The following is a 242960-nucleotide window of genomic DNA, read 5'->3' as shown; positions in this document are numbered from 1 at the left end:
GCATAAAAGGCAGCAATGAGATATCAAACCCCTAGCCAACCTAGAGGACAGATTAGGTACTGATCACTCTAAGTAGATGAATAAGAAATATATTCCTACTCCAAGTTCCATGTACCACATCTCCCCAAAACAAACAAAAAAAACACCTGAAAATTATGCCTTAGAATGCTTTGATTTTTAAATAATACTTTTATTAAGATGTAAATTATAGAATTAAAAAAATTGACACATTATAATTTATTGTTGTTCATTTCAATGATAAAATTATTTACACCCTAGTCTTCAAGGGAATTTTGCGTAACTCACCTCCTTTTGTTATCTTTCTAATTCAAATATTTACTTAATGCCATTTCAAGAAGATGTGTCAACTACATGGGTTTCTGTCTCATCCCAATATACTGGCCAACATGAAAAGCAGGCTAGACAGACCCTCCGAGAACATGGAGCTGTGGAGAAGCCATAACCAGGCAGCTGTAAGCTTCTCTCTGTGCTATAATTTCCTTGTATTACTAACCAAGTTTTCATAAAGTTTTGTTTGAACGTTACAGCCTAATTTCAGCCTTGCTATAGAATATTAAAGGGCAGTTCTGTGCTCACCATGGTCACTATGGTTGAAACCGGCACAGTGATGGCTACAGACCAGTTAGATCCCTAAGAGGAAGATGAATCTTGGGTGATAAAAAACTGGGGCTGGGAAGTCCCCAAATGAAGATTCTCCATCTACTGGATATAAGAGATTCACTGAGTTTTCCCAAGAATAGCCACAAAGATTTAAGGAGAGAGATTTGTTGATTTAACAAAACAAAAACTAGAAAAAGTCTCCAAAGTTACATAAATTATGGTCCATTCATTCATGAAATTTGTATTCTCTTCTTACACGTTTAGGCACATGGATTCTTGTAGGATAGTCAAACTTTTTGTGTGTGTTTTCTACAGTAAACATATTTTCTTTCAAAACTCTTAGATACCAGAGAAATTTAGAAGCCAACTAAAATTTAGGAACATATTTTATACCCAATATGGAATATAGTGCTCAAATGAACAAAGGATATTTATGCAGCATTTTTATAATATCAAAAAATGGAAATAATGAAATGCTCATAAATAGAGAATTAGTGAAACAAATCATACACAGACTCTATATGATCTCTACAAAGGGATAATAAACAGCTACTAAAAAGACCGAGGTAGCTGTGTATTAATATAGAAAAGATGTCCAAATAGATTCAGTGAGAAAAACAAGGTGCAAATAAAATATATAAACCTGCTTTCATTTAAAACAAAAATGGGGCTTCCCCGGTGGCACAGCGGTTGAGAATCTGCCTGCCAACGCAGGGGACACGGGTTTGATCCCTGGTCCGGGAAGATCCCACATGTCGCGGAGCAACTAAGCTCATGAGCCACAACTACTGAGCCCACGTGCTGCAACTACTGAAGCCCGTGCGCCTAGAGCCCATGCTCCACAATGAGAGAAGCCACTGAAATGAGAAGCCCGCGCACTGCAACGAAGAGTAGCCCCCGCTTGCTACAACTAGAGAAAGCCCACACACAGCAACGAAGACCCAATACAGCCAAAAATAAATAAATTTTTAAAAAAATGTATAAATGTGGTTGTGTATGTTAGAATAAGCAGAGAAAAAATGCAGGCGGCAGACAACAAAGCAGTTATTTCTGGGGATTGATTATGTGGGACATATGGATTTTGTTGAAAACTATGTGGGTTTTTTAATAATCAAAAAAATTAAAACAAAATGGTTATTTGTCCAGTCAGGTAAAAAAAGGAATTCATTGTTTTCGTTGGTGCTTCTGTTGCATTGCAAAGTGACATCAACAGATCACATTTCACATTTTAACCCTACCTTAGAAATAAACAATATCCCTTTTAAAAATGTTTTCAGGCCCTGTACATTTTTTAAATGCGTATGAATTTATCCATAACTGTGGAGAAAGTAAAAGTTCTAAATGTACAAAATTCTGATGAGTCATAAAATTTCATATAAAAACCAAGCTGAAAAACTTACGCTGTATATTCATAAGGAAGAACAGATTCCACTGAGTCAAGCCTGTTCACAAATAGTTCTATTTCAGCCTGAAAATGAAGAAACACAGAATTAGAATATAAACAACTAGAGACCAAAACTTAGGTCATGCCTAGCATTAAAAAGGAATTTGACTTTTGAAATGAGAAATTTTATGATATCCAACTCACTTTAAAGAATTACTTATAAATCCATTCACTGAGTAGATTTATATGCATTTAAATTACAATAAAATAATATTCAGTTGCAAATGTCTCCAATAGTTTCTAAATGCTTTAAGTTCTAAAAATTTCTAAAAAATTAAATAAGTATTTAAATTAAATAAGGTATCACTCACTACATCAATATAGATTGCTTTTAAAAATCTGGTTTTCAAATTCAGTATTTCATTCTGCAGCACAAAGATAATTTTTATTTTTAAACAGTTTTAAAAAAACATTCTCGGGGCTTCCCTGGTGGCGCAGTGGTTAAGAATCCGCCTGCCAATGCAGGGGACACGGGTTCGAGCCCTGGTCCAAGAAGATCCCACACGCCGTGGAGCAACTAAGACTGTGCGCCACAACTACTGAGCCTGCGCTCTAGAGCCCGCAAGCCACAACTACTGAAGCGCGAGTGCCTAGAGCCCGTGCTCCGCAGCAAGAGAAGTCACCACAATGAGAAGCCTGCACACGGCAACAAAGAGTAGCCCCTGCTCGCCACAAGTAGAGAAAGCCCGTGCGCAGCAACGAAGACCCAATGCAGCCAAAAATAAATAAATAAATTAAAAAAAAACACAAAACATTCTCACAGCATTCAAGGAATGCTGTCAAGAAGAAGAAAAAGAGAAATGGATGCATCCAAGAAATATTCTGAAAATAAATTTGATAGGACTGATTGGTTTTATGTCAGAGTAAAGATAACACACGCCCTAAGTTTAAAGACGAGAGATGCTTTAATTTTCTGATTTTGACAAGTAACAAAAGGGACATTGGAAGAGGATTAGGTTTGAGGGGAGAGATCGTGAGTTTGTCTTTAGACATGTTTTGTTTAAAGTGCCTTTGAGATACCTAAGTGTAGAAGGATAAACAGTCATGGCATTCAGAAAAAAAATCTGGAGATATGAATTTGAGACACATCTGCGATTAAATTCAATATGAGACCACTAAACTCTGGCTAAAAGTTTTCAAAAGCTATATCACCTGTGGCTCTTTGAAATGTGAAGTGGTTACAGCCTTTTGGAAAGCAAAATACATGCATTCTTCCACCCAGCAATCCTACTTATGAGAACTTAACTCCTAGTGAATAAAATCATGTGTGCACAAGAGATCATGTATAAGAATGTATACTGCAGACTTGTTCATTAAAAGACTAGAAACATATTGTAGTATGCCTGTTGATAGTAAATTAGCTATTAAACACCCTGGGACCATTAAAAAAAAAAAAGAAATGTTGCCAGGTAGGTAAGAAATTTCTAGATCAATTGTACTAGAAACACAATCTCATGCTCTTAAGCAGACAGGAGACAGACAATGACAACACGGTTTAATTCTGGAGGACTGCTTTGATCAATTTGAGAATGCTTAACTACAAAGGTAGTAACAGAGAAGAAATTCATAAAGACCAAATCAAATTCAACAACAGAGGAGAGGGAGAAAAGCTGTATCAACTTCCTAGGAAACATGGGTTAACTCAAAGCCACACCTTCCTACTGAAGCTCCCAGGATTTCTTCAACGTATATTTGAAGTTCCAAAGGAAGTTGTACCCAGGTACCCACTCTCCCAATAGGGGCTCATTGCTACTCAATACAGAATTCTTCAGATGAAAATGTCAGTAAGTAATCTGTGCCCTGAAGTACTTTTGGTACTAACCAAAAACAATTAAATAGGAGCTGTTTACCTGTATTTTATAGGGTTAGATCACTATGGCTGCCTCTGGACTCTGATCTGAGGCTACCTGGAGAGCATTAAGGCCACATTTGCCATTTTGATCTCATTTACTAGTGCTGTCAGCAGTCCTCTATACCTGTTAATACCCCAAAAGTGAGACAAAATGTTCAATGTACAAAAACTAATAATACACTGTCATTTGAAAAACAGCAAAACACAGTGGGCAAAAGAAGACCTCTGGGGCCAGTTTGCCTGGGTTCAAATCCCAGCTCTACCACTTATACTTGGTCAAATTATTTAGCATCTCAGTATCCTCATGGGTGCTTCAGTTTCTTTATCTGCAAAATGGGGATAACAGTAACTACCTCACAGAGGTATGAGGATTAAATGAGTTAACCTTTATAAAGTATGTCAAACAATGCCGAATACATGAAGTGCTATGTATTTGTTAAATAAAGGAAACCAAATAAATTTAATGATATTCAGAATAGGGAATGCCTAAACTACACTGCTCATCCACTAAAATGCCCATCCAATATTCATGATATACAATGGAAGGCATTAGCCTTTGTACACGGTACTGAAAACACACATAAAACCCCTAAAACCGTACTGAAATAAAATGACAACTCAACTCAATGGTAACACTGCCTCAAACACAAAAAAAAGTTTAACTGTGTCTCCTTGTACAAAATATTGAAGACTATATCACTGGTCTTTCTGACTAAGAAGATAATGGGACATGGTATTTAAGCTTACAGAATGCTTGAGTAATTATCACAAACTTATATAACTGTTGCGAAGGCAAAATTCCCCGTTGATAGCTTACTCTGCCAAAATAATTTTCACTAATTATAAGGGGTCAACACTGCTATGAAGATATACCAGAATCCAAGTGCTCTATTTAATGTATCTTTTTTTTTTTTTGCGGTACGCGGGCCTCTCACCATTGTGGCCTCTCCCGTTGCGGAGCACAGGGTCCGGATGCGCAGGCTCAACGGCCATGGCTCACAGGCCCAGCCGCTCCGCGGCATGTGGGATCCTCCTGGACCAGGGCACGAACCCGTGTCCCCTGCATCGGCAGGCAGACTCTCAACCACTGTGCCACCATGGAAGCCCTATTTAATGTATCTTAATGAAGACTGAAAGTTCCTAAAAAGCTAATCCAGTTCACATCTTTAGATTTCTTTCTAGGGAGGAATGCACCTATTATACTCTACACAACTTTCTATGTTTTGAGTGTCAAAATCCACAGATCCACATTTTCATCACATAAGCCAACTCCCTTGTGCCACAATTAAGCATATTCCTTACTCTCAGTACAAAGAGATTAAGAACACAGACTCTGAAGCTAGGCTGCCTGGGTTTAAATCCTGGCTCTGACATTTACTAGCTGTGTGATCTTGGGGAAGTTTCTTCACTTCCCTGTGCCTTGGTTTTCTCATTTGTAGAATGGAGGTAATAATAATTCCTGTTGCAACTGGTTTTTGAGAAGAGTCGAGAACAATGCCTGTCACAAAGTACTATGTAAGTATTTACTATTGTGCAGCAATGTCCAGTAGAACTTCAAACAATGAAAATACTCTATCTGCTCTGTCAAATACAGTAGCCACTAGCCACACGGGGCCATTAGTCACTAGAAACGTGGTCAGTGTGGCTGAAGATCTGAATTTAAATTTTTATTTAATTTTACATTTAAAAAGTCACAGGAGGACTTCCCTGGTAGCGCAGTGGTTAAGAATCCGCCTGCCAATGCAGGGGACATGGGTTCGAGCCCTGCTCCGGGAAGATCCCACTTGCCATGGAGCAACTAAGCCCGTGTGCCAAAACTACTGAGCAGCCCACGAACCACAACTACTGAAGCCTGCAAGCCTAGAGCCTGTGGTCCGCAACAAGGGAAGCCACCGCAGTGAGAAGCCCACACACCACAAGGAAGAGTAGTCCCTGCTCACCACAACCAGAGAAAGCCCACACGCAGCAACGAAGACCCAATGCAGCCAAAAATAAATAAATAAAATAAATAAATTTATTTTAAAAAAATAGTCACAGGCGTCTAATGGCTTCTATATGGGACAGCACAGTAATGGAAAAGAATAAAATGCTGCTTAGTACCCTTTATAAACCCTCTTCATATACTTAATATTTTACTCTAGTCATTGCAATCTTCCCTTTACTTGGAAAAATAACTCGAATGTTAGTCTATCCCAGAGGTTGGCAAATTTTTTTCTTAAAGGGCCAGAGAGTAAATATTTTAGGCTTTGCTGGACAAGCAGTCTCTGCCGTTGTAGAACAAAAGCAGCCACAAACATTACATAAGTGAATGAGCCCAGCTGTAGCCCAATAAAACTATTTATGGGGATTGAAATTTGATTTTCATGTAATTTTCACTCATCCCTAAATATTCTTCTTCTTCTAATTTTTTTCTAATCACTTAAAAATGTAAACACAGTTCTTAGATTGAGGACCCTACAAAACAGACAGCAAGCTTGACTGGACTCCTAGTTCATCCTTGAGCTCTGTTTACTAGGTATTTTTCAATGTTCTTTAAATTCATATCTTTGGAAACCCAAAACAGGGCAAAAGGTTCAGAGACTTGATGCCATTTAAAAAAAATTTTTAGGACACTGTTGAGGAGCATATAAATTTAGGGTAAAAGTTTCTTCCATTTCTACCCAATGGATGAGGCAAGAATTTTTGCTTAGCCTATGATGTTCTCTCTGAAGTTTCATGGTACATCTCTTAGCTATAGGATTGTAAGATTGAAGGAAAACCGTATTCTCATTTTCTGACTTCTCTCATCTCTCCTTTGAGTCTTAATCTTTCAAAACGGAAAGGTCTTAATCTTTTGAATCATCTATCTCCTTGATCATGCCAGCTGCTTTTCTCGGGACCTTGCCCTACTCTCACATCTTTCTTAAAAGGTATAGCACTGAGAATTACAGGCAGAATTCAAGGTATAGACATCAAAGCTTCATATATGTATAGAATGACATTGTTACTTTTCATTAGCCTTTTTGGCCAAAAGCATAAATTCTTCAATGACACTCTTCATCTCTTTCCAATGTTCTGTAACTGATAGTTTAAAGTTCATCACCTCAAATATATAATTGTTAACTTTTTCTTCAAATATACTTTAACTTGTCCATGACCAAATTAATTTACTACCTTTTGTTCTCTCATATAACTTTAACAGAGCTTCTGGAAGTATATTCCCAGTGGCTTTATATTATGTTGATACAAGAGTTTAATACTACTAGCTAATTAAAACATTTCACATTCATTCTTTTTGCTAAATTTAAGATCCAAATTAGCCTCAGGGACTTCTGGAAGTCTGTCTCCATTTTTACTATTCCCCATGGTTTATTCCCTACCTCCGCTCGCCCTTAAGCTAACCCACACCACTTGAAATTCCAATTTAACCTTTTTAAAAAACAATCTTGTCAAAACTTTAGACATCAAATTCACTGGCTCCCTCTAAGTCTACTTTAAGTCTCTGAAGCAAACTCTAGAAGCCAGGAAAATTTCTCTTTTAGACACCATGCTAGTCTTCTGATTATATAATTTAGTATCATTTAAACTGATTATTACCACACTTATTCCATTTCAGTCTATAGCCCAAAGACCCACACACCCTCCCTCCCTATTTTCTTATTTGTACATTATTAGTTTTTATCCTTCTCACACTTGGCATTTTGTCTACTATCAACTCCCCATTAAATTTACCGTATCTATCAACTTTTCCTGATCTGGTGAAGTAGCTTCAAATTCTACTCCTAGTAACAAAAATGTTAATGTCACTGAAGAAGCATGTTTCAGCCTTCCTGTGTGATTTCTAAGGATGTCTACAATTATCAAGGTCTGTCCACAAAATTTTCCAAAATATTGACAGCAAAATTCAAAAACAATTCCTCTCACATTATCTTTGACCTAAAAACAAAACTAATTTTAACACACACAGCATATAAACAGAGAACACAACTTCAGTTTGGAGGGAGAACAGAGTCAGACTGCTGGGTTCATTTCAAATCCTAGGTCTATTGCTAATAAATATGTGCTTATGGGCAAGTAATTTTGAATGTGAGGAATAAATGACGTAATAATAAAACAGAAACGATATAGAAGCTGGTTTATAGTTGGCACACAATAACTATAAGTTAAATGTTTAACTATAAGCTAGATAAAGATAGCTATTATTACCTATTATTTTAGAGAAGCTGGACCTTCCTCAATCCAAATATGTATTAGTATAAGGATAACCTTGAGGGTTTCTGTGAGAGGCCCTCCTTCCTCCCTCCCATTAAAGGACACTAAGGACAGTGGCTTCTGATCTACTGTTTATGCCTCTTCCCTATCAGTCTAGGGAAAGGGAAGATAATAATTATCAAGCACAATTCTCATAGTAACCTTATGAGCTAGGGATTACTTGCTCTACTTTAAGACAAATAAGTTCAAAAACTGGACTGCTGGCTCAAAAAAGTGAGTAAACTCAACTGCTGCTACCACTTTTAATTTTTGCTGCTCTCAGTCCTCCACTTTTCTTCCTTCCAGTCTCTTCTGACACTTTTCCACACTTACTTTTACAGGAAAGTTGGTCCATCATAGATATCACCACTAAATTGTGGACCTTTTTCCGTCGCTTGGTGAACTAATCAAAACACACCTTGGATATTCAGTTCATTTTGGCTATTTCTGTAGCACTTTCATTCATTCTTCCTTTTTTAAACTGTGCGAATTTGAAAATTTAATATTTATCTCATTTAAAACATGCTAAGAATTGTAAATTTAAACTGATAAATTTAACACAGAATAGAACAATTTACAATGTATTTGTAAATATGCTACATTTACAACACTCTTTTAAATATTGACCCTTATAGTGAAAGAGGAAAATTTCAAAAATATTATAAGTATTATAAAAATAATATTACGAGATCCTCGTAATATGACAGTAGGACAAATGTTAAAAACAATAAAGAAGAAAGGAAATGAGACTGCTAGTGAGTTTATGTGGTTTCATGAAGGGCAAAAGTATGTTACAAACATGACATTCGTCCCTAAAAAATATAAATATACACACAGATAAAACAAATAGAAGAAAACATAAACAACTGTTGGCTCTAAGGGTCTAGGTGGATATACAGTGATCATTATACTATTCTTTCAACTTTTTTGAATTTTGAAAATTGTCACAATTAAAAGTTGGAAAAAGAAAAGGCTTTAAAGATGAGAGTAGACTTTAGTCATATTATGAAGTGACAGAAGCCAAATCAAAGCAATAAGAAATAAAGACTAAAGAGTAAAGTTTAGTGTGGGAGATGTTAGAAGCAGGAAAGATGACTTCAAAAGAAGTAATAAATAGGGGGAAATAGAATTTGCAATATATGTGAAAACCCAGGAAGATTCACAACAAAAAACCCTGAAAAACCATGGGAAATTCATTCAATCAACACATTTATTCAAAGCCCATAATGTCCTGTACTAGAAACCGTGAATGCCATAATAATATAAAACCCATGAATGGCTGCCTTTCAAAGAATTTATAATCCAGATGCGGAGATAGGGCACACATTCAAGGAAGTAAAAGGGAAAAGTGGCAAAGCTATTTATGTGTTCCTAGGGTAGCTAGTGGGATTTAGTTTTCTTATTAAAATAGCAATCGCTGTAAGAGAGCAATATTTGATTAACTTTAAGGTCATTTTCCATTCTAAACATCTTCTTTATTCCCCATCCAAGAGTTAATTACGTGCATCTCCTTCTGGAGATAGCCAACTCCAAGATATCACTTACATGACTCAAAAGAGCCTTAAAGGTTACTTTCTTCACATTCCCACTTTCAACTGTCCCAAAATGAGTTATTACAAGCATGAAAAGTTGTGACATTAACCATTTTAAGAAAGGTACAGATTAATCCTAAAGCAAGACTGTAAATTCTAAAGCAAGACATAGACCAAACAAGAATGATTACAATACCACCCTAAGAAACCTTTTACGGAAATGCTTTTAATTAATTTAGAGTTCTATCCTCTCCCTTCTAAATCCTTCTCCTCCCAAATGTACAATTTTATTTCTAGTCCCCAACTGCCCACTCTACTTCTGATCCCAACTTTGGTCACAACTACACGCTATTTTATTACTTCAAAGCATGCCATGCTATAGTACTGCATTTCCCCCCATTTCCTTGTTCCTTTGTTTTGATTCTGCTTTTACAACTGCCATCATGTATGTCCCAACCGACACGTACAACTGTTTTTCAAGGTAGAAAGAAATCTCAGTGAAGAAATGTGACTTTGTACAAGGATCAAAGCAAGTGACTAGTCACAAAAGTGTCTGAGATACCAAGGTACAGCCATAGAAAAGGAAAACTATGGAAGCTTCCATTACTTTAATATTGGAGAAGCCCACAGTGGGAAAAAGTCCAAAGAAGGAAAACCTTAGCTCAGATATAATTTTAAAATCCCAATAGAAATGCTGGAACTCACAAATGGATGTTCATGAGCTTCGAGTTACCTGACCAACAATGCCCAGAAGCTGATCTCCTAGATATTAAGGTTCTTCCTCCACCTCCCATCAAAAAATAAAATTTCAACTTTAAACTGTATCAAAGAAAGGAATAAACATAAAATGTGACTGGTTAAAAACTGATGACATAGGTAAAGAGCTTTTTGTTGTAACTGCAATAACTGTGCAAGTCCAGGATTACAAGCAGCCCAGGATCTGCAGGACAGGGCAGGAGAAGAGGTACGGCGCTCAGCCTAGAAGATCCAGGAGTACCCCAATGTGGTGAAGAGCCTAGACTTCGGACTCAGACACTCCTGGAGTTGCATCTTAGCTTCGCTACTTATGAGGTATGTTTGCTTGAGAGGGTACTGCATCCTACCCAGCTTCAGTTTCCCCATCTAAAAACCACAGGATTGTTGGAGGATTAACTAAGATTAATATATAACTGGCACACATAAAGTACACAAATTGTAGTTTCTATCACTGTTATTAGCAAAGGGCACTAAATAGGTATGAAAGGTGAGAGTAAGAAGAACAAAGAAAAATATATTTCACAAATTTCTTACAAAGCCTTTCATCAACACTTAGTTAATTTTCATGGCAATAGCCAATGGCTTTGTAGAGTGCGTATATTTAGGTAGCTACAATTAACTACAGTACAACATTTACTACGAGGACACTGCAATAGAAAACTGCAAGGAAGAATAGAAGTAGGGGTTTGGGGAACTGGGCTCTAAGGCTGACTGAGCTCAGACCAGTTTCTAGAACTTAGGTGTGTCTGCATGTGGAGCACCTGTCTGTGGTTTTGTTTCAGATGTTCAAGAACACACCTCTTGAAAAGGGCTTCCCTTTGTAGAGAGCAGTAGGACAGTATTTTATCTGTATCAACAACGCTTGCTTTCCTAATCCTAGCTCTCACATCCACTATAATGAACGATCACAGTTTTAAAATAGTTTTATTCGAAAATTTAATTTCTGAATGCAAACCTTCTAACTCAGTTCCATGTACTTTTTCACAGGAACAAAGAACAATCGTTGGAACGTGAATTTATCCAAAGTCATTCTTTCCAATGCCAGATTTCATACCTGAAACAATATCAGTAACCCTCACACACTGATTACTTTCCAGTAGCTAAGAATCAATGCTCTTCTTCCAGAAAAAAACTATGGGGCTTCCCTGGTGGCGCAGTGGTTGAGAGTCCGCCTGGCCACAACAGTGAGAGGCCCGCTTACCGCAAAAAACAAACAAACAAACAAAAAACTATGAAAACATGAAACTAAATATCAATAAATATATACCAATTATATTGTTAGGTACACATGTAAATTATATTTTTTCTTTAAATATTTCAAAATCTTCAAAATCTCTATGGTCAAGTTAAAACAGGTAAATAATACATTCATTCTTGTGTTTGTTCAGAGCAACATTTAGAACCGTTTTCTTAAATTTGACTAATTCCATATTTATAGGCAACTGCTCCCAAAATAATAGACACAGAATTTGTTAAAAGCTTCTAAAAGTAACTACTGATGAAGGAAATTTAAAAGTGTGATTCTGATTTTCTTTTTTATAAAAAAGTTGTTAAACTAATCCATTTAAACTTTTTTTTTTTTAAACACCAGGGGGGTATATTTGGTCATTTTCCTTACTGGACAGGAAAGAAAATCTTACTCTTTCATCTAAGAACATGATCTGTCCATGCACACACATCATCAAACAGTAAAAAAGTGGCAAATGTTTTCTATAGTTAGTTGTTCATGTTGACAAGCCATTACATAATTGCTTGAAAGTTAAAAGCAGCAAGGGTGAACTGCTCACTAATCTTCAGTTATCAGCCATTAGAATGCCACTTAGCACACTTAAGACTCAATCTAAAGGTAACTTCACATTTAGCTATTCACTTCTGACCAAGGCTTACTCTACTTACTGCAGTCAACATATTATCCCCTGAGCTTAAGAAACGAAAATGCTAGCAGAAAGGAATACCATGGTTCAATTCTTTAATACTGTGGTTTGAAAAACTAACAAAATAAGACAAATAAGAGAATTGAAAGACAGAGAAACCTCAAAAGCAATGCAGCATTAAAAAATGTTTAGGTACCATCACATAGCTATTAACTTGATAAATAAAAACTATAAAATACTGTGAAGACACATGGAATCATTCAGCTAATGGCATTGTAAATCAAACCTACCTTTCTTCAAAGAAACCTGGTGGTATTAAATAGAGCTATAAAATTGCTTCTTGCCTTTGACCTAGTAATTTGTGAATATGCAATGAATTCCTGCTAAATACATTCTAGCAAAGTTATTTACAATATAGAAAAATCGGGACCAATCTAGATGCCCTACAAGCAAGAAACAGCTCAGCAAACCATAGTATTGTAATACTACAATGAAATACTGTATAGCCAATGAAAATGTGCACTATGTTGATATTCAAATGTACCTGTAATGACAGCAAGCTAAAGAAAAAAAGGCACAGAACACAGTCACACTGTTTATTAAGGCTAATGAAGATCATAAATCAGAAGTTAAAGGAATATGAATATGACTGTATGTTCACTGGACTACTGTTTCTATGCCAGTAAATTGAACATAAAATAATTTTGAGAGGAGAAAATGACCAAATCCTCAGGGTTCTTTTGATTGTCTCTCAATATACATGGTGAGCTAAATACAGGACATGGACTTCACAGGATATGTAAAGACTATACTCCATAAATTACACTTATGCTGAAAATAAACTTGGTTCATCTTTACACTTATGAATATTGTATAATATTGCAACAATAAATATTGTACTTTCCCTCCAGGAAGGGCAAAATATCTTTCAAGGGGAATATATAGTAAGCAAATATGATTATCTCTATCTTACAGATGGAAAAACTGATAGAAATAGTATCAATGACCTACCCAATTCATACAACTCCTGATTCCCTAACCTAAAAGCATCTCTGGAAATAATTATTCCCATTTCACAACTCCCACTTCCAATTTTTAAAATAAGTCCTTTCAACTTTTCTGACAGTGTAGACAAGACTGTCTTCCTTAACAAATATGGAATGGATGAGAAAAAAAATATTAATACCCTGATTGAAGTAATGAAAATTTAAACTGTTTACTGTTTTTCTCCTTTGAGAAGCAAAGAGAAGAAATATTAAAGTGTACTTCAAATTCCCTACACCAGTTAGTCAAATTCTAGGGGAAAACTGCTAAAAGTGCCTCTTTCTACTGGTCTAAGATCTGTTTCCACTGACCAAGATGTGAAAGCAGCTGGCAACAAAGATGAAATCCAAACACTTCAGAAAAATGATCTGTCTTGCCTGTTTCATCCCTATACTTGTAAAAACTAAAAATCCAAAAGGACTCCCTGAAATTAATCAAAAGTTAACTAAAAGGAACTACCTAAAGAAGGACCTGTTGAGGAAACAAAATTATCTAACTAGCACACCACCTGTAAATTTCACTCATACTCATGTCTGAAGTCCATCTCAAATGTCACTTCCTTTCTGTAGCTTTCCCTGAAGACTCCAATCAGCAGATGTTTCCTCATTTGTGTTTTAGTGCACTTTGGACAGCCATCTATTATAACATATCAGATTTTGATAATCTGTCATAAGCTTATGATCTTTGAGGTTCCTAGGAGACAGGAATATCTTTTTTGTGTCTAAGGCACTAGTTAGACAATATACGATTGCTGTTAAATTTAAATTTAAAGACCAAATACTAAGCTTTAAAGGCTGATTACTAAAATATTTAATGGAAAAACCTGTGTGCTTGTGAGACTAGCTCTCTCTTCCACTTGGAAGCACTATTTTCTTTCAGTCAGAACTCTCAAAGAGCGAAAATTTCTTGCACTGCAAGGTATGAGTTACAGTATTCAAGCACTAACTGTTGATGTGAGTACACCTGAAAGATCTTTAGACATTTTTAGAAATCCAAGTTTTTAAACAGAAACTGTAAAATGCCATGAAAAGTTTAATAGCTTCTTTAGTGCCCTAAAATAAGCTCAAAATTCACAACTATTGTAAAGCTAGCAGTAATAAAATAAACACCAGCTTAAAAAAAACAAGCTTAGTAAATAAACCTACTTATAGATTGTAAAAGTTTGCTGAACGATTATCTTAACTGTTAAAAGTATTAACGGTTTCAAAGAGTTTCTTGCACCCCAAAGGGTAAGTTTTAGCAACCTAAAATAACTGTGTATGTATACTTTCCTGCCCTCTACCTAATAACCTAAAAGCAGGTTACTCTACCTACGTCTCTTTTACTAGTGGTTAAACTGAAAACCTTGAGTTTAAGGTGGTAAGAGATCAAAGTTTTCAAGATCTGCCCTAGGAAGAAAACGCCGGTTTCTCCTGTTGTCTGCTCCTTTTAAGTGTTTAAAACAATCTCGGAGAAACTAGTGGGATCTTACATATTTTTTGCATATTAAATTTCTTTTTTTACACTTAAATGGTAGACATTAACTGTCTCAACCATCACAGCAACTCCTTATTAATGCAGTTTACGCGGTTCTGGGTGTTAAATCCCACAAACAAGGAAGCGACTGCTAACCGTGAGGTAAAAACACCTAAGTCCTAGAAAGAACAAGTCCTCATAACCAATCAGGGTTCCAGAAAAGTAGAAAACGGGAAGCAATGAAATTACAAGTTACTGGAAGACCTGGCCGTCCCCTTCCGTGGAGGCGGGACACGGGGCTGTGAGCGGACACTCGCCCGTGGAACGCTCGCTGACCTGCACGCCTCCAACGCCAAGCGAGCGCCATACACACACAGTCCCTGTTCCGGGAAAACTGAACCCACCTGCTCGTGCTACCTGGCCCGCCGAATTCGCCAGAATCTACGCCGGTACGGAGGCCGTTCCAGAGCCTGCGCCCCACAGCGCGGCCAACCCCACGCGCTTCTGGGGACACCCGACCGCACCCACTGCTACGCCCCCTTCCCCTGAGACGCCGGCTGCCCCCCCCCCGGCAGAGGGAGGCTTCCTCCTCCGACTGTGCACCGGGGGGTCCGCCAGGCCGCACCCACCTTGCACTCGTCGCTCTTTTTTTCTTCCTCGCAGAAGTTGACTGGCGCCAGGCCGGGCAAGTAGAAGGCTGCGCTCCGACGCGGGCCCGGGGCCGCCCCCAGCAGGAGCAGCGACAGCAGCAACTGCCACCGAGGTGGAGACGACGCCGGCAGCCTCGCGCTCATAACGGCTGTTTCGGGGGAACGGCAGCAGAGCCGCGGGGTGTGAAGAGGGAAGGAGGGACGGGAAGGCTCGGCGACGACTACCAGTCCGCCGGAGCTGAGGCAGGCCGGCCCCGCCACGGATAGTTCCGGTTGCGCTAGGAGACACCGCGGGTTCCGCAACAGACCCCGAAGCGGACCTCGACGGAGCATGCGCAGCGCCGCCTGCACATGCTCAGTGAGAGCGGCTGCAAGCGCCCTGAGGAGTTTCCGGGAGGGAGAGTGGAGGAAATCCACTTGCCAGGTTTTCAGCGGGTCGGCTGGGGTGTTTGCCGCGGGAGAGGGTCCAGCCCTCCCGTTCCTGTTCCAAATTCCGATCTAGAGCCCCCTTGGGGCGTCGTGGAGCGTCTCACTTGCCCAGCGCCCCGTGCTTGCTGCCTTGCCCCGGTTTTCCCCGGTTTCCTCACTACAGTGCCCAAGGCACACCAGCCCCTATTACAGAGGTGGTGCTCCAAAAAGTACTTGCTGATGAAGGCTGAGTTGGTGGAGGGAAGAAGTTTGGGAGACGGTTGAGTGCAGGATAAGGAAACCAATGGGGAGGAACTAGCCACAAATCTTCAAATAGACAGCTACTCAGAGGTGTGTGCACGGACAGGTTCCCAGCATTGGATGCGGTGGCTCATTCTTGCGTGGGACAGTGATTGTTTGCATAGACTAAACAAGATCTCTTTAAAGAGGTGAGTGGAAATGAGGTGAGGGGAAAAATGGGAGTAGACAAATAGGAGAAGGGAGTATTGACATTTCTTTGCAAAGGAAGACAGGAGCACACCTGAGAGCCCAGTGAGAAATGTAGTTCCAGCAAAATAGAAATCTGGTATGATCATCCCTGGGCAAGTTTCTGTCACTTTTCCTATTGAAGTGATGCGATGTCCGTTTGAATAAGCACAGACGTACTTGTGTGTGTTTGTGTGGTGCGTTTTGAGTATTTTTCAAGGAGAAACTTGCTTTTCGTGACAAAGGAAAACACACAACATAAAAGATGTGAGTTAAATTTTATTCAGGGACTTTACTGAGGACCATAGCACAGGAGACCACCTCTCAGATAGCTCTGAGGAACTGTTCTGAAGAGGTAAGGGAGGAGCCAGGATATATAGGAGTTTTTTGGCTGGAAAAAAACAGGTAGGCCAACATCAAAAGGTTACTGCTAAACACAGAGAACAGACATCTCAAGTTAAAGGTTTTAGTGCTTTTGTATGTATGAGAAGATGCAAGAATCTGAGTTCACTGAAATTATTCCTTAGATATGCATCTTTATCCAGGGCCACTATATAAAGCACAGAACATTCCTGTTTTTTCCTCCATCCTGAATTCCCCTCAGGGTGCACTGTTGATGCACGACTGCAGTAGCGAATAGCTTGATCCTTGTAGAACTGGACTGGTGGGCAACAGTCTTTATAAAGTCAATTCCTCTGAGCTTTAGAGTTCAATCGAATCTGCAGAGAGGACACCAACTTAGAGTACATAAGCAAGGAATCATAACCCAGAACTACCTCCCGCTCAGAATTCAAGAATTGGCAAGTCAGGACTTCCTTGGTGGTGCAGTAGTTAAGAATCCGCTTGCCAGTGCAGGGGACACGGGGGTCGATCCCCGGTCCGGGAAGATCCCACATGCCGCAGAGCAACTAAGCCGGAGCACCACAACTACTGAGCCTGTGCTCTAGAGACCGCGAGCCACAACTACTGAAGCCCGCTAGCCTAGAGCCTGTGCTCGGCCACAAGAGAAGCCACCACAATGAGAAGCCTGCGCGCCGCAACGAAGACTAGCCCCCGCTCGCCACAACTAGAGAAAGCCCGCGTGCAGCAACGAAGACCCAATGCAGCCAAGAATAAATAAATTTAATAAATAAATAAAACTAAACTTTCATAAAGTTATTTTAAAAAAAAGAATTGGCAAGTTTGCTAAGTGGACAATTCAGAAAAATGTGGAGACCCGTGCAATCCTATCTAAATTCTTGTGGGGATGTGCACATTTTTACCCCTGGAAAGTTTATAACATTTATTAAGTTTTCAAAGGAATCTATGACCCTGCAAAAAAAAGGCTAAGACCCACTGTTCTATACTGTGGCGTAACCAGAACAATGAAGGAATTCCTCCTTGCAAAGGTAGTTTGCACTATGAACTCCAGCTTTGGAACACTACTATCTAGTTATGTGGATCTTGAGCAAGTTAATACACCAAGTCCCAGATAATAGGGGAGAACTGGGAAGTAGAGAGAAAAGGATGTCCATCTTCTTTAGTTTGTTGTGAAGTTTAAGGGTGTGTGTGTGGGGGGGATGTACATTAAGTGCTGGGCAGAGGAAAGGCAGCCATTTTTATAACCCAAACGGGGGTGAGGGTGGGTAGGCAGGTGAGGGGGGCCTGAGCAGTGGGATCGTGTCTAGGTCACTTCTCCCTCGAGCAAATCAACTAGCATATTTGTTGAACTTACTTGGGCCAGGGAAAAGAATTTATAATATGCCTATACTCGAAGTCATAGAGATTTCCAACATAATAAGAGGAAGCAATGGTCTCTCCATTTAGAAAGGAAAGGGGCAAGACAACATTTTTTGTTCGCTATCTTCTAGTTACCTGGTGCCACTAAATACTTATCTTCACTATCTCACCGCTCCCATCCCAACCTTTTCCTCCTCCAGTGTTCCACAAAGCAGAAAATGGGCACCGCTGCCCACCTGCTTCTCAGGCCAAAAACCTGGGAGGTAACCTAAATTTCTCTTTCCCTCACTCCCCACATACAGTCCTTCAACAAGTTGTGCTCGCTGGGCCGCTAAACTAGACTAAATCCTTTCAATACTTTCCATGTCCACAACTACCCCCTAGTCCAAGCCAAAATCTTAGTTCTCTTGCACTAGTACTTTCTGCTATAGCCTCTCAGGTTCCACTCTTGACAACAGCGATCTCATAAAATCTTTAAATCCCTCAATTCCACTCTTCTGCTTAACCCTGGCACCCCACAGTACTTATCACTACCTGGATTTAACGTGGTTATTTGTTTACTGTCTCACTCCCTGTTTACACGTAAACCCCCATGGGAGTAAGGACCTCGTCTCTACAACCCCAAGCCTAGAGCAGCGTCTAGCACATAAAGGAAGGGCAAGTAACCGCAAAGCACTACAAGACTGGTACTGGCCGGACCCCATAAATTCTAGATCTGAATTTAGAATCGCGGACTTCACCGCCGAAGTAAACCTGAGGTTTTCCACATACGTTTAACCGCCTCTATTCACAGAGGAAAGAAGGGGGACTGACTGCCTGCAGTCAAACGGCCACTCATTGAGACCAAGCCCGCTGCAGTGGGGATGTCTAAGGGCGGGTGGTCCCTAAGCTTCTTCCTTCCAAACCAAGCCACCGCCCCTATCGGCCGAGCTCAGCATCAGCAAAAACCCGGAGAAGTGGAGTCTTCCTCAATAAAAATGGTCACCGGACTCCAGCCGCAATCCGGTCCGCCCATTGCGCGAATCACGCGTGCGCACGGCCAACCAGCCGCACCTCGCCAGCTCCTACCCCGGCGACCCCTTCCCCGCTTCCGCCTCCAGAGTTCAGACACGTCATCCCGCAAGGCCGGGCCTAGTGGGAGGGGCCTCAGGGCGGGGCTCGGCCTCGGGGCGGAGCGAACTCTTTACTTCCGGATCCGGCCTGGCCCCGCGTTCGCTCGGTTACCTGGCGTCGCTGTCTGCCAGGTATCCCGGCACTGGCGTGGGAAAATCGCTGCGCTCCTCAGCCAGGCGGCAAAATGGAATCCCTTCCCTGTGGGCGCTTTTACCCTGGGTGCTGCCACGCAGAAAGGCTGAGTGGGGATTCTAGTTCCAAACTAGGAAGAAATGAAGTTTTGCTTCCATCCTGCCCTTGAGTGTGACGCTCCCTTTCTCCCAGTAACGGGTTCGTGCCCCGGTCCGGGAAGATCCCACATGCCGCGGAGCAGCTGGGAGCCATGGCCGCTGAGCCTGCGAGTCCGGAGCCTGTGCTCCGCAACGGGAGAGGCCACAACAGTGAGAGGCCCGCGTACCGCAAAAAAAAAAAAAAAAGTGAATAAGATTTTCCAGAAACCATAGCAATATGAGAAGGGCCATGTAATTCTTTTATACCGTGTTGGATTTGGAAATTGGCATTAAAGAAGTTCAGCGTATTTAGACAGTATTAACCAATGAAAGCAATATATCTAATATGTGAAACAACCTGAGTGAACATTTTTATACACGTATTAATGGAAATATGTTGAATATATATTATAGATATACATATAAATGAAGAGAACAGGAGACAATATGACAATGTCTTTTACTACAGGTCAAATCCTATTAAAATGAACTTTGGCAAGGATTACAATTTTTTTATTTCATCGGAATGTTTTAAATATGCTAGAAATAAATGAGATTTGAATGTCATTTGTGAATTGTGTTTGAGAGAAATAAATACATCATTCTGTTCATTTTGCTTTGGACTCCTGACTAATGATTGATTTGAAACTTCTGAGTATCACTAGGTATATAGTTCCCTAAAATAAAATGTTGGACAAAGTTTTCAGAAAAAAATGTCCAGAAAGGGAAATGAAGAGAAAGCGTGCAGGAAATAGGACATGATTGCCCAACAAACCATATGAGGCCTGTCACCATGATTACTCTTAAGTAGCTGCTGAATGATCCAAAATATACAAGTTCCCCCACAAGAAAAATATTTGAGTAACTTGGGGTTAGAATGTTTACTGAAAATAAAATGTGGACTGAGGGAGTTGGGGAGTGTGGATTGAAGGGTAACTGTATAAAAACAATTCAATGGAGTCACAGTGTGGTCATGTTTCCTTGAGCACTAACTTTAGAACATAATACCCATGTGGGATGAACCTCACTATTGAATCTTGTTGAACCACCACAACTACCAATAACCACTTGTTTAAACATTTTAGAAGACTGATACAAAACAGAAAAAGCCTGTAGGCAGACAGGAACACTTTAACATCCTCCCCTTTTTCCTCCCCATACCTACTGACACAAGAGGGAAATGGTTTTAATGACCAGCCATCCGCCCAGGGACTTTTCTCCTATTCCTGAGAGGTTCTTAATGTCATGGAGCATAAGAATTACCATATAAGGTAGAAGGCAATTCTCCATGCATTCTGAACTTTGAAAGCTACTTAAAGGACTTTTAAAGGCAGTTTCAGCCTTATACAATTTTTGCCAATTGTGCTGACTTTAGAATCCAACATGCAATTCAGCCATGTTCCATGCAGTTTTGACTCTTAGCTAGGGTTGCAGGTAAGATACAGGGTGCCCAGTTACCTTTACACTTCAGATAGTTTTTAGTATAAGTACATATGTCCCATGTCTATCTGGAGCATATTTATTTAAAAACTATTTGTTGTTTGTTTTTATTTGCCAAATCCAGTGACCTTAACACTGATGGATCTTTGATTTACAAGGATTTGAACAAGGACTCAAAAGGGGCCTGCACAATTAAGGTACATTGAAATAAAACCAGGGGAAAACATTTGCAATAAAATATAGTTATTATAGAATAATAAGAAAAAGATGAACTACCCCTATATAAAAGTATACATGAAGAGACACTTCACACACAAAGATATACAAACAGCAAAAAGCATTTAAATAAATATTCAGCATTATTTGTAATGAAAGAATAACATATTAGAAAAAAGACATACTTTCTTTTTAAGCTACCAAGGAAGCAAAGTTAAAAAGCAATGATAGTGCCCCATGTGATTTCATATCTGATCATGAGACTTAAATATCCTTTTTGGAGGACAGTTTGCATTGTGTATTTTTTTAAAGCCTTTAAAATGTATATAATATGAAAGAACAATTCTGCTTCTCAGGATCTGTCCTAGAGAAATACTTAGAATGTGAAAAGATTTAGCTCTAAGTATGTTCACCAGTGTAATGTTTTTAAAAGTAAAAAATTTAAAAACAACCTAAATGTTCAACAGAAGAGTTTGTTAAATAAATTACAGTAGGACACCCATGCAAGGCAATACTGTACAGCCATAAAAGTTATATTGAGAAGAAGTAATAACATGGAAAGATGTTTAAGATACATTGCTAAATGAAAAAAGTATATTATAAAACAGCATGCACCTTCTGATTTCAGTTTTGTTTTTAGAAAATATATACACACTGTTAACAGAATGAAAAGACAGGCTATCGACTGGACGAAAATATTTGTAAATCACCTGGCCAATAAAGGACTTGATTTCAATATAAAGAACTCTCCAAACTCAACAGGAAGAAAACAAACAACCCAATTAAAAAATGATGAAAGGCTTGAACAGACACTTTATCAAAGAGGGTGTGTGGCTTGCAAATAAGCACATGCGATCAACATCAGTATCCAATAGGAAAATGCAAATTAAAACCATGATGAGATACCACTAGCACCTATCAGAATGGCTAAAATTAAATTCACTGGTAATACCAACCGGTGACAGGGATGTAGAACATCTGGAAACCTCATATATTGCTGTTGGGAATGCAAAATGATACAGCCACTATGGAAAACAGTGGCAGTTTCTTACAAAGTAAACATACACTTACCATATGACTCAGGAATCCCACTCCTAGGTATTTAAAGTCTAGAGAAATGAAAACTTTTGTTCACATAAAAATTTGTACACACACAGACACACACACACAAATTTGTACACAAATATTTATAACAGCTCTATTCACAATCACCAGAATTAGAAACAACCAAATGTCTTTCAATCTGTAAATACATAAACAAACCATGGTACATTCGTACAATGGAATACTACTTAGGAATAAAAAGTAATGAGCTGTTGATACATACAACATCTTGGATAGATCTTATACACACTGAGTGAAAGAAGCCAATCTCAAAAGGTTACAGACTCTATGATTCCATTTATATGACATTTCCCAAAACCCAAAGCTATTGTGACAGACAAGTGCTTGCTAGTTCCAGGGATGAGGGGTGAGGGAAGGTATGACTACAAAGGGATAATGAGGGAATTGGGGGAGTGATAATATTGTGTACCCTGATTTTGGTGGGGGTAACACAATATATGCATGTGTTAAAACTCATAGAAATAGGTGTTGAAAAATGGGGAAAAAAATCATTTATATATGGAATCTAAAAAAGTGGTACAAGTGAACTTTTTTACAAAACAGAAATAGTCACAGATGTAGAAAACAAACTTATGTTTCCCAAGGGGGTAAGGGGTGGGAAGGGATAAATTGGGAGATTGGGACTGACATATACACAGTACTATATATAAGAGAGATAACTAATAAAAACCTACTGTATAGCACAGGGAACTCTACTTAATACTCTAATCACCTATATGGGAAAAGAATCTAAAAAAGAGTGACTATATGTATATATATAACTGATTCACTTTGCTGTACAGCAGAAACTAGTACAGCATTGTAAATCAACTATACTCCAATCAAAATTAAATAACTAAATAAAAATGGAGAAAAATATATAAACAGAAAAAAAGAATGGAAGGACACATGTGAAAATTCTTAGAGTGGGTTATTTCTATGCAGTCAGATACAGGTGATTTCCTCCCTCTCAGTTCTGCAGTATTTCCATTTTTAAAAATAATGAACATATGTTTCATCTGTAAAAATATTTTATATAGACAGGTTATATGTATTTAGACACATAAATATATATTATATATATTTACATAGATATGTAGAAAGATTTTTTTTATAGGAAAACTTGAGTGATACCTGCCATTATTTCTTTTTGGTTCAGCCTTTTGGAGGCAAAGAAACTTCACCGTGCTATTGGAAAAATATCTTTTAGATAAGATGTTTCTTTTACTCATGAAAGAACTGGCAGTGCTCTCATCTTCCCATAAATCTTGTGCTCTGCCCAGGGCCATAGCACAGTATACTGGCCTCTGCTGCACCATTAGGTTTCTCATTAGCATCCATTAACCAACAACTTCCACTTTGTGGTATGAGGCCAGAATTCCTTCTGAAATGGAAAAATGTTGGTGTGATGATGTGATCATAGACTAAGTACTGTATTTGTTTCCCTTTCACATCATTCTAGTGTGTCTTACAAATGGATCAGAGTTCTCATCAAGAATTAAGCATTAGGAAGCTGCCAGGCATTCCAATAGCACTTGGCTTATGTGACTTTGTTCTACAAAAGTAACCAAGTTATGCTAGGTGAAGTTTTTAAATGGCTTTATCCAAAAATCTAGAGGAGAACTTAAACCAAGTGCATGAGGCCTCCTTAGTCATTATTTACCTCATCCAGGACAGAAGCCCAAGATTCTGACCGCAGACTGAGCAGCAGACCCCTACAGGGCTGTGGAGATCAACACTCTAACCACTCCTTGAGGGATCCCAGCCTCCCTCATCTATTCCTACCATGGCCACCAGCAGGAAGTGAGGCCACAGGCATCCCACAGGCCAACTTGTTTCTCGAAAATCCACAGCTGTTATCGGACACTGAGCCTCTGTCTGACAGCTTGACTGTGAGCAATTGGCTGTCTTGAGAGCTATACCACGCAGGGCAAGGACATTCCAAAAGGCTAGGACAGGCAGGTTATAACTTTTTAGGGGTTTGGTCTTGATTCCCATTAACAGTTCTAGAACTCAAACCAGGACCAAAAATTCTGTATATTTCCACTGCTACTCAAATATATAGGTACATGCATAGAAAATGATCTAGAAGTAACAATAGTAAGCTTGAGGGGGGTGGGGGGACTTTAACTTTGTCTGTAACTATTGAAGTTTTTATAACTTATATTATCTATGTAATTTAAAGTCTTAGAATTCTTCTGGGGTGGGGAATGATTGATAAATTCACCACTTTGTCATTTTATAAGAGCAGTTGTTCTGAAGGAGTTAAGGACAGGAGAATTTGAGAGAAATGAGGGTCTTTCATTCTCTCCTTAACTATGGAAATCTGGAAGCGAACACAGCACCTGAAGAAGGAATTAGGCTCTGAGTAACTCTGAATAGGGAAGGTAGCTTCGTAGTTGGGGAAAGAAGCTTCGAGAAATGGGGTTTGATGGTCTACTGATCCAACAGTTCTCACATTGGATTATTTCTGTTCTAACTGCTGAGTGAATGAGAAGTGGAAAAAGATCCAGAACAAAGAGTGACCACATGACTGAAGGAAAGAGATGACATCTGGAAGGGTGGACATACACTGGACAGTCCATGGAGGCAGGAAGGCGAGCTGGGGGCGAGGGGCAGGGGACAGGTGCCAAACCGTCACCACCATATTTTCTTGCTAGTTGCATTGGCCTAAATATTGTTCATTTTGAAGATTCAAGATCTTTCAGGTTGCAAGGAAGAGGGGCACATTCAATGGTAACTCAGGTAATAGGGAATACACCATGTAGATTTCATGCAAACACACTGAGAGCCAGGTGAGACCTTTAAGAAAGAACTTCACGGAATCTGTGTGTCAGCCCGAGAGGAAGGTGGCAGCATTTTACTGGCAGAAAGTGAAAAGAAAGGGCACCGTCAGGCTTTCACTGACTCCCCACTGTGGGGGGGATTTCAAAGGTTCGTGTCCTTGAAGAGCTCACTGTTTAGTGAGGGAGCCAATGACGGTAATTCAGTGTGACAGATTCCGTAAAGAAGGGCAAAGTGAGGAGGGAACGGAGGGGAGATTGTGACAAAATTATCTGGGCAAGTTTTCTGAGGATTTGCTAACTGGGTTGGTGCGTGCAGGATAAGTGTGACTGAGGGGCGCTGAGGATTCAGCCCCAGTAGGACAAGAACCAGGACCACCAGGATCAAAGATTCAGACCTGGTAACAGAGAGGGTTGTAGAGCTTCAGCATAACAAAGAATACCCTGAGGTCTGCTTAGGGGAACATCGTAAGAGGTACCGTGTATGAAGTTAATAACTCCCACAGGACAGGCTTCCCTGGTGGCGCAGTGGTTGAGAATCCGCCTGCCAATGCAGGGGACACGGGTTCGAGCCCTGGTCCAGGAAGATCCCACATGCCGCGGAGCAACTAAGCCTGTGCGCCACAACTACTGAGCCCGCGCTCTAGAGCCTGCGAGCCACAACTACTGAGCCCATGTGCCACAAATACTGAAGCCTGTGCTCCTAGAGCCCATGCTCCATAACAAGAGAAGCCACTGCAATGAGAAGCCCGCGCACCGCAACGAAGAGTAGCCCCTGCTCGCCACAACTAGAGAAAAGCCTGCGTGCAGCAATGAAGACTTAACACAGCCAAAAAAAACCCTTTAAAAATAACTCCCACAGAAGAGACTGAATTAAAGAATCAATCTCACAAGAAAGCTGAAGAGTTGGGTCACTGTTTAGCATTTTGAGAAGCTTGCTTCTGAACTGGTTCAAAGATGCTAACAGCAGAAAGGCAGCAGGGGGCTTCTTTCTTTTCTCCTTCCTTCCCTCCCTCCCTCCCTTCCTCCATTCTTCCCTTCTTTCCTTCCTCCTTTCTCTCCCTCTTTGCTTCCTTCTTTCCGTCATTAAGGAATTGTTTTTCAGGAGAATCAAGAATGAGAATATTTCATGACCTATCATTAGGAAATTGCAGTCAGTGATTCAGTGCAGGAGAATGAGGTACTATGTTAAGCTAAAGGCAATAGAAGTTCACAGAAGAAACAGGGGCAAATGTTCCACTAGGGAGAAAGCAAGTCACTAAAATAAAAAAACATAGCTATTAAATACATCCCACTTGTAAGTATTCAGAATTTCCAAGTAAGAAAATTAGACTCCTTGATGATGCCCTTAAATTCTATTATTTTTTTTCTGGGTACAATCTGACATGTCTGACAAGAAAAAAGTAATGGAATAATTAATATGATCCTAGTTTTTATACATATAATTGTATTTTTCGCTTTATTAAATCTTAAGATATTATTGTAAAAGACATTACTAAAATTACATGTATATACTCAGTGTCTCTCAGAAAATAGAGTTCCAAGAATAATGGTGTGTCATTCTATATTTGAAGAAAAACATCTGTTTTTAGAGAAAACTTTCTTCTCTAATGCATTTATTCATTTAGTTCATTTGTTCTTTCCAGTTCTTTGCATGATTCTCTTTAGTAATAAAGTGAAGGCAATTTACCCAAAGATTAATATTTTCTTGCTAGTTGCAGTGGCATGAATATTGTTCATTTTGCAGATTCAAGATCTTTCAGGTTGCAAGGAACAAGGGCACACTCAAGAGTAGCTCGAGTGCTAGGGAATGCACAATTTGGATGAGGGAAATGTCTCAGTATCAAAGCCAGTAGGTTTCAAAGAAATCAAAGCAGTACGAAAATCATGTGTTAGGAGCTCAGAAGACACGGAAGTTGAGAGTCTGTTGTCCCCTAGGTTAGGGCCCTGTTCCCATGGATACTCATCAGCGTCTCCTCATCCATTTCTCCCGTAACTATTTTTTTTTAACATCTTTATTGGAGTATAATTTCTTTACAATGGTGTGTTAGTTTCTGCTTTACAACAAAGTGAATCAATTATACATATACATATGTTCCCATATCTCTTCCCTCTTGCTTCTCCCTCCCTCCCACCCTCCCTATCCCACCCCTCTAGGTGGTCACAAAGCACCGAGTTGATCTCCCTGTGCTATGCGGCTGCTTCCCACTAGCTATCTACCTTACGTTTGGCAGTGTATATATGTCCATGCCTCTCTCTCGCTTTGTCACAGCTTACCCTTCCCCCTCCCCATATCCTCAAGTCCATTCTCTAGTAGGTCCGTGTCTTTATTCCTGTCTTACCCCTAGGTTCTTCATGACATTTTTTTTCTTAGATTCCATATATATGTGTTAGCATACAGTATTTGTCTTTCTCTTTCTGACTTACTTCACTCTGTATGACAGAATCTAGGTCCATCCACCTCACTACAAATAACTCAATTTCATTTCTTTTTATGGCTAAGTAATATTCCATTGTATATATGTGCCACATCTTCTTTATCCATTCATCCGATGATGGACACTTAGGTTGCTTCCATGTCCTGGCTACTGTAAATAGAGCTGCAATGAACATTGTGGTACATGACTCTTTTTGAATTATGGTTTTCTCAGGGTATATGCCCAGTAGTGGGATTGCTGGGTCATATGGTAGTTCTATTTTTAGTTTTTTAAGGAACCTCCATACTGTTCTCCATAGTGGCTGTATCAGTTTACATTCCCACCAACAGTGCAAGAGGGTTCCCTTTTCTCCACACCCTCTCCAGCATTTATTGTTTGTAGATTTTTTTGATGATGGCCGTTCTGACTGGTGTGAGGTGATACCTCATTGTAGTTTTGATTTGCATTTCTCTAATGATTAGTGATGTTGAGCATTTTTTCATGGGTTTGTTGGCAATCTGTATATCTTCTTTGGAGAAATGTCTATTTAGGTCTTCTGCCCATTTTTGGATTGGGTTGTTTGTTGTTTTGTTATTGAGCTGGACAGGTACATGTAAACAAATGAAATTAGAACACTCCCTAACACCATACACAAAAATAAACTCAAAATGGATTAAAGACCTAAATGTAAGGTCAGACACTATCAAACTCTTAGAGGAAAACATAGGCAGAACACTCTATGACACAAATCACAGCAAGATCCTTTTTGACCCACCTCCCAGAGAAATGGAAATAGAAATAAACAAATGGGACCTAATGAAACTTCAAAGCTTTTGCACAGCAAAGGAAACCATAAACAAGACCAAAAGACAACCCTCAGAATGGGAGAAAATATTTGCTAATGAAGCAACTGACAAAGGATTAATCTCCCGTCATTACTGATCAGTCAACTCATTGAGTCTTGCCATTCTAACTCCCTTGAGAGGACTGAACTGATTTAGCCATCGCTGTCCAGTAGAGGGCTCTTTTGGTAGTCAGAGTTCTTGGCTGCATGTAATAAACTGCGCCATTTTCTAGGGCTGCCCTAGCAAAGTACTACAATCTAGGTGGCTTAAATAACAGAAATGCATTATCTCACAGTTCTGGAGACTAGAAGTCTGAGATCAAGGTATCGTCAGGGGTGGTTCCTTCTGAGGGCTGCCAGGGAAGGATCTGTTCCAAGCCTCTCTCCTTGTCTTGCAGATGGCCATATTCATGTTCACATGGCACTCTTCTTATATGTGTCTGTGACTGAATTTCCCCCTTTTATAAAGACACCAGTCCTAATGGATTAGAGCCCACCCTAATGACCTCATCTTAACTAATTACACCTGCAGTGATCTTATTTCCAAATAAAGTTACATTCTGAGGTACTGGAGCCTAGGGCTTCAAACTATGAATTTTGGGTGGACACAATTCAACTGATAACACAAACCCAAATCAAAACAGTTTAAGTTAAAAGGGGATATTACTGCAGATCTTCAGGAAGGACAGGGGCTCAGGGACAGTGGAAACCAGAGCCTGGAGGACCACCTTGACTCTGGTCTTTACTTCTCTGTAACAGCTTCATTTACTTCTCTTTCATACAGTTTACATCCACAGGGCAGGGGATGTGATGATTGACAGCTCCAGAGATCCACATTTCCATCATCAGAGAAGACATGAATAATAGATTCTCTGGCTGCAAATTAAAACATTTCAGGATAAGGGCTGTGTTGTTCTGATGTGGTTTCAGAGCCCACCCCTAGACTAACTGCTGTGGTCACAGTTCTTTCCAAATATGTGCCACATGGTCAGAAGGAATGTTTCTCAAAAGAAGGAGGATATTTTTCTTGGTGGAATAAACAAAAGATACCTATTACCTTGTCCCTGGTGGGTAGAGTTCTCACAAAAGACCACCTCCAAAACTGCTTCCTGCCATTGGACCAGGTCCCTAATAATCATCTAATCAGTGTGGCTATGGTCATGGTGCACTGTGAAACCACCTGGTACCAAGCATGGCATCCTACATACAGGGATCTCTTTAGTAGGGATATATGGACAATGTAAGCTTTTTTTTTTTTTTTTGGCTGAGCCGGGTTCTAGTTGCAGTACACAGGATCTTTGCTGCCACGTGCAGGATTTTTAGTTGCAGCAATGCGAACTCTTAGTTGCATCATGTGGGATCTAGTTCCCTGACCAGGGATCGAACCTGGGCTCCCTGCATTGGGAGCATGGCGTCTTAGCCACTGGACCACCAGGGAAGTCCCAAGGCAAGCATTCTAAGATATCTCAAAATTGCACAACGTAGCAAGAAAGCCCATCATATAGATGAATTTTATAAAGCCAGTTTATAAGTTGTTTTCTTATATATTTGCGCTCTCTACTTAAAGTCAAATGCAGAGGAAAATATCCTAGTTAATTGAGCACTGCACATGTAACATTCTCCAGTTCATTCAGGTTTTACCATGTTTTACTTATTCTGAAGTGTTCTGGTGACTAGAGATCATGTGTCAGGTAAAAGAAAAAACCGAACACTACATTTCCAGAAAACTGTCCACACAAAAACCTGCACACAAATGTCTACAGCAGCTGTGGTCACAGTTGCCAAAACTTGGAAGCGGCCAAATTATCCTACAACGGGTAAAAGGATAAACAAACTGTGGTCCATCCAGACAATGGAATATCATTTGGTACTAAAACGAAATGAGCTGTCAGGCCATGAAAGGACACGGAGGGACCTCAAATGTGTATTGCTAAGTGAAGGATGCCAGCCTGAAAAGGCTGCATACCGTGTGTTCCAGCTATATGACACAGTGGAAAAGGCAAAACTATGGAGATAGTAAAAAGATGAGTGACGTGAAAGATAAACAAAGCCTGATGCTAGTTCAAGTGATAAGGATTTTGGTCAGTTGCAAAAGGGAAAAGAACCCAGCGTGGATTGAATTTGACCTTGATCCATGCTAAGGTGACTGGGTGTTTAAAGGGAGAATGAAGATGGGAGGAGGGAGACGGGGTGGGTCCATGTGAAACCATCTGGGTTTGCTAAGTTAGGCTCCTTCCCTCCCACAGAGGCTGGGAGAAGGGGGCCCTATCTTCAGACGTTGGCTGGAACAGTCACCTCTTTGGGCAACCTTGAGTTTTCTCAGGCAGGCACTTTAAGAGGGGGTAGGATCATCCTAGCGATACGAACTTGAGATGTTAGAAACCATGATAGTGTTTGACCAAGTCTTCCTGGGCCAAGGTTGAGGCCTGGTGGAGAAGAGGGCTCAGAGGAGCCTGGGTAGAATTTGGAGAGAATTACTGTCAGTGGTTACCAGAAGCTTGGTGGAGCACAGGGGACTTCAGGGGTAGTGAAGTTATTCTGTATAATACTGTCATGGTGGATAGATGTCATTATACTTTGTCAAAACCCACAGAATGTACAACACCAAGAGTGAAACTTGGGGCTTCCCTGGTGGCACAGTAGTTAAGAATCCGCCTGCCAATGCAGGGGACACAGATTTGATCCCTGGTCCAGGAAGATCCCACATGCCGCAGAGCAACTAAGCCTGTGTGCCACAACTACTGAGCCTGTGCTCTAGAGCCTGTGAGCCACAACTACTGAGCCCGTGTGCCACAACTACTGAAGCCCACGCACCTAGAGCCGATGCTCCGCAACAAGAGAAGCCACCGTAATGAGAAGCCCACGCATCGCAACGAAGAGTAGCCCCCGCTCGCTGCAACTAGAGAAAGCCTGAGCGTAGCAACGAAGACCCAACGCAGCCAAAAATAAAATAATTAATTAAAAAAAAAAGAGTGAACCCTAATGTAGACTATGGACTTTTGTTAATAATAATGTATCAACATCTGCTCATCCATTGTAACAGGTATGGCACATTAATGCAGCATTTTAATAACAGGAAAAATATGTATGGTGAAGAGGGGGGTATATGTGGACTCTGTATTTTCTGCTAATTTTTTTCTGTAAAACTAAAACTGCCCTAAAATAGTCTATTTATTTTAAAATGGAATTTTCAGGTTTTTTCATTAGGTTTGAGTGGAATCATTAAATTTGAAGTGAATAACGCTAGTTGTTATTTTAATATAATATGTTACAGACTTGAAGATATGTGTAAAGGAAAAGTTACGATTGAAAAGTTGATTGCTTCAAAAGTATTGCATAATGTTAAAAATGTTCAAAATAAAAGGTAGCTTCCTACCCCACCCAGGTGATTTCTCTTAGGAGTTTGAAATCTCCCCACAACTACCCTATTTTGGTCCTCACAAAGTCTTGTGTGTGACGGCAGGGAAGCTATTATAGTTCCCACCTGGAGTCACTGAGGCGGTTTTCAGAGTTTGGTTTCCATGAGAAAACACCCAAAAGGCACCTATTCAGTGCCTGGCACAGAGGTCCTAAAGAAATAATATTTTCCCTCTCTATTGGAAAAGGTACCTCTTTATTTGGAAAAGGTACCTCTTTGAGGTAAAGCATTTTAAAACATGCTCAAACAAAAAGACTGAGGCTCTAAAAGGAAAAAGTTTTTCCCAAAACTGAGACAGGAAGCTAAGGAGCTGGGAGACTTCCTTCTTTATTTCCAGGGGCTACTAGCTTTATTAAGGCGTTAGCACACCCAGTCCCAGGAAGGCATAGCCTTTTGATTGAAAATACCCAGTATTCGGTGAACATTGAGAAGGGCGCCCTATTTGGGTAATGCCTCAGATTAGATAACCAGCTGTCAGTAATTTTAGCGTTTGCTTGGTTTTATGAAATCTTGTATTGACTGAGGCATTCTGGTTCAGGTTTTGTTTTTTCATTCTCCACCTGTTTGTGGATAGATTTTTCTGAGTGGTGTGGAATTCCTTATTTTACACACTTACTTACATTTCATGCTAGACATTTGATGAAGGAAATTGAGCTGCTCTTTCTATTCCCTTATGAGCAGGAGATCCTGGGGTAAACATTGCTGTGTGACAAACCAGGACCAGTAGGAGTACTATGGAAACAAGCTTTGAAAAGAGAGGGAATTACCTAAAATTAGATCAAGCCAAAGCTGCCCTATTAGGTAAATCCTGTTGCTAAATTGCTTGTGGCAAGCGAAGCACGGGATAACACTGTGTTGGATGAAAAAAAAAAACTTTTTTAAGCCTTAGCAACAGGAAAATGTGTCAAATATCTAGTGTTATCAAGTTCTCTCTTATTTTTCTTTCTTACTTTTCCAACTTGAAAGAAGACATGGGGAATTATATATAGACAACCGATTCAGGGCATGGGGGTGGATGACCCTGTTTTAAAAAATGTTTGAAAGTAAGCACGTTAGTCACTTTGAGATCAAGTGATATTGCTGAGAAATTAGTGATCTTTTTCTAGAACTTAATGGACAGACTGTTTTCAAAACTAACCATTTGTTCTAGTTGCCCTACTTTCATTAGGGCATTACGAAAGGCTTTGAGGCATCATGGGGATTGAACTTCCTCAAGAAAAGGGCCATAACACAAGTAAGGGACGGGAGAACTGGGTATCTTGGCAAAGTTGCAATTACAGCTGTTTGTGATTTCTACAGGAGTTCCTTCTCCAGGGCTATGAATTCAGCCCAGTAGGAGAACTTTGAGCTACTGATACATACTTTGTCTAGCTATCTCATGCTTCTTGGGGAAATCTACAGGCTGCAGAAGGTCCCAGTAAGTGGGGAGACAGGACATTGTATCGTTCTTTTCTCTCTCCCTCCTGCACCCACCACTTATAGCATAGTCATCTGACTTAAATCAAAGTAAGAGCTCATAAATCATTAAAATCATAATTTTGAAAACTATGTATAAATTTGGGAAAATGCTTATGACGTCATATTACACAAAAGAAGCAAGACACAAAAATGAACTTTGCTACACACCACTGTAAAGCAATTATACTCCAAAAAAGATGTTTAAAAAAAAAACTTTGCTGTGATTACGACTGTGTAATACTTACGGATACATATGAACGTGGTCTCCAAGACAGCAGGACAAAATGAAAAACATCTGGTTTCTGGGGAGATTTTTAAAAGATCTCTGAGTCGGGTTTGCTTTAATCTTGCTGTAGTTGGTACAAAAAGAAAAAGAAAGGCAGAGTGACATTAAAAATATTGAATAACTGGTATCATACACCACGGAGGCCGCTCCAACAAGCTCCCATAATTACAGAGCGAGCCAGATGGTGGCAGGTAAACACAGCCTTGCAAAGCCGGGTTGCACTGAGCATTTCCCATGGGTCTGGGGGTTGGGAGTTGCTGCAGTCCCAGCAGGATGCTAGTGGGTAGATGCCCCCCAGCGATGCCTTATCTGGAACCAGAGCAGTGGGTGGGGTGGGTGTGAAGCACTGGGTGGACTCCGCCATCACCTAGTAACCAACCAGCACTGTACTATTTCCACACTTTGGCAACCGGTACAGCTGTACCAGTGCCTGCAAGCAGATAGCACTCCTGATTAAGAACCATCCTGAAAGAGAATGAGATGATGCTTTTAAAGCCCTTACTGACTATAATGCCCAGCACCTGGTAAATACTGCATACACACTGGCTGTTGTAATAGTGCTGTATTCCTGATTTCACTTTTGTTCTTATTAATAAGCAAAAAAGCACACAGCCTAGGGGTTCCACCAGGAGAGTATGGAAGTAGGGTTGTGCCCATCACACTTTTTTTTTCTTTTTTTTTTTTTTTTACAGAAAGAGGTTTATTATCCCTTAATTTCGCTGTCCCTTTCCCCCAAATCTGCCCATCAGGTATTGCCTAGCTCAGCAGCCCTCTGGTCTTTGGTGGGGAGATGGGGACAGAGAAGAAGAAATAGCAAGGACTTGAACCTGGGAAATGCTGCTTCATGTCAGCACTGTCCTTCCAAACAACATTCATGGAAATACATTTCCCTAGACAATGAGGACAGGGGCCAGGAGTTAGGAAACTCCAATAAGGGTGCCACGTACACATCAGAAAAGCAGACACAGTGCTACAGCTGATCTTCTAACCTTCTCATTTTATCCATGAGAAAACTTAAGCTCCAAGAGAGTAAGTACCTTCCTCAACTTGGTAAGTTACTTTTTTTTGGTAAATGCATTTTCTTGTGTGTCGTTCATTTTACTTTATAAACACAGATACCTACTTCCAGGTATCAAGAATGTGTTAAGAAACACGGCTGAAAAGCACAAAAAAGGATCAGCAAGGGTCTGTCATTACACATAGTGCACAGAATGATTAGTGTTCAGATGAGTTCTGGAGGGGAACAGGCAGCCTAGGGATCCCCTCTAGCTATGACAGGCCCAGTCCCTCCTGGTAGAGGAAGCCAATGCCTGTTACTCAAGTTCCTCCGTCTCACCCATCATGGGGAGTGGGGGGTTTCCATTACAAGCCCAATGTGGCTCATCCCCTTCTTCTTCCCAGGAAAAGGAGCCTTGTGAAGATGCCCCCAGAGTCATGAACACTGCAGCCTCATCAACACTCACGTCTGTGGGTTTTCTCCCTACAAGCACCATCATTTCCAACAGAACGCTGTGCTGTTTCTAGTGGCTGACATTTAGTGTGTGTTTATTATGTGCCAGGCGTTGTACTAAGCAGTTTATATGGATTACTTCATCCTATCCTGTTAGGAAGATATTCTTATTCTGTGCATTTGCAGATGGGGAAACTGAGGCTCTGGATGGATGGATAAGTGGTGGGTAAAGCTGAGGTTCAAACCCATTCTTAACCATAAAATTGCCTTTATGAATGATGGTCTAAAATAAGGTAAATTCAAACTTCTTCAAATCTAGGGATCGATAAACGTAAAATAATGATATCTAACACTTATAACAAGCTTATGAAATAGGTGCTATCATTACCTCTGGTTTATAGAAATGCCTAAAGTACTTCAGGCTCTTTTGATAAAACCACATCCAGAAGAAGGAGAAACACACATAGATACAAGCACAAGACATAAGCAAACACACGTGCATTTAGACTTGGATGAAGAAATATACTCATAGGCAGAAGCATATTGTCTTCATCAGCTTGGACTGCTATAGCAAAATACCACAGACTGGAGGGCTTAAACAACAAACATATATTTCTCACGGTTCTGGAGGCTGGGAGTCCCAGATCAAGGTACTGACAGATACGGTTCTTTGTGAGGGCTCTTTCCTGGCTGGCAGATGGCTGGCTTCTCCCTGTGTGCTCACAAGGCCTTTCCTCTGTACCTGCAGGAGGAGAGAGACAGCTCCAGAGTCTCTTCTTATAAGGGCACTAATCCCATCACAAGGGTTCTGCCCTTATGCACTAATCTAAACCCAAATACTCTGAGAGTTACCTCAGTAACCAGAGGGGGAAAAAATTCCCATTATAAACAGGTATTTGTTTTGCAGACAAAAGAGTATTTTCCTTGGAACCCCTTACTAAGACACAATTCCATGAGAGAGGTATCATTAATCCCATATTACAGATAAAGAAACCGAGAATCAGAAAGTTAAATAATTTACTCAATTGTTTTAAACGCTTGCCAAGTTCGGGGGACCCCCTTCTATGGAATAGGCATACTTTGATTCCCTCTCTCTCTCCTAAACTTTTTTTTTTTTTTTTGCGGTACGCGGGCCTCTCACTGTTGTGGCTCTCCCGTTGCAGAGCACAGGCTCCGGATGCGCAGGCCCAGCGGCCATGGCTCACGGGCACAGCCGCTCCGCGGCATCTGTGATCTTCCCGCACCGGGGCACGAACCCGTGTCCCCTGCATCGGCAGGCGGACTCTCAACCACTGCACCACCAGGGAAGCCCACATGTATATATTTTCAAAGATAGCATGACGTGACACCATAGAGCTTTTGTGGCTACCTAGTCTCTTTTGAAGAACTGTTAGAAAAACTAGATGATTGGCAAGAAAATCTATAGAAGGGAAGGAGGCAGGAAGATCCACGTTTTCAGCAAAGATGGATGGGTGCACTCGAGCCTCAATTAGCCCTTGTTCCCAAATATTTCAAATATTACTTTTTACTCTAAACACTTTTGGGTTGTTTGAATCTTTTATGAATAGAATATATTCCTGTATTGTTTAGCATAATTAAACAAATTAAAATGCCTACAATTAAAATAATACCAATTTATTTTATAATATTCATAAAATTCAGAGAAGTAAAAAAGATCATAAAAATCACCACTAGGGTCGTTTGAAAATGACTCTAAAGGCAAACTCATTTGAAAGATCGGTCATATACAGGATTCTCTTGCTCTGCTAAGCTTCATTCTGAAAATCAGCTACCCATAAGATATGTCATGAAACCCACCTCCAGATAGCTTTAATCAGTTGACTTAATTTTGCTGGCAGCTAATAAAGTCCCATCTCAAAACACTTCTAGTAACCACAGCTGATTGCAAAAGTACTGAGGGAACATTGTGATAGAAAGCTGAGCTGAGAGATGTCTAACGCACGAGAAATTTCTCGACTGGTATTTAAAAGAGACTTTGACTAAAACTGATGACTGTACAGCCTGATTCAACCAATAACGTGCGGCATTCCTGCCAAGTTTATTACCTGCTTAAATCAAATCAATAATCTTGGTTATATAAAGCACGGTTCAGTGGTTTCAATTTTCTCTTGTCATCAGAAGGACTGAATAGGAGCTGGAGTAACTAATGGAAATTCCTTTCATTCTTCATCAAGCTGAGTTAGAGGTTTCCTGAAGCCAGATTTTCTACCAACTGTATAAATTGTTAAAAGCCTCACACCCAGAAAGCTATTCACTGCCATTTTCTTCCTTGATGCACTTTTCCTTAGACCTACACTGTACTCTTCTTTGTTAGCACTGTTACATTATTCATTTTAAAAGTCCCATTCATTTTATAAGTGTCCTGGGGCTAGGATGCTTCTCCAATCCATTTTTGTTTGGACGGCTATCCCATTACCGCATTTAGGCCTCATAATGCCAAGAAGTCATCATTAATGGCACAGGTAACAAATCCAGTACTATCTGCTAGGTACTTCTGTGATCTTTAGAAAACACCCAGCACTGTCCGCATGAAGGAAAGGAAACCCAGCGAGACTGGGTAACTTATCCAGCTCATGGCAGTAAATGTCTGATGGATCTCCAACTTCAAAGTAATTTTGCCCCAGCACCACCTGGATTCTGGTTCAGGGCAGCACGATGCCTGGTATGCAGTGACAAAGGATGGAGCCTGGCTCTGAATCCAGGCACCCGAGGCAGTTTTCAGTCTCTCTACACCATTGACTAAAAACAGCTTTATTAAGGTATAATTTACACACCATAAAATTCACTAATTTTTAGTGTATGATTCAATGATCTTTAAAACTTTTACAGAATTGTGCAGACATCACCACAATCCAATCTGAGAACACATCCATCAAAAAAAGCCCCCCAGCCCATTTATAGTCACTCTCTGGTTCCCCGCCCCCATTACCAGCCCCAGGCAACCACGAATCTGCCTTCGGTCTCTATAGATTTGCCTTTCCTGGACATCTCATGTAAATAGATTCTCACAATACGTGGTCATCGTTTTTGTCTTTCTGACCTCACAACGTTCAGATCATCATTTTGACGTGGCAATGTATTCCGCTGACTGCTGTCTCTTTCTGCCACGTAGTCACATCTTGCCTTGTTGAGACTTAAGCTCCCTGGGGGTAGGTAGGCACAATTTCATAGCCCCTGTAGTACACTCTCTCAGTGTCCTGTCTCTTTCTCCTTGTTCAAACCATTTCAGCGCATGCCAGCCCAAGTTCAAACTGCTGGAAACTTCCTGTTTCCTTTTTAAGTGGAGGGCTGTTGGGCTATCTTTATGGCAGGGGCAAGGAATTAACTTTCCCTGGGAGCAGCCCTAACCAATGGCTGACTGGACACAGTGTATAGATACCCCAAGTCTCTCACTTCTCAGGAGCCCTTGGAGGTGTGTGTTCTGTACTGACTCTCAAAGAGTTTCCCTAGAGAGACCAAGTTCTCCTTGTCCACAGTAGCTCCTGGCTTGATTGCTGACCCCATACTGGCTGCCTTGCCTTCTGAGTCTCCCTCCCCTACTCCCCTTCTAGTGTTTTCTTTTCCCTCAAAATAAACTACTTGCACTGGGATCTTTGTCTCAGTGTCTGATTCTGAGGAAACCCAAATTCAGACACTTCCCGCCATGTGCTCAATACATATTGAGCCCAGGGTAGATGTCTGTTCCACCCCAAGCTTCCTATTTCGCTACTTTCATCAATTCATCCCTGTTACATAATAGCCAACTGGTATAGGGTGGCTATAATAAAAAACAGATAATAACAAGTGTTGGCAAGGATGTGGAGAAATTGGAGCCCGTATACAACTGTGGGAATATAAAATGATGCAGCCACTGTGGAAAACAGTCTGACAGTTCCTGAAAAGATTCAACATAGAATTACCATATGACCCAACAATTCCAATCCTAGGTACAAACCCCAGAATCCACACAAAAACTTGTACATGCATGTTCATAGCAGCATTATTCATAATAGTAAGAAAGTGAAAACAATCCAAATATCCATCAATTGATAAATGGACAAATGAAACGTATTATATCCATACAATGGAATATTAGCTTTTAAAAAAAATGAAGTACTGATTCATGGAAGTACAAATGGATGAACCTTGAAACAGTATACTAAGTGAAAGAAGCTAGTCAGAAAAAGCCATATATTTATGGTTCCATTTATATGAAATATCCAGAATGGGAAAATCTACAGAGACAGAGAGTAGCTTAATGGTGGCCTAGGGTAGAGGGAGTGCAGATAGAGGGTTTGGGAAATGCCAACTAAAGGGTATCGTGTTTCTTTGCAGGGTGATGAGAATGTTCTAAAATTGATTGTGGTGATGGTTACACAACTGTGTGACTATAGCAAATTCACATTGAATTGTATACTTTAAATGGATAAATCTTACAGTATGTGAATTATATCTCAATAAAGCTTTTACTTTTTTTAAGAAATGCTAAGAAGTGTGGTCATTTACGAAATCTCCCAGGTCACCCTCCACTTATGTTCACAAACATGCCTTTGTATCTTGGCCCTCAGATTTCTGGCATCAAGATAAGATGGCAAATAAGTACATGTAAAGATGTTTCACACCATTAGTTGTTATTGAAATGCAGATTAAACCATAATGTGATATTACTACACACCTATTCAAAGGTCTAAATTTAAAAGACGGACCATACCAAGTGCTGACAAGGATGTGGAGGAACTACAGCACTCGTGCACTGCTAGTGGGAACGTAATACGGTATAGCAAGTTTGGAAGCACTTTGGGAATTTCTCAAAAAGTTAAACGGACACCAGTCATATTATCTAGCCATTCCACACACAGCTATTTACCCAAGAGAAAAGGAAATATATGTCTATACAAAGATTTGTACACGAATGTTCATAGCACCTTTGTAAGAGCCCCAAACAGGAAATAGCATTTTATGTACTGCATGTCTGTTTACCCACAAAATTCATATGTTGAAACCCCAATCCCAATGGGATAATGTTAAGAGGTGAGGCCTTTGGGAAGTTATTAGGTTTAGATGAGGTCACGAGTATGGAGCCCCCATCATGGGATTAGTGCCCCTATAAGAAGAGAAAGAGAATAGAGCTTCCTCTCTCTGCCCTGTGAGGAGAGAGGGAGCTCTCTCCAGAAGAAGAGAGCTCTCACCAGAATCAGGCCATGTTGGCACCCTGACCTCAGACTCCCAGACTCCAAAACCATGAGAAATAAAGGGCTTGTTGTTTAAGCCACCCAGTCTACGGTATTTTGTTACAGCACCTGGAACGGACTAAGACACAGCCCAATGGATAACAAATGGGTTAACAAGTCTTGGTACATCCATACAGTGGAATGCTACCCAAGAATAAAAAGGAATGAACTACTGATACCCACAACAACATGGATGAATCTCAGAAAAATTATGCTGAATGGAAGAAGCTAGACAAAGAAAAAGTACAACGATATGATTCCACTTATATAAAACTAGAAAATGCAAACTAACCTATAGTGATAACTGATCAGTTGTTGTCTAGGGAGGGGGGTTAGGACGAGAGGCAGAGATTACAAAGGGGCATCATGAGAAGACCTGGGGTGTGATGGAGATGGTCACCATCTTGACTGCAGGGATGGTTTCAGGGACACACACACACACACACACACAAACTTAAACTGTACACTTCAAGTATGTGCAGTTTATTGTATGCCAATTATATCTCAGTTTAAAAAAAGACATCTCCAAGCTCTGGGTAGTTTACTATAAAATGTGCTAATCATAATCTTAGATTTCCATATTCCATTTTTCAGGATGAATTTAACTATATTGTTAAAAAAAAGAAAACCAACCTTTTTAAAAAAATTTCTCTATGTTTTTTCTCTTTTTGATTTTTAGATTACTATATGCACAGATTTCCTATGGTCTGCTATACTTAAATAACAAAACAGGGTATAGAAGAGAATATGGGTGAGCTAAAAACCATGCAAGGAAATACAAAGGTCATCTAATCTGAGGAACTATTCAGTTCATAAAAGTTTATTTTAACATTCCACCAAATGGTCGTTTCAACTGTGCTTAAATTTTAAAAGATGAGGAACTCACCTTTTCCTAAGACAGTCTATTCCATTTGGACAGTTTTATATTAAAATGTTATCTACATATTGAGCTGAAATCTGTCTCTCTTTTTTTGGCTGCACCGGCATGCCATGCAGGATCTTACTTCCCCAACCAGGGATGGAACCCGTGCCAGAAAACCAACCTTCGATACCTACATTTTTTAATCTTCAACTTCCCACCTGGCTCTTGGGTCTGCTAGCCCCTCTGACTTTGGCATCTGTTGCAGCCACAGGTAGGAGATTCCCTTTCCTAATCTGAGCCCCAGAAGAGCTCCACCAGCTGGGCTACTGCTCAGTCTCCTGCAAAGAGCTTCCAGGCTCGAAAGGGAGCAGACTGGTGGTTACAACACAAGTAACAAATACAATGATAGAGCTCTGGGGCGCAAAGCCTAGGCCCTGACTCGCCCTACAGGCCTGGAGGAAGGCTCTGAAGAGGAAGTGTTGTCAGAACTGAAGAGTAGGAACTGGTGAGGGAGGAGGCTGGAGAGCTACATGGCGTGCAACATAGCCAGAGGAGAGAGGAAGCCCAGTGGGTTTGGGGGAGCTCAGGCAGTGGTTGAGAATGGTTGGCAGAAAAGAAAGAGATGGGATGGGGGGTGACGATGGGGAGAAGGAAGCTGTGGCGGGAAGAGAGGAGGCTGGAGAGCTGAATGCCCTGGATCTGAGGGGTACCGGGGACCCACTGAAGATCTTTATTTAGGGGAGAGCTATGATCAGAGTTTCAGCTTAGAAGGCAACTTTGATGTAGGCAAATGCTAGGATGGTATAAATAATTCCAGCTGAACCTACCTGGTCTTACATCTCTGTATCCTTCATCACTGCTTGTATTAGTGTTCTGTTGCTGGGTAACAAATTACCATATACATCATGGCTTCAAACAACACACACACTTACTAGCTCACAGTTTCTGAGTCCAGGCTGGCTTAGCTGGGTCCTTTGCTTAGGGTCTCACAGGGCTACGCTGAAGGTGTCTGCCGGGCTGTGTTTCCACATAAAGCCTCCAATGCAGGAGAATCCACTTCCAACTCATTCAGGTTGTTGGCAGAATTCATTTCCTTACAGGTATAGGACTGAGGTCCCTGGCCTTTGCTGGCTGTCAGCTCAGGTCCTAGAGGTTACTTGCAGTTCCCTGCCCCATGGACTTCCTCAGCAGGGCTTCTCCCTTCATCAAACCATCAAGGACAACCTCTGTAGTTCATGCCGGCAAGGTAACACCTTATGTGTGTGTGTATATATATATATCTGTATATACAGTGATATAATTGTATAATGTATATCATAAAGTAATCATGGGAGTGACGCCCTACCCCTTTTACCATATAACATAACCTAATCAAGTGGGGTATTGGTTAGAAGCAAGTCAAAGTCCCTGCCCACCATTCATCAAGTGAAAGGGATTACACATGGCTTGAACTTGGGGGATGCCCTAGAATCTGTCTTCTGCACTGCCCAGATGTAAGGACTTTCAGCCTCAGGCTCCTCATCCAGCACGCGGGGAGAGACGTATATATCTTCATAGTTCTTTGCTGCCACTTCCAGACCTTGCTCCTCCACCCTCCAATAAGAATATTGCTCCTTCAAACTCCACCGTTTGTCTCTGTCCATCTTTTTTTTTTTTTTTAATATTTATTTATTTATTTGGCTGTGCCGGGTCTTAGTTGCGGCATGCAGGATATTCGTTGCAGTCTGCGGGATCTTTAGTTGCTTTAGAAACTCTTCTGTGTCATATTATCACACCCTAGGTGATGTCAGGGCTTCAGAAAAAATAAAAGCACATAGCTGTCCTTACATAAACATTGGAGACTTTTGCCAGGCAGGACTGGGGTGTGGTCTAATACATGTCATTGAGGACAGTAAACTTTGTTTACTTAGAGTCAAATCCTTAACATTTTCTACTCATTAAAGGACGAGGGAAAATAGTAAGTATAAGATCCCTAACTTGGGAGCTGGTGACCCACATTTACCATGGTAGACACTAAATATATAAATTACTTCATATGCTTTTTCTAATTATTTTTAAATTTCTAAAACTATCTTGAAAAATTTCAAAAATATAGCAAAGTTGAAAGAATTTTACAGTGAACACCTATATACCTATCACCTAGCTTCTACTACTAAGATTTTATTATATTTTATCAATATCTATCCTTTTATTGTTTCCTCCACCCATCTACAACCTATTCTATTTTTTGGGGGGGACAAAGTAAATTTCAAACATCAGTACACTTTCCCTTAAGTATTTAATTAAGCAGAGTTCAATATCTGCTTAGTTTTTTTATTTTAGTGTAAAATTTACTTTCAATGAAATGCAACTCTTAAGTGTACATACACTGTTTTGAAGATGCACATTTAGGGGTGGGATAGGGAGGGTGGGAGGGAGACGCAAGAGGGAGGAGATATGGGGATATATGTATATGTACAGCTGATTCACCTGATTTACTTCGTTATAAAGCAGAAACTAACACACCATTGTAAAACAATTATACTCCAATAAGGATGTTAAAAAAAAAGAAAATGCACATTTACCTGTGAGAGCCTAGACTCTTAAGCACCAGCGGGGCAAAGTTTAAGGTGCTACTTGCCTGATTTGCTTTTATTTAGGCTCGGTGGCAAGGCCAGGACTCACCCTCAGGGTCCTGCATGTAAAGTTGGATCCTCTTTTTACTTAAAATTTTTACATTTTGTTCATCATGGATTTTTTGCATTGACTCTGGTTTCCTAAAATCGTATTAAAATATTATTTATCTGAATTATGGAATTTTTTGCACGCTGATGCCCCTTAAATTTTGCAGTAGGAGTGAATGCCTCACTCACCTACCCTGCTAAGTAGGAAGTCCGAAGGGAGGACCTATTTGGAGCAGAAAAAGTCTGGAACAGGAGCTGAATCCACTTGCTATTCAACACAGAAGCCAGGTGGTTCAATCAATAAAAATCATAGTTCCGGATCACTTCCCTTGCGTACTTAATTACTAACCCCGATTGATAAGCAAGGCACTATCTGGCGATGACAGTCACAGAGCAAATGCCCATCCACTGGCAACGTTGAGGAGCCACATTAGGACTAACATTTTCCCCGAGCTCAGGAATGGAAGTAGGAGGGTCCCAAATTAGGTGGCGTGGCCTTCTGGCGAGTCTCAAGAATCAGAGAAGACGTTGTGGAAAGAATTGATTTTGTATTAGTAAGCAGACCACTGGAGCTAGAAACTGGGAGCTAGTGGTGGCGCTCTGCTGGGCGGAGTGCCTTACCTGAGCAGCCCGCTGGGCGTGAAATTGACTCGGAGCCGGCCACACAGGTCAACCTTCCTGCCAGCGGACGGAAGGCTGCGGCTTCCCGTAGGGCGATACCGCGCGCAGCCCACATGCCCCGGCTGCAGCCCGGACGCGGGAGACGGGCTCTGGGGGCCTGATGGGCTGTGCGCTGCTGGGACTTTGTTGCAACGCACTGATTCTTAGCAAAATGCTTTGTTTGCCTCTGGAGCCCGTAGCTTTGTTCCAGGACCCGGGACCTTGATTTTTAGTGATTTCACAACCTGGGCCATAGCAGGGTAGTTTCTGTATGATCTAGCTCTAGGAAGTAGGAAATAAAAACGGAGCCCATTACTGCTGCACAGACCTTCAGCGGTAGGGGGAAAAAAAAAAGTGCATTCTAACGGAAAACGATGCATTGTCTATTAACATACCCTCTGTCTTAGCAGATTCTGATTTTTTACTTCTGATTCTGAGCTATCTGACGACTCTAAGAGCAGCAGATAACTGGTAGCCATGTAAATTCCATCCTAACTGGAAGAGGTCCAGCTGACTCCCCCTCCTCTGCTGGTGGAAAAAAAAACAGCTTTGCTTCCTTTACTATTCATTTCAACTTTGCTTTTACTCCATGTATATTTGTGCTTCTTGACTTCTTAATTGAAACAGCCATAAAATCTGCCTGATTCTCTCACTGAATGAGGAGCTAAATAGTATCTCTGACATGTGTCCCTTTTTTTTTTTATTTGAATGAGTCATGAGTTTATCTTCTCCTGAAATTTGTCTTTAACAGCCTCCACTTTCTAAGTCTCTCTAGGATGATAAAGTAAACACTCAAGTTGGTTTGTGTAGCCCTTCCAAGGGGAAAGCATGCGTTTTGGGGAAGCAGGAAGGGATGGGGGCTCACATTGCCTGAATATGTTCTGTGCACCTGCTACTTTACAAACAAAATTGAATTGAATATGCACAATCCCAGGAAACAGCAATTGCTACTCCATTTTATGGAGAAGACAACTCATGTTCAGAGATAATTTCAGAGATAAATACTATTCAGAGATAAGTATCATCGGAGATAACTATTATTCAGAGAGTATGTTCAAAGATAAGTAATTTGACAAATATCACTTAAGATTTGCAGTTAAGATTTGAAGTCATACCCTTCTAAGCCCCAAATTATGTCACACGGTTGCCATCCAGTGTGAGAAGGTGGCCCTGCCATGTGTAGAGTTTTTAGGTTTGAGGAATATTTCTCTGCCATGTCCTGGGTCACAGGGATACTCAGGATACGGGTCTGGCGTACTGAGGAGACCGTTGTTAATTTGTTCAACAGAGGAGAGGCCTTACCAACGTCAAAAGGAGAAATAGGTGGGGTTCACCGGTTACTGCATTTCCCTCATTCCCTGATCCTGCTTCACCAGGAAAACCAGGCAGAAAGCTGTCTGTGAAGTTTGCTGTCTGTGAAGGGCCGTGAGTTGGGGGTTAGACTATTGATGGGAGAAAGAGAAGGGCAAACAGGTCTTGCCTTCAAACTGACCTCCTGTCAAAACTGTTCTGTAAAATAGGCAATTGAATAGCCCAGCATGCAGTTTGTTGGGATAATTTAACAAATATCAGGGTGATCAGACTCTCCGAGAAAAGACAGTTGGAAAGGGTTTCTTTTGCCAAGAAAAAAAATGACTTCATTATGTACACTAGGAAGCTTTTAGATAATGTTCTAGCTGGGTTGGCCAAAGACCTAGAAAGCCCTTCCATACCGTGATCACTATGGATCACAGTATTTGGCATTTTGTATATATTTGTAGTTGTAATGTGGTCAGGTTATTCTTTATATTAATTTCCATTTTGTGCTCATTGCATTCTTTCATATAGGACATAGAAATTTGAAAGTAGCTCCAGCTATAAGATACAGTTTAAAAATAGCTTTAGTACCAACTGTTCATTTAAGCATTTAAAAAACGGTATGGAAATTTTAAGAGTCAACAAAGAAATAGGATAGCAGGCCGGTAAGTATTTCCATATTCTGATCACTGTGCATACATTACTACTATTCTAAAAATAATATGAATTTAAAGGACATTTTTGTTTCTCCAATGGGGGAAAATCACAGTAAAACAGGCAGCATTGTATGTGCAGCTTTGCGTAAGTGCTCTAGTGTCTCCTGCTGGACACAGTTGAGTACTGCAGGTGAGGCTGAACTATTGGGCCACGGACTCCTTTGGCATTCTGCTCACGCCTACAAACTCTTTCTCTGGATAATGTTTTCAAATGCATAAAATAAATGAAAGAGAATAACAAGGGAAATAATTATATTGAGTAAATCAACTCTAATTCAATTAAGAAATTAAATTAAAAATAATTATATTGAAATATAGTGGTGAGGATATAAAAATAGCTTAAGATTAATTTATAAGTTACTTATTACTCAATTAAATAAAAATATCCAGCTTTGGGTTTAATTACTGTAATTTCAAAATAGTGATGAGCTTAAGCAATATTCTGAGATATTTTTAGCAAACATAAACTTGCATGAAAATATCTGTGATTTCTATTGGTGACAAAGTTTTAGGTAGTGTGTGTATTCACTTCCTAGGGCTGCCATAATGAAGTACCACACACTGGGTGGCTTAAGCAACAGAAATTTTTTGTCTCACAGTTCTGATGGCTAAACATCCAAAATCAAGATGTCAGCAGGGCCATGTTCCTTCTGAAGCCTCTAGGAGAAGATCCTTCTTCGCCTCTCCCAGCTTGTGGTGGTCCCAGCCTTTCCTTGACTGATGGCAATGTCACTCCAACATCTGCCTCTGTCTTCACATGACCATTTTCCCTCTGTGGCCGTGTGAATCTCTCTCTTCGTATAAGAACATCAGTAATATAATTAATATAATATGATATAATAGATTAGCCTAATTCAGGACACCCTGAATTCTATCCATGGAACATAGGTTAAGAACCTCTAAAAGTTATTTCCAGTTAATACGTATTTATCACGTTCATACTTTGTTCCCAGGAGAATCTTAAGTCTTGAGAAGAACGTGAAAGATGTCCCAGCTTCCTAGAAGGGATAAGACTTATACCTGTAGAGCAACCAGAAAGCAATATAAGGCACTGGGAAACATTGTGGGATGAATTTCATACTTTATGGGCTCAGGGACTGAGAACTGGGAGAGGTCACATGGGTGGGACAGCTGGGCAAGTTTTATTGAGGACTTGGGACTTGATGTGGGTTTAGGATGGCCGCAAGATGTAAATCATCAGGACACGTGTCAGACCATGGAAATGGTATGAGCTAAAATAAAACCTCAAGAAAGAAAGTCAGACACCCCAAAAAGATTTAATAGTCAACTAGCCTAAAAATTAAGTTTGGAAAAGCTTACCAATTATAAAAACATATCATTATAATCAAAAGTATTAATTGAATTCCCAGAAATAAAATTGCCTGGTGTGATCAATTAGAGTTGACCCTTGAACAGCTAAGGTTTGAACTGCGTGTGTCCACTTGTATGTAGATATTTTTCAATAGTAAATATTACAGTACTACATGATCTGTGGTTGGCTGAATCCAAGGATGTAGAGGAACCTCGGATACAGAGGGCTGACTATAAGTTACATGTGGATTAACAATGAACTATTTACAAAATTAAGTAAAAAGTTTCTGCTGAAATGATTTGCAATATCTATTTCATCATTGACATATCCCGTGCAACGTCTTAATTTTCCTAATCTATAAAGAGCTCTACAAGCCAATAAGAAAAAAGAACAAGAAAAATGGTCAAAGAAGACTCAACTGTACACAGAAAGGAAATAGAAAAGCCTCTTAAACATATACTAAGACGTTCAACATCACTCTTACAAGAAACATTCAAATTAAGTTATATTGAAATGCCATTTTCATCTCTCAGACTGACCCAGATCAAAACATTGGATAATATGCTCTGTTGGTCACAGTGTGGGGGGATAGACATTCTTATAATATAAGAATATATTGGTATAATATCTTATACCAGTGTAAGTTGGTGTAATCTTTGTGGATGTCAATTTAGCAATATTTTATAAACACTGTAAGCACACTTACCTTTTGACCCAGAAGTTCCACTTCTTTATCTTACAGATATATTTGCAAGAAATTACTTTTGTGAAAGGTTATTAACTGCTCCATTGTTTGCAAAAGATTGGACATGATAGGAATGTCCATTAACAGAGCACGTTAAATAACCTCTGGCACAGATCTATACAATGAGATGCTAGGCAACTTCATAAGACAAAAGAATGAGAGTTCCTTAAAAACTACTATGGAATGATTTCCAAGATACGATGAAATGGAAAAAGCAATGATGCATGCACATTTTGGCTCATCTATGCATAAAGCATTCTGCAAGGATACACACGGGGCAGACAGCTCTGGTTGCCTCTACGGCAACTGGATGGTGGGGGGTGTGCATCTTTCTGCACCTTGTGAATTTCCAACTCTGTGGGTGCATGACCTATGCAATAAGCAGACTGCATTTTGGTACGATTTTCAAATTACAAGTGTTGATATTAACTTACTTTTGCTTATCCATTCATTCTATTCATTCAGCCAGTAGTTATGCAGAAACATGAGCACAGTGGGAAGGCCCCGTGCTCTCCTGGGAGAGCTGCTTCCAATTCACAGGTCTTTAGAGCTTCAGGCGTCTCAGGATGGACAACGTCCCACTGGAAACCCTTCCCCGACTCACGGTGACCAATTCTCAACAGTGCAACCTCAGTGAGTTACGATGCTGTCAGTCTCCTCTGTGTCTCTCTCTGTCTCTGTATCTCTCTATCTCTGTCAGTCTCTCGTGTCTTCAAATGTCCCCTCCCCATAAGCAGGGGACTAAAATAAGCAGGGCTTGTGGTGCAAAGTGCCATCCCAGTGCTGTCCCAGTGCAGCACCATGAACCACTGAAGGGCCTGACCGGGGTGGGGCGTGAGCAGATTTTTTGGAGATAAAGTTCTCTAGGGTGGAGCACGTGAGGGCAGGGATACGAGGTAGGTACCTACTGCAACTTTTCCAGTAACGTTCCACATGAGTGAAAAGCAAGCACATGTAGAAAAAGATGACCGAGGTGTTATCCCAGGTTCTCTTCATTACGCATCCCTGGACAGGGATATGTGAAACCGCTCTCCCGCAGAAATAAATCAAGCAGATGCCACAACACCTGGAAAACATTCACCAGCACTGCAACATAACTGCAGAATTCCCCAGGCCTGCAGCGACTTGCCTGCACCGTCATCCTGCCAGGCCTGGTCTGTCAGTCAGAGGTGTCCACATCTGATAGAACCAGAGGGCATCTGGTTCTATCAGATGCCCTTTGTCCTGGTGATGTCAGCCTCACCTCTGCCTCCAGCCCCAGGGAGGGTGAGCAGCTCCCACAAGCTTCGCTCTGCTCGGCCCTGATGGGTCTCACCTGCAGCAAGCGAGGCTTGCCTCTTGCTTCTCACCTGTGGTCGGCTGAAAAATGGCCCCCAAAGATCTCTCCATGTTGCAGTCCCTGGAGCCTGTAAATGTCCCCTTCTTTGGGAAAAGGGTCGTTGCAGTTGTGACTAAGGATCTTGAGATGAGGAGGATGACCTAGGCGGGTCCTAACTGCCATCACATGTCCTTGTAAGAAAGAGGCAGAGGGAGGTTTGACACACAGAGGAGAAGGCAACGTGAAGGTGGAAGCAAAGGTTGGAGAGATGCGACCACGAGCCCAGGAACGCCGTGGCCACCGGAAGCTGGAGGCAAGGAGTAGATTTCTCCCTAGAGCCTCCAGAAGGAGCAAATCTCCAAGACACCTTGATTTGGGCCCAGCGAAACTGATGGTGGACTTCTGGCCTCCAGAGGTATGAGAGAAAAAATGCCTGTTAGGCACCCAGTCTGTGGTGCTTTTGTTACAGCAGCAGCAGGAAATGAATGGATCTCCCAGGGCATCTCCAGAGGCTGGCACTCAGCAGACAGCCTAGGCAGGCATGGGTTACGGCCCCCAGGGGCCCCCTCAACCAGTGGGGGGCCAGATAGTGAACTAAGCAAGGGGTGCCACTCTCTCAGTCCTCCCTGGGCAGGTGGACAACTCTGAGATCATCCTATGCCCTCTGCAGAGGCTTCTGGTGGGCAACTCGCAAGCCCGCCTTCTATGGTTTTCCCTCCTCTTATTTCCCTTCACCCGTCCTTCACTGCTGCCGTCTGGGATCACGTCCCATCAACCAAATTACCTGCAGCACACAACCTTTGTCTCAGCTCAGGCAGAGTCCCCCCAAGGCAAAGGCAAGTCTGTACCTCCAAGACTTGGATTCAAGTGAAATCCAAGCAAAGCCTTACGGAATTTTAAAAAATATGAGATTAAAGGATCAGCCAATCAGGAACAGTCTCATGAGCACTATCAAATGGGCAGCGTGACACCAACCATTCCCTTCTTTACACACATTCTAAACCGGCATTTCTCGGACTAGGAGTTTATTAAAAATAGTTGGCACAGTTGATGAAGGAGGCACATGGCCCTTAAGAATTAAATTTAGCTATGTTTTCATTTCAGTGATAATCTAAAAAAAAAAAAAAGATAGGACCAACTGAATGACTCCATCTGGGGAAGCCCCATGCAGGGGGGTCTTTGTGATATGTGGATGGCTGCGATGACGCCCGAGATCACCTGTGCTTACAGGGTTTTACTTGTAACGCGGTTTCTCAGAGAAGTCTCAGTTTTCTTTGGTTCACAAGGAAGTCTTTTCATTTAAAGGGGTCCGCGTGTAACTCAGGTTTGTGACCTTGGAGTGTTTCCCTTTATACACACACACACACACACTCTCACAAAATCACACACACAAATATATCTGAAGGGTAGTTGGGCTCATCAGCACACAGCTGGAGGGTCACAGTTACCAAGGACAGATTTCAGGAATCAAAAGTTACCAGCAGAATGTAAATTGGTGCAGCCCCTATGGCAAACAGTATGGAGGGTCCTTAAAAAACTAAAAATAGAGCTACCATATGATCCAGCAGTCCCACTCCTGGGTATATACCCAGAAAAAATAAAAACTCTAATTTGAAAAGACACATGCAACCCAATGTTCATAGCAGTGCTATTTACAGTAGCCAAGACATGGAAGAAATCCAGGTACCCATCAACAGAAATTGACTTAAGAAGATGCCATATATATGCACACACCATGGAATATGAGCTATAAAAAGAATGGAATAGTGCCATTTGCAGCAACATGGATGGACCTAGAGAATATCATACTTCATGAAGTCAGACAGAGAAAGACAAATATTATACCATATCACTCACATGTGGAATCTTTAAAAAATAATACAAATTAATCTGTATACAAAACAGAAACAGACTCACAGACATAAAAAACAAACTTATGGATACCAAACGGGAAAGGAAGGGGGGAGGGACAAATTAGGAGTATGGGATTAACAGATACAAACTACCATGCATAAAATAGATAAGCAACAAGGATTTACTGTATAGTACAGGGAATTCTATGCAATACCTTGTAATAACCCATAATGGAAAATAATATGAAAAAATATATATACCTATAATGAATCACTTTGCTGTCCACCTGAACCTAACACAATATTGTAAACCAACTATACTCCAATTAAAAAAAAAGTCACCCACCAAGTCAAGCTTCAGTTATGTGAGAATCACAGCTATGGTTCTGTTTACACTTCCAGTGTGAAACTGTGGACCCTGTATCAAATCAGGAGGATGCATGCCAGCCCTGTTGCTCTCCATAATGTGTTACACCTGAGCAAAATGCTTTTTGCATTGTTATTTCCTAAAAATGCTTTGGATCAGATTAATTTGCCCAGCCTTGCAGGCCCACTTCACCTCCCGGCTGGACGTCCTGGTTGACCTGCACAGGTGAGTGGTGCAGGGGTGCCGGGAACCAACAGCCTGCCCTCCGATTTCCTCCGTGAAACTTTGATCTGGGGAAATGACCCGGCCAGAGGTCCCAGCAGCTAGTTTCTTCTCAACAAGACTAAAACCTAGATGATTGTATTTCTTCAACTAAATAACAGAGCACAGAACAAGAGGTCAAGAAACCCAGAGAAATTCTTTTCTCTAAATCATTTGCCCAACTTAAAAGGCACTCATCACAAGCTGCGAGGCTGGAAGTATCCCGGCAGCTTTCTCTGTTGCGTTTTTGATAGGAGAGTGATTTTACTTCTGTAAGAAGTGTGCGACAGGCCCTGGTGTGTGCAGGCACATCAACTATGGAGAGAGAAAGAGCTGTCAAACGTAGCTCTGCTATATAAGTAAGGTCTTGTCTTTGAGGCCTTAGGTGCTGAAGGGTTTCTCTAAGATGCTCGGGGCAAACGTTCAGGCAGTTGAGTAAAAGGGACTTGGGTACACATATGCATAGAAAAGAGACTGGAAGGAAAGACCGCAAAATATTAACCAATGATTATCTCTGTATGTTAGGGTTGGCTATAATATTTCTTTTCTTCTTTATGCTATTGGAGTACATATTCCAAACTGAATGCAAGGAGCATCAGTTACTTTTATCAGAAAAATAGTTTTAAAGTTCACGTTCTTCAAAGACAATCCCATCTGAGATGGACACAGGTGAGTGACAGGTGGGATGTGGATGAGATCAGGACATCAATTCATCAACACTCTTTATCCCAACCTCAGCGTGTGCCCAGCACGGTGTTGGGTGAGACAGGACAGGGGAAAAAAAGGGAATGGACACTTAGTATTTACGAGATCCCAGACACAGTCCGTTCATATGTTACTCCCTTAACTCCTGCAAAAACCCGCTGGGTGGGCTGTTATTTTTCTCACTTTACAAGGAGGAAACGGAAGCCCAGAAAGTGAAGCAACTGGGCCAGGTAGCAGCAAACCCTGCACCTCCCACCCTGGCAACTCCGGGCCCATGAGAGTTCACTCACCTTGGGCAGAGGGTGCAGCAGGAGGCGGCATAACCCAGCGTGCCCTTCAGTCACTTACCGACCACAACCAACCAAAACCGCCTGGACTTTCTCAGGAGGCAGAGCCCAGCTGGAGGCTGTTACCTGCCTGGCAATTGAAGGCAAACTGAGCTGGAGGTGGGGGAGGGGCAGTGAGAGGTGGGATGGCCACGTGTCCCCAAAGCCCTTGGAGGCATTGCCAAGTAATCAGTGAAATGCACTTAAAGCTTAAAGACTGGCTGCCGAGTACCTTATGAAACGGAATTCCAAGTTGGACTTACTCTTATTGTTCTCTTTGTGCTGTAAATTCAGGCACTGTACTAATAAACCCGGTAAAAGACTAAGGCACGCATAAGACTTTTTTTTTTTTTTTTGTGGTACGCGGGCCTCTCACTGTTGTGGCCTCTCCCGCTGCGGAGCACAAGCTCCGGACGCGCAGGCTCAGCGGCCATGGCTCATGGGCCCAGCCGCTCCGCGGCATGTGGGATCTTCCCGGACCGGGGCATGAACCCACGTCCCCTGCATCGGCAGGCGGACTCCCAACCACTGCACCACCAGGGAAGCCCCATAAGACTTTTTTTTAAACATTAAAACCCACTAACCTCCCCGCAGATGTCAGACTTTTAACCTGATTCAGGGTCTGTGGTTCTCCTTCTCTGTGTGTAAAATCTACGTGAGCAAACATCAGCTTACTGCTGAGCGTGAGTCTTCTGACATCAGCAAGGAGCAGCTTGTTCTTCTCGGAAATTCAAGCTCTGAAGCCTGTTTTTCTTACAGAGAAACAGTAAGGTCACCGAATAACCCAATAACCCATCCCTGAGTCCTGAGGCCTTTCTGACCTATGAGTCTTTGAAAGCACTTCTGTTTACTTCTCCTTTGTGGTGACAAGAGTGTGGGTGTCACCTCAGGGAGCCCACTGAGAAACTTCACTGAGTGAGGTCATTTGTATGAGTTAGCCAGGGTTGTCGTAACAAAGTACCACAGACTGGGGGGTTTAAACAACAGAAATTTATTTCCTCACAAATCTGGAGGCTAGAAGTCTGAGATCAAGGTGTCAGCAGGGTTGGTTTCCTCTGAGGTCTCTCTCCTTGGCTTGTAGACGGACGTCTTCCCCCTGTGTCCTCATGTGGTCTTCCCTCTGTGTATGCCTGTGTTCTAATCTCCTATAAGGCCACTAGTCATATTAGATTAGGGTCCACCCATATGACCTCATTTTAACTTAATCACCTCTTTAAAAACCCTATCTCCAAATACAGTCACATTCTGGGGTGCTGGGGGTTAGGGCTTCAACAGATGAATTTGAGTGGGTGGGGGGACACAGTTCAGCCAATAACATTGCTGGGAGGAACAGAGATGCCATAGAAATGCTCTGCTTTATCCTTTATGGATCAGGGATCAGCCTATGGGAGGCCCCGTTAGGAGGCGACTTTCTCCACCCACTGTGAGCTCAGGATGGAGGCTCTGGTGCGGATGCTCCCAGCCCTCTGCTTCTACTAACTGGGACTCATGCTTCCAGCTCGGACCATGCTCTGAGGAAAGGGATCCCTAATCCAGGCAGCTCAGATGCCCGCTAGGACCCTGCAGATCTCTGCGACAACACCTTGCCGTCCTGGAAGAGGGCAGAGACATTCACACCAGAGCAACCCAGGTGATGGGCACTCTACCTGCCCACTGCCTTGAAGCAATTCTGTATCCACAGGAGTTTGGGGCTGGGGAGGAGGGGGTCTTACAGGTCATCCAGAGTGCAGGGCACCATGGTGATTTGGAGACACAAATGCCACGCAGAGAGGCAGTCAGGGCCGCCCTATCCGGCTGCCCCCCATCAGCTCTAGAAGGCTGCAGCTGGATTTATTCACTCATTCAACTGAACTCTGCAGGGGCCAGATCTGCGCCGGGCACAGGTGCTTGTGATTCATTCACCAGCGAAACAGACAACGCATGAGCTCATGGAGCCTTTATTCCAACACAGAGGGATGGGAACAGACTCGGGCTGCACCCAGAAGTGTTTCCTGTGAAATGTCCACTCCGTCCCAGGGAACTGGGGACTCCCGGCCTCCTCTGCTGAGGGTTTCTGGGTGGTTTCCTGTTTCAGCCCCACAGCCAGGGGAAATTTCTGCTTTTTGCTCTTCTGAACTCCAAGCTGAGACACGCACATGCTTGATGAGGGATTTTTCTGGTCAGAGGAAAGTTTTATGTCCTGTGTGCATTTCTTAATATACTCTGAAAAACTCAGTTCAAGTGTCACTTCCTGTACGAAACCTTGTCTGAGCCCACCAGCCCTGCTTCTGTGCTCCTGCAGCGTGTCACCGTGTGGTGCGGTTGTTTGTCTGGATGAGCTGTACGCCTCCCCCAGCCGCTGGGTTCCACGGGGCAGGCTCTCTGCCTTACTGTCTATGTACCTGCCCTAGGGCTACTAGTGTCTGGCACAGAGAATGTGCTGGATTAAATGACAAAACAGAAAACCAGGTGGAGTACCTCCACCCTGCCTTCGGTCTGGTCTTTAGGGTCCAGCACCATCATACTCTTTTTTTTTTTTTTTTTTGCGGTACGCGGGCCTCTCACTGCTGTGGCCTCTCCCGTTGTGGAGCACAGGCTCCAGACGCGCAGGCTCAGCGGCCATGGCCCACGGGCCCAGCCGCTCCGCAGCATGTGGGATCTTCCCGGACCGGGGCACGAACCCGCATCCCCTGCATCGGCAGGCAGACTTTCAACCACTGCATCACCAGGGAAGCCCCATCATACTCTTTCTGATGCCCAGATGGTGGGTCTATGACCATGTGATTTCAAAGCAGCAACGAGTATAAAAAATATTTTGAGATATTGGCAACAACTAAAGTGTGGTGTGAAAATCTGTTATTTCTCTCGGCACGGCTAAACCTTTGGGATTGTTGCCTGTGTTCATAATAGAAGGCAATGCTCAATTTCAGTGAGAGGTTAGGGAAAATAAAGATGTAAATTTTTCCTATTTAAGTTCATGAACCCTCTGAGTTTTAGTCATAGATTCTTTGAAGGATCCACATACATGTGATTAAGATCCTCCAGACCAGAAGTTTCATCCCCCAAGTCGTACTTAGCCCTTTCCCCTTGTAACCCCCAAGCCAGCTCGGGTGCAAGGTTCTGTCACCTCCCAAACCTTGGGTTGATCTAGAAGTCAGATGCCCTCAGCTCCTATGCTCCACCTGCATGGCATCCTCCAGCTGCAGACAGAAGTTGGCCCTTTCCCTGCTCCCCCACTGGGCCCCAGATGTGCAAAAGCATCAGTCGCAGGTAACTACACCAAACAACCTATAGCCCAGTAGACAATCCCTTCTCCCCAGTGGCCCTCCTTGGCCGCCCCAATGCCAGGGTTTGCTTCCTTTTCTTTTTCTCCTTTCTCCCCAGCACTGCCCAGTCTCTTTGGCTTTCCCCTTCTACCTTTTCTTCCTCTCCTTTTCATGCCAGAGACAAGTCAGCTCTGTCCCAGCCCTGCCCATCCCAGCAGCTCAGGTTCTTAGCCCAACATGAGGCTCTTCTTGGGTAGACATTTCAACAATTGCAAACTGTTTATCAAAATGTTTCTTCCAAATGCACCTAGAACTCTCCTCGATATTAACTTGGTTGAATACAATTTTCTCCATCTTATTACAACAGGGTCAAAGGTTCTTTGAAGAATCTTGCTCCTTTGGGATTTTTCCCCCACTGATGTGCCCTTCTTGGAACAAAGATACGATCCGTATCTGTCACTATCTCTTCTGTTTCATTAGCCATTGGCCTCCTGTTCATTTGGGGTGATCTACTATATCTCAGTCTCTACATTAAACACAAATACTTCATGACAAGTAGGTTTATCCAACAAATACAGGAATTGGTTATTAGGGAACCTATCAGTGTAATTCACGGAATTGAGGCATAGTTATTTCAGTAGGCACTCCAAAAACATTTGACAAGCTGGATATTGTTGATAAACTCTTAGCAACGCAGGCACAGAGGCCACATTCCTAACCCTAACCAGGGTCTACCAGAAGTTTGCACAAATCATGACATGTAATAGTAAAACACGAGAAAGAAGGGGTACCTGCCATCACCGCTTCTCTTCAACCTTGTAATGTGGATCCTTGACAATGTAGGAAAATAAGACAAAAGGGCCTGAATCTAAAATGAGAAGAAAAATATTGTCACTATTGCAGGTGATGTGATGAACTACCTAGAGAATCCAAGACCCCGAATGAAAAACTAATGGGAGAATTTGGGGAGGTGGCTGGACACAAGACCAACATACACAGATCAATGGCTTTCACATCCATTTGTGTGGGTGTTTTTAAAAAATGATAGAATATAACAAGTACTGGTGAGGATGTGGAGAAATTGGCTCCCTGTGCATTACTGGCGGGACTGCAAAATGGTACAGACACTGTGGAAAATGGTGTGATGATTCCTCAAAAAATTAAACAAGGAGTTCAAATTCAAATTCTGGATATATAACCAAAGAAGTGAAAGCAGAGACTCAAACAGATGTTTGTACACTGAGGGTTCCTACTCTTCACAGCAGCAGTATTCACAGTAGCCAAAAGGGTGAAGCAACCCAAGTGTCCATTGACAGATGACTGGATAAAACAAATGTGACATACATCATACATGTACAGTGGACTATTATTCAGCCATAAAAAGCAGTGGAGTGCTACGTTGGGGACGAAACTTGGAGACATTATGTTAAGTGAAAGAAGCCAAACACAAAAGGACAAATATTGTGTGAGGTTCCTAGATCAAATTCATAAAGATAAAAAGTAGAACAGTGGTTGCTGAGGGCTGGAAGTAGGGGGAACTGGGGTGTAAGTGTCTAATGGGTATAGAGTTTCTGTTTGGGAAGATGAGAAAATTCTGGAGCTGGATGGTGATGATGGTTGCCCAACAATGTGAATGTACTTAATGCCACAGAACCATTCACTTAAAAAGGGTGAAAAAGGTCAATTTTCACCTTTTATGTGTTTTACCACAATTAAAAATCTATGGTTTTCTTAATCACTAACTCTAACTTATTAGAAAAGGTAAGGGGAAAGGGATCCTACTCACAAGAGCAACAGAATCCATAATATAACCAAGACTGAAACCACTGACTCTCCTGTTACAGTCACTGTAGCTCTACAGGCAAATAAATGAACAAAGCTGAATGCAGAGTCCAGAACTCCCCCTCATTCCACTTCTAAGAATCTGTCCTAGTAACAAAAAGTGTAGACATGTGCCTGGGTACATATGTACAAGGAGGCCCACAGAAATGACATTTGCAGAAGTGAGCAACGTTGAGAGCGATGTAGGATAAAACCCATGGTTCAGTGAGGAAAGTCACCTCCCATTTTGCAGCTGTTTCAGAGACGAATCAGAGCTGTGCGTCCTGACGTGCAACGATCCTGGTGATATATTGAGAAGCAAGTTTTCACATAATTCCTCGAGCATAATCTCATTTGTTTATAGGCAAAATAAAAGCTATGTAGTTGTATATTACCTAGAGAGGTAAATGTATGGAAAAGTGTCTACAAGTATGCATATCAGACCGTTGTGATTTGTCCTAGGGGAACTGTCCTTTATGAATTTTCTATGAGAATGTATTCAGGTAATACTTGGGATTTTTTTTTTTCTTTAATAAAGTAGGAAGAACCAGTTTTCTCAGTCCTGTGACAAGCTGGTGTTGTCTATGCACCTACCAGGTCCTCTCTGTGGAGCCAGCATTAGGGCATCGGTGGAGGAGGTGAGGACGATAGTTACACGGCCTCCTGCTGGCCTTCCAGAAGAGGAGGTCTGCGTGGGGCTGTTAAGGGAACACCAGGATTCCACCTGAGACCCTCCCTTCTGGTACAGCAGTCGGTTACTTTGGGCGTCCCGTAACCTTTAGCACAGTCATCCTTGACTTTGCCCTTGGCTGTACATTGGAATCCCGTGTGAGGACTGACAAGCTCCTGACCCTAATCTGCACCAGGGGATTCCCATTTTTTTGGTGCAGGGGTGGCCCTGACCTTGGGCCATCTCTCTGAACGCAGGGCTCCTCTGTTCTCCTGTTACAGCCCTCAAGGTGTTACCTAGTCCGGCACTTCTCACTTATGCAAGTGATATCTGAAACCAAAGGAGAGGCTTTTTTGACATTTGACCTAACTGGTTTCTGCTCATCACTCTATCCCATTGAGATGTGTTTTAACTTTTTCCATCCAGAGAATCTTCCTGCGTCTCCATCATCATGATGGGACATTCTCTCTGTCTCCTAGGCACAGAAGCCTCACCCGGACCAACCTCTCATTCATTTGGGTCCTTGGAGAAAGGCATGGTTTCTGTATGACTAAAAATATCTTTCCCTTCCATTAATAAGAAACCAAGACCCAGGAAGACCATTCAGCAACAAAAAGAAACAAACTGCCGAAACATGCATGCCACACATGAACCTCAAAATCGTTATGCTCAGTGAAAGGCGCCGGATGCCAAAGGCCATGTAGTGGATGATTCCGTTTACATGAAGCATCCAGAAAAGGCAAAAACATATGCAGAGAGAGCAGATTAGAGGTTGGCCGGTCTGGGCTGTAATGGGAGGGGGTGGCCATAAACAGACACAAGGGATCTCCTGGAGGTGCTGACTTGAAACAAACCAACTGCCAGATATTGCTCTAGCGAAGATGGGTTTATCTGGGATCAGCAGAGAATTACACTTCCGCCTCTGCAGCCATGGCGAGCCACGTGCAAGTCTCCACACAGCAAGGGAAGGAGAACTCTTTTATAGAGGGGAAGAGGAAGTCTGGAGGGCTGCTGTTGTAAACAGAGTCCATGGCTTTTCATTGGCTGAGTTCTTGCCAAGAAAGAAGAGGAGTCTGTTTCCTTCCTGTTGGGCTCTGCTATGGCCACAGGACATGACAGCTGCCCCTTCTGACTATTTAATCGAGGTTTCTGCTCATTCATTTTTTACAGGTGGGATGTTCCGGAACTGGATCGTGGTGATGGTTGCCCAACTCTAAATTTACTAAACACCTAAATACCACTGAATCGCACTTTCATGGTATACGGATCCTACTTCCAGAGTGCACCAGACTGAGTAGAATTAAGCCCTCTTTCAAATGGATGCTGTTGGAGAATGTTAGACAGCTGGGGTTCCATGGCTGCTTGGGGGAAGGGTGCAGTTTAGCATCTCAAACAGCTCAGCCTTGGCTCCCAAATCACACACCCCTCCCAGCCAAACCAAAGCCCTAGGCCAGCTGGACCCACCCAACTTTTTACACTGCGCCCTGGGGTCTCTCTCTGTGCCCAGTCACCTTGGCGGAGGTCCTCTCCTAACCTTTAACCTTTGACAGGGCTCCCGCCGAGGGCGGCGGGCTCTGCATCTCCACCAGGTCCACACAGCTGCCCGACTGGCCTCTGGCAGAGTGTCAGGTGCCCCTGTGAAGCCCGTGAGGCTTGTTCTCCGAGGGCAGTGGGAACCCGAGGGCACACCACTCACTGGCTCCCGAGCTGACTGGTTAGAACAGGGGAAACTGTAAACCCATTTTCAGGGAGTGACAGAGGGAGAGAGCTGCTCAGTTCTTAATGATAACTGGCCCCCTCCCCCTCCCCCTCCCCTCCCCTCCCCCTCCCCTCCATCTTCTCCCGGCATCCCCTCTGCTCTCTCCTTCCCCTTCCCCTCTCTCCTACCTCCTCCCCTCCCTCCACCCTCCCTCTTCCCACCTGTATGGTATTGGGCACCATCTCCTGTGCAGACACTGAGCTAGGAGGTGGGCATACAGCAGTGAGCAAAGCCAACCTGGACCTGTCTTCAGAGTTCACAGTTTGTTGGGGGAGATATTAACCTAATAATCACACAAATCAAACGCTGACACACACATAAGGTGTTGGAAGGAAGGGCCCATCGGGCAACAAGAGGTTCTAATTTACAGGGTCCTTGAAGAGCACTTGGCCCAACAAGGTGATACTGAGGTGGAGGCTGGAAGGCTGAGAGGAGCTCTAGGTGAGGAGCAGAGAGAAGGCCCTGGGTGAGGAGGTGCACCTGGGAGGAGTGAAAGGCGGTCAGTGATTGGGGGGGAGGGGGAATCTAGCCCCTCCCCCAACAACCTCCACGGCCTTTCTGCCTCTTCCCACCAAAGCCAGGCCCCCGAGGAGAGATACACTCCCCGGAAAAACAGGGGATGCCGTGCAAATACAGCCTCACGTCACCTGCTCTCCACCCTCTCCCTTCCTGCTGCGTCTACCTGGTCAAAAATGATGAATCTGCCGTCGGTGGGCTGGGGGCGGGGTTTATTCTAAGACCTTGGGAAGGCACTGCTGAGGTTTGACTAGGGTGAGACACACCCAAGTTATGTTATAACACCGCTGATGGGTGAGGGGCGAATGACGTGGGAGCCCTTTTCAGCCGAGTGGCCCCGGGAACTTAGGTCCGAGGTGAGATGGATCCCTTTCCTCCCAGGGGCTGTCTTGGTGGACGTGGTGTTGGGGATTGGCTGGAGCTGGAACGTGGGGACCCAGGCCAGCGCACTTGACGCCAGCCCTGGTTTTGATGGTGAGGAAGGGCCCCCTGAAAAGCCCTGCCAGGGCCCTAGATTTGGGGACGCACTTCCTCCTCCCCCAGCCCTCCCTTCCCCTCCCCCCCACCTCGAGGCCCCTTCTATTTATAGCGCTTCCTCTCCAGATCTCTGCACTTGAAAGATGTCCTTGAAACACACACAAAAGGGAAAAAAAATTCTGAAAAATGTCAAACCACAGGTTCTTTCCCCACTCTTCAAGTTTCTAGGTTTGTACTATTCCTGGTTGACCCTAAAGTAGAAAGGGTCAAATGGGTGCCCCGAGTTTTAATGGTTCAGAAGGTGCTGGTTGTTGGGTCCTGGCTCTGGCAGCCTCCTGGGGACCAACTCAAGGGTCAGGGGACTTGAGATCCTTTCTCGTGGGTAAAGTACGGGGCCACAAACACACAGCACCATCTAGCCTGTAACTTTGACAAGATCAGCAGCAGTGATCTCAGGTGGTGAGATGAAAGTTGGAGAGTACACTGAACTGGAAGCCAGGATGTCATGGTCTAGTTCAAGCTGTGTTTAGAAACATCACTTACATCTCTGAGTGTACCTTCCACTCTGTAAATTTAAAAAGTTGGACTAGACCCGTGTTTTAAAAGCTTTTTTGACCCAGAGCTCACACACCCATAACAAAAGTCCCATGAAATATTCAATAGTATTTATGTTTATTGTGACACTTTTCAAAAATTCTGTTCCATTAAAAAAAAATTTGATCATGACCAACTAAAATAATTTCAAAACTTACTATAAATGGTTAAATAGTAAATTTTATGTTATGTATATTTACCATAATAAAAAAATTGAAAAACCCATTGTGAATTTTACAATGGCTGAAAAACACTGGGCTACACCATCCCTGAGTTCTCCTCCAATTATTATTTTTAAAATCTAATTGTGCAATCACAGAGGAAAAGTGCCTCTTTGATAAAACGTTCATTAAGCTTAATTTTTTTTTCAGATAATTAAAAATGTTTTCTCCCTTGCTCTCTTTTTCTCTTTTAAATATCAACTAAGTATGGCATCAACTAAAACTGCACCCATGCATACTCTGTGGCCCAGCAATTCTGCCCTGGGCATATCCCAAAGGAAATGAGTGCATATGTTCCCCCAAAGATGTGCTCAGGAATGTCTGTAGCAGCACTATTTGTAACAGCCTCAGCTGGATACAACTCAGATGTTCATCAGCAGGAAAATGAATAAATAAGTACTGATCTATCCCAGCAAAGGAATAAAGACAGCAATGGGAGTGAATGAACTACAGCTATTAACAGTATGGATGAGTTGCACCAAAATACTGTTGAGCAAAAGAAGCCAGAGCTGGAAGAACACATTCCGTGTGATTCCATTTATATCAAGTTCAAAACCAGGCAAAAATAATCTAGTATCATCACTAACATAGTAACCTTGGGAGTCAGTGACTGGATGGGGCTGCTGGGGTGCATAGACTCTTCTGGGCTTTTTATCTAGTTGCTAGTACATGGGTGCATTTCGTAGGGGTTCATAATGAACCCCCCGCCCCAAAATGTGTCACTTTTGCATGAGGATTATTTTGAGCTAAAGGCAATCGATACCCTGCGGGTTCTAGAGAAATTACTGCCCCTCCCCTAACTACCTAAAAGAATTTCAATTGTGGATTTTTCCCAGAAAAAGAGTTGTTACCAGAGTTACCTTTTACCAAAGTGGCCCTATCTGTATGTCAGGGAAAGCGCATCTAATTACCCAACATCTGCTCTTCTTCTTATCCCCACATGAATGACCCTCCCGTCCTTGGAAACCCCAGGTCCTGATGGCATTCCTCAGCTCAGGATGGCGTACAGACCTCATCTTACCTTTCTGTCTCTGACCCTCTCATGTATGTGTGGGTCTCTGACCTTCTCCTGTATGTGGGGTTCCTGTATATATGAAACTAAATGTGATTTTCTCCTGTTAATCTGTCTTATTTCAATTTAATTCTTAGACCAGCCAGAAGAACCTAGAAAGGCAGAGGGAAGTTTTCTTCCACATCCTCACCATTCATCTCTGGGAAACCTCCCTGACTACTCGGGACCAGGACAAGCATCCCCTCGGGTGGTCCCTTAGTGCCCTGAACTCACTCTCTCAGCTGCGTCTGTCTCTCCATAGAGGTCGCCTGCCTGCTCATCTGTCCACTTCACCAGAAGGAAGGACTCTGTCGCTTGTATCTCTAGCTGGTTCTGGAAGTTCAGCATAATATAGACATTCACTCCACCTGAGGGAATAAATAGGTTACTCAAGTGTCTAGAAGTCTATCAAGGATTAAATGGATTTTAAAAAGGAGGAAGAAACAAATACATCTGTAACCACCCCCAATCCTTCTCCTCCTCCATCATTAAAAAAAAAAAAAAGGGCTTCCCTGGTGGCGCAGTGGTTGGGAGTCCGCCTGCCGATGCAGGGGACGCGGGTTCGTGCCCCGGTCCGGGAAGATCCCACATGCCGCGGAGCAGCTGGGCCCGTGAGCCATGGCCGCTGAGCCTGCGCGTCTGGAGCCTGTGCTCCGCAGCGGGAGAGGCCACAACAGTAAGAGGCCCGCGTACCACAAAAAAAAAAAAAAAAAAAGGATAAAAGGCATTAGTTTTACAGACCCCCGCTCCCCTCCCCCAGCAGTGGCTGTACCCAGAACTAAGCCACGTGGTGCCTCTCTGCTTATGCTTGGGGCTGAAGATGCTCATGGAACAGAGCAAACCACAGAGATGAGATAGGGGTGCACCCCTGCTTCCCTTGGGCAGGCACAGATCACATCAGAAATCAATGCCCTGTGAAGCTGCTTTAAGGGTAACACCCAGGGCGGTCGCCAAGCTCAGACATCACCAGCCTCAGCTGCAGTGGCTCCACCCGCCCCAGAAACAGCAGCACCGAGTCCTTCGTGTCCTTCATATCTGGGTGATACTATCCCTTGGCCACCTCCTTAACCTCCAGCCCCAGCTGCAACCTCCTTGAAATTGAACCTATCAGAAGAAGCACCTGGATCTTTGATGAAATTGGCTGTGTGGCCTTAGACAAATCACTTAACTTCTCTGAGCCTCATTTTCCTCATCTGTAAAATGGGACGAATAGTGCTTCTTTGTCGATGAACTGAGGTGTAAATAAATATATAATAGTTAAGGGCGACAGAGAGTAAGTCCTCAATCAAGGGTGCCACTACTATTACTGTCATCGGTATTGATTTTCTGGGCCAGGTGGAAGACGACAAATATTATAGATTACAAGGAAGGAAGTTGTCAAGCCACCTTGAGAAAAAATCAGGACAATCAGTGGGTCAGGGAGTCGTACCATAGGTCCAAATCCTAGCCTTTGGGGGACAGTATTTGCTGAGTCATCATGTGTTTGGGGCTGAGAGGAGGTGGGTGTAGGGATTAAAGGGCTCTGCATTGTGAGGAGAGCCCTGAAAAGGAACCAGGAGCTGAGGGTTCTGGTCCCGTCTCGCTGGAGAAAGCCAGGAGGATTTGGGGGAAAAAAAAATCCCATGTGTCAGTTTCTTCACTTGGAAGACAAAAATGTCAGACTAGATCAAGGGTTCTCTACCTTTTCTTGTGCCATGGACCCTTCAGGTGAAACTAAGGACCTTCCTCAGGGTGATGGTTTAAAATGTATGAAGTAAAGTACATAAGATGACAAAAAACTGCTCATGTTAAAATACAGTTATCCAAATGTTAAAAACCAGATTTCTAATATGATGTTCCTTCCATATGATTATTAAGTAATAACAACTGTAATCTCAAAGCAGTGATGTGCAAACATATTTCAAGGTACTTGAATCACCTGTAATGGGCTATGAAGAGAGTCATGATTTCTGTCAGTGACAGAGTCACAGGTATACTTCATTCCACTGTGACCGGCTGCCAGGGCCTAGGCTGACAGGTTGCAGTTAGAGCCTAGTGAAAATAAAGAGGTAATTGTTCTCCCACCCAGGTTCACAGGCCTCCTGAATCCTGGCCTCCCAGGGACTAGGCGAGGTCTCCCACACCTTCCACTGTAGCAGCCCCTGTAGATAAAAGAGCCGCTGCACTTCCTACCGCTGAGGAACTCAACAGCTGGTTGAAATGAAACACCCCTGCCCAAGAAGTGACTGGAGAACAGCCCCTGAGAGCGTGAAATCCCATGCATAGTACAGGTGGTAAGCACAGGATGGCGGCCAGCGAGGGCTGCTACTTAGACTGGACAAGATCATAAAAGGGCAGGAGAGATGGTAACTTTGTAAGGGATCTGCTAGGTTCCAGGCCAAGCACGTGCTAGGGGACTGAGCAATGTGTTTCTATGAACACAAGGAGAGCCCACCATGTACTTTTCAGTCATGTGTACACACGAAGGGGACCAGAATATGCCACCCACTTGTGCCTCTTTGGCATAAGGATTATTTTGAGCTGAAGGCAACTAAGAAAAATAGCAGAAAGAGAAGGAAAAAATATCTCTGCCTTCTTCCTATTTGGCTAAAAGCAGGATAGAAATTTCCATTTGTAAAGGCATTTCACCCTCCTTACCAGGAAGACAGCAACTCTTAATCATCTGAGAGGACTCTAGACTCTTAGCCCAGAGCCAAGAGAGGAAGGTGCATGATAAACCTTACTAGACAGCCCTCAATCTTCTACTCCTTTCCCCATCTATTACGGCATCCCCACACTCCCTCCCTGCTTTCCTCTGTCTTGTTAGTTTCCACCACTTACTGCTCTTTGTTTTTTTTTAAACAAATTATTTATTTATTTTTGGCTGCGTTGGGTCTTCCTTGCTGCACGCCGGCTTTCTCTAGTTGTGGCGAGTGGGGGCTACTCTTCATTGCAGTGTGCGGGCTTCTCATTGCGGTGGCTGCTCTTGCTGCAGAGCATGGGCTCTAGGTGCACGGGCTTCACTAGTTGTGGCATGCGGGCTCAGTAGTTGTGGCTTGTGGGCTCAGTAATTGTGGCACACGGGCTTAGTTGCTCCGTGGCATGTGGGGTCTTCCTGGACCAGGGATCGAACCCGTGTCCCCGGCACTGGCAGGTGGATTCTTAACCACTGTGCCACCAGGGAAGCCCTACTGCTCTTTGTTAAAATGCTGTATAAACTTATTCCTATCCACTTTGGTTCCTCACTTCTTTTCTGTGAAGCCTCCCGGGCCAAGTCAGAGTAAAATTGTTAACGTCAGATAAAATGTGTGCGCCCTTCTCCTGTTTGTTCATCCTGTTCGTTAGTCTCTTGTCCAATTAACTGACACAACTGCAGCCACTAAACCCAGGAGGGCAGAGGAAAAGTTTCCCCTCCCAGCACACACAGGTACGTATGTGTTCCCGGCTCGAAGCTGGCGCTCAGTAAACGCTTGTTGAACGACCCATGAGTGAACAGTGTGGGGTGAGGGTATTCCACAGTTTGTTGCCCTTCGTAGGCCTGCTAGTCTGCCCTTTTAGTGGGAGAGCCCTAAATGTCTTGAGGACACGAAGGAAGGTTCTCCTGGGGTTTGCCATCTGTGTGTAAGTCAGGCACCTCTGGAAACGGCATTAGTTCTTCTTTCTGGGCCGTGGGAGGGAAGTTGATGGTAAAAGGTGCAGGTAAGACAGGGCTTCTTTACCAAACTTCTCTCCAACTGATCTGGAGCTTTGGGGGACATCTTTTAGGGACCAGTCTACACAAGGGAAAAATGGGGTCCCATGGCCTTCATCAGTGGGAGGTTAGTTAGGGGGGCGTGTTGACCCAAATTCTAGACAGGGGAGGGGTGGCGGGGAACCGAGGCGTGAGGGATGTCACGCCAGAGACACAGAGCTCGGGGGTGGGGCTGGGGTCCAAGGCCGGGCTGGAGAGCCGGCTGCTGACGGAAGCGCCTTCCTTCCACGTGCAGAGAATGCTCAGAAAGAAGCTCATGCTCACATCCCTGGGGAGGCAACTTGGCAGCGTTACAGCCCTGATCCGGGGGTGGGTCTGATGCCTCATTGATTCGCCAGCTGTGTGGTAGGGAAACGAGGGGGGCGCGGGGAGAAGGGGTGGCTGGGGAACACCCTGGTTTCATCTGCTGTCCAGCCACCGCCAAGTGCAGCCCTTGGGAGTGCAGCCCATCAGAGCTGCACGTGGGCTTTCGGGCTCCGTTAGAGCGCCTCGCCTGGATCACAAACCCAGGGAATCCCGAGCCAGGCCGAGTCTCCCCTCGCTTCCCGACCCCCAGCCTGAGCTTGGCAGGGTCCCCAGACCCTGCTTTACTTTTCTTGCTTTACTTCGCTCATCACCCCCTCATGGGGGGAGGGGAGGGGGGGAGAGAATGCTGGCTGCTTCTGAAGTTCCTGACTCTGGTGGCTTGGGAGTAACATCTATGGCCTAAACCCCTGCCTGTGGGGGGCAAAGAAATGGAACAGAAGGGAAACCGCTTCCTAGAGCAACATCCCCCCACTCCCTCCTTCTCGGGAGGTGTGGGAGACAGGCCTGCGTGGGAGGCCATGTGTCTGAGCGAGCTTGTCCTGTGGCAGGAAGATCACCTTGGCTGATACCCTGGGTGGTTTTTTTTCCCCTTTCTTTCTTTCTGTTCTTTTTTTTTTTTTCAGCAGGGGTGGGTGAAGGGAAGAACAGTGTGGAGGCTAGTGCGGTGCACTGATTCAATTCCTGCAGAGGGGAGAGTGCTCGGGGCGCCTTCGATGCTCCAGGGCCCCCTGGGAAGGCAGCTGGCCGCTGCACGAGACTCCGCCGGGCTCCCTGGCGTCACCCTCGGTGAGTGAGGTAAGTGGACCAGAGGTGAGTCTTTTCGGGCACCGCGGGAAGGACGTCCCTTGCTGGGGCTCAGAGAGATTGTTCTGCTCTTCACACACCCTCTCTTTCTGCTTCTGTTGGGAACAGGTAGAGCATCCCTATCGACCCCAGCCACCAGCCAGGACCCCTGCCGTGCCTGACCGGGAGGAAGGACACGTCAGGCCAGGAGGACCAAAGGTCAGTGTCAGTCTCATGTCATGGAGCAAAACCGGCTGACAGAACTGGGCTGCTTTCACTGGACCACACCCTGGGGTGCAGACCCTTAGAACCTTCTGGAAGCTCTCTGGATCATTCTTCCCTACATGGCTGCACTAATTGATAACCCCTAACAGGGGCACACCTGGCCCTCCACAGTCACAGCTGGGTGAGTCTCAAAAGGCACATACTCTTGTGAGTGGGAAATGCGTCAGTAGCTTCATATTAAGACGTAAAAGACTGTAGGGGAGGGGACATGTCCCTTCTTCCCTTCTGGCTTCTTTGGCTGGCCTCATCACGAAATGGACAAGAGACAGATTAACAGCAGAAAAAAAACAAAAGCTGAATAATGTGTATACGTGGGAGAGACCCAGGAAAACTGAGTAACTCGCCAAGATGGGCAAAACCGTCACCTTAAATGCTTTCCTCAGCTGAAGACAACAGAAGATGTTAGGAGTGGGGCAGCTAGAGATGAGAGGCGAGCGGGAAGAGCACAGTAAACAAGGGTAAGGGAGCTCTGCAGATTTAAGTCCTTGCCTTCTGCGTTGACTAGAGTTTCTACAGACTGAGTCATTACCCCTCTTCTTGGTACGACAAGGGAGACACTCTTACAGATATAAGCGTCTTTTACAAAGGGCAACTTCGACTTGGCTTTCAGAGCTTCTTCTGTGCCTGTGCCTTCTTAAAAATAACCAGCTTAAAAGAATCCTTAGGCCAAACACGTGTATTTTGGGGTGGCAGATTCTGCTCCCCTACAAACCAACAGTGGGTCATTTCCTAAGAGCAGATGGGATGGAGTTGGAGAAATGGGATACTTTGCGCTTGTGGGGGGAGAACCTGGGGGGCGGGGGGGGGGCGGGGCAGAAAGGGGCCAAGGAGCACACCTTCAGCAGGTGTGGGCCAGAGCCCACGGTGCACAGAGCAACCGAGCGGTCAGCCACTGGGCAGTCAGTGCTCCTGCTGGGGAAGGGACGCTCACGCGGAGGTCTGCACCCGCATCGACAAGCAGGAAGGCCAGAGCGGCAGGTCCGAGGCGTTAGGGCCCCTCTCTCGACGGCTCCTCATTTGGGACTGATCTCCCCGGACTCACATATGTGACAGCACCCGCCTGCCCCTCTTCGGGATGTGGATGTGACTTCTCCGTGGGTGCCCTGGGAAGGGGGACCACGGGGCTCCCAGCATCACCCACCATCCAGACAGCTTGTTTTGTGCCAAATACCAAAACAGGAAGAAGATTCGGAGAGGCCCGAGGGGCACGGGGTTACGGAGGTTGCTAAGGTGTTGAGGGGTGAGTCACGGGGAGCAGGTACCTGTGAGTTGCCCTCAGATGCTCGAGCACCAGGTGTGGGGGCTGCTGCAGAGACCGGAGGTTTCGGGGAGGAAGTGGTGCTTGGTGGGGCCTTGGGGCTGTGCGGTGTACCCGGCGCCCTGGGCTGCGGGCCGGCGTGTGGTTTGCCCTGGGGAAGAGGCCCAGGAAAGTCAGGAAGCGGGGGACACTTGCTCAGGGTGGTGTTTCCTTAGGAGCCAGTCCCACCCCTGTGCCCAGTGAGTCCTGAACAGACAGGAAAAGGGACACAGAAAGTTCCAACAGGCGTCAAACCGCTGCTCTGTGACTGATTGCCAGTGATTCCAGCGGCTGAGTCGACCTGTGGCTGAGACCCTCCTGAGCTAAACTGGCCCCTTGAGACACCCTCCTCGCCCTGCTGGGGGCACAGAGCCCATCCCCTCAGCTCCCACCTCAGTGCAACCTGAGGACCGGATTGTTCAGTGAAGGGATGAATAAGAAGAGCCTTCCCTCTGGATTCAGAGCTGGCAGGACCCCTGGGAGAGCGTAACTACCCACCTATCTCTATCTAACTATCTATTAATCTATCTCTATCTGTCTATCTAGTCACCATCTCTATATCTATCTAATCTATTATCTATCTACCATCTATTTACCTACCCACCTATCTAACCATCTATCTATCTATCTAATCATTCTCACTATATCATCTCCATCTATCCATCCATCCATCCATCATCCTGAGGTTCAAAGGACTTTTCAGTGTTCCTCTCTCTACTGTTCAGATGCACTTTTCTTACTTTCCATTTGAATGGAGGCCCTTATGCACATAGAGACAGAGCTCTCTATATGCATAGGTTGCAACGAGGCATAATCTACAGCAGGATCCCTACGAGCTAGCTCCAAATCGGTAAAGGAGGGAACAGCTGTGTCCTGACTCAAGTGAGGTTTTGGGGCTCACGGAGCTGGTGCCCTTCAAGCCAGCACGTGACTGCAGAAGTTCAGCACCTCCACCTGGATCTCTGGTCCCGTGAGCTATTGTGGCCCTTGGGTAAACAGCACACCCTCTGCAATAACAGTGCTCACGTGTGCCTCACAGGGACAGTCACTCAGGCTCCACCTGCTGCACAGAGAGCATGGGTTTTCTCCAGGTATATGCCCAGTAGTGGGGTTGCTGGGTCATATGGTAGCTCTATTTTTAGTTTTTTGAGGAACCTCCATACCGTTCTCCATAGCGGCTGCACCAATTTACATTCCCATCAACAGTGTAGGAGGGCTCCCTTTTCTCCACATCTGGAATCTAGAAAAATGGTATGGATGAACTTATCTGCAAAACAGAAATAGAAACACAGATGTAGAGAACAAACTTATGGATACCAAGGGGGGAAGTGGGGTTGGGGTGCATTGGGAGATTGGGATTGACGTATATACACTACTATGTATAAAATAGATAACTAATGAGAACCTACTGTAGAGCACAGGGAACTCTACTCAACACTCCATGGTGACCTAAATGGGAAGGAAATCCAAAAAAGAGGGGATATATGTATACGTATAACTGATTCACTTTGCTGTACAGCAGAAACTAACACAACATTGTAAAGCAACTATACTCCAATAAGAAATTTTTAAAAATAATAAGAAAAAGATAATGATAGTAGTAGTGGTAGTAGTAATAGAACAATAATCATAATAGTAATAATGTCTAACATGTTAAAAAAAAAAGAAGATATATAAATGGCCAGTAAACCTGTGAAAAGGTGCTCACTGTCAGTAGTCATTAGGCAAATGCCAATTGAAACCACAAGAAGATACCCCTGCACACCCACCAGACTGGTTCACCTGAAAAAGACTGACCATGCCCAGGGCTGGTGAGGATGAGGCGCCACGGGAATCCCATATGCTGTCGGGAGTACGCAGAGCGGCTGCTTTGGGAAAGTGATGGCCAGGACCTACCTACTAAAATGAAACGTGCAGAACCTGTGATTCACCAGCCCCACTCCTAGCTATGTACAGTACTCAGCAAAATAGATATTTATGTGTCATCAAAGACATGTGAACGAATATGTATAGCTGAACTTGATATAACAGAAATGTTCACCAACAGTAGGATGGATGTAAATAGGTGGTGATGCATACATACAATGGACTATCATACAGCAATGAGAAGGAACAAACCTCAACTACACTACAGCGTGGGTGAATCTCACAAACTAATGCTGACCCAGAGAAGCTCTGTGGGTGAGAATACACACACCCATGGCGTATGATTTCATTTACTTAAAGTTCAGAAGCAGGCATACTGAGTTGTGATTTTCGAAGTTAGGATATTGATTACCCTTGAGTGGAGGTAGAGGCTGGGGGGGGCAAAGGAGAGCTTCTGGGGGTGCTGGTGAGGTGTCTCCTAATCTGGGGGCTAAACACACAGACGTGTTCACTTTATGAAAATCGTCAAGCTCTACTTTCACGATTTGTGCACACTTTTGCATGTGTGTTGTGATTTGTAAATGGCTGCAAATTCTTTGACCTGCCTCCTATTGAGAGATGGGAGCTATGTCTCCTCTTCTTGATTCTGGGTGGGCTTGTGACTCACTTGTAACAGCAGAAGGCGGACATGATGATACCACACTTCCCGGGCCAGCTTAGAAAAGCTGATGCAGTGTTTCTGAGTACAGTGTGTTCATAGAAAATCTGAGGGTCAGGAAGGCCCACAGATCAGGGGATGATTGCTGTTGAAAAAGAGAGCTCGTTACTTACAGACCCCAAGAAGAGGGGCCATGCCACATCACGGGGGGCCACAGAGGGAGAGCTGGGGTTGGTCAGGAGACAGAGCCAGAGGAGCAGAAATGTGGGCAAGAGCCTCTACTGTGGTTTCGGTGGAAGGGAACAGGCAAGGCAGGGTCAGCAGGCTTAGGCTTGTTTGAACCATCTCAGGGGGCTCTGGGACACAGGGGCTGCCCCTGGTACCCGGCCCTGGGTTGATTAGGGCAGGTGGTGGGAGTGGTTGGTTTGCGTTTGAAAAGTACACTCAAGGGACTGGTTAACCCAGGGAAGGGCAGCCCCTCCAGGGTCAGCCAGGCCCCAAGATGTCAGAGCACTAGAATATAGAAAATAAAAGACGTGGTTAATAGACGGAGATTCTACCTGGTTTCCGGGACACTTTCTTTTGGAGCCTCCACCTACTGTGTAAGAAACTGAGGTACCTGCAGGCCACCATGTTGCGAGGAAGCCCCTGCCTCACGAGGAAGCCTCGTGCAGGTGCTGTAGCTGACAGTCCAGTTGAGGCTTCGGCCCAAAGTCAGCGTCATTTGAGTAAAATCACCTCCGGGTGGTCCCAGCCCCTGCCACTGAGTAACCCTCAGCTGTCGATTCTTCCCAGCTGAGGCTCCCAACAGTGGGCAGCAGAGAAAAGCCAATCCCACTGTGTCCTGTTCAAAACCTGACCGTGAAAATAATGAAGTGTTTTAAGTTGCTAAATTCTGGGGGTAATTTGTTACATAGCAACAGTGAGTGGAACGGTATGTCACACGTCCACATAAATTTACTTCAAAAGAGGTAGGCTTGTATGTACCACATCTTCTTTACCCATTTACAAAACAGAAACAGACTTACAGATATTGAAAACAAACTGATGGTTACCAAAGGGGAAACACTGAGGGAAGGGATAAATCAGGAGCTTGGGATGAACATACACACACTACTATATATAAGATATAACCAACAGGGCCTGCTGTAAGGCACAGGGAACTCCATCTGTGATAACCTATATGAGAAAAGAATCTAAAAAAGAATGAATATATGTATATGTATATGTAACTGAATCACTTTGCTGCACACCTGAAACTAACACAACATTGTAAATCAACTATAATCCAGTAAAAGTTAAAAATAAAGATATATGCTTTTCACGGGCATGTGGCTTCAGCAAATTATTAAGTATTACTCGATAGAGGCGTTAACCCCACAGATACAATGTTACATTTTAATTTTTTGTCTCCCCAAGGACCTCTATGACATGGCTTCCTGCACGGCTGACCCAGACAGCCTTGTCCACCACGCCGACTCCTGCCTTCCTCACCACCCACCCCGGGTGGCCAGCGTGATGCTCTCTTTGTTCTACACAGCCCTCTTGGTCTTCGGCACCCTGGGAAACATCCTTGCCCTTCGCCTTGCTTATCAAAAGGGCAAGAAGATCAACTCAACAAATGTCTACCTGGTCCACCTGGCAGTGTCCGACCTCCTGTTCACCCTGGCCCTGCCCGGAAAGATCGCCTACTACGTGCTGGACTTCAGCTGGCCTTTCGGTGAAGGGCTCTGCAGGCTGACGGCCTTCATATCCTACGTGAACACTTATTCAGGGATCTACCTGATGGCATGCGTGAGCGTGGACCGTTACGTGGCTGTGGTCCGCACCCACCAGTGTCTCCGGCTCCGCGGACCCCGGCGGGCCAGGCTCATCTGTGTGGCTGTGTGGGTCCTGTTGTCTCTGCAGACGGCGCCCCTGCTCCTGCTCTCCATGACCAAGCTCGTGGCCGGCAGGCTGACCTGCATGGAGTATGACAGCGTCCAGCCGGTGCTCACGCTGCCCGCCGTGGTCCTAGTGATCTCCGCTCTGAGCTTCTGCGGGCCGGTGGGCGTCATTCTCTTCTGCTACGTGAGGATCACCATGAAGCTGTGAGGACGGCCCGGGACAACCCTCTGACAAGCGGGAAGGGGCACCACCGCAGGGCCTGCCTGCTCACCCTGGTGGTGCTGGTGGCCGTGCTTGTGTGCTTCATCCCCTACCACTTCAATGTCATCCGGTTCATGGTGAGAAAGGTGCTCCACCAGCCAACCTGCCCCGAGCAGAGGGCTTTCAAACTGTGCCTTCAGCTCACGGTGTGCCTCATGAACTTGAACTGCAGCATCGACCCCATCATTTACTTCTTCGCATCTACGTGTTACAGGAAATGGCTCCTCAGCATTTGGAAGCTCAAAGCGTCACATCTTCCGACTCCCCCGCTCCGGGAAAAAGTTCCTCAGAAGCACAAAATATCAGCCAGACTGGAGGCTCCTTGCCCTTAGAGGAGAATGAGGTCTAATAGGTCGTGGGCTTTAAGACTGCATCTAGGGGTAGGGGGTCCAGGGTTGGGGGCTCAAAGCTTATACAATTTGGACGGGTGTGGGTTCTTTAAGAAAAAGAATACAAAACAATAGATGTAAAATTAGGTACAAGGTCTTGGATGGTAAGTGAGGAGCCCTGGAGCTTGCACTCATTAGCTTTATGGTGAACCGACCTCTGATGTATCCTAACAAACGCCACTGCGTCCTTGGCCTCTGAAGGGTGTGCGGTTTCTTCCAGGAAAAGAATATTTTCACAGCAAATGCAGTCACAACCAAAAGAATCATTGGCTGATTACCAGATCCACAATTTAGACAAGGTTTCCAAATTGGGGTGGCAAGTTGTTGGAAAGAGTAAAAATACTCCCCCCCTCAAAAAAAAACCCCTAAATTTCTAAAAGCTTGGCGCTAACGTTTACAAAAATGCCAAGGTTCTCCTGAGAAAGTCAGAAAACATGGGGAGGACGCACTGACTCCAAGTTACTGGCCCAGCCGCCTCTGGCGTCGGGGGAGTGGGGCGAGGGACTGGGTGTTGTGCACTTTTGTAGGAAGAGTCTGAATCTGGTCCCAAGCCCCTTATGACATGTGTGACTGGGGACATCGCTGGGGGAGAAAGTCAGGAAAGTGGGCACGAGCTTTTCATTTGTTTTGTGTGTGTCAGAAAGTGCTTATCCATGGGAGTGTTATTTCCATTCGGTCAAAACAAACCTTTCCGGCGCTTTCTTGAGTTTAAAACAAGGCACAGAGCGTTTCCACTTGGGCGATTGAGTTCTGTAAAATAAAACACGCATTTCCCTGCCAACGTGCGGGGAGCACCAGGGCCAGTGTGACGTCTGTCTCCGCGGCACGGGCCCAAAGCAACATGCTCACGGCCTCCGCGGCGCCCCCTTGACCCTACCCCAAAGCTCCGGCTCCAGACGGGTCCCCCCTGAGGTCGTCCCTGGTCCCTGACCGACAGTGGCCTCCTGCTCCAGACGATCAGCTGCTTCCACCTCCCAAGTTCCAAGTTTGGGGCACTTGACTCTCGTGCGCAGAGCTTCACGGTGGCTCTCCTGAGAGGGGGCTGTCTCACGGGGCACCAGACTGTCAGCTCCTGAGATGTCCGGGGCACGGCCTCCTCCTCTCAGCCCCCCGCATCACAGTCCATGTTACTCCTGGGACGGGAGCTGGTGCTCAGTCCGCCCTCGCTGGTTTGAGCTGATGAGCTTCCTTCTTCTCACGCTGCTGTGTCCCAGGAGAGGCTCTCAGGGGCTCATGTCGAGGCTCTGGGCGCGCTTCTCTTCCATCCAGCCCCCGACTCTGGCTCCGCTGGGCTCGGGGACGGGAGGACACTCAGCTCCAGAGTGACCCACAGACACGGAGCTGTGGCCCCTGTGGCCAGACAGGTCCCAGCACTGAACATCGATCCTGGGGACGTGGTGCTCGTGGTAGAGGGTGCTTCCTGCCTGCGGCTGGGGCAGGAATGGTGTTTAAAGGCTGGAAGAATTTGCAAGTCTGCTCTTGGGGCCTGTGGATTGAAGGTGCAGAACCTCAGCTGAAAGGCCCATCTCTGCACCCTGAGTACCTCTCACAGGAGCCCACAGCTCATGTCCACACCTGGCTGGGGTGAAAAGCTCACACACCCTGTTTGCACTAACCCAGCCCTCATCAAAGGGCATGGAGGTGGCAAGAGAGGGCCTGGCCAGCCTGCAGTTTGCTGCCCTCACAGCCAGGGGCTTCCTCCGTGGAGAGCGGCCAGGCCAGCAGGGCTGCAGACCTGTCTGACTCCGGACGTTACAAATCCTTCTTGGCCATCCTCCCAAGCATTTCTCATCACCTGTCCTCGCTGCTCGTCAGGCTCCTCACATCCAAAGCTGCTTGGGGCTGGTTTGTGCTGAGCACCTGGAAACAGAAAGGAGGAAGTCACATCCGGAGGGCAATTGGGAACCAAACAGGATCAGGAAAGAGGACGAGATCGTGAGCTCCGGCCGGAAGCAGCAACAATGGGTCGGGGAAAGCCGAGGCCCGGTGCACTGCCGGCTTCCAGCACTGCCGCAGGAGGAGGGTGATGGCTCTGTATTCAGACAAGGCGATGACGGGTGTGACTTACAAAGAGGGAAATCTGAATTCTGAGGACTGAACCAGCCAGGGATGTTCCAGAGCCGGGCTCAGAGCGCAGACGCCCGAGCTCAGGGACTCAGGAGGGAGAAGCGTCCTGCTGAGGACTCACACCCACGCCTGAGCCTCATTTTCCTTGTCTGTAACAATAGGGACTATAACATCTACCACATGGGGTCAGTGTGTGTGTGGTGGAGGTGGTGTTTCATGAACCAGCACCTGTGTAAACCACTCAAAACTACAGACAGCATTTAAATGAAAACTGGCTGTGGCTACGGAAGTTTGCCAAGTGGGCTGGCACAACTCATATCAGCAGGGATAGACATCTCATCATTACCGGGACCAGAAGGTCCCAATGCCCAGGCCACACCCAGGCCCCCAGAGCAGGGGTTCTCGAAGTGTGGTCCCTGGAAGAACAGTGTCACCACCACCTGGAGACTTGTTAGAAATGCACATTCTTGGGCCATGGCAGACCTGCTGAACCGGCTGGTCTGGCGGGGGGGCCCAGCGCTCAGTGTCCTAACAAGCCCTCCTGCTGCAGCTCAGCCTTGAGAAAACTGGCCTGAGGGGTCCTTGGAGACGCCAGCAACTCTCTCGCCCACGGTATGAGTTTGCTGGGGCTGCTGTAATAAAGTACCATCAACCAGGTGACTTAAAACAACAAAAACCTTCTCGTGCAGTTCTGGAGGCCAGAAGTTCAAAATCAAGGTGTCGGGAGGGCTGGTTCCTCCTGAGGCTGTGAGGGAGGCTGTTCCAGGTCACCGCCAGCTTCCGGCAATTTGCTGGCAGCTGTTGGCATTCCTTGGCTTATAAAGCATCGCCCCATCTCCACCTCCATCTCCACATGGTCCTCTTCCCACGTGCCTCCGTCTTCATGCGGCATTTTCTTCTTTTGCTAAGGACACCAGTCATTTTTTTTTCAACATCTTTATTGAAAGAAAGTATAATTGCTTTACAATGTTGTGTTAGTTTCTGCTGTATAACAAAGTGAATCAGCTGTATGTATACATATATCCCCATATCCCCTCCCTCTTGCGTCTCCCTCCCACCCTCCTTATCCCACCCCTCTGGGTGATCACAAAGCACCGAGCTGATCTCCCTGTGCTATGCGGTTGCTTCCCACTAGCTATCTGTTTTACATTTCGTAGTGTATATATGTCCATGCCACTCTCTCACTTCATCCCAGCTTACCCTTCCCCCACCCCGTGTCCCCAAGTCCATTCTCTACGTCTGCGTCTTTATTCCTGTCCTGCCCCTAGGTTCTTCAGAACCATTTTTTGTTTAGTTTCCATATATATGTGTTAGCATACGGTATTTCTTTTTCTCTTTCTGACTTCCTTCACTCTGTATGACAGACTCTAGGTCCATCCACCTCACTACAAATAACTCAGTTTTGTTTCTTTTTATGGCTAGTCGTTTTGGATTAGGCCAACCCTTATGACCTCATTTTAACTTGATTACACCTGCCAAGACTTCACCTTAACTTGATTACACCTATTTCCAATTAAGGTCATAGTCACAGGTTCTGGGGGTTAGGACTTAATCTTATTTTGGGGGACAAAATCCTACTTATAACACCCACCCATTTCTGAGCACCCCTGTTTCCAGACACTCTTCTCTGACTCTCATCCCATCCCTGACCCCTCTCCAGCTCTAAGCCCCTATTATACCACATCAGAGCCCCATGTCCAAGATGAGACTTGGAGGAAGGAGTAAAAGGGGTCTGTTTTAAACACTAGTTGGTCCAAAAAAAGTTGAACTGCCATGGTTTGTTTTTCAGGTCCAATCAAGACAACCTCATGTCAAAATGGAAGCATCAGAGTGACCCCCTCGGAGGGTCCCCTCACTCTGCATGTGGGACCTGAGTTCAGAGGAATGTGTAGGGCCCAGGGAAGCATGGGCTCTGTAATGAGGAGCCCTGAGTCCCATTCCGGGGCACAGACAACCAGAGGAGGTGTCGGGGAGATTCTCCCCTTGGGTGGAGGGTCTCATGATGATGTCTAAGCATTTTAATTGCTTGACATTTTAAGGAGGAAGAACGGAGTTTCATAAATTGAGCTGGTAGATACCCAAATGTCTCTACGGGCTCTCGGCATTCTCCAGAAATCTCATTTTCACTGAGAATTCCTGCTCCCCTGGCATCGCCACACACCACAAGTTAACCACGGTCCAGCTTTCACTACAGTTTTCTCTCTTCGCCAAGTGACTGCATACGGGGCAGACACAGAGACAAAGTCCCTCTGGCGTGTGTGTGGGTTGTGGGCCCAGGCTCAGGGATGGGCTGTGCCCCCCCGTGGGGACTCCAACCCTGAAGGTCAGGTCACACCTCAGGCCACATGAATCCCTCGTGACAGGGATGCCGTTTCCTCTGTAATTGTTGAAATCTTGAGGTCTACACCACCTTCCAGTGCTCACATTCTTTGATTCCAGGAAGCCCGGACATGTGCCCTGTTGCCTTGGTAGCTCTGCAGTGGGGCAGGCTGGGGAGGTGGCCCATCCCAAGCCAGCGAGGCGCCCTTCTGCGTGTCTGTCTGTGTGCTTAACGCTAATGCTTCACAGTATTCCCTTTGGCCGGCTGCACATAAAGGGTAAAGTCCCAGAAACTGACAGAGGTAGGACATTACCAGACATTCAGTCCCAGGAACACTCATCAGCTCTATCTGCTGCTGCCCCTGACAGTAGGTGGCAGCTCAGGGGGACGGGAGAGAGCCCTGCAGAAAGGACAGGCTGGCGACACGCCGCTTCTCTTGTAACTTACAATTCTGTCTCGGGGCCGGATTCCTCCCCAACATTCACTTCTTCATTAATTCATACATTTATCAAGTATTAGCCTAGGCTCTGAGGATACAGTGGGGATAATGGAGCCACGGCCCCTAAAACTCATGGATCACAGACCAGAAGGTGACACATACAATTGTAACCAGACAAGGACACACAATGTGCTAAGTGTCCAGTGGAGACTGATGAACTACAGGAGGAGAGGTTGGGGAGACCAGGAGGACTCCCAGGTTTGGGGATAGACAGTTGGATTGATGGTGGTATCACTCCCAAGGTTGGGAACAGAGGAGAAGCTATAGGGAGAAGGTGGGCTTGGGTGCCCCTGGGATGGGCGTATGGAGGTGTACAGTACAAAGCAGGACATCTAAGGCCTGAAGCCTAGAAGAGAAGTCTAGGGTCAGACTTCAGTCAGACTGGGGAGCATGAAGTGGATGTTATTTCCAGGGGGAGTGGACGGTCTGCTTTAAAATGTAGGTTTTATTATTATTCAGGTGCGATGAGGCAGGTTACCTGCCTCCTTTCTGCATCACTGTGGAGTCGGGTGAGAAGGGGCATTTTGTCAGTGTCGTGTCCTTTTTTTTTTGCGGTACGTGGGCCTCTCACCGTTGTGGCCTCTCCCGTTGCGGAGCACAGGCTCCGGACGCGCAGGCTCAGCGGCCATGGCTCACGGGCCCAGCCGCTCCGCGGCATATGGGATCTTCCCGGACCGGGGCACGAACCCGCGTCCCCTGCATCGGCAGGCGGACCCTCAACCACTGCACCACCAGGGAAGCCCGGGAGACGTTTTTGACAAAATCAAAGCAATGGATTCTGAGGCACAAAACAACACTCTGAGGCACAAAGGAAATCCCAGAGGTGCTGCCAGCTCAGAATCAAATACAAAGGTCAGGAAAGGGCCAGGTGACCGTTATCAGTGTACTTCCTTCCAGGTCTGCTAAGGCAGTGTGTGTATGTGCGTGTGTGAGGGACAGAACAACAATCCAGAAGCTGGAAAAGGTATTAGGGGCTGAATTGTGTTCCCCACTTCCCAATTCATATGCGCAAGTCCTAACCCCCCAATATCTTGGAATGGGACTGTATTTGGAGACAAGGTCTTTAAAGAGGTAAAATGAAGTCATTAGGGTGGGCCTTAATCCAAGACGACTGGTGTCCTTATAAGAAGAGGAGATTAAGACACAAGCACACACAGAGGGATGACCATGTGAAGACCGAGGGAGAAGACGGCATCTACAAGCCAAGGAGAGAGACCTCAGAGGAAACCAGCCCTGCCGACACCTTGACCTCAGACTTCCAGCCTCCAGACGGTGAGGAAATTAACTCCTGTTCTTGAAGCCCCCCAGCCTGTGGGACTTCATGGCAGCCCCCGCCAGACGGTACAGTAGTCTTCATCTCTCCACCTGATTTAAGGAAAGTAAGTGGATCCTGGTCTCTTTCAAACTTCACACCTCCTACCACCTGTTGAAAGAATGACGGAAGCCAAGACACAGTGAATGTTATTATTCTCACCGGTTTTCTTTCTTTCTCTAAAAGGCCTACTGGGCCCCGGGCAGCCTTGGTGAGTCGCTGGCAGCTCCAGAACCTGGCCTCAAGGGCGAAAGGAGGATGTTCATCAAGATGCCGGCTGATGTCCTTCCAGCTCTGAGCACCGGGATTTCTGCGGGCGCGACGGGCAAGCCCAGCAGGCGCAGCCTGGTTTCCTGTGAGTCCGCGGGGTTTGCCCGGTGCCTGTCTTGGTGTATCTTTGGCAGCTTTCGTTTTGACTTCGGTGGGGGGACTTGATTCAGTTCAGAGGTTTAGCCTCAGGCTGGTGTCCGCCCTCATCTGGGAAAACAATGGCTGGCGTGGGGCTGGTATCAAACAGTGTTGGAGAGAAACCTGAAAAGAGAGGGGAGGAGGAGAGAGAAGGGCAGAGCCAGGGAGAGGGAGGCTGGGGACGCCCCGCTCAGCAACAACTGCGCGGAACATCTGGTCGATGCTGTCGGGGCCCAGGGCAGGGGGCCCCCAAATGTGTCCCCAAATGTGCACCAATGGCATATTGGTTATTTTGAATTAAAGTTACTTAAGAAAGAGCTGATGTAAGAGGGACACTCTGACCCTGTCTCTGTCTCCCTGAAGGCAGGAAATAAATCTCTCCTACGAAAGGTCCACTCCCTGCACCTGGAAGTAGAAGGACACCCTAAACTCCAGAGAGGGAGAGTTTGGGCAGAAAGCCTGGATAAGCAAACCTTGTTACTTATTTCATTGACTACCCCATGCCCACATTCTGTTTAGTTTCTTCACTAATTAAGCACCAAAGCCAAAGTGTCTTTGTCCTGTCATTTCCTCACAAATTTGTTTCTTTGTCTAAAAAGTATAGAAGCTGCCTCCTTTGGCCACTTCTTAGGTCTTGTTTCTATGAGACCTCCCTGCGTAAGAATTCATATTTGTTTCTTTCTCTCCTGTTAGTCTGTCTTGGGTCAATTTTATTATTAGTCCAGCCACAAGAGCTCAAGAAGGGTCAGAGGGGGAAACCCCCCTCCCAAACAGTGCTCTTCCTAGGACCTCGCGGTTGGAGGCAGGGAAGCTGGGAGCTGGGAGACAGGCTTGCTGCGCCTGGGATGCTGAGCAAGAAACCCTGTCCCCTAATCGTGGCACTGGAACTGGTGACACCCTGTTACTCACTTGTTCCAGCTCAGTGAGGTTTTGGGGGCCATCTAGGCAGCGGAATAAGGAATCAGGGGCAGAGGCCACTAAACTTTCTTACTGCCGCCCTTTGGGAGACCTCTTTGGCGGTTCTCCTAATATGAATGCCTTTCTCGTTATCCTTGATTGATGCTACGATAGAAATTCTCTTAGCGGACCGCACTTAGCCATCTCAGGAGTCGTGTGGGTCTGAGGGTCGCCCACCACTCACAGCCTGCTTGTGACTGGTGGCCTCTCCCCAGCCCCTGTTCTTCTGTGCCCAAAACTGGGGCCCTGTGCACCCCAAGAGACAGCTGTGTTTGTTCCCAAACCTTTTCACATCAGTTGCTATCAAAATTAAATAAGTATTACATAAACCAATAAAGTATAAAGGCAAAAAGAAAGAGTTGTTGTTACAAGAACTCAGTTGAACGCTTTCGAAAGTTTGATAAAGGTGAATTGCTTACAAAACCAAATGTGCTGTCAAAATAGATATGAGTGTAACATTTATAGGACGTTGGAAGAAATGTAAAAATCCAAGATGACGCACAATCTGATTGCTTTGCTGAGTTCTGGGGCTAACTGTAATTAAAAAATCCAAACTGGAACTCATAAATGATGCAATATGGGTGTGGATTATGAAAGACACAAGTTTCTAATTAGTACAACTATGATTAAAAAAAATAAAAAAGGCCTTGGCGACATCAACACCAGAAGACTGGTGAATTAATTACATTGACAAGTTTTAACTTAAAATATTTACTATATGGGCTTCTGTGTATATATACACAATACATAAGCATATATGTATGTATGCACATATGTATGTATATATACAGGTCTTCCTTGATTTATGATAAACCCACTGTAAGTTGAAAATATCCTAAGTCGAAATGCATCAATACACCTAACCTACCAAACATCCCAGCTTAGCTCAGCCTATCTTAAACGTTCTCAGAACACTTACACTAGCCCACAGCTGGGCAGGATCATCTAACACAAAGCCTACTTTTTAAAAAAAGTGTTGAGTACCTCATATAATGTACTGAATACTGTACTGACGGTGCAAAGCAGAATGGCTGTCTGGGTGCAGAATGGTTGTTGACCCTTGTGATCACAAGGCTGACAGGGAGCTGCGGCTGCCACTCCCAGCATCATGGAAGAGGATCGGACTGAAAAGAATATTGCCAACCTAGGAAAAGATCAAAATTCAGAATTCAAAGTATGGTCTCTACTGAATACGTATCAGTTTCATATGATCTTAAAGTCGGAAAATTATAAGTCAAACTACTGTAAATCAGGGCCCGTTTGTGTGTGTATATATGTTCTGCATTTTACCCAACTTTGTAAGATTAACTGACTAACTACCAGTTCCCAGCCTAGGACGAGAGGGCTTTTGGCAGGTGCCATTTGTATTAGAAATAGTGGAGCAATATTGTCAGTCATAAGAAATATATATATTTGGTCATTCAGATGACCAAAATTATTTCTCATATATATTTGGTCTGCATCCACATTTCCTGGCTCACAGCTCCTAAACCCTTGGAATATCCTAAGTGTAGAGAATGATGTAGGTGTCTTCTGTTATAAGAATGAGGTGATTTTTGGAAGCATCTAAGGATGGGGGCTGATTGCCAGGAGAACTAACCATCTGATTAGAGGGTTGGAACTTTCTGTCTCACCCCCTGACTTGCAGGGAGGGAAGAGGGGCTGGAGGTCGAATCAACGGCCAATTGCCAGTGATTTAATCAATCGTGCTTATGTAATGAAGCCTCCATAAAACCCCCAAGGACAGGGTTCAGAGGCTTCTGGGTTGGTGAACACGTAGAGATCTGGGGAGAGTGGGGCTCAGACATAGCGCAGAAGCTCCGCACCCTTTCCCCTTACCTCACCCTATGCATCTCTTCATCTGCCTGTGGATTCCTATCTTTTAATATCCTTTTAAAACAAATCGGTAATCTAGTGAGCAAATGAGTTTTCCTAGTTCTGTGAGCTGTGCTTGTAAATTAGCCGAACCCGAGGAGGAGGTTGTGGGGACTCTGAGTTATAGCCAGGTGGTCAGAAGTACAGGTAACAACCTGGGCTCGTGACTGGTACCTGAAGTGGAAGCATCTCGTGGGACCGAGCCCTTCACCTGTGGAATCTGATTCTATCTCCAGGAGATTGTGCTAGAAGTGAGTTGAATTCTTGGACACCTGCTGGCATCTGAGAATGTCCTGTCGATGTGGGGAAGCGCACACACACACACACACACACACACACACACACACACACACACACACACACACACACACACACACACACACACACACACACACACACACACACACGCGTAGGTCCAGGAATGCTTTAGAGTGGCCACTCCCCCAGATGGCGGAGACTGTATTTTGTTAATTTTTCGCATCCTCACTCACTCACTCGTCGGACCCCCGGGGAAGTGGGCGAAGCTGGGGCAGAGCTGGTGGCGAAGCCCTTGCCCACAGGGGTTTAGTGCGGTTATTTCATCCGTTGGTGCGTGAGGCAGGCAGTGGTGAATGACTGGCATTCATAGAATCGCTGGTTACCTGTCAGGTTCACCAGGAGCGTCACTCAGCTCAGGTTCTGGGAGGGTCCCCTGGAGCGCTGCAGCTGGTTCTGGAACGCATCATCCTGCTCTGTGGGGTGCTGGCCCCAGGCCCCGGGTCCCAGCCCCTTCCTCAGTCCTCAGTCCCAGTAGGTCTTTGTCCTGCACCTGAGGCGCTTTTGTGTTCCCAGTGAATTTGAGGTTCTTGATGTCTTGCTTCATACAAAGAATTCAGTGGGAGACAAAGTGATAGGTAAGAAGTGGATTTATTCAGAGAGAAACACACTCCACAGACAGAGTGTGGCCCATCTCAGAAGGTGAGAGAGACCTGAAACATGGCGTGGTTAGTTTGTATGGGCTGGGTAATTTCACCAGCTAATGAGTGGGAGGATTATTCCACTTATTTCGGGAAAGGGACAGAGATTTCCAGGTATTGGGCCACCGCCCACCTTTTGGCCTTTTATGGTTGGCCTCAGAACTGTCAGGGAGCTGGTGGGTGTGGCATTTAGCAGCTAATGTATTACAATGAGCGTATAGTGAGGCTCAAGGTTACTGGAAGTCGTATTCCGCCATCTTGGACCTAGTTGGTTCTGACCAGTTTTTGTCATGTCCTATGGCTATGTCATTCTTTTAAAGGTTGTGCCTTGCCCCCTTCCCTCCTGTTTCAACTGGACCCCAACATGGTTAGGCTGGGAGCATAGATGGGACCGAAGTGGATTAATTCCCACCCAAGCCACAAGCCCCACCAGAAATCACAGTCCAGGGGAGGCCTGGGTCTGGCACTCTGAGGATATCCACCAGCTTTGGACAGGTGGGATAAGGTTTGGACCATGTAAGGAATCTCCCGGAAAGTGTCTGAATCCATGGAAAGTCCTGAGGACATGCTGTGCCCTCCCCAGATCTCTACCAGGAGCTCGGCTGGAAGTGTCCTCACTGAAATGAGTGGCACAGTAGGAGAAGTTCCCCAAGGATGCTGTCTTCCCCCCACCACCCCCATTCTAATGCCCTGGGGCTGCAGCCACATTCTGCCAGCCTGGGCCCTGGGGCCCTCCCAATGTAGGGGATGCACTAGGCCCTCTCGGTCTGAACCTCTGGAAGAAGTCTGCAAGCTCTTAAGGGGGGATGCGAGATTTCTTTGGAGAGTTTCAACTTTTTGTTGAATATTTTGTAATACAGAAGAGTACTGTTGGTTAGGTTTCCTCTAACCTTCTAGGTTCTTCAGGCTGGTCTAAGAATTAAATTGACATTAGACAGAGAAAATACAATTTAGTTTTTCGTATGTACAGGAAGCCCACATACACAAGACGGTCAGAGACAGAAAGATAAAATGAGGTCTAGACGCCATCCTGAGCTGAGGAACGGGGTCGGGGCTTCTGAGGATGGGAGGGTCACTCACAGGACGAGAAGAGGAGCAGATGTTGGGTAATTAGATGTTTGTCCTGACACACAGATGGGGCCACTTTGGTGAAATTTGTCTCTGGTAATAATTCTTTCCTGGGAAAAATCCCCAGTTTCAACTCTTCTAGGTAGTAAGGGGAAGGGCAGTAGTTTCCCTTGAACCCACAGGATCTCAACTGCCTTTAGCTCAAAATAATCCTCATTATAGCTCATTCTGAACCCCTATACTACGTACAGCATCTATGTAAAATATTAAAAACAAGAGTGAAACAGGCACCCTGTATGCCCCATGCCCTCTTCCCATATATCCACTTCCTTCCCTCCTCTGCCCAAAGCAACAGTATCCTCAAATTTGGAGTGGTTTTGAGCTCCAAATTTAGAAATTTCATAGATGTTTAAAATGGCCCCTCATAGAAACACTCAGAAATAAGACAGGCTGGGAGTGGGTGTTGGGCTTTACTTGTTCTGCTGACACCGGGGCTGTCTCTGTCCACTCTGCTGAGGGGCTGGCTTTTCCAATTATTTGCTTGACTGTTTTGCTTGAACAAAACAAGTGAGCTTTGCCTCTTTAAACAGGTCCTTAAGGCACCAGCAGGTGTTGATTTATGGACACTTGATTTAGGTGTCATATTTATGTCTGTGTAGATTTAAACTGGACAGGACCCAGCCTGCTGAGGAGGGAGCCCTGACCCTCCATGCCCACTGCGGGGTTTTGAAAGGACCTCTAACCCTGGCGGCTTGATGCACAGGAAAGGCTGGGGTCAGGTACAGGCTACCGAAAGAAGGGTTTTACAAAATTTGCACAGAAAGTACTAGGCTGAGCAATGTTCACACACAACACAGTACTTCTGTGGAACGTCACTGCATAATCTTACAATAAAAACTCCGCACACACAGCTCTTAGAATAGCAAAAGAGCAAAACTGACCACGGTCCCCTGTGAAGAAATGAAATGGAAATCTTGTAGGACGGAAAAGTCAGACACTTGGGCTCGGGTCCCCCACTGCCCACCCAGGGGGCCCAGTGCATCTCCGCAGGGGCAGGGGGACCAGAGAGGCTGAGGAGCATGGAGTTGGGACCCCGTTTCCCACCACAACACAGGCCTTCGCCCCTGGGTTCCCTGCGGCCTTCTGATAACTCCTCCCCTTTACCTTTGGCCTGGAAGTGAGGGGGAAGCGTCACAGGGATCACCTGACAGCCACAATCTTCCTACTGAACTCAAGTGCTAAATTCAGAATAAGGGGTTTACAAAGGCTGTGAGGCGGCACCACAGGAACCCAGGGCCTCCGGTTAAAGACCCCGAAAGACATCAAGTCCAGTCCGCTGTTTAGCCATCAAGGCCAGTCTACCGGGCCACTTTTGAAAAGGAGACTTGACCTTAATGCCAATTTAATCTCACGGGGAGACACTGCATCACCACCAAGGCTCCTGAGAAGTCTGGGGGGGTCAACATCCTTACCTTGAATGTTGACAGTGTTAGGAGAGCAGCTGCGGTTTCCCAGGAACCCCGGGTAGTTGGGGAGAGCTGGGTGGACCTGGCTTTGGGGACATTTAGTGGTTTGGAAAGACAATTCTGGCCCCATAGGAGGAATCCTGGCCTCGCACAGTGGCCCCGACATGGTTGGAGCTGCGGGGAGTGGGGCAGGAGGCAGGCGGCCAGGACAGTCCCCAGGGGAAAGTCTGGAGGTGGAACACATGAAACTTTCCTTCTTTCCTCCCACTGCCCCTGCAGGTTGCATGTGGGGCTGGAATTCCCCAGCAGGCTATCAGAGCCCAGCTCTAGAGCAGCCAGAGGGACAGATGCTAACTGTGGGAGGGGTGACCCGATTCCAGGAGCAGCCCTGGGCAGGGCCTGAGGGACTGGAGCACAGGTGCTCAAGTTCCCTAAAATGTTTACCTTTTGAATCCAAACTCAGTCTAGGTTTATGAATCAGGACTTCGAAGGCAGGGTTTCCTTTACCTGGGAAGGGGAGGGGTGGCTCACTGTGGACAATTTCTTCTTTCTTATTTTACAATCTGGAATCTGCTCACTTGCACATCAGGCCCAATCTGATAACTTTTGCACAAAATCAAAAGCCTAAATGATCTTTTCTTAGGAAACCAAACCGAGTGGCTCGCTGATGCACCCCTACGGCACGCGTCCCCATGCATGAACGCAAATGGGGTCCTTTAGGGGTCCCATCAGCCTGAAAGACTTCTGGGTGTCTTGACAAGAGGTGTGGGTGTCCTCAGGAACGCACACTCCGGCGGTGGGTGCCGTTTGTGTCAAATGTGCAGGAAGCAAGAGCAGGTCAGGGGTGGGAACTGCAGCAACTGGTCCGAGAGTGAAGTCAGACGTGGATGGTGTGCAGGGGTGTGGGTGGGGTCAGGGACGCCCTAGAGGGTGGTGACAGACGAAGGGGGACAACGGCCTGGAAGCTGCAGGAAAAGGATTTAAAATAACGGGTCACCGCTGGGAAGGTGAGACCTTGGCAGCCGCAGGGAACTGGAAGAGATTGAAAGAAGCCAAACCTGAGGGGTCCTGGCTCTGCCACCGTCGGTGCATGTCCAATGGTCACGCCACCTATACGGACCTCGATTTCTAGTAAAGGACTGAAGTCGAGGGTCACCGAGGCTCTTTTCAGCTGGACAAGGCTCTCTCATTTAGGAGGGAATCCTGACAAGAAAACAAACAAGAACTTGGGGTGGTGAATCCTCTTTGCACCTCACCCTGTGATCCCAACAGCGGGCTCTCTCTGCTCCCCATCCTCTGAGAGAGAAGCAGTGAAAAGTCTCGAGTGAGAATTTTGCCTCCGGTTTGATTTCGCTTCACTAGGCGCTCTCTGGAGGTGAGAAGGAACTCAGGAGATGGTGTAGTTTTGGATACGGTCGCTCTTTTTTGCACTGGAAGCCCAGAGGGTGGGTTTAGATTTGCTGCAGAGGTCATACACAAATCCGCACTCTTTGGCCCTCTAGTCATGCCCTGCCAGTGACCGTGGTCAAGGACGTCCCATCACTGTCAACTCTACTTACACCTGAGATGGGGACACTCAGATCAAGTCAGGGCCTGTGCTTGGGACCAGCTAGGCTCCCAGAAACTCACCTCAGCCCTATTCTGAGCAGCCTGATGGCCCCAACAAGCCTCAGAATGGGGCCTCACAGGGCCAGTCCTACTTAAAGGAATCAAAGGACTCCTCTCGCTTCAAAGAAAGCACCCAAATCTTCTGAAGAAAGATGAGCAGTCTGATAAAAAAAACATTTTTTTTTGTTTGGATCGTAAAGAATAGTACAGACTAGAACAAAGTTTTATTTAGGTAAGTCTAATAAAGAAACACCAAAAAGTAAAACACATTAAAAACTTTATTGTAAGTACCACGCATGTCTAAATTTGCATCAGTTTGCAACCCTTCTGCTGGCTTTGCAGAACACAATAGTTGCAAGTTTCCTTAAATCTTGCTTTAGATCTTTTCAGGCTCATCTGCTCCGGCCACCCCCTCCTCCCCACGGTGGGGTCAGTCTACCCTGCCTCAGGCTGATATCCGATCACCCCAGGGCCAGGCGGAACCTGCCTCCAGAGGGGCTGGCCCTGCAGCTAGGACGCCCCGTACTGCTTCAGTGAGCCCACTCTTCTCTTTGTCCCATTTTTACTCCTAGCCTGAGTGGCTAACTGTGCATATTCTAAGCAAAATTAACTCCAGTTAAGTTTCATGGAGTATTCCAGAACCTCGAATCGGTACCTGATTATTATTTTTTAATGGAAGCAGGGAGTAGTTGGGAAAAATCCCCTAGACTGGAGTGGGCTGGAACAGGTGGAAGAGGGTTCAGTTCCCCGTCTCTCCTTCATTGGCCGGGTCTGGCCAACTCTGCGTGTGGCAGATATGAACTGCTCATCCCTAGGGAGGGGGGACCCTGAACTGCCACCCGGGTTTGAAAGCAAATTTGAGGGGGAAAAAAAAAAAGCAATGAAAAAAGTCCATAAAGAAAATTTGACAGGTCCTTTCTGAGTACCAGTCCCCTTTCCGGCGCGTATGATCAGATATAATGTAGGAAGATGCATTATAGTAAAAAGAATATGACAAGAGCAGTAATTTCCCATCTGGAGTGCTGTTCAACTGCTTGCAGAAATCTGTAATTTTAATGCATTTTAAACACATTAGGAATGGGAGATGAATTCTCCAAACCAAGGAAAATACTCCATAAAAAAATAAAGATAGAAAATACATGCTTCCTTCGTGGCAAACTTATCTTGGATACTTAATGGTAATGATCTTGGAATTAAGGGAGGGAGCAGCGGGGACCACCCTTTGCTCAGGAGGACAGGGAGGACATCTCGCCAGAGAGTGCCAGGTCCTGGGGCTGAGCCGGTAGCGGGACGGCACTGCTGTGGTCAGCAGCCTGCCGGCCCCTGTGCTGTCCGCTGGGACCGTCAGTGCTGCAGCAGGAAGTTGGTGGCCACGTTAAGGTCATTATTTGAAGCTCTCAGGGCTTCCAAAGCGTCACCTCTGGAAAATCCCATCTCCATGAGCCGGGCAACCTGAAAACAGAAACAAAGCCAGAAAAGCCTGATGAGGCTGACGACACTACCACTGACCCACCAGCCCCCAAATGTTCCTCGTGTGAGTTCTGTAGGACAGGTTAAACAGCAACAACAACACAACCGGTTTTCATTTTAGTGTGGAATCTGAAGCTTATAAAATTACAACCGGCTCACCTTTCACGGTGCTCACTATATACAGCCGATAAATACGCGTTTCCTCACTGAGTCCTCACTTTAGAGACGAGGAAGGGGGCTTCTGAGGGTCAGTGACCTGCCAGGGGGCGGCCGAGCTGTGGCGCGGGGCCTGGGAAGCAGGTCTGCACCAGCCACACTCCTTCAGGGTCGAAGTTGACTCCCGAGGAAGAGCGTATCCAAGCTGCAGGCGTCCTGAGGCTGGCGGGCTCCGAGGGTGCACGCGCCTTTGCGTTCCTGTTGGCTCAGGCAGAGCACGGCCTTGGGGAGCCCGCCCCCAACCCCACCCCCGGCGTCTCACGGCAGGTGCAGCGTCCCCGGAGTCCCCGCCGGCCTGCGGGCAGCAGCTGCGCAGAGGGGGCGAAGCCTGGGCAGAACAGCGTGGAGGAGGCAGCTAAAGCCACCGAGGGCAGGGAGGCCGAGGCCTCCATCTTTAAGACCACAAATCCCGAGTCTGTGAACGTAGAGGTTTCCTGTACTTTTACATACAGGCAGTCTCCAAGGTCAAAACAGGCAGTGTTACTACAGTGTATTCGTAACCTGTTTTCCCACTTTAAAATGTATTATAAAAACATTTATGACCCTGGACTAGCCGCAGGTGGTGGTGTTTTTTGTTTTTACTTATTTTGAAATATACTACATTTGCAATAATATATAGTGAAAAGTGATACTCTTACAAATGTTGAGATTTCCAGGAGGTGTGAGTTGACAAGGGGCTGGGGACTTAGTCACCACTTCACCTTCCTTCCGGTAGAACGCGATGCCCTGGGGCTCCCCAGTGGTCAGAGCCCCGCTGCCTCTCCTTCCCCCCAGCTGAGGGGGGTGTGCGCGGGAGGGCGAGGGCAGGTGGGTCAAGCGGGTGGCCGCAGGGGTGACTGAGACCCCAGACTCCTTGTCCCTCAGGGGGCCTTAGGGAGAGGCTAACCGGTTGGGAGGAGACTCGGCCCACTTTTCAGAAGCTGGGGTTCTAGCTGGTGTTTTTTGAAACTGACGCTCTGATCCCTCATCAGTGGATCGTTGAGACTAGGATTAAAAAAAAGCACACAGCGAGGGTCCTCCCTCCAAGGAACCTCATTCCAGTTCTCCACCTCCACACACGCCTCCTAAGGGCCGGCCTGGGGGAGGAGACGGCCGACTTTCAGCTCAACTTCCGGGGGTAATGGACCGACTGACTGCTGGCGTGGGCAGAACGGCAGGGATCCCTGCTTCCATCTCCCGCTCTGGGAAAAAGTGGCCCTTTCGGGAGTCTCAGGAACACTTCTTCACGCACTGGCCGGGATGCAAAGCTCTTCCTCAAGGGAGCCGAATCTGAGTCTAACTAGTTACCGCCCGTGGGACTTCAAAGGCCCTAATTTGTCTTTTGAAGCCACAGGAAACAGCCCCATTCCCTTCTCTGCACGAGGCGCTCAAGTGGCCTCCCCACCTCTGCAGGCACGCAGCTCCTGGTCCGTCCCAGGCTGTGTGGCTCCGTGTCTTCCACCTTTGCTGCCGGTGTGTCCTCTGCTGGGAGGCTCTCCCCTTTGCCCTTGGCCTGGTTAACTCGTCTTTATCCACTGATCTCGCGGCCTGTGGCCCTTTCCCACGTTTCCCAGCCGAGGAGAAACCCAGAGTAGGGGTCTCGTGGTCCCACTGACCGCTGTCCTGTGCTCCTCCCAGCTGTGACTTAGGGCCGACAGCTTCTCCTTACCACCATACTGTAAGGGCCCTGGCTGCCTTCGTTCATCCCTGTGTTTCAGAATCCAGCACTTTCCAGCCTGCCCCTCCCCTTCCAGCGCTCGTCCATTTGTGCTGCTGCAGAATATGGTACTGCTGGCGTGGTCTGCCCAGGGCAGAGGGCGGTTAGACGGTGCCACCCCAGCCCTTGGCACAGTGGGTGTGCGTGCACGTGTGTGCGTGTACACATGTCCCGAGTGTGTAGCTACAGCATCCTGGGGTGGTGAGTTAGCAGGCCTGCTATAAACCCTGAGTGAAATGCGCTCAGGCTGGGCCTCCGAGTACGTTTGTATCTGTTCTTCCAGGGACTGGGAGCATCTCTGTCGAACTTCCTCTGATCGTTTTCTAGCCAACCAAAACTACTGTCAGCTTAAATTCTGTTGTTTCCTGTGCTAGCTCCCTCGAACTCTATCATCCCCACATCTGATTAGCACACTTGCTAAGCTCTACAACTCACGTCACTCAAGTTAAAATGCCAAGCATTCGAGGGCAAAGGCAGGGCCCAGCACTCACCAGCCCTCCCCTTTCCATCCAACGGCTCATCAACAGGTTTCTTGAATTTTAACCAGTTTCAAACTTCGTATTATTATCTGTCGCAATGTCACTACCACTTCTCCCAACGCGGCAAGAAGTGCACATGTCTTGGTGGCATCCTGTGTCAACAGGATCAGTTTGGTGCCTTCAGACCACAAGGCTCTTTACCTCTCACAAGTATCTCCTCGATAATCCATTTCAGGCTTCTGCCACACGTGACGCATGAGTTTTGCCGTTCAATGATCAGAATCCACACTCTTGCCTTTCCTTGGGGTCATTTCACACTGAGTGGCACTCGGGGACCCGCTGGATGTGCGTCAACAGGGAGAGACCACCTCACTGGTCTGGGTACTGTGGCCAGGCTATTGCATACACTCCTGGACGGAAATGACCTTTTACAATGCTTATTCCAGTCACTTCCGGTTAAGGACCACTATCTTTAGTGGAGTGAACGTGGCCAGTGAGGGGGTGGGCAGCTCTGCCTGCCTTGTCTCTGTCACCCACGGACATGATGCCACGGGCCAACGATGTGGCCGCTCTCAGTGACGGTGAACAGTGTGGCAAATGCTACACTCGCTGTCACCTCTGTCACCTCTAGTACTTCAAGCGTAGCTAACGCCTGGCTGCTCCTTTGCACCCAGCCGAGAGGAGCAAATCCACCTGTATGGCAATTCACGATTCATAACCTGGAGCTGATGCCGTGTGAGCCTCGCCCCGGCGCTGGTACCGGGCGGGGCTGCCGGCCACAGCTTCCAACTGTACTGGAGTTCTCTCTCCACCGACTCCCGAGTCTGGTCCGAAATCCAGGAGATGCTGAGCACAGGTTGCTGCACACACAGAGCAGAGCAGCCGTGGCACTGCGGCCCCGAGGGAAAAGCTCTGGCCGGGCCGCCCCCGAGGGGCTGATGTCTGGTGTGAGGAGAAACGCGTTCTCTGCACACAAGCCTTCCTCCCGGTTCATTCTCTCTTCAGAAACACAACCACACGTGCCGTCACTGGCTTTGACAGCTGAGCTGGGTTTTTCTCAGGTCTCCGCTGAAAAGGATGTTTGCTGTCCTGTGCAGGCAGTGGCTGAGTGGCCATCACAGCCCTTTGCCTAAAGCTGGCTTTGGAACCTTTTGCATTTCTTCAGGGGTGAGAAGACGAGTGTGATCAGAGGATTTTCACTGCTGGATGACCCGGTACTTTGACCAGATGAGAAAGCTCACAAAGTAGAAACAGCGTTAACGCTATTTAAAAACTGAACAAGCACAGGAAGAAAGGGCATCTGTAAGTTTCCTTTAGTGTCCAAAACTGTAAACATCTACAAAACTGAAATGGCACGCTCGGGCGTGGGTATGAGGATAACAGTCAGAAAACCAGAAGGACAGAGAGAGGGGTTCCGACGGTCATCCTGCAGAGGACAGCGCTGGCTGGGGCGGCCGCAGCCAGGCAGGGGGCTGTGCCTCCCTCCCACTGCTGCCCTTCCTCGGGGGCTCAGCAGCGCACGGCCAGGATGGTAAGGGCCGCAGCAGAGAGCTGCAGCCCCTGTGGTGGACACCGAGAATCACCGTCGTGGTCCTCCGTGGTTGGAACTTGTGCCCCTACTACCTCAAGGTAATTCTTACTCAAGAAAATGAATAAAACCCCACTTTAACACTCTGCTACTCTTTGACACAAGTGAAGTAGGACATTCATTCCAATGAGATTTATAGCAATTCCTCTCAGTTTGAAACACTCCTTTGCTTGTTTTGTTCAAAGACTGTGGTTTTCTTTAACTTCCCTTTAGCTAAGGGTGTCAGAAACAAATCGTTTTTGGGGTTCTTACTTCCCCAATTCTGACTCTTGCAGAAAACAACGCCCACCTGAAAGGTAGTCCCGACCAGGCCCCTGTGGGCTGCCCATGGTGGCTGGCCGCTTCCCAGGCCATGTGCGCACCCTGCCGGGAGGAGTGACCCCAGAGAGGCCCTGGGAGGTAGGCTTGCCCTTCCCTGCCCTCATTATAGCTGTCATTTGTCACCAGTCAGGGCAAGCTCAATGCCAGAGCCCTGTGGGTCAGTGCCACCCTCATTCCCTATCAGCTGACCCCCTCTCTCCTCCTTGGAACTGCTGAACCCCTGTGATCCCACGGCTGGCTGAGTGGACTGGACCTGCTTATCTTACGCTCCCGCCCGGCCGCAGGTGGCTCAGCGGCCCCTCATCTTTGTACTCTCCTGCTTGCTTCAGGGTTTAGTCCTGAGAAGGCCCTGGCTACAGGCTGGGGGGGCTCGTTTGCTTGCATCTTTCAGGACTCAGCAGAATTAGGCACCCCTGAAAGTTGGTTTATTTGACTGCCACTCAATATTTCATTCTAATGGATAACATGTTCTAACACTAGCACTAGAGATTAGAGGTGGAAAGGTCTGATGAAGGACCAACCTCTAACATATTTTTAAGTGAAAAAAATTGTTCTTTTGAAAAAGAAGCCCTCCAACCACACCTTCACGTTCAGTCCTGCTCTAACCGCCACTGGGGCACCTGCTGTGTGTCAGGCTCTGTGTCAGGAGGGAAATGCGGAAGAGATGCTACTGGCCCTCATGGAGCTCACCGTCCGCCAGGGAACCAGATGACATGGGCGTCTCTATACCAACACCCAACTCACTGTGGTCCAGATACTCAGAGCAGAAGCACTAAGTTTTCATAAGGTGAGCATTTTGGAGTTTAGACAGGTTTCTCAGAGGCAGTGGTGAGGACTCCAGAGATGAGGAGAGAGACTCACCGAGATTCAGATTCTCTCATACTGAATACATTTCACTACTTATCCGCTATGACTGCGAGGGTCTGTGTGCCATCTCTCTTGGGCCGACGGATATTTCAGAGGACATGAATGGAATCCACACGACGGGTCTCACGTATTATAAACGTACGAAGTGGTACCATATCTCGAGTGGGCAAGAGTCTCATAAGCACCTGCACTGTAACATGTTCCCTGGGCAGGGATGGAAGACATTGCATACGTGGTTATGAGCATAACATGCCCCTTCTTCCACATCGAGTCCATCCTCCAGGGAAATCCAACACTGGGATTCCCTGTTTAAAATCCTGTATTGTTCCTTAATGCCTACAGCACGGAAGCAGAGGTCCATGCCCCGCTGAGGACCGCTGGGAAGCCTCCCTACTTCTTCCCCACGTGAAGCCCCTGCCCCGGCAGTCACTCTCCGCTCCAGCCTCACCCACCTGTGCTTCCCCAGATCTGATGTGCTTTTCACCAGGCCACATCTTTACAAAGAGCACTGCCCCCCACCCTCCCACACTGGCAATCCTTCAGCAGCATCGGAAGATTTGCTCACAGTTGGCAAGAGCTGCCCCTGAGCCAGGCTCCACGCTGGGCTCTGCATCACGTGCAGGCAGGAATTGCTTGCCTTACCTATCTCCGTAGTTCAAGAACCTAGCCCAGTAGTTAGACTGGGCAGAGCGGACAGCTGATAACTGCTGGCTGACTACAAGGAAGGAAAGACGTGGCTGGAAGTGACGAAGTCAACATTTGTGAAATCCATGTTTGTCCTCCTTTCGTTAAATGCCAGCATTGGCTCAGTTAGTCCTGTTTAACTTCCCTTTCCGATTTCACCTGTGCGTCCCATTAAGCATAAACCGAAGGGACACCTTCTAAGCTTGGGGAGGGCTTAAGAGAGACAAACTTGGGAAGCTTTTTTCCCTTTTGATTTAAAACAAAAAAAAATGAGGCCAATATGACAAAATTTCATTATTTGTTAATTTTGCGTATGGGTGTAATATGAAAATCCTTGGTTAAGAAGAAAAAGATAAAAAGAGACAGAAACGCAGTAATGCATACACTTATTTTTAAGATACTAGTAGGGTTTGGGGTGGCATCTGCAAGGGGTGATGAACTGGCAAAGGTGCTTGTTGAAAAATAGTAGGAGTGGATCGTGAAGAACTAAAAATCCAGAAACTTAATAGCAATAGTAGAAAAGGTGGCAAACATTTCTATGGCCATATGTTAGAGTCTTACTAGACTTAATGGGGGATGCACATTCTTTCTTATAATATTCTTTGTTTTCAAAATAGATGGACTACATTTCCTATCTTTAATAACTCTCACTAAAATTCCTGAAGTATCTGCTCACATCAGAAAAAACTCAAATAATCATTTCTCTTTTCCTTGGTTTAGAAAATTACTAAGTTTCTTAAATGCATTTAAATCACATGACTGATGTTTAAATAAAGTACAGCACATCTAATTGAAAAATTAAGCATAAAAAGGTTTTGTTAATTCAAACTATCTTAATGTTACTAACAAATAATTTTTTTAAAAAATAAATTTATTTACTTAAGTATTTTTGCCCGCATTGGGTCCTCGTCGCCGCGTGTGGGCTTTCTCCAGTTGCCATGAGCGGGGGTCACCCCTTGTCGTGGTGTGCGGGGCCTCTCCCTGGGGGGGCCCCTCCCACCGTGGAGTATGGGCTCCAGAGCGCAGCCTCAGCAGTTGTGGCGAACGGGCCCAGCTGCTCTATGGTACGTGGGATCCTCCCGGACCAGGGCCCGAACCCGCGTCCCCTGCATTGGCAGGCGGATTCCCAACCACTGTGCCACCAGGGAAGCCCCAAATAATATTTTAGACAGTGTCTAGCCTCCAACTAACCAAGAGATTATATGTAACTATACACTTGTAAATGTTACTGTAAATGTCTTGAGCTAAGAACAACATCCTTCTTCTCTTTTACAGTCTCTTGAGCACCTACCACAAAAACTACTGAGGGTCTACAGAGATAATGTTGAGGGGGACCTCCGTGTCTTAATGCGGGGCAGTCTGTAAGGCCATTTCGGGATAATCAAGAAATAGAAAAGACAAGATCTAGAAAAGTCAATGAATAAGGAAGCATGTTAAAAACAACCTCTCACGTATTTACGTCTTTTCATAACAGAGCCAAGAAGAAGTAAATGATATTTAGAACTGATACCGACATCGTGTTAACCTCGCTCTCGTCATTCTGGGAGGATCAAGGAGAATGATTCATTAAAAAAAAAAACAACCCTAAAGACTTCAGTTACACACATTCACCTTGTTATCATTTTTTGACAGTTTTTTTCCCTCAAGTGTCAAAACTAAGAACTATTTCATCTTTAAATACTTTCTATCATCAACGGCTGCTCTGTTGTGAGGGATGTGACCTGGGTTCTATCAAGGAAACAGTAATATAACAGAACTTTCTTTTCACCTGAATTTGAGAGTATTAGTTTATTTTTTAATCTGTTATTATAAATGCCTTACAAATGCTGAGTTACTCGGCTTTATTTTCTAATCGTGGGGCTAACAGTTTTTTGGAAATTCACTAATGGAGGTGGAAGAGAACTATAGGCTCCTTAATCCATCTCTCAACCCTAACGAGCTGCTCAAAGGATGAGTCTGAGCTGAGAAGTTAAGGGTGAGGGGTTGGGTCAGCTCGTCAGGCATATTCCATTGGTTTCTCTCACTTGTGGTGGCCTAACCCAGAGATGCCAGTGGGGGCCCTGCCCAGAAGCCCCTCCTGAGTTCCAGAAAAAGTCAGGATACATACAGCTTTGCCACAGAGACCGAGTGCCTTGGGTCGGACTGGCTTTTGTTGGCTCTGGGAACAGGGGATGGGGAAAGTGCGTGGGGTGACTCGCTATGAAACACTGACCTTGATTTGCTTTTATGAGAAGAAAGCAACATTTGCAGTATGAAATTTAAAAGGGTTGTTACTGAAGTGCTCTCAACCTACTAGCTTAGGTTTTCAGAACCTTTCCAGTGTGAAATAATTACAAACTTCTAGAAAAATTTCAAGAAGAGCACAAAGAACCCAATTACTCTTCATCCACATTCACCAATTATTACTTTGCCACAGTTGCTTTCTGTCTACACACACACACACACACACACACACACACAGACACACACTCCCATTTATTTTTCCTGAGCCACCTGAGATTAAGCTGCATACATCCTGTCCCTTTAGATCATCCTATTTCCTCGTTTCCTCTAATCTACAATACATACAATATAATTTCAGAATTGCTGTACTCATACCACCATGAAAGATAAACCCATGAAGAGTTTGAGGTTTGCAGTTCTTTTCTTTTTTCTAAGAGGGCATATTATGTTCAAAAGTTACCGAAATTAATTTTCCCTCTCCCTTTTGATTATATTATTCACTTAAGATACAGCTGGAACATTTATTTCAGTTTCTTTTTAGCTTTATGATTGTCCCCATTGCTGATTTGCTTTTTCAGTATGTAAAACATTAACTTGGTTCCTAAGTGAAAACCATACAAACAGAGAAGCTCCCTGTCCTTCTGCCTCCTTCTCTCCCAGCCTGCGTAGTGAACCAACTTCAGTAAACATGAAATATCACAGATTTAAAAATAAGCGATCACAATGCATTTTTTTTTCAAATTATGCCTTCCTCAAACTCATAAGAACCACAGTAGCCAATAAAGGGCCCAAGTATCTATCACTGGTTTACCTGATACCAGGTGGTTTACCTGATACCAAAATCTTTGTACTTACATGCTTGATTTCTTTCAAGTCTCGTTCACCAAAACTGCTTGGAGTGTGAAGCATGGGTTTAGGGTAAGTACCAGGTGTTACTGATTACCTGCTCCTCCGAAACCTCTAGAGGAGGGGACGCTTGTTGCTCAGACTGCCGACCATCCTGATAGTTTACGTTTCGTCGCTGACGTAGAGGAGGGAAAAGACGGTTCCAGTTGATCATTCCTCCCTAAAAAGAGATCAATGCACAGCGATCAGACAGGGGAGGAGCAGAAACATGGTAACGCACTAAGGAGCTTTCTCCTGCAATGCAGTCACAGCTGCAGACTGGAAATAAAATGTCCGACGGACCTGCTGTGTGCAAGCTGAATCAACAGGCTAAAATCGGCAGCCTGCAGTAGGTGCACAGAGAGCAAAGAAGGTAGCAGGTACTGCCAGGGATCTGTGCAATTTGACTCCAGAAGGCAGTGGAAGACACATGCAGTCACTCCTAACCTCAGCCCCGTGGTATCCCCACCGACACTGTCCCAACTCCACTGGACTCGGGAAGACGCGAGTGGAGGCTAATTCAGGGCTGGCAACCAGAAACCTGGAGCTTCCTTCAGCAGCTCTTTAAGATGGTGCTTCTCCCCCTTTCTCCTCCAGCTCCTCTTCTCCCTGTTCTTGTTCTTTTTAAAAATTTGAGTAAATTCTGAGCAAGGTCCACGGAGAGAGACTGCAGGTGGAGATAAAACCCAGGTTGGGGGACAGGCTCGGGAATGTGAAGGTAAACCTCACACACAGGGACAAGAGGTTCACACCTGTCCTCTGTGTGGCTTTATGGATAACTTCACATTGGTGGCGATGTCATTTCTTGCCTTTTCTATGTCATCAATGAAAAAAAGCCACTATGTGGCTAGACAGGCAGCCTCCTCCACCGCATGCACCGCTTTTTAAAAGCACTGCATGATGCTTTTAAAAACTTGACTTTTGGGCTTCCCTGGTGGCGCAGTGGTTGAGAATCTGCCTGCCAATGCAGGGGACACGGGTTCGAGCCCTGGTTCGGGAAGATCCCACATGCCGCGGAGCAACTAGGCCCGTGAGCCACAACTACTGAGCCTGCGCATCTGGAGCCTGTGCTCCGCAACAAGAGAGGCCGCGATAGTGAGAGGCCCGCGCACCGCGATGAAGAGTGGCCCCCGCTTGCCGTAACTAGAGAAAGCCCTTGCACAGAAGCGAAGACCCAACACAGCCATAAATAAATAAATTAAAAAAAAAAAAAACAAAAAAAACAAACTTGACTTTTTTACCTATATGCCACCTTTTAAATTTATCAACTTAAATCTGTTTCTGGAGGTCTTCTAGTTCTGGAAGATTTAGAGACTAAGAAAACCTAAGATTTTTCCTATTATAATACAGGAAAATTATAATACCTAAACATGCTAGATAAAATTTAAAAATATTTCATATGCATAGCTGAACATAAAGGGAAGATGGAGGCCCCAAGGTGCCAGAAACAAGCTCTGGAAAACCAGGGCAGTAAAGAAGAGAGGATATGGTGCGAGGGGGAGCACATCCTGCTAGTCCAGAGCTACTTGGGTGTTTTTTTTTTTTTTTTGCGGTACGCGGGCCTCTCACCGTTGTGGCCTCTCCCGTTGCGGAGCACAGGCTCCGGACGCGCAGGCTCAGCGGCCATGGCTCACGGGCCCAGCCGCTCCGCGGCATGTGGGATTCTCCCGGACCGGGGCACGAACCCGCGTCCCCTGCATCGGCAGGCGGACTCTCAACCACTGCGCCACCAGGGAAGCCCGCTACTTGGGTTTTATCACCTATTTGGGTTCAGGAGAGGAGGCCTTGGGTCTGAAAGAGGCAGTGACTTTAAGCTCATTACCTCCTTAAAGGCACAACCTCAAATGGCAGCACCCCCAGTGAGAGAGGATGAGAAAAAAACCAACCAAAGAGCAGATTTTCCTTAGGGAGGGAGCAGAAATCTCGGTCTGCCTGAGAGGTGAGAACTGCAGGGAAATTTGGGGTTCAAGTTACACCACATATCTGCTCTAAGAACCCATCGAAAAGTACATAAAATTCGTTCTGGGATTGGAGATGGATACACCCAAGGAGCCAAGCAGAGGCAAATCTAAAGTTATTCTGGAGAGACACTCTCTCATCCTGGAATTAGATGAATTAGATGGGATTCACAGATACAGCTCCAGTGGGGGAAGACTCGGACCCCAAACTACAAAACCCATGAGGAAAACACCCATCATGAGCAGGAGTCAGTGTGTACAATAAACAGGAGGATTAGATCCCCAAGGACGCAAATTTACAACATTCTGAGAAAAGCTATAAAATTAGAAGTTTTAAGATGACTGAGATACAGAAGGAGTTAAAAAAAAAGAATAGGACACTATAAAAAAAGATAGTTTTTTTAAAAAATAGGGAAACTAAAAATAGAGATATTATGCAAAACTGTTCTGGAGAGATACTGGTAGAAATAAATTCAAATATATTAATGATCACACTAAATATACACTGACAAACTCGCAAGCTGAAAGGCTGAGACTGTCAGTTTTGAAATCTCTCCCATTCCCCCCAACCCAACAATAGACAAACTGAAAATATAAAGACATAGACAAGTTGATGTAAAGAGATGGAAAAAGAAATACTAAAGCAAACTGATGTTGCTATATTCATGTCAAATAAACAGACCTCAAGGGCAAAAGAGGCATTATTAGGGATAAAACCACTAAAATACATTGATATTATTTATATATAACATTACAGCATCAAAATACAGAAAGTAAAATTTAACAAAATTACAAGTGAAGTGGAAACATCTAGACATATATTTAATTTTTAGCATATACTGATAGATCAAGCAGACAGACAATTAATAACAATATAGAACATAAATAACAAGTTTGTCTAGATGGACATCTATAGCCTGCACTCAATTTTTAGAGAATATACATTCTTTTCTGTTATAAGTAAATTATTTATTAAAAAAGTGACAGTGCACTAAGTCCTATATAAAATATCTGCAAATACCAAAACATAAATATTATACAGACTATATTCTCTGACTACAATGCAACTAAAAATAAATATCAAAATTATAATTAATATAAAACAAACAAAAATGCACACATTTGAGATCAAAAATGAAAAATCATAATGGAAGTTAGAAGATATCTAAAAGTGAATAAAATTGAGACTACTACCAATCAAAGCTTGTGGGATATAATTAAGTAGTTGATGTAATTTTAAAATATTGAGCTTAAAGAAAATGAAGACTGAAAATTAAACAGTTAAATACAATTTAAGAAGTTAGAGAAGGTAACAATGGTCTAAAGAAATTGGTAAGAATGAAGTACAGAGCAAATGTTAATAAAGTGGGAAACAGAGACACAACAGAAGGAATCAATGAAAACCCAATGCTGACTGTTGAAAAAGTCAAATAAAATGAATAAACCTGATGCTTAGTGAAATGACAGAGAAAGAAGCACAAATTATATTAGGAATAACACAAGGAACATAATGACAGATATTAAGTAAGAATACTTTATTTGTGCTAACAACTTTGATGAAATAGACAATTTTCTAGAAAAATATAACTTGCCAAAACTCAAGAAGGAATAGAAATTGCTAATCAGTTTTTTGTTTTTTGTTTTTTTTTCCTGTACGCGGGCCTCTCACCGTTGTGGCCTCTCCCGTTGCGGAGCACAGGCTCCAGACGCACAGGCTCAGCGGCCATGGCTCACGGACCCAACCGCTCCGTGGCACGTGGGATCCTCCCGAACCAGGGCATGAACCCGTGTCCCCTGCATCGGCAGGTGGACTCCCAACCACTGCGCCACCAGGGAAGCCCTGGTAATCAGTTTTAAAAATTGTTCAGGAACGTCGACTAAAGCTGCACATACGTGGATGCCTCAGCAAATTCCATTCCTGGACAACATAAATGCAAACACATGCTCACCAAGGGCAGGGACCAGAACGTTCTCAGCAGTGTTGCTTGTAAACCTCAAAGACTGGAAACTACCCAAATGCCCATTAAGTAGAATGGATACTTTATAGTATATTCACATGATGTAGTATTATATAGCAGTTCAAATGAACAAACTACAATTATATGCAACAATATGGCTAAATCTCTCAAATAAAATGTTAAATAAAATAAACACCAAAAAGTACATTTGTATGATTACTTTTATATAATGCTAACTTTTCTGTATGTTATACTTCAATAGAAAGTTACAAAAAGAAATAGAAAACCTGATTAGATGTTTAGCCATTAATGTAATTGAAATAATACTTAAAAATCTACCCACCAAAAATCTACAGGTGAAGTCTATGAAAATTCTGAGGGCCTGCCATCTTACACAAGTTGTTCTAGAGAACAGAAAAGAAGAAGAGCTCCCCACCTAATTTTTTGAGGCCATATAACGCTGTTTCCAAAAGTCAGAGAAGGCTATTATGAGAAAGAAGAATTATAAAACAATCTATTTTTCATTTATGGAAAGATGCAATAATCCTAAATAAAAGATTAGCAAACTCAATCCAACAATGTCCAAAAAAGATCATCATCTTATCCATTATGATGTACTATATTAGGATTTATCTCAGGAATCTTAGAAAATATAGTAATGTAATTCACACATTAACAGATTAAAGGAGGAAAACCAAATGCTCACATTCAACAGATATAAAAATAATTTAATAAAACTTGATGAAGAGACAAGAATGCCTATTATCACCACTTGCATTCAACATGAGTCATGGCATAATGAGGATGAAACCAACCACTTGTGAAAGAAAATGCAGAAGGATGGAAAGGGAGAAACTGTCATCACACATGATGATTGTCTACCTAGAAAATGAGAACCAATGAGTACAAAATAAAAAAAAAAAGTAATATTCCTTGCCTGTGATCACTGAGAAAATATAAGTGCAAAAAATTCCTATTTACAAAGAGAAATAAAAACCATTAGGTACTTAGGAATTAAATCTAACAAAAAATTTGCAAGATCTCTATGAAAAATGGTAAACTTGATTGAAGGATATCAGAAGACCTAAATAAGTGGAAAGACAGCACATTCCTGCCTGGAAGACTCAATACTGTCATCTTTTCACACTCGGCCAATTCCAGGCTGTAGCAGAGACTGCTGGGTGACTTTCAATATCCACATTCCCTTTCCTTTAAAAATAGGACTTTTTTTGGGGGGAGTGACGCACAGTTAGTACATTTCTCAGCTTCCCCCACGAGGACTCAGTTCTGCTATTGGTATGCAAGCAAAAAGGGCACCTGGGACCTCCAGAAGAGATCTCTTTTTATTTCTTTTAAATGAGTTAAATTAAAAAAAAATTATCTACAATGTTGTGTTAATTTCTGCTGTACAGTAAAGTGATTCAGTTACACATATATATATTCTTTTTCATATTCTTTTCCATTATGGTTTATTACAGGATATTGAATATAGTTCCCTGTGCTCTACAGTAGGACCTTGTTGTTTATCCATCTTATAAAATTAGTTTGCATCCGCTAATCTCAAACTCCCAATCCATCCTTCCCCCACCCCATTCCAGAAGAGATCTTAAAGGGAGGGATGCACCCTTCCTCATTGTTTCCTCCTCCTTCCTGGAGCCCAGGCGGGCTGAGGACAGGGCAAGAGCCAGAGAAAAGGAGCCTCGGGGTGCAACTTCATGCAGGGGCCCCACCAGCTCGGGGCTATCAACCTGACTTCTTTTAAACGAGACAAACTTCTGCCTTGTTTAGGTTTCTGTGATTTTGTTTTCTGTCATATGGAGCTAAACCTATTCCTAATGGGTATATATTCAAAATTCACACACACGCGCATGTGCGCTTTGGTTGAACGAGACAACCTCAAGGGTCAAGACTAGACCTGAATATTTTCAAGAAGTATAAGGGAGGTTTTTTTTTTCTACTAGTTATTAGGACTTACTGTTAGACTACAAGAATGAAAGTAGGACGGTATTAGCGCATGATAGGTAAACAGGTCAAAGAAACAGGAGAGACAGTCAACAAATCAAAAGTAAACATGGGCACTTGGTATATGATGGAGGAAACATTGTAAGTCAGCAGGAAAAAGACACACCACTTAATGAACAGTACTAGGACAAATGGTTATAGAGATGGAAAAAGAGAGGACCTCCCTGGTGGTCCAGTGGTTGGGACTCTGTACTTCCAATGCAGGGGGCATGGGTTCGATCCCTGATTGGGGAACTAGGATCCCTGGGGAACTAGGATCCCACATGCTGTGCGGCATGACCAAATAAATAAATTAATTTAAAAAAAGAGATAAAATTTGACCTTTACTTCATATCGTATACAAAAACAAATTTATTTTATAATAAACCCCACAGGGACTTCCCCAGCGGTCCAGTGGCTACGACTCCGTTCTTCCAATGCAGGGGGTGCGGGTTCGATCCCTGGTCGGGGAACTAAGATCCCACACGCCGCGTCGTGCAGCCAAAAAATAAACAACAACAACAATGTGATTAAACCAGCCAAGATGACTAAATATAAAAATAAAATAAAATAAACCCCATAGATTAAAGATTTAAATCTGGAAAGCTAAACTGTTAAAAATTTTAGAAGAAATAAGAGGCATTCTTTATGTTGCTGGGATAGGAAAGGATTTCTAAAACAAAAATATAAAGGATCAATCATAAAAAAGGATTGCTAACAATTACTACAAACAAGAACTTTTGTATGATTAAAAAAATAAAGCTAGAAGGCAAAGTACAGATTAAGAGAAAATGTTTGTAACATATAACTGACAAAACAGTATCCAGAATATGTAAAGAATCAATGAGAAAAAATAAATAATACAAGAGAAAAGCGGACGTATATGAATAAATGTATATGAATAAACAATTTACAGAAGAGGAAACCCTGAGTCAATAAACATAAGAAAAGATGTTCAACCCCACTAGCATTAGGAAATGCAAATTAAAACAGCAATAAGTCATTTCATACCTGTAAGACTGGCAAAAATAAAACGTCTAACAATACCAAGGATACGGATGATGTGAAGGAAATAGGAACTCCGTATATTGTTGATGAGAGTTTAAATGGGCACAAACATTTTAGAGGACAATGTGTCAAGATCTAGTAAAACTGAGGATGTTCTGATCTAGGAATTTCATCTCCAGGGAGCTATGAGTGCCTAATGGGGCATTTATGAGGATATTCTGTGAAGCACTGATTATAATATTAAGTAAGCAAATGTAAAAAATTCAACTGTCCCTAAAGAGGGAAACAAATTATTAAGTGGTTCTATTATATATGTGCAGCTAGAATAAATGAACTAGATCTAATGGATAAATCTCAAAAATACAATGAACAAAGAAAGTTGTATAAGAATATGGATGTACAATACCATTTACATAAATTAAAATATATTTAGAATAGTATACTATTTAAACTATTTTACGGATAGTTTACATATACACAGTTTACATATACATACGGCAATTAGTGGTGATTCTGCTTCCCAGGGGATATTTGGCAATGTCTGGAGGCATTTTTGGTTGTCTTGGGTTGGGGGTGGGAGGTTGGGGACATGATGGTGGTGCTGTTGGTATTCAGCGAGTAGAGGCCAGGGATGCTGCTAAACATCCTATGAGGCACAGGACAGACCCCGCGACAAAGGATGGCCTGGACCAAAATGCCCACAGTGTCCAGGCTGAGAAGCCTTGATATATATATACTCACAGGTGGCGAAGATACAAACACGCACCGGCAGTGGATACCATACAAAAGCATCAGACACGACACAACTGCTATGGAACGCTGGGAAGAGGAATGAAACTTTGGCTGATTCTGTAACATTTTATTCTTCAAAGGGAGAGTGAAAGAGTAGGCAAAACAAAACAAAACTAAACCTCAAGCTGTGATAGTAAAAAAGTGCTTAAAAAGCAGAAAGTTACAGGAGCTCTAGGTTCTGGGATGTTTTGACACTAATCTGCTCTTTCTGTAGGTTCAGCCTGAGCCTCTGCAAACAGGAAACGCTTCCTTCACTTTGTCTTCTTCAAAAGCAGTAACCACATATTCAAAAGAGGAAGAAGGAAACAGCTTGCATTTTGAACAGCCATTTTATGTTATTAGTTGTAAGGAGATCTTCAAATGAAGTAAAGTTTCTTGTGAAAATTAATAAACAACTAATTTTCCAACTGAGAGCAGTAAACGTTTGTTAACGGTTCATCAAGTGGAAGTCACATGGAGTAGAACTCCACCTCTAAAGGCCTTGGCGGGTTTCTGAAGGGACGATCAGGTCAGGCAGTGTCTATACCGAGAAGCCTGGTCAGAAGAGCCCCCCAGGGTCCTCTGGGGGCACTTGCAGCTCCCACGGGAGAGAGGAGCAAGGTGCACGTTCTGGTCCTTGCTCCCATGGAGCTCCTGATCTCCTCGGGGAAGGCATGACATCCAGAAAGGGAAAAGCCAGAAGCAGGCAAGATGGTCTGTAACCAGGAAGGAAGCCACGAGGCATCAGTTAAAGGGCACGGCCAAAGCTCGGGGGTAGAACTACAAAGAGGATGGGGGCTTAGCGGAGTTTTAGAGGATGAGGATGATTTCAACAATGCAGAGGAGAACCAGGCATTTTTTTCAGCCTGTTCAAAGACAGGGGACTGAGAATGGGTTTATTCCTACTTCAAGGGCCAAAGCAACGCTAAGGTGAAATAACAGAGGAACGAAAAATAGAGGATGCTGAGTGACCGAGAGCAGTCTCCAGTGCCAAAATACCTGGGTTCAAATCCCAGCTCTGCCACTTATTATGTGAACTTAGGCTTCAGTTTTTTTTTTTTAAACTTCTCTGAATCTCAGTTTTCTCATCTGTATTATGGGAATAATAACTATGTTCGCCTCATAAGGATATGAGAAATAAATGAGTTAATATACGTAAAGCATTTAAAACAGAGCTTGAAAACTTCTAAAACCTTATTACATACACATTAGCTATTAGTACTATCCAATATTTGCATTGTATCTTACAGTGGTATTTCTTGCCTTCCCAGCTAGCCTACAGCACCCTGGAGAGCTGCATTGGGGGTAAGATTTGCATGAAACTCCCCAGGTGGCCGGCACAGCTCTCAGCTCAGTGCAGCCTGAGCTGAATCCCCAGCAAAGAATGATTACAGAGCAGGCACAATGAATGTGATGGTTTAGGACAATTAAAATTCTTTCCAAAAGCATCCTCATCTTATTTTTAAAAGGTCAGTCACTGGGGAAAACAATGCATCCTTTATTCTCCATCTTTGGTGATCTGGAACCCTTTATCAGAGTGCTACGTTTTGAACTGTAAAGCAGGCGGGGCTGCCTCCACGGCACTGTCTGTGGCTGCCTGCGGACCATGTCGGGAAGATTCTGGGGGAGGGTATGGGTTCATCAGGAAACAGTGACATGACTGCTTAGTGATACCTGCCTTGGGCACGGAGGAGGCAAGGTGGCACCTATACAGGAACTACTAACCCTGCTATAGACCATGGCTGTCCAGTATTTTCCACATCATGGCACACACAGAAAGATATATTTGTGTGACACACAGGACAGAGAAAGCTGCATGCAATCAGCCTGGCAGCTTCAGGCCCTTCCCAGCTGCCCCAAAGGCTGAGGGGATCAACACCTCATCCGGCCATCTGTGACCGTGACACGGTGTTCGGGAAGTTCTGCCACAGACCTTAAGGAAATACTTGTACATTTAACGTGAGCAATTTACACCGGGGACGGGCTATCATGGAGTTGAGACGCAGAGGAGACCAGATTGTTTCAGGTGCATCAGTTAAGGTAAAAATCAATGGAATTATTGTGTGTCTACTCAAGTACCTGGTAGTACCCGAAGCCATGAAGCTAAAAAGAGAACTAAGACAATGTCTGTGCCTTCTCGAAGCTCCCTGTCTGGTATCCTAACCATTAAATTGCTTTTTCTTTTTCTTCCAGGTTACTCATAACACCCTCTGCTTGATCAGTGGTACCTCCTCCGCTGTCCGCCCGCCATGACCCCTGGCTGCACTGGGCCCTACCGTGCCCCTCCCGACACCTCTCTCTGGCTTCTGTGGAATCACACTTTCTTGGTCTTTCAAGCCGTCTGGTCTGAGCGTCCCTCAGAGACGCCTTCTCCGGTTCATGTCCTTTATACGCTGGTGTCCCTTAAGGTTCTGTTAGGATTATTCCTCTTCTCTCTCCACGTCTGTCCCCAGGGTTTTAGTCTCCCTGCGTGTGCTGGAGACTCCTACCCGCTTTCCCCCTCCAGGTGCTGCCCCTCAGAGCCACACGACCAACTCTCCTGATGCTTCCCCTTAGGTGTTCCAGAGACATGTCAAATGGAGCGCATCCCAAACAACACTCATCGTCAACCCCGTACCTCTTCCTCTGTCCCCAGTCTTGGGGAATGACACCAATGTCCTTCCACAGCACAAGCCAGCTCACCAGGCTCTGGTAATTATAACTCCTAAATACCTTTGGAGTCCATCCATTTCTCTCCATCCTGACTCTCACTGTCCTATTTTAGATGGCCATCAAGGGCGGGCATGGCTTCAGAGTGATTATCCTGAGATACAAAGCTCATCATGACAACCTAAGTGCCCATCATCAGATGAATGGATAAAGAAGATGTGGCACATATACACAATGCAATATTACTCAGCCATAAAACGAAACGAAATTGAGCTATCTGTAAAGAGGTGGATGGACCTAGAGTCTGTCATACAGAGTGAAGTAAGTCAGAAAGAGAAAGACAAATACCGTATGCTAACACATATATATGGAATTTAAGAAAAAAAATGTCATGAAGAATCTACTTAAAAACTCTTCAATGGTTCCCCGTTGTCTTTTCATTAATCTTAAAATACTTTTTTTCTTCATTAATAGCAATCGCAAAAATCACTACTTGGTAACATACTTTTATTAAAAAACGTTTTCCAAAACAGAAAAATAATTAATGAGAAGAATGTCATTATTTTCTATTTTTGTAAACTTCTTTTGTGTGACGTAACGAAATATAGTTGGATTCTCGTATCTGCTTCTGCAGTCAATTCTGTTACACGCTACTCTGGCTTCTGAAGTATATAAAAAAATCTAGCCACGTATAGATATATAGGTAGAAAAAAAATCGGAGTATATTAAGAGCCTTTTCAGATAAGCGTAGGTATTCTTCTTTGATACTACTCAAGTCCCTACTGGCTTTAGGATGCAATTCAGGTTTCTCACCAGGGCTCGCCAGCCTCCTGTTCACCGTTCCAATGGTTTTCCTCACCATTCCGGACTCACATTCTCAACTCCTGCCCAGAAGGCTTCTCTACTCCCCTGAGTCCGGGGTGAGCTGCTCCTCTCATGTACCCTCACATCTCACTGTACCTTTGCAAGGACAGCACTTGGTACATTACCCTTCAGTGACATGCTCCCTGGTAGGAATCTCACAGCAGGTGATGAGTCCCATGAAGGCTGAGATTATTCATCTTCTCTCTGCAGGCCCAGCCTTGCCTGCCACCTGGCATATTCAAGTACATAAGAAATAGCTGCTGAACGACTAAATCGTGGACAAATACACAGCAAAGCATATTGCTGAGATAAGTTCTATGGGATTTTCTTCAGCAAAGACCTCACAGCTCGTTGTAACACAGGCCCTAGTGTCAGGATGGACAGGGTGGGAGGGGATGACGCAAGGAGGCTCAGAGAGCAGAGCACACCACATGGCTGGTATGGTCTTTAAGGGCACGAGGCACCTTCTCCCTCTAACACAGGAACCAGCAGTTTCAAAGGACCACTGCTGGGAGACTGCAGATGGGGACTCCTCGCAGAAGGGGGCATCTGGAACGCACTGGACTGCTCTGAGTGCCCCTTGGCGGCTACAGCTCACAGTGTAACTATGGGTATGCTTGGCTTCATTCCTTTATCTTTTACTTGCAGTGCACTGTACTGGGGCCAGGTAAAGAGCGCTGTGACACACAGAGAAATGACTAATTTCCTACGGCCCTGGAAGAGCTTAGCTGAGTTGACAAAACAAAGGCACATTAGAAAGTAAACAAGAGGCACTGAGGATGCAGCGTGTGACCAAGGGCTACGTGAGAGGTATCTTATTAGACTTGGCACTAACAACAAGCACTACCAACATAGAGGAGAGAAACACTGCCAGAGGCTGCTGTCATCAGCTGATAGCTTCATGGCAAAACCCGAAAACAAAGGAAAAGAAAGAAAAACAAAACAAACCCCATTACCACCACCACTCGCGCAAACTAGCCATACATTCATCACACGGATGAAGGATGGAGGGACAATCACGAGGCCGAGAATAAATCCTATCACATACGTGGAAAGCAATTCAAGGGTCACGCCGTAGGAATACGGACAGTAGAAGCACGCAGGAGACGGAAGCTGGCCACGGCGTGTGAGGTGCCACGTCCTCACGTTTGCACAGACGCCACGGAAACAGTCATTAGAGTATCCTTCTGGGCTGCCGGGCAGTGAGCCGTCTCAGTAGGTGTTGGGAGAAAATAATCAGCTAGAGGGAAACTAGATGGTGACTTGAACACAGCCCCAGGCTAGTTTCACAGCTCTCAGTTCCACCTCTTCTTTGTGGTTCATCGGCCAGCTTGGGGGGTTCAGACACTTTGTATTGTATTATCCTTTGCAGCAAAACACAAAGCAGTTTCTGCGCAGCGAGGTGAGGAAGCAGAAGATGCTGCAGCTCTCTGCCATGGCTCCTCCTCGCTCTGGTCGCCAGGGCTCTGGGGACCACGGCACTGTCTGTCCGCCCCATCGCTGGGTTCGGAAGGCTGTGGCCACAGGTGCTGGTCTAGGGGCTGAACCGAGGAGGCGGTGAGGAGGCATCCAGAGAGTCTACTATCAGGAATCTGTGCCACAGCCCAACACGCAACTCGAAGGCTCGGCCACTGCTGCTCCCTGCAAGGAACACTCCAGCTGTGCGCGCCACCAGACGTGCATCCTGCGTCCTCTGTGTTGAGTGATCACTTGTCTCTTGAGGGGCCGAGGCCTCCCACCACAGCTGATCCTACTTCTCCCAAGACATGGGTATGGTTTTTACAACAGGCAGAGGAAAGGAGACTCTGGAGAAAGAGCAGCAGGCTTCAGGTTCTCCCTGGCAATGGGCTCCCCGCCTCTGGGGGGCGAGGAAGGAGGGTGGTGTTGGGAACATGCTGAGCCAGACAGTGCTCATGTCTGCCGTGTTTCCCGAAGGCTGCCTGACTCTCCTCTGAAGGGGACCTTCTCCTCCATGGACAGTCAGGATCAAAGGTGTCCCCACCTTTTGGGGGGAGGTTTGGTTTTGATTTGGGGAGAGAATGGGAACGCTCAGTCTCTTGTAAGGAGGAAGTGGTGGGGAGGGGCAGTGAGCTCCCCAGGTTGGGGACATCTGCTGTAGGAAGATGACACCTCTCTCTTGCTTTAAGGCTTTTTTACTCTCTTAATTTCATTTACGTGCTTGTGAACACTGAACACAAGTTAGTAAGAACTGCACAGGATAAGATACAGCTTCCTTGAAAATACGAAGGAAAGAGCACCTTCTGGCACAGGGATGACCGATGTCTGCGTTACATCTTTTGTTTCCTCCCTTCTTTGTCGGCCAATTTTCTGGTCATTTCTTCTGCTCCTTAACCTTAGCTCTACGCAGCAATTACCAAATAAAAGTCAAAATTAAAATTAGTTCTGGTACTTGTTATTAAAAATGAGACTGGGAATTACTCAGGATTTCCCCTCTCTTTTTACATCTCCTCCCTCAGAGTTGTCACTCATTTTCGCCCTTCAGCGATCACCTCTCACTCCCTTACTCGTCCTTCAACCAACATTGGGCCAGGGTGGACAGCACTGCCTGAAAGCCCGGGGACCCTTTTGGACTCAACTCTCTCCCTGATAAATCAAATCCAGCCAGTTAAGTACCACTGATTTTTCCCTTCAAGGGGGTCTGTTTAAGTCTTTGTCGTCCCCCCTCTGAGATTAAGCCAACAGCCTCTTAGATGACCTCACTGCCACTAATACAGGCCTTGGTTTACGGTGCTTCCCAGATAACTGCATTTGTTACAAACGGAAGGTTTCTGGCAATGCTGCACTGAGCAGGTCTATTGGTGACATTTTTCTAACAGCATTTGCTCACTTTGTGTCTCTGTGTCACATTCTGGTAATTCTCACAATACTTCAAGCTTCTTTATTTCTATTGCATTTGTTAGGGTGATCTGCGATCAGTGATCTCTGACGTTACTGCTGTAATTGTTTGGGGTGATAGCAACACTGGGGGCTTATTTTAAGAAATTGCACAGCCACCTCAACCTTCAGCACCCACTGCCCTGATCAGTCGGCGGCCGTCAGCATCGAGGCGAGACCCTCCACCAGCATAAAGATTATGACTCCTTGAAGGCTCAGAGGATGGTTAGCATTTTTTAGCAATAATGTATTTTTTGATTAAAGTATACACATTTTTAAAGATATAATTCTATTGCACACTTAATAGACTACAGTGTAGTGCAAACATAACTTTTACAATGCACTGGGAAACCAAAAAATTCGTGGGACTCACTTCATCGCAATACTTGCTTTAATGCGGTGGTCTGGAACCAAACCTGCACTGTCTCCAAGGTGTGCCTGTATTGTCTCCATCCAACCTGCACACCATGGCGGGTGAGTTGTGCATGAGTTACCCCACCAAGGCCTTTCACAACACCACTGTCTCAACTGAAAATCTTACTGCATCACATCTAGATTATTCTGTCCTGTTTTGAATGTCCTCCAAAACCAGCCTCACCCTAACTACTTCTTACCTCTTCCCTGCATATTCCTTCCACTGACTGTGTCCCTCACTTATTCAGACCACATTTGCTCCAATCGTGTCTGTTACCTAAAATGCCCTCCCCTGTCCCCTACGACCATCTGCCGCCCTACAGGTTTGTACAGAGCCCAGTTCTTGTTTTGTGCCTCTAACTGGCTTCTTTCTTGACAATCCAAATCCTTACTGGTCTCCCTGTCCGCTGAATTTCTACAGAACTAGGTCAAGTTGCCAATCTAAGAGAATGTAACACTGAGTCTAGGTTTCCTCATCTGTAAAACAGAAAACTGGACTAGATGGTCCTTAAACTAATAATTATTAGTTGCTTCTTCCTAATCAGTATATTAAAGAATGTCTTGAAAGTCAAGCAGTTCTCTCTCAAAAAGAGACCTTCACTGTTGCAGCAGAAGCCCAGTGGCCTCCTGCCAGAGCTGTTGCAGGAGGGATGCCCAGACAGACACTGGTCTAGACACCCTTCATTTTATAACCTCCAGTACTGTTTATGAGCGTTACCTGCACTGATCAAGGAGCTCTAACAAGCATCTCTAATGATCAAGGATCCTTGAGCAACCACCCCTACTAGACGGCAGCGATGGACAGTTTACGAATGAGGAATGTGGATTTGTGGAAATGAAGTGCTAACTCTCACAGTGGTCTCTCACAGCCCAAAGCCCACGTTCTGAACTATCAATGAAACCTGCACCTGCACCCCTCACTCCACCCTGGGAATCCAGGCGCAACCAGGGCGCATACACCACTATCACTTAAAAAAGTATGATTTTAAAAAAAATCTTGGTATCGCTAATCTGTGCTCTAATCTCGGACAGGAGATCATGACTCATGAGTCCGGAAATTCCTGTACTCCTGCTTTCTTCACAAAGCCACATCTGTCACCCACAGCAAAAGACTGCAGGGTCTGAAGCTGGGGTGGGTTCCATGAAATTCAAGGCTTCTTGAGATGATCAGAAGGGTTCTTGCTGAGACACTCACAGGTGGTCCAGGGGTCTGTCCTGCGCTGGAATCGTATTCTGGTTTTTGCGGTACGCGGGCCCCTCACTGTTGTGGCCTCTCCTGTTGCGGAGCATAGGCTCCGGATGCGCAGGCCCAGCGGCCATGGCTCCCAGGCCCAGCCGCTCCGCGGCACGTGAGATCTTCCTGGACCGGGGCACGAACCCGTGTCCCCTGCATCGGCAGGCGGACTCTCAACCACTGCGCCGCCAGGGAAGCCCCGTATTCTGGTTTTAAAACCCACAGGGATGACTTTTTTTGAGGAGGAAAAATTTACAAAGTGATTATAGGGACAATTTTTCTAATATTCCCCTGTTTGACATTATGTCTGCTTCAAGGTACATCTCTAAATTCATTCATGGTTTTAAAAAGTGATTAATAAGTGAGAAAATAAAAAATTATGAAAAGAATTAGGATTGCTGATAACTTCTATCTCTCCAAAATACCAGGTATGTCATCATCGTTTACTTGTTTCCTTAAGTACCATGAGATTGTACCACACTCTCCCTTCTCATGAACACCAAGGCAGAATGGAAAATAGAAATGATTTTCTCGAGGTCACTTAATGAGTCAGCCTTGGAAAGGGATTAAAATTTGTATTGATCCTATCTTTCTGTTCTGAATTTTGTCAAAAAGGTCAGTATGACCAACTACAAGAGCACCAAATACATAACAGTAGTTTCTGCAAGGAGGTACAGATTGAGATAAACAGCTTAGCTTTAATTTCACTTGAAAATAGAGTTCTTGCACCTAATTTTCATTTAATTTGCAGATTTTTATCAACCAAGCACTAGTAACTCCCTCCGCACCTGATACTATACACTTCATACTCACAAAAGAAAAAAGTCATAAAAGAACTAACTCTAACTGATTAGATTGCTTTGTTGACAAGGCAGCACAGCAACTTGAAAAGGATGGTTTTTAAATCAAATTGCACCAAAACGTGAAAGAGCAAAGCTAAAAAGGAAAAGTGCTGAGAAGCATGCCACATGCCCGTGTGCTGTCTTCAAGGCTGCCTGGGTTCATCTCGGCTGAGAACGTGCTCCCTTTGGATTCAAGGTGGACTCCTTTGCTACACACACACACACACACACACACACACACACACACACAGGTTTAGGTATACAGTTTTCAGGGCTCCACTCCAGACACACTTTCTTGACCCTCCATGGCTGCGCAAGGGGCTTCTCCTAGAAGAGGACTTGTGACATTTTGCTGTAACTGCCTCTTCCTACTCTCAGCTCAGGGAGAGGAAAGATTGTGCTGTCTTGTCTGCTCCCCAGAGCCTGGCTGAACACTAAATAAATCTTGTGGAAAGGATGCTCATGGAAACTAAGAGGTGAGTAAGCAGCTTCCTCAGAGACCAGATGCAGGGGCGCTGATGGACACTGGCTCCGTGGGGTGGCACCCGCCAGGAGGAAGGACAATCAGACATGCTGCTACATGGACAAACCTCAAAAACATGAGGCCATGTGAAAGACACCCGTCACAAAGGACCCAAAAGTATATGATTAGATTCAATGTCCAGAATAGGCCAATCTAGAGGGTCAGAAGATAGATGCGTGGTTGCTCAGGGCGAGGTGGGTGGTAGGACTGGGGAGTGACTGCTAATGGGAAGAGTCTCCTTTTGAGGTAATACCAGTGTTCTAAAATTCAGTGTGGTGATGGTGGGATAACTCTGTGAGTACACTAAAATCCACTGAATTGTACTCTCTTTTTTGGCCACGTCATGCAGCTTGCAGGATCTTAGTTCCCCGACCAGGGATCGAACCTAGGCCCTGGCAGTGACAGTGCGGAGTCCTAACCACTGGACCACCAGGGAATTCCCTGAGCTGTACTCTTTAAGGAGGTGAACTATATGGTATGTGAATTCGATCTCAATAAAGTTATTAAAAAACTTAAAAAAAATGAGAACCTGAGAGCACTTTCAATACACTAAAAATATTTTACTAAATTAAAAATCCTTGATTAATAAAAGGAACTCACATGATTTGCAAGGGGGATGTGACTCATAATAATGTATATGTTAGATGTTACCTAACAACGATTGCTGGGGTGGATAAAGAGAAAATTTTCACAGCCGCAAAATGTTTCTAAGTGAGGGTGAGAGAATACACCTCACCCTCGCTTAGAAACTTAGCTAACCATTCAACCAAATACTGAGAAAATAACTGAAATGCATGTGTGAATAATGGTGAGCTGCTGTAGGCATCAACATCTTCTCTCCCTGCAGGTCAAATAAGCTGCTCGCTACTGTTAACAGGGGTGATAATCAATCAGGAAACACGGGCAGCCGGAGGAAGTGAAGACATAATGAAAAAAACGAGCACCAAACGACTTCACTGCTTTGTTGACAAAATTCCCACTTGGCTCATACCAAGCATGATGCGTTCTTAGTGGGCTTCACCGTAATTCTACTTCTAGAGTAAATGGACATTTTACAGAAATACCTTAGAAAGTCTTATCACCAAGTTTATGTTGTGGTATGTGATGGCATTATCACCACCAGCCAACAGAGAGAATAGGGGTCATACAAGTAACAGACGATCACATCTCAGAGAATACAGACTTCCTGGGAAACAGAGCTGCTTGGAAAGCTGCTGGCTGCATAATCTTCTAGAGCAGGGGGTGGGCAAAGTTCTTCCGTAAAAGGGCAGGTAGTAAATGTTTTAGGTTTTGAAGACCAATAGGCAAAATCAAAGATATTATGTAGGTGCTTACAGAGCCACTAAAAATGTAAAAACCATTCTTAGCCTCGGGTTTGGCCCATGGGCCATAGCCTACTGACCCTTGTTCTAAAGGTTACAAGTTTTAAAGAGTAGTAACTATCCAATTAGCTCCTAAATCAGGACTCTCTCTCAAACTTCCTGAGAGCCCAAAACAGATCCCCAATGCAATCAGAATAACTAATATTTGACAGATCTTTCTGGTATATCAAGTAATTTTGCATAAATTATTTTATCCTCATGACAACCCTATTAGATAGACTGTGCACAGATCTCCCCGTCAACCCAGTGTTGATTCCTTAACTGCAAATTTCTTCCCCTTTTCATTTATATTCTGCTTTTCTATCGTGATGGCATCATGACCAGCAAAAAGGGGAATCCATGCTAAGAAGCTGCAGAGACTCCTGCAGCAACCCTGCTGTTCAAATGTTCATCATTACAGGACATTTCAGTGACTATTCTAGAGGTGTGAATGCACAGAGGCTCGCAGAGCTTGACTGTGGCCATGTAGTCTCATGCAGTGAGGACACGCTGCCTCACCACCAGAACTCAGAGAATCCTCACCATCTCCCAACTGGTCTTCTTCCTCCAGTATCAGCTTTCTCAAGGGTATTCATGTCATGGCCAAAGTAGTCTTATTTATTTATTTGGTCGCGTTGGCTCTTAGTTGCGGCAGGCGGGCTCCTTAGTTGTGGCATGCAAACTCTTAGTTGTGGCATGCATGTGGGATCTAGTTCCCTGACCAGGGATGGAACCTGGGCGCCACCAGGGGAGTCCCCAAAGTAATCTTTATTAAAGACAAATCTAACTTACTCTTCTGCCTAAAGCCTTCACTGACTCACTACTTCTAGCAGGACAAAAGAAAAAACACCCCTCAGTGTAGCACCCCCAAGACCCCCGATGTCCTGGCCTCGGCTTTCTCCCCAGCCTCTCTTTCACTGCTTCCTCCTTAGGGGAGCCCTGAACTTAGGCAAATGCAATCACTTGTGTTCCCACAGCTGTCTCAAGCCCTTGTGCTTTTTCTCACACGGTTCTCTAGGCCTGAAATGCCTGCCCGAGTGCTGGTCTCTTCCAGATTCCCCTCAACCACACAGGGCTTTGCTGAGTCCCTCAGGGAGAACCAGGACTCTTTTGCTGGCGCAAACTCCAATAGAAACCTAGCACTTCGCCTTGACTCATCTCTCTTCCCCCAGGGGCTGCAGGCTTCCTGAAGGCAGGGCAGCGCCATTTTCTCCCTCACGGCTGCACACTGCAGTGGAACCAAGAGAGGCACAAATAAGTGGAGCACACAGCTCCTGTCCTTCAAGAATTCAAATGCTACTCGGTGAATGAATAAAGCACGAACCCATGAAAAGTTACGTAACGGTCCCAGCAGTGGAAAATGATCCGCAGCTGCTGGTACCAAAATGACTCGGCAACGTCACCGACCATGGAGCCAGCACCCCTACTGGGGGCGGGGAGCGAACCTGAGAGCAAGAAGCTGGTGGGAGTAGACTCAACGTGTGACTGGCACGCCGCCACTACATCAACGTACAGAAGAGTGGGAAAGCTCTGCCGTGGGGGGAGATGAGAGCTGGAAGAAAGGGACCGGGCGTTATTATGTCGTCCACTCAGCCCTCATCACAGTGAGTCCATAAGCCAACGAGCCGAAAGTTTCTGCGTAGTGACCACCGTGGAAGTGTCCAGAAAGGTCATGTCACTGGGCCTGATGATGAACTTCAGGACACTGTGCACTGACCCTGTAAGCTGCAGATGAAGCAAGGTCTGCAGAGCCATCACACTGCTCACTGCCCTTTAGAGCCATGGAGGTGTATTCGCTGCAGAGCACATTACAAGTGCTTCAGAAGTGCAACGTCAGAGTTCACTTTCAAGAACCAAGATGTGACTCCCGTGGCAATGTCCTAGGATGAGGCTGGCTGGTCAGGGCACAAGTGATGCTTGCCCTTCCTCTGCTTCCAAACCCTGCACTACTTCTTAACGTGGTGCGTGCGTTCCCGCTGAAACTCCTTTCAAGAGCGAGCCAACTCTTGCTGACTCTTGTGATCTTCTCCTCGTCATTGTCTCTGCCTGGCCTTTTTTGGGGGGTGGGAGGGTAGCCTCTGAATCTGTTGAGCACCCCCTCTCCCACTCTTCCTGAAACACTCCTCTCCCGGCTGCTGTGCTACTGAACTCTCCCGGATCCCTCCCCGCCCCCTGGAATTCCTTTCTTCCTCCTCTCTGCTCTCCCTGAACATGGGTCTCGGGCTGTCTTTAGTGGTTTGTCCTCTCAGAGGATAGCTGTATAGTTTCCAGCCAGGACTACTCACCTGTATTCAGCTGGGCTCAGTACATTAAGAAATTCTGTAAATATTTATTATGTACATATCGAGTCACTAATTCTCCAAATGTATGGGTGCCTACCACATGCCAGGCATTATTCACACATTAGAGACACAATGGAAAAGCCCCACCCCCACCCCAAGACACATCTCGGGGCACAGATGGGACGTGAGTCAATGGTGAGGGGCGGGACTGGCAAGGTCAGGAAAGACGCCAGAGGCTCTAAGGACAGACAGAGGGTCAGTGCTGCCCGGGAGGCTGGAGGAGGGGATTTCAGAAAGTTTACTCAACAGTGAGCAAGAGTTGGGCAAGCAGAGACCGTGTGTGGGTGAGATGGGGTGCAGTGGGGAAGTCGGTACAGGGGAAGTTTGTTGTTGGCAGAGGGAAGGGTAGATGAAGAGGCAAGAAGTGAGAAACAACACGGGGCTGACATGAACTGTGAACAGTTCGGAGTGATTAGCCCGAGGCTGCTGGGGGCCGGGGGAAGGCAGGGGCTAAAAAGCAGGCAGGGGCCTTGTGTAGCCAGCAGAACTGCCTTGTAGGCTCAGGAGGGCCTCGGAAGGACTTTGGTGGGAGTGAGACAATCAGGTTTGTGTCTTCACAGAGCTCGCCCTGGGGGCTGGAGTGTGGGGCAGGGCCGGGAGAGGGGGGCAGTTGTGACAAGCTTTTATTAGGTGAGTGACATCGGTGGCCTGAACTAAGGCAGGGGGATGAAGAGAGAGGGAGTGGTGGGTTTACAGCGAGAAGGTAGACTCTCTGGGGTGCAGGTGAGGGAGGCGACACGAGGGACACGGATGCAGGAGGGAAGAGTCCAAGGGGAAGCCACAGTGTTCTGGTTTGGGCCCCTGGGTGGACGATGGTGCTTTCCATCCGGGAGGGAGTGAGACAGAGAAGCCAATTTAGCAAAGCAAGGGTAAATTTCCGGTGCCTGTGGGGCATTCAAGTGGAGATGCCCGGCAGGCAGTAGGATATTTAGGTCTGGAGCCCAGGAGAGAGGAGGTCTAGACCATAGGTCTAAGTCTGGGAGCCATGAGCTTAGCATAGAGGGGAGAGCCATGGACTGCGAGTGTGCAGGGGGAGAGATCAGCGGGCTGGACCTCAGCGGACAATGCCGGTTAGGAGCCCAGTGAGGAGCTGGCCATTATCCCGGCCAGGCATTCACAGAGCAGAGCGCTGGATTTCTAAAATCTCCTGTTGGTCTTTTCCTCCATGGTCTCTCCTTTCTCCACCCATCTCACATGCTGCAATGAAAGGAATTTCTCTGAGATACCTGTCCTACCTTTACAACTGACTAAACCACTTTTGACAGCCTCCAATGTCAAAATCCAACTCTGCCGTCGGGTTGAAAAACACCTCCCTCGATTACAGTCGCTGTGTTACTTCTCTCTGTCACTAGGTACCCTACCACCTCAGCCCCCCATGTCTCCTCGAGGCCTTCCCCTTTCAGGCCTCCTTATCACCTCCACGCCTCCCTCCCTCTGGCTAGTCCTCTCCTCTGGGATGACCTGCCTCATCCTCTCCACCCTCGCCACATCCTGCCCATCCTTCTAGCCCCTGAAACCTCCTCTCACAGTAACAGGACCCCCAGTGGCGCCTTCCTGGGTGTCTTACTGCCCCGCGCACTCCAGTCTATATTTCATCGTTCTTGGATATTTCTCTAATTCAAGTGTATCTGCTGAGCTCCCTGACGCTGATCACAAAGTCATTAAGGGAAAAGACAGGTTTTTCACTTCTTAGGTGCCCACCGAGTCCCCACCAGTCTTGGTCACTGTCTCAATAATGACCACTGGCTGACTGCGACCGCAGAGCCAAGTGCGGAGCACAGGCGGGTAGGCGACAGCGAGCACAAAGCAGCAGCTGCCGGGCGGCGAGACAGAAGCAGGCAAAAGACGCGCAAGGGAATTACACTCAAACAAGACTTCGGCGTTATTCTGGAGTGCTTGCAATTAAAAACTGCAAACAGATCAATCTAATGTACAGTAACTAGGAAGTGATTGGTTTTTTGACCAAATAAATTCTGGGTTCTATGAAAAACATTTGAAAACCCACAGTTTGTTAACAAGTGACAGACTTATCTTAAATGCAATAACAGAATTTGAGAACGCCTACAGTAAGATACAAGGACACTAAAACAATCAAAAAAGGTATTTTAAAACACAGAAGATGGAAGCACAAGTTCTAACTTTGATTGAACACTAAACTTGGCATTGAGTTTCCTGACAGCCGAAGTAAAAAAGGAAAGGAAAAAAACCAACAACACACACACACACACACACACAGAGGCCCTGGAATCGGACACATCTGGGCCCCTAGTCTGCAGCCCTGCCGGCAGCTGTGTGTCTCTGGGCAGACCGGCATCCCCGAGCCTCAGGGGACACGGAGGAGACAGCTGTGTTTCTCGAGGCCGACGCTGGGAAGAAATGAGGAGGGCACTGAGTAAGCCCCGGACTAAAGAACCACACGCTCTTCTCTCCAGCACAATGAGAAGTCTGCGGCAAGAGCCCAGGGGCTGGGATTCGGAACTGTGGGCAAGACTGACCTCGGAAAGTGGAAGAGCCTGCCACGCGGCGGGGAGAGTCACAGACCAAAGGACGTCACTTCACAGCTGCCCGGCTGGAAGGCCCTCTCCAAGAGGGCGGGGATTTTGGTCTGGTTTGGTCATGGATGCTTGGGCTGTGCAACCCGGCAGATACTATGATATTCAAAGTATCTGTGGTGGGGAAGACACCGGGTGGAGTCTGCAGTGAGCCACAGAGGACCACCATGATGCGGACGCCCAGGGCACTGGAGCACGGGCACACATACACAGCAGAGAATTACACACTTTCGAAACACTGCTGCTGGACCCTGGGGGACAGGAAGTGCCTGACCACGGGTACAGAGTGAGCGCGTGGTCAGAAGTGTGAGACCTACCAAGTTCTGTGATCAGGTGCGATGAAAGAAAGCCATCGTCCGACGTAAGTGGTGTATCCAGGGTCAGCACGAGCAGGGTGGGGGGCGCAGGCGAGCTGCACAAGCAGGTCCACCAAGACCACCATGTCGATAACCTCTGTTGCATAAAAACCTCTTCTCCAGTTCACACTTCCTGCTACATGGGGGTGGGTCCCTAACCACCAAGTGACAAGGAGGAAAATGGTCAAATTCGGTTCATGGATGGGTTGGCTTGGTACACAACTGAAAGCTGAAAAGAGACCATGGCTGCACTACAGCTCCACTCAGGGGTCACCTTGAAGAACAGTGACAGGGACTAATGCTCCCAATGGGTAGAGCTTGGGCAGTGCATTTGGTCGCCCGCTTTGCACGGAAAGAGAGGTGGCCTGAGGTAAATAACACCTAGGGACTCACTGGACGTGGTGAATGACTTGGTTAGGTGGTCAGGGGATGGGAAGGTAGGGGACAAGGAGGCCTGGGAAGAGTCATGTGGGTCCAGCCAAGGAGCAGGCATGAAGCGTGACATCTGGGTTCCAGTGTTTACCGTGAACATCCAGCACAGAAGAGAGAGACAGGATGACTTGGCAGACTGACGTCAGCCAGCCTCTGTCACCGGCCATCCCAGGGCTGGCAGGTGAACAGAGCAGCCAAGATGGCCAGGAAGGAGCCCCACTGTGCATGGGCCCCACTCACTAACGTGGACTTAGCTTCCAGGGTAACAGAGAGCAGTGCTGAGCCCTGATACGTACGCCACCACCCATCAAGGAGAACCAACAGTCATAGAGCCAGGTAGACTATACTGGGCCCTTTTCAGTCTGGAAGGGGCACCATTATGGACTGAAACATGCCCCCCAAAAACTCACAGGCTGAAGTCCCTAACCCCCAATGTGACCATATTTGGAGACAGGGACTTTAAACAGGTAATTAAGGTTAGATGAGGTCATAAAGATGGGGCCCTCCCTAATCCAATGGGACTGGTGTCCTTATAAGAAGGGACACCAGGAACACGCAGGCGCCAAGAAAAGGCCATGTGAGGACACAGCAGGAAGGCGGCTGCCTGCGAGCCAAGGACAGTCCTCACTAGAAACCAACCCTGACGGTATCTTGATCTTGGACTTCTAGCCTCTAGAACAATGAGGAAAAGTTTGTTACTGAAGCTGCCCAGTCCGTGGTACTCTGTTCGGGCGACCTGTGTTGACTATTACAGGCAGCAATTCATTTTACCTGGAACTGACACCTTTTCTGGTTATGGGGCTGCCTGCCCTTTCTGTCGCTAAGCACCACCTCTGTGGGTTGACAGAGGGCATGAGGTACCGACCAGGGTTCCAGATGACATCACATCATACCACAAGGCCCGCTTTTAGCAAAGAGGGCGCGGCAGTGCCAAGACCACGGGATACACTGACCCTCACACAGCACGACCCAGGCGCTACCAGCTCGCCAGACCAATGGGTAGCCAGGTGAAGGTGGGAGTAAGACGCCAACCTGGAGATGGTACCCGCCAAGGACAGCGCTTGAGGCTCTAGTGTGCAGTACAGACCCTAAATCAACCACCTTCACACGGGTGCTGTGTCCCCAGTAGGCGGAACACACGGCTCTTGTAAACAAGGGATGGAAGGAGAAGTGGCCCTGACTATCCTCCCTCAAGGTGACCCACTTGGGGAATCTGGGCTTCCCGTTCCACAACTCTGGATTCCGTGGTTTACAGAGCTCGGCTCACAGGAAGGGAACGCTTCCATCGGGGACGAAGCAAGAATACCGTTACATCTTAAGTTACAGCTGTTGCCCAGTTTGGGCTCTTGTGCCAAAAGACTGGCAGGCAAGGAAAGGAGTCATTATCCTGGCAGGAGTAATTAATCCTGACCACCAGGAAAAGCTACGGCCACGGGCACAGAAAGGGGAGGGAAGATCATGGGCGGCACTCGGGTGATCTGCGAGGGCATCTCTTGTACTTCCTCACCCAGTTTCTACAGTAAACAGACAAGTGCAGCAGCCACAGCTGGGAAGTGCTTGGAGACTGGGGACCCAGACCCCACAGGGATGACAGCATGTGTCGCTTCATCATGTAAGCCTTCCAGCCAAGGGTGCGGACTCTCAAGTGGACAACAGACGACGGAGATGGTCATCAGTGTATCCTCGAGGCCGGCTTCAGCAGAAGGGGATGCAGTCTGTCCTGCTGACCTTCCTCTTGAAGGTTTCTCCTGGGAAAAAAGCACCACTGCAATCTTGGAGGTGTTGCTCCGAGAACTTAAGTAAAACAAGAAGATCCAAGCAGCACGAGGGGCGGATGCTCTGGACGGGTCTGCGACCCAGATCCTCCCCCTCCTTCAGGACCAGCGCTCCATCTTCCTGCTGCCGGGGGGCGGCCACCTGATGGTTCTCAAGTAACATCTGCTCTGTGGATGGCGTGCACCTGGGGAGGGGCGCCTGCAATCTGCGCCAACACCTTTCTGAATCTGGGACGACTCGGAAGGTCTCTCGCAACTCCGGGGCTTGGGCACCGTAAGCTTAGCTCGGGCCTTCTCTGTGACTGGGGCTCGAAGTCTCCCTCTGCCCTTCACCACCACCCCCCAAAGATGCTCATCCTGACGGCATTCTCCGATTCACTTCACACACGAGAGTCTGCCTGGGGACACCAACCTCAGAAACACAACCTCTCATTTTGCTCATGAGCACAAGACCACAGCTATCTACCAGGGAATCTCCCCCCAGGTAGCCTGAAGGTACCTCAGTCAATGTATTTCCCATCGCCTGCTCTTCTGATGTTGGTGGGATGGTGCTGTCATTGATCTCTCTCCTTGGCTAAGCCAGAAACCTCAGGATCATCCACTACTTCTTTCTCTCCCTCATAGCTCTGTCCATTCTATCAGAAAATATTTATACTCATTATTACTCAGTTTTTTGGACACCGGCTGTTCTGAGTTCTCATACTTTTCATTATTTCCTCAAAGGATCTACCTCTTCCTCCTGCTAAATGCAGGCTTAGCCTATAGCCTACATTCATCCTGGATGTGATTCTCCTACAGGACTCACCTCCCAACCCTACACACTTAATCCATGATCTGCACCTACGGCTCTGACCTCTCCAAGAGTGATGTCTGTCCTCCATGTTCAACTACATCAGGGGCACCTTTATTGTATGTTCCAGAGTCACCTCAAATTCAAATACACCTGTAGGGAATAGCCTTCACTTCTCTCTTTTACCTGCAGACTCGGCCCATTGATAAGGGGCCCCCTTCTTCCCACCCCAGATAGAAACTCTGGGACCCACCTCTCCACTGACGTCCAGGGACATCACATCTGATTTCACTTTCCAGACCACACGCGATGAAGACCTACTTCTCACACGCAATGCAGGCAGGAGATCGGGAGATGGTAGGAGAGAACAGAACTCTCTCTCATACCCCAGAGGGTAAAGGGGATGGAGACAAGAAACGAGGAACCCAATGCACTGGATCACAGAAGTGCCAAAGAAGGACCAGGTATGAGGTTTCAGCCTGACGCAGAGTAACCCTGGGAAGACCAGTGTGGTGTTGGATTGCTTGGATAGAGCAGTTTTTGTGGATAAATGCTCATTATTTCCTGACGATTAACGACAAGGCTAAGAAAACAGAGAATTTATCTGATCTACTTGTTGGTTGTTCCCTTGAAAATTTTCTTACCTTCATATTCTCCATTGCAACCAAGGAAAATCAAGAAGTTTGACATTCGCTCTTCAGTCCAGAGCACACAATAATAAGCATTTTAACAGGAAGACACTGTGGCTTTTACAAGATGATAAAAACAGATAAATATCCCGTCTTGTTAACTAGGCTTGGTGTTTCTCTAAGAAATCATGCTTATCTAATAGAAGTGGAGCAAGAATGTCCAGTCTGACCAGTCTTTCAGCTGCAAGTTACTTTTTTTACCTTAAAAAGAAAACACTAACAATAGCCACTATCAGAGACCTACATTCCACTTGGAAACATGTCAAGGTATCTATGATACAATGCACAGGAATGAAATGCAGACTCTACCACACATACAGTCTCAAAGGAGAAGTTTACGCAGGCCCCTGAGTATTTCTGAATTTTCCATTGTGGTTATTGTTTACCTGCTGCTGTCTTTGCCGCCTCACTTGTGCAAACTGTGACAGCATCAGCTGCCGGTCCAGCAACTCCATCCTCTGCTGTCTCTGAATGTCTACCGTGGCCCCCATCCCGATTCTGGCCTCGCTGGTGGGTTCTGAAGATGAGAAGATGGGCTCAAGTGTCCAAGAACAGAACTTTGCCATCCAGCTGGGGACGCAGAGCACCTCATGAACTTGCAACATTTTGCTGTTGTAGCAGAGCCCGGAAATCTAAAAGAAAAAGCGCCCAACTGGATTGTTGAAATGTCATAAAATGTTAAAGAACATATTTAACATAGAAATCAATAACCGCAAAACACTTCAGATGGTGTTTTCCTTCACTGTTGTAGTGTTAGGTGACAACCAGAACTCCTACCAGGTTGCAGGATACTAAGCAGCACAAACCAACAAAAAAATGAATTTACTCAGTAAACAAATGTGTTTTTATTAAGTTAGAAGAGACAGCAAAATCCTAACTATTTAACACTCAAAGTACTGGTACAATATTTTAAAAAACAATGCTGTCTTTTGAAAAAAAGCCATGAAATATTTGATTATCAAAACACTTTCACACTGTACTAACTCTGTGGTTATTCTTATTGGCAGATGGCCATCAGAGAGAGATACTGAGAGAAAACAACTTTGATATTCGATGATGTGACCCAGCATCAATATCAAATATGTAAATATAATACATTTATCAGAAAATAAAGACTACCTAAAATGTATACAGTTGTTTTAATAAAATTTGCAAGTATTTTTCCTAGATTTTAAAATCCTTGCCAATAGTTAGCAATTAACAATTCTGTTTACGAATAAGGCTATTTTTCATCTTTAAGGCAATTTATATGGTAAGAGAAGTCTCAGGAGTCTCTATGGTTTCCTAGGTAAAAATGAGAATGGCTATTCCTTTGTTAAAGACAAATCTTTAATTTTGTGAATTTGATTCTTAGGATAAGTTATTCACACCAAATTAGAACATATTTGACAAATTTCTGTCTAACAAGAGAAAAGTACACTTTAATGTTTTACTAATAAAACTTAAATTAACTAATTAGGCAAAAATTTATTGAGCATCTGCTATATACCAGGTGTTGTTCTAGGCACTTAAAGTATAGCAGAAGACAAGATAAATAAAGCCCTACTCTTACAGAGGTAATCGTAATCAATACAGAGATTGGACAGTAAACAAGCAAACACACAAAACAATTCCAGACAAGATCTATGAAGGAAATAAAATAAGGTGACTTGGAGCAAGGACCTTCTTTAGGTCGGGTGGAAGTGACACTTGAGCAGAGTTCTTAAGGATAGCGAGGTGCCAGTGATTTGATGAACTGGAGGAAGAACGTTTCAGGCAGAGAAAACAGTGAGTGCAATGCAGGAATGAGCTTGGGAGTATCCATTAGAAATCTTAGTGGAGCTATCAAGAGGGTTGTTGGATATAAAAATCTGGAACTCAAGAGAAAAGTTTGCAGAGATAAAGATTTGGGAATCAGTGGTATAAGACTGTGTTTAAAGCAACAGGACTACAGGAGATAATGAGGGCGGGGGACGTTATTACAGAGGAAAGAAGAGGACTTAGGACTGAACCCAGGGTACACCAGCATTTTGTGGATGGACAGAGTAGGAGAAGCCAGTAAAGAAATCTGAGAAGGGGCTGCCAGTGAGAAGAAGGAAAACTAGGAGAGTTTAGTACCACTGAAGCTAAGAGAACAGTGTTTTAAGATGGGAATAGTCAGCTATGTCTAACGTAGCCCAGAGTTCATGTAAGACAGAGAGAGGAAGAAGATGACTGTTGGATTTGGCAACATTAAGAACCGTTTTGGTGCAGTGGTAGGAGCAAAAGACACACTGGAGGAGGTTGAAGAGTGAATGGAAAAGGACTTTTGGTTTCAAATAATTTCTATGCTACTTCTCTCAAAAATGGTACAAAACAACTAAGAAAACAAAAACAGAAACAAACTTCACATTCACTGAAACTAGAAAGCATCTGTAATCCTCAACCACACTAACAAAATGGAAAACACATTGAGTAGTTAGAAATACTTAGCATATGAGAAGGGTAAATCCAAACGAGGGAGAGGGTCCCACCCACCACCCCCACCCCCCGCCACGGACTCAGGGATTAGAGGCACCAGGTACTGTGAAGGTGGGAGTGAAGTGGAGGGTCACAGAACTCTGTGCAAGAAGCAACTCCAATGCCTCCCCTCACCCAGCAGAGCCCCCATCTACCCTCTCCCTTCTCTACGGGGAGAAGGTAAAAGCTCTGCAGGGCCTGCATCAAAGAGGCTCTGGAGCGGGCAGAGCAGGCCAACAGCGGAGGCCGGGGGCTCTACACATGTGGACTTCATACAGACAGAGAGGCCTTCCGTGTATGTCTCACAGAACTTCCAGAAGAAGACAACAGAAGAAATATAGGAAGAAAGGGACTATATTTCAACAGATAATAGCTGAGTTTTCCAGAATTAATAAAGAATATAGATACTCAGATTGAAAATGCAATAGTCCCAAGGTGGATAACATAATGAAATTTATATCTAGATCCATTATAGTGAAACAGAGAAAGAAATCCTTAAAAGTGTGAAGAAAAAAGAACAAAAGAGCGTAGCTCATTATATAAGGGTAAGTCACAACCCACAGCAGTCGCACGCTGACAGCGCACCCTGAGGAGAATTCAGGGTGAAAAATCCGGATGAGGCACTCTGTGCTTTAGATAAACACGCCCCTAGAGGGCTAGATGCATATCTCAGGAAGAATTTCAATGACCCCAGATTCTTGCACCTTCACATACAAAGAAAAGCACTAAAATTAACTTGAGATTCTGCTCTTTCTGATTGGCGGTAATCTTTGACTGAGATGTATGCTTGACTAGATGTATTTCACAGCCAAAAAATTCATAATTTGTTATACTGGCGCCTCCCCTACTTCTTTGGAGCGGTTCCTCAGAGCTATGGCCCAGGCTACAGTCCTCAGTAAGACGCTGAATAAACCTTAAACTCACAACTCTTATGTTGTGCGCTTTTCTTTAAGTCAACAAAAGTAACCAGAGATCAAATACTGACTGCCTAGAGGAAGGAAAAACAATGAGCTGCGAGCAGACAACAGCAACAAAAACAATGAGATACTTAGGAATAAATTTAATAAAAAATATATAAGGCCTTTATAGAAAACTAAAAAACTATAATAAGGGACATTAAAAAAAACCTCTAGTAATAAACAAAGATGTCATAACATCACATCTACGAATGGGAAGATGCAAAATTGTTAAGACATCAATTTTCACCGTATTAATATATATATTCAATATAATACCAAAGAGACTCTTGGGGTTTTTTGGTTGGAACTTAAATAACAATCCTAAAATTTGTATGGAATATTAAGGTTTAAATTTTTAGAAACATAATGTTGGGAAAAAGAGGCTGGACCCAAAAGATTGCATACATTATGACCCCACTTTGTAAATGGATCAGTCAAGTGGAAAAACCATAAAGCGAAGCATGGCGGTGATGACCATCTGCGGTGCGCCAGGAGAGCAGTCACAGAAGGGAGGGGCACCGGGGCTCCGGGGGCCGGCAGTGCTCTGACCTGCACAGGGTTTTGCGGGTGCGTCCGCTTCATAGTGATTTGTTTGGCTTCATAACATTTATAGTTGACGCACAGTTGGGTGTGTGTTATGTATCACAATAAAAAGATTTAAACATAAAGAATAAGTGATCCAGAAGAGTCAAGATAATTTTTGGGAAACATAATAAGGCCTATCAGATTTCAAAGTATGCTATAAAGTCTGAGTGATTAAAACAGTGTGGTCTTTACGGAGAGCTACTCAAATCGATGTAAAGAGCAAGAGCAGAGAAAAAGACTCGAGTACAAGGCACCTGGTTCACAGCAGAAATGGGTGCGTTAAACGGGAAAAAACATACACGGGCCACACATAAGGATAAAGACAAAACAGCTCTCCCTTCCTGACACCACACATAAATTCCCAATGGATTAAGGACACAAATATAATTTATAAAACTGTAAATCTTTCTGCACAAAATACAGAAGGAACATCTTTTTGGCACTGGGATGAGGACGGATTTTTAAATAAGAAACATAAAGCCCAAACTATAAAAGAAAACACACATTCATCTACTTTACAATTTAAAAGCTACAGTGGGGGACTTCCCTGGTGGCGCAGTAGATAAGAATCCACCTGCCAATGCAGGGGACACGGGTTTGAGCCCTGGTCAGGGAAGATCCCACATGCCGTGGAGCAACTCAGCCCGTGCGCCACAACTACTGAGCCTGCGTTCTAGAGCCCGTGCTCCTCAACCAGAGAAGCTACTGCATGCCCGCACACCACAACGAAGAGTAGCCCCGCTCGACGCAACTAGAGAAAGCCCGTACACAGCAACAAAGACCCAATGCAGCCAAAAACAAACAAACAAATAAATAAAAGCTACAGGGGGCCAAAAGTTACCATAAATGAAGGGAAACACGACAAGAGCCTGGGAGAAGGTCCTTAGGATTCTTGTCCTCAAGAAAGGTAGCGTCGGAACATAAAGAAACTATCCATTTGTAAGAAGACAGTCAACCCAACTCATAAAGCAGATGAAAAGGCAATTTCAGAAAAGGAAATTCCAATGTCCAACAAGCACATGAATGGACGTTTATCCTCACTTGCCTTCAGAGAACTGCAAATCTTCACTGAACAATGTTAAACATAGTAAAAATTAGCAAAAATGGAAAAACCTGGTTTCAAGTTTTCGTGAGGATGAGGGGGAACTGAGAATTCTCCCACAGTCCTGAGGGAAGGCAAAGTGGCCCGACCACTGGGGAGAGCAATTTGACAATACCCAGCAGAGCCGCCAAAGGTATATTTCAGGAAATTCTCAATTGCAAAGCTCTGTGTAACAGCTAGGGAACAGTGTCCCAGGAGAGGAATGGTTAAAGAGTGGTTTATTCATCCCACAAAATACTAAACAGCAGTTAAATACACTCGGTGTACATGTATTAATATGTTTCTAAAAAGGTATTACATATTGTATTCATCTTTTTGCAAAACTTCAAAACACAACATGCTAGTATTTACTGCTTATGGACACATACTCATGTAGTAAGTACAGAACCACGGAATGTGGTTTCTTCTGCAGCAGGATGATAAGGGAAGAAGGAAGGGGAGGCGTCGGGGGCAGCACTCTCTGTAACAAATATATATATATGTAATAAAGAAAGAGACAGGAAGTAAATATGGCAAAAATATATAATGAATTGGAGGCGAGGAAGTAAGGATTCCTTTTCTGAAGATCTGGATAAAAAGGAAGATAGAAAATGGACCTGTATAACAGCAAAATCACACTGATTTAGCTGAAGATAGCAAAATGTTGTTATAAATATAACGAAATATGAAAAAAATTGATCAAATCAGAACTGTGAGATTTGAATTAGGTGAAAAATTAAACACTTGTATTTTTTAGTCTCAAAGCGATTGTGAATTTGTCCACTTGTCCGGAGTTGTGTTAACTTCATGTATTTGGAAAATGTTGGTGTATTTGGAAGCTGTCATTAGGCACACATACACTGCCCCTTTTATCATAATAAAGAATCCCTCTTTGCTCTGAGTAATACTCATATAGAAATCTATTTTGTCTTATATTAATATGGCCATTTCAGATTTGTATTTCCATGATTAATCTTTCTTCATTCTTTTTCAACCCTTTTTGTGTCTGTGTTTAAAGTGTGTCTTGTAGACGCCATATAGCACTTTCTTACTTTTAAATCCAGTCTGACAATCTCTGCCTTTTGATTAATGTGTTTACCTATTCACACTTAATATACTTACCTGGACATAGTTGAATTTTGCTGTTTGGTTCTATCTCATTTGCTTTTTGTTCCTCTTTTCTTACTTCCTTTTGTGTTGAGCAAATATTTCTTAGTATTTCATTTTAATTTGTTTAATGGAATTTTGTTAGCAATATCTCATATTTTTTTCTTGTGTTTGCTCTAGGGATTACAATACACACATAATGTGTTTAGAGTTAATACTGAATTACTTCAATTAAAATATAGGAAATTTCAAGAGTATAATTCTATTTAACATCACCCCCATTCACTGTGCTACTTTTCTGTCTTAATTATGTTATACCTATATACGTTATAAACCCATTAATACAGTGTTATTTATGCTTTATGAAATCATATACCTTTTAAAGAAATACAGAAAAAAATAACGACAATGTATAATTGTTGCCTGTACTTAAGGAGCTCACAATTTAGTAAGGGGGCGGGTTCTTAATGGGGGGGGGTTTGGTCATAGATTCCTTCAGGGAATTGATGAAGGCCGAAGATTTTCATTCTCTTGCCCATATCTATCCCCTCACCATCACATATACAGTTATGAAATTATGTGTTCAATATTAGTAGGAACGTCCTATGAAGAATTAGGACATCCTACCCAGTAATAAACAAATGCACGGCTGCAAATTCTGGCGGGGATAAAGTAGGGCTTTTGTGCTCATTGGCTTAAAGTTCTATTCTAAGGGTTACTTATTTGAATGTATGCTCTGGAAGGGGAAGAATTTTGGTTGGTTTTGATCACTGTTTTGCCTCTGCACCTAGAAGAGCACCTGCTGGGAGAATCGTGAATGAATGAATAGTCCAAAAAACCCCCAAAATGTCATCTTAGATTCTTTTAAAGAAAATTGGAAAGGTGCCAGTAGACACACTTTTTTGGTCCTAAGTTCATATTTCCCATGTGACAAAAAGGTAGAATTCACCTGTCCACACCTCTGATACACCAGCATGACCCCAAGCTGTCAGACAAATAAAGTGCTACTGTAAAATGTTTCAGGTGGTGAAATTAAAATTCATATTTTAAGGCAAGAAAAGAAAAATTTAAACACAAAATTTTCTCTGCCCGTTTTGTCCTCCTCCACCTCCTCTAGTGTGCTCTGTGCATCTGCATTATGTGTTAGCCAGACCTACCCTACGGCAGAAATACCTGCTCAACCACAATGCTCAATCTTTCTCCTTCTGGCGCTACTATGTAACTCCTCAGATGATAACACTCCTTACTCAATCCTGTAAATGGCCACAATGACCCACCACTTGCCTTGTACACGCAGACACCTTAGATGAACTTTATGTACAATGCCAACATATCATTTTCCTTAGAGATTGGTGCAGAATAGACTGGTCAGACAACCTGGGGAGATACTGGGCTGCACCTTAGCTCTTAGTTTAGATACTGACTTATGACCTTATTAATTTTACTGGCTATATTACTTGTATTCTGCCTATTTTACAAGATTATTGTTTTTTTGCATTACCAAATGTGTGCTAAAATAAATGATGATTAGGTGACTTGAAACCACTGACCAAACATACAGTCCTATAAGATCAATGATTGTAACAGTGTGACTCTGGATACGGGAAGAAGCAACAAGAGGGAACCATTTCCTAGACCATAACAGACTAGTGAGACAGGAGGTCCAGAGGCTTTTGGCTACTGTTAACAGGGCCTAGTCCAGTAATAGCACTGAGTAGCCTATCAATGAAATCCTCCTCTGACCTGGGAATGAGCATTCCTAAGCACAGTGGGAAAAACTGGTCACGAAATGCCTCCCAAACCTTAGTCAATACTAAGACTGAAAGGGAAGGGACTGTAGAATAAACAAAGTTGCCCACCATCCAGTTCTCCAAGAATCAAGTCATTAGCCACTGCAGTCGCTGACCTACAGCAAGTAGCACACTCTGAAAGGATTTCAAGGCGAAGTTCAGGATGAAGCACTTTGTGCTCTGGGAAAACTGACAGAACTGGATCTTAAGACAGTTAGATATTTCAGGAGAAACTGTTGTAAACTTAGTTTCCTGCACCTCTGCATACTTAGAAAAACACTAAGACCATTAGCTAAGGTATCTGTTCCTTGCAAATAGCAGGAGCCTTCTAGTAAGATGTGTGCCTGACTGCATGTGCTCCTTCGTCACAGTCACACGTGTATCGGCCTCCCCCTTCTCTCTGCGGAAGTTCTCAGAGCTCTCTGAAAGGCTGTCTCCTGGGTTATAATCCTTGGGTTGGCTCAGATAAAAATTTCCATGCTTTCTTAGATTGACTATTGATTAATTTTTTGGTCAACACAGGTATTCACACAAAGGATTAAAATATAAAGAGCTTTAAGAATTTAGTTTCCTATAAATACTTGATAATCACATTACCAACCCTTCTTATCCTGGGACTTCTGAATGATAGTTTTCTTGAAACCCCCAGAGTTTGTGAAAAAAGAGGCTTTAAAAATAGACCACCTGCTGGGATTTGCAGTGTCAAGAGGCCAGGGGAAATCCTAAGGGAGAGGTCTGGCAGGCCCTCAGAGCCCGGAAGCCCAAGATCAAGCTGAGAGGCCCAATGGCAAGGGATGAAGCAGTGGCAGTGATCTCGGGCAGGCCAGGACTCAGGGCCAGGATGCTCAGATACAGTGGAAATGAACAAGCGGGCTGTGTCTGTGAAGGGCAGGGAGAGCTGGAACCAGAGCATTCAAGCAGCAGGAGTTGGGAACCCCGGCCAGGTAAAGGGTCCCAGAGGTGAAGCAACCAGAGAGCATTCCGGACCTCTTGCAGTTGAAAGTCCAGGCCAAAGGGAATAAAGAATTTAATTTGCTGTGTGGAAACATGTGAAACTCCCTTGATTACAGAGAGTAAACCTCAACTGTCCTCTGGTCTTGTTTAGTGTTAGCATGAAACCACAGCCAGCGGAGATGAGAAACCATGACCTGGCACCAGCACTCAGGTTTCTGTTGATCTCCTTCTCCAGTCACCTGTGGCTGAACAAAAGCCTACCTGGCAAACTACACTGCCAGGGTCCTAGTGAACCACAGTCCCAACATTCAAGAAACTTGTCATCTAATGGGACAGTAGGACAAACACAAGGGGCTGCTTTCCTGGGGGAGAGCATTGCCGTCACAAGATAAAGAGGAGCTGAGGGAACAAACGTTCCCTTGTATCTGGACCCCTTCATGCAGACTTCATATTCACTCAAGTCCCGAGGAAACCAGGCCCACTGAGGCCTCACGTATTCATTCAACACATATTTTACTGAACTTCTATAAGGTGCCAGGCTGTGTTCTAAACACTGGGATACAGCAGGAGGCAAAACAAAGAAAATCCCTGCTCTAACGAACCTTACATTTTCCTGTTCCTTCTCCTTCACTGAAAAACACTAAAGAAAGAAGGAAGGAACTTTGGAAATTACTCATTTTATTCTGCAAAGAGTATGTACACAAGTTAGAAACGCCCCAAGTTATTTGTGCCACTTGTGATTAATTATGAAATGACTGTTGTTTTCGTGACAGAGTCATGTGGCGTTAAGCACTTATTGAAAGAGTCTTGCTATCTTGTTCTTTGTCAAGTACAAGAGTGATTCAGATGAATTTCCCATAGCCCTCTTTTCTCTTTCAATATTATTTTAAAGTATCTATTTAAACACTGGGTATCCTTCTGATTCTTGAAAAGTTGAATACGAATAACAGAATTAATTAACAGAATTAATTAAACTAATAATAGATTATTTGTTTCTAACAAATTGTCTTAGAAAGCTGCTCTAAGCTTTTTCTTTCAGAAAATCATGCGTCAAGAGGATTAGGTTAACTGCATAAAGCAGAAAACTGCAAATAACAGTGGCTTAAATACAACAGAAATTTATTTCTCCCTCAGGTTAGAAAAGCTCCAACCATCTTAACTGCATTCCAGGCAGCGGGGAGAAGAAAATGAGGAAGAACAAAAGGACAAAAGGCTACTTTAAGGAGCCTTCCTAGAAGTCCCACCAATACGTATGTTTATAGCTCATTAGCCAGGATGCCAGGATTTAGCCTGATAGCCATACCTAGATGCAAAGGAGACTGGAAAACGTGATCTTTTAGTTGGCGGCCCTGCTGCCTCAAATAAGATGAAGGTTCTGTTACGAAGGAAAAAAATACATTGGGAGACAGCTAGAGTCTCTAGCACATGGAAAAAAGTCTTAATCAAATGCTAAAATGTAAATACCTTTGAATTTCCCTTTCAACAAGGAGACCACCTCCCTTTAAACTTATATTCACTTTCATAAACTGATTCAACAAACTAAAATCGAGGGGAAAACAGGCTTATGTTAAAAATTTGCTTCTTACATTGGACTAAAAATAACAAATTAAAAATGAATGTAAAGATCAAGAACAACTTACACATTTACAGATAGAGACTCAACAGGGAAAAACGAAATCCTTTTTTAAGACCAGGAACAAGGCAAGGATGTCTATTCACCACTCTTATTTAACATTATACTAGAGGTCTTAGCTAGTGCAATAGGCAAGAAAAATAAAAGGCACAGATTAGAAACGAAGAAGTAAAACATATAAACCAAACCTATTTCCTGATGACTTGATCATATATGTAGGAAACCATAAGGAATCCACAGAAACAACAAATTCAGCAAAACTACAGTATACAATAGCAATATACAGAAATCAACTGCGTTTCTATATACAAGCAGCAAACAAAATAACTCCATTTAAAATAGCATCAAAACCCCACAAAAAGGAATACATTTAATGAAAGATGTGTAGGGCCTGTACATCGAAAATTTAAAAATTAAAAAGGGGAATTAAAGAATTACTAGAAAAATGTAGACATATTATGTTTATGAATTGGAAGACCCAATATTGTTAAAATAGTTGTACTAGTTATCTATTACTGACTAACAAATTACCCAAAACTCAGTGGCTTAAAACAATAAGCATTTATTATATGTACAGTTTATGTGGGTCAGAAATCTAGGGACTGCTTAGTTGGGTGGCTGTAGCTCAAGGTCTCTCATGAGGCTGCAGTCGAGATGTCAGCCTACCTGCCTTCATCTGGGACTCCTGACTGGGGCTGAAGGACCAGCTTCTAATGTGGCTCAGAAACACAACTGGCAAGTCAGTGCTGACTGCTGGCAGGATGCCATCATTCTTTGCCATGCAGACCTCTCCACAGGGCTGCTTCAGTACCCTTGTGACATGGCAGCTGGCTTCCCCCAGAATGAGTGACCTGAGAGGGAGCAGGATAGAAGTAACGTGCCTCTTATCATCAGCCTTTTGGAGTCACACTCCATCCCGCCATATTCTATTCATTATAAGTGAATCGCTAAGTATAGCCCACACTCTAGAAGAGGGAAATTAAGCTCCATCTCTTGAAGTATAAAATAATCTGTGGCCATATTTTAAAATATCAAAATGGCAATCCTTCCTAACTGATCTATAGTTTCAGTGCAATCTCAAGCAAAATATTAACTGTATTTTTTCTTTTTTGAAGGAAATTATAAGTTGATTTAAAAAGGCATATGGAAAGTCAATGTTCCTAAAATAGCTTGACCAGTTTTGAAAAAGATGAACAAAGTTGGAATACTTATGTTACCTGGTTTCAAGACTTACCATACTCAAAAGTACTCAAACAGTATGGTACTGGCATGAGAACAAACATATAAATCACTGAGATAGAAAAGAAAGTCAAGAAACAGACTCACACTGGTCAACGGACTTTCAACAAAGGTGCTAGGGTAATACGCAAAAGAGAAAAGAGTCTTTTCAACGTTGATGGAACAATGCTAGATATCTGTATGGAAAAAAATACATCTCAACCCTTAACTTCACAAATATTATACTCAAAGTGGATCTTAGGCCTAAATGTAACAGCAAAAACCATTAAATTCTAGATGAAAACATAGGACAAAATGTTTGTGACATCAGATTAACAAATATTTCTTAAGATACCAAAGCACAAACTATTTTAAAAACTGAAACACTGAATTAGTCAAGTTAAAACTTTTGCTTATTGAAAGTCATAGTTAAGGAAACGAAGAGGCAAACCACAGACTGGTATAAAATTTTTACAAAATATATCCAACAAAGGGCTTATATCCAGAATATAAAAAGAACTCTTTTGATGTAATTATAATACAAATGTAACCCAACGAAAAAGTGGGTGAAAGACTTGAACAGACACAACACAAAGGAAGATATACAAATGGCTAATAGTCACAGGAAAAGATGCCCAAATCCCTAGTCATTAGAGAAACGCAAATTAAAACCACAAGATATAATTACACACCACCTAGAATGACTGAACTTAAAATGACTGACAATGCGGAGTTCTGGCAAGGAGGCGGAGGAACTGGAATGCTCACGCACTGACGGTGGAAATGCAAAATGGCACAGTCACTTTGTAAAATAATATGGTACCATATATTTTTCATATGATAAATTCTAGCAATTCTACTCCTAGGCATTTACCCAAGAGAAGTAAAAACATATGTCCACACATAAATGTGTATACAGATCTTCACAGCAGCATGAAAAAAATGTTTAGGGTGACGGGACTGTTTTCTATCCTGATTGTGGTGGTTACAAAACTGTATACAAGGACCCAAATTCACCAAACTGTACAATTCAAATTGGTAAATTTTATTGCATGTAACACTTTAATGAACAAAAAAGAAAAAAATTTTTCAAAAAAAAGTAAATGTGAAGATCTAGAAAGATTAAGACATTTCTGGATGTATAATTCTCCTCTTAAACTTTATAAAAGAGGTGGGATTTTCGGAGACTAAAACCAATCTTTAGCAATAAAAAACTTCTGATACCTTAAAAATATTCCAAGCTAACATAAACTAACATAAGACTTTCTGATAATATGCTGTTGTTTATAATGAATATATTCAAAATCTCATGCACTAATTTTTACCATAGTTCTTTACCGGAGGTTAAAGTCAAGATATAGGAAAAATATCAACACAATCAGCTGCAAAGAAGAAGGAACACTGGACATTTCTATTAAAAAAAATCAGTTTAAAGAGATAATCAAAACCGACTCAAGACTTTCCATCTCCTGATAGGAAAACAACGTAAAGACCCTGCGAGAAAATGCTCTGTGGGGCAACTGCCATGTAATCTACCAGTAATCATCTAAAATGAAAATGCATGCGTGTTTTTCTTGCTAACCTCTTCCTTATCTCCATTTCTTTTTCCTTTGACCAGCAGCAGTACTGACCCAGCTCAATATGTTTTATACTATCCTTTACGCTTTCTCAAAGCCATCCTTTACTTCGTTTTCTTGTACATGACAATGCCAGAAACACAAGACAAAGAGTTTGTTGAAGGTGAGGTTTGAGCTGCATTTTTAATCCATCATATGGAGGACCAGTTAAATATCTTTGATGATATTAGAGAAGAAAGTACAGTATAGCTATAGACAGAATTCTTCATAATAGGGAGAAGGCAGAGGCTGCCAACAGGATAAAGTTTTCTTGGATATTGGTCGGCCCACAACATTTTTAATGAAGGCTGCAGGAAGCTGCTGTGGATATGTGTCTTTCAGCACCTCTGGGTACTTTTAAAACTTCTTCATGACCAAGATCTCCCTCCAGAATCGTGTCTCCGTTGACGATGATCAGGGCCTCATCTTGGTGGTATAGTCAAGGGAAGATCTAAGAACAGCTTTGTACCTAAGTGTCTTGTGGTTGAAACAGACATGGATGAGAGCCTTGAAATGTGCAGTGGAAGGCAGTGAACCCACTGAACTGCCAGAACACCTGGCCTTTGGTCCTGGCTCTATGATCCATCAGCTGTGCAACCTCAACTTCAGCCTCCTCATCTTTCAGATGGTAAGCCCAGGTTCTCCACCGCCGTAGAGAGAGTGTCAAGAACCTAGTGAGGCAGTACACGCTGACAGCATCCCAACGATCACAAAGAGCTACAGCGTTTTATTGCACAGAAATAATTATTTTGATAATACTGAATTCTGAAACTCAACAATTAGTTATAGACTAAAGATAAAATGCCAGACATTTTGCTAGGCACTGGGGATTATAAAATAAAGAATAATGTATAGTTTCTAAACTGAAAGGGCAGACTCAGAAAAGGCTTCAGAGTGAGAACTTAAATGAATAAGTTTTTTTCTAGGAAAAGAAGGCATCTAATGGTGAAGGAATGGATGTAGTTGGAAGAACCTGCATATGGTTATGGAAAGCCACCTCTTAAGAGCACAGACACCAAAGCTCCAGTACCTGCATTTGAATGTTGTCTCCACTACTTATCAGTTATTCTTGGCAAATAACTTAAGTTCTCTGTGCCTCAGTTTCTTCATCTATAAAACGGGGACAACAGTTCCTACATCATCAGGTTTTCAGGAGGACTAATTAAATAATATTAGTAAACTGCTTAGAAAAGAGCTGTATTAGTCTGCTCTCTCTAGGTTATACTGTGGTAACAAATTATCCCAAATTTCAGTAGCTTATAACAAAGGTTTATTCCTCACTCATCTTACATGTTGGCCACAGCCCTGATCCGTGTGTCTTCTTCATTCTGGGGTCTGGGCTGAAGGAGCAGCTTCTATACGTCACATGCTTTTCTCATGACAGAAGGAACAGAGCAATGGCAGAACCACACAATGGTTCTTAAAACTTCTGCTTGTGAAGCATTCATCACTTCTGCTCATGGTCCAGTGGCTCATGTAAGTCACAGAGTAGAGTCTGATGTTAGCAGGGCACGTAGAGGCAGGCCTTTCAGGGAGGTGCCCACAGAGACGGGCAGCAAATATTCTCAACAAACAAAACAGTTGAAGAAACAACATCATCTACCACAAGTGCCTGGTACATAGTAAGAGCCATGTGTTTGTTAAAGACAAATAAGTGATGGCACAGAATCCTGAGACAGCACGAGGCGCCGGGAAGAGCAAGACGCTCAGTGTCCCTGGAGCGCAGGGTCCAAAGGGCTGAGAGAGGGGCCTGAGGAGGCCTAATTCTGAAAGCCTCCAAAAGGTTTTTGCCTAAAGAAAGGTAAGTTAGTAGAAGGTAAGTTACAGTAATGAAAATTTTATAGCTATACTTTATGAGGCACTTCTCTGACAGTTTTATCAAGACATTGGCATGATTTCATCTGTTCTGCAGTGAACATTTAAAAGTCTACTAGTCACTCCCCGTGTAACACTTGTCTAATAAGACATTCTGTCAGCCCCGGACTGAGTTGTAATTGTCATGACAAGGCAGAGGACAGAAGGTTTTGGGACAGGGGAAGGGGGCACAGAGAGGAAGGGAGGGAAAATGGGGGGAGAGAGAAGGTATGAATGAATCAATGAACGAGAGAGAGAGAGATGTACAATGGATTGATAAGCACTCCATTTGGTGTTGGGATTGTAAATACTGTGTTATATAAGAAGGTGAAAGCACCCTCTAAATATGGCTGTTTCTTAAGGATCCACTGTCATCTTCCACTTCTACACTAGGTTCTTTCACAAGTCCAACCCACCTCACAGCTCTAACCAGCCTTGACCTCCCTCTGCAGCTTCTGTCCTCATTTTCTTTTTCTTTTTATAAATTTATTTATTTATTTTTGGCTGCGTTGGGTCTTCGTTGCTGCGTGCAGGCTTTCTCTAGTCGTGGCGAGCGGGGGCTACTCTTCATTGCAGTGGCTTCTCTTGTTGCGGAGCACGGGCTCTAGGTGCACAGGTTTCAGTAGTTGTGGTGCGTGGGCTCGGTAGTTGTGGCCCACGGGCTCTAGAGCACAGGCTCAGTAGTTGTGGCGCACGGGCTTAGTTGCTCTGAGGCACATGGGATCTTCCTGGAGCAGGGCTCGAACCTGTGTCCCCTGCATTGGCAGGCGGACTCTTAACCACTGCACCACCAGGAAAGCCCTGCCCTCATTTTCAATGAACTGCTAGAAAATCATCTTAGTCCCTAAAGTTCAACTGAAAACCTTGGGCATCAGATGAGTTACCTGACCTGCTACACTGTACCCTTCTTTTGGTGAATTGGGAAAAGAAATCTAAGGGAAGCAAGAATAAGGAAGAAGAAAAGGAAGCATGAAGAGCAGAGAAAGACGTGAAAAGCAGGGCAAGGCTCAGAGGACCCAACTCCCCATCCTCGTTCACCCGAGATGCAGGTCAGGATTCGAAAACTTACTCCAAAGAAGTTCTGATTTCCATAGCAGATTATGCTAATTCCATTAAGCTTTCTCCTTGATGATATACCATGACTTGGAAAGCCCATCAACATAAGGTTCTGTTTGATGCTTTTTCTTTTACAGTTACCATAAGACAATGTTTTATTTTTTTTTGTCTTTAAAACTCTTGTTGGGGGAAGACAGACAGACAAATCACAGCCCACAAATGAGCCATCCTGACTCCTTCAAGGTTGCTCAACTCTCTCCTTCCCCCCTTCTTTGACTTACAAACCCTAATAAGACTTCTATAATCTTGCACCATCGTGAAGTTTTTTGTTTGAAAAGCTTTAAAGATCCTCACTGCCTACAGATAAAAATACAAACTCAGACCACATCCAAAGTCCTAACGAATCTGGTGTGAATCTATGTTTCTAATCTTGTTACTGAGTAGGACAGATTTTCTTTCACACTAAGGTTGCTTGATCACAAGATAATCAAAGTCTGACATACTGTACAGAACAGGTAACAAATGCAGGAAATGACTGGATGGTAAATGGACAGGTTGAAGGGGAGAAGCCTGGATCTAAGAAGTACAGGCCTGTCTGTTCATCTGCTGTGGAACAGCTTGAAAGAGGACCAAATGGTGATAAATATGTGAACTGTAAAAAGAGAAAAACTGGCAAAAGCAGGCTCCTATTTTAATCGTGCTAGAATCAGCTCAGGCCCGAGACATCAGCTTTTGAGAATTAGGGTACATCCCAGGGGTAATGACTCATAACTATGATTCATAAGATGGCAGAAAATGAAGAAGTGCAAGGATACGGAGGGCCTGAAGACTTTCTGCAGAACCACAAAAGACCTTAAATAAAGTTCGATAAGAAAGCAATATTTTCTTTAAGGAAAAAAAAAGTATTAATGTGTAACAAGACTGGAAGAACTGTGAACATATAGAGTGGCCTCAATTTTTGAAGGTCTCTCACCAAAGACGTGAAGAAGAGTAGTTAGACATGAGGTGCGAATATGATGAAAGTAGGTGTATACTAACATTTTCAAGCACTCACTTACACTGAAATATTTCACTTGGCTACAATAGCCAAGCTTTCCAATTACAATTTTGCAAACTTTCATGAAAACAGTCGTAGTTTAGATATTAAATGTTGGTGTTGGGGGCTTCCCTGGTGGCGCAGTGGTTGAGAGTCCACCTGCCGATGCAGGGGACGCGGGTTCGTGCCCCGGTCTGGGAGGACCCCACATGCCGCGGAGCGGCTGGGCCCGTGGGCCATGTCTGCTGAGCCTGCGTGTCCGGAGCCTGTGCTCCGCAACGGGAGAGGCCACAGCAGTGAGAGGCCCATGTACCGCAAAAAAAAAAAAAAAAAAAAAATGTTGGTGTTGGGAAGAATCCGCCTGCCAATGCAGGGGACACGGGTTTGAGCCCTGGTCTGGGAAGATCCCACATGCTGCAGAGCAACTAAGCCCATGAACCACAACTACTGAGCTGAGCTCTAGAGCCCGCGAGCCACAACTACTGAAGCCCACGCGCCTAGAGCCTGTGCTCTGCAACAAGAGAAGCCACCGCAACGAAGAGCAGCCCCCGCTTGCCACGCTAGAGAAAGACTGTGCGCAGCAACGAAGACCCAATGCAGCCAAAAAAAAAAAAAATGTTGGTGTTAGAAGCCAGAATTGTCAAAGGAAGAACAACGCAACATTAAAACATGTATCAATGGTACATGTGAATACAGTTAAGTCCCCTACATACAAACGAGTTCTGTTCCGAGAGCACATTCATAAATCCAATTTGTTTGTAAGTCCAACAAAATTAGCCTAGGTACCCAACTAACACAATCGGCTATACAGTACTGTACTGTAATAGGTTTATAATACTCTTCACACAAATAATACATGAAAAAAAACCCACAAAAAATAAAGAAAACATTTTTAGTCTTACAGTACAGTACCTTGAAAAGTACAGTAGTACAGTACAACAGCTGGCATCCAGGCACTGGCATCGAGGGAACAGGCAAGTACCAGCTACATCACTGCTGCTTTTACGCTTGCTTCCTGACATCCTGGGCTTGAAATAAAGATTCTGTACTACCGTACAGATACTGTATAGAGTACGGTGCTGTACTCTATACAGTACCGTAAAGGACACAAAAGCACAACCACTTGTAGAGGATGCACGCACGTGACAATGTACGCCAGACACGTGAACTAACTTCACTGGACATGTGAATGCGCACTGCCATCTTTGAAGGTTCGCAACTTGAAGGTTCGTATGTAGGAGACTTACTGTAATCTTAATCTTTACGTAAACCGAACGACCCTTATCCTTTCTGGCAGCAGCTGGAATCCCTGAGGGATCACACAACAGAACTGTGGAGAGACAGCTGTCCTAGTCAAATTAACTCATTATTGCTCCTCATAAGCTAAACACACTTCCCCAACCCCCCTCCACCCAGGAAAAATATTTAGTCCTTATTCTCTTCTGTGACATCACTGAAGACAGAAAGTGCACTCCCACCTAGCAAAATACTGTCCTGATATAATTTATCTCCTCCTCCTCTTTTAGTCAGCGGGATATTTTTAAGCTATGTATTCAGAAACATTTCTAATCATGAAAGAATGGGTGACACAAGCAGAGAGAAAAAGCAGCCTAAGCAAAATAAATCCACCAATAACTAAATAAAATAAACCCAAAGCTGGCAGCTTTTCAGAAGAACATGAGTAAAGGTTTTGGTTTCTATGACAGCAGATAACACATGACTTAGGTTTATACAAATGTCTTTTTATAAAAAAAAGCTCTTTCTCTTAAAAACACAGATTGAAATAAAATTACTTCCTTACTACATATAGTATGTTAGGAGAACTACTGGTTTCAGAGCTAAAAGGTGATTATTTTATCAACAGGTTTTCTAACATTCCTCCAAAACACTGAAAACCATCTGTGCATTTCTTTCTGGTAGTAAAAGTTTTATTTTCTTTTTAGTATTTTATTTAGGATAAAAACAACCCCCCCCCCCCACCGCCGCCACAAAAACAAAAAAGGGAAGTTGCCTGATAAACACAGGGAGAGGAGAAGTCAGGTTGAGCAAGAGACATCTGGGACAAGCTGTGGCTTTGTGGATCTCAGATCTCCATCCCTCAATCAGTGGTGTGTAAACCAAACATTCACAAATAGTTTGAATATTCTCCTTTACAATTATCCTTCTCTAAAGTATACCATATTATATTAAATATTTCATAACAAATGTATGATTTTTCTGGAAAAAGTCAGAAACAAAATATTCATTAAATTCAAAACAAGCACTAACATCTATGGTATAGCATGAAGGAAAACTGGTGTAATTATCCCTGATATTAATCATCTTAAGTAAACACAGTATCATCTATGGTGGAATAATAGTAAAGAACAAGGCTGATATGAAGATTTATCAGATCTGTGTAATGGTAGGAGGTCAGTAATATTAGTTGAATTAGTTACTATAAAGTGAAGATTCAATTGGCTCAAAGGGGTTTACTAATAGTGGGATTATTCAAATGCTAGCTACATTCATCTGGGGATTATATTTCAAGTACTGAGCAATTCTATTCACTCTTCTGAAACTAGGAATTTTAATGTTAAACATTTGTTAAACTTCTGATCCTTTAAAAAATTAAATCAAGCACCTTACCACCTGTTAAGCGTCTGTACGAGAAAAGACTGATCACAACACACATACTTTAGATTTTAAAAAGACTAGAAAGAGATAAAAAATGCAACCTCCAATTCTAGAGCACTGAATGTCACAAAGTGAAACTTTCTGAGGTGACAGCAAGAACTTATTTTAAAACCAGGAATCTGAAAACAGAATAAAGAAAGAAAATGGGATGCCTTAAAACAAATGAGTCACATAATGAGTTATTAAAGAGGGGTTCAGATAATGTGAGCAAATCAATTAACAGTAAACTAACACAATGAAATATAACACAATAAGGTACTTTTCAAATTTTTGAATGCTTTAGGAAAATATCCAAAAAAGGGCTCAAGATTATCACTGCTAAGAGAAACAGAACTTTATCATGAACAAAAGAGTGAATTCTCATGCTGCTTTCATTATGAAAGCAATGAACTACCTATTGTCTGCAGGCTGGTTAAGTACCTGCCAATCAAGCTGGCAGTTCAAGTGGGGATGAGATTAGACTGGGCAGAGCCTGGCCACTGTGCCCCACAGGATTAGTATGACCCCAGGCTGTCCTTTAAATCACTACAAGTCTTAAGAATACCAGGTGGCTCAGATGGCTTGAAGACCCCACAATGGAGTTCAGCTCTGTGTTCCTGAAGCAAATCTGGGCATCTGAGAAAAATGTTTAGGGAGGGGGAAACAAAGTGACTTCAATCCCCAGAATTTTGGCTGGATGTTGTGAGGAGTGAAGGATTAAGTTGTATATGAAAAGAATAAACATAGAAAAGGAATAAAACAGACAGCATAAAGGAAGGAAAGAAGTGAGCAGGCTTAAAGTAATGACCCAGTGTCTCAAAATACCATTCACCCAGGAAACAAGAATAAGTAGTGATAACTTACTTAAAATGTCTGCAGTGGAATGCAGTTATTTCCAAATCCTTTCCCTTTGATGTTATACATGTTACTATAAATCCAGTCTGTAATTTTCTTAGACTTTTCCAAGAAAGAAATTGAAAACTGTATTTCACATATACTAGTTATAAACTTATTTTTAGATAAATTTGGGAGTTCAAATTTAAGCCATGGATGAAAAATAAAGCTCAATTTCATGCTTTAGATTCACTTTCAATACCTCATAGAGTTTATTAAAATAAACTTATATGCTTATTAAAATAAAATAAAATACAATACAGCAGGGTGGGGATGGGGAAGATGAAGGCGGTCTGGCACACAGAGGAGACGCCGCCCTCTTCCTTCTCTGGCCACACACCCTGATGAATCTTCCATCAGTTCCAATCCACCTGACTTTCCACTTAACCTTATTTTCCCCCTTGCATGACCATGTCTCTTTCGAAAACAAGCAGAATATCTCTCACTAATTTTGGTAAATCCAACTTCTTCATTTTCTTTTTCTGCCATTTTGTCCTACTATGAGTTCAACTACTAAGTAATTTAAAAATAACACTGACAAACTCAGCTAAAACTTTCATTAAAATTACCTTGAAAACTGAGACAAACTGGCTTCTTTCATCTCAATTATCCATGCAACTGGCTTTTTCATCACAAAGGTAGCTCTGAGATGCAATCTGACACCTGAATATGACCCATGATCTAAATATGACATTTTTCCTAAAGTTTGTTCAGAAAAGAGGGGGCATTGGGGGAGGGGGGAATCACACTTACAAGTCCACTTATGGCTACAATCCAGATGTAGGAACCAGAGGTGAAAAGCTATAAAAGAAAAAAAAAGGCAACTAAAAATGAAATTCGACTGCCAGTCACAGCATATTTATTTTTACATAACTCCAGCCATAACCATTTATGTTAAGTCTTAATTATATATATCTTAATATAAACAAATAGAAAATTAATAAATATCAATTCTGTTATATAAAAGAAAACAACATACTAATTTTTCTTTTCTTTTCTTTCTTTTTTTTTATACCAAGACCTAACTCAGCTTTTCAATAGCCTAAAACAGATTGGTTGAACCCAGCCCACTCCCGTGCAAAGAAAAATAAGTGAAATTCAAGCATATTCTTAATTACAAATGGACATTAATTGGCTTAAACAAAGTAAAATACTATATAGAAAGAAATTATTAGTATTAACAACATACAAAATATGTAGTCACCATCCAATGCTTGGTGTTAAGTAATGACATGTAATATTAGTTTATATAATTCTCTCATTTCAATTTCTTGTTATTGCTACTCTAGTTTTAGATGGAAGACATCTGCCAGCATACAGGTCCATGTCCAATGCTGCTCTGCTTAACTGCTGACACTCTCATTCCAGTTTACCCAAGAAAGAGCAAACTAAGTAATGGTATCGAAGTTCATTAATGGCAAAAGCAGTTAGAATTGGGTCTTATGAAACCTCTCCCTTTGTTTTCCAAATCATTTACCCCCAAGGGTGTGCTCAGGGTTTAAAAAAAAAAAAAGTCACAAGACATCTCAAAGTGTTCCTGCAAGAAAGAAAAGATTTGTAGCCTAATAACAGGATATTATTGGGACGATTGGTGAAATTTGAATAAGATAGAAATTTGAATAAGATATAAATTTGAATAAGATTGTATCAATGTTAATTTCCAAATTTTGTTAACTGAACAATGGTTATGTAAGAGAATGCCCTTGTTTATAGGAAATATACACTGAAATATTTAGGGAATAAAATAAAGTCACATATACAGATTAAAAAAAAAGACTTGTAGCTTCGCGTTTGTTCACATTTAGATCTTTAGATGGGGAGTTTAAGCACTTCTGCTTGTAGAGAAAGAAGCGGGTTCATTGCTGACACTGTGCTACATGAAAACCTCAAAGTGGCGCCCATTTATCAAGAATACATAGAAAAAAAGATACACAGAAAGACGACAAAGGTAAGAGATGACAAAGCACAGGTAAAAAAAGAATATGACAAGCTGTGCTCTTGTGTTAGCTAATGTGGAAATGAACACTGGCTACAACTTCAAATTTAATCCCTTGATCTAAAATTTAATCCTTTGATCTAGCATGGATGCTTGTTCAGTGTGAATGACTGATAATAACAAGGATGAGAATTATGTGGAAAAATATTTTTCTGTAGTCTTTTTCTAAAAGTATAGAGAACAATAAAACAGCTAATACTTTCACAGCACTTACTGTATGCCTTCTCTCCTAGCTGGGCTTCTTGAGGGCAGGTGCCACATCTCATGCTTCATTTTCTCCTCCACAGCCCCCAGCACCGGGCATTACATGACTGGCTCTTGGGCCATGTGTACTTAAATGACCCTTCACAAATATTTTTGCTCTCCTGATCATGATTAAAGTCATTCATTCACTCATCCATTCATGCGTCAAACGTCCCTGGTTTTAAGAAGTTGTTGAGTAAGAGACAGAGGCACAGAAACATGTGCGAAGATCCAGAGGGGAGGGATGGAAGGAGAGAACAGAAGTTTTGGGAACAAAAGGTTCACGCTCATGTCAAGGTGGGGAGGGGTGGGGGCTGACATGGGACAGGCAAGAAGAAACCCTGGATGCCATTCATGCTAAGGACTTCAGATTTTATCAAGAAGCCAGGGGCATTTCCACCTCTACTTTCTGACACCAGCTTCTACCTCACCAACAAAACAAAACAAAACAAAAAAAAACAACCCACTCACAATCTCAGAAAAACCAAAGGTGGCAGCCACAGAGACATAAATGATTAATTAATAATAGGAACCAATTGACTTAGTTCTTATTATCTGTTCAGATTACCCTAAAAACTCAATGCTATAATCTCTAATCCTTCAAATGACCCTGTAAGATAGATATCGTTGTCCCCACTTTACAGATGGGCAAATGGGGGCTCAGAAAAAGTGACAGAGAAAGAAAATAATTACCAGAGCAACCAATTAAACCAAAGTCTACGTGACTCCAAAGACTTTCCACAATGCTCCACTGAATTCCTACTCCATAATTAATAAAACAATGTTTTTCACCCTCAAAGATGCTCTATAACTAGAGTCAACAATGAGGCTTAGAGGCTTCCATAACTTGACCCAAGTCTCAAGGTAATGTGTGCAATGTCAGAACTGGAACTTGGGTCTCCTGCCCCCCATCCAGGGTGCTCTTCTACCGTTGCATTCTGCCTTCTGTTGTAACATCTTAAAAAAAAATTAAACATGCCACAGCAAATCCTAGTAGTAAGAGTAAAATGCGGAAATGGGCTATTAGGTTATACGAGTATCAGGGAGGATAAGGGAGAGTGTGACGCTATATAGGTTGAGAGATGAAGAATAAACACATTTCATGAGAAACGGCTGTAAACTGGTTAGGAAACACCCACCCCAGATGAGCCACTGCTAACACAGGACAGCAGACTAGAGAAGTTAGAGGAAATGCTGAAGGTTAAAAGGGGAGGGAGCAGGGCATTCTACAGTGACACTGGTATCCGGTTCCACATGCGTGGGGTAAGGAATGTTACGAGCATAATGGTGGATCGAAAGGCCAAGCTACACATGGTACCACAGGAAACAGCAGAATAAAAATTTACATCAAAAGGTGTGAGAGTGAAAGAAAAGTGACAGGTACTACAGGTTGAAAACTGAAAATCACATGTATCTTCTATCATTGCGCCTGGAACCCAGCAGAGAGCAATCAATATTCATGGAATATTGGTGAAGATACTCTTTTTCAATTTAAGTCGAACAGTCAGTCCTCTAATGGCCTTCGTCTCAAACCATCTAGTGGATGGTGACAGTGCAATCAGGCCCGTGCAGCGCAGGAGCTATGAAGCTGGCAAAGCATATCTGGTTCCGCTTCAGAGCTTTGTGACACTCTATTCAATACATTAATTTTGACAGTGGTTCTCCACTTTCCACCTTTTGACTGTTCTCATTTGTTTCCACTTCATACTATGATTTTTAAAAGACACTTAAACGCAATTGTACAATGAAATTAAAATATTTTCCACCGATACAAATTACAGTGAAAGCTCTTATCAGATTTCTAAAGGCTATGAAAGTATTCTAGTATCTTATATACCTTGACGTTCTTGTTCTGTAACACTTCCTTTGAACGTTTGATATAGATCACGAAGCCAAACTTATGGGAAAAAAACACACTGTTTTCAAGGAGATCAAATGAGAAAAAGACCAAAAAAAAAAAAAAAGCGCGAGAGAGATCTGGTTAAAGAAACATGAACATAAAAATGCATACTGTACCTGTAGTCCCAATATATAAATCAGCGTCTTGTTTGTGATGGACAACGGGCCCAGAATATGTGCCACCTGGACTCTCGGGATGGAGCAGTAAAACGGTACAAACAGAGCAAACACAGGTGCCAGGCTATGCAAACAAACACACAAACAAAATCACTATGGTGTAGCACCCGATTTAAAATACCATGGTAAATGCATATTTGAAGGAACACTGCTTATCATTTTATTTCAGTCTGAAAGCATGGTCTTAGATACACAAGTGGGTTTCTATACGTACATCACATCCAAAATAATTTGTACATATATACATTTTATGAGACCTCTAATTATCTAACCCTTGTCGACCCTCTCAAAACTATTGCAGAGAGGTGGTTCAGCATCTACTAATGAACTGTCAGCACTGTGAGAAAATTTAAAGTTGATGCTATGTTTTCTTCTCACGAATGACTTGAAATCTGATGAAAGAGACTAGATGAACCAAAAGCAAGAAACATTACAATTCATCACAGTCAAATCCAAAATCTTCATCTCAGACTTTGTCCAATTACATTTCACTCCAGCACCTGACAAGGCACGCTGCTCCTGTCCTCCCTTCCTCAAATTCCTTCCTGCTTTTGTCTTAAACCCTGTTTCTTGCTGGTCTGCCCATGTGTCTCCCACCACTCCTCGCCTACCCTCTCCAGGGTTCCATTAGAGGCTTTTCTTCTTGCTCCAGTCTCTCCTGGTATAATCCTAAGCCCTTCTATGGCTTCAACTAAAAAAATGAAGTGAGTCCTCAAACTGTCCGGCTGTCCCCTCACCTTGGCTATGAAACTCGATTTGATACCTTCAACTTGACATATTCCAAAGTCACAAACGTCTTTCTACTTAAAGTCTTGTTTCTCTCTAATCCATCTGCTAACACTGCCAACAGTATTGTCTTCCCCAAATACAACTCTGATCATGTCACACCCTTGTTTAAAACCCTTCCTTCCACAGGTTGCCAGTATCCAAAGAGGAAATCCAAACATCAGCACGAAAGAGCAAAGTCCTGCGATTCTTTCTTACCAGTGTGGTTCCTTGCAACCGTCTTCCTCTCCCTTCCCCTGATCTGGCCCATCCCCTCTCACCCCCTCCCCGCCCAGATGCTCCCTGGGCACCTTAGGCTCTGATGACTATTCACTGACACAGGTTATTGTTTCAACACAAGAGTGTCGGTTGCACTTTTCTGCTTAGGAAACTTACACTTACGGTGTATGACAGGGCTCAGCTCCTCTTCCCAGAGATTCCTCCACCCTCCTGCTGGTTAGCTGTTCTCCTTCACCCTCACAGCTACCCCAGTTTCACTGTTGTTGTTTTTTTTTGCGGTATGCGGGCCTCTCACTGTTGTGGCCTCTCCCGTTGCGGAGCACAGGCTCCGGACGCGCAGGCTCAGCGGCCATGGCTCAAGGGCCCAGCCGCTCCGCGGCATATGGGATCCTCCCGGACTGGGGCACGAACCCGTGTCCCCTGCATCAGCAGGCGGACTCTCAACCACTGCGCCACCAGGGAAGCCCTCAGTTTCACTGTTTCAGTGAATCTGTGTGAGAGGCAATGGGCCAGCCACAGCAGCTCCGTCCATATCTCTAAGTAAGAAGCAGCCCCGAACCTCAAGGAACTAGAGCTCCAGGACGGCGAACTCACATTCCTACGAGGGCGAGGCGGGAGACATGAATGAGGCATGTGGTCTGGACACACACTTACACCCATTCTTCATTAAACTCACGGCTTAATTTAGTCTTTTATTTTCTCATGTTTTGGATAAGTGGCATCGTACAAAGAACGACTGCTTTTACCATAAGAAAAATGCAAGAAATATTTTTCACTTCCACAAAGAAATGTTCTCATTATCATCTCTGTGGAAACAACAGGTCCCTCTCGTGCATTTTCCCATCTTCGATAGAGAATGTATTTAATTATGTAAAAAATTATTCACTGTCCTCTCGATTCTATTAAAAACAAAACCAAACCAAACACAGGTTGAAGATGTGATAAATGGCAGCAGCATCTACAGGCAGCTATAAGAATGTAGTAAATGCTAGAAGAGGGAAAACCCCAACCAGTGAACAGCTGAGCGCCAGGCCCTGGTCAGGACCGGAGACCCGAAGACAGGTAAGATGCAGCCTCCCGCGGTCTCGTAAGGAGACGGCAGGGACGGGGCAGCAGAGGTCTGCAGACAGCTCGGCGGACAGGTCTGGAATGCTTCACTCCTCTGGCCCTCCTCCTGGGCTGAATACATCCCAAGGCAGGGAAGGAGATACATGCCTGTGGTTATCCCAGCATTGGACCCAGTGCTTGGCACAGGAGAAAAGCTCATTAAATGTGGGGCAATGAAACAAGTCTTATTCTTGAACAGCTGTATGATCTACATCTTAACTAACTACATAGGGTTTTTAAAAAAACCTCCCATTAGATTATTCATTTTATGAGAAAGCACCACGTTCTATTTAGCGTTGCATCCCCCTAGTGCCTAATGCGGACACTTACCCGTAATCGACCGGTAACATTTGTTAGATTAAAAAAAAAAAATTAACGAAAGCAATTTTAACAGAGGGTTATTTAAATTGTCATTCTAAATATCAATACTACACACAAACACAGCTGATGAAGCAGCTGTGCATTCTTTTCGTTAAAAAGAACAAGTTAATCGCTCCTGGGCTTAAAATCCTGCAATGACCCACCGCCAGCCAAGAGTAAAAGCCAAAGTCGTGACAAACACGCACAAGACCCTGCGTCCCCCACCCCGACCTGCCTTCTACTCCGTAGACTCCCCCTACTCGCTCTCACTGCTCCCCGGACACAGAACTGTGCCCCAGGGCGCGTGCTGCTGCTTCCCCCTCTCCTGGCCATCTTCCCACAGACAAGTGCATCACTCACTGCCTTACACCCTTCAGGTCTTCACTCAAATAGCAACTTCTCCAAGAAGCCCTCCTTGACCACCCCACTCCAAACTATAGCCCGCACTCACCTCACAGCCCCACCCCTACTCTGCCTTCTCTCCTTCCTCTCCCCACAGCACCAATAACCTCCGAATTTACTATGCGGCTTATTTATCATCTGTCTCCACGACTAGGATGGAAGCTCCTCGAAGGCAGGGATCTCTGTCAGTCTGTTTGCTGCTTTACCTCCACTCTCTAGAACCAGGCCTGGCACAGGGTAGTTGCTCAGTGAGTACTTGCTGAATCAATGAATTTCTCTTTAAAATGGTAAAACCATACAGCAGAATTTGTCTTTTGTTTTAAAGAACCCCTTTTCTTGTTTTGTTGTTTTTAATGGGATTGAAACATACAGTTTCATAGATATACTCAAAATATGGCCTGTTGTTCTCTTGGTAATAATAAGAAAACTCTATTTTGGTTGCACTTGAGTTTCTCACTACAGAACATGACTTTAGGTACCTAACTTATAGAAGGTCTTCTGTTTACATTTAGCAATGAAGTGTAAAGAGTGAAGCTATAATAAAATCTGAAGCAGAGTTCTTGTTGAGGTTACATTCCAATGTAAACTAAGAAATACTGATAGGAATTTTAATGACCCCAGCTCATATCTTATATACCAAAATAGAAGAAGTTTCAAAATTCCTTAGAAGTTATTCATCACTGTGTAGTTTTAAGTGATGACTAAACACTAAACCACATCTACCCATAATACAAAAAGCACATAGTTCAGACCACGGTTACACAGGTTGTTTTGTAGAAAATTTCCATTGCTATTTCTATACACACTGAGTGTTTTTAGTCACTGACCAGTTTTTCTCTTTTCCTTATTTTATGACATTTTTTCCTTATATTGGCAACAACAACTCAGTTTGACCTTTTTGTATTGTGAACAGCTAACTTCTGGAAGTCCTATCTGGCTTAAGCATATAGAGCTGAGGTTCAGAAAAGAGGAACACGGTTCATAAAGAATTCATTCACTAACGTCACTAATATTTATTGAGTATCTACTCTATACTCACAACTGTGCTTGACAGAACAAATAAAATAGTAGAAACTCTCAGTTCAGGTCACAAACGTCCATCTCTTCTACAGAAAAGGACATGGACTCCACTTTTACAGTACAACTAAAGAAATCCTGGTAACTTTCAACAATAAAAATAAGGTTTGTGAGCTCATGAAATTATCTCACACTAAACCTCAACGGCATCTCAGAGGACAATTACCCTATCACCTCTTCTTTATACACTTGACTACTCTAATACCAAAAAAAGGGGGAGATCCAGTTTGCTAGAACATTTACTTTACCTAGATTTCATGATATAACAACGTTTTACTTAATAAAAACTATTTCAAAAACTAAAAACCAAAACCCCACCAGGATGGCTTTTCAACAAATTGAAAAACTTCTTCTCAACACTGTCTTCTTCAAGGATTCTTCAATCCAAGTTTTAAAGGAAATAGTTCTAGAAGATTTTATCATATTGATCCACCAAATCATAAAATCTCTGTATTTCCCCCTCACAGAATTATTGGACTAGGAATTATCTTGGTGATCATTTAGTTCAATACTTTTATTTTATATAATGGGGTGGAGACCCAAAGAATTTAGGTGAGCTGTAGCTCTTCTGTTTGACAAGGTTTCTCTACAGATCTTCAGCACTTTAGAGCTTATAAGAACCTAACAAGCCTCTCAATGGAATCACACCGCTGAGAGGCTAAAGGTCCTCAGCCACTTGGACAGAATCCTGGAGTGAAGGGCCTCTGAGGTCACAGGGTTACAAATTCCTACCAAATGATTCAATTCTCTCTACGACATCCCTCAAAATAGTCATCCTGTTTATGCAAGCACCTGAATAAGAGACAACATGCCATTTTTTTATGATCTCAACTTTTGAGATCTACTTTCACATTTTGATTTGAAAGCTGTCTGGTAACCTCCTCTTACAAGGCCTTCCTTCTACTCTCTGGAGTTAGGAAGACTAACACATACAATCTAAACCCTTTACCATGAGAGCTTCCTAACACGTGAGGGTAATGATCACGTCCCTGCCAAGCCCAGACATGCTCAGTTTATTCCATCATTTCTCCTAAGACCTGGCATCTAGACCCCTCACCACCCATGCTCTAAGGTCATCCGTGCCCTGTAAAACGCAGCCTCCTGAGTTCACTGGGAATGGCCAGATCATCTCTCTTGTTCTGAGCGCTATATTTCCATTATTTTAGCCTGCAAATCAATTTGCATTTTGATAGCCATGTGACACTGTTGGTTTAAAGTGAGTCCATTAAGGCTTGAAGGTGAACAGCACAGGTCTCCTTCATCCTGTGCACGAGAGGCAATTCTAGCTGTAGGATGCCCCCTTCAACTCTTCCTTCGTCATGCATGTGTCCATGCAATCAGCGATCCAGTCAGTTGGTCTCCCGCCTGAAAATACTGACTAATCACTGTACACATGCATTTTTCTCCACTCACCACAGAAATTTCTGTTTCTTTCTCATTAAGCTGTTGATAAGATACAGAATGAGTGAACTACTCCCTGCACCAAGTTTCCAGGCAGACAGAATTGTCAAAATTGACATTTTTTCCCTTAAAACCTTTAAAAACTCACACTTTACACATAATATGGATACAAAATCATCAATAACTATGATTCTTTTTTTTTCCTGGTTAAGGTTTATTGCTTCAGTCTCTTCCAAAGGATTTTTTTTAAACTTAAATCTTTATAGAAAAATTTATAAAGTTCCATAGATATCAAAAATACATAAATTCCAAGGGGTTTTTGGATAACTCTTTTTTAAAAAATCACTAACAGAAAAATTTCACTTCCTATTAACAAAAAAAAGTGCACACGCACACATGAGGCTAACTGATCATTACTGTGCTCCGTCACAGGGTGACAGAAAAAAAGCCACCACCATAAAAGGATGTCTGCATAATCTCCCTTAAAACAACGTGCCAAGGTTAACCTACTTCAGTTTGGGCGAACACTGACTGCCACCACACAGAGGTCCCAACAAGGCACTAAGAGGTAAGTACCAGATACTTTGCTTTTTCAACAAGGTCTTGTGAGTTAAGAAAAACTTTGAAACCCTAATTAAGGTTGAAGGTAAAGGTAAAGAATCTGTTCAACAAAAAGCTATAAACATTTCTAACAAAGATTTTATCATTAATATAGTTGAGACTCTCTGGTGACAGGCAGTTCTAATAAGCTGATACTAAGCTGGGTGAAAGCAATGGATCATGCCAGAAATATCTTTGCCAAAAAACAGGGCTAACTTTGTACTTCTGTGTGAACTCACAATTACAAAAAAACAGTATCAAATATTAATCATCAAATACTGCCAGTATTTCAGGATACTTTATGAAGGAAAGGAACAAAGTTATTTTAAAATGGAGTATTCCTACACTTAAATGTACTTATGCACTTATAACAAGTTATACAGCACAATTTAAAATAAAAGAGTTAGTACATGTTACTATTTGACCACATATGCAAGCACATAAAAGTCTTTCCTATACTTCTATTATTTCTCTACTTTTATACTTTCTATTATTTCTCAGGATAGAATCCCAGTAGTAGAATTCCTGGGGCAAAGGGTACACATCTAAAAAAAAAAACAACTTCAGATATAAATTGATATTTTTCAGTTTACAAAAACATTTTACCAATTTACTCTCCCACCAGTGACAGTCTGGGCCTCACTGCTTCTCAGCCAACATGAGTATTTTAATTCTAAATATAAACTATTAATCTAACAAGTGAAAAAAGAACATCTCTTTGCTTTATATTTATTTGATGATCAGAAAGACTAAACACATCTCCGTATTTTTTTCTAGAACTTCTGTGTGCCCAAAAAATATCACAAAACAATGAATTATATGCAGTGAATTGCCAGTATTTACGTCCAGGTTGGGAATGGAGGTAACAGAAACTTGGTAAAATATAAGCTGTGCAGAGACTTCCTCTAAAGGAGGGTGTGTTTTTTTTTTTTATTTTGGCGGGGGAGGTGGTCTCACTTTAAGTACAATATAGTGTAGTGGTTAAGAGCATGGGCTCTGGAGTCAGGCTTGAACTGGGGCTCCATTATTTACCAGCTGCGTGACTCTGGACAAGTTACTTCCCAGGCTTCAACTGCTTCATTTGTAAAATGGGGAGTAATCATACTGCCCAGGTCTTACAGTACTGGCTCTCACAGTAAGTGCTGGAAAACTGCCTGTTACCATTCTCTCTTCCCTCTGCCCATTAAACCACGGAAGGATGAATCCAACATGCAAAGTTTCCTTGCCCTATCATTTCTATGGGAATTATTTTTCTTGAACTTATTTCTAGATCTTTAGAAAATATTTTACATAAAGACCGAGTCTGTGGATGATTATACATCTAACTGTGTTTTCTGTCTGGACTTTGCATTTGCGAGTATTTCAGTGCATGTTTTCTCTTGGGGGTTAATCATAGTTTTGGACATAATACTGCAAAGAGCACACCGCTCCAGAAAGCATTCTCACTCACAAGGTTCACCTATCATGTGGTGGTGGGAATTCCTTTTATAAATCACTTTCAACTAGCTTCTGAGAGCTTTTCAGTAACATGACCAGTCATTTAATGGAATAAATATGACTTTCATTCATTTATGCTTTCCAGAGGCATTTACTAGATATCTGCTGCTGGCCAGCTCTGAAACACTCTATGGGATAAAATGAGATAAAGCCATCATCCTTAAGAAGTTTACATCTAAAAAAAGAGCTCACCATCCAGTAAAGGAGTTTACTAGTGACAGCTTTCTCTCTGCTATGGTTAAGGGCCTCCTGGAGTTGTTAAAATGCCCTGGTTGTGTATGTGCTGAGGATGTGCAGTACCCTCCAGTCTGTATCCTTCTTAGCTTGCCAGGAAATTTGTAAAATAGTGGGCTTCAATGTAAGATGAAATAACACACGTTAAAATCCTCTGAAAACGACAGAGGTAACAAAGATCCTTGTGGTATCTGGAAAGCCCAAAGAGAAGAATAAAAATATTTTGCTAAATATCTGCAAATATTTAAATACCAGTATAAAAATAAATTAACAGCATAAGAGCTATCCTAGGTCTTCACCATCTTCTCTCAGTGGAAATTTTAGTCCAAACTGTTTTATAGACATCTTGTTAAAAATAGTAAAAATCTAAGTTTATTTATAAAACTTTTACTTACTTTGAAATATGCTACAAATAAATTAATGAATTCCTGATTTATATCAGCATATTTCCCTCCTTCCCTCCCTCCTCCCTCTCCCCACCTCCCTAGCCCTTCTCTGCTCTCTGGTTGAGACAGGTGTATGAGTTGGTTTGCGTTAAAGTTTTGAGATGTCTTCCTATTTTACTTGTTTCCTACCAATAACCTCAGATCATGCTGGAAATAGGAGCTAGGGCTAAAACATACTACACTGAATGTGATTTCTGGAGCCAAACTGCCTGGATTAAATCCTGACACTTAACAGCTGTGTCTTTAGGCAAGACTCATAAGTGCTCTGTGCCTCAGTTTCACCCGTGGCAATGGATTTGGGAAAGTTTTGTGAGATTCAGTGAGTGAACATACATAAGGTGCCCAGGGCAGTGCCTGGGACACAGTCTATGCTGAATAATACTGGTTACTATTATCAATCAAATGTATACTGCAGTCTGATAAGAAACTTTGAGGATCAAGAAAGCTGGGATTCTGCTATTCCTTAATGGATATTTATTGAGCATCAATCATGGGTCAGCTGGAGATGCACAAAATTAACAACACAGCCTCCACTCTCAGGACTTCACAGGCCAGTAGGAAACAGAAACAAAACAAACAGTACAGATGCCAGTACAGAGGCAGTGCCCTGGTGAGGACACCCCACGCTGCCTTTCTGTGGGGCAGGGGGAGGTGCTGTCGGGGCAGCAGGAGAGGATAAAACCAGGGAAGCTTCCGGGAGCAGCTGATTCTGAGCGAAGCCCTGAAGGAAAGCAGGAGCTGAGGATCCAGGACCGGGGAGAGGAGGCTCCAGAGAGAAGGAAGAGGGTCAGAAAGGAACAGAGCTGTGAGAGAACACAGGACATCAAAAGACAGCAAGCAATCTAGTAGGGCCAGAGCCAGGGGGTCACAGGATGGAAGACGGCTAGAGATCCAGCTGAAGAGGGAAGCAGACCCCGAGCACAAAGGAGACCGTGTGGCGTGACAGACGGCTTTCAGTTTGCCTGGGCACCATCTGAACGGCACGGTGCGTGCTGCAACTGCAACTCCACGGAGAAGTGAGGGCGGCCTGAGGCAGGCAGGGCAGTGGGAGCAGCACGCACACAGGGAGACGGACAGACAGAAGGGGACGTGCAGAGGAGAGGCCGGGGGCCGGCGGGCTGAAGGCAGGAGGCAGCGGGGGACGAGGACACGGAGGCCTGCGTGGTCCCTGGCTTGGCAACTGTCCTGAGGGGGGACCCTGAGCAAATGATCCAATCTCTCCTGAATTTTGCTTATCCATAAAATGAGGATATTTAATGTTTCTGACTAAGTTCTATGAGGTAATAGAGACGAAAATCAAGATCTGAAACTCGCTTGAACTTTAAGGAGAAAGGGTTGTTTCTAGAAATATTTTGGATTCAGAGGATAAAGATTATACTGACTCAGCCCTTCATTATAAGGAGTCTTTGTATATTATGCAGTTGGTTATCCTACATACAGGTCAAATCATGCCACAGGGAAACACAGTATTTGTCTTCCTTACACTGAAATGAGTATTACGGTGGGATTATATTTTCTTCCAGTTCCTAAACATTATGCCATATACTTCAAGTCCGCAGTGCTACCATCTCCTCTGTCTTCATCTCTGAAGACTTTCATACCGTTCTAGTCAGTATTCAAGCTGCCAACAGCCACACAAGGAATAAATAATCAGTGAAAGGTGAAAGAAAACTAGCCAGACTGTGTAAAACCCCAAATGTGCAAGTGGGTGTTTAACCAGGTAACACAAATGTCAGGCACCTTTCACTTTCCCATCAATTCCAACGTACGTGTTTACAGAAGGTGAAGTGTCTTTAGCGGGTGCCCACTGGGTTCAGGACACCGCCGAGGCACAAAGAGGAAAGTGCAGATGGGCCAATGCTGTTTTTTTTTTTTTTTTTTTTCCTGTTCTGAAGAAGCTCCCTGTGCACTGTCCTGCACATGACCCTGTGCAGACCTACTGAGAGGTGGGCAGGACCAGGCTGTGTCCTGGGGTGAGCCGCAGGGTCACCCTTCCACAAGCCGGAGGATGCAAGCGAGCGAGCTCCCTAGGAGACAGGGAAGAGAGGTGCCCTCAGACGACTCAACTCCTGACACGGACACTCTGGCACGTGGGAGGTTCCGTCTGAGAAAGTGGGGGCACCTGTCAGTGGTCACCTTTCTGGACAATCTTCCCTATATAGTCTCCCAAAAAATCAATCTTGGACACAGCTATCAACCTAGGACTCAAAGCTAGTGAAAAAAAAAAAGGTATCACCTGATAGTGTAGGAAGATCTCTTTGACTAGGTTATCGGGGTGTGTGCTGGCCGTCAGAGCGGTTGAGAGCAGGGTAGTAGTCTGGAACGGCCATCAGACTGCACCAGTGAAGGGACGCGAGGCTGGGCCTGTGCTGGTCACTGCCCGTCTGTGCCTCAGGGATGCCTGTTTCGCACCTGCCTGTTTTGTAGGCCAGTGGGACACACAACTGCTCAGGTGATGGTTGTTGAGTCACCGTAAAGCAGGTGAGAAACATGACTGGTTGAGTGCTAGGCCCCGGTATGTGTGACACTGGACCAAACTCAGATGTCCCTGTTTGCTCAGCTTCAAGAACAAGGAGGCTTTTTCAAGCAACTGACAAATACGTATAAAACTAGGTAACAGGAGGAAGCAGCAATGATTTCTTTCTTCCACGGGGTATGTTTGTCCTCAAAGGCAGTAGACAGCCCCAGCCTGCTGTCCTGATCCATCTGTGCTCATCTGCTTCCCGGGAGACCAAATCCTTGTTGCTCCTTTGAGCCTGGAGCCTTCCTCTGCCCCCTCCTTTCCCAGTGACTTTATTTTCCCACTCCAGAAATTTTACCTCAATCTTACCCCTCTTCAACAAAATAACCAAAGGACAGTGTAGCAACAGAAATCAGACAAACAATGGGATCAAACAACAACACTCATCATTTAACAACAGACAAGTATCACTTGTATCTGCACGTCCATTCTTGGGTTGTTTTTGAGAGTGTACTCCTGTAACTTCCTCTTTGGTGCAGGCCACTGTGGGCACTTTGAGTCACAGCATCTCAACGTGTAAACATGGTCCTGAGCAGACTTCATCTCACAGAGAAGTCACCTCTTATTAATGATCATGTCAGCATGACCTGACCCATTCGATTCATTGCTAAGGACTGAATTTAAACAAAATTACTAGAAGTTTAACCCCTTCTTACTTTTAAGTGTTGATGATTATTAAGCAAATAAATATTAGGGGTATCCAGGACATTTCAGGAATCTTAAAGCTAAACACTAAAAGCTGGTATTCTAGCATTTACTAAATCTTTGAATATAATGAGGATTTTATTCTGTTTCTGCCACAAATAAATCATTATCCAAGCAAGTAAATTGGGACTGCAGAAGTACCCTGTGAAAAGTCACAAATGCCTCCAAGTTGGTATCCAGGCTAAATAGTTCTAGAGTACAAATCACATTAGCTCTTAGTTTTCTTTAATACTAATAAATGAGTTTTGAGGGGGCCTTTTATTTTTTCCTTTCTGTGGCTAGAAAGAACTTGACAGTTCATGTCAACATGTCTGGTTATGCAAAAATGACACGATAGTGTCTTAAGAAACACTAGCTACTCTATTAGTGAGGAAATCAATTCTAGAGAAAAGCACACACAGGCCCACTTTCAAAAATGTAAGTGAAAACACTTCGGAGGATATTTTGCTGTGGAAGAACTTGCTGTTTTACACGTTAGGATAATAGTAAAGTTAAAAGGATCAATATTGCGTTACAGAGACAAACCTGAGATAGCCTCGTTTGCTTATTAACAAAAATGTTAAGAGAACTGGCACAGATGGCTGCCCCGTAGTTCCTTGGGTGGAACCTGAATAAGAACCCACACTTCCCGCAGCCCAGGTACTATCTGTGCCCTCAGGGCAAAGCTTGCAATCCACATTCTTGTCTCTCAGCTGTGAGGCACTAAGGACAACTTAGGGACATTGTACATCCTTTCATCAGAAAGCATTATGAGGAAATTATAATTATTACAGGTACAAGTATTCTAAGGAAAAAAAATTTAGAACAAACATTTCTTTATGCTTTTCTTAAGGCAACAAAATGACGAGCCATAGTTTCAATACTTTCAAGTACAACTCAGTATATCTATCCTAAATACCACGTCAGACGCTGTTGTCTAATAATTACGACAAATACTTAAAATATAGTGAAAGAAAGAAAGAAAGGATTTAGTTATGACTAAAAGAGGAAGGACTAGATACAGTTAAAAGGGGAATTTGCAATCGAAAGCTTAGTAAAGGAGCACTGTAATGCAAAGAGCAAGCAGAACCCGGGTGTGTGTGTGAGAAGAAACATAGCAAATACTGAGATAACACCTCATTCAGACAACAGCACATTCCCAACATCCATCCTTCAGTTTGAGGTCCTCAGACATTAAAAGGTATCATTTCTGAATTTCTAGGATCTAGCATATAGAGGAGGCACTAAACCCAATTTTTGCTGAATAAAAGAATGGAGTAAGTCAACGTTCAGGAAAGTAATCCTGAATCCTAAAATGATTAAAGGAAGGGATAAAATAATATTTCCGAGGGAAGATGATAATAAATTGGGATTGGTTGATATAAGAACGGGATAACAACAGTCAAGTATGTGAAAGTGGCTTTCTCTCAATTTGGAAAAGATAAAATGGACTAAAACTATAGCATTAGTAACACAGGATAAGTAACACCAAAGGTAATATACTAGAGCTGTTGACGGATGGAATCAACCTTCCAGAGGTTACTAAATATCCGGAAGAACACATTTCAAAACAGCCCAGAGTCTCCTTTACTTGAGATCCTCTGGGTCAGCCCATTTACACATCCACGTTGTGCAAGTGCCTTTCTTGGACCGACTCGGGGCAGGGGCGGGCAGCAAACAGCCCTTCCCCAGTCTCCCCCTCAGGGCTCCATGACGCAGCGTCCACCAGTCTGGCCTCCCACTTGGGAAGGCACCTCTCCTGGAGTGGGAGTCCCGTTGTCCTCTGGAAGAATCGTCTCCCTGCTCTGGAACGGCTAGGCCACACGTGCCCCGGCTGTTTGTGTACAGGTGAGGATGGCCCTGAAGCCTAGACCAGTTTGAAACTACAAACTCTCAGTTCTTGAAAGGCAGCGTGAAGCAGCTGCCCCTGCCGAGGACTGGACAGAGTAGGAGGCTTGAAGCCAGGCTGGCAGAGAGAAGGATCCAGCATGACCCTTACCTTCTCTGACAGAGGTTTCCTGGAGTGGAGAGTGGGTGCGTGATGGCAACACCTGGCTTGCAGGGCTGCTGGGACGGTTCTTCCAAACATGACTTAAGGTAGGCACCTAGCGAAAACTAAGGCATAAATCTGAATAAAGAGCACTAGCTTTGAAAAGTATGTCAGAGGACAAGGCTTTCGCAAGAAGAGCTGAATTTCAAAAAAGATTTCTTCAGATTAAAAAAAATTATTTACCTATTTACTCATTTCATAGTCAATTCATGTTTGGTGTTAAAAATTTAGAATATATGATGAAACTCAAAAATTACTTGTACTTGTGAACTATGTTTTGGCCTATATATCCATGCAGGGATGTGTGTGTGAACAGCTGCTTTTCCTACCGGCAAAGTGGCCTGTTGTGGAATCTGCTTTCCTTACTTAACATCATCCTCTGTCAGGAAATAGGCATCTACATTGCCATTTTCAGTGGCTGCATCGTATTCTACTATACGGCCATAAAATACTTAACCAGTTCCCTAATGACGGACATTTGATTTGGTTGCAAATTTTCGCACTTAAAATTAACACTGTGTTAAACATCTTTTTCTTAACTTAAAATGTTCTGAAAACACTGCCTTTTGTGACTCTACTGGGTTTATTTCATTCAGTGAAGCAGCTGGGCATGCATTTGCAACTGGTAGGCAATGGCACATTCTCTGATTCATACATTAGTGTAACTTTCCTAATCTCTACAATAATTATTATTCAGATGGAGGATTAGCAGACTCCACAGTGTATTTTTTCCCCCACCATGTATTTTAAAGGCAGTTCCCAGGAACCTGCTTTGGAAGACTCCTCGAAATAAAATTTACATATTGAGATTTTCAGAAAAACATTTTTTTCACAAAAATTAGAAAAATAAAGGCAGCTCTTAATGCCTGTTCCTAAACTGCAACCCGTGCCTGGAATTTCCACCTCTCCCTCCTGAAAGCCACTTCTCACACGAGCGAAGCCTTTCCCTACTAACTGCAAAAAGTTTTCCTACTTTTATTCCACAACTGCAATTTACACAATTTCCCTTTCAAGAATCACTCCATCCCCCCACCCCCGCACAAAATATAAAGTCCATATTTATTGGTTTTTGTTTGTTTTGTTTTCTATTTCATTAATATCTCCAATTAATTTTATTTTTCTACTTTTTTGGGGCAAACTCAGTTCTTTTCTAGCTTCTTGGAGCTGTATATTTAACTTAGCTATTTTCAATTTTTTAAGAAATGAATGCATTCAAGGTTTTGCATCAATCTCGGATTAACTCTTTAGCTGCATTCCACAGTTCTGTAGTATTTTTGTCCTTCGGTTCTAAGCACTTCAAATTTTGCATTGTGATTTCTTAACCCATGAGTTCCTCAGAAAAATATATCTTTAGATTCCAAGTGCATCCTTTATCTTTTTATTTTTGATTTCTAACTTAGTTGCACTGTACTACTCACAAGGAATGTGAGCTGCTAGCTAATGATTTTCTGAGAAATCTGAGACACCTCTCATGATCTAGTACATGGTTAAATTTGCAAATAATTCTAATGTGCTTTCAGCACAAATTCTGTTAGCTTTTAAGTCATGTTGGGTCAATCTTTTTTTTACCTGTCATATTCTAATAAAAATATGTTAAAATCTCCCATTATGGCTGTGGATTTGACCATTTCTCCTTTAGATTCTGTCAAATTTTGCTGTTACACATACAGTTCATGATTCTTTTCATGCCCTTGGTGAACTGTTCTTTTTAACTTGTGTAGCGACCTTCTTTACCCCTATTAATATTGATTGTGCCTTGGATTCTATTTTTTTCTGATGTTAATATTGCTACTCTGGCTTTCCACTGGTTGGGGTTTGCCTGGTATGCATTTTCCCGTGCCTGTTTTCAAACTTTCCAAATCGCTTTGAGTTCCCTCTTTTCTAAGCAGCATACAGCTGGATTTTTAAAAATCCAAACTGACAGTCTCTGTCTTCTAATCGGTGAGTTCAAGCCATTTAAATTTGTTGTGACACATTTCCTACCCTCTTATTTTGTGTTTTCTACCTATCATCCTCATCCTTTGCTTCTTCCCAGTCTCCTTTCTTGTATTCCCTTGATTAATAAAAAGTTCTACTTCCTTTGTTGCTTCCTTTTGCTTTAGGTTGTATTCCCATATTTTCATGATTAACCTATCAACACTGTAGATAATGCACACCTATGACATTAGTGCAATCCTCTCAGAACCCTCCTTGTCCGTCAGCATCACTGTTTTAAGATGGTTAGAACTAAGTTAGCAGAGCTCCAGTTCATTTAATACCGCAGTCGGAGAAGTAGATTTGTAGTCACTGCTTTGATAAGGCTAGGGATAGAGTTCTTTCCTTTAACATACAGTACCATCATCACTAGATATATTCAACTTTTCCCTCAGCTTTGGTGACTTTCAGATTTGTGCATAGAGACAGACCTATCAGAAAATTATCTTTCTTCTAAAAATAACTTCACAGAATTTGTTGCTCTTCTCTTCCATAGTTTTATCCAAGTTCAGCCTCATAAATGGAGTTTTATTGTAGGAGTTTTCCAATTTTCAACTGAGGACTTGAAATTTCATCTTAGACGTTATTTATAACAAGAAACGAGTTGGAAATAATCCAGATATTCATAAAGGGAGTAGGTAAGCAAATTATGCATTAACACACTGTAATACTGCAGAATATCTATCAAATGTCTATATAAGATCTACACATAGGACAAAAATATAGATTACACTGATCCATGAACATGGTAAATGAATAAAGCAGAACACAGAACACCACATGTGTAATGCGTCCTACAGTGTGTCCATGTAGGAACACATACTGATGCATCAGCGGGGTATCTGCATTAATTTTGAAGTTTCCCCTTGAAGCTCTTACATTTTTTCCCTTTGTTTCTCTTTCTTCTTTTTTGTTGGGGCTGCTGTGGTCATCGTCTTCTTTTCTTTCTTTCTTTCTTTTCTTTTTCAAGAGAACCTAACAAAGGCCTTAGCTTGTTTCTCACAATTTTGGGGTTAACACAAATCAGATCACTGTGGTGAGTCCATATTTCACTACATAAATGTGTGACTGACTTCATTTCCTGGCAGTGACATGCATTTGGCGGAAAAAAAAAAGTCCAACTGATATTCAATTTAAAAGCAAAGTGTTACGCTTCCTGAAATGTGGGGTGCTTTACATGATTTTACTCTTAACCAGACAATGATTCAGAAAAAAGAAGGGGAAATTTCTGCCGAAAAAGTTAGTGCATTCCCTCTTCTCGCAAAAATACATTTGCCCTATTTAAACGATTCTATTTCCTTTGCCAGAGCTTTGCCAAAACCACCAAATTGTGAGAGTAAAAACATAAATTTTATTCTCTGCTGGTTCTGTTACTATATAGTATGTAACCACATTACGTATCACAGATTATAAAAAATTATATCAATCTTGAAATTTTAAAAGTTAGATCTATAGGAGGCAGTTTTTATCGCTTTTAGTTAAATGTGCTTTTTTAATTAAACGTACCCTTCTTGGTTTTGTTAGAGACCTTGAACACTGCTGATGGATATAAAAATGGACAACTTTACTACACCCTCTGCAGCTCCTCTGGAGAGCGACTGTGACCTCTACGCCCACTACCGCACAGCCAGGATCCTCATGCCTCTGCATTACAGCATCGTCTTCATAATTGGGCTCGTGGGAAACCTGTTGGCCTTGACAGTCATTATTCAAAACAGGAAAAAAATCAACTCTACCACTCTATATTCAACCAATTTGGTGATTTCAGACATACTGTTCACCACCGCTCTGCCTACACGGATAGCCTACTACGCACTGGGTTTTGACTGGAGAATCGGCGAGGCCTTGTGTAGGATAACTGCTCTCGTGTTTTACATCAACACGTACGCAGGCGTGAACTTCATGACCTGCCTGAGCATTGACCGGTTCTTTGCCGTGGTGCACCCGCTGCGGTACAACAAGATGAAAAGAATTGAACATGCAAAATGCATTTGCATATTTGTCTGGATTCTCGTATTTGCTCAAACACTCCCACTGCTCATAAAACCTATGTCAAAGAAGGAGGCTGAAAGGAATACGTGCATGGAATATCCAAACTTTGAAGAAACCAAATCTCTTCCCTGGATTCTGCTTGGTGCATGTTTCATAGGATATGTACTTCCGCTGGTAATCATTCTTATCTGCTATTCTCAAATTTGTTGCAAGCTCTTTAAAACTGCCAAACAGAACCCATTAAGTGAGAAATCTGGTGTAAACAAAAAGGCTCTCAACACAATTATTTTTATAATTGTTGTGTTTGTTGTCTGTTTCACACCTTATCATATTGCAATTATTCAACACATGATTAAGAAGCTTCGTTTTCCTGATCTCCTGGAATGTAGCCAAAGATATTCATTCCAGATATCTCTGCACTTCACAGTATGCCTGATGAACTTCAATTGCTGCATGGACCCTTTTATATATTTCTTTGCATGTAAAGGGTACAAGAGAAAGGTCATGAAGATGCTGAAACGTCAAGTCAGTGTATCAATTTCCAGTGCCGTGAAGTCAGCCCCTGAAGAAAACTCACGTGAAATGACGGAAACTCAAATGATGATACATTCCAAGTCTTTAAATGGAAAGTAAAAAGGAATTAAATCTTGCATTTATAGCAAAGTAAACTGTATGACAAACTTTGCAGGACTTTTCTTATAAATCAAAATGATTGTTTAACTTCTAATTAGGATTCTTTTAAATTCCTTTCATTGGGCACTATATTTCTCACCTCCAACTTGGAAGTAAATTGATATATATGCATTTTTTTACACTCGAGAACAACATTAAGCAAAGTTCTAATTTGTAAATGAAATACTACACCAAAAGGGAGCATATTTTAATAACTCACAGTGTAGAAAGAAAAGTTTTGTGTTAATGAAAAATTTAATCATTAATATTTCCTGCCAATAATTTGGCAAAAGAAAAAAAGACTGTTAAAATTGTATATTGCCAGTGTAGAAATGTTAATATTGTAACATATTTCTTTTCTTTTTTTTTGATAACATATTTCTTCAGTTCATGTTTCTTTCAATCTTAGACTTTATCTCCTCGATAATAAGTTTTTTTGTTTTGTTTTGTTCTGAGTCATAAATTTTTGTTTCAAAAAACTCTTTTGGAATAAAGAGCTGGATGCTACAAAATTATGAGTATGTCCTTCAGTGCTCACTGTCAACTCTCAGCAAAAGTTACAGGGAGGATAAAATTAGCAGTAGACAGAGTTTGGACAGCAACATTATGGTGATGAATGCAATGAAAGCTCTTCCCAAACAGCCAGCATAGCATTCAAGGGCCACTGCTCAGGAATATGACGAGGACTTCCTGTGCAAGGAGGCACCACGTGCTAAATTCTCCTTGAGAATAAAAAAGTATACAAATAGCCTTGGTTTTTCTTGGGTCCCTAGGGGATGGTTTCTTATTTATACAGAAGTTGACAGTACCCTGTATCTGTATTTCAGGGGTTTCAGTTACCAGAAAGGGTAGGGAGGATGAGCAGTGGGGTGTAGTTGTCACTTGCCTAAAGAAGATGGGGAGTAAAATGCAAAATCATAAACTTCAGAGTAGCCAGGATTCTTTACAACATTATATAAATAAATATATAAATTTTATATAAATAAATACCTTTTTATGAGTAGCATGACCTCTGCAAATACAATCACCCATCTGCCAGCTCAAATTTGCTTTATTGAATCCCCAAATTACCCCAATACAGTATCCATGTTAGCAATGATACCAAGTTTGATAACGGAACTAAAGAAATGAAATGCTGTGTCATGAGTCATACTTAAAATTTTTATTAGGCTTTATATCCTGGAAATATTTTCTTTCAAAGTCTTCTCTTACTCATTTTCAACTTTTATCCTGTAAGAAAACTAATCTTAATGGTTGATTCAGCACCATTTACTGAGTGCTTTCTGATTTGTATTTTGTTAATTTCATAGATAGCTAGCTGACCTTAAAAAGCCACTGTCAAAAATAGGCACTGGTCCTTGTTTCACCTTACGGAGACAGGTGAGACCACAAGGATGCAAGTCAGGAACTTAGGGCCTCTCCTTCACTCCATCTAATAAACATTTCCAAGTGAAGGAGAAAAAAGGGCAAAACACTAAATTTTATGCAGGGTGGCACTTATGTAGTCATTTGAGTTGGATCCCAAAAGAGAAACCATTGTGAAAGTTGCTGAAGGAAAACCAGAAACAAAGCTTCCTGAATTTCAGATCATTTTCATGGCACACTAGCTCTATGACTATGTTCCAGCATAGACTATTGTATGTATAAGCCAACATGCTGTTTCATAGCAGATAAGAGAGGCCTCTCGGTGCTAATGGTCAGTTCCTAAGATCCTCCAAACAAGGTAGTAAATACCTATGTCACTTGACAAAGGAATGAGTAGTTTTCTCCCTCCTTCTTCCACTATATCACAAGTCTGCGCAAATGATTTTATCCAATCATCAGTAGCCATACTGCCAAGAAGGTAAACTTTAAACCTACTTCCAATCAATCTTTTAAAAAAAAAAAAGGTCTGTATTCTAGTCAATTCAGCTATTCGCTCTCCTTCAAAAGGACCTTACTTCCTATTTCATTCATGAAGCCACTGTTCACACACGGCCTTGGGGCACCCTCCCAGGGTCTTGTAGTATTAGTTGGCTTTAGGTTTATCTCCCATGCATTTCCCTCAGGAGTAGGTAAACTTGGAGAACAGGGACAATGCTGTATAATTTTGTGTTCTGTTACAGAAATAAGGAGGTGGCCTTATATATAATACATTATTTGAAAATCACAACCTATAAATATTTTCTCCAGCAGTCAGGTGATATATTATTAACAATTTTAAATAATAACATGTAGCTAGGAAAAATCATCTAGGAAAGCTGATAGTTACATGGCAGCTAACCATATTTACCTCTTCCATAATTTTATTTTTATTTCTAAAAGGATCATTTGATTAATTTAAAAAAACCTCTCAAAGCTACTTAATTTGAGTCAGTATAAACATGTAGACACTTCAGTGATAGTACAGAATAGATAGTATAGTATAGTAAAGGTTAGATTTTAGAAATGACATCATGTATATATGAAGAGTGCAATAGTTCACAAAAATAGTCCATGCAGTATGTAATGTCTTCCGTTTCACAATCCTGTGAAACAGGATGAGCAGACTGTATCACCCACACTTTATAAAGAAACCTAAATTCAGAAAAGGCACCTGGTAAACTAGAGGCAGCATCAGGAATGTAACCCTAACTTCATATCCCAGCCATAAAAAAGACAGAACTGAATCACACACAGATCCTGAAAAAAGTATTACAAGGCTTGTTTCGTTATAGGCCAGCAAGTTAGCTAACCCTTAAATAGGACAAATAACCAAGAGTAGGTAGATTACAAACTCAGGCTATGAGTTCCCTGAGGATGAGAATGTCGTAGGTTATATACACAGCACGTGGTACAGAGCCTCTCCCACAGAAGGCTCTCAGATATCCATCTAATTGAATAGCACCTGTTTTGTACTATTACTAACAAAATACTAAAGCCCTACTGAAATATCTGTGAAGTTCTTAATTTTTCAATGAAATGAAAAGAAACACTCTAAATGCTTAATTACATATGCTAGAGAATATGTAATTGTGTAATTGAAGACAAAGACCCTCTAAGACCCTGCAATATAAACTAGACATATTAAAGAACAGAACTAATTTCCCAAGAAGCCAATTTAAATCTAGATACACAAATATGTTCTGCTTGAAAACAATTTTATATTTCAAGAGGCCAGGGCAGTGACTCTTACCGATCAGTAAAAAGTACCAGGCAATTTTAAAAGAGGAAGCATTGACCTTAAATTAGCCTTTAAAATGGTCTATTTTGGTCACTCTTAGCCCACTGTAATTTGTTATTCTTTGCAAAGCTAAAAACATTTGCTCATTGACTATTCAGGTAAGAGTGAAAAAATGAAGAGCTGATCTGGTGACAACACAGCCCACTCTTTTGAATCCAGGGAAGACTAAATGCACTCATGAGAACCGATGTCACCGGAAGTTTGTTTTATGTTAAACTCTGAAGAACTGGTCACTTAAAAAATAATTCTCAAATTTCTACTCAACTAAAAGCTCAATTAGCTGAGAAGGAATGACTACTGACTGTTTACTATGTGCCACTTTTTTGAGCACCTGACAGGCATTATCTCATTTAATTAATCCTCATTACCTTAAGAGGTGGGTATAACTTTTTCTCCATTTTGCTGATGAGGAAACTGGAGTGCCAGGCCACGGAGACGTGGAGCTGGGGACTCAATCCAGTGCACTACAGGCACTGGCCCCAGTGCCTGTAGCCTGACTTGGAGCACAAGGATGTCACCTCCTACAGAAACATGTTCATTAAGAGATGGCTCCATTCCTCCGCTTCCTGTGGCTTCCCAGGCCTCAGACACTTCCCATCACCACATCAGACTTTCAGCTTATCGTCTTTCTCCACAGGGGCCCCCTAATTTCTCTGCAAACTCAAGCTCCATTCTCTGGGTCACCCACACCTGATCATCCTCTCTCATCCACGGTATTTGGCCAGTGAACCCTGCTTGGGTTTTCTCCTCTTGCACTCACTCTTGCTCGTCTTTTCTTTGTCCCAAATCATCATCCTAGTCCGGATGCTGGCATCACACACCTAAATTACTACAACTTCTTTCCCACTGGTCCCATCAACTGGAATCAGAAACTTTAACCTTCCTTTCAGGTACTATAGTGGAAGCCAGCAGATTAATAATAACAGCAATGGGCTTCCCTGGTGGCGCAGTGGTTGAGAGTCCGCCTGCCGATGCAGGGGACACGGGTTTGTGCCCCGGTCCGGGAAGATCCCACATGCCGCGGAGCGGCTGAGCCCGTGAGCCATGGCTGCTGAGCCTGCGCGTCAGGAGCCTGTGCTCCACAACGGGAGAGGCCACGACAGTGAGAGGCCCGCGTACCGCAAAAAAAAAAATAATAATAATAATAACAGCAATACTAAATAATTCCTAACAATTACATGGCATAATGCTCTAAGCAATTTATATATAATCAAGCCTCATAATAATTCTGTGAGGCTTGTCCCATTATTATCCTTGTTTTACAGATGAGGAAATTACGCTCCAGAGAAGTTCAGTAAATTGCCCAGATCCACACAGCTAGTAAGTGGAGAGGCAGGCTCTAGACTCTGGCAGTCGGGCTCCAGGGTCTGTCACTCTTAATCACTACACTGTCTCTCTTAAGCAAGTAGAATTATATGCCCAGGTCCTCAGAGAGCCTTGGAAGAGACACTTACTGCTCGAATATCCTCAACTTCCCTTTGGGGGTGCACATGACTACCTCTGGCCAATGGGTTGGGGGCAAAAATGATATAGGTCACTCACTTCCAGGCTGGAGCTCTGGAGAGCAGCGATGGAGCTTCCATACTGCTCTTCTCTCCTGCCACAGCGACCAGCGAGGTTCTAAGTGGTGGGACCTTTGGTCAGCCTGGGTCCCTGAACGAGTAAATGGAGAACTCCTCACCCCTGTACGCTATCCACCTGTGTTGGCCAAGTAGCGCAAATAAGAAATGCATTTATGTATTCAGCCACTGAGATTTCAGGGTTAACTGTGGCCACAACACAGGCTAGCCTCTGATCAACACAGTGTTTAACCTACTTAGAATGCAACTGACCAATACAATGAGTGTAAGAAAAGAAAAATGCACACACGATGCAGTTCTCCCGGCAAACAAACATAATCTTCCTTAATCCCAGTTTCATCGTGTCATTTCACGCTCTAGGACTGAGAGTATTTCCCCATGGACTACCACATGAAGTCCAAATTCTTCTCCCACACTTTCAAGCCTCTGCAACCTCATTTCCCTCCACTGCCCAACATGTACCTTTCAAGATAGTATAGTTGGTCTGTGCTGTGAATATAACAAATATTTGGTTCTCCTGGTTGGATTATTCTGCTTCTGCCATTTATTCTTTACACTCATAGTCTAATCATACCTGCTCCTTTAATTCTCCTTTGACTACTCAAAGCCACGCATCTTCGCTTTCCTCAACTTATTTGGCTTTTATACAGCCTATGCCACATAGTTTTAACTTTAAACAAATATTATCTTGAAAACAAAGGGAGAGAAAAAATACACTGGCCTGGAAACCTGGTTCTGGTTTGACTGCATGTCAGCTACATCACCTCTTTCATCACCAATCTTTCAGCCTTTGTAGATTTCCGTTATCTTATCAACGAAATAACGGCACTCCAGAATATGTATACTCTTTGCTAACCATCAAACAGCCCAGGGTCTGTTATTTCACGTGCATCACTCTTATATCCCTCAGCTGAAACATAAACTCCATCAGGGCAGAGACCCTGACTTTTACTTCTTCCTATCCTGGGTAGCTCCGAGCACTGCACCTTGCATAGAGATAATGCTCAAAAATATATATGTTGACTACAGGTCATCAAATGTTAGCAGAGGACACTTTATGATTAGTACTATTCAAGTATGGGGATGAGAGGTTTTATTTTTGTGTGTTGTAGTTTGTTAGGCAGTAACAGATAACTAATAGATGCTCAGTACTGAAATACTAATCCTGGAAAATACATGAAATCAGAAACTGGAATGACATTTAAATTAGCCAAGATTTCTTTTCCAAAAAGAAAGTTTTCTGTTGAAAATATAAGAGGAGTGCCACTAGCTTTCCTTCTTCTTCCACATACAAGGAAGCTACAGAGGACTACTCTCATTTATTTAATTTATCCCAGATAATGCATATCCAGACTCTTCAAACTTAGAGAAATCTCTGCAGCACTGTAATTGTTAGAAGGAAGAAACTGTATAAGAGGGTCTGTACATGGGAAAATACATGCTATGATGTTTCAATAGTTTATCTTCCCCCCAAATTGTAAAGACCTGCTTTCTCTATTTGCACACTTACTACGTTGCTTCTTGTTGTTAACAGTGATCTTCAGCTGTCTTGCCTACTTGAGTGAACTGCAAGTCACTCCTGGGCAGGAACCGCACCACCTTCTGTCTCATGTGGTACCTACCACAATGGATCTGAACCAAGAACTCAAGTAATTTTTGACAGGCTTTTAACAGTTTTCTCAGAGTGTGAGAACATTTATTTCTCTTTCCATATCTTGTAAGAATGATTTTTCCCATGCAGGTTGAGAAGAAAAAAAAGTGTGTCAGAATGAAACTACACAAAGTCTGCAAAAGGTTTTAATCCTACTCTAAAAAAAGTAATATTTTGATGTGTTCTTACGACTTCAGTTCCACAATTTCCCCCTTAAGTCCTACAGTGAAACATCTGCTTTTTTTTTTAATATGTAGTGAAAATATATGGGGTTACTGCCTGTGTTAGAGTTTAAAAAAAATCAATGCAAACAATATTATTGGTATCATATATTATAATTCAATGCAGTCCCTGTTGTGAGTCCCAACACAGGGTAAGGGCTCTACCTGAGACGGGGCCTATGATGGTGCCTGAACCCACGCACTCAGGTCCCCAGAGACCCAGGGAGGGGAAACCCTGGGAGGAGGGAGAGACCCCAGGGGGAGAGAGCCACGGAGAGGCCGGTCAACTGAAGGCAGGGGCAGGGCTGAGAGATACCGTAGGTCTTGGCCATGAAGAATTTAGAAAGCAAATAGTAAAATGGTAAAGAGAAAGAAAAAAAAGTGTACCATTAGGGATCCAGTTGTCAAATTATTTGAAGTTTGTGTGTTTGACAAAATGCTGATAAGGTGATGGGTACGTGGTAGTCATTATATTATTCTCTCTGCATTCATGTATGTTTGAAATTTTCTGTAATAAATTTTAAAAAATGGTAAGTGCAGTCCCCAACACATTTCCCATACTGCTGTTACATCAGGGGTGGAAGCAGAAATTCAGGAATGGATTCACAGGGGACTGAGAGGCAGAGGCAGGTGGAGGTCACACGGCTGCTGGTCTCCATCTCTCACCAGTTAGCTGCACAACCCAAGTCATATGGGAAGACAGGAATGGGATACACGGGGCCACATTCATATCCTAGGAGCACAGGGGAGGGTGGTGTCAACAGACCTACAAGAAGTCCTAGTAAGAGATGGCTTTTGTTGACAAAGTCACCAGCAAAGAACAGGTTACACCAGGAATCTGCATGAAAAGATTGTCAGGGCTTCATAAACACACACACACACGGGCAAAGAGCTGCTTCCTTTCCCTTAAACCACATCCCAGTTCAAATCTGAATGTTTCAGATTCAGGTACGTTGCTTTGTACATATACATTTGAAGTCAAAGATAAAAGTTATGTTCTTTTGATTACCAGTTCTGTCAGTCAAGTTTCACTTACAGATAATAGAAACCTCTCCAGCTGTTTGGGGCAGAAAAAGATTTAATATACAGACCTAGGTGTTTGTGAAATTTCTGAAAGGGCCAGAAGGGCAGATCCAGGCTTCGCGTCCAGGAACAGGCTCCTGGAACAACACATAAGGACTGGTCTACCATGAAGACTGCTTCCTCTGCCACATTCAGGATGCTGGGAATCAGGAAGTCATTACGTCATTTCAACAGAGTCTAGGGATCAGGAAGTTGTCTGAACACTGTAACCTCCAGGGCCCTGTTGGGTCTGTAGAAATGGACCAGCAAAATGGGCATCTCATATGCTACTGCCTCAGCTCACACTGAACTCAAGCACCATACAAGAACCTGAATCACAGGCAGCACTCTGGATGCAAGGGACTTTAGGAGAGACAGCATCCAGCTTTCCAACCTCTGCTTTATGTGGATATACACTAAGAGGACCCTGGAAAAGATAATGAGCAAGCTAATCCAGGCATATGCACTATACCATAAAAAATATTATTCTACCAAAAGGGAGGAAGGAGTGTCTAATTAAAAAGAGAGAGAGAAACTTAACAGCTATCACAACCAAATGCAATACCAAATGTAAAGGGCTTTTGCAAAGAGAAAAAATGAATATAGGAGAAATTTGAATATAGTTTTGGTAGTATATAATATTAAGGAATTATAAATAATTTTGTTAGGTTAAAGTAATATGTTTATATAAGCAAACGTTGTTACTTTTTAGACCTTACTTAAATATGGAATATTACGATGTCTAGAAATTGCCGCAAAATGCTTAAAAGTATTTAGTTTTTAGGGGAAGAGAATAAGAATAAGGAAGGGGAGCAAAAATGTTAATGATTAATTCTGGGTAATAGGGCTCATTTTATTATTCTCTCTGCTTCTGTGATTGAAATTTCTCATAATAAAAATCTTTAACAGGTTATACCAAAAAAAAACAAGGGAAGTACAAATTATTTTCATCTAATGCTTCCTTCAAAATCTTTAATTTTACCACATTATTAAAATAAGTACCACCTTCTATAAAGTAACTAGCATACTCTTCAAAATGTCAAGAACACGAAAGACAAAGACAGAATGAGGACTGTTCCAGATTAAAGAGTAAAGGGACATAACAACTAAACATAAGATGTAATTCTGAGATGTCCCATGGACCAGATTTTTTTTTCTTTTTTGTGACAAAACTGGATAATTGCCAATTTTATGGTAATACATACTGATGTATTCAGAGGTAAAAGGGCATTACATCTCCAACTTGCTCTCAAATGATTCAGAAAAAATACCATGTGTACATAGAGAGAAAATGATAAAGCAAACGTAAAAAACATTAATAACTAGGGCATCTGGGTTTAGGGTCCTATTCCTGTAACTGTCGTATAAGGCCTGAATTATTTCAGAATTTTTTTTAAAAGTATAAAACACAGTGGCAGCACTCGGAAGCTCTGAAGAGAAACAGCACAGATTTTTTTCTGTCTATTAAATTAAAATGAATATTAAGAGCTAAATAACTGAAGTACTTCATAGTGCTTTTTCAGATCCCATTCCATGGGGGATTATTTTTGTACTTCTCATTTTAGCAGCAAAATTTGAGTGCAATCATAAACATTGTCTTTAGAGACTAACATTTACTTTTATAAACATTTGCGACACTGTAGTTGAAAATCCAAATAGGAAGCCTCAGTTTGATGAGTCTATACACACAAATTACTTTCTAATAGAATGAACAGGTGACCATTAACTAGATTTTTTTTTTAACCTAAAAAAAAAAGAAAACGGCACTGAGGCTGTGTTGCACAGAGGGGCATGTCTGTGCTAAAAGTTAGACAGGCATGAATTTCAATCTAGGCTTTGCCACTTAAATAGCCGTGACCCTGATGATTCGATCAATCCTCAGAACCTCCACTTTCTCACAAAGGATACAACCATATCAATATCTCCTCTTGCAAGACTGCTGTGGATGTTCATTTAAATCAGGAACATATGTAAAACAGGGCTCTATGGTACAAAAGAGTCGTTCAATATTTATTTGTCAAGATAACTAAAGAAAAAGAATAAGTTTTGCTGCCAAAAAAACCCCTCCCAATAGAATGTATAATTTTAACATTTCAACACCACTGTATTTTTTCTCCATGTTGTTGCTGATACTAACGAACATATCCTCTGTCTAGTAACTTACTTATACAAAAAATATTTATTAAGGGCCTACTATGAGCTAGGTACTGTTCTAGGTACAAGGATGTGAGAGCTGAAAACAACAAAGACCAAGGTGCCCTCATGAATCTTATGTTCTATAAGCCAACATTAAACATTAAATACCCAAACAACATCAGCTTATGGGAGGGGATAAATTTAAGTATTAATTATGGTTTTATTGCATCAAAGACCGGATCTTTGCCCTCCCAAATAGTCTCTGAACTACCTTAATAATAAACCTCCTTTCCGCTAAAGAAGCCAGAGTCGGTTCTATTACTTCAACTAACAGGTATGCCTGTGTCTTGTAACTGAGAAAGCCTCTTTTCCTTTGACCTCAGATAAAAGAAGCAAATTAGATACTTCAGAACCCAACATATACCATATACAAAAAAATTCAACCCTAAGATAAGTATGAGATTATTTTTGTGTGTTGTATATTTTGCTATGGTTACCAAGGCGTGGTTAGCATTTTGAATTTTTCTTCTTAGAATAATACAATGATCTGAATCTAAAATCTTTCATAAGGTGCAACTTTCCAACCAATGATTAAAAAAAAACAGGAAGTGAATATTGAATAGAGCCAGACTTTGAGTTCCCTTCAGTATTATCTACTCTGCTGTCATCTAGCCTGATTAACAACATTAAACTTTTCACCATCCTATCCTAATTTAAAGTTACTAACATTTTCACTTCTGTTTGAATAAAACATATTTCCTACCAAACTAGAAATTTTGACATATACTCAAATATTTTAAGTCCTAAGAGGAAGACAGCTAAAATACAGGAATTGAGTAGCAAAGCAACTTACAAAAGCAGAAATGAAAACAGATGTTAAACTTCTTTGAAACAAATTTTTACTAACAGCCTCAACCAAAGCTATTTCAGTCAAGTAACTAGAAATATTCTACCTAGTCAAAAGATCTCAAGCTTCATAGGTCATCGGCTCCTCAAGGGTGTGCGTCAACTCTTTTCAAGGTTCTGTTTACCACCCAGCACCATGCATGGTGTGGGATTTCAAAACAGGTGATAAGCTCTGTAAAAGCTTGGTTTAGGTCAGTGGCCCTCCATCAGGGGTAATCTTGAGCCCCAAATGTCATCTGGCACTATCTGGAGACGTTTTTAGCTGTCATGACTGGGCTGGGGTGCTACAGGCATCTGGGGCAGAGGCCAGGTGTGTTACTCAACATCCCACGATGCAAAGGACAGTCCCCCACGGCAAAGAACTGTGCGGCCAAAAGCGCCAGCTGAGGCTGAGAAAACTCTGGTTTAGGGTAACTGTATCGCTGCCCTTCACATTCAAATATAAAATCACTGATCGTGTGGCTTTACATACCTTCTGATGACAGCTTACAACGTCTTTCAAACAAGATACAGTACATTAAATCCGTTCCCTGGAAAGATGCTCTGGCCACTGAAACTGTCAATGAAATCCTGCAGTGCAAAAAACCTGAGTCTCCTTTCACAATCAACCAGCAATCTCCAAGCGTAAGAAACTCACCATTTATGCCACTTAATTTGATTCGGAAGACACTGGGCTTCAAATATTACTAATACCTTGATCATTTCTAATCATTCCTTAGACAATGTCAAATGCACAAGTGAAGTAACAGAAGCCACTTCCTTTCCTTATGCATCTTCTAATATCATCATGATTTTTCTTTCACCACTTTACAGAAAATGGTGCTCAAGGTTTCTGAGCCTGCTTCCTCAAAGAAGACGACAGTTCTCACCGTACAAAGGGTTACAGTGACATCAGTGTGTGGGCATAGTGTCTGGACAGGCATGGCGTGTGCTGATTCCTGATGCATGACATCAGACACACAGCACTAGACACCCGGAAACTAAACTGATGGGAAGTTTGAGAACTTTCTGGTTAAGAAAAGAGCTATTCTGAGAATATAAGAATGGATGGATTATATGTTTTCCTTTAGGTAAGATCCTGGGAATGATTTTATAAATCTACAACATTTCAATCCTTTAAACATATCATTGAACACAAATTTGAAATTCATTTTTTACATTTTTCTTGTAACAGCTTTGAGGTGACTTACAAAAAAAAAAAAAAAGAAGAAGGAAGAGAAAAGAAAAGAAAGGAAAGGGCATTCGGGACTTCCCTGGTGGTCCAGTGGGTAAGACTCCATGTTCCCAATGCAGGGGGCCCAGGTTTTATCCCTGGTGGGGAACTAGATCCCTCATGCTGCAACTAAGAAGCCCGCATGCTGCAAGGAAGATCCCGTGTGCCGCAACTAAGTCCCAGCGCAGCAAAAATAAATAAATAAAATATAATTTAAAAAAAAAAAAAAAGAAGAAGAAAGGAAAGGGCATTAGTACAAAAGAAAAATTGAAGTAACTAGCATGTGGCAGATCAAAATTTCCGTTGCAGCCAGGTCTCTCTGGTGTTTAAGAACCCTCTTTTCACTGCTCCATGCCGTCTCCCAGATGCTCCACGCTGAGGGAGCTTTGATAAAAGAAAGTAAGATTTTGTTCCTAAAAGCACTAAGTTGAGAGAGGGGTCAATTAGTTAAACAATTACAAAACCAAGTAATAAATATTATACGTAACTTGTAAGCATAAAGTCATCTGTGAGCACAGAGGAAGGCGTGATCACTTCTGGCTGGGGTAGGGTTTCATAGAGCAGAGATGTCCAAGGTGAGCCTTGAAGGTCAAGCAGAATTTTGCCAGCCAAAGGGGAGAAATGATGTTGTGCTCAGAACCGTCTGATTTATTAATAAATTGATTCAGAGACGTGAAATGACAAGGGGTGACAGATGGTGGTAAATAATGTGATTAGGCTGGTGTGAGGAGCACAAGTGGGGAATGAGAGTAAACGAGGCTGGAAACGTTGGTGGGAACTCAACTCTGAGGTGTCTCACACTAACAAGTTAAACTTTACAAAACAGCAGTAGGAAGTCACAGCTTTATGAAGGTGTAAAGGAATAAGATAAGATCTTTTTGGAGATAAAATTACGGAGGTGGGGGGACAGTGCAGATGATAGCTTTGAGTTGGTGACAGGAAGAACAGCTGAGAGGCTACTGCAATAGTCCAAACAAAAGGAGATGAATTGGAATCCAAAGACCAATGGCTTTTCATTCATTTATTTACTCTATCTGCCCACCCGCCATCCGTTCACCCATCCAACCACCCACCCATCCAACACAGTGCCGACTATGTGGGAGCCACTATGCTGAGGCACGATCAGTGGGTAAGACTGGCACGGTCTCCCGCTTGCACAGAGCTTACATGCTAGTGTAGGAGACAGATATTAAATGGTCTATTACACAATTATTTAATCTCTGCGGTGACAAGTGTTACGAGAAATATTCTAAGAAAGCGCATCACAAGAGACTGTGACCTAACTGCAGGGTGGGGATGGTCAAAGAAAGCTTCTTTGAGAAGTGTCCTGTAAGCCCGTCCTGAAGCCCTGGAGTCCAGGCTATTTACTATCTCACACCTCTCATTCTAAATAAAGATTTGAGAAACTTCTCTTTCATTAGTCAACTTCGCTTTTGTGCAGTCACATTAAAGTACTTACTTCCTAAAATCCCTGGTAGGTTTAACCAAACCAGTAGGTATTGCTGGGAGGGGAGAGGAGGACTGAGGCTAAACGGAGCAGGGTGGGCAGAAGCTAAAAGATAAGAGAAGGGGAAAGAGGAGAAAGTGGGGATTGTGGGAAAAGGAGTGGGGGGATAACAGGGCTCAAGTTCCAAAGGCTTTAGCTACACAACAGCAGACTTTATGAAGAGGGACTCATTAAGGAAAGAATGTCTACATCTTTGCTGTGACCAACACTCAGAAACATAATCCTCTGCAGACTGATAAACATGATGAACTAGCAGCCTGTCAACTTCCATTGCTTTATCTTGATTACGAGGCATTCTATTTTTAGAGTGGAGTAATCTAGGTCAAAATTCCAACTGACTTATATGTCAAGATTGGCAGATTTCTTAGTCTCTCTGAGAATCAGTTTTCTTACCAATAAAATGAGATAATCATACCAATTTCACAAAGTACTTTCTAAAATGGGAATCAAAGGAGATAAGATATTTGAAATATCTATTAGTTCAACTCATCTAATTAATCTAAACACACTAATGTGATCACTTCAAATCCGGAGGCCCTGGCAGCTCTATCTTTGAGAAATATCACTTTACTTCTAAAGTAAAGGCACTGGACATTATTCAAGCTGTGATGATTATTCACGTGTTGAATATTTAGCCCAAGTTCAAACCAGAGGGACAAGTAACTTACAAAGCTAACTGTCACTTATTGTTAACTCTGCCCACAATACCCACTTCCCTTAAAATATCCCAACGGTTGATGTTCAAGATGCCCACAGATGATTATAGGTGTGCTGCTACTCTCCAATTGGCCCTCAGCTGGAGAGAACTCAATCCCTTAGCACTTTTGAGATTAAAAGTTAACACTACCTCTTGGTACCAACTGTTACTACAGTAACAGTGGGGTCCAAATGAAAGTCTCATTTAGAGCAACAAAATTAAGAAAGAATTACATTAAATATCTATGACTGATTTTTAAAAATAGGTCTAAATAACCAAGTCTGTCCACCAAATAAATATGGCAGCACTGTAATATTTGTTTCTTAGCCTCCTGAATTGGCTGTGTCCAGTCCTAAAAAGTTTTATCCTTTGCAATGTCATGAGGCAGAATTAGACCTATGTCAAACATATAATCTGATCATCAAGAACATCAGGAAAGGTCCCTCTATGATAAGACTAACAGGAAATTTATCCTGCTGGAAACTGGGTATTTGCAAAAGTGAGAAGAACAATAAATTCCTGTAGACAGATCCTGAGACTGAGCAGGCCCCTCCCTGCTCCTTTCCCACCAGCACTCCAGCAGATTACAAGTGACCGGTGTGGAGATGCCTAAAACACAATTTGTGCAAAGAAATAGAGAACAGCCTTGAAAAGATGCTCACAGCTGCTGGGATTGGGTGAGAAGAGTAGAGTAGTAACTAACTTGGCAAACCTGAGAAAACTAAACACTAAAGCAGCCACGGTGAAATCTGAGATGCAAACTGATTAACACCCAAGCTTCCCAAGGGCTGCAGGATCAGTGGCACCGAGTTTTTCCAGAACTGCGAAGAGGCAGTCAGGGCACTGATCCCCTCCCAGCACTCTGTCCACCTGCTGACTGCCCCTCTCCGTCCCGGCAGAAAACTCGGGGTGGGGTTATTATCTAGAAATGGTAACAAGGAGGGCCTTGCGACTAGGGGACTCCTATGCACGGTTAAGAATACAAATACAGTACTGGAAATCAAAGTTTATGTATGAAATGTTGAGACTCCCAGACCTACACCCTACAGGTAGTAGGCTGAAGAGCATGCCCTGAGGAATCTGACAGTTCATGAGGGAAAAAAAGGCATATATTTATAGACCCTGATATTGCGAGTTCACAGTGGAACATCCCAACGAGGGGACCCTACCATGAAGCCCATAAGGGTCATTCAGCCCCTCGCACACAATCCATTTTTTCAATCAGCTTTTTTAGAAACTGGCTCTTAAATATAAACAGGTAACCAAAGGCTCAGAGATATTTAAGGAAAGCCCCTAACATCAAAAGCAGAAAACAAGGAGGAAAAAAGGAACTCAGAAGAAACAAACTGTGCAGGGAAATGAAAACCCTGAGGCAGAGGGAGGATTATCCTTAATATCATAAAAGATACAAGAAAAAAGACTACATCTATGAAACAAAAACAGGATGCCAGCAAAAATGAATATTGAAAAAGTAAAAAAGAACTAATGGAAATTAAAACTAGAATAGCAAAAATATTTAAAAGGTACTCAATAGACGAAAAGGTACTTAATGTCATTAGTCATAAAGGAAATACAAACTAAAACCACAATAATATATCACTACACATCCACTAGAATGACTGGAATGAAAAGGACTGCTAACTCTCTTGGTACTCCTGCGCTGGGGGAATCAGCTGTCAGGTCACGTAGACACTCAGGCAGCTTCGTGGTGAGGAACTGAGGCTTCCTGCCAACAGTCATGTGAGTGCGCTACTCTGGAAGAGGGTCTTCCAGTCGAGTCAGGCCTCCAAACCACCATGGTCCCTGCTGGCATTCTGACTCCAACCACATGACAGACTCAGGGCCAGGGTCACCCGGCTAAGCTGCTCCCAAACTCCTGACCCACAGGGAAACTGGCAGCATCTGCCAAAGCTAAACATATGTACCCCTTACAATTCAGCTTTCAACTCCTAGGTGTACACCCAACAGAAATGTATACATACACACAACAAAAGACAGACATGTTCAAGGGTGTTCACAGCAACAGTGTCTATAATCATCCCAAATCAGAAACAATACCAATGTCCATCAACAATAGGATGAATAAACAGCAGTAATTCATACAACAAAACACACTCTACAAGGATAAATAAAGCACGAACTACTGCAAAGTACAGCAACATCAAGATGATATTGAGAGAAAGGCACTAGGTATAGCAGTCCACATTTCCACTTATATAGAGGTCAAAGCCAGACAAAATTAGAACAGGGCTAAAAGTCAGGACAGACCTCGGGGAGGAAGTAGTGACTGGGAGGCAGCACACGTGCATCTTTTAGGAGGCAGGTGATGTTCTATTTTTCCATCTGGATAGTGTTTAGAAGGGTGTCACTTTGTAAAAATTCAGTAGGCTCCAAACTTAGGATATGTACACTTTTCCATGTACATGTTGTACTTCAATAAAAGTTTATATTAAAATGATAATTAGAATTAGAAGACAGAGCCCAAGACATCTCCTAGCAAGGAGAACAAAAAGACAGAAAGAAAAAGGAGAGAAGAGAAAAAAAAAGATTAAAACTAGACTCGTCCAAGAGGCTGAACACCTGGATAGTACGATTTTTCAGAAAGAGAGAACCAAGAAAATAGAAGGGAAATAATCAAAATAATTCAGGAAAAATTCAAAACGAGAATGTCTGACTTCCCTGATTGACAGGGTCCACCAGGTGTAGAACCAAAAGAGATGAAAGCACCTCATCACAAACTGTCACAAAGTATTAATAAGCAGATCTCCACTCAATCTGTCAACAGCAACACTGCAAGGTTGGTACTGGTGACAAGAGGTAGCATTCCCTCACCTATTTCTTCCTTTACATCCTCCCTTCCCCACACAGACAAATGACCATATTAAAAAACCTGCTTCCTCTCAATATTGTTTATTTCTAAGAGTTTGAAGGTGAATCCCCAACTAGCTTGCATGCCTGATGGGATGTCAGCAAACAGGAATGGGTAACAAACGGGCTCTGTGGTGACTGGGTTTTCTATCCTGCGGGGGCTCACTGCCCCAGGGATCTGCTCTGACATTGCCAAAATGTTTAATACGCCTCAGGGGAGCACAAGTTCAGAGGCCAAACTAACTAGGCATCCTTAGAATACAATCACAACGAAAGAGAAAGAACAAACTGAACAATATTACTAATGAAAGCAGAATTTTTATAACAGATGAACCCCAAGTTATAATATGTATTAATATCTATACTAATATCAGAGAAAATATTAAAAATATGAAATCAGACTACGTGGAAACATTAAATATGAAAAACTTAACAGATGGGACAAATACAGGTGAAGAACAAATTACCAAGCTAGAAAAATAAACTAAGGGATCCTACCAGAAGTCAGCACAAGAGGCTGAACAGGGAGAAGACATGGAGGTAACACGTTTAAAAAAACCATAAGTCATTTTAAGAAGGCACACATATTTCAACTAAAGGTCTCTTAGCTATACAGTTGAGATAAAAATAACGTACACGTAGACACATTATGGTGATATTTAAGAAAGACAAGGGGAAATTCTAAAAACTTCCAAAGGCAAAGAATAAACAATTGACAAAGCGATAAGATCAACCTCAAATTTCTCAAAAGACACGGGATTCAATAAGGTAGTACAGTGATACTATTAAAAATATTGAAGAAAGAGAACTTCAACCTAGAAATTTTGTATATCCAACTTATTTAAAAGTGATAGCAAACGAAAAAATATCTTTATGTATACAAGGACTCAAAGCTTTGCCACACACTGTGAAAATACTCGTGGAAAGAGTACTCCACATGTAAACTGATACAGCCACTATGGAGAACAGTATCGAGGTTCCTTAAAATACTAAACATAGAATTACCATATGACCCAGCAATCCCACTACTGGGCATATACCCAGAGAAAACCATAATTCAAAAAGACACATGCACCCCCAAGTTCATTGCAGCACTATTTACAATAGCCAGGTCATGGAAGCAACCTAAATGCCCACTGACAGATGAATGGATAAAGAAGATGTGGTACATATATACAATGGAATATTACTCAGCCATAAAAAGGAACGAAATTGGGTCATTTGTAGTGAGGTGCATGGACCTAGAGTCTGTCATACAGAGTAAAGTAAGTCAGAAAGAGAAAAACAAATATCATATATTAACGCATGTATGTGGAATCTAGAAAAATGGTACGGATGAACCTGTTTGCAAGGCAGAAGTAGAGACACAGATGTAGAGAACAAACGTATGGACACCAAGGGGGGAAAGCGGGGGGCAGGGGGAGGGTGGGATGAATTGGGAGATTGGGATTGACATATATACACTAACATGTACAAAATAGATAACTAGTAAGAACCTGCTATATAAAAGTAAATAAATTTTTTAAAAAAGACAAGAAAGAGTACCCCACTAAGAATTAAGAGGGAACTACAGAAAGCTGAAGTTAAGGGTGATCAAAAAGGAGAAATAGACAAACCCACAATTGTAGTTCAAGTATTCAACATTCTTTGTTCTGTAACTAACAAAACAAGTGGACAGAAAACCACTCAGGATACAGAAGACATAAAAAAACACATCAACCAACATGACCTAATTGACTTTCATAGATCACACTATCCAATAACATCAGAATACACACACATTTTTTTTTTTTTTTGCAGTACGCGGGCCTCTCACTGTTGTGGCCTCTCCCGCTGCGAAGCACAGGCTCCGGACACGCAGGCTCAGCGGCCATGGCTCACGGGGCTAGCCGTTCCGCGGCATGTGGGATCTTCCTGGACTGGGGCACGAACCCCGTGTCCCCTGCATCAGCAGGCGGACTCAACCACAGCGCCACCAGGGAAGCCCAGAATACACACACTTTTTAAGTGCATTTGGAATATTCAGCAAGGTAGACCAAGAAACAAACTTCAACAAACTTAAAAGAATTGGAATCGTACAAAGTAGGTTTTCTGACTACACAGAATTAAATTAGCATTCAATACCAGAAATGTATTTGGAAAATCCTGGAAATTAAAAACTTTTTTGAATACTCCATGAATTAAAGAAGAAGTCATACGGGATGTTGGAAAATTTTTTTAATTGAATGAAAATAAAAACAACATAAAACTTGTGGGATGCAGCTAAAGCAGTGCATAAAGAGAATTGTAAAGTATTGAATACATCTAATATTGAATATTAGAAAAGCAAGGTCTAAATCAATGGTCTAGACTTCTGTTTTAAGAAAGTAGACAAAGAGGATCAAATTAACTCAAAGCAAGCAGAAGGAAGGAAATAATGATAGAAGCAAAAATCTATGACACTGAAAAGTGAAAGTTGAGAAGAATCACTGAAACTGTTTTTTGTTTTCTTGTAAAGACTATTCTTTCTAGAGCAGTTTTAGGTTCACAGCAAAATTGAAAGGAAGGCACAGCGATATCCCACACACATGCATAGCCTCCGCATCATCATTTGTTAAAAACTGATGGACCTATACTGACATAAAATTATCATTCAGTTCGTAATTTACATTATGGGCCACTCTTGGCAGACATTCTATAGGCTTAGACAAATGTATAATAACATATGTCCACCACTTTGGTATTGTATAGAGTACTTCCACTGACCTAAAAATCCTCTGTATTCTCCCTAATCATTCCTCCCTTCCCCTTAACCCCTGACAACCACTGATCTTTTTACTGTTCTCATACTTTTGACTTTCCCCAGATGTTATATATTTGGAATCATACAGCATGTAGCCTTTTCCGACTGCTTTCTTTCACTTAGTGATATACATTAAGGGTCCTCCATGTCTCTTCATGGCTTGTTTATTTCTTGTTAGCATTGAATAATTCCATTGTCTGGATGTACTACAGTTTGTCCATTCACCTATTCAAGGACATCTTGGTTGCTTCCAAGTTTTTGTAATTATAAGTAAACCTACAAAAAAATCCGTGTGTGTATAAACATCTGTGTGTATATAAACATCCGCATAGTTCTTCTGACTTGTTAATATGTAAAAGAAACTGAATTCATAGAGGAATAAAACAAAAACACGTACCAAAAAAGAAAACTCCAGGCCCAGATGGCTTCACTGGCAAAATCTACGAAATATTTAGGAAAAAAATTATACTTATCCTACACAAACACTTCAAGAAAATGCACAGAAGGCAACATGTCCCAGACCAGCACTAACTTCATACCAAAACCAGACAAAGATATTACAAGAAAATTACAGACCGATGTTACACATGAATATACACACAAAAATTCTCAACAAAATATTAGCAAATCAAATCTAGAAATATATAAAAGGTATAATACATCAAGTGGAGCTTATCACAGGAATGTAAGGTTGGTTCAACATTCAAAAATAAATGTAATTCTCCATAAAGCAGTCTAAATAAGAAAAACCATAGACCATATCAACAGATGCAAAACAATTTTGACAAAATTCAGTCTATTCAAGGTAAAGAACTCTAGGCAAACTATAAACTAAAAGAGACTTCCTCAAACTGATAAAGAGTATCTAGGAAATATCTCTGCTAACATGGTTAATGATGACCGAATGTTTTCCTCCTAAGACCTGGAATAAGACAAGGATGTCAACCCTCTCTACCTAATCAACATCATACTGGATTGTCTTTGTCAGTGGAATAAGGCAAGAAAATGAATAAAAGGCTTACAGATTGGAAAGGAAGAAACAAAAATGTCTATTCTCAGACAACGTGAATATCTACAGAGAAAATCGTAAAGGATCTCCAAAAAAAACAGCTACTAGAACAGCTCTGTGAGAAAGTAGAATGCTGGGTACAAAGGCTTGAAAAGAGAGTAGGAAATGGGGAGTTACTGTTTAATGGGTGTAGTTTCAGTTTTGCAAGATGAAAAAGTTATGAAGATCTGTTGAACAACAATGTGAATATATTTAACAAGACAACTGCACACTTAAATGGTTAAGATGATAAATTTTATATTATGTGGGTTTTACCACAATTTAAAAAAAAAAGCAATAGAAAGCCAGGTTTCTGTTTTAAGCATGGCCATGACTTGGTTATATTTGAATTGTAAAATGATCATTTTTGCTGCTTTTGACCCACTGATGTAATGAAATACATGATATATGCTAATAGGTATCGATATCTTTACATTGAACTATATATCAGTATTCCTGGAATAAATCTTACTTGAAAAAAAGAATCAATTGTATTTCTATATACTAGCAAGGAACCATTGAAAAATTTTTTAAATTTAAATAACATTTGCCGGGACTTCCTTGGTGGCACAGTGGTTAAGAATCCACCTGTCAACGCAGGGGGCACAGGTTAGAGCCCTGGTACGGGAAGATCCCATGTGCCGCGGAGCAACTAAGCCGGTGTGCCACAACTACTGAGCATCTGCTCTAGAGCCCATGAGCCACAACTACTGAGCCTGTGTGCTGCAACTACTGAAGCCCGCACGCCTAGAGCCCGTGCTCTGCAACAAAAGAGAAGCCACCACAATGAGAAGCCCACACACTGCAACGAAGAGTGGCCCCCGCTCGCCGCAACTAGAGAAAGCCCACGCGTAGCAACGAAGACCCAACGCAGCCAAAAATAAATAAAATAAATAAATTAAAAAAAAAATAAGTTCACAATGAAAAATCACAAACTACAAGATGCAATAACAGAATGCCCTAAGGGAGAATTTGGTCATATGAGAACTACAAGTACCAGAACAATGTGTAAATGGGCAAAACGATTACACGCTTTTTTACAGGAATAGGAACCATAATAAAAAAAAAACCCAGTATAGCCCAATATGCCTCCATCTCCCAAAGAATCATGAATGGCTCCCTATTGCTCGCCGAGTAAAAGCTAAAGCTGGTACAAAGGCCTGTAAAGCTTGGTGACCTCTCCTACCTACCCCGACTTCACCTCCTACTATCCCCTCCCCCCACCTACTCTGCTCCAGCTACACAGTTGCCTGAGTCAGGCCTCCAGCTGAGGGCCTTTGCACTGGTAGTTCCCTACACCTGGAATACAACACCCCCCACGCCCCGACCACCCCCCGCCCCAGATCACATGGCCCTCCCCTTGAGTCCTCGTTCACATGTCACCCACTCACCGAGGCCTTTCCTGACCATACTGTTTGAAACTGCGACCCTGCTTGCACCCTGGTATTCCCTTTCCCGCTGCTGGCTGACAGGTGGAATTGTTTTTACACAGCATATATCATCACCCGTCATACTATATATTATACTATATTGTTTACTGCATACTATCCCCGATTATAATTCAGAGTCAATGAGAAAGACTGTCTGTTTTGATCAGTGTAGGAACCTCAGAGCCCGGAACACATACTGTCTACCACAAAGCAGGTTCTCAATAAATGTGTTGAATGAAGAAATGGGGAAATCAGAGGAAGCTGATCATTCTTCCAAGAGATGAGGTAGAATTCTCTCATTCATTCATGCATATATACATGCACGCTCAAACACTACTAAGTGTTACCTTATAATACAAGGGAGTGTCAAGGTATTCCTTTCCTTACTGTGGAAATTATTCCTTCATTTCCTAAAAAAACGACTAAAACTGACTTTTCAAAAAATAACTTAGATAAAACATTAGAACATTTTCTAAGTTATAAAAAGTACACAGACAGTATAGTAAAAATCACCCTTCACAGTTCAGCTTCCTGTTCCTTATTTTTATCCTTCCTTGGAAGGCTATTATGTCCACACCATCAACCATCAATTTCTAAATATATATAGAAACTATATAGTTTGTCTTAGGGCAAACTCTTATCTCCTACTTCCTCAGTTTATGGGCTTTGAAAATATTCTATTTGTTGCCGATACCTATACCCTTGGATATTGTATAAAAATGCTAGAAGTAGGCATTAAAATCTACCACTCCATTCTGTGCCCAAGAATCAGCTAAGGTACATTATTTGGGAAAATAAAAGCTGATGACTATAACATGGTATTATATTATCACCTCTGTTAAATTCCAAGAGTTTTCTTATTAACTTTTACATACATGTGCATTCTGGTAAAAATATAGCTTGTGCCTCATATAAGACTTCAGAGAAACAAAACGTAAAACAATATTACTGTATCCCTTTGACAAAAATCTCTGCTCTTTGGTTAGCCCAGATAACAGTATTTTTTTTCTTACGATTAGCACTGGGACCAAGTAGGGTATTACTTCATCTTGCATAATTATAAATTTGAAATTGTGCTATATTGAGCGCACTCATAATCAGAACCTAAAATTATTCTTAGGTTTTTTCTCCCGTTGCGGAGCACAGGCTCCGGACGCGCAGGCCCAGCGGCCATGGCTCACGGGCCCAGCCGCTCCGCGGCATGTGGGATCTTCCCGGACCGGGGCACGAACCCGTGTCCCCTGCATCGGCAGGCGGACTCTCAACTACTGTGCCACCAGGGAAACCCTATTCTTACGTTTTTATCATAGGATTGTCACAATTGTTATACCAATGGTGTCTGAAATAATTTGCCATGTAATTTAGGAATAAATAAACACACATATACAATACCCATTTTAAATTCTAACTACTGTATATACGCTCTAAAGACAGTCACAGGGTATCCAAACTGTTCAAGCTGTTTGTATAAACCACAATATCTCTCTAGTATTTTTTGATTACAAAACTATTTCACCATTTGAGTCCCATTTAATAACTTTCAGAGTAAATTTCGTTTTTATCAAATTCTGCCTAACACTGCCATCTAATGGTTAACCACGCGACTGCAGGCAAAGCCAATTAAACTGCTGATGGGCTCACTCAGAAAGGGAAAAATATCCTGAACATGGAAGCTTAAACAGTTCATATTAAAGTTCTATAAGAATTGTTAGTAATATATGAAAAATAGAAATTATTTTGGATACTTTATTTTACAAATGTTTCAAAGATGTCACCCTCTCTACGAACTCATTATTTAGGTCTAGTCATTTTAACCCTAAATTTTAATTTTGTCAAGATTTTTTTCATTCTGTTTCTCTTTAATTTTAAGTATTTATAAAGTATTTTCTGGAAGTATATATACTTCAAAAATTTAAAAATATTCTTTGTTCATAAGCAAAAGCAATTATTTAGATTATATAGGAAAAACACCTCCTCGTTTTACAAATAGTTTATTTCACTAGTATAATAATCTACTACAGTGAATTATGTTCTTGTTATTTTATATTTATTGAGTATAATTGACATGAAAGATTATATTAGTTTCAGGTGTACAACAGAATGATTCAATACTTGTATATATTGCAAAATGATCACCACAATAAGTCTAATTAACATCCATCACCATACAAAGTTACAAAACTGTTTTTTCTTGTGATGAAACTTTTTCTGTAACTAGATTACCAGTTTATTATAAAAGGATGTAACTCAGGACCAGCCAGATGGAAGAGATGCATAGGGCAAGATATAGGGAAAGGACATGGAGCTTCCATGCTCTCTCCAAGTGAGTCACTCTCGACTCTCCCTGAATCTCCGTGTGTTCACCAACCCTAAAACTCCTGATGAGAACTTTTAAGATCTATTCTCTCAGTAACTTTCAAATATGCAATACGGTATTATGAACTACAGCCACTATGCTGTATGTTAGATCCTCAGGAGTTATTTATTTTTATTTTATACCTTTTGACCCCCCCTTCACCCATTTTGCCACCCACCTCCCACCTCTGTCAATCTATCCTCTATATCTATGAGCTTTTTTAAGATTTCACATATAAGTGAGATCATACAGCATTTGTCTTTCTCTGTCTGACTTATTTCACTTAGCATAATGCCCTCAAGGTCTGTCCATGTTGCTGCAAATGACAGGATTTCCTTTTTATATAGCCGAATAAATACTCCGGGGTGTGTGTGTGTGTGTACACGCACCATATTTTTTTAATCTATTCATCCACTAATGAACACTTATGTCTTTGTTATTTAGAGAATAGGAGAACAAGGTTGCTATACCGCTGCTGGGCTGCACAGAACTTCCTGGGAAACACTGTCCCTCTGCTAGACTCCTATTAATGTCTCTAGTTCTCTAAGCCTACCAGCAAATCCCACAGTAAGGAAGAGCATACGAGCAGAGATGCTCAGAGTTTCAAGGGCTTGCACGGAGATTTCACTCCTGCCATCTGCCCAATGTGTATTTCCTGGACATCCCTGGCTGGTGCTTTTCCAGCCACTGCTTGAGTATCTTTAGTGTCCGCAAGTCAGCACCTCCCAAGGGAATCACTTTGCCTCAAGACAGTGAGTGCCTCTGAGTTACCGCTTACCAAGCCCAATAACCTCCTGCAGCATCTCTGAAGTCTTAATTCACCCTTGGCCATGCCCCACCCCCCCAATTTTTAACTCCTCTTTCATACTGCAGCCCCTTTCAACAGTTGAAGACTGTTCTCCTGCCCCATCGTCTCCTCTCCAGGATCAACACTGCCTGCTCTCTCAACTGTTCCTCACATGGCAGGTCTGCATCCCCTCCCTGTTCTGATGTGGACGAGGACCACCAGAGCCGTGCTTGTTGCCCTGTCATACTACCTGCAGCATCCATGAGCACATCAGTGTCAACTGGCAGTCACATCACAATGCCATCTCACAGGCTTTCCTTAGCTTTCCCAGACACACGACTACCGAAACAACAATCCTGCCGTTCAGTGACTCTGCAGTTGATTGTTTAGGCTAAAGAGAAAGACCTGATGTTCTCTCTCTTCAGTGTTTTATAGGTTGATCACAGAGCCCATAACTTGCTAAACCAGTTAATGTATTACAGCTCTTGGTCTTTGAAGGCGACTGCTAGCAGTTCCCCTCAGACCCATTCTCCCTTGTCTCCAGGGACTTGGCTCCCTCGCTAAAGCTAGTTTCCCAGCCTCCCCTATGATTAGGTGTGGCCACGTGACCAAGCTCCTGCCAGTGGTGTATGGGCAGCAGTGACATTTACAACTTCCAAAGTACCTGGTGAAAGAGCAATCCCTTATCCTGGACTTCCCTTCTGATTCCTCCCTATTGCTAGAAATGGAAACCTTGGAGGGCACATGGTGAGGATAACAGAGCTGCCCTACCAGCTGGGTCCCAATGACTTCCTAGAACAGAGCCCACCTGCCCACCAGGGACGTTACAAAAGAGAAACAGACACCTGTGTTCTCTGAGCCACTGTGTTCCGGGGTTTCTTTGCTCTACTATTATTAAAATATCTCCCAAAGCATTTGTAATTTGCAAATTTCATTTGCAAACGTGCTACATTTTCAAGGCAATCATTGATACATATTAATCAGGCCCAGCAGGGAATAAGAACACTACAGAAAGGTAAATGTTCTTTCATTTTCATATTATTGCAATAATAGAGACAAACAATTTCCAGAGCATAGGAAGGAAGCACTTGTAAGTGGAAGGCTCTGAAGGGAGCCAATTCTGGGATACAGCTTGTTTCTGTTCACCCTGTTCACACCCTCCCGGATGAAGGAAAGGTGTTGAGGACTGGAGATAAATACTCTTCAGATTAAGTCACTGGGGAAAGTCTCTAAAGGACAAATGGATTTTACTGAGGAAAATCTATTCTACCCTATCTTAACATTTAAAATTTTAAAGCATTTCAATTCATCCTTATCATGAGAATATGATAAATGGGTGGACCTAAAACCATGCCCCAAAACTTCCTCACATCAAAGGAAACAAGCAGAGCAAGAAGGCAGCCTATGGAATAAGAGAAAATACTGGCAAATCACAGTATCTGATAAAGGGTCATTACCCAGAAAATATAAAGAACTCCTACGTGTTAACAACAACAACAAAAACTGATTTAAAAATGCGCAAAGGACCCGAATAGACACTTCTGTAAAGAAGATGTATAAATGGCCAAGAAGCACATGAAAACTCGCTCAATGTCAATAATCATCAGGGAAATGGAAATCAAAACCACAATGAGATACCATCTCAAACTCATTAGGATGGCTACTATCAAAACAAAAAACAGAAAAAAGTGTTGGCAAGGATGTGGAGAAACTGGAACCCTTGTGCACTGCTGCTGAGAATGTAAAATGGTACAGCTCTACGGAAAATAGTACAGTGGTTCCTTAAAAAATTAAAAATAGAATTACCACATGACTCAGCAATTCCACTTCTGGATATATACCCAAAAGAACTGAAGGAGGGTCTCAAAGAGATATCTGTACATCTATTAGTCACAATAGCCAAAAGGTGGAAGCAAGCCAAGTATCCATCAGCAGATGAATGGATAAATAAAATGTAATATATACATACAACTGAATATTATTCATCCTTAAAAAGGAAGGACGTTCTGACACATGCTACAACATGGACGGACCTTGAGGACATTATGCTAAGTGAAATAAGCCAATCACAAAAGACAAATATTGTACGATTCCACTTACATGAGGTATATAGGGTAGGCAAATTCACTGACAGAAAATAGAATGGTGGTTGCCAGGTGCTGGAGGGAGGGATGGGAGTTGTTCAACGAGCATGGAGTTTCAGTTTGGGAAGAGGAAAGAAGTTCTGGAGATTGGCTGCACAACAATGTGAATGTACTTCAAACACTACTGAACTGTACCTTAAAAATGGTTAAGACAGTAAATTTCATGTGTGTACATTTTACTACAATTAAAAAACATTTAAACCATATCAAATTTGTTCCAAGGCCACCTTTATGTTTAACTCTTAGTAGAACATCAGGCACAAATAACATTTAAAGTGGAATCTTCTCAAGGCCCTAGCCCAGGAATACACGGTCCTACAGAGGAAAACACTTTCCTAAAAACGACAGAATGCTTCCCATGAAGGCAGAAATGGTCTCTAAGCCAAAACGTTTTAGAGGAATAAGGATATGTCTACTATATAATTCTGCATAATACAGAAATATTGAGAAATTAACATTAAAATACATGTATTATCTTCTACCAATTAACAGCTTTTAAAACATTGATTTCAATCTCAACAAGACTTCAAATCGGGTCAAGGTGAAGAGCTCCACGACCCGCTGTCACCTGTAGGTGGCAGTAAAAGCACAGTGTTTATGTCAAAACAACCTTGGATGTCAATCAGTATGGAACAGTGGAAAACATACATGAGCTTACACATGAGTGTAAGTCCTCCTACATGAAATAAATGGTATTAACTTTTCTGATACATCAAATATTTATCTTGCCGAAATACCTTCACCCTAGGGCCTCTCCTCAACCAACTCTAATCTATCTCTTGTCTCACTCTTTTGCTTGATATTGTCTTTGTGATCATATCTATTTAGAAACATTAGGCGTTCATTTTGGGGGGACACCGTATAGTTTTCTTTCCTTTAGAAAAAGAAACACACAAACACTTGTCAAATCAAAAAGCCTATTTACTGAGGGTCTACTGTGTGTGAAGCACTATGCTAGGTGCTCTGATACATGTGAAGACGAATGCACCAGGTCCTTGTCAACAAGACAGACACAAAATATGAAGAATAATACATGAGATGAGAGTACGATCAAGGGATGAATAAAAACACAACTGTAAAAGAGAGAGCCATGGAAACCTCCAACTCCCAACTCTAAAAACCTAGGATTACTGATCCCCAAATAAAGAACTACATTAACATTAGAAGAATAAATCCTCCACTAGAGGCAAGGCTGCAGCCAAGGATCTACGTCCCTCCGTCCAAATGCACACCAGCAGGCTGCCCTGCAGGTCTCTGAGGGTGGTACTACCCACCCACTTCCTTCCCTTTTCTGTTAAGATACTATACAGATAGCACGGCTTGTTGATAGCAAGAGGCCATATGAGTTAAAAGCCATAAACTTCTCGTAAAGAATATCCACATGGGGCCTCCCTGGTAGCGCAGTGGTTGAGAGTCCGCCTGCTGATGCAGGGGACGCGGGTTCATGCCCCGGTCCAGGAAGATCCCACGTGCCGCAGAGCGGCTGGGCCCGTGAGCCATGGCCGCTGAGCCTGCGCGTCCGGAGCCTGTGCTCCACAGCGGGAGAGGCCGCAACGGTGAGAGGTCCGTGTACCGCAAAAAAAAAAAAAAGAATATCCATATGAAAAGCATGAGCAATAAGGAGATACCATGGTTGCAAAAATGCAACTGATTTGTCACTGGGGCTAGACTAATTTTTAAGCATAAGAGGGAGAGTTCTGGTAAACAACAATTCTGAGTAACGCAGATGAGTACAGATTTATTACCAAGGAAACAAAGAGCCCGCACAATTCTTATGTCTTCCTCTGCAGGCTGATTATAATGTCTCAGGGAGGTTCTCCACCACGAAGAACAACAGCTCTCCTGAGAGAGTGGCAGAGGGCAAGTGACAGAGTGGGCAGCCTTGCAGGCTTAGGAGCTGGGCAGCCCTGGACCCGGCCCATCCTCACAGCTGCACTTCCTGCTTGCCACTTACAAAAGTAATGGTTAAAGGAAAAAGGAAAAAGTAGATAGGAAAATTAGTTGGAACAATCTAACAGTCTACTAGAAATGTTTAAATGTCTAAAGAATAAAGAATATCAAATATGTTAAGAAGATTAAGTTGACTTAAAGATAAATTTTAAATAAGATTTAAAACATATACACTAAGGTAAACAACAAGGTCGTACTGTAGAGCACAGGGAACTATATTCAATATCCTGTAATAAACCATAATGGAAAAGAATATGAAAAAGAATATATATATACACATAATTGAATCACTTTGCTGTACACCAGAAACTGACATTGTAAATCAACTATACTTCAATTTAAAAATTTTTTAAAAATACACACTAAAGAAATCAACACAATAAAGGATATGAAAGGAAGGCAATGGCCAGGAATTAATGGGAACCCCACAGGGTTCCGGGTGCTCTGAGTTTCAAGTAGGACCCAAATACCAACAAACACATTCAAGGCTCCCTGCAATGAGGTCTGACTAAGTGACTCCTGGACACATTTGGGGTTCCACCCAGAAGCTGTGAGGGCACAGAGGCCCAAGTACTATCCTACGTCTCTCATCTCCAGTCCTACAAAAACTCAAAAGGAGACAATGATAAAGTACTCACTGCAGTGGGAAGAGTTCCTTAGAACTGTATAATGCCAGAGGTGGGAAGCCCTTCGAGAAAGTCTCATCCAAATTCCCCTTTCTTCCAGCTGGGAAGAGTCATGATCAGAGAAAATTAACTAACTTTTAAAAACAATAACTCAGCTAATTAATGAGTAGCATAGACAGACCTCTTGCACTGTTACTCACTCCCAGTCTGAAAATTCCCAGGAAAAATATGCTGCAAAGAAAAAAAAGGTATTTGAGGCAGGAGAGAACAATACAATGAGAACTAGTATTCGGTGTCTAAAACATATACTTTGCACAAGCTATAAGAATGAGATGATTCACAGATAAGAAGAGATGATTCATAGATAAGAAGAGATGATTCACAGATGAGACTCAAGGTGTTTAAAAAAAATTACTCACGGAAACAGCTTAGAAGAAGCAGATAGCCTCAAACCCAGTCTTTTTAAAGAAACCTCTTTGATACAAAATGTAACACTCATACAGAAAAACCCAGCATGCTGGAAAAATCCACTTGCTTCTTTTCTCTTCTCCACCCTGCTCTGTTCCTGAGGCTGAGGGTACAGATTCCACCCAAAGGCTCAAGGGCCCCCTGGCTTCTGAGTTCTGCTAGCGCCTCAGAGGACATCTGGGCAAGGAGGAGCCTGAGGCCAGGGTACTTACTCCCCTTGTTCCTTGTTACTTCACACTTACTGTTTCCAAGGCAGCTGACTCTCCAGGGGTGACCCCTCCAGGATCTAGTAACCTCTCCCTTCCTAAACCTCTTTGGGCCTAAAGGTGGTGGGCACAACAAGGAAACGGTCCTGCCAAAGGTCCCCCTTTTGTCACTAGGTTCCATTCTTTTGTCATTAGATCTTTATACATAAGCCCTTGAATTATTCTAGTTTAAGTGTGCTGTTTTCTATTGAGACCCTTATAGATACAAGGGCAAAACAAAAATAGACAGATTAGTGAATTATCACAGAACAAACACTAAAATAATTAGCACTCAGGTCAACAGAACTTCCCAGCATCCTGGGAGCTCTCCCATGTGCCCTACATATTACATGCTCCCGCAACCCTATGCACGAATCCCTAAACTCTATTTCAGTTTGGTCTGCTTTCTGAAATTCATATAAATGGAATCGTACAATATGAATTCCTTCACGTCTGGCTCTTTTCACTTAACACCATACACACAAGATTCGCCTGTGTTGTTCCATGCGCCTTCTATGTGATTCATTTTGATTGTGAAAAGCAGTCAACTACTTGTCGACACAACTGATCTATCCACTCTAAAGTTGCAGAACATGTGGGTTGTCCCTAATTTGGAGCGATTAGAAATAATGCTACTGTGAACATTCTTATCTCTAACTCCTGGTGCACAGGAACACGCATTTCTACCTAGGAGTGGAATGTGAGTCATAGGGTGGATGCATCTTCATTTTAGTACTTAATATCCAACTGTTTTCCAAATTTAAGCTCCCACCAGCCAGGCGCAAGAGCTCCTGGTTGCTCTGTACCCTCACCAACACTTTTCTTTTTTTTTAAATAGATCTTTATTGGAGTATAATTGCTTCACAATACTGTGTTAGTTTCTGCTGCACAACAAAGTGAATCGGCCACATGCATACATATATCCCCATATCCCCTCCCTCTTGCGTCTCCCTCCCACCCTCCCTATCCCACCCCTCTAGGTCGTTGCAAAGCACCAAGCTGATCTCCCTGTGGTATACTGCTGCTTCCCATTAGCTATTTTACATTCGGTAGCGTACATGTGTCGATGTTACTCTCACTTTGCCCCAGCTTCCCCATTCCCATCCGTGTCCTCAAGTCCATTCTCTATGTCTATGTCTTTATTCCTGCCCTGCCACTATGTTCATCGGTACCATTTTGTTTTTTAGATTTCATATATATGTGTTAGCATATGGTATTTGTTTTTCTCTTTCTGACTTACTTCACTCTGTATGACAGACTCTAGGTCCATCCATCTCACTACAAATGACTCAGTTTCGTTTCTTTTTATGGACAAGTAATATTCCAGTGCTGGCTGAGTATATATAATGGAATACTACTCAGCCAGCACTTCTTGTTGTTAGTCTTTTTCACTGTAGCCATTTTGGTGAGTGGGTAGTAACATCCTTCTTATGGTTTTAATTTTCGCTTCCCTATTACTTATGAGGTCCAGTATACTTATACATGTTTATCAACCTTTTGGATATACCCATTTTTGAGTGCTTAAAAGTCTTTGGCTCACTGAATGGCAGAGATCTCCCTCCCAAAATTAAACTTACAGGCTGACAGAATCCAGTTACAAAATCTTTCCTTGGGAATATCAACTCATTAGTGAGAAACAGGGAAAGGAAAGGATGGTCTATTCCCTCAGAAGATTCTTTTGCTACAGATCAAATTACTATTCTGATTATTCTCTATTAAGTAGGACCAACTTCAACAAAATTTACTAAAACAAAGTACAATACCATAATACAGAAAGAGTACAACACAATCTCACAATCTGAGACTCCTGAGTAAATATCCCTGGGTTACACCATCCATACAACTATTGTGTCCTCAACATACTTTGCTGTTGGCATAATGATTAAATTCAGTGAAGCATGTAAAGCACTTAGACCTCTGCTTAATGATTGTTCACCTCTGATAATACAGATAAGAGTAATAGCAGAGATAATAAAAAATCCTATGTAACTTTTTAAACCAACAAACTTCAACCTATAGTCATGTAGTTACTTTTTAGTATACAGATGCCTGATACTAAAATCCTCCATCACACACACCAGTATACAAGTTTGGATTTAAGTAACTCAATAACACACCTCTCATTTCTTTACCAATCCTGACTCTCCACAATACCTTTTTCTTCTACGCTGCTACTTCACCATATTACTAGATATTTTCCCCTAGAAACTCATCTCCCTCTACATGTCTCCTTTAACTGTGAGACCAGAATCTGTAGGAGGTGGCCACGTACATCACAATAACCAGAGAGTTCCAATTAATTGGCTGTGTCCGGGGACCACTGAATGGCTCTCCACACAGTTAGTGAGACGTCACCCTGCAAAATCTTGGCCTGGGATTTCGGTGGGTCCAGGAATGATTTCACTGTCATGTTGATGCCTTCTCCTAAGATCCTCTAAGTGAAAGAATCTTTAATATCTTTAGGGAACTCTACTTTGATTGCCAATTTAGATCAATTTTATTTTTAGAATTATCTATCATTTTGGTTATCTGGGTTCAACCTGCTTGCTGTGAGGTAAGTAATCATCTGATTGTCCGTATGTCTGTGAAACTGAACAAAAATTGCCAAGGAAAAGGAATTTGGGAAATGTTAAATTTATAATACAATTTAGGAAATCAAGTGGAAACGAGGTCCATACTAATTTGGCTATAAGACTACAGTTGTAAGTTGCTGGATTTAAAATAAAATAGATTTAAACAAATAGTATCTCAGTCTTCTTTATCCAGAAACCACTATTCAATATATCTGCCCCTCAAAAAAAAAAAAAAAAAAAAAAAGAGCAGTGAGTTTAGATGCAAGCTTGAAAAAGAAAGGGGTATGGCACAAAGATTCCGTAAGATCAAAGTGGAAGACCGTCAGGGCCAAATGATAAGATTTTCACCCTAGTTCGGGGCTCCCTCCATGTCCCTCACCACCTCTCCTTTCTGGGGACTGGCTGTCTACCAACTGCTCTGGCTGTGTGTGCTGATGGCCACCTGAGCTGGGAAAGATAAACAGTAACTACAGTGGGCCCCTCATCACAATACTGGTCTGAGGAACTAGGATAAGCCTCACTCACACTTGCTGAGGTACAGAGAAACGTGTTAAGAACGAGAAATACAATTTTATCTGTGGCATAGACAAATCTCTGATATAACATCATGTTTTCTTTTTCTTTTTAATATTTATTTATTTATTTACTTGGCTCTGTCGGGTCTTAGTTGTGGCGCACAGGCTCTCTAGTTGTGGTGAGCGGGCTCTAGAGCGCATGGGCTTAGTTGCCCCACAGTATGTGGGATCTTACTTAGTTCCGCGACCAGGGACTGAACCTGTGTCCCCCACACTGGAAGGTGGATTCTTAACCACTGGGAAGTCCCAAAGAGCATGTTTTTATAATGGGGATTTACTGTGTCTATTAACAACGGGAGAGGCCACAACAGTGAGAGGCCCGTGTACCGCAAAAAAAAAAAAAAAAAAAAAAAATGGAGCTAAAACAGATGACTTTATAAAGTGAAGGAAACTCTGTGAAATCCCTCTTTTGCAAGGTGAAAAATTTCTTTCATTCATATCCCAAAATAAGTAAGGAAATTAAAGCTGCATGAATATTGGTCCCCGAATGAGATAAGCTCCTCTATTTGAATAAAAATTTCATTAGGTTCAAGTATTAAAGAGGCAAACCAGACACTATAAAAGTTTAATTCTTTTTTTTTTTTTTTTTTTGCTACACGGGCCTCTCACTGTTGTGGCCTCTCCCGTTGCGGAGTACAAGCTCCGGACGCGCAGGCTCAGCGGCCATGGCTCACTGGCCCAGCTGCTCTGCAGCATGTGGGATCTTCCCGGACCGGGGCACGAACCCGCGTCCCCTGCATCGGCAGGCGGACTCTCAACCACTGCGCCACAAGGGAAGCCCCAAAAGTTTAATTCTTGATCCGTTGTTTACTTACTTGCTGCCAAATGGTTTGGGGGAAATTTTTTTTTTAACTGTAATTCTTTTCCAACATAAAATTATTGTGTGACGAGCCAGGAGCACAGACAACAATGCTAAGTGCTGCAGGGTCATGGAGAGAAGGACAGTGGGTCTTGCCTCCAGTCTGCCTTGCGACTGGCGGGTTCCCCTCACATTAGCAAGTCAAAGTGTCCCTGATGCTGACACTGGGCTCAGGATATTCGACCCTCCATTTCTTCACCTACTTTTTCAGTCACACATTCAACCAGTATTTACTAACTGACTGTTAAATACATACATATACAACACATGCAAACCCTTAAGGACCTCAATGTAGTGAAGGATAAAAGGCAAATAAACTCCCAATAATAATACAAACACAAGCCACTACAGGGGTAAGAATCCAGTGCTAAGGAACCTTACAGGGGCAAATAACCAACCAGCTTCAGGGGTCAGAGAAAACTTCCTGGGAAAGGCAGCATCCAAGCTAACACTTTTCAGATAAATAGCCGCCGCCCAAGCCAAGAGATGGGAGTGCGGTGGGAAGGATGTCACAGCTGCTGGTGGGACAGCCTGTGAAAGGCCAGGAGTAGGAAATCCCGTAAGGCTAAGATGGAGAGAAAGGCGGGACCCACCTTCCAGCTGTGCCCCTGGGTGCCTCTCTCTGAGAGACCGGCAAGTCAGAAAAAAGAATCTCCCTGTGTACAAGGGGATTTGTCTTAATGAGATATCTGCCTTCCCTGTGCCTGCTGACTTCAGCAGCACACAGAACACTAATCAATACTGAATTTTAGAAGACCTGTCACAGGCTATATGAAATTAAGGCAATGAAAAGATTGGATCTGCAGATAAGAGGTTCCTATCTCCAAGTGAAATATCAAACTCCTAGCCTGCATATGAAACATAACTCCATGTATAAAAAACTGATTACTGTAATTCAGCAATGAGCAAATCATGTCTAGTGAATAAGTCAATGTAATCACCTCACAACGGGAAGTCTTTACAGCAGCTAGGGCAGAAAGGGGAGGGCCCTGAACTTGGCACAGAAGAGGCTCGGCCTGGTTGTCTGAGTTCTGCAGCAAGTCACTGGCCCTCTCTGGGCCTCAAATCCTCATTTACACAAGAAATAGTTGCTGCGGCTGTTGCTTGTGCTTCTAAAACCCATTACTCTGGCATTAACATAATCAAAAGTACTTTAATCACCAAAGGAAAGGATTTAAACAATTTATAAGTCACAGATTTACTACGGTTTTGTCTGAGGAAAAAAAAAAGGAGCATGTGCCCTCAAACTGTCTTAAATTAAAACACCAGTTAAGTTCATGTACCTTTTAAAGGCTGATAAATCACGCATAACCAAGTATAAAGATAATTAAAATTTTAGTACAAGCAAATGAAATTATGATTTTTTTTAAAGAAAAGAGAAAGTAAAAACTTTAATGTAACTAGGCAGGCAGGCAATGATTGGGGTTGCCCACTTCCCTTTTCGTTGGTTTCACTTCCCTTCTTAGGTTAAAATACTCCTAATATGTAAATTATTCCACTAAAGACTTCCAAAGTTCTTAACAATTTGTAGGGATGTTTTCGCAAAAGGAATTACTTCTAGACGTCCATGTGACAGAAAAGGGATATGAAGCATTGGGGACTTAACAAATAAAGCAAACCAAAGTAGGTAAAGGTATATGCAAAGCAGAAGCAAATAATTGAGGGTACCAAAATTTCTACCATTTAGAAATGGTTTAGGGCTTCCCTGGTGGTGCAGTGGTTGAGAGTCCGCCTGCCGATGCTGGGGACATGGGTTCGTGCCCCGGTCCAGGAAGATCCCACATGCCGTGGAGCGGCTGGGCCCGTAAGCCATGGCCGCTGAGCCTGCACGTCCGGAGCCTGTGCTCCGCAACAGGAGAGGCCACAACAGTGAGAGGCCCACACACCACAAAAAAAAAAAAAAAAAGAAATGGTTTAGCAGTAAAAAGTGGATATTCAATGATTTTAGGAACTTTGTAGTAAAGGGTTAACGCTGTTTGGAAGTTACCTACTAGGTGCCAGGTTAGCCCTTGGACTTCTCTGGTTTAGAGTCCTCAAAATCCTACCATATGGGTATTATCTCTATTTTAGCACTATAGAAACTAAGCAGGAACAAAGGCTCAGAGTGCTTAAGTAACTAGACAAAGTCACACAGCTTAGAAACTAAGTTATACTATGAATTCTATTCAGTCAACGTCAAATCTCATTCTCTTTCAACAGATGATGCAGACTTTAAGCACCAAGTAAACAAACTCAAGACATTTTCTCCTTTCTGTATGATTCTCTTAAATATATGCCATCATTTCATGGGGAGCTTATGCGAAGCATGACTTCATAAACAAATCATTTGTGAAAGAGAAAAACCACATCCAGGGCAAAGTCATAAGTTGAAAAAGCCTTATTTCAGAGAGTACTTCCTGAAAGAGACAAAGCAGCAATTACAGCTGAACAAGTACCAACTCGTATACCGAGTATTATATTTGAAACAACTTCTTAAAGCAACGGAAGAACCTAAAACAAAAGAAATACAGCATTCCTTAAATATACCAGTTCTAGAAAGAGCTATTTTAACACAAGCAACTCAAAGAAATCCCTTTTACAGAACTGGGTATACTGAGAAATGTTCCTCTCAAACACAGCCTTTTGATGGACAGGAGGTAAGTAGCATTTAATTAACTTCATCACAGATTATCAGAAATAATGCTGTACTTATTTACTAAATCTCAAAATCCTTGTTTTATTTTAACAATATATTACTGAAACTATGTTGGTGAAGGACCCTCAAATGGGATATACTGTCATCTTCCTACATTATTAACATGTTGTTTCATTTATTTTCAATACTGTTTTACCTTAATAGTAAATGTAAGTTTTTTAAACTTAAAGAAAATGTTGATACAATAAATCATAAATATCTTTAGGAGTCTTTGTCACCTGGTTTCAATTACATTGTTTCACAGTATGTACTTAGTCTTTTAAGAAAAGACTATAGCTAATCATGGAATCTAAAGCTTTTAAAATGCTGACTTAAAAACCAATCACTTTTCAATATTTATCCAAAAATTTATCCATGTGTACAGAGTACAACCTGTATGGTAATGCCTTTAAAACACATGCATCACACGTATTTTAGTTAACCTTAAGCAAATGAACACAACTGTTGGTGACATAAAGTCAGCTTGAACCCAATGAGGGGAAAAAGATTTACTCAAAAATGGTTTGTAAGTAAGGAATTTATGTGACAAAATTCGGGAATAAGGATGGGTGGAGGGAGTTCTGATACAAAAGAAAAAAGGATACAAAATGTCATTTACATTACAATTTTTACTATTTAAAAATTCATGGAAAGTTAATAATGAGTTAAGTCTCTAAAATTATTTTCCTTTGTATGATAATACTAGAGAGTTAATTTTTCTATGTAGTATTTTTCTCATTTTAGAGAAATTAATATTCTAGTCAACACAATATTTGGAAATTTTAATAAATACAGGCTTTTAAATATATAGAATTCTACTCCAAAATCATATTTAACCTAAATATCTGGCAAACTCGCTAGTCAGGAAGGTAGGAAGGGAAGAAAAGAGGGAGAAGAAAACAAATTCATACCTTGTGTTTGTCCTCAGCAACTGCTCAAATTAATTTTAAATTACAGCCCATGATGCCACTACCAGATGGCTAACCTCCCCCAGTTTTCACTAAAGAGAGAGTCAGGGCTGAATGAGAGAGAGACCATTCTGCGAAGTGACATTTTTGAGGGAAACTTTTCTTACACCTCCATATTTCAAGGGGGATGCCACAAGGTTCCATCTCTTTGCAGCGAGTCTATTTTTAAAATCACTGTTGTTGATGTTATATCGTGGGTGATAGAAATTTCACACTGAGGGGGTCACAGCTAAACTCCCTTCCAGTAGAAATGGGCATTTGGCGGGGGTGGAAATTAGTTTCTGCAAACACATAAAGTTACTGAGTGACTTCTTACTAATAACTATTTGTCTTTGATATTCCTTTTTTAAAATTAAATTTGACAAATAATACTTACACTTCTGGATCTCGGTAGAGTGAGGGCGTGAAAGTTACTATACTAGCAATATCTTATTCTCAAGGTGTTGCTCTCCGTGCACCACTGCAGCAGTGTAATCTGCTTCTGGGGCACTGGTAAACACCATCTGGAAGACTCAGCATTAGGCACTCCCAATTGTGCATTAAAAACTAGCCCATCTATTGTTTTAAGAGTCAAGTTCTTGTGGGACTTCCCTGGCAGTCCAGGGGTTAAGACTCTGCGCTCCCAGTGCAGGGGGTATGGGTTCGATCCCTGGTCGGGGAACTAAGACCCCTCATGCCGCAAGGTGTGGCCAAAAAAAAACCAGAGAGAGTAAAAGTTCTTGATCTGTATACCATGGCACAAGACACTGCTGTTTCTAGACCTATGATAATCTAGAGAAAACATAATACTATGAAGAAGCGTTTGCCACTTAAAAAAAACAAAATGGTTTGATGGCCAATTAAGCAAGCCTTCATTGACAAACTAGTGAGTGCTTGCTCTGGGTCACCCTGCCAAAGTTTCCTTCCTTCACTTATCCATCAATTTAGCAAATATTACTTACTGAGTATCTACTATGTACTCATCAGGCAGTGGGGATTTAGCAGTAAAAAGGAAAAGTTCCTGCTCTCAAATGAGAATTACTGTGAATATTCAGTAAGCAACCAGTTATATGGTTTTTTAATTAGTTTTCTAATACATAATTTATATATTAAAATTATATTTAATGAGTAAAAATTCATTATTTGGACATTACCAATCTGGGTTACCAAATATTGAAACAGAATGAAGATGATAAAAGGTGGCAAACTATCAATATTTTCTAAGATTCAAACTTCAGAATGGCCTTTCCCCAATTAGTCCCAAACAAAGGATACCTACCACAGGCACAATTGCTACCCAATTTCACACTACAGAGAGAAAATGAATACATTTGCCAGTGCATCATGACACACCAGACCATCTTAATACACTGATATGTTAGTACATATTAGTAATAATACCTAGGGAGTGTATTTCTTAATAAATACTAAGACACATATATTGACTCTATGACATAAAATACTGTCAAAATTAAAATCCACTGATATGCCAAGTCGAGTGTGAGAATGTTAAGCATTTATTTTTTCAACAAGAGTTTTATTCCTCCTATTCTTAACTATTTTACAGTTTCTAAGTGTCATGCCCACAACAAGCTATAAGATGACCACCCCTCACAGTCAAGCTCAACCTGGCCCTTCTATCGACCCGTATCCAGACGAATACAAAATAGCAGCCCTTGTCTTCTACAGCTGTATCTTCATAACTGGCTTATTCGTTAATGTCACTGCCTTATGGGTTTTCAGTTGTACCACCAAGAAGAGAACCACCGTAACCATCTATATGATGAATGTGGCACTACTGGACTTGATATTTATAATGAGCTTACCCTTTCGAATGTTTTATTATGCAAAAGGTGAATGGCCGTTTGGAGAGTACTTCTGCCAGATTCTTGGGGCTCTCACAGTGTTTTATCCAAGTATTGCTCTATGGCTTCTTGCTTTCATTAGTGCCGACAGATACATGGCCATTGTACAGCCGAAATACACCAAGGAACTTAAAAACACATGCAAGGCCATGCTAGCGTGTGTGGGAGTCTGGATAATGACCCTGACAACCACCATCCCACTCCTACTGCTCTATGAAGACCCAGATAAAGCCTCCAACCCTGCCACCTGCCTCAAGATTTCTGACATCATCCACTTAAAAGCTATTAATGCGCTGAACTTCACTCGACTGATTTTCTTTTTCTTGATTCCTCTGTTCATCATGATTGGGTGCTACTTGGTCATTATTCATAGTCTCCTTCACGGTAAGACATCTAAGCTGAAGCCAAAAGTCAAGAAGAAGTCTATACGGATCATTATCACGCTCATGGTGCAGGTGCTTGTCTGCTTCATGCCTTTCCACATCTGCTTTGCTTTCCTGATGCTGGGAGGGGAGGAGAACAGCTACAACCCGTGGGGAGCCTTTGCCACCTTCCTCATGAACCTCAGCACCTGTCTGGATGTGATTCTCTACTACATTGTTTCAAAACAATTTCAGGCTCGAGTCATTAGTGTCATGCTATACCGCAATTATCTTCGGAGCGTGCGCAGAAAGAGCTTCCGCTCGGGTAGTTTACGGTCCCTAAGCAACATAAACAGTGAAATGTTATGAACGGTCATTGTTTGTCTTCGATCTCTTTAAATTCACTTTACTAACTTAGGGTCAGTGGATATTCTGTATGATATCATCAAGTCCCTTCTCTCCCAAAAACAAATAATAAACTTTAAGAACTCTTCCTCCTTTGTGAGATCTTATTATTGCGGCAGCATAATTAAATACACTAAAGTATTTTAATAAATTCATTATCTTTACTTTTAAAACCTGTATAAAACATTTTCATGAATTACTGGGAGAAAAGCATCCAATTCGTGTTTCATATTCAAGCCTTATCTAAATACATAGTTGACTTTTTGGATTTAATTCTATGTGCAGGTGAGTCATGATGTCAATCAGGTCAGCAGGCAAAATATTGGAGCTATTGTTTGAAATAATTTGATTGAATTATTTTCCAACTAGATGCAGCTCCCTTTGGTCTAATTTATACTCCGAATTGGTGGTCTAAATCCAGTACTTTGTATTCTAAACACCAAACTTCCATGATTCCTACACAAACAACTATGTTCAACTCATCACTGTTACTGATGCAGAGCAAAATTTGCAGAAGCAAGCACCTGAGGGTGCTGTAAAGGCCATTGCCATCAGCCCCCACCTACTCTAAATTCATTTTCCTTTGGAAACAGACTATAGTCATTCAATAAACACTTACTGAGAGCCGAGTATGCACCAGACTCTACTTGACACTAGTCGGGGTGGGGGGACCTCCCTGGTGGCGCAGTGGTTAAGAATCTGCCTGCCAATGCAGGGGATACGAGCTCGAGCCCTGGTCCAGGAAGATCCCACATGCTGCAGAGCAACTAAGCCCATGCGCCACAACTACTGAGCCTGTGCTCTAGAACCCACGAGCCACAACTACTGAGCCCACATGCCACAACTACTGAAGCCCACGTGCTACAACTACTGAAGCCCGTGGGCCTAGAGACCGTGCTCCGCAACAAGAGAAGCCACCGCAATGAGAAGCCCGCGCACCACAATGAAGACCCGATGCAGCCAAAAATAAATAAAATAAATAAATTTATTTTAAAAAAGGACAATTAGTCCTGCCAAAGGGCAACAGGGTGCAGAAAGAAAACCAGCAGGTACGAGAATACAAATACATAGCATGTTAAGAAAGCTGAATGACTGATGGGGGAGTGGCTTGAAACATTGGACTGGGGTCAGATTATGAGGGCTTTGAAGGGAAAGAAACAAACAACAATATATGGGGTGGGGAGGCTGCTACTGCTAGGATGTCTGCATAGGTGACCTTACTTAGTTCCCTCCACTGCCCTGTGAATTACAGAGTATGAGCCCCAATTTACAGATGAGGGAAGTTGAGAGAAGTAACTTGCTCAAGATGACACACAAATAATAAACGGCAGAGCTGGAATCTCAGGTAAATTGGGCTATGTGATGGCAAAGCCTAAGCCATCTGTACTATTCTAGACGGCCCTGATGCCTCCTTGAAGAAGCTTGATTTTTATTCTGAAGAAAATAAGGACTTAGAGGTTTTTAAAAGGAAGATTAGCATGGTCAAACTTGTATTTTAGAAACACAGCTTCTGAAAACATTGCATGAAATACTTTGGAATTGATAGGAAGACTAGTTGGAGAGTTACTGCAAAAATCTAGGCAAGAAAAGGCTAGTTAAGACTGGGATAATGACAGAAGGAGTCAAGGAGATGCGATGAAAAGCTGACTTATATAGGACTTCGAATGAATAAAAGTCGGTGCCCTACGCCACTGATGAGAAGAGGGAAAGATTTCCAGCTTGGATGACTGAGTAGATGAAAATGCCATTAATTAAAATAAGGAGTACAGAAGGAGGAGGAGATGAGAGTGCAAAAAGAGAGGTGATCAGAGGAGGTAAGAGCTTCTGAACATGATGAATTTTCCTTGAGTCTTAGAAGTCACTAGGAAATATGACTGAAGAAAGATCAAGAAAGCAATATGGACTGGAAATAGAGAGCTGGGAAACAAACAACAGATGCTAACTGTAGTTGAAGTCATGGGGGTGGACGCGACGGCACAGAGAGAGCACCTGGAGTAAGCTTGAGAAAGGAGCTGCAAAGAGTAAAGGAGGTCAAAGAGGACCAGGAGAGAATAGGGTGCTAGGATTCAGGCGAGCAGGTTATTTCATGAAATAACGGGATGTCAAAAGCATTTAATGTGCCACTGAAAGGTCAGATAAGACAAGTGAAAACAAGCCACTGGCTTTAGAAATTAGTTGGATACTGGTGACCTTTATAAGAGAAGTTTTAATAGTGGTGAGGTTAAAAAAGAGAGAGAGAGAATTAAATAGGAAGTGAAGAATTGCAGGAAGTGCAGGTAAACTTGGCATTGATGAGAAAGAAAAAGGTAACAAGACATTATGTGGAAAACACTGCAAATTATAAAACACATTGACTAAAAAAGTTTCCTCTCCTGAGTTTTTGAAGCTTTGCTTACCATCAAATAAAAGATATATTTACAAAATGCAAAGTTTATTGAAGTAAAGATTTAGGTTCCAAGAAGTCTATGTTTGAGAACGCGTCAAGATTCAAAAAAGCCATATTATAATGTTTCATGATTTAAAAGGAAAGAGAAATATATTCTCATTCAGGTGATGTCTGAATTAACATTCACACTGTCTTTCAAAGGGGATCCTATAACTTTTGAATTTACTCAAATTTTCAATTCTTGCTACTAGCTAAGATTTAAATAGGTAAAAGCCTTCTGGCCTTAAGAATTAGTAAAAACATTGCCACCAACTTCAAAATTGAATCAATCTTCCTTATATGTACCAGTCACGATTCCATAAAGAAATGTGTCATTCATTCAAAGAAATAACTGTCATTCAACTCTATGTGCAATAGAAAATAAAAGTCATCACACAAGGGGACGATGTAAATAAGAATTAAAAGCTATGTTACTACCCATCCACTAAATTTATTCTAACACAAACATACACAATACACATAACCCTTCTACAACTCAGTAGGCCTTATAAAGAACCAAAAAGAATTGGCCTCAATGAGAAACGTTAGGGGAAAACTAATGATTTAGTAATGCTACTTCTTTTCTGAATCAACATGGAATCATTCCTAATGACTACACTATTTACCACAATAGCAGAATAGTCAACTTAAACTTCTTAGTCTAACTGCAATTACAACCCGTAAAACTAAAAAACTGCATAATTATGACACAGAACTTTATGTGTCTCCATTAAAATATTATTCAGAATCATACATTATTAAGACAACTAAACATCAATACTCATGCCAATAATTCAGTAAATCCCACGAAGGGCAGCTATTACCATAAATATTAACAATGTAAGTGTGAGAGCTATAAGATCACTAACCGTATTTTAAAAATAGAGATACAAAGTGAATCTAAATCAAGGTACTTGCAATAGCCTAACAGTTCTCAAAAATATATACTGAAAATTAAAATAAGGCTGAAGTTAGTACACACAAATTTTAAATATGTTACCTTTATTTTATAGTATCTCATATCTTAAAAACTGTCTCAGAAACTTAATTCAGAGATGCTTTAAAGGCATTTATATGTGCTAACAACTCTGCTCCTAAATGCCAATCATTTCATAAACTAATACATGTTTTCTCATTTTGTTTTTAAAGAAGACCAACACAATATGAAAGCACAGACACTCTATGAGTTAGGTTGCCCACTGCAGATTGGCTACAAAGTTATAACCTATATACTGATTTTCTTTTACCTTTGGTGGAAATATATAAACAATATAATTTAAGAAAAGCATCATTCTTCAGAAGCTTAACTTCAGACAAATAAATTTTGCTTCCTAATCTAATTAATTAAATTTTGTATTTTTATGTTTAATTAGTTAACAAAGTTACAAAGACAAAATTTCACTATGAAAACACAATTCTATCTTCAGGACCAGAAGAGAAAATTCATTAAAAATTCTCTAAAATATGAGATTTGAAAGCTAAAAAAAAGAGTGAGTGTAAAACAGATTCTGTGTCAAGAACATAATGAAATTGTTAAGTATACACTAGAATTTTTACATATAAAATCAATTTTACTATATCTAAAAGTTTAAAATATTCTCTTACTGACTTTCATGTGTAATAATGCTTTAAGTCAGATTTAAGTAGTTATGAATTAAGCTAATATTTGAGAGCTACTTACAATCCAGAAGGCAAATTCCTGGCTGCAGTGATACCAAAGGAATACCGCACAGCTTCAACGAGGATAAAGTCACCCACTGCCGACAAAACCCAGGAACCCAGCAGAAAGGACTAAAAATAAAACAGGAAGAACATTATAGAGAGGAGTCTTCTAAAAATAAACTAACATTTATTTAATTAGAACCAGCTCAGGTATATATATATTTTTTAAAGTTTGTTTTTTGTTTGAATAGACTTTTCAAAGTGAGGGAGTAAAACCATATTGGTCAAATGTATTAACTTCCATAATTTCTAAGTATGTTGAAGAAAAGATATTTATAGCATGACTTATTTTTACAACTAATACACAAACCATTAAGCAAAATAAGTGATTAGAATTTTATTAAAATAAAAATCCTTATTAAAATGGTTATCGCTGGGCTTCCCTGGTGGCGCAGTAGTTGGGAATCCGCCTGCCAATGCAGGGGACACAGGTTCGAGCCCTGGTCCAGGAGGATCCCACATGCGCAGAGCAGCTGGGCCTGTGTGCCACAACTGCTGAGCCTGTGCTCTGGAGCCCGTGAGCCACAAGTACTGAAGCTCGCGTGATTGGAGCCCGTGCTCCGCAGCAAGAGAGGCCACCGCAATGAGAGGCCCGTGCACCGCAACGAAGAGTGGCTCCCACTCACCGCAACTAGAGAAAGCCCGCGTGCGGCAACAAAGACTCAGTGCAGCCAAAAAAAAAAAAGTTATTGCCCACTCACACTGATATTATTATCTATTATCATCATTATTATTTTATTATGCTAATCGCTTAAATTTAAATTTTTTCTTTGGTTAATGTCCATGTTCCAAATCAGACAGAGGATCATGTAAAAAAAGATAATTGTTAATGAAACACCAAGCTTAACAAAATAAAACTATTTAAAAACAAGAAAACAGAAACATTTTTTTCTATAACCTAAGTAGCAAAGGGAAAATACATAAAAACTTACTGCAAATTTTCTGCTTCCATATCTTCTTTCAAATATCCTAAAATTATAAATAAGCAGACTACTGCAGAAAGTATCTTTCAAATCAAGGCAAATTATTCTTCCACAAATCAACCGCCAAATCTAGATGGGGATTTAAAAAAGAATAACAAATAGGAGTAAGATTTGTTCAGGTCTCTTCCTTGGCACATTTATTACGTTTACATTATACTGCTTATTTTTAATACTCTAAGCTCAGATTCCCCAAGGTAGAACTGAAACTCTCCATATCTCTGTAGCAGCTCTTAGAAATGCACACTGAGGGCTCCTTAAGAGGTTCTGCCAGGAGAGTGTGGCTATTTGCACTCCTAGACAGAGGGTGACTGTCCTCCATCCAGGCAGGTCCCACCTCTAGAGCACAAATGCCCACAAAGTGGTGCAGGAGAAGGGGACTGTTGCCAACTTAGCCAGGTGAACCAAATTAACCCCCCAAACAGAAAGGTACCAACTCAGGGCCACAGGGCCCTGACATTGCCTTACAGCAGTGGTTCTCAGGGCTGGCCATATGCTAGAATCCCCTGGGGATCTTTCTAAAAAAGTACACCAATGCCCAGGCCCCACCACTAGGCTCCCTGACTCAGCTGGTCTAGGGTGAGGTCTTGGCATCAACAACAACAAAAAAAACCACTTTATGTAGGTGATTCTACTGTGCAGACAGGATTAAGAATCATTGTGTTACAGCAACTGAAATCATACTGAAGCTCTATTATATTCCAACAGAAAGCAGCAGTATGGATAAATAACTGAATCACAGGAACTTGGCAAAGCCCACCGAAGCAATGGCATTAATGACATCCCTATGAAGAAAAGATGTCAGTGCTCAAGAGTGGATTATCATGCTTAAAATGGCTAATCAAGTATTTAGCAAAGAAAAGTGGCAGGTTATAACCATAATTTGCACTAACACTCTCTGATATTGTGATTTATAATAAGAAATATATTTTGGTCTTTGCCATTGGAATTTACAAAGTGAAGAAAGCTATAACGGTGTCTTTTGTCATGTTAATGAGGTGGCTTTTGGAGGCACCTAAGAATGGGGGCTGGCTTCCAGGGGAACCAACCTTGTGATTAGAAGGTCGGAATTTTCAGTCCCACACCCTGACCTCCGGGGAGGAAGAGGGGCTGGAGGGTGGATCAACTGCCAATGGCCAGTGTTAATCAATCCTGCCTATGTAATGAATCTCCATAAAAACCCAAAAGGACAGGGTTCTGAGAACTTCCTGGGTGATGAACATGTGAAGATCTGAGGAGAATGGGGCTCAGAGAGAGCACGGTAGCTCCGCACCCTTTCCCCTTACCTTGCCCTATGCATCTCTTCCATCTGGATGTTCATCTATATCCTTTAATAATAAACTGGTAATCCAGTACATAAAATGTTTCTCTGAGTTCTGTGAACTGTTCTAGCAAATTAATTGAGCCCAGGGAGGGGGTCGTGGGAACTCTGATTTATAGCCGTTCGGTCAGAAGTCCAAGTAACCACCTGGGCTGGTGACTGGCATCTGAAGTGCGAGCGCAGTGGGCAGTCCTGTGGGACTGAGCCCTAACCCTGTGGAATCTGATGCTCTCTGGGAAGATGGCATCAGAACTGAGTTCAACTGTAGGACACCCAAGTTGGTGTCTGAGAATTGCTTATTGTTGGTATGGGGAAATCCCTGCCGAGCTGGAAATGGTACCGGAACACCCCTTTTGCACTCCAACTCACAGACAAGACCCAGCACCAGCATTTTTCATGTGATCAACCCATAAATCTTGAAAGCCACAGACTTCTGCTCTTCCCACCAGCAAAAACCCAAGAGAAATTTCCTACTTGGTTTAACTACCACTATAAAAGTAATTCACAGACTCTCAATCTATTAGAGCTGAGAGAGCTTAGCTCCTCTAACAGATATTCAAACTGAGGCAAGTTTTTGAAAATGTTAAGTATGCATGCTAATCATACAAAAAACACATTTAACATTGTTTAATTCTCTTGAAATTAAAAATTGCATTTCCATGAGTAAAAACTGAAGCTGAAAAGAGATGTGTAAAAGGAAATACTGCACTGCTTCATTAAAACCTGCTTTGCTGAAATTATCAATAAATACAACTAGAGAAGTTACTTGTTAGTGGAAATATTAATAATAAATAATATTTCTTACAAATTTAGAGGCTTTGAGAGACTAAGAATGGCAGGAAGAAAGGTAAATCAAAGAAGAAGGCCTGCCTTCTCCCCTCCCAGAGGCCAGTGGAGCGGAGCTCACCTGGAAGTCGTCCTTGACTGCCTGAAGGTCGTACACAAAGAACCTCTGGCAGTGTGGAAGGAGGAGGGCCAGCAGGAGGGACAGGGCACTGGGGACCAGTAAAAGACCCTTGGACACAGGTGCTTTGTCTGGAGGGAAAAACGAAACTGCTTTCAGAATGACTGTCCCTAAGATTTTAAAAACCACACGACTGAAAAGCAAGAGAATTCACTTCTTTTGAATTAGAATGAAGACAAAGTTCACACACTCTGGAATTTAATTCTTATTAACATATATTTCCAAAACATCTTCCTGCAGAGGTAAGTGATCAAAGGGCACTGGAAAACAAGCGAAATCGGCTGATGCAGGCTCCACTATCATCTGGCTCTTAGACGAGACCAAACCAAGTTTACTTCCATGGAATACCTTTTCAGAAAACGGTCACCAAAGTATAGAGAAATAGACAGGGGAGTATGTTTTCTATCAAACTGATCAGTTAGCTCCTGAGCATGACTGGGATTCACGTACATAAACATTTACTTTAAGAAATTTAAGAAGCGGTTAAAAGTGCTAACATTGCTGCCTGCAGTGGTCTGCTGAGATTTTCCACCACGGGCACCCTGGAGCCTTGTCTAAATCTCACGCAGAGGAAGAGCAACGAACCATGGCAGCTATGGTAGCCCTCTGCAGTGGGCTAGGAAGGGGAACGTTAACGCACTTCTTAACGGCTGCTGTCTGCCTCACAGATTCTGGGGCTCATGCAGTGCTGTGGAGAAGTTGTTCACAATATAAACAGGCAACCAGCAATGAGGACCTGCCTGTTCCAATGGAAAATCCTTATAAGGAGCCTCTGAAAAAATCTATCTTGTGTGGAAAACGTGTAGATTATAAGAATGTACAGCTTTTATCCCAGTTTATTTCTCCATTTACTAGATGCATTTATGGAAGGCACATAGCAGGTCTTTGTGGGAAGAAACAAAAAGAAATCACAAAAGCAATTAAGAGAGCTCAAATAATGGGGTTTATGCCAGTTACATACAAGGATCCTGCATATCTCAAAGACCCTAAAGTTTGTAACATCAAATACAGGGAGTAAATTCTATAGAGTTATCATCAATAAATTTATTTTACAGTTGTGTGGTGGTAATACTGGCTCAGACTGTAAGATTTAATAACCTTTGAGTAGAGAAGTGATAGGCTAAATCTTATCAAACTATAAAGTATTATGTTTTTAATTCTTAATAATTTGAAATTATGAGGAAAAAGTGTTTCAAGAGTGACGTTTCCTCTCCATATCAGAATGTTCATTAAGTAAATCAGATTATTTAAAATGTTAATACTTGTTACATTTTCCATACATATGAATTTAAAAAAGGTACTATGGGATTTTCACTTAAAAAAAAAAAAATCTCACGCAGACTTCAAACAACAGCTCAGTTCCCACTTCCTTACATCAGTCTCTCCCATTTTAGCCCGAGGGGCTCTTCCCCCAACCTGCATCCCCGTTTCCAGGTACTAGTTGAGGAGTCAGGGTCTGGAACCTGTTTTGCCTTCCCGACTACATTAAAGATTCCCGAGGGAGGCCACCTGCCTTCTCTTCTCTATGTTGGCCATAAAGCCTAGCACAGCTCCTTGAGGGAATGAAATGTCCAGATCATCAACAGGCAAGACCACAGGAAAGCGTCACGGACACTTTCAGACAGAGACATTCTCAGATTGTGTGAGGTGCACTTCAATGGGGAGTGAATCTACTAGTTATGGTTGGTAGTGTGGTAATTGCACTTGTTTGCATATATAAAAATAGCCCAACTACTTCCTCTCTGGTATGGTCTTACAAACAGCTAAACTGGAACCATCGGTAAAGTGGCTGCATACTATTTTCATGACCAAGATGCAATCGAGGCTCCAGGGAATCTAAGAGCTAACGGAGCTCCCCGCCCCCCAGAAAGTGGAGTCCCCTCCACCTAGTACCCCAAACGTACCGGAAAGCACCGTGGTTGTGAGCCTGACCAACCTAAGTCCTAACGCGAGCAATTTCAGCCTGTTTTCCTCACCTGTAAAATGAAGATAAGAGACACTACCTCAAGAGTAGTGAGAAGTAAATAAAGAATGAATATAAGGGGCTTCCCTGGTGGCGCAGTGGTTGGGAGTCCGCCTGCCGATGCAGGGGACGCGGGTTTGTGCCCCGGTCCGGGAGGATACCGCGTGCCGCGGAGCGGCTGGGCCTGTGGGCCGTGCCCGCTGAGCCTGCGCGTCCGGAGCCTGTGCTCCGCGGCGGGAGAGACCACAACAGTGAGAGGCCCGCGTACCACAAAAAAAAAAAAAAAAAAAAAGAATGAATATAGGGAAAACTGCTCCAACCACCGCAATCACAATCCCAGGAGACTGGGCCTCCTTGGTGAAAGGCAAGCTCCTCCCTTATTATTCCGACAGGACTGAAGACGGAGCAGAGGTGACAGAGGTGCACCTTGAAGGTTTCCTCCTTCAACTTGGACTTCACCGATCCTTGTGAAATGGGTCCCATTATTTATTCATTCCTGCCTCTTCCTTGCTGCCTGCATGATTCCACTGTAGGTTCATGGTCTCAAATCTCAAACTGACACTCTCCACTGACCAGTAATGCTACTGCTCTTCTCTAGTAAGTGTGCTCTCTCCTCAAACCTTCCTGCTCCACACTCCCAATGGCTTACATGTCGCCATATGAACAAATGAATGGTTTGCTTTGGTGTTCTCACTCATATCTCTACAATTAATAAGCACCTACTGCTGCAGACCATGCATTATCCTAGGTCCTGGGGTATAGCAGCAAATGATGGACAAAGTCCCTCCCCTTGTGGTACCTACAGTCTAGACAGCAGAGAAAAGAAAATACACAAAGCAAGGTAAATATCATGTGAGATACAAATAAATGCTATAGAAAAATTAAGCGGTAAAGAGCGAGGCTGTGTTACCCACCATGGATTTCCTGCTCTCTTTTCAGATAAAAGATAGGACTGCTACCCACCCACACCTGCCCCTAACTGAAGTGGCATATGGCAATGTGACTTGCTTTGGCCAAGTCAACATAATAGATGTTACTTCCAGGCAAATACTGGAGAGCCAGTGAATGGCCTTTCCCTTGGCCAATGATCAAGATGGTGGCTATGCTACGAGCCGGACGCCAGAGTTCAAGACAACACGGGACAGGCCCTGCCAGGAGACTCACAATGGAGGGACGCCTGCAGTAAGAAACAAACCTTGTCGTTTCAGGTCCCTGACATTTGAGAGCCGTTTGCTACTGCAGCATAACTAGCCTATCCTGGTTTAGGGGAAAACATAGTGCTAGTAGGGAAAGAAGGGTGCTCTTTTTTATAGCATGATTAGAAGGCCCTCTGACAAGGTGAAGTTTGAGCAGACACCTGAGGATGTGGGCCTTGCAGATATCTGGGGAGCAGTATTCTTGGCAGGGAAAAGAGCAAGTCCAAGTGCTGTGAGACAGAAACACACTCAATACGATCAAGAAACAGTAAGGCTGCCAAGGCAGCTAACAGCAGAATAAGCAAAAAGCAGAGAGGCAGGATATAAGGCCAAAGAAGTCGAGGAGCAAACAGTGTAGAACCCTATAGGCCATAAGGACTTAACCTTTCCTTGGAGAGTGACAGGATGCTCTTGGGATGTTTAGGAAAGGAGTAACATGATCAGACATGTTTTCAAAGGATTGCTTTGGTTGCTAAATTGAGAAGAGATTACAGCAAGGCAAGCATAGAAGAAAGGAGACCAGTTAGGAGGCTATCATAATAATCCAGACAAAAGATGATGATGGCCTGGACCAGGGTGGTTTGGGTGGGGGTAGTGAGAGTGGTCAGAACTGGAGTATGTTTGGAAGGTACAGCAGCAGGATTTGCTGGCTCACTGGGTATAATGTATGGGCAAATGGAGAAATCAAAGATGACCCAAAGTTTTTGTGGCGAGCCAGTAGAACTGTTGCCAGTTCCTAAGATGGAAAATTCTGTCACCCTCGCCCTTACCATGCCTACAAGATCTGGGCCCACCTTGCAAACTGTTCCCTAACCCCCATCTCCACCCACCACCTCCTAGGGCTCTACCCTTTATACCAATGCTGCTCAAAGTAACTAGTCCACAAGCTGTTACCAGTCCAGAGTGAGAACAGAACGTGAACCAACACACTATGTCCTGCAGGGAGGAAGTCCTGCTATGAAAAAAATATCACCTGTAGTGAACACGTGCTCTGCTCAAATGTCACCTTATTTGTGGATACCCCATGTAATTCTCTATCCCCTTTGTTCTGGTTTATTTTTTCACAGCACTTATCAACAATTGACTTATTAATAGTGATTCACCAAATCTATGATTCAAACTGACTGTAAGATATACCATTATTTTAGGTGTTACTAAAAAAGAAACACTGTCAAATAATTCTAAGATAGCATCAACTGTAAAGTACAACCCAATATTAGAAACACTAAAATGTGAAAAAATGCAATTTGGAATCAAGAAATACATTTCTCTGTGTATTGTCCATCTCCCCATCCTCAGTCCCCATTAGAATATAAGCCTCTTGAAGGCAACAATTTTGTCTGCCTGTGTTCACTGCTGCAGTATCCCTCATGCCTATAACAGGATCAGGTCCATAAAGGCAGTCAACAAGTGTTTATCTAATGAAAGGTGACTGATATATAAGAGTTGCTCAATAAATACCCAAGCATCCATTGATGGATAAGTGGATAAACAAAATGTGGTATATCCATACAGCAGAATATAATGAATTATATTCAGTCTTTAAAAGGAAGGAAGTTCTCACATGCCACATCATGGATAAACTTTTTGGACATTATGCTGAAGGGAATAAGCCAGACACAAAACGATAAATACTGTATGATTCCATTTCTATGAGGTACCTAAGGAGTCAAATTCAGAGACAGGAAATAGAAAGGTGGTTTTGAGGGGCTGGGGGGAGAGAAGAATAGGGAGCTGTTTAGTGGGTATAGAGTTTCAGTTTTGCAAGATGAAGAGTTCTAGCCACAAATGCACAACAATGTGAATGTGCTTAATGCCATGGAACCATACACTTAAAAATGGTTAAGATGGCAAATTTATGTTATGTGTATTTTACACAATTAAAGACTAAAAATAAATAAAATATTTACTGAATTAATAATGGATACTATTTATACAATCATTTTAATTCTGTCTAGGACTAAACCCCTAAAAATACAGACCTGATTACTTAACTCAGATAACACTACCATTAAGTCCTCCTCTTAAGATGAGCAAAAATCAGATCCCAGAAACCTATGAGGAAAGTAACAGATAATATACAATGGTCCAAGAAGTCCCACATCACAGGACAAGTATACAGTATTACTATGGACAGCAGAATTTACCGATTAACTCAAGATCTGTACATTTTGCCATATGAAGTTTACTGCAAAACAAACAAAAAAAGAACTTTAAATTATTATTAAATTCTAGTTAACAACATGTATGCTTAAGTGTTTAGAGATAAAGTGACTACAACTTACTTTGAAATCCACCAAAAAATAAGGCAAATTGATGAAACAGAGAATGGATATTTAATAAAGCAAATATGTAAAATGTTAATTGCAGAATCTAGGTGGTAAGTATATGGTGTTCATTTTACCATTCTTCAACTGTGGAGGTGGGCAAATAGTGAATCACAGAATATGAGAGCTGAGATAAGACTTCAAAATACATGAAGCAAAAACTTATAGAAACAGGTAAATCCACAAATATAGTAGGAATCTTCAGCACTCCTCTCTCAGTAATCAATAACACAAGTAGACAGAAAATCAGTGTCATGGACTGAAATGTCCCTCGCCCTCCTCCAGATTCATATGTTGAAGCCCTAACCCCCAATTCGACTATATTTGGAGATAGGGTCCTTAAAGAGGTAGTTTAAGGTTAAATGAGGTCACAAAGGTGGGGCCCTAATCCAATCTGTTCTTATTGGAGAAGGAAGTGGCACCAGGGATGCACACAAACAGAGGAAAGACCATGTGAACACACAGGGAGAAGACATCTACAAGCCAAGAAGAAAGGCCTCAGGAAAAACCAAACTTGCCAATGCTTGGATCTTGTACTTCCAGTCTCCTGACTTGTAAGTAGATAAACTTCTGTTGTTTAAGCCAGCCACCCATGCTGTAATACGTTGTCATATCAATCAGTAAGAATATAGAAGACTTGAAAAACAATATCAATTTGACCTGATTGACATTTATAGTATACTCCACCCAACAACAAAAAATTACACATTTTTTTTCAAGTGGATAAGGAACATTCCCCAAGACAGACCATATTCTGGGCCATAAAACACACCTCTATAAATTTAAAGAAATTAAAATCATACAAAGTACGTTCCCTGATTACAACAAAATTAAACTAGAAATCAACAACAGAAAGATGGATGGAAAATCCTCCAAATACAGCTGACCCTTGAACAACACAGGTCTGAATGTCAAGTGTCCACTTATACGATTTTTTTTCAATAAGTACATACCACGGCACTACACAATCCATGGCTGGTTGAATCCACGGATGCGGAACCATGGATATGAAGAGCCAACTACAGAGTTATACTCGGATTTTCGACTGCATGGGGGTCAGCACTCCAAACACCCACATTGTTCAAGGGTCAACTGTACTTGAAAATTAAACAACATACTTCTAAATAATACCTGGGTCAAAGACGGAGTCACAAGGGAAATTAGAATATATGTTAAATAGAATAAAAAGTAGTACAACCAAGCAAAATTTGTGGGCTGCAAATAAGGCAATGCTTAGAAGGAAATTTATAGCATTAAATGCTTATACAGGAAGAGAAAAGGTCTCAAATAACAATAAAGAGTACAAGCTTTAAAACACTAGAAAAAGACGAGCAAATTAAACCCTAAGCAAGCATACGGAAAGACAGAATTGTGAGCAGAAATCAATGAAATTGAAAACCAAAATATAATAGAGAAAATCAATGAAACTAAAAACTAACTCTTTGAGAAGATCAATAAAATTGATATACCTCTAGCAGGACTGATCAGGAAAGAAAGAGAAGACACAATTACCAGTATCAAGAATAAAGGAAGGGGGCTTCCCTGGTGGCGCAGTGGTTGAGAGTCCGCCTGCCGATGCAGGGGACACGGGTTCGTACCCCAGTCCGGGAGGTTCCCACATGCCGCTGAGCGGCTGGGCCCCTGAGCCATGGCCGCTGAGCCTGAGCGTCCGGAGCCTGTGCTCCGCAACGGGAGAGGCTAGAGGCCCGCGTACCGAAAAAAAAAAAAAAGAATAAAGGAGAGGACATCACTACAGATGCCATAGACATTAATAGGCTAGTAAGGGGTTGTACAACATTGTGAAATGCACTTAATGCCACTGGACTGTACACTTAAAAATGGTTAGAATGGTAAATTTTATGTATGTACTTTTATCATAAATAATTTTTAAAGGATAATAAGGGAATATCAGAAACAACATTTTAGCCACAAATTTGACAACCTGGATGAAACAGGCAAATTCCTCGAAAGATGCAATCTACTTATCAAAGTCAAAAAGAAATTTGAACAGTCCTATAGAAATGAAGAAACTGAATTCATAGTTAAGTCTTCCAACAAAGAAAACTCTAGGCCCGATGGCTTCACTGAAGAATTGTACCAAACACTTAAAGGAAAAAGAATACCAATCCTACATAAACTCTTCCACCACGTAGAAAGGAGAGAACACTTTGCAATTCATTTTATGAAGCCAACATTACACTGATTCCAAAAACAAAGGTGTTAAAAGAAAACAAGAGACCAATACCTCAGACCAATTTGCTAATATTTTGTTGCAATATTCTCAACACAATATTAGCAAATTGAATCCAGCTATACATAAACAGGATAATACATCACAACCAAGTTAAGTTTATACCAGGAATGCAAAGCAAATCAATCAATGTAACTCACTACATTGGTAGAGAAAAATGTACTGCACAACTCTATTCACATCCTGTACAATTATGTGCTTATTCTATGAAGCCAATTTTTGTCCATTCATGAGACAAAACTGGTCACCTACTGCTGTGTAGTTAATGACAGGTTATCCCTTTGATCTAACCTTACTCCTAATACTATCCAACGTTTATTGAGCACATGGCAAGTGCAAAGTCCCATTCACAGCACCTCTGCTCAAGATGTTCTCCCCACATCCAGCCTGTCCTCATCACTCGGTCCTCATTTCAGACAGCACCTCAGAGTAGCATTCCCTCATGACTTTTTATTTACTGCAGAGCACTTTTCACTATTTGAAATTTGTCTTTGTTTCCCTCCTTGTCTGTCTCCCTCATCAGAATGTAAATTCAATGAAGGCAGGGTCTTCCTTGTCCTGCTCACTACTATATATTTCTATACCCAGGACAGTATCGGGCATATAGTAGTGTTTTAGTAAGTATCTGGTGAAGGAAAGGATTATATGAGGTAGACATGACCCTCTCCAAATTTATAATATCAGAAAACTGCGACTCAAAGAGTGAGTTACCTGTCCGTGATCACAAATGACTCAGCCTGGGTTCCACTTAAAATAAAAGGCAAGACAAAGACTAGCCGGCAGGTAGTTTATTTTGGAATGTGGTTCCAGGGAGCAGGAGTGAGGGACACAGGGAATGAAACACAGAGAGAGTCAATACAAGGATTCATTACGAAGCTGGCCACCTCTATGAGTTACAGATGTTTCTGTCAAGTGCTGAGTCCCACAGGATTTTCTAAGAAGCCTTGTGAATGTATCTCAGAACCATCACCCAGGGAAGAAACAGGAAAGCATTTTTATCCATCATCCCTCAAACGTCTAGAGTGGCCACAGAAAAGAAGCCCCAAGGGGAAAACAGAGAAATAAGCTTTACCAAATCAGACCAGGTTACACCAAACAAGAGTATAGAAATACATGGAATAAGAGGTGAGGCTGAGGACACAGGAATGCTGTTCAAGAAGAGGTGTCTGATCTAATGGCCAGGGAGTGGAAGAACAAACCCCGACAATCTGACTACAAATAAAACTGCTCCCTATGCTGCGCGGCCACGGAGCTCCATGGTCCAAAGGGACTGTCACCTGCATGGTGGATTTTAATTGAAAGACATACATAGTCACAAACAGCAATAACAGAAATCCAAGTGGTACCCTCTGTAACAAAAGTAAATGCACTTGTGAATGGAGATATAAAAAGACGGCAGTCTGGGAGGGTACAACACAGAGTGGTGGGTACTTATCAAATGTTAAACTGATCAAAAGTTTAAAAAAAATATATAAACCCTCTGATCCAAAAAAAAAATCTACATCTAGGAATTTAGCCCAAAGTAATTATCACAGATATACACAAAGATTTTTGCTACAAAGACGCTCATCACAGCATTGTTTATGATAGTGAAAAAACTAGAAACATCAATGTCCAAAAGGAAAATAGATAAATTATGTTCTATCCATAAAATGGAATAATACTCAATTTTAAGAACTAGGTTGTAGAAAAATATTTCATGCTTTGGAAAGATGTTCCTAAATAGTAAGTGCAATATTTCCAGTAGCATTATTATATATTGAATAAATAGTTCATAAATACATGGGTTTTTTAAAAGCACCTATCAAAATATTAACAGTGGCAATCTCTGAATGATCTGTTCACGGGAGGTTTTAAATTTTTATGAAAATATTTTAAGACTTAGAAAAAATAATTTCGGTTTAACTAGTTACTAACTCACTTAAAAGTTTCATTAAATCCTTACGCAGTGAGATAAGGCAAATCGCTAGCAATCTGCTGGCCCCCCACGTGAGTGGAGCCAGGAAGTGGTTCATACATGAGGAACCCAAGCAGTGATCAAATGGAAGGTTAAAAAATGTCACTTCTTTACAATGGGTCCTTCCACTTTTGAAAATAGGGATGTAACAAATTTTGAGAATGACAGACAATGCATTAATATAAAAATAAAAATGCAGAACATCTACGGTAAAGACAACATAAAACACCAAAGTTTAAGGTGTTTCCTTTTGGGTCATTCACCTCTTTGGTATGACCGCAGTACGAAGCCATCTCTCTGTGGCAAAGAATAGCAATCAGGCTATGGTGACTGCGTATTATCCTAAAATAATTATTACAGTATATGTGGATTACTTTATGCCAAGCACTGTGCTAAAAAAAGCGCTTTCTGTGTAATACCATCTCAGTGAATGCTTATAGTAAACCTGAGGCAATACTTAGTTATCTGAATATTCTAGGTGAAAAATAGGCTAAGAAAGGTTAAATAACTGGTGCAAAGTCACAACTAGTTAGGCTGAGATCTGGACCAGTTCTGCCTGACTCCAAAGAAAAAGGTTTTGTAATACATAACAAGGAAATCTGATATCTTTATATCATGGTCCATGGTCCAAAGGGATTTTCACTCTTACTATTTTTAGTACTTCACTTGTATCTTTTTGGTTGCTCAAAAAGTTAAACATAGAATTACCACATGACCCAACAACTCAACTCCTAGTTATATACCCAAGAGGACTGAAAACAGATATTCAAACAAAAACCTGAATATTCATCGCAGCATTATCCTAAGAGCCAAAAAGTGGAAACAACCCAAATGTCTACCAACAGGTGAATAAACAAAATGTGGTATATCCAGACAACGAACTATTAGTCATAAAAGGACACATGCTAGTAACACACGCTACAATATGGAAGAACCTTGCAAACATTATACTAAGCAAAAGAAGCCAGACTCAAAAGCCACATATTATGACTCCATATACATGAAATGTCCAGAATTTAAAAATCCAGAGACACAAAGCAGATTGGTGGTTGTCAGGGGCAGGGAAGGGGAGGGAATGAATGGTGAGGGACTGCTTGATGGGAACTGCGCTTCTTTTTAGGGTTGATAAGCATGGTCTACAATTAGAGAGTGGTTGGTGATGACTGCACAACAATGTGAATGTGCTGTTAAGTCAATAATTGTACACTTTTAAATGGTTACAACGGTGAATTTTATGTTATGTGAATTCTACCTGAATAAAAATATGCATCTTTTAGGTACTAAAGATACTAACCACAGGTCTTGGCAAAGCTTAGCCATGTGGGCTGTTACAGAAGCATCGTAGCTGAGGAGAGATGCAGGGGGTGGGGATGGGGGGGAGGAAAAGGCAGTAACCCAGCAACTCTGCCCATTCCCACAAGTCACCGTGTCAAAGTATACTCATCAAAAACCCTGGTGTGGTTCACACCCCTGGAGGAGGGGCTGCCATACCCTACCAGATCGTTTTCCTATTTCTGACTACTCAACTATTTGGTAAACTTCTCAGGGGTTCCACAAGAATGGGGTGAGCTGGTGTTTTATGAAGTCACTTCCTTAAACTTTTTCATCAAAAAGGGGCTAAACCAACGTGTGTAAGTCCACGAAAATGCAGAAACCTGTGCACTACGAGGGACACCTTCTGCATCCACCTTGCTTTACTCTTCAGGCCTATGAGCTTCCTGGAAGGAAACCTGATGAAACACACCCTCAGTGACCAAGTGCGTTCTGGTGACCGTCTCCACAAAGACATTCATAAAATTGCCCGAGAATCAAAAGGTCCCAAGTTTATTTTTGTGACAGTCAATTACCTACGATGCTCAGAAGTAAAACACTGTAAGCCATCCATGAACCCGCTGCTGTTCCTAACACACTGGGGAGAATGTGAAGGCCCTGGGCATCTGCTACACTGACCACTCCTCACCCAACAGGTGGCCCGGGGGCCTGGCTTGGGAGGGCAGCCCGTGAACACTTGTCACTGGACCAACGCTTGTAAAACTCATCAGGAAAATGAACAGGAGAAAAGGCTAGGAAGTTTCCAGAAAAGAACTCCGAAAAAAGGCAAGAAAGAGGAAGATTTGTCCTCTAGATACAAGAATGTATTCTATATCTAAAATATTCAATAGTATGAATTAGGGGGAAAAAAAGAACGAGCAATAAAATTGAAAAAGAAAGTTCTAAAACAGAGCCGAACACAAAGGCTCGTGACGCCAGAGAAAAGTGTGTCAGATCTGCATGTCAGCAACAGTGGCAACAGGCTCCCGCACTTTAATTTCAGTCCTGCCACTACGCTGGACACTACTCGGGTTTAGCCTTCTTAGGGAGATTTTATACAAACATAAAGCCTTTCCTTAAGTGTAAAAAAAAAAAAGGCAGTCATTGTTAAAAGTGCTAATTAGACAAGGAATACAATAAAATGAAATAATAATTTTAAAAGCCAAAAGAAGTAAGAAAATTATAAATGTTACACATAAATAATGATAAATTATTCAACGGTAGGAACAGCTCTGAAAAAGTGAATCAGAAAGCTTGTCTAGACAAGCTTGTTCTAGACCCATGTGATAAACTGTAAGAGAAAAGAAAAAAAAATTTTTAAGAGAAAATGTGTGGTTATTGGCAAAAAAAAAAAACGATCTGTTGTAAGTTCAAGTACCTAAGGAGGCCAGGCAGGTAGCAGTGAAACAGGGGAGGTAGGTGGCAAAAAGCACGTATCAGTGGATTTTTGTCACACAACAGTTCAGCCCTGGTGTGGCAGATCATCATCTCAAGAACTAAGAGGAATCTGGATTTCTGTCTCAAAGACACCAATTCTAAAATGTTGGAAGGTGACTCTCCTCCCACCCCCCTACCCTCACCACCAACACACAACTCAAACAAAACACATCTGTGTGGCCTGCCAGTGTTCAAAGTCTGGCCTAGAGAATTATCACTGAGGTGAATGCCTATCAGAGCAATGCTAATTTAAGAGAAGGCTGAGTCGTAAAGACCAAGGCTGGTGAAGGTGCTGCCCTAATGGTAACAGCTCCAGAACAAACCAAGGATGGTTCTATATGTTCAAAGACCCTATGAAACTTCGAATCAACCAAAGTAGACTGACAAGTAAGGATACCGTATCTATAAAGACATACACTTGAACATCTGAGAAGGTAAGCAGGAGAGGGAGTTACCTGTCAGCAGATGTTTAATGTAGACTAAACGGGTCTATTGGGGGGAAGGACGTAAACAAAACATACATCTGCAAGATGGAGAAACCCAAGTCTGATTTTAGAGTTTGATGATACAAGGAACCTCTTCCACTCCTGTCTGCTGGAAAAGCCTACTAAAATAGAGAACCAAGCTTAAATCCTTTTAAGTTTGGACCTGTACACGGCCTTTAGCACCTAATCCATTTGTGAGTAGAGATGCTACTAACATCTTTAACCACTGATGCTGAGACTGGCTGGTTGGTGGGGACAAAAAAACCCCACTTAAACATTATAAACACTAAAATTAATGCTAAACAGATTCAAGAATCAAATAAAAGCAATGAAACCAAAAAGACAGCTCAACAAAATTTCAGTTCAAGATGACAGGCTCCTATACCTGTCCACTTTTCCCCCCTCCCAAAGTCATACTGAAATAAAAGGACCTTCAAAACACCAGAGAAATGCCTCCTTCCAAATAGTCCAGGGAACTAATGAATAAATACCAAGACCTGGAGAGGAGAATGAGCAAACAGAATTACCCAACAGAATAATTTACAGTATTTCTCAAACTTCAGTCAGTTCCATTACGGAGCCACAATTTTTGTTATATCCCAGTGTTACCTATCCTATTGTTTAATATTTTTCTTTAAGTTATCTTACTATGTTTTAGTTAAATAAATGTATTTTAAAGGAAACTTTATATCACTATAATAAGTGCAAAACGAGTGTCACTTTGTCATCAGTAGGTGGTAACATTAAAAATAAACACAGTTTACTAAATTCTAACTAATATTGTTGCTGCAGAAAGATCTGGGCTTGCCTCCTGTTCTCTACGTTACCAGAGGAAACTAGCTGCTATTAGAGAGGTATTTCAGACTAGCAGCTAAGTGAGACTTTCTCTTTGTTACAATCAAGAGGAAAAAGAACTGAAAAGGGAATTATTATCTTAAGTTTCTTTCAACGGCCCTTAGTGTTGAGCCCACATCCTGTTTAAACCATCCCCAGTATAAATGGCACACGTGCCTGCTGTGGCAGCTGGGCCAGGCCCTTCCACAAAACCCCGCCCCCAGACACACTCCTTTGCATTTCCTCATACACAACCATTCATCTGACCACCCCAGCTGAAGAAAAGGCTTTGCCCCCCAAAATAAAATCCGAGAAATGCTCTCCAAAGAAAGTGGCGATCTACTTAGGGAGGACATTGTAAGGGTCTGAGGGCTGAGAAAGACTAGAAGAGAGCTCGGGCATCTTCAGACGCCCGCAACAGATGCTAGCCTGGGTAACGTGGCACAGTGGGAGGCGGGTGGTAAGAGGAAGGGCAGCTTCACTCAGAGTAAGATTTACACAAAGAGCCAAGCCCCCTACCCTGGCCCACAGCGGGGGATTTTCACCATCTTTGCCCATCTCCTGCTCCCCGCTTCTGCACCCTATATGGAGAGCAGCCTGTTCACAAGCTCTGCAAACTTGAACAGAGCCTACAGGCGGCCCTGCCAGCCGAGGTTCGGGCCTCTTGGGGACAAAGACCTACCCACAAATAAAGAGGAAACCCACACCAGCTACTTACAAATCCAGTCTTTCACTATGTACAAGAATGGTCAAGTGAGCATCCGGAAAGCTCACCCCCGTGTCCTCTGCACCAAAACGTTTACTGCAGGAGGGATGCCAGGGGAGAAAACAGAAGACTCAGACAAGAAAATGATGCAAGGGTCAAGAAACAGCAAAAATTGAGTGTGAACTTAAGTAGTGAAGAAATATTAAAAGAAATTAAGAGACTCCTTGAAGTAGCACAGGTTTTCTGACCTAGGGCTCTATCTTCTTCTATGACACCAATCAGACACCTTGGTTCAACAATGAATACACAATCATAGTAATGTAAATATAGCTATTGTTATGATTTTCTATATAAAATCAACCTACAGACAAAGCATGGAAGGCTTAACTGTCATTACAGAACAGGCTATAAAAACACACAGCACACATAGAACACAAATCAAGAACTGAGAGACAAAAAAGTACATGTTCTTGGGCTAATTTTTCTCATTTTCATAGTGTAGTCTACTGACTGTGCCAAAAACTGATGAATCAAAAAATAAAGGATTGGGCTTCCCTGGTGGCGCAGTGGTTGAGAGTCTGCCTGCCGATGCAGGGGACACGGGTTCGTGCCCCAGTCTGGGAAGATCCCACGTGCCGCGGAGTGGCTGGGCCCATGAGCCATGGCCGCTGGGCCTGCGCGTCCAGAGCCTGTGCTCCGCAACGGGAGAGGCCACAACGGTGAGAGGCCCGCGTACCGCAAAAAAATATAAAAATTAAAAAAATAAAAATAAAAAATAAAGGGTTTTGTCCATTGTTTAAAATTATAAATGTAACCATTACAAGGAGTAACCAAACCAAAACTAAAACATGGAGAGGTTGGAGGTATGCAAGTTCCTCATCTTTCATTATGTGGAATCTATAAGCAGAACCAGTAGTTGACAAATCAATAAAGGCATAAATACATCATTTAAAGCTGTAATAACAGAAGAAACAAAGAAAGAGGAACTTAAAAGCGGCTACTGCTAGTGAAGAGAATTCATATTATATCCTTATATAAATTTTTACCATATGCTTATATTACTCTTATATTAATCACACACACACACACACACACAGACACACACACACGCACACACAGGATTCATAAACAAAAAACAACCTACAAGAATATTCTCCAAACTGTTCTGGGACTGAGAAGAAAGAATTTCACGTTTCACTTTCTTCTTTTCTGGGTAGGCTGAATTTGTACCAGCAGTATATATTACCTATATAATCAGAAAAATATAAGATACAAAAATATTAAATGAATATTTAACAGATCTCAGGAGGCCCAGGACTTAATAAAGAAAAGGATGAATTTGGCTAAATAAAATTTATGAGCTAAATCCCTTTATTTTAATGACTTATTTAAATGAAAAACTTTATATGAGAAAAATTTCATGAATAAAATTAAAAAGCGGGGGCTTCCCTGGTGGCGCAGTGGTTGAGAGTCTGCCTGCCGATGCTGGGGACACAGGTTCGTGCCCCAGTCCGGGAAGATCCCACACGCCGCGGAACAGCTGGGTCCGTGAGCCATGGCCGCTGAGCCTGCGTGTCCGGAGCCTGTGCTCCGCAATGGGAGAGGCCACAACAGTGAGAGGCCCGCGTACCGAAAAAAAAAAAAAAAAAAAAAAAAATTAAAAAGCAACTGACAAGTGATTAAAATATTCGTAACATATACCATGACAAAAGCTAGTACCCTTAAAGGACTTTTACTAATCAATTTAACAAAAACAAAACAAATACTCCAATAAAAAAAAAGGGCAAAGGACATAGTCAAATCAGTTCAAAAATATATTAAAATGGCCAACAAATATGAAAGATGAAAATAAGTTCACTTTCCCAGGCATTCAAAGAAATGCAGATTAAAACAATAAAATGTCATTTTTCAATATCTCAATTGGCAAAAATCATTTTAAATTATCATACTCAAGTGTTACAAGAGTTTGGTGAGAAAAATATTCTGCTAAACTGCTGAAAAGTGTAAAGTGACACATCCTTTCTGGAAGGATTTGGCAATACAGATCAAGAGCTTAAAAATGTTCCTATTCTTTGACACTATACTTCCATGTTTGTGATCATTTCTTTAGGATGAAGTCAAAGATGTGATCAATAACTTAAAAGACGTTCACCATAACATTGTTTAAATGGGAAAAAACTGGAGAAAAACACTGAAATATAACACGTTGTAATACTTCAAAGTCATGATTCTGTATCTAAAAAATGTTAGGGGAGCACAACAAAATGTTTATTTGAATGCCATGTCTGTATAAAACACGTGTGTGTGGGTGCCTGAGAGAGAAAGAATACACAGGTAAGAGCCTGTACAGAAAAAAATCTAAAAGAATGAGCACTAAAATAGCAGTGATGATTATTTGGGTGGGAGAGTAACATTTGACTATTCCTTTCTATATTACGTATTTGTGTAATATTTTAATTTTTTTGGCAGCAAGCATGTTTCAGTTTTGTAATAAGGCAAAACAAAAAAATGTTAAAAGTCATCTTTGAACATTATTAATAACATGGGGCAAATTCATTTAAAGTTAAATGAAAAAATCAGAATATGAAACTGTACGTAGCTCCAATTTTGCTTTTAAATCTGTTTACATACATACATACGAAAAAATTTACAGAACACCAATATGCTAACAGGGATGAAATCTGGGTAGCACACTGAAATGGAATTTTATGTTTCCTCCTTTTACTTCCCAAATTTTCTACAATGAAAACCATTCCCACTAAGTCTTAGAAACAGAGTTAATAAAAAGTTAAATTTCCTTGTTGCAGGGCCCATAAGCCTTGGAAGTGCTAATTTCCATCATCAATCTTTAAAAACAACATTAGGGACATCCTGGCTTCTGAACGCTTTCCAAATATTAATACTGTGCTCTTTCCACTGTATCATGCTGCATTCAAGGGACTAAGGTAACATAAGCATTGGAAAATGTCTGAGAACAGTGGCAATATAACATAAAAATCTTGAGAAAAATGTCTGGGAAAGAGAATCATGATTTAAATGAGGATTAAATGATAATTTTCATTTATAATTATAATTTAAATGAGGGCTAAAACTTAAGCAATGTACAGCATGATGACCATAGGTAGGAATAATGAATTGTATACTTCAAATTGGCTAGAGAGTAGATCTTGAATGTTTTCACCACACACACACACACACACACACACACACACACACACACAAAGATAACTGTGAGGTGATGGATATTTTAATTACCTTGACTGCAGTAATCATTTCACAATGTATGCAAATGACAAAACATCACATACAACATGAATATATAAAATTTTTGTCAATTATATCTCAATAAAGCTGGAAAAAATAAACTGAACAATAAAATTTGGGGTTTAAAAATAAAACAATTTTTTAATTAAAAAAAAATTTTAAGCAGCCCTGCACAGTACCAGTGTGTTCTAGAAAGCACACCTCAAATATGCTGGAGTAAATTCCTTATGAGATACACTTTATCAGGTTGTATTTATTAAAATTCCATAGAAATGCAAGTTTTAAAGTAGTTTGATTTAAGGTAGGTTCTGCCTTCATGACTAAAACTGATACTGCCACAAGCTGAGAATGGAAAAAGTTGGAGAAGTTAGATAATAACTTGACTAAAGGGAAGAGAAATATAATAATAATAAAGGAAAAAGAAAAACGTGCAAATAAAAACAACAATAGTGCATTAGCTCCTACAAAAAGATCCTAATTAGGACATAAAACATCTCTAGTAAAAGCAAAACTGGATCTTGGTTCTGCTTTAGGAAGAAAGAGGGAGAGTCATGGACTGAAAGAAGGAACATGGCGGACACACGAGGAACCAGCTGCAGCAGTCACAAGGGGGGCAATAAAAAGCAACTTGCCAGGACCCAGAATAAGTGTTCAAGGGCTGAGAAATAAGCTCCACTGCTAAGCAGAGCTGCTATACTCATCATGAGCCTATGAATACCCCCGTGGTCAAGAGAGAGAAACGGGCCTTGTGAGTGAGATGAACACGTGACCCCTGAGAGCAGGGTACCGAGGTTTCTAGAGAGCAGGAGGAGGAGAAGCCATGTTGATCACTGAGATAAGAATGCATGACCAGGGCAAAGAATCAGCAATTCCAGCAAGCAGAGGTGGACCACAGGCCAGAGGCAACAGTGGGGTCATCTTTCAATCCGTCCAGCAGTGTCCTCAAGCAGGCCAAACAGGCCCTAGAAGGAGGAAACTGTAGGTGGACCTAAGTTCCTAGGAACTATGAAAGACACCAAATAAAGCCCACCAGCATAACACTGCATCCCCCCAGGTCAGGGGAGCAGCCGGAATGGGCGCCTCCCAAGAGACTCTAAAAAGCCCACAGCACAGAGTCAGCTTTAACCACGTACCAGGCTCAGAGAGCCACGGAAGAACAATCCTAGTTCCTCACTATTCCTTCTTCCTCCCACCCCACCTTATCTAGAACCCAGTAAGGTCAGAAACAGGAAACTGGGGGGTCAGAGGGGACACAAAAGGACAGAAGCCAACTATACCACTTTCTCTGACAGCAAGTGGTTGCCAGCTACAAATCTTAACTGGGAGAAAGAGGGAGAAAAACTCTTACCTTTGAATGAAGGCTGAGTGTTGATTAATACACTGAACTGGACATTTTTAAATTGAGCCTATGTTTTGTGACTTCTGTTCCCTAAGATCACTGCCACTTGAACGCACCTTTTGTCTTTCACCTAATGAGCCATGCTCATTAAACAGCTGTTGAATCAATAACTTGAAGAGTGAATAAAAAGTCATAAGGCCTGATGCCTTCTCATAAAAGGAAAAGGCTTTCCAAGCTGAGTGCATTTTAAAGAGATGGTGAGAGACAAAAATAAAGATTTATTTTAACCATCTCCCACAAGTTATGTATTCAACACATTGAGCACATACCTAAAGAAAGAATATATCAATCGGAACACAGTTTGGTCCTTCCTGGGAGCACAACCACAGCTGCACTGGGAAACTGCAAAGTGTCCATTTCAGGATGATGCTGGGGACAGAGCCTTCGGGCTCCAAGGCAGTACCCTAAAGCTGAAATGAAGAGGGGGTTACAGACCCTGAATGACCCACCAGTCCTTGTGGCTCACCCATCTCCAGAGCGAAATGAATGTCCTCACCATAGGCTGCCACCGCTGGACCTCGCATTCATCAACCTCCCCTAACTGCACCTGACTCTAGGCTCCCTAACTAATGTTTTGGATCAAAACGAGTTTCACTCAAGGGAAAGTTCCAGCTCATTTGAGAACTTTCTCACTCTGATAAGTCTGTACTGGTTCCCACCTCAGGACTGTGTGGCTTGAGTTAGCAAGATATCCTGGGTACTGAGTCTTCAAAGGGATGACTCCAGCTGTGTCTCCCTGAGACTGCCAGCTGTCCATCCCAACGGTCGTCTCTATTTCTACTCTCTACCTCTGGTTCACTCCGTACCTCAACAAAAGTAGGTTTTGGCCTTAATAATCCACTGAAACTACTCTTCTTAAGGTAACAATAACTTAATGCCAAATCCAGTAGACCCTGAGGATGTGAAAAACTACGTAGCTGTGGTCAGGAGATATGAAGAAAAAGTCAAAGAACAAGGAATTTTAGAAAGATACAAACTACTAGGTGTAAAATAAATAGGATACAAGGATGTAATATATAGCACAGGGAATGAAGCCAATATTTTATAATAACTTTAAATGGAGTATAACCTATAAAAATATTGAATCACTATGCTATACACCTGAAACTAATATAATATTGTAAAGCAACTATACTTCAATAAAAAAAAAAAGAATTTTAGAAAGAAGTGTTCATCAAGGCCAGTGTGAGAGAACATTCCACTAAGATAAGGACTGAGAGGCACCCATCTGATGCACACTTTTCAACAAAAACTGACAGGTGGGTTCCTTCACGCCATTTGGGTCACCTTCCCAAACATCTTCGCTGACCACACCTGCTAAAGCAGCATCCTTAGCATTCTTTTAGCGTCCTGCTGAAGTCCTCCATAACCACAGTCTATGCCACTACCCTCAGATTTTCTTCACGACGCTTATCACTATGTGAAAACACATAACTTACTTATTGGATGTTGGTCTCCTTCATCCTGTGTACCACTTTATCCTCTATACACGAACAGTGTGTGGCTTATGTGGGTATTAAGCAGACACTTGTTGAATAAATAAATGAATGAGTGAGAGAGGGAGGAAAGCAAGTATAACACAAATACACTATCTACTAGTCACAGATGTGGGAAATACGCCAGTGGTAGGAAATGGCCAGGATTTTTCCCTTAAAAAGAGAATGTTATTCAACATCCCTGGGGGCGCTGCTAGGCAGATTATTCATCCTCGGGACACTTACTCAGGATCAGAACTCTGAATTACCAAAGAGCTACACAACTTATCTAAAGGAAATCACTTCCCTCTCAGTGGGGCGCATTGCAAAGAAAAATTTCAAAGCAAAGTAAATTTTCCCACCCAGACTTGCCGAAAGACCAGTCTTGGAAAACCAGTGCCTAAACACCACTGTAAGCTCTGCAAACACTGGGACCAAGACTTGTCTAATGTCGCATTCCCAGCCCCTCGCAGTTTCCGAGATGCTCAAAATGTTTGTTAAATGAGCATATAAGACATGGACTTCTGAGGAATGGCCATTCCATCAATTCTTATGCTGTGGATACATTTATTTTAGAAAAAGGGCAAGACAGCTGAGGAGAAGCCTTTGGCCTAGGCCTCTCCCTGGGTGGCAGTTTGGCTCCTAGAATTCAATACTCATCAACCATGTGCCACAGGTAATCACATATTACTACCTTCCCCAGAGTCACCCTGTATCAAATCTGAAAACACTTTGCCAACATAATAGCTAATACAGCATAGTAACCAATAACAGATTTTGCTTGCCTTTTTAATTCTTTAATGTGTTTTGGTCAGCAAGGAAGGATAAGTCAAAATGATGAAAAAAAACAAATAAAATTGAAGAATTCTACCATTAATTTCATATCCACCAGTGTATGGCTCACAGATCCCAGGAAAATCACACCACCTTTTGAGTATCAGTTTCAACAGTCATGTTCTTTTTCTAAAGGGTAGTTTGGGGAAGATTAATTACCTAGTAGTTGTAAAATACTCTGAGGCCAATACCTGAAAGATGCCATAAATCAAATTAAGTATGAAACAAGGGAAATCACAAATATTAAACCCACTTCAGAACCTGAGAAGTTGAGAAGTGAGGAAGATTTATAATTATGCCTGTTGCCCTGATACTAACTTACTCCCAGGCTAAGATAAGTATTCTCAGAAAAAGATTCCTAACATTCACAACAGATCATTAATATTTGGAAATGTCAACTGCCTCTGTACTAAGATTAACTTCACATGTATAGAGATATGAAGCGTTAACAGTGACAAGCAATTGCAAAAATTATAGCTATTCAAACAATTCACTGTTGCTGTATCAGTGCCTAATCTCAGCGCTGTTTAGTTAACATACAGTCCACCTTATCAAAAGTCAATTAAACCATTTCAATGAGAAAAAGAAAGTCGTTTAAAAGGCTATATATATTTCTCTGCTCTCTATCTGCTGACACTCCACAGCTGACACTCCAGTAAAATTTAGCAACATCCAGCAGCAATGTCTCTGCTTTCCTGCCAAACTACTTCCAAACTTCCTTCCACTTTGAAGTACTTTAATCAGTTTTTGTTTGTCTAAAAACTCCTAAGAGAGACTGAGGAGAAAAAAAAGAATCTAAGTAAAACTAAGGGGTCAGCTCCTGAAGCAGAGGTTGGAATTTGCATCCGGGGGAGAGCCAGTTCGGTCCCTCTGTAGCCCAAATGAATGGAGCAAGGTGACTGGGAAGGGAGCAGGCTTCCAGCATCGCTTCCACCCGGACAGCCTCTTCTTTCTAGCTGGCAAACCTACCGCTGAGGGCAGGGGGCCGGGCCATAAGACCAGGGCAACCCAGCCCGACCCTAACTGCCCAGCCCACCTACAGCAGCCCCAGGAGCATCTGAGCATCGCACCTGGGGCTCACAGGTGGGGGGCTGGGGGCTGACTCAGTCCCCACTGACCCCTCCAGGCTGAAATGGGGGCGGTGTCCGCTGCCCCCCACCGGGCAAGAACTACCAAGGTTCCGGCACAGGGACGTCAGATCGACCCCCAAACCGCCTGCAACCCCGAGAGTCCCCGCTGCCCCCAGCCTCCTCAAGGAGGTACCCAGTGTGTTGTTTAGGGGATAGCCAGGATGGCGGCGTCCGGTACTCACAAAGCCCACTGGAACCGGTGCTGGTGAACATGGTCCCGCCGGACCCAGAGGCCCCGCCGGACCCAGAGGCCCCGCGGGGGACAGGGGGAGGGGAAGCGGAGGTGGAGGGAAGCCGGAGACCGCGCAGGCGCACTCCGGACGGGCCAACGAAACCAGCAACTCGACTCCACTCCAGGGGCCGCCTGCGAACGGCGCATGCGATGCTTCTCTGCCCCCTTTCCCTTCCGGCAGGGGAAAGGAAGTGCGTGCGAAGCGAAAGTGGTCCGCCTCTCCGGGTTTTTCTGACGGCCGCGGGAGCCTTAGGAAAGGAGTGGGATGGCGTGGGAGGAGCGGGTGTAGCTCCTGGGAGCCGCACACTAGTGCTTTAGCGCCGCCACTCGCCCTGTGGAGCCACCAAAGCAGCTAATTCATCTGGAATGCCGGCGCTGTGATGTACCTCGCGACCTCTAACCTCTCCCAGGATTGCACGCCGGGTGCGTTCCACGCATGCTCAGTCTTTCTGGGCCGTCCCGGGGGCTGGCTCTCCCGCTGACTGTTGACAGAACTGTCTCGAGTTCCGGTGCCCAGACAAGTGCAGGAGAGGCAGCTCCTCCGAGGAAAGGGGAGCCGGAGCTGGAAGACCCTCCCTGTCGTGGGGAGTGGGACCGTCCAGCTGCCCCCCCCTTTTCGCATGTCGGTCCCGCGCGAAAGCCCCCGAAAAAGCGCCAAGTGCCATGGTCCCTGGACCCTCACCCCTGCCCGCCGCGGTGGCCTGTGTCCAGGTGTCCCAGGCGCTGTGAGTCTGTGGCGGAGCGATCCTGCTCCCCAAACTTCTTCCCTGGAGTCCTGCTGGACCCATGTCATTTAAATTTTTTTCCCTTGCAAAATTTTTACTCCTTACCAAAGCAAAGTCACGGTTTTTAAAGTGAGTTTGAGCTTGAAAACTTTAATGTTATGCAGTAGTTATAGAACGCATATGGGAAAACTGACCAACTCTGAGGCTAAATGAAAAGGATAGGCTACAAAACTATGTACGGTATACTTTTA

The 242960-nt window shown here is 42.8% G+C and overlaps 4 protein-coding genes, 1 long non-coding RNA gene, 1 other non-coding gene and 2 pseudogenes across 11 annotated transcripts in view; 4 read left to right on the top strand and 4 right to left on the bottom strand.

Moving 5' to 3' along the window:
- Positions 1 to 15799, bottom strand: part of TM9SF2 (transmembrane 9 superfamily member 2) — a 56728-nt gene extending 40929 nt beyond the window's left edge. The window contains exons 1-2 of the mRNA XM_060287856.1: positions 15438 to 15799; positions 2022 to 2089 (exon numbers count right to left, since the gene is read on the bottom strand). Coding sequence (XP_060143839.1) covers positions 2022 to 2089; positions 15438 to 15791 — 422 coding nt within the window. The 5' untranslated portion in view covers positions 15792 to 15799. The remainder of the gene's footprint in view (positions 1 to 2021; positions 2090 to 15437) is intronic.
- A 38762-nt stretch (positions 15800 to 54561) lies between these two features.
- On the bottom strand, positions 54562 to 63990 carry LOC115853412 (uncharacterized). The gene is made up of 3 exons (XR_004039563.3): positions 63773 to 63990; positions 57221 to 57297; positions 54562 to 55339 (listed from the first exon to the last, which is right to left on the bottom strand). It is a non-coding gene; the product is annotated as an uncharacterized lncRNA (long non-coding RNA).
- A 9904-nt stretch (positions 63991 to 73894) lies between these two features.
- Positions 73895 to 74960, top strand: LOC115853297 (G-protein coupled receptor 183-like; annotated as a pseudogene).
- A 14836-nt stretch (positions 74961 to 89796) lies between these two features.
- Positions 89797 to 242115, bottom strand: UBAC2 (UBA domain containing 2). 2 transcript variants are annotated; one of them, XM_030856853.2, is made up of 9 exons: positions 241935 to 242115; positions 219127 to 219254; positions 216851 to 216970; positions 215878 to 215987; positions 152551 to 152674; positions 149049 to 149096; positions 127766 to 128011; positions 100024 to 100146; positions 89797 to 90988 (listed from the first exon to the last, which is right to left on the bottom strand). In XM_030856853.2, the coding sequence occupies exons 1-9, from the start codon at positions 241963 to 241965 to the stop codon at positions 90881 to 90883; spliced, it is 1038 nt and encodes a 345-aa protein (XP_030712713.1). In that variant the 5' UTR covers positions 241966 to 242115; the 3' UTR covers positions 89797 to 90880. The 2 variants fall into 2 exon arrangements, with proteins under 2 accessions (XP_030712713.1, XP_030712714.1); XM_030856854.2 differs by lacking the exon at positions 149049 to 149096.
- Positions 117447 to 117518, bottom strand: TRNAD-GUC (transfer RNA aspartic acid (anticodon GUC)). Its single transcript has one exon. It is a non-coding gene; the product is annotated as a tRNA-Asp (tRNA).
- Positions 158483 to 171049, top strand: GPR183 (G protein-coupled receptor 183). 5 transcript variants are annotated; one of them, XM_060288066.2, is made up of 4 exons: positions 165676 to 165792; positions 165956 to 166041; positions 168465 to 168606; positions 169493 to 171049. In XM_060288066.2, the coding sequence occupies exon 4, from the start codon at positions 169511 to 169513 to the stop codon at positions 170591 to 170593; it is 1083 nt and encodes a 360-aa protein (XP_060144049.1). In that variant the 5' UTR covers positions 165676 to 165792; positions 165956 to 166041; positions 168465 to 168606; positions 169493 to 169510; the 3' UTR covers positions 170594 to 171049. The 5 variants fall into 5 exon arrangements, with proteins under 5 accessions (XP_030712716.1, XP_060144049.1, XP_060144048.1 ...); XM_060288065.2 differs by having other exon boundaries at positions 165676 to 166041; positions 168506 to 168606; XM_070044078.1 differs by having other exon boundaries at positions 165676 to 166041.
- On the top strand, positions 210719 to 211735 carry GPR18 (G protein-coupled receptor 18). The gene has a single exon (XM_030856858.2). The coding sequence runs from the start codon at positions 210719 to 210721 to the stop codon at positions 211733 to 211735; it is 1017 nt and encodes a 338-aa protein (XP_030712718.1).
- On the top strand, positions 219757 to 220323 carry LOC115853421 (small ribosomal subunit protein bS18m pseudogene; annotated as a pseudogene).
- Positions 242116 to 242960: the final 845 nt, after the last annotated feature.

Source organism: Globicephala melas, chromosome 18 (genome assembly GCF_963455315.2).
Source record: "Globicephala melas chromosome 18, mGloMel1.2, whole genome shotgun sequence".
NCBI classification, from domain to species: domain Eukaryota; kingdom Metazoa; phylum Chordata; class Mammalia; order Artiodactyla; family Delphinidae; genus Globicephala; species Globicephala melas.
This window is presented reverse-complemented; position numbering and strand designations above follow the sequence as displayed.

Bases quoted from the DNA above. Each gene is read 5' to 3' on its own strand.
- GPR183 (XM_030856856.3), top strand. From the start codon at position 169,511: ATGGATATAAAAATGGACAACTTTACTACACCCTCTGCAGCTCCTCTG.
- GPR18 (XM_030856858.2), top strand. From the start codon at position 210,719: ATGCCCACAACAAGCTATAAGATGACCACCCCTCACAGTCAAGCTCAA.
- UBAC2 (XM_030856853.2), bottom strand. From the start codon at position 241,965: ATGTTCACCAGCACCGGTTCCAGTGGGCTTT. The intron at 216,971-219,126 runs GTGAGCTCCGCT...ATCCCCATCTAG, and splicing joins CAGTCAAGGACGACTTCCAG to ATTTGGCGGTTGATTTGTGG. The intron at 149,097-152,550 runs GTACAGTATGCA...TTTCTTTTATAG, and splicing joins TTTATATATTGGGACTACAG to CTTTTCACCTCTGGTTCCTA.